The sequence below is a fragment of the Lemur catta genome, chromosome 5 (genome assembly GCF_020740605.2).
Source record: "Lemur catta isolate mLemCat1 chromosome 5, mLemCat1.pri, whole genome shotgun sequence".
NCBI classification, from domain to species: domain Eukaryota; kingdom Metazoa; phylum Chordata; class Mammalia; order Primates; family Lemuridae; genus Lemur; species Lemur catta.
In genome coordinates this window covers 109,219,977-109,435,856 of record NC_059132.1, presented here as the reverse complement: position 1 = coordinate 109,435,856, position 215,880 = coordinate 109,219,977, and the positions used below count along the sequence as shown (strand labels likewise).

Below are 215,880 nucleotides of genomic sequence, written 5' to 3'. Positions count from 1 at the left end.
TAACATCAGGTTGTTGGGAGGATTAAACGAATTTATAAATGTAAATAGAGAAGTACTTTGCACATAATCAGCGCTATGTTAATTTTTGCTATAATTATAATTTCTATTATTTCCATGTTAGTGACTGTGGTGCACTGACTCTAAGATGTTCTCCAATGATGCCCACTTCCTGGTGTTCATACCCTTGTGTGACCATTTCCCTTCGAATGTGGATGAGATTTGTGAGTTGCCCCTAACCGGTAGAATACAGGCAAGGTGCTGGGAGGTCACTGGCATGATCAGGTTAAACAAAACTGAGTCCTCTGTCTCAGACTCTCTCTGTTGCCTTCTCAGCTTGCACACTTTGATGAAGCGAGTTTCCGCACTGAAGAGGCCCACGTGGCAAGACATGGAGGGCAACTCCCTCCAACAACCAATTGGGCACTGAAGTCCCCGTCCAACAACCCTTAAGAGATTGAATTCTGCCAATAATCCCATGAGCTTGGATGTGAATTCTCCCCTGGCTGAGACCTCATCTCCGGCCTTCATCTCAATTGCAGCCCAGGAGAGACCCTGAAGCATAGGACCAACTGAAGCCGTGCCCAGACACCTGAGTCACAAAAACTGTGGTTTCATTAATGTGTGTTTGCAGTGGTTTGAATGTTCCCCCAAAAGTTCACGTGTTAGAACTTAATCCCCAATGCAACAGTGCTGGAAGATGGAGTCTAATAAGGTGACTGGTCACGAGGGCAGAGCCATTACAAATGGATTAATGCCATTATTCCAGGTGCAGGTTCTCTGTCACAAGAGTGGGTTGTTTTAAATGAGTCCAGCCCCTGGTGTGTTTGTCTTATGTGCTCACTTCCACCTTCCGCCATGGGATGACCCCTGCCAGATGCTGGCATCTCGCTCTGAGACTTCCCAGCCTCCAAAACTGTGAGAAATAGATTTCTTTTCTTTACAAATCACCCAGTCTGTGGTATTCTGTTTGTAACAGTAGAAAATGGACTAAGACGGTGTTGTTTTAAGATGCTAAGTTTTGTGCTACTTTGTTTTGCAGCACTGGATAGCTAATATACCTAGACAGTGCTCAACAAAAAGTGATGGCTCAAATAAATACTAATGTTTTTCTCCACCCTCAATCATGCTTATTTTTCAATGTGATTTTGCCTGCAGACAATCTTTAAAGCTTTGTTCGTCATAATTCACACATGGGATTGACCCAAACTTGGCTCATGTCTCCTTTGGTAACCATTATTCTCTTGCTTTGGTTCAGTTTCTTCAACAATACTAACCACTCTGTGTGAAGTACCTACGTGTGGCAGGCATAGACTGTGTGCTAAGCACCTTACCCAGATTATCATGTCTAATCTTTACCAAAACTCTGAAAGGTGAGTATTATTACCTCATCTCAAAGGTCAGGACACTGCTGGTGTTGGAACCTTTTTTCTAGGGCCACAGCTAGATCCTCTAAATTCTCAAAACACAACAGAAAGACACTTCTAATTATGCTCAGAGCTGTTCCTAAAATAAATACTATCTTTAAGCAAATAGTATATAAAGACCTCCAAGACGTTATTTCTCTTCTTTCTTCATTTCTTTCACCTAGAAGAGTTCAAAGCATCAAAGACCACTCAGTCTTTCTTTCTCTCTCTATTGATACTGCAATTCAAGCCATACTCATGCTGATCGGTGGTGATGCCAAGTTGGTGTGCTATGCCAGGAAACATCTTCTTACACAGCTATATCTGGAAAAAAAATTAGATGGCAATTTCAATAGCTCAGAGTCAGGCCAAATGCTATTATTACAACATGCAAACATGCCTCCAAAACATTTTGCCTAAGTTAAAGGCTTAGGCAGAATCACAGCTCAGATTTATGCCCACAAATATCAGATTCGGAATTATGGTTCTCATGACAGTCATAACTTACCCTCAAGCACACAGGTAGTTATTTTTAGTTGTTAGGTTGTAGTAGGAATGTTGCAGCCTCAAATATACGTGTGAGATGTTCGTATTAAAGCTAATACAAGACTGGTTAATTTAGATTTCCTTTATTCTAAGGTTGTTTACATTTATACATAAACTGATTCACTTGAGTGTGATTTTTGCACTTAAAGAAATGTGCATTTACAAATGAATGGGTAATAATTACTTGCAAATTTAAATTAAAGTACTTAAGAGTAAAATAGGCAGTGTTTGAGCTCAGCACTCAATGACAGGTAGTGGGAATAAGATAACCTCAGAGCACATTCAAATATTTAAGTTAAGGGGACCCAGGAGGAAGGAGAGCTGCTTGTTTATAAGGTAGGAGAGAAACCTCAAGGTTAAAATAAACCATGCAGGCTAGTAAATGTATTTCTTCTCATTGCATTTTATGTCCTCATGATCCTATACAAACATGTAAGTAATTCTTGTAAATGCATTCGTGTATTTAGAGTCATTCTCTAAAAACATGGTATGAAGCAGATATGAATATACAATTTTGAAAATTAGCGTGCAATTATGTGCCTGCATCTGAAAATGAATCCTGAAGAAGAAAGGAGAAACAGGATATGAGACTAAAGGAAGCAGTATATATTTAGCTTCCCTCATCTCTTTGGATCCCTTAGGTACCGGTGGCTACTTTGGGAAAATCGTGAATGGTTTGGCCTCAGTAGATGATTAAATTATGTGAGTCAGTCTCAGACAACATTGTAGAATTGTACCTGATAAACAGCACTTTTTTAAAACTCTTGCAGAAATATAAATTCTCAAACAAGGTTTATGTATCTAAATTATTCCTTGACTGTAAATACCACATATTTATATGTGCATAGACATTAAACCAGACTTTCACATTCTCACACACACACCCCACGTGTTTTTTTTTTCCCTTCATTCAAAATTTGAACTATGTGAAAACACTGAGCTGCAGAAGGCAACAAGGGTGTAACATGACTAAGAGTGAAAGAAAGACGTAGACTAATTTTAAATGCGTAGAAAGCATGCAGAGGGATATTTTATAACCTAAATCTAACATGCTATTTGGTTTTCCTCTCAGCTTTGACTACCCAATCATTATATTCACAGATTTAAGAATATATAGCATCGGTGAAAATTTTAAAACATAATTGGCAAATTAAAAACTCAATTGATAGCAGAATGGGCGTAGCTGAGGACGTAATTAGTGAATCAGGAAACAAAACAAAAATTGTTAGAAAATTACCCAGAACTGATGTCTCTACAAATTTAAAGCAGGAATTGAAAAATATCCACGAAGGAATTTCAGAACATTAAAGATAAAATTTAAAAATCCAAAGAGTTTTTAAAAACAGAAAGCTGAGAAACCTATAAAATGAAAGTTATCAGAAAAATCAATAATAAATTGAAAAGTTTACAATTATAATGTGAGAACATGATACATCTCTCATAGAAATAGACTGACCAAGTAGGCCAAAAAACGGTAATAAATTTGTTCTAATTTATATTAGTTATCTCTCTCTCTTTCTGTCTCTCCTCTTCCTCCTCCTTTTCTTCCTCCTCTTTCCTCCTCCTCTTCCTCCTCCTCCACTCTTTCTCTCAATATAAAGAAAAGCTAATATTTTGGAAAGGACAATAAAATAAACTTTTGACACAAAAATCAGAGAAAAGACAAGATATAGACAAGATTGTTTTAATCATAAGAAAACATAAAGAAGAATAATTTTGCTTCAATAAACCTAAAAATCTAGACCCTACATATTATGACCAAAAGCTGGTAAAAACCTTAATATATAAATAACCATAAAATAATTTTTAAAGATACAACTAAAAATATATCAGGACTAGGATGTTTTAAGGTTAAGACCACCAAAAAAATAAATAAATAAAAAATAACAGATCATTTCTGTGCCACATAAACCAATCCTGAACATAGAAAAATATGAAAACTGTGGCAGCTAATTTTGATACCAAAACTGAAAACACAATATAAAAAGATAGGTCTAAATCACTTGTAAATATAGATTAAAAATAATAAATGATATTAGCATATAAAGTCCATCACTCCATGCCTAAGTGGGGTTTATACAAGGCATGCAAGGATGACTCAGTGGACTAAAGGAGAGTTTGACAAATATAATCATTGGGCCGGGCGCGGTGGCTCACGTCTATAGTCCTAGCACTCTGGGAGCCCAAGGCTGGTGGATCATTTGAGCTCAGGAGTTTGAGACCAGCCTGAGCAAGAGCGAGACCCCATCTCCACTAAAAATAGAAAGAAATCATATGGACAGCTAAAAATATATATAGAAAAAATTAGCCAGGCATGGTGAGGCATGCCTGTAGTCCCAGCTACTCGGAAGGCTGAGGCAGGAGGATCGCTTAAGCCCAGGGGTTTGAGGTTGCTGTGAGCTAGGCTGACGCCACGGCACTCACTCTAGCCCGGGAAACAAAGTGAGACTCTGTCTCAAAAAAAGAAATAATAATAATCATTGAACTTAGAGCCCAAAGACCTGTGTTCTCATCCTAAATTATGCAGATCACTGACCTGTTTGAACTTTGGTCGTATTTATCTTTAAAATCTCTTCCATTTTTAAAAACAAGTTATAAAATATAAGATTTCAGGGAATGAAGAAAACTTTTTTTTGATAATGCTCCCATGCAGGATCATTAAGTTAAATGTCTTAAACATACACTTATATAAAGACAAAAGTGCCTCCTGAGTCATGCTGGTGAGGCCACGCCTAACAATGCAATAAAACATCAACGTCTCTGATGTAGAGAACAAGGATCAAACAGTACTCGCGTTGTGCTGATTACTGAAAAGCAGTTAGAGAAGGTAAGTAACCAGGGTGAACCTATAAGTTAGCAAGAGCTACTCAAGCACATTTAACTCTCAGGACAGAATCTACAAAATATCCAGATAAATCTGAAAACCATCGCGTCAAACAATTTAGGTCAAGCACTATATTTTCTAGGCACAGAGAGAAATATCTTTTCTCTGTCACTTTCTAATACTTCCAAATTATTCCTCTATAACTGAGTTCTGTGAGACATTAATTAGTAATGACGTGTTATTATGAGACTTTACAACTCATGATGACATCATGGGACATCCACAGCTGGGATATTATGCAATCGATAAAAATAAAGTTTATAAAGGATAAAAATATATATTTAGAGGGACTGCCTCTAAAATAATGTTAATTTTTATGAAGTAGGATATAGAATTGTGAATACAGTGTAATACTACTGTGTTAAAAATAAACACATATATTGCATATATACATGAAATGTATACTGTATATAAGCTTTAGGTCTTCAAGGACTGGAGGCATCTGGATTCACTCTTTCCTTCCAATATAATGCCATCTTCAATTTTTCTAAACTTTCCAGCCTTTCCTTGATCATCCCCTTATGGATGATCATTCCTCTTCTGGAATCAGCTTTTTCAGGCGGGCATCCCAATCCCATCATTCCTGAGCATACCACCCGCATAAGGCTATTGGTGTGAAGGCCTTTACTAAAAGTTGAGGCTTACAGAGAGGAATTCCTATAGCACAAATGGGAAACCACCTAAAGCTAGCTAGAATACGGGGATATTTCCTGATTGTGTGTTAAATCTATTGTAAAGTTATAAAAATCAAAGCATTGTGGTACTGCATCCAGAATAAATGGATGGAATAAATACCATATCCAAAAATTAAATCTAACGTGTATGTATATAAGAATTTAGAATTTGATAAAAGAAAGTCTCCCAAAATAGTAGGGAAAGAACAGAATCTTCAATAGTCAGCAAGAAAACTGGCAAAATATCTTTTAAATATTAAGTTAGATTCCTCATCTCATGTTATATTACAAAATAAAGATATATTAAAGATTTATTTATATAAAATGAAAACATTCAAATTAGGCATTAATAAATGTGAACATTGATAAGCTCTTGCAGTTGTGGAAGGAATTTCTGAAGTGTAAGAGAAAAATTAGAAGTCTTAGAAAGGAACTAGCAAGTATACTTCCAAAAAGCAGTCCAAAGGAAATATTAGTAACTAGATAAGAAGACAGAGGTATACTTAAAATGATGCTTGTGGGACTGTTGTTTATACAACCTAAATATTTGAACTAATTTAAACTTATCTAAAGAATTTGTGAAGTTAGTTATCTTGCTACTCAATAGTTACCAGAATTTATTGATTAAATAAATTATACTTCCTTGTAATAGGATACTGTTTTGCAATTGAAAATAATATATGTTTATATTTATTGATATGAAAATATGTCCAAAAATATTAATAAGTGGGGTGGAGCAAGCAGTTACAAAACAATATGTAATTTTTTAAAAAATATTCAGCTGTAAAAGTAAAATCACATCTCTTCCCTCACCACCAAGCTTGTTCTAGCTCCCTAATCCCTGCAGAGTAGCCAGGCTTTTTAGCATGACATTCAAAGCTTGCTACATCCAACACTGCTTTTCCTCACTCAAGAGAATGTGCTTCAGTCACACAAATCTATTATCCTGTCCCAAAAGAACTGTGAGCTGTCACATTTTTATAGTGTTGGTGCTGTTCTCTCCACCTGGAAGGAGAAACCGTCCACATTTACTTCTTAAGAAAATCCTCCGTGAGCTCCAAGCCTTCGGTCCAATGTCACCTTTTGCTTGAAGCCATTACTAAGTCCATCCCCTCCCACATTCCTTCCTCCCCCACATTCTCACAGTGCAATATTTATATCTCTTCTGTACATCAACTTTTTTTTTTTTTTGAGACAGGGTCTTGCTCTGTTGCCCCGGCTAGAGTGCCATGGCATCATCATAGCTCATTACAACCTCAAATTCCTAGGATATAGTCATCCTCCTGCCTCAGCCTTCTGAGTAGCTGGGACTACAGGTGAGAGCCACAACACCTGGCTAATTTTTCTATTTTTTTGTAGAGACAAGGGCTCGCTCTTGGCTCAGGCTGGTCTCAAACTCCTGACCTCAAGCAATCCTCCTGCCTTGGCCTCCCAGCGTGCTAGGGTTACAGGCATGAGCCACTGCGCCCAGCCTCCATCAGCATTTTTGACAAAAAATTTCTCACACACAGTACTGAGCTTATGTTTATAGTAGATGCCCCAATAAGTGTTTGCTTAAATGCAGTACTTTAAAAATTTTAATTATCTTTTTAAAATTTCAAAGGGAAAAAAATAGATAAATCTATAGTTTTCTGGCATTTTTATTGTTTTTACTAATTAAAGAAGAATGAATAGAATTAAAAAATAGCCAAAGTGCCTCATAATTCCATCCCCCAAGACAACCTCTAGTAAGAACTCATTATCTATACCCTTTCACAATCTGTCATATGTATATATAAAAGACTTTTCCACAAAAATGGCATCGTATCATCAAAATTCTCATGAGATTAAGCAAGGTTTCTCTCCCTAACCCTCTGATTAGAAAAATGCCGAGCGTCAATTTTCTTCAGAATTCTTCCTGCGTCTTTCCCAGATTAGACCAGGCATTTATTTGCTTTTCATTTTGCTCAACTCCACCCATAAAGCCCCGATTTGTCAGGTGCTTTCATAATAAGGAGGCAATAATTCACGGTGACTGGGCTGGTCCGCCCAGACCTGTCTGTCTGTCTGACTCACACCTTTCCCCAGCCGCGGTCGGGCTGACTTCGGGCCTTGTCGTTGCCAGGCCTGTGGTCCTAGTTACATGTTCCCGAGGCACACAAAGAAATCGCACAGCAGCTGCCATCAACTAGTTTTTGACCTTGAACAGATCACTTACCTGTCCGGGACTGTTCCTTCCTGCAATCATTTATCAAGCCACTTTGGAGCATCTTTTGCACACCTGGTACTGACTCAGTGTTGGACGTACTACGATTCACACAACCCGGCCTTCCAGGACTGACAGGGAAAAGCAGAGAGGCCGGTAACCACAGACGTGTAAAAGCCAGTGGAAACAGAGAGAAGAGCCTTGGGAGAGCAGCACCACGGGACCGCCAAGTCCCTTTCATTTTATTTATTTATTTATTTTTTGAGACAGAGTCTCGCTGTGTTGCCCGGGCTAGAGTGCTGTGGCGTCCGCCTAGCTCACAGCAACCTCAAACTCCTGGGCTCAAGCGATCCTCCTGCCTCAGCCTCCCAAGTAGCTGGGGCTACAGGCATGTGCCACCATGCCCGGCTAATTTTTTCTACATATTTTTAGTTGTCCAGCTAATTTCTTTCTATTTTTTTAGTAGAGATGGGGTCTCGCTCTTGCTCAGGCTGGTCTCGAACTTCTGACCTCGAGCGATCCTCCTGCCTCAGCCTCCCAGAGTGCTGGGATTACAGGCGTGCGCCACCGCGCCCGGCCCCCAAATCCCTTTTAAACTCTAAAAATACACTTACTGCTCCATGGAAAGAAAGCAGCTACTTTTTTCATGATCCTGTACAGGTTTCCTCCTCAAAACACTGAAAAATGGGGATAGAACTTAGAACTACGTATTGTGGGTTGCCTCATATCTTCCCCAAAATACGCCTCCCAAGATGGTCTGAAGTTGCCACCCACAGCCAGGCAGCAGAGGCAGGGACACCACTGTCAGGACCTGGCACGGGGGAGGGGCTCAGTGACCACCCGGTGAATGGACTCATTAATGCCCAACAGGAGCAGAAGGAACTTTCTATCACGTTTTCTGTCGGTGTGGACTTGGCAAAGGCTAAGATAAGGCAGAGAAGATGTGACTCTGGGGACAAGAGCGGAGCATGAAAGGCACTCCCTGGGACGTGAACCTGCGTGGTTGCTCATCCTGCTGTTTCCAAAGCTGATTTTCCAAAAAGACGAAAGTAATAATAATGACCACAACTCTGCAAGCTTGGAAACAGTGTCCAGACCTCACAGAGTTACAGAAGAATGCTCTGGCTTGTAACAGAGTATTCAATAAGACACTTTCCAAACACGGAATATGCCTTTACTGTCACAATTCAATATAGACATTCAAATTTTGGCAACTCATCTGCAAACGTCTGTAAGTTTCAGATGTGTGAAGGAAGGAGACGGCAGACTTCTCTGGGGTGTGCCCCACGTGGTCTGGTCCGTTCAGTGACATCCCGGGCTCCCAGGTGTGGCAGCTGAGGACGAAAGCGTTCCGGCAGGGCCCAGTGCAAGGCAGCTGTCTGCGGAGCAGATTCGAGGCACAGCTGCTGGGCTCGGAGAGCAGCAGACAGGATGCTGCCGCCCGCCGCGGAAACCAGCTGGGAGATCTGCTATTCCTGCAAATTGGTCTATATTAAATACACAATTCAGGGACTAAAATTAAAACGAAAACGAAGCCACAATTTCTGGAACAGTCTTCAAACATTCCAGTCATAGCAGCACTTCTTTAATACAGCCAGCTATCTTCTGAGGCTAAAAAGGAATTTCCTCTAAGCAGAAGAGTCTGAAGTGAGTTCTTCAAAGATCCTCGAGGGGAACTCATCCGATTGCGGGAAAGGAAGGTTCAAGATGCCTCAGAGACTCCACGTATGGAAAAATACTTCACACTGTTGAGGTGAGAGGAGGTTATCTTAGATGATACACAAGAATGCAGTATCTTGTTAGAAGTCCTGCTCAAAACGAAAAGAGCAAGAGTACTATTAAAGATATAACTTTGTAAAAGAAGGACCCAGGAATATGTGTGTGCATGTCTGTGTGTATAATACATTACATATGGTGCAATGTGCATATACATCACATACAATATGATGTTCAAAATATTTAAAAATTGCTGTAACAACATAGGGTGAGCAACTGCTTTAGTTTGTCTGGAACTAAGGGGTTTCCTGGGACATGGGGATTTCAGTGTTAAAATTGGGACTGTTCTGGGCAAAGCGGGACAGTTGATCACCCTATGCAATAACTGGACGGAACAGATGCCAGCTATGCACGACTGATGTGGCCTTAATGACACCAGACCTGCTCTCTCACCCTTGGTACCTGTGTTTGTGCCAGATAAACTCCAGGAATCACCCACTCCCATGTCCAGTCCCCTCGGTTGCTCCTGCTTTCTCCTGCCTCTGTGCTTTTGCACATTCTATTCCTTCCACCTAGAAAATCCTTTCCTGGCCTGGCCAACACCCGTCACTTCCTGCGAGAAGACTTCTTGACCCTTCAAAATCTGAAACGCACCTCTCTGAACATCAACCCTAGGACTCTGTATTTACTTCTGTATTCAGAATTTTGAAGGAAATTGTGAAAGGGAAAGACAACTCCAATGAAGTGAGACTACAAATTTCGATTTACTTATGAATGAGATTAAACCGGTGAGCAGCTCCCCCATTCTGAACCGAAGTAATTCCGTTACAATTGCTAAGGGTCTCCGGGGAGCCACTAAGGCTGCTACGGTCTTTCGCTCATACAGCCAGGGCTCCCGCAGAACAGAAAAGAATCTGAATCCAAAGATTTTAGGCCCCATGACAAAGACCCAGTGTTCCTGCAGGTGTGGGCCAAGCCCTGCTAGGGAGAGACACGTCTTTCTTTAGGTTAGTCCATGTTGTCACTGAGAAAATAATTACTGTATGTCCTTGAGAGCTGTAATTAGTCACTGAGGCACCGGCAGACTCACAGCCTCCCAGGTGGGAAAACTGAGCCAGAACTGAAGGACCCCCTGCCTCCCTCCCTCCCTGGGTCCTCCAGACCGGGCAGAGCCCCACGGGACACTGCAGCATTTAGGAATGATCCCAAGACTGAAATGTTCCCCTCCTGTGGCAGGGAGGGAGCCAAGTGAGGCAGGGGTGTGCACTGCAGTAGAACCAGGTCAGGAAGGGGGGAACACCCAAAGGGACTGCATCAATTAGGGTCCCAGCAGGAAACAAATGGCATACTCATAGCAGGAAAATGCAAGGGAAGTTGAGCGAAGAGCCTATTAACAGAGGTGCAGGCAGGGTGTAGAGAAAGCACAGGGATTAGTGCACTCCCTGGGGCAGGTACGGCAGGTGTGACCACCCCTAGGTGTGAAGTGGTGACAGGAGGAGTGCTCACCAGAACCCAGGGACAGAGAGGCTGTGTGGGAAGGGCCATTCGACAGGAGCATGGCACTGTGGGGACAGGACGCGGCTAGCAGGCAGTGACACGCACAGGGAGCCACGTCCCTACCCCTCCTCCCTCCAATGCCCAGCTAAGCCTATCCTTGGGCCAAAGGACAAAGGGGCCATTGATGTAATAAGGTCATCTTCCTGGTGCCCAAAGTGGAGCAGAGGGACGTAGAGCAAGTCCAGAGGGCAGGCAGAAGTTATCCACGGACACTTACGTTGAGAAAGCCCGAACCTTCCGGTCATTTCCTTCAAATGTATGAAGAAAATTCAGGCTACTGAGAACTTGAATCTTGGCGGTGGTTAAAAGCATTGGTGAGACAGCCTAGGTTAAAATCCTTGTTCTACCATTAACTAGCCTTGTCACCTGCAGCAAGTCGCTTCATCCCCCTAAGACGTGGTGTACTCACCTATAAATAGGCACCATAATAATGCGTATTCGTAGAGTTGTTCAGATGCAGTAAAGCACTCAGCATAGTTAATGGTGTATATAGTAGGTGAGCAATAAATGTTCATGTTGATTTTCCTGTTATGACTGTTGCTGTTTTTCGACAAAATTTGCACACTACATGTCATCTGATGTTTTCCTGTTGAAGAGGCTAAAGGGAAGAAAGAAAGAAGTTTCTCCATCCCATTCTCTCCAGCACGAAGAAAAGACGGGAGTCAGGTCACTGGATGTGCCAAGATACAGAGGCTACGGTGGCAGCCAAGACACGCGGAATGCCAGCGACACGAGAGAGGGCTGTCTGCATGCGAGATGGTGGTAGGCTCATGCAGGCTGAAACTTCCATGCCCAGGAAAGGATTGGGAGGCTCACAAATTCCTCTTATACTTAAAAGAGGAAAACAAACGAGACAGAGAAATTGAGTTGATGGAGAGCAATGTATGTATTACACAGAGAAATGAGAACTCTTCAGCAATTTACTGGCAATCTTAGCACGTGTTTGAGAAAGTGAAGAAAACAGAATACCTCCGACAACAGCAAAAAGTCACAATCTGCATAAACTGTTTTGTATAACTGGCCACAACTTAAGTGCACTTGCAGAGACTGATGCCATTCAAAGGAACCCTAGAGCAATCCCACTGCCTCAGCCTCCCGAGTAGCTGGGACTACAGGCATGCGCCACCATGCCCGGCTAATTTTGTTTTTATATATATTATTTTAGTTGGCCAGATAATTTCTTTCTATTTTTAGTAGAGATGGGGTCTCGCTCTTGCTCAGGCGGGTCTCAAACTCCTGACCTCGAGTGATCCACCCACCTCGGCCTCCCAGAGTGCTAGGATTACAGGCATGAGCCACCGTGCCCGGCCCAGTATTTTTTAAATATTCACTATGCATCTAATTTTGTGCCATGCCTAAGATGATGAGGTCAGTTTTATTTTTCCAATGCCCCATTTACTCCTTCATAATGAGGAGGATGACTCTTAGGTTGCATACAAGTAACCAGGAAGAAGAGTATTTTTCCCATGATCTAGTTCTAGAACATGCAGAATTGAATGTAACTCTGACCTTTAAAAAACTAGACTGGAAGAAGTAAAGCAATACTTTCAACAGAGTATATTCATTGCTTTTAAGAAGTGAAAGCATACGTAAACCCAAGAAAGGGCATGTCACTTGAAATTTGATGTATTTTTTTTTTGAGAATGGAAATGAAAAGAAACATGAATGCAAAGGTTAAAAGCTATTTCAGAATTTGTAAGTGGGTTGGCCTGACAAGTGGCTGATGACATAAAATTCTACATCCCATTTTATATTAAAGTGAATTTGTTTTGTCATGTGTATTATAATTCACATCAGCAAAGCTGGTAATCATTTCACTGTTACCTCCACTTTTATTGAGGGAAGAGCCCGGAGAAGCAAGATCTTAGTTCTTATCCAATGCCAGAAATGAGCTGCAGTCAGAACAAACAGAAGACTTAATTACAGCCTCTAAGTGAAGGCAGGAACAGTACACGTGTAACTGAAATCTTATCCAAGACAAATTAAAAAAAAATAAGGAAGGGAATAAAAGGATTGAAGCTAACTGGGATGCTGGCGTTTGGAAGAAGCAGTCAAACTGAACTTCTACCCTTCTATAAATCGATATTGGTAAAAACTAGTTTGGCATTTTGAGTCTTTGGGAGAATTTTCAACTGATTTTGGGTTTGTTTTGTGACCTTCCCCCAAAATAGTATTTCAGCATTGACAATAAAAAGGATAACAGTAGATACGGTCCATATAATTTCATGAAATAAAGACATATGTGACTTGGGCATAGTTTACAAAATGTGTAATCTCATTTATGGCTTAAGCCGGGGGTAAGCAGCATATAATAGAAAACACATAAAAATAAACCTCTTAACAGAAGGCAAGTCAAAACTCACCAGAGTCACATAATCACGTCATTCGGTAAAATGAGCAAGCTGGGAAACGGGGAAACATTAATCCTAAGGGCGTTTTCAGTTGAGTCACGACAAAGCAAGGCAGGTCGGCTTAACTGTGGCACCTCTGCGAGATGCTGATGACACTGAGCAGTCTCCCGAATTTAACAAGATTTTCAGCTAACCCTTAATTGTCAAGTCATTATAACAACGGCTGATGTGTCATCTCGGCTATAATTGCTTTGGGCTCTTTTCAGCACCTGTTTTGCATTTACTGTTAGTATTAAGAGACTTAACACAAATGTAAAACGAGAGGTATACATTTGTTAGGAAGCTTTTTAAACAACACACCACACAATGGCAATAACTTGCATCTCTTAGTGCAGTACAAAGGAGACCACCTCTTTGAGCTCTGCAGGCCCCAAATTGTGAAAACAAAACAACAACAAAGAAACTCAATCCGAGAGCAATTTCACAAAAACCTTGAAAGGGTAAGAAAGCAACAATTTTCACGTAGCCCATACTGTGTGGGGGAAGAGGATTTATTTACCAATACGTGCTCCACCCCTCCTAAAATGCCTAAAGTCACTTCTGTGGCCACAGCTGCTGAGAAGTCACGGAAAATGAAGTCGCGGGAAACAAGTGAGCCACTACCCTGCTCACATGTGTTCTCGCCCTACCCCTCGGTCACAGGCGGGCAGTTTGTAAAAAGAAAGCCCTTGACAATCACCTTTTCAAGTCCCTGTGCTTTCTCTAAAAATAACATTGGTCCTTACCTGAATAGGTTTGAACTGAACTTCTGCAGAGAATTTACATGAATATTTTGATCTCCACTGATGGAAGTAGAGATTTATGGGATCCATCCACAGAGCTTCAGTTGTCAAAGCCAAAATAACCATCGTGGGCAGACTCAGGGTAATTTATTCCCATCAGAATATTAAAAGTATCCGGATGTAACTGTGAGGTGTATGTACTTTCAGGTCTCCCCTCTTGTCCGTGTCTGGAGGGACAAGAAAATGTCCTTGCTCTGACCACCGGGTCAGTGTAGAACCACAGACCCTGGGGCTTGGCACAACACTTCAGTGAGAATAACTAAGCTGTTCTGTCACAGGAGTGACCTGCAGGCCCTGCAGAGTTCGGTCGGTGTCTGGCTTCTTAGCACTGCCATGTTGATGCCCCAGTGTGGGTGTATAATTCATCCTTCACAGGGGGACGGTTTTGAAATCCTTCTGATATCAAAACGACCCAGCTGCCGGCTGGCCTCCTCGGCCCTGGAGCTGAAGTTATCTTGTTTCAGAGCTGAGGTTTCCATTCTTCCTTTAACATGAAAGCACAGTGGATCGATAGGAGTTTTGAAAATCTGTTTGCAGAAAGGTTTATCAACTAGTCCATTTTATTGTCACTTGAGAAGAGTTTAGAAAGTATGTCTTCCAACATGAACCATCTAGAAAAGAAGGGAGTTAAAATAAACTGCTTTTTAGGGATATTACATTAAAAAAAAACCATAAAGACCTGCAGTAGCTATTTAGGAGCTAATTTTTATATTGATGTCAAAAATAATATGGAATAATGTCAGTAGCTAAAATAGTGGGTGCAAGGGACTGAAAAATGAAGCCACAACACAGATAGTATCTGAAAGTTAATGAAGTTGTGATCCTTCAAAAAAAATAAACACTATACTAAGAGAGTTCTCAAAGATTTTTTTTTTTCTGTTGCTGCTGTGGTAGATAAAAAGCAGTGTATATTTTACAGAAAGAGAAATCCACTCTCAGGACACTAAGAGAATACGAGAGTTGTCAAAGATTACATGGCAAGCTCATTCTGGATTCTCAGACTCTAAGCACACCTCTCTGACCACATTACTGCACAATTGTTTTAGAAGTCATTTTACATGACTTCTGAAACACTGCCAAAGAAAAAGAAATAGAAGATTTCTTGAGATATATTGCAGCAGGTTTAGTTATTAGAGGGAAAAAAATCACAGTTGTAGTTGACTTAATGCCCCACGGCCTCATTTTCTTAATGCTACACGCCAATAAAAGGTTTTACTTTGCAACTTCTTAGAAGCCAGCTGAAAGCCAGCAGATGGCTTCGCAATGGCCCTGATAGGCACTTTTTTTGATCTCTAACTTTTGATGGATGAGGTATAATTTTTAACACAAGAATTTTATGGCAAACTGTGAGGTTAGAAGAAAGAAACATTTGTTGAGTGATAAAAAAGACACATAAGATCAAGTTAGACTTGAAACGCCATTTCTATTTTTTCTGACTTGAGAACCAAGAAGGGACCTTACTCCCTACAGAGAGGAGATTTTGAAGATGAAAATGCAAAGTTGGGGATTTCAGCCTAAGACTGTCTGTCTGTCATAGAAGAAGCATGATTTTATGACTTTTGGAGAAGATTAAGGGAGAGATGGGTCTTTGAGAAAGGCCTGTTGCGGATATGAATTGGTAGGATAGAATAGTGCACACGTGGCAAACTCTCTCCCTGTCTGTGAATGGCAAGGAAAGAGACACACAATTGTATTTGTGAAATTAAAGGCATTCTAAAGATTTATGACTTTTTACATTCATTCTAAGGCATTCTAAAGATTTATGACTTAAAATGAACGTAAAATATGAGTCTAGCAATGTCTGCTTTTTGCAGCTACTGCAGGGTTTGATTTGCAAATGCATTTGATTTGGAGAAATGGCACTTTGTAATTTATCCACTGGCACAATAGATGATCCAACATTCATTTAGTCCCTTTCCCCACACTGCTAACAAAATGCATTATCATTTAGTAAAATTACCTGGTATTTGGGGAAGCAGGGGGGCTAGGGAGATTAGAGGTGAGAAAGGGTTATATTACAGAATGATGTCTCCTAGGAAATAATCTCACCTTAGGGTGATATAAAATAAACAACTGGCGAAGGCAGTTACAGAATATCGTATATTTGTTTTAATTGGCTGAGTCCAGTAATACTTGATGGTTGATATTATCAGTACACACGCACATGGCTATATTGTATTTCCCTTGGTTTTACTCTCCTCTTATTTAATATTCCTTCATAACTTTGCACTTAAAACACAGCATGGAGATGTAGAAAGAAAATCATATGAGTGCATAAATAATTCATTCGCACCTGAAGGCATAAAAATCATGCTAGAGAAAAACAAGTAATAAGAAAGGAGAACAAGAAGTTAAATTTAAATGTTGTTAGAAGAAAAAAAAAACACCCCAGTGTAAATCTAACTGAAGGAGTCAGAACATTAGTGAAAAATGACATCGCTCTCTGAATGAGGTTGTGTAACTTTACTCTTTGGCCCATATCATGGCAATCGAACTAATTCATCAGGGATTGTCTTGAACTTGAATAACTTTCGTGTCTGGAAGATTGTTAATGTTAAGATACAGAACTGTCAGCTCAATATAAAAAGATTTCCATCTCTATTTACGTAGTGTTTTTTTTACCTTTCAGGATAATATTCTGAACTATGCCTGTGCTTCTTATAAGCACTTGTCAATCCACTTGCAAACTTCAACGGCAGCAGCACCGTGTCTCCAGATTTTAGAACAATAAAGGTTCTAGTGCTGAATAAAAGATAGTGACTACTTTTTAAAGATAGTGTATGTGTTTAAAACATAAAAAATATTTTTATGGAGAAAAATTTTAATAGCCTAGGTTTGATAATACTTTAACAAATCATTTAATCATTTTGTACATATTTCTGTAGAGTGATATTTAATACAGTGGTATTTATTAGTTTATGTTCCTATAAGTATTGATGCATGTATAAAAATAGAAAAATGATACACAGTAAGTGGTATTTATTAGTTTATTTTCCTATAATAAGTATTGAAGCCTGTACAAAAATAGAAAAACAGAACACAGTAGTCCAAAATCTCAAAAAAATTTAAGTGCACATATTTTAAAAATTTAGGATATGAAAGGCAGCCAAATTACCTTTTTATTTATTAGTATTATGCTTCCCTATGTATATACTTCCTTTAAATCTACATACTGATAGATTAAATAAGAGTTAGCATTCATTTAATGCAATGTGTCAGGCACTGTGTTAAATACTTTACAAGATTTATCCCATTTAATCCTCCCAACAACCCTATCAGTCTCACCAACTTAAAGGTGAAGGAAGATGGTCCAGAGGAGGGAACCTAGGTAGGAAACTTGTCCGATGTGATGCAGCTGGTAGGTGAGGGAGCGGGGTCCCAGCAGTCTGCATCCTGGGTGTGTGTTCCTAAACACGTGTCATTTTCTGGGCTCATCAAAGGAGAAAACATATCACTGGTTCTATTGTTAGGAAGAAAAATTAGGTATGTGTTGGGTCCATTTTAGATCTTTACCAATGGATCCACTGAACTGAAAGGATTTGGTTTTAAAACGATTTCACCCATCAAGCGATTGTCTCAAAATACGGACATCAAAGAAGTTATAATTTTCTCTACCATTATCTCCCAATTATAATATTTTATTTTTTAATTTCAACAAGCATTTATTGATCACAACCTATGTACCTGGCGTTTAAAAAATAGTAGAAAGGGTAGGACAGGAATTAAATTATACAGATATTTTATTTGGGTAGATAGTTTTCAGCAAATTTCATTGATATTTGGGTGCTCACTTTCGTTTGACAAATAATTAATGCTACTCATGACAATTATCTGCAGTCTAGATCCACTGGACTTTCTCTCTGACTTCAACTATTCTTCCTTATAATGAAAGGTACCTGCAGCCAAGGAAAAGGGAGATCGTTTGCAAGTGACTGGAAGGTCATCGCACCTGTAGCTATTAATACAATTTCCTTCCCTGTAACCGTTTAGGTTTGTCTCTTAATCACCTTCGGTTTGGGGAATGAAGAATCAAGGAGGTAACAGCTGCAGGTCTGAAGTCATTTCAAACTCCCCAGAGGACTGGAGGTTCAACAGGGCACTGACTGCCCGGCCTAGAGAAGTGACGAGGAGAAGAGACAGGCAGACCACGAAGAGAACAAAGTGAGGTGGCAGCAGTGACACCGCCTGGTCCCCCATTTCTCTTGACTGTTCAGCGGCCAATGCTTTATTCCATTGTCCTGTGCTCTGTCCGGGACGAAAATATTCTTCTTAGAGAACCTTTGATGTGTAAGAGCCGTTGCTATTCTAAAGCAGAAAATGAAAGTGTCTCTATGGAAGAAGTGGCGGGAAGATAAAAAGGGCATTTTCCCCCTAAAAAAGCAATACAACACAAGAGGAAATCTGAAAATAAATATAATCTTTCTCTTACACACAACAACAACAAAATCACATTAAAAATTACTCCAACCATTCCCAAAAGTAAGGCAATCTAACGATTCTAAGATTTCTTATTAGTTGACATCCATCCATTCACCTCTGTGGGAAGGACTGAAGAAAGTAAGAGAGCCTCTTTGTTCTATTCCAGTCCTGCCGGTGCTGGAGGTTTGAGACTGTGCTTTGATTTTCCAGAATGAATGTATTCCTTCCAGGTCTTGGAAGCTCCAAAATAGAAAGGCAGTCTTCAAAGAAAGGCAGTTGTAAACTCTCTGGAGAGATTTTGAGCCTTTTCTCTTGCAAGCGGGATCTTTATCCACATGCAATTAGTCTAAAAGACAAATCCCTCCTGAGAAAGTTCATGGAAAAGAAGCAACATTTCTAACATAATTTTCTCATGCTTTTTATAACATCATACTGGAAGCTGGAAGTAAAGTCAGAGGTCATCCAAGCAAGAGTTTCCTCTAAAACTCCCTAGGAAGTAGTCGTTTGTTTTAACACCGTCTGTGCTGGGGAATCCTGCCTTCGTGAGATAGTCATTTCTTCCTAATTCTGAAATAGAGTCTGTCCTGCTTCATGATCCACTCATAGGTACTAGATCATCCTCTTGGAGCATCAGAGATTTCTCATCTCTTTGCCCTGTAACAGTCCTGTTACACTTGAAGACAGTTATGTACACACAAGCCTTTCCTGCCTTGCAGAGAAAAGAACGTGGAATTTGGGGTCAGTCCTAGATTTAAAACCTGGCTCTGCCATCAACCACTTTCACAGAACTGGATGTAATAATAAGTCTCTCTAAGTCTCTGCTTCCTTAATGGGAAAGCAGAGGAAATCACACCATCCTATACAGTTGTTAAATGGATTAAATGAGTTAATGTCTGCAAAGTGCCTCACATCGGAGGTGCTGGGTTAATTGTGGCTGGTGTGACTACTAATTCCATGGCTGCAAGGTCCCTCCTTCCACCTCAGTGGGTTTCCTCCTGACGCAGTAGAGTAGAGCTTCCCAAAGAGGCTGTCACAAGTGGGCCAAAATATCATCATTGTCTTGGGTGTCATGGCCTTGGTGCTGAGAAAGCGCCATCTTCAACCTGATGCTCTCTCCTGAGTACTGCAGCTTTTTTAGAATACAAAAAGTCTCTCTCACTTGTCATATAAATATTTTTTCATTATCAGTGTTTAAACAGCACCTTGTGTTAGAAGTGAAGGATTCCTAAGAGAAATGTGTTAGTTCTTGACAGTGTTTTTAGTCCCTCAGCTCCAAGACTGGCCCAGCAAGGCCTTCTCTACCCACTTGTATCTTCCAAATACTGCCATTTTCTGGGTCACCAAGGTGGAAAAAAAGCTAGGAAAACACTGTAATAGAATGTATTAATGTCTGTTTATCTAGCATGTGGTACTATATTTAACTAAATGTTATACCCCAAAAGACTAAGAAAAGTAGAATGAATTATATTCTTCCATTTTTCCTGAACCTGATACTTCTATTATTATAGCCTAAAATATGGATTTTGGGAGAACCACATCAGACTATTAACTCACGTTGACCTTGCAGTTAACGAACACTTCTAGCAAAAATGTAGATTTATTCATTCCAAAAAATACTTATTTGGGGTCTACTTATTATGTGCACTATTCCAAGCACTAGGGATATAACTTTGAACGTCATCCACAAGATTCCTTCCCTTATCAAGTAAAAACAATACAACTTTAAAGTAAGTTAATGGAATCTATAGTATCATCTGAATTTTAAACAATAAATAAATAAAAGGGCTCCCAATGTGCTGCCTTGGCTCATTTCTGATCAGAAGGGTAAATACCAGAACCCAAATGGAATAGGAATAAATTGCTTTAAAAAATAAACTAATAGGGCTGGGCACAGTGGCTAATGCCTGTAACCCTAGCACTTTGGGAGGCCCAGATGGGAGGGTCACTTGAGGCCAGGAGTTTGAGATCAGCCTGAGCAAGAGCGAGACTCTTTACAAAAAACTAGAAAAATTAGGTGTGGTGGCACATGCCTGTAGTCCCAGCTACTCAGGAGGCTGAGACAGTAGGATTGCTTGAGCCCAGGAGTTTGAGGTTGCTGTGAGCTATGATGATACCACTGCTCTCTAGTCCCAGCAAGAGTGATAACCTGTCTCAAAAAAAAAAAAAAAAAAAAAAAAGAAAGAAAGAAAAAATACCTAATTTTTTCCTGTTCATTTAATATAAATAAATGCAGAAGAATGCATAATAAGCTGCCGACATGGCTAGCATTGTTTCAGCTACTGTGTATTATTATACGCAACATCTGTCCTACTGCACTAGACACATCTTTGCAGTATGCAAATTAATTGATACGAATTGGGGTATCTTTCTCATAGCAACTACCAGTGGTCCTTTTGATAAAGCAAAGCAGAACTGAGACTGAGACTCTGTCTTCACGTCACACTTGATGATGATGTCCAAGGATTGAACGGTCCAGGTATACTCTCATGGCATTGTGGCAGGATTGGCCAGGTTGTGACAAAGTGACAAACTCCAAAATATCAGTGGCTTAAAGCACAAATTTTACTTATTTCTTGCTGTGCTATGTTCTATGGCAAGTTGGAAGCAGGCCCCTGCCTTTGGTGATCTTGCAGGGACCCCGGCTGGCTGAGCAGCTGCCAACTTAAATATTGTCAGTCACAAAGCCAGGGGGAAAACAGACGCAGCGAAGGAGACACTGCCTCGTAAAGCTTTCGCTTCCTCCAGCCAGAGAAATTAATTGGCGCACCTAAGTCCAAGTGCACAGGGCAGTACAATCCTACCATGTGCTGAGAAAGAGAGACAGTCTAGGATTTGGCAACGGCCGTGATCACTGCCACAGGAGCGCTGTTTACTGATTGTTTCCTTCCTCTCCAAAGTAACACGACTTTCAGGTGTTCAGAATCTGACTCTGACAATTATGCTAATATGATCCTTTGGTGCAATTTATAATGTGCATTAAATTTAGGAAGTTCTTATATTAACTGTCATCATAAATGATACATCACAATACATCTGGGATGTAATCTCTAATTAGATTTTCATTTATTTTAATGTTAAAGAAGTAAATCATTTTATACTTTCATAATAGAGTGACACTGATATAAAATACTTACGTCTCTGAGAGGTATGAATAAGTCTAGAATGATGTGGGACATTCACGGTTTTTCAATAAATTAGGATTTAGGAATTTATCAACTGTGGACGATTTTGGTTGGCCTGAACAGGGAGGAGCGACAGGACATTTATGTGAATTCTTCTGCTTGGCGTTGGATATGGTATATTGGAGTCCTTATAAAGTGAACCACTCTCTGGAACTCAGTTTGTAAAGAAGTGTCTGGCTAATAGTCTCCTCAGGCTTGTCTTTCTTTTATAAAAATTCTGTTGTAAATAGCATTGTATTTTCTTGATACTGTTCCTCTCTAATGAACCTGCTTTTGATCTTCCTTTCCTGGACTCCTGCAGGCTTTATGGCTAGTGCCTGTTTTGTTTGTGTGGATGCTCTATTGCTCACACGCTGGACAGAAGTGAGTATTTTTCTCTTTTTCTTTGTTTAATACAGAAGGCTGCAGTGTGCACTCTCCTCTGTTACTTGAATGCATTTCAAACAGTCTTTCAGAACTCCCACATGAGGACGACAATGAAAGTAGTCAGTAATTGTTGATGAAAGCTTTGTAACTTCTGCATCATACAAAAAAATTGAATTATTAAGAACAAAAGCTGGTCTCTTAACCTCTTTTGTATTCTGAGAAGGTTTACAGGAAACTCAGGTATAGTCAAGTTAGGTTATTCTTCCAATTTAGCAAATGTAATGTAAGACAGAACTTGATAAAAATTAACAAGATAATGTGACAAATTTGATCTTTATATGACCTGAAAATACTCTTACTAGTAGGTTGTTGAGATTATATGGTGTTCAGATATTCCAGAACTGAATTAGTTGAAGATTTACCCGCCCTTGCATTCATTATTGCCATAAAGTCTCCATAAATTACCCATTGTTTATTATGAAATTTTTACATATATTTGAAGCCTTGAGTTATAAACACTTAATTGTTGGGAGTGTATACTAACTCTAATGGTTGTCCAGCTTATTTATTTATTACGTATCCCATTCATTGAAAATACTACAGTAGGTACAAAAATAAAACAATAATTGAGAAAATACAGGATATAAGAAAAATATGAGTGAGAAAAATAAGGCTATGACAGTCATTAAACCAAGAATGAAAAAATTAACCTGGCCCTAGATCTCTGACTCTCTGTGTTACTAAGTTTTGTACTAACACTTCAAAAATAATGACCCTTATCAAATCACATTTCTCTCACTAAAAATTCTGGTTAATAATATATTTAAGAGCAAAAATATCTTTGCTATTAATAAATACTATAAAATAATTAGCATCATATCTTTACTATATTCTTTTAAATATTTAAAAATATGTATAATATGGTAGAAAGGTAGCACTCGTACATAATAAATACCTCTGGAGGATACGGCTAGTAGAGTATCCTGATAACACTGGTAATAGCTGGGGGGAGAGCTAGACCACGAACTTTTGTTCTGAACAGTGAGGGTCGGGCCATTATTACATTTACGTTATGGTGGCTGCATGGAAGACGGATCTAAGAGGTAAGACCAGCTAGAAAGTAACTACAGTAGCCCAGATGAGAAATGATAAGGACATGGGGTGAAGACCAAACAAAAAAGAAGGAGAGTGGGGCAAGTTAAGGAAATATTTAGGAGGGAAAATCAATGGTTTAATAGATACAGGAATTGTCGTACTTTTGCAAACCTTATCCAGGCTAAATCCCCAATGTGTAGACTTCAAACACGGTTCTAAAATATTTCGTTGTCAAATATATCATGCATGAAAAGGGTTTATAATATATATGCACAGCTTAAAGAATAACAATAACATGAAAACCCTTTCTTCTCTACCACCCAACCTAAGTGAGGGAACATTACCAGAAGCTTGGAAGCCCTTGACTGCCCTTCACCAGTCAGAGCTCCTGTTCTACTTCTAGAACTAACCACTGTGCTGAACCTTGTGTTAAGCATTCTTTTGCTTTTCCTTAGGGGAAAAGCATGTGATTATACCATGTGTATTACAGAAATGGTATCTCTAAACAATGTATTGTTTAATGTTGCCTTCTTTTGTTTCACGTCGACAGATAATACCGACACAACTGTACTGTGTGCATTACTGTGACTTGTGTCCCTTGCTCTGCCTGAGGTTCCTCAGAGCCATCCATTTTGACACATGTGATTACACTGGAGCAATTTTTGCTACTTAATGCTTTCCATTGTATGATTATACCATAGATTATTTATCCATTCTCCTGTTGATAGTTGTTTTTAGCTTTCTGCTCTTAAGAATAATACCCTATCTTCCAGTTAATGCTGGTTGTAAACAAGAAAAAAAAAAATAAAAGAAGAAGAATGCCCCATCAACATGCTCCTGGTCCGTTTGTGTGCGATAGGGTGCACCTAAATGTAAAATTAATGGATCATGGACTATGCACACATACGACTTTACTAGGCAACACAAAATTGCTTTGCAAAGAGAATGTACTAGTTTAGACTTCTACCAGTAATGAGAGTTGCCGTTGTTTCATATCCTCAATAACATTTAGCATTATAAGAACATTTTTGGTTTTTTTTTTCCTATAATGGGTCTATCATTATCTTTCATCTGCATCTCCCTGATGACTGATGTGTCTCAGCATTTCTGTTCTATGTTTATGGGCATCTGTATTTCTTCTCCTCGGGAATGCCTATTCATATCTTCTGTCCAATTTTTTACTGGGTTGCCTGTATTTGTGAGAATTTTTTCTATTCTAGATATTAATCCATTCTCAGTTATATGTGTTACAAATTTGTCTTTTCACAGCCATTAAACTCTATTTTGATGAGAAGTTCACAACACAATCAAATTTTCAACTGTTTTCCTTTGCATCCATTTCACACGAGAAATAGCAACCAAAAGAAACTCTTCAGTTTGACTTGGTAATATTTCGATTTGCTCATTCATGTAGAAATATTAAGGTATGTGCTGAATCTTAGTTAAAGCTAGCCAGTAAGCTCGGAACTGAGTGGTAGACAGTATGCTCGGAATGAAGGGAAAGGACTAGTTTGGAACTGCTATGAGCTATTGAGTGAGTTGTGGTATTATTATTACTATTATTAATAAAATCACTGTGCTATAACACTAGGGGATCAATAAATACAAGTTTATGACAACTCTAAATGGTAAAATTCCTCTTTTAATGTACTTATCTCAAAGTATGAGAATGCATATTTAAAATGATGCAGTTTTTAAAATTGTCTAATTGTGCTAGGCAGTGTGAATTCTTATTCATAGCAACTTCTACCTGTGCAATCAATATTTTTATAAACCTATCAAGTAAAACAATCTTCACTTTAAAATTTACATATATAACACTATGCATTCAATAAACTATCACTTGAGACTATTTGAAGAAAAATGTTATAAAAAATTCTGATTTCTAATGCTGAGATTTCAAAACTAAAGAAGTTAAATACAATCTAAAACCTGAAAAGCAACAAATTAGAACTGCTATTTTCCCCTTTGATTGATTTGCTTTTGTTATTAAGCATTAAATGACTTATGAAATCAGACATCACAATTTGCAATCGTTTATTTAATTGGCTTATTTCTGGGCAAGAGACATAGTTCTAGTCAGTTGGTTGGCTTTACATGAGCAATTGGTGGCTGAAATTCATTTAATGCTGAATTAAAGAATTGCAATAAATTATTTCCTCTTGATAACACATCTGCTTTAGGATCACCTCAATCCTTAGGCTATGAAATTGAGAATTTTATTTAGATTGCACTATTAACCTCCTGCTTTCCCAACTTTGCTTAAAAATAATTGTGAGTCATCCTACAATTCTATCTATATTTCACTTTTACTCATTTCTGTGTTCCCTAATTGCTGTTCCTCCAAAAATTATACTTAATTTTTCTTCTTTTCTTATTATACATCTTCCATAAAGAGCTCCAGGCATAATTATGTTAACTGGCATGTCCTTTTCTCTTTCCTTCCTTCCTGTCTTTTTTTTAAACAGAAAAACTCACCAGGATGAATCACGGCAGTGAACTTCCTGGTAATTTCATGATGTGAGCCACTATAGCATAGAACTAAATGACAGATACCCAGAAAAAATGTTTTCACACAATTCTAATAAAAAAAGACATTTGAAAATACTAACAAACTATTGCCTTAAATTTTTAATTAAAGGTAGTAGTGAGAAGAATGGTCAAGCAAAAGAAGTACCTTTTCTTTGTAGAAACAGATTTAAAGAAAAACTTTCAGCTGGGCACAGTGGCTCACGCCTGTAATCCTAAGATTCTGGGAGGCTGAGGCGGGAGGATCGCTCAAGATCAGGAGTTCAAGACCAGCCTGAGCAAGAGCGAGACCCTGTCTCTACTAAAAAAAATAGAAAGAAATTTGCTGGACAACTAAAAATATATAGAAAAAATGAGCCAGGCATGGTGGCGCATGCCTGTAGTCCCAGCTACTCAGGAGGCTGGGGCAGAAGGATCATTTGAGCCCAGGAATTTGAGGTTGCTGTGAGCAAGGCTGACGCCACGGCACTCTAGCCCGGGCAACAGAGTGAGACTCTGTCTCAAAAAACAAAACAAAACAATCCCACCAACTTTCTGTAACTATTAATCATTCCATTCAGATTCTCCAGGCTATAAGTGTCTTAAGGGCAAAACTTTATACCCTTAGTCTGACATAGTCACTCAATCTTTGTTGAATAAATATATCAATGAAATCATATATGAATGGTGAGAATTATGATACATTCGTATGTTTCAAATAAAACCAGAAACCTTTTCATGTTGTGATATGAAAATTGACATGTAGCATTTAAGAGCAAAGCTATACAAATGCTTTTACTACTACAAATAAAGTCTTTTTAAAAAAGAACGCAAACTGGACATTCTTATAAAGTTTCCTGGGATCTAGTCCATTGGTTGATTTTCTTTAACTTGTGCTGACAGAAAATCTAATCACACTGAACATGTCTCCATTTGACTAAAACAGTCTCATTTTTGGAATGCAATTTGCTGCCTGTTCCTTTTCTGATTACCAAAAGACTAATACTCCAAAGAAAAAAACGGCTCATTACTTTTATAACTTTATTAGACACCTTATTCTATTCAGAACATTTTAGAAGTAAATAGGAATGTGTTGGATTTCAATCATTTTATTTAAAAATATGTCAATAGAAAGAAATGCAGGAAATACATTCCTCTCATTTTTGCAGTATGAGAGAACAAATGAAACAGGTTTACGAGGTTGCTCACACTAACCTCTTCCAACATTTTCTAGAGCACATCTCACTATAACGTATTTGGTCACATACCTGGAGTCCCCACTTGTTTGAAAGCTTCTCAGAGGCCAGAACAATGTCCTCAGCTTGCATCCCTGGTACAATGTCCGGCATATGGTACACACTCATATTTTTAAGCAAAAAGTAATTTGGTATCTGTAACATAAAATTGAAGCTAATTACTCTTTTTAAAACAATGACTTTAAAAGCCAAAAATTCTTTTATTCTTGGATATCATCCTGAGATCGACTTGGGTGTTTATTAAAACATTAAGCAGTCTGCATGATACCTGTTAATAGACAGGTCCAGTTGCCTTGTTTCGTTTTGTACCATCTTCCCGTCAGATTACGGTGAACGAGGGGCCCTGCTTCATTTGTAACAGGCAAGCAGCTACTCAACAGACATTTACCTGCTCACTGGGTCTTCAGCAGTGCCTAGCGTAGGGGGTACATGCCCTTGAATACAGCAGATATTTCACAGACATGTTGAATAAACTGGGGAATAGCATCAAGTAAGAGAGCGCTGGCTTCTCTTGCCTCCCGTCTACTTTCAGGAATATAAATATACATGTGTTCTTAACATTATCAGGTAAGATGAGGCGAGGGACCCTAACCTGAACCAGGAGCATTCCAGGGTGTTTAGCCAATGCGAATGCTCTCTGTGGCCCTCAGTGCACATCCACTGATAGTCTGTTTCCCTCCCTTGCCCAGTCTTTAGGATTATCTCTAAAATCCTTGCTTTAGCTTTTGCCCACCCTGGAACACGCACTCCAGACATAGGGGCTTCTTCGGTTACACATCTTATCCCAGGCTTTCTGCACATTCGCTTTCTCATCCCACCCCCTTGCGTGAGTAACAACTACTCAGCTGCCAGCGTCCTCTCAAACACCACTTCTTCCAGGAGGCCTTGTTTGGATCCACCAGAATAGCTGAGATACCACCAGGTGCCTCTGGGGCACCTTACACTGGATCATAAATATCTCTTATATCATAACATCCATCATATCAATTAATGTCTGCCTTCCCTCTGGGCCTGTAAGCTTTGTGGAGAGCAGAGAATTTTTCTTCCTTGTCCATCACCATATCTCTGGCACCCAGACTCAGTGTACAATCACTTAATTAAATCAGACAAACTAATCAAACTGATCATGTCTTCAACTTGAAATAGGAGACCCAGTAAAGAGACTGGAGTCTGTAGAATTGGGTTTAGAGCCTATTACCAGCATGGTGTGGCCATTTGCTTTGACCCTGGCCCCCTTCTTCCCCAATAAAGCACTTGATTATGAACTCTAGCCATTATACCTCAGTGTCAAAACAACTGAAAGGTACATTTGCCGGTCTCTACGATTTCCATTTAAAGTCTAATGAGGTCAGTCAAAACTGGGGTCAAATTCACCATGTATTATTTATAATTTATATCCAACTTCAAAAAAGATGAGGCAGTCCAGGGTAACACAGACATGAAGCAGGCTATTTAAATCACCTAGGAAGATGCTGTTAAGGGGGAGAATGGCATGTCCGCTCATTTGATCACCGCAGCTCCATATGGCAGGAGTCAGGGCTCAAGCATGTGCAGCAAGGGGCAAACGGGGCCTTTGCTACGGCCCTTGATCCAGAACGTCTCATTCCCCTATTTTCTGTTCTTTCCCTTTATCTTGTAGGTGTACACATATTTCTTTTTAGATGTCAAAAGGGGGAAAAAATCAATTCATAACTCCTCACTAGTAGGACAATACAGAAGACAGATATTGCTTTTTAGGTGTCCTTTCCAATTATTCATTTTTTTTGTTCAATAATTAAAATATGCACAAAGATTGAATCTCGTGATGGAAAAACTGCATATAATGGAAATTCAGTCACCCCATTTGTAATAATAATAAATAGCTCAGCCAATGTGTTTATGGCCATCAGCATGCAGGAAACGGCTTGTTCCAAAAGTCTGTGCCCCACCGTGAATGCTAATGTTCATTTGTCAGCTCTTGTTTTATGAGATCCTCCATGGACTTTGTAGATAGGGTTTGTGCTGAAGGTTTTCATTTGTTTTAAAAACAGGGGAAAAGAAAATCTTATAGGTTGTCTACCATAATCTACCTAATGTAAATTATTAGGTCATTTGGTTTGATAACTACCTGGGTACGGATCACAATGATTATATTGCTAACTTTACCCTGTCTTGCCTTGCTCCCACCTCTTTCTTAATACCTGGCTTAAAAAAAATGAGACACTTAATCATAATAACCACAAAGGCAGAAATAACCTAGAAATCACGTCCATATTTTCAGAAAACTCATAAATCATCACAAACAGGTCTCTATCGTAGGGATTTCCCCAGATAGATTATACAATTTCCCCTGTATTTTTTAAGTGTTTCAAAACCCAAAGCTTGCCTTTCTTTATCATCTTAAAAAAAAAAAAAAACCCTTTATCCAAAGTATAAAATTAGTGATTAACATTTTTTTCCTTTATTTTGGTTACCTATCTTTTTTGGGAGCAGGATTATGATCTCAAGAAACAGTAGTTACCTCTGTATTTTACTCATCTGAGTAAAAGTTTACAAACCAAAGAATTCTGGACTTTAAAAAATGTTCCATATGTTAACCAACTTATTAAATTTTGCCATAGAAACATCCTATATCGTATCAGGGGGCTTCCACTGAAAATGGGGTGGTGGGAGACAGAGTTGATTTTTAAAAAACAAAACTGGCATGTTAAAAAAAAAAAGATCAGCTCATAAAGCACCTATTAAAACATTCACTTTTGGGTACTTACGTATAAACTAAATCATGAAACTAGATCATAAATCATAAAACTAGATGCTAGCTGTGAAAAACATAGATTATTCATGGTCCCCAAACACATAAAAGGTTGAACCTAAAACATTAAAAAGGTAAATACCACATATTATAAGTCAGTTATTCCCAAAGTGCGGTAAACCTGGGGTGTAGAAAGATGATTAAGTAGAACACAAGAACATATATATTTTAAATTTTGATAATTATATATTTAATATGTGCAGAAAAAAGTAATACCATACTCCTGTGATTTTACTGGTATCATTGTTCAAATCAAAGCTAAATTTAGGTTTATAAAAAGTAAATGATTTTTTATATACACATCCAATGGGGGTGGTGTGCACCATCTGGGGGACGGACACACTTGAAGCTCTGACTCGGGTGGGGCAAAGGCAATGTATGTAACCTAAACATTTGTACCCCCATAATATGCTGAAACAAAAAAAAATTTTTTTAAAGTAAATGATTTTAATGAAAAAGATTTTTTAAATCAATAGTATATTGTTACCCCAGGTATGACTGAAAACGGCATAACTGGCACCAAGATGATAAAGTTCAGCAAACACTAACTCAGGTGACTAACGAGCATTGGCGTCACACCTACAGTATGACTTCAGTGTTATAAAACTGAAATTAGGTAATCATAGAAAAAAGAAAGTGTGGTTAATTTGATTCATCAGTTACCACATTTTACACAACATCACTAGGGAAATAACAGTTCCTTAACATTTGTTCTTAGGCTTTTTATATTTAATTACTCTATTCAATAGTACATTGATTCAATCAATGAATATTTATTAAGCATCTACTATGTATAAGTCCTCTGATAGGTAATTTCTGGAAATATAGAAATCTTTTAAAACTACACTATTTTCTTTCTTTTAAAAACTTGTTGCTAATGTTTACTTTTAAAAGTAATAGTTTCACTGTTAGTAATACAGATAATATCAAGAAGTTTCCTAAGAACCTACTATTCAGACATAGATCAAAATGCTAATAGGTTATTTTTTAATAGTTTTTGAAAATGAAAATATATAAATTTCTTTAAAAAACAGTTTGAAACAGTGTGTTTAGTTTTATGTTTTTTTCCCCACTTAATATTTTGTTTCCTTTTCTGAATTTTTTTTTTTTTTTTTGAGGCAGAGTCTCACTCTGTCACTGGGCTAGAGTGCCGTGGTGTCAGCCTCACTCACAGCAACCTCAAACTCCTGACCTCAAGCAATCCTCCTGCCTCAGCCTCCCGAGTAGCTGGGACTACAGGCATGTGCCACCATGCCCAGCATTTTTCTATTTTTAGTAGAGATGGGGGTCTCGCTCTTGCTCAGGCTGGTGTCGAACTCTTGAACTCAAGGGATCCTCCCTCCTTGGCCTCCCAGAGTGCTAGGATTACAGGTGTGAGCCACCACACCTGGCCTAAGACTGGCTCTTAAAACACCTCCTGGTGATCCTGCCCATGGTCTTTTTTAATTTTCAACTGCCAGCTGGTTGCAAAGTATCCAGCCAAGGACTTTGACTTGCAGGGTATGGAAGACCTACTACATGGAAAGAGTCTTTTCCCCAGCCCTCAACCAATCCACAGCAAGAAAGCAACTAGGACAAAATACATTTTTATTGCAGTAAGCCCCTAAAATTTGGGGGTTGTCATAGCAATTAGCATACCCTAGTTCATTTATATTCTTCCTCTAAGTCTTAAAAACTTCCAAACCCCTGTCCCCTTGCTTTGTAGCACTTTTTCTGTGGGCCTTATTTTGATTTTTTTCATCTTATTTAATAACAGATGAAGTCATCTATCTAGTGCTCTCCTGGCCGTGTGAATATACTTGACTTCACTTACTGGCACTTCTCAAATCCAAAGCAAGACAGAAGGTTGCTGCACACATAAGACTGTTTTTTTTTTTCAACCAAGGATTTATCTAACATGACCCTGCAGGATGTTCTTCTCTACCATCTATCGAGTTCTCTAACACTCTGTACCAACAAGTCCAAGAAAACCTGTAATTTTCACGATGTACTCTGAACAGGGCACTGATACTGCGGGGTTAGTGCTTTATTGGAGGAGATGATACTTCCCAGGATGCAATGAATTACCACCTTTAAAGGTGAACCACCAAAGCTTTTTGCTCCAGGAGTGATATGATTGAACTTACATTTTAGAAAAATAATTCTGGTAGTGCTAGGAATAATGGTTTTAAGAAATACGAGGTTAGAAGGTGGGAACGTGATGAAGGAAACTGCGAGGGACCCTGAATGACAGCAGTAGGAACAGATGCAAAAGGTATTATCATCCCGACGCGGTAACAACTAACGCTTAGAGGAAAAAGTAGCAGAAACTATGGAAGATGTCTTGGAAATTTCTTACATGTCAATGACCAAATCAGGAGCCTACGAAGATAGATTTGGTGGGAAAACAAATGAATTCAACTCTGGAAATGCTGACTCTGAAGTGCCAATGGAACCTCCAAGTGAGAAATATCCTGGACGTCTAATGCTTGGAAAACAAACCTTACAAAAACGTAGGTTTGGGAATTAGTAACATACTGTAGTTGAAACCTTGTGAATAGGTTAGTCCAGGAAAAGATTAAGAACTGAGGAAAAGAAAAACAGCTAGAACTGACTGAATTCTAAATAATGCCTCCTTTTTAGAGATAGGAGAAGAATTAGTGAAATAGACTGGGAATGAGTAGCCTGAAAAGAAAAATACACTGGAGCCCAGATGCCAAGAGATGAGAAAATTGCAATAATAACAATTCTAATGTGCAGTTTAACCCATCTGTTAACTTTTAAATTTTAAATTATATTTTTTTATTTCTGGAAATTATGTCTTTTCTTAATTTTACTCATATTTTCTGAGCTCTTTTTTCACTTATTGAAATGTATTAAACATACTTATTTTATGTTCCGACTGACAACTGCAACTGCTAATTTTTGTATGCATCACATTTGCGGTTTATTGTTTCTGCCGGCTGTCCCGCATGGAGCCCTGGGTGTTACAGTGACTTTCAGCTGTGAGCCACTCATTCCATGGACCACATGAACAGAGTATTTTTCTAAGTGTGAGGTGAAGGGGGTTCTTTCAAAAAGGGTTTGCATTTACATTTGTATTTGTAATGCCTTGTGATGTTATTGGCCTGGGATCACATTTAACTAAATTCTTGGTTTAAGGTTTTCCTAGCCATCCAGGTAGTAGGAATTCTGGCTGCAAACCAGAATGAGGGCCAATTTATGATGACTAATTTCTTAGATGATGGCGTGGGTGTGTGTAGAGGGACATTTCTCCTCAAAGGGGAGGAAAATGGGCTAATTTTAGTTCTCTTTCACCTTGGGGAGGGAGCCTTTTGGGGAGCCTGGTTTTTGCAGTTCTATTAAACTTTCCATTTTGGGGTGGGTGCTGAATTTGTTTTTTGTTCCCAAATCCACCAACTAAGATCAGGTCTGGCCACAGCCCTTAAGGCAAAAGCCAGCTTCTGTGCCCAGCTTAGCCTCCTTTGTCAGTCTTTGACCTTAGCATTCTTTATTTTCTTGTTGCTCATGGATGCATTCAAAAAGATTAAAAAAATATTTTACCTGCATTATCACTTGTTTTCATCAGATCAGTTGATCCTGGCACCTAAACTGCCATTGTTGCACGGGAGATTTAATTTCTAAACACAGGTTTTTGCATTTGAAAATACACTGTATTGTATGAAAATCTAAACAAAAGATGTTAAACAAATTGCCAAGTAATTGCTTGCATAGTTTCTTTAAATAATGTGTATTGCTAGAGCATTTAGAGTTTGCTTTACAGGTTATTAATTTAACTACTTACAGAGAGTCTGGAATCAAAACAAGAAGTTAAATTATTTGGAACCATAACCAGCTGCAGAATAATCAAAATATGTCCACATTCTGACCTATGCTACCCATCCCTACTGTTAAAAACCTAGTCTATACTACTACAGTCTTTCACCTGGATTATTAAAATAGCCTCCTAACTGGTCCTTGCTTTTATCTTTGTTCCTTTCTGGCCCAAACCCGGAAACTAGAGGCTGTGATCCTATTTAGAGGTAAGTGACATCAGGCTACCTCTGCACCAAACCCTCCCTGGCTTCCCGTCTCACTCTAGATAAATGCCACAGTCGGACTCTGATCTCACACTGTCCCCTCCATTTCTCAGTCACAGCTCTGCTCTGTCAAGGCAGGAACACTCTTGCCTTAGGGCCCTTGCATTGGCTCCTTGTAGTTGGCGCCACCTCCCCTTAGGTATCCATTTGGCTGTGCCCTCCTGCCCTTCGGGTCTTGTCTCAGTGGTATCTTCTCAGCGAGATAGTCTCAGACTATTTAAAATTGAAACTTCCCTCACCCCTGTCCAGCATTCCATATTCTACTTCTTCACCACATTTATCTTCTAATACACTCTATACTTCTAATATACTATCTAAATAAATAAGTTAATCTTTGAAACTCTTAGAACAATGCTTGACACATAAGTGATACAGCAGTTTATTCAATAACAACATGTAATAATTTACAAATTTGGTTTACTGTCAGACTCCATGAGGACAGGGATTTATGCTCTTTTAGTTTGCTGCTATATTGACAGCATCTAGAACAATGGCTGGCACATGATACACGCTCAAAAAAATATGTTGAATAAAGAAATATCTAATATATAAGAAAATATCACAAAAAAGGATTCAATTTGTTAACAATCAAATTATATGGTTTGAATAAAGGAGCTAGCCCATAAAACCAAATCTTCCAAGACCACTCTCCAAAAAGAAATGTAATTAAAATTCAAATTTCAAAACTCTTTGCAATATGCCAAAAGGTACATTTGTCTAAATGACAGTATTTTGAGCTCCCCTGAAGAGCAGAACTCTTGGCTCACAGCTGCCGGGTGAGGCTCTCCAAACAGTCGTTTAATACAGATCCGCATGTTCAAACAAAAGAGGAAACGTCCTTGCTCAGTTGCTAGACAATAACTAAAGAAAAGAGGAAATTTCCGGACATCAGCAAGATGCAGGATGGCATAGTTAAAAGACAAAAGCTTTGGAATTAACACATATCTAGTCCCTGGCCAGCTTCTAATTCCTGGACCACTTGGGATACTCTGTCTGCATAATCTCTATGTAGTCTGTATCTTAGTTTCTTTATTTGCATGCAACTCTGTTTATCTCCTCTCAGATGTCTAAAAAAGGACTGTAGGCATAGTCCATTACCAAAAATAAGCCAATCTTATTTAAATTAATCAAAAAACAGTCAGAAGATGGTGCAAAGCACTTCTTTGTTGTTCCTATCACATTGCCTTTTAGGCTCTAGATCTTGCCTTGGACAAGCACGGGAATGTCCCTTCCTCCCTGGCCCCTTTCTCCAGGCCCACACATCTTCACCTCCCTCCAGGGATCACTGCTAAGCCCAGTGTGGACCAGCCAAACCTCTCATTCTATACATGGCAGGGCATGTTCTCTGGCCCTTTTATTGACAGTTTCTTTCTATTACACCCGTTGTGTCAAAGATATGCTGTAAGTGATTATCAATATTAATGAGAGAGGCTAGTTTGCCTTGGTACCAGGTTCTAGGAAGAGCTGGGTAAGCAGGATCTCTGGAGAGAAGAGATGAAATGATAGCTGTCTGAAACCACCTGTCCGCTTGCTGGTGCAGAGGTTTATGTGCACAAGTTATAAGAAGACTTGCAGTAATACCTTGACAAATAGCAGTTTTGAAGACTTTCAGGTCATTTGACTACTCTGCTGACAACACAAGTCTTTCTTCAGTGAATGTCATACCTTAATTTTATGAAATTTTAGAACTTGAAGGGAAATTAGAAATTTGAGTCTAGCCAAATTCCTCATTCTACCTATGGCAGGGAGGGTTCTCTGGCCCTTTTACTGACATAGCTTCTTTCCATTCCGCCCCTGTCACATCAGTTACGTTTTAAGAGATCATTGATATTAAGAAGAGAGAGGCTAGTTTGTCTTAAAGGTACCAGGTTCCCACATTTTCCTTCAGTGAGCTGATAGGTAGTTTCAATTTATTATCTAGGAATGACAGTACTCATTTCAGTCGGATAAAATGTAGAATAGTGTACCCTTCTTTCCTAACTGACAAATAAGGGCAAATCCATCTGCCTGTGAAATACTTCTGCAAAACATTTAGATATTATTGCCTTTTAAGATCTGTTAGTTCATAATTATTAAAGGATGCTTCCAAACTTATCTATGCTCAAATCAGCGAACACATGAAATATACTTTCACTCGCTCACCCTCTCACATACTGAGCATCTCTTCTGCGCCAAGCACTGCCAACACCTAGAAATACAACCCCACGTGAGAACACCGTCCTCGCCCTCAAGAAACTTGGCCTAATGAAGGTAACAGACAGTTGAATAGCCAATTATGAAGTAGAACTCTACATCTCTGAGAGAGAACTTACAGGGCGCTCTGAGGGCATGAAGCAGGGGCCCCCGACCTGGGAAGGCGGTGGAGGCTGAAGAGAATCAGGTTTCTGGAAGAATTGATGCATAAGCTGAAATCTGAAGGGTTAACAGGAGTTTGGTGGTGGTGGTGGAGGGGGGGGTTGTTTCAGAAACTACCAAAAGAGTTTTCTAGGCAAGAGAATAATATAAGCAAAGGTTGAGAAGTGAGAAAGAACTTGGCCTGTTCCAGAAATAGAAAGAAAATCAACATCAATGTGGCTCCAGTTTATGTTGGGCAAGGGGGCACCTGACCGGCTGTGGAGGGAAGCAGAGGGAAGCTCACAGGGTCTTTGTAATAAATCGAGGAGTCGGCTTAATTCGAAGATCACTAGGAAGCTGCTGAAGAGGTTTCAAACAAGAGTGGTCAGAGAGAAAATCTGTTTCAATCACCTCTTAAATAAATGGTTAAATTAGAAGAGCACTTCTGAATTATGGGAGTCCAAAAACAGTGCCAAATTATGAAGAGGTAGTGCTCTATCATACAATGTGAAATCTAAGAGGGCTTTTAAATAAGTATTTTTGCTTTCAAAACACTATAGGAGACTATTAACCTCATCAAACAGAAGTCCTTGACAACAGTCTTTTATTCCAGATGAGCAAAACTCAGGAATTATCTCTCTTAAGCTTATGATAGAAATGGTAATTCACATCAGAAATGAAAAGTATAAGGCCAAATTTCACTTCATAGCATCCCACATGAGAGAACAAATGTAAAAGTCTCAGCCACATATCAACATCATAGGACAATCTCAGAATTTCTGTATTGGAAGGGATGTGAAAGATCATTTGGTCCAACACCTTCATTTTACAGATGAAGACAGCACACAGAGTATTTCTTTGCGAGATCATCAGAAATAAGCAATTATTGAAGACTTGGATTCTTTTTCGAAGTTTTCAGTATGTCACAATGGTAACTGAATTACCACAATAAATGAAAAGTCTAATATTCTGACCCAGACACTTGATTCCCAACACTGTTCCTAAGTCTCCAGAATGGCTCCCAAAGAGCCCACCTTTCAGTGTTCACATCCTGTGTAGGCCCATCTCCTCCCACCTCACACAAGACCCTGGGTTCCCTCTTGCGCTAGTCCTCCCTCAGAGCTCTCACGCTGGGGGAAGTGAGTTTGCTATGCCATGAGCAGCTCTGTGACGAATCCCTAATCCCCAATTCCCAATGACAAGGATCTGAGGCCTCCCACCAACCGTCAGGGGCCTGCCTGCTGGCCATGGGACTGAACTTGGAGGCAGATTTCCCAGGCCCGGCTGAGCTGTGATTGTAGCCCCAGCTGACAGTCTGGCAAGAAGCTTGTGAGAGACCCTGAGCCAGATTCCTGACGCTCAGAAACTGTGTGAAATAAATAATTGTTGTTTTAAAGTGCTACATCTGGGGGGTAAATTGTTAAGCAGTGAGAGATAACTAATAGACACTACACAAAATTATATATTCTTAAACTTAATCTACACTGTCCTTGATATCTAACTAATAATTCTTTTCTAAATGATAAAAAGAAACCTTCATTTCAAGATACCATCAACGATGTTCTTTAAAAAGACATGATTACATCGTTTACAGAATAGGTAATAGAATATTTAATTAGTAACTCATAGGGCACTGATTCTAATTTAACCTGAGTTCTTGGCAACCAGATATAGTTAAAATTAAAATTTGGTTGCAAATAGTAATTGCTGCACATTCCCATTTCAATACTTTTTTTTCCTTAAAATCTCAGTAGATAAAAAATTATGAATTTATATTTAAATTAAAACAATCACTTCCTTCATATTTCTAAGTAGCCTTAGTAGGATGTTGAGTAAGGGGGAAACAACCGTCAATCAGTTGATGATGATGATAAGGTGTGAAATAATCACTTCTCTAATTAAATAAAGCCTCCAAAGTTTTATCTTTGGAAGGAAAACCTCCAGGTAAGGAGGAAAAGCAGCTGAAATAACCCTGACTTCTCTTCTAAATTTCATCTGCCCTTTATGTTCTCAGTCCAATTATTCATTCAACATTCCATCAAAAAATACTTATCGAACGCTTTCCACACACCAGACACAGGGATACAGTAACCAATTAGATAGGCAAGGCTCCACCCTCATGTACCTTTTTATTTGGGAACAGAAAAAAGAAATTAAGCAGTTACAAAATAATGGTAATTATTAGGGAAGGAGAAGAAGACGGTGCAGAGGAAGCACCTAGTGGGGTACCTATCCTGATACATTGGTGGGGAGGGACTTGAGGGGTAGGGTGGGATGGGGGAGAGAGTCTAGAGAAAGCTTTTTGTAGCTGACATTTAAATTTAATGTTAAGGTGTCAGGAGATATTTCCAGCAAAAAAAGAACTCCCTGTAAAAAGGCCTGAAGGTAAGCGAGTTACATTAAAACCTCAGAAGTTCCGCTTGGCTGCAGCACAGAGGGGACAGGCAGGCGGGCCTGTCGAGAGCCTCAGAGCGCGGCCCAAGAACGGCACGATTCCGTGTGGTGGGTTCCCCTTTAAGAACTGACATGGGGAAGAATTTAAAAACGAACACATCTTTACTCCCAGACCCTTTGCATCCTACCTGAGAACACTTATTTATATTCCATGCCCAGAAGGCTAGTCCGGTTTGACTACCATTATGTACGTAGTGGCAAGAACTCTGAGGTTAGAAATATCTCCTTTGAATCTCAGCTTGAGAACAACAGTAATGCCAATTTCAGGTTGTATGGAGGTTAGATGAAATAACCTATGTGAAACATCCTGCATACATTAGGTGCTTAAAAAACTCTTCCTTTCAGCCCAGTGCGGTGGCTCACACCTGTAATCCTAACACTCTGGGAGGCCCAGGTGGGAGGATCCCTTGGGCTCAGGAGTTCAAGACCAGCCTGGGCAAGAGCAAGACACTGCCTCTACTAAAAATAGAAAAATTAGCTATGGTAGTCCATGCCTGCAGTCCCAGCTATGGGAGGCTGAGGCAGGAGGATCACTTGAGCCCAGGAGTTTGAGGTTGCAGTGAGCTGTGATGACACCACTACACTTTAGCTGGGGTGACAGATTGAGACTCTGTCTCAAAAAAACCCACAAAAAACAAAAAAACCCTCTCAGTTACTTTGTTTCTGAGCCCTCAGCTGGCCTCTGAGCGGAAGGGCATCATGTCACCATCCACCACGTGTGACCTCATAACCTGGTAGAGGACAATCCTTCTCTTGGCCATCCCCTATGTCCCTCCCATTCACTTCTAGTCTCTACCCTCTTTCTCAGATAACATTACCTTGGGTTTGCACAATCCCTGTCATACAGCAATAACTGCAGAACTTATAAAACAAGAGTCACCCCCATACATAACTGAGACTTGCCCCATTACATCATCTGTACTTTATATTTTCATATGTACTTGACCTCACTTATTCCTTCTGATAATATGGTAAGGTTGAGAATCGTAATCACCATTTGGCAGATAAAAGCCCTAGGTTCCGGGAGGTTATATGACTTACCCTGACCTAGGCTTTGAACTTAGCTTCTCATTTTCTAAAGAGTTCTATCAACTACAAAGGCTGCCTTCCAGCAAAGGTTACAATGGACACATATTTTAAGGTTCACTTGCAGTTTCTTTTTAACATTGTTAGGACTAGAGAAACATGGGCTTTTATAAATGCATACCCATTCATCAATAAACAAATATATGCCCTTTCACGCATATTTTAAGTTCTCTACATGCAAAACTAAAGGGGGTGGTGGTGGTAGGATGCTCTTATAACGATGACTGCCCAAGACCCTTCCCATCACTTCAGTGATAAGCACTGCTTTCCATTTGCCTCCTTGCCCAGCTATGCTCGTGATAGTAAAAACAAAGCTTCCTATTGCCTTCATAATAAAAAAAACCTGCCTTCTCTGTGCAAATACGAGCACAAATGAAAGGTTTAATTACTCAAGTAGACGTTAGCTGCGTATTTAAAATGGAATTATTCCCTCATGTGATCAGAATAAGATACCTTGTAGGTCACCTGTTCCAAGCCTATATTGACCTAGGGTGCTGTCTCCTTTGCAAAGGCATCAACTTCACTTCTGAACAGCTCAAGCTGGGGCCACGAATGAGCCTATTTCTGCCTTCCAAGGTCTTTCCCAACCCCCCACCTTCCTTTCGGTGTTGCGCCTCAGGTGATGCACAGATTAACTGCATTAAAATTGCCTGGCTACTTATTAACAGGAGATTCCTGGGTCCCAATATTAACCTGAATCATTACCAGTGAAGGGGCAGTAGCTTTTTAGCATCACATTACCCAGCAGATTCATGCTTTGTCAATCACATATTCTGTCTTTCTCACCAACAAGAAAAAAAATGGTTTTGGGTGAGGTCCTCCTTATCTTATACCTAAAAGAACTGGTTTTTAACCTAAGTGGCTGATAAAAATGGTAAGTCAAACAGTGATTTAGGTTTGACACCTGATGCCCCCTCTACCAAGCATTCTGTACAGTGGGCTTTTACACAATACTATGCACAACTATTTAGCCAACCAAGAATACTCTTAATTAGAAGCCATTCTACATGTCTGAAACCATGTTGTTCACAAGGATAGCACTTCAAATATTTTGCGGGAATTCTGAAATTATGGCATCTATAGAATCCCCCAATATACTAGCTATTGTAACCCAAACCATGAAGTACATGAAGTTAGTTTGGTACAATTCTTTATATTGATGATTCAAATTCTGTTTCATTCTAAAATGTTAAATAGTTGGGTTTTTCTTGTTTTAAAGCAAAAAATTTGCATACATGAGAAAATATTAGAGAAAAGAATCAACTTTCATCATCATAAAACTTAGGATAAAATCTTAAACATCCTGTTCACCTTCAACTAGGCAGCCTAGGGCATGACACGCTGCTGATGTAATTACATAATTACACTCCGCGATATAAAGGGATTGACATCTTCACTGGGAGATGTGGGTACAAAGGTTATTTCCTTAGGGTGGGGTACTTGGTTAAAGTCCACATTTGCCAATGTCCTTTCCTGTATAATTTAAGTAACACAGGCAGAAAAGGCGTTAGAAAAGCAAATCAACTGGCAAAAATCAGGGTCTGAGGGAGGCCAGGTGTATGCAATACTGTTTTAAAAACCCGAAATCCTTGGTCCTCCGAATTGAAACTTACAGCCCGTGAACACGGCTGGTACTGCTTATTAGCCTAAGACAGACTGGCTTTCGTCTCTCTAGCTGGGGAGAAAGAAATACTGGCTTTGCAAGTGAGCTCCTCCAGTCCATTGCTATTTGCACATCTCACCTGGGCCTTCCGGTAACAAATATACCACCTTAAGGAGCTGTGTGAGAAAGCAAGAACAATCAATAAAAAAAAAAAAAAATCCTGCCAGCTATAAATCAGCCACGTGGAGCTGCCGCTGCCGCAACGGTAACCCCAACTTCCTGGTTTGCTTCCTGCAGGAGGCTCGGGGGGCTCGGGCGGAGGGGTGAGGCAGGAGGGAGCAGCCGAGCCGCTCCAGGTCCGGAGGGGGCGGCCGGCCGGGTGGGGGGCCTGGAGGGCACAGGCGCTGAGGACAGACTTATGGTCTGTAATTCCAATAAAAGTTTGGGGATCTGGAGGCTTTGAGGAGCTTGGCTGCGGGGCGAGGGCTGGGGCCAGACCTGGGGAAAGTGTGAGTTGGAGCAAGGCGACGGGGCTGCCCAGGGGCCCGCGTGCACGCGGAGCCCCGGGGACTGCGGAGCCGCAGGGCAGGTAGAGGGGAGCGAGCTCGAGGACGGGGCGCGCGGGCCGGCCGAGCTCGGCGGAGGCCGCGCAGGAGAAGGGAGGGAGGGGAGGGGGCGGCGGGAGGGGCGGGGAGGTGCGGCCGAGGGGAGTTCCGGAGCCGGCGTTGGGAAGGGCAGGCGGCAGGGAGGGCGGCAGCCGGCGCGGCCGCGCGGGGGGAGGAGGAGGAGAGCCGCGGAGGGGAAGGAGGGAGGGAGCGCTGTGGCGGCGGCTGCGCCGGGCTGTGTGTCTCTCGCCGCCGGAGGAAGATGAGGCTGAAGATCGGGTTCATCTTACGCAGTTTGCTGGTGGTGGGAAGCTTCCTGGGGCTCGTGGTCCTCTGGTCTTCCCTGTCCCCGCGGCCGGACGACCCGAGCCCGCTGAGCAGGATGAGGGTGAGTGACCCGCCCGGCCCCCTCCGGCGGCTGCGACCTACAACTTGTTTTGTTCGCGCGCGCGAGTAGCGGGAGCCCGGGCGGCGGGTCGCGGCTCCGCAGGTGGTGCGGGCGCGGCGCGGGCGAGGGGGCGCCGAGCCCCGCGCTCCGGTCCCGCTGGGCGCCGCCGGCCCGCCCCCTCGCCGCCCCTTCCTCCCGCTCCTCCCCGCCCCGGCGCCGCCGCCGCCGACACCCGCGCCGCGGCGGCTGGGCGGCCGCTCTGTGGCCGGGAGCGCGGGCGAGGCGGGCGGAGGGCCGGGCCCGGGGATCCCGGCCGAGCAGCGCCCGACTCTGTGCTGCCGGGACCGGCGCTCTCGCGGCCGGGGGCCGCGGGGCTGGTCCAGGCTGCGGCCTGTGGCTCGTGCAGGCCCGAAGGAGGCGAGATGCCGCCGCCGCCACCGCGGGGTCGGTGGGCCTGGCCCTCGGTCCAGCCGTCCCTCCCGCCACCGCCCGTCCGGGGGCGTTCGCAGCCGGGGCTCCCCCGGCCCGCCCGCCGGGGAGTGGGAGGGCGATGGCGCCCCGCCTCCGGCTCACGGAGAGCGCCGCCTCCCCTCCGCCCGGTGGCCGGGAGACGGGGCGCGAGGTGCGGCCGAGGCCTCGCGCTCACCGGCCGTCCCCGCGCTTCCGCGGACGGGCGGGGCGGTTGGCGGGCGATGGCGGAGGGGCGTCCGTGGCCGGGGGGCTGCGGCCCGGCCCCCCGCGCCTGGGGGAGCCCCTCGCCGGCGGCGCTCGGCACTGTCTGGGGGTCGGGACCCAGTTCCTCCTCCCGGGCTGCGGCAGGGCTGCTCGGGCCGGGAAACTAACTTGAGCCGGCGCTCGGCCACCCCGCGCCCGCGGCCCGCCCGCCCGCTCCGCCGGGACGCATCAGTCTGCCGCTCGAGGCGCGCGTGGCGGCTCTGACGCCCCTGGCTCCGCAGGGTTTAGCCAGGCGCCTCGGAACATTGGTTACCGGAGCCGCGGCGACCGCCTCGTCCCAGCCTGACTTGCTTCCCCGGGACGGACCGTCGCTCCCGCGCCGTCCTCGCCTCGAGCCTGGGCCGCCCCGGGCCGGGGATGGCGCGAGGGCACGAGGGCTCGGGACCGCAAAGGCGACGGGCGGGGGGAGGGGTCGCCGTCTGCTGCAATGTGCCTTTTTACAAATACAGATAGGATCGGCACTGCATGCCTGTAATCCTTATTAACTTTCCTTCTGCAAAGTTAGCATCAGGAAGTTGGGTGAAAAGGCTTGTGGCGTCTTCTCACGAGAATCTCAGGAGGAGATTTTTTTTTTTTTAATCAGCTCTTGCCTATATCATGAGATTAGATTTAATGTGCATATTTTAATATTTAGAGTCTTCACTGCAGTGGAATCCCTTTGCAATATCTGGGGTGGATTCCCATCTAAGTCATCTAAATTGACGATAGCAAAAAGTATCAGATTTTCCTTTTCAGTGTGTTCTCAGTTCCACGGGAGTGATAGTGACTTTTTCTTGTGATTTTGCTCATAAAATGATTTATTGACAAAGAATAACTGAATATTGCAGTTGTCTGAGAATATTTGTTTTACGTCATCAAATGCCCTTTTACATAGAGCTAGAAATGTTAACCCCCCATTTTCTGGTAGAGAAATTGAGGAAAAACTGACAATGCTAGTCACGTTCAGAACGTCCTGCAGTTCACATGGTCAGGCTTTTCAAGAGGTGGTGGAACATCATCATCACTTTCCAGCTCTTGAAATATTTTATTAGTACAGATACAGGGTAAACCATAATGTCCATTTAATAACGCTAGGGTGATGGTGCAGAAGGTGGTGGTATCTTGAGTTTTGGTCCAATATATTTGATAAAGCTTGTTGGTGGATCCAGTATAATTTCTATTACTTGTCAAAGACAGAAGCTAGATGTTAAAGACTTACCAACTTACTTAACATTAAAAAGAATGTTTGGGTATCAGGAGAGCAAGACCTTTTTATTGACTTGCCAGGCAAATAGTAATCTAAGCAATTTAAGGTTTAATTTACGAGTAATAAGAGTGTAAATAAGAGACTATTGCCTCACTTTAATAGAAACTAACCTGAGAACTTTTGAGATATAGCACTGGAAGAACATCTTCCTTAGGGAGGATTCTGATCAGGTACTGAGAGGCTGACTCCTCCCCTTTGCAGTTCTTTTTTTCTTTCAAGATGCGTTTTGCTCTGTTGCCCAGGTTGGCGAACAGTGGTGTGATCATAGCTCACTGTAGCCTTGAACTCAAGTGATCCTCCTTCCTCAGCCTTCTGAGTAGTTGGCTAATTTGTATTTATTTATTTAGAGATGGAGTCTTCCTGTGTTGCCCAGGCTGGTCTCCAAGTCCTGGCTTCATGCAATCCTCCTGCCTCAGCCTCCCGAGTAGGGTTCTTTTACTTTGATTGTGATTGCAGACACTTCCACCAGTTCATTGTGAGCGCCCTGCTTCTCTTTAAAGCTCATCCACACATGGACTTCTTTGGATCCTTTTAAATGGCTTGAGACAGGCTAGAACGATCCAGTTTACCAAATATGGATTCTGCCTCTACTCCAGCAAGCTTATGCTTGTGGCTCTGTCCTCCCTGTACCCCTTTTTGCTTTGTCTTATCCATATTGCAGATACTAAAGTCTGTTACAACCTGGTCCTTCGTTACCTGGACTATTTCCTTGCTTTGGATCTGCCCACCTTTGAAGTCAAGACAGGAGAAACATGTTTCTTACCTCCTTCTTGTCTCTGGGCCTCTTGCCCTTTCTCTGAGGTGGATGATATGAAAAATCACCTCATTCCAATCAAATCACCTCATTCCAATCATTCTGTTGTGTAATTTGTTTTTATTGATTTGCTCAAACATTTTTGAGTGCTTACTATGTGCCAAGCACAGTGTAGGTTGTTAAGGAAACACTTCATGCTCTTAACCTCATGGATCTTGCAGTCTAGTGTGAAAAACACACATCAATCAAACCTCCACAAGAGCGGTAGAATGATGCTACGAAGGTTAAGTATGGGACTTACAGACCCTGCTAAGGTTTAGGTCTTAAGAGCAGTGAGGAGGCATTGAAGGATTTTAAGTAGGAGAGATCAGATTTCGGTTTGAAAAGATCACTCTGGTTGCTTGCAGGATGTATATACTTGTCTGTAGAGCAGATAGGAGGAGTCCTGTTGGCAGTTGCAATAAATAGTTCATGTGGGACATGACATTGCTTGGGTTTGCAGGGTCATGATAGAGAAGGGAAAACATAAATTGATTCAAGAGCTGTTAAAGATGGAAAGGCATCAAGATTTGGTGATTGGATGAGGTAGTGAAGGTGTCGGGAGACTGAGGATGATAGACTATTGGTTATATTATGGAAAGTTCTGAAGACAAATGTACAGTTTTTTTGTTTTTTTTGTTTTTTGGAGATAAGGTCTTGCTCTGTCACTCAGGCTGCAGTGCAGTGGTGTAAACATAGCTCACTGCAGCCTCAAACTCCCAGGCTCAAGCCATCCTCCTTCCTCAGCCTCTCAAGTAGCTAGGACTATAAGCACACACAACCATGCCCAGCTAATATTCATACACACTCTTATATTGTGTTTCTTTTGGTAATGAGAAAGCTTTTTTAGCCTTTGTCCCCTGGATATTTTAAGGTCAGCATTTATTAAGACCATCTGTTTAATCTTACAAAGTGCAAAAGTTCGTTTAATTAAATAAATTGTATTAATAGTATGTTTCATACAGACACCATTTACCCCAGGTTTTAGCCCTGAGTGAATGTTTCAAGTTGAATCATAAACCTCTGAAAATAAAGGTTTATAATGGAAATGTTGGCAGATGTTTGGCTTACTGGTGAGACACTTTGTGTAAAGTGATGGTTCTCTGTATGTGCAAATACTACTTTAGTCAAACCATTAGTGCCACTTAGGTTAGGGCATATATAGTAGGAACTAATTCAGGAACTATCCTAGCCACCAGGTTTTATGTGATAAGCAAACTGACAGGTTTGAAAGGAATCTAGCTTAAAGGAGGACTGTGGCTGGGTTGCTTACCATGTATGTGCACCGTCAAGTTCCACCTTCCCAGAGCCATTGTGTCTCAGTGATGATCTGTTGTAACCTGAAAATTCTGCCCTTGACCATAAGATTTTATTTCAAATGGAAGCTCCATTTATGCTATTAGGGATGAAGCTATCACTTAGTGAAAGTGTATTGTCTTAAGTGGTCACTGTTCTGTTTCCCAGGCTACATGCCTCAGGATTGGTTTTTGTTTTCTTAGCTGTTCTCAATCTCCCATCCTTCCCCAGCCTACACACACAATACAAAACAAAAATCCAGCATCACCAAATCTAAGAAATCTGGGGTTTATAGACCTCCTGAAATTAATGCAGACTTTTTTGTACATGTTCATTTTTTTCTAGGTTGAGAATCAGAAGCTTTCATGTTTCCTAAAGTTTCCTGTAAACCAAACAAGGCCTCAAACCACTGATGCTGAGCTCTTTGGAGGCAGGGTTCCTGTTTCCCGCTCACTGAATACTCTCCCCATCTCTCCTGGTGCTGAGTTTAGGGAAGGCACATATTAAATTTTTGTCAAGTAGAATAAGGTACATCCATTTATCCCTACCCTGTAGGTTTGGACACTCTGGAAATGTTTGAATTCTGAGGAATTACTGTATTCGTCAATTCTGTGGCTGTGCTTCCCGTCTGGTAGTCTTAATCCAGTGACAATATAAGAAGATAATGAGAACTATCATGAGGATATGTTTTGTTAATTATCAAACTAGTAGGTGGAGAAGGTTCATGATAGCCTTTTGGGGAGTGCACATTAGTAAAGAGAGAATGAAAACTATTGAATAGCAGTGGAAATTGGATCATTACTTTGTGATTTAGGCTGGCTGCACAGAATGGGAGAGATAATGAGGGATACATCTTATACAGAAATTTGGGTTTCTGTGTAACCTGCATTAGATCAGTCAGTGGTAAATTGGAGAAAGAGGGAGAGAGAAAATAATGCATCATGAATGAAAAGTAAAATTCTGAGCTTGAGCCATTTGTAAACAGAATGTTTGTAAATTCTGACTTCAGCATTTATAGAAAAAAAGAGTTGGTCAGCAAGATTTGAGTAGCTATTGAATGAAGGAAAATGATTGTGATTACTCAAATTTAAACTAGATAATTGTTCATATTTTGAATTCTTACTCTCATTCCTGAAGAATGAATGTACAATTTGATAAGTAGCTAAATTAAGGTTTTCAAATTTCTAGAACACAATACAGAAGGCTATGAAAGGAATGATTTTACAGTTATTCTGTATAAGGTGGAAGAGGGGCAGGGATGAGAAGGTGAAATATATATTAACAATGTGGACAGAATTCTTTGTAGGAATTGGGAGATATATTTATAAGCATGACACTCATTCGCTCAACAGATGTTGCAAACATTTTTGTGTTTACTAAGTGCCATCCATCCCTGTAGGCACTGGAGATAGGTACTGTGCAGGAGGTCAAAAGTTTTGACATAGTAAAGATGTTACTCAGGTCTTGACCTAAATAGGTACACAGTAGCTGCTATGTCCATAACAATAGTAATTTTCTTTTGATATATCTTCTCTTGATACATCAAGTCAGGCCTTTTTCTAACAACCCCCTACCCCCAACCTTCCATTTGCTCAAAATAATGAATTGAGAGCTTTCTTCCCGCAAGGCGCTGGGCTAGGCACTAGGGATGGAAAGATACCAAGGATGTAGACTCTGATCTCTTCTCTTGAGCGATTAAGCTGTGTGAATATGTAACAGTCACGGAAAGGAGGTTCTTACAGAGCTGTCGGAGGTCGGTGTTCAGAGGGAAAAGAGCAGAGTGTGGCGTTTGGCTGGACCTGGAACGTCAGTGGGATTTGACCATATGGAGATGCAGGGAAGAACATTCTAGACTATGGGAGTGTGGTGAGACCAGAAAGAAGTCCGGTTTTACTGGTGAAAAGTGGTGGAATTCAAGATTGGAAAAGTAAGTTTGGGCCACATTTTGAAGGGAATTAAATGGTAGGCTAAGGAATTGAATTGGAGTTTTATTAAATCAGTGGTCAGAGAAGCTTTTTGGAGGCTTTGAAGTGGGATTGAGGGAGTGGTGGCATTCATTTACCTAACTCTTGAGTCAGTCATCACTCAACAAATATTCAAATATTTACAGAGCATCTTCTAAGTGCCTGCCATTGCTCTAGGCGTCGGGGATGCCATGGAGTAGTAAACAATAACAACAATAGCTTAGGTGTATTGAATGCTTCCTCTGGGCAGGCAAGTACTCTCTGGGTGTATGTTGCTGAATTGTAACAATAACCGTCTAACGCAAGTCTGATCTAATCCCTACTCCATAGATGAGGCCACTGTGGTACAGAGAGGTGGACTCTTTGTCCAAGGTAATTCACTTAGTAAGTGGTCAGGATTCAGTCTCGGGTGCCCTAACTTCAGAGCTGTGCTCTCTCACCTTACACTAACGTTTTAACAACACAGACAAGTTCGTGTGGACTACATCGAAAGATGAATGTATAGGCACTAGCAGTATAACATTAATTAGAGAAATACTGAAGACAATACAGATGGTCCCTGACTTAGGATGGTTCAACTTAGAATTTTTTGGTTTAGCATGTGTTTATCAGGAGTCAAAGAGCATCTCAACTTAAGGTGGTACAACTTACATTTTCAACTTTTACGATGGGTTTATCTGCATGTAATCCTATTATAAGCTGAGCAGCAGTCGTACAGGATAATATGAAAGAGACTGGGGCAGAGGGGACCACTTAGGGAAGGTCAGTGAAGGTGAATGAGTATGCGCCTGTCATGCAAATCTAAGGGAAGAGCATTCCAGGCAGAAGGAATAGGAAGTGCAAAATCCCTGTGGTTGGAACGAGGCTGGAGTGTTTGAGAAACAGAAGACCAGTATGGCTAGAGCATGTTTAGTTTGCAGGGAGTACAGTACTTGATGAGCTCGAAGATGTAGTCAGGACTTAGGTGTATGGTTTTTGTGGTCTGTTGTTAGGGTGATAATTTATTTTAGTTTACATTAGTTATCCTTTAGTTATTATTATCCTTTTACTTTCAAAAGTGTTCTGGTTTGGATGTTAAATTATATGGTCATCTCACTTAATACACAGGGTCCTAGATAAACAAAATGAGTAATAACCTTTTTCGGCCACAGGTTTGTGGGCCAGACACACAGATAAACAATTGCAGTGGGTAAGACAAGAACTGTATTTTAAGTCCACTGGGTCCTGTGGGATCACAGAGTGGCATCTAGTCTACGGAGCTGGTGCTGTCAAAGAGCTTGTCTTAGAAAAGGACGTGTTGGAGAGATGAGGACGTGAGGACAGAGAAAACTGCAGAAGCGTGAAAGATTGTGGCCAGTCCTGGGGCCTACGTGGCCGGAAGATTGGGTTGGGAAGGGGAGGAATGGAAGAGAGGACCCCAAAGGTACAAGCTGAGCCATGAAAAACTTTGAATGATGTGAAAAGTCAGAGCTAGGCTAAAAGGAATAATCTGGAGACAGAGTGCAGGCTAGATTTCATTGAGGTGAGAATTGTCTCTGTAGGATATAATGAGACCTAAACTAGGAGAGGGACATAGAAACTGAATACAGAGAAGGAGAGATTGTAGACGTAAGTTGCCCAGTGGGAGGGAGAATCATGCCTGATGGAATGGGGAAGGAACATCACTGTCTCAGGCAATGGTCCTCAAACTTTTGCAGGCATCAGAATCACTAGAGAGTGTATTAACACAGATTAAAAAAAAATTGGTTTGGGCATATAGCATTTTATAGACCACAGGTAAGTCAAACGGAGGTGTCTAACAAGTAGGTAGAGGTCAGAATAGAAATCAGAAATGGATGCAAAGAGTGTGAGCATTGGCAGGAGCACGATATCTGAAGCTCGGAGTAGATTGGTATATTAAGGGAGCATGTGTGGATGAGGAGAAAAATGTGGGTAGAAAAGACTGTGGAAAATACCTTCTTTAAGGCACCAGGAGGGGGAGAGATGAGTTAATGCATAGGCATTAAGAAGTAAAATGATTTAGAGAATGTTGACCTATAGAAAACATGGACAAAAATAATTTAAGGGCAGGACCATCAAAAATATTTGAGGAAGAACTAATTAGAATTAAGGATAGAGCAAGTGGCTGGGGAAGTGTTAACCTGTCTACTGAGCTAACCAGGTGTACTCTGGTCTGGAGAGGGACTGCAGTAGCGTGTGCATTGGCATCTCCGTTAATATTATGGCCCAGAAAAAACTGACTCAGATGATAAAGAAGTTCAGGTGGTGAACAGTTGTCTTCACTCTGTGAAAAATACAAATAGAAGAGAAAGAGTTTTATTAGAGAACCATAACTATCAAAGAGGAACTTAACCCATTTTTGGTTATATTTGTGCTACCATAATTAGGTACCTCTCCCCTCTCCCTCCCCACCACTATTGTCTCTGAGACACATATGTATGTATATTTCAAATTGAACTGTAATCATGTGGTTGTGGTAATATATGATACTGTATATGCCAGATATTGTAATATATTTATAATACATATCAGGCATTTTTGTGCACTTTTGGTCTGAAATCCAGTGATTTGTAAAGCTGCAAATGGAGAAACAGCTTAATACTTGAAGTTGGAAAAGAAATTTTATCCTGAGAATATTAGGCAATTTTTAGTTCTTAATACATTAATTTGGCTGATGTGTATTTAAAGAAAAAACAGAATATCGAAACTGTATGCTCAGCATTTCAATTATCTTAGTTTTTAAAAATGAGGTTTACCATTTAATTCTGGTTCAGCCCTGTGATCCTGAAAACAATACTAACACAGCTTGAGCTGCAGTTACTCAGGGCTTGAGTCTTTCTGGAGAGGAAGAACTAACTTTCAGTTGCTTTGTTTGCTAAGAATCCTTAATATTTCAAGATGAGAAATGTTCTCATTTCTGGGCCATTACGAATTCCCTTCTGGGCTCCCCAGCCTGCATAGCATTTCCCAGCTTTGTGCCTGAGAAGCATTTAAACATGCTGATAGGGAGACCTGATTCAGTCCACTGAATGCAAGAACTGGTACACTGAAACTTGAGGAAAAAATTAACTTTATATTATCTAATTAGGTTTATAGAATTGCTGCAGAGCAGCCTGGTTTCCCAAATCTAGAAGGTACAATTAACTGCAGTATTCTGTCAATACCAACTAGTCTGCTAATAGGCTTCTAAGCAAAGCAATTGGAATTTGTTATTACCAAGAATATTTTAAACTGGATGAATTAAAATTAAGTCACACACTATTGGGAGCCATTCTGTATGAGAATGAAATAGATGACCTAATCCTTGTATTTCATCTTTAATTTTTATTGATTCCCAGGGTTTAGGAATACATTTGGGCCTCAAAAGGTATGCTGCTCTCTTCAGTGGTCAACTTGCAAGCTTAATGATCGTCTGGCTTAAGGGTGATTTGGCATTTGTAGTTCTAAACTTTATGAAACTATTTTATGTGCGTTAGTGCTTAAGTATTGAGTTACTTACTGTGAAAATTATGTATTCACTGTTAATGTGTGTACCTTATTAAAAAAGTATTAAAGAATATGTCTTAAATAGGTATTAACTAAGAAACTCACAAAACTTTTTATGGGGGAGGATCACTTTTAAGAGAAGGTGGGTGTGTTTGCATTTCCATTTATCAAACTGTTTATAATTTTCCTTTGACTTCTGATTTTCCTTTTAATAAAAACACCAAAGGAAAAAAGCCTGATAAGATACTGTCTTTAACGTGAACAAGGTTTGCAAGTAACCTTTACAATTGTGCAAATGCCTAACTCCTCCTCCAGCTGGAACCCTTGATTCAAAACCAACCCACTGAAACAATAAGGTACAGTTGTACACTGCAAAAGTGAAGTCCCTATGTCTTGGTGCTTGAAGTGCTCTAGAGGTTCTTTACTTGTCATCGTGTACTGTTGCACCTTTAATTTTTTTATTCTGTTGAATTTGAAGTGAATATTTTATATTCATTTTTATTAACATTTATTATTGCAAAAATAGTTCCCTTATAGCCCTAATGTAAAACAAAACTGTGAATATACTTAAGTGAATAATGCAAGTGTCATTTTGCCAGAATATATCAAAGATACCTGGGTAAAGATGTTCAAGTATAGAAAATGGGAAGGGAGGAGTGTGGTAGGGAGATTCCCATTCTATGTAGTAATTGTGTAACATTTCAGAAATGACTCAGGAACAACCTAGTGAGCTTAAATCAATTAAGATATTTTATTTGCTTGATTATTTGATGTTGTTATGAAAAATGCGTATTTATGAGGGAAATTATTTGCCTAGAAGAATTTACCATGCACTATATTGTACTGTATACTAGAGTTCTTTGTCAGTAACAACCCTGTACATACGAAATCAGAGGTACGCTTTGCATAGCCATTTCAAAACTTGTCTTAGCCATTTTCTAAAATATTTATTTTATTAGGTATAGGGTTTTGTATTTTATTTTATTTTATTTATTTTTCATTTGTTGCTTAGTTCGATGAAATATGTCTAGGTTTTAATTATGCTCACTTGAGATGACTTAAATTCTTACCCTTCCCCTGCAAATTTTTCTTGTGGCAATTTAGTATTTTGCCATGCAATTCTTATTAGACAATTTGATCTTTATGTTTCTTAAAATTTAACTAATCTAACAGATTTCGTCTTTTAACCTTTAATATGGCAATGTGTGCCACCTAAGTCTCAGTATTTGTTACTCTTACAATCTGTTTGCAGGGTTTTACATTTTCCTTTTGAAAGGGAGTGTTTAAAACCCCCTCTTCAAAGGTCTGGTAATTCTTGCTGGAATGGTTTAAAATGAATAAAAAAATCCATTAGATTTTTGGCAAATAAACTCTCAATTATGATACAGAATAAATGGCTACAAAGTGCTTTTTAGAGTAATGGAATAGAAATGACTGAAATCTTATTACTTTATATATGCATATTTTTCTACTGTGGTAGATGTTTAGTTTTTAAACTAAAATACCGTTGTCAAGATTGGAAACTTTGATCACTTAACATATATAATTATATTTTCACATTGCTAGATTGAGGAAATACAGGCGTGCAGTTTCATTAACTGTTGCTCCTGTGTAATTCTAAATTCAGTATTTGTCAAAGAAGGTCGGAGGAATGTTTCCATTTTGGTGATCAATTAAAATAAATTTGCTTACAGTCCAGGGAGATCATGGTAATAAAGGAAAAAAATACTTTTAGCAAACAATTTTCTAAGCTTCTCTATTTTAAAAATGTACTAGCAGAGGATGATTTCCAAATACCTTAATATTTTAAAGAAATTCATTTTCTGTGTGAAATTAGGGTAACTCTTACTTCTCTTCTTGTAGCTAACATTTAGACTCTAAATCACTGCACATACAACACTTCTTTTTAAAATAAATGTAGAGTATGTGAAAACACATTTGTTAACTTTGAAAATTTTATAGCGTGGTATCAACCTGCAAACATAATGCCGCCTAAAATACCCTTCCTTAGCTTGCGATAGGAGCTGCTGGCCATCTGTCAAGATACATATGCACTACTAGTCACTCTCAGATTATTTCTCACAGTGTCCTATTTGAAAATCTGAGGAAGGTTTTGGTGAATGTGACTTATTTCACTTTCCATTAGTTACTGCTGCAGGAAGAGTGCCAGCCACTCATCTCACCAGCCTGTACCTCTGACTACAGCGTAGCAAATCATGGCCAGAGTATCATGAACAGCCTCACAGTGGGACAGTCATGTTTCCTAAGAGGCAGTTATGTTAAAATCTTTGTTGTACTTTGGCAAAAATCACTTCCTAAAGATAAAGGAAATGGCTTGAGATGTTCTGATTTGCATCTACTTTTTTAGCTTTAGTGACAGGTACTTGTGTTTAAAAGTAAACATGTCTTATGTAATGATTTAAGATTTAGAAGGGCTGATAAAATGCAGAAAGAGTAAAAGGAAGTTGTAAGTGACAACTAAGGAATAGATGATTTTTCAAAATACAGAAAATCAGAAAACTTAAGGTAATAGCAAAAGTAATATATATTCAGTATTTTTGTTTTCTAGTGAATTGAGATACTTTTCCTACCATTCCTTAATTCTTTGTGAAAGTAACTACAATCTCTTTAGCTGTTTTCTTCTCCTTTAGGAAAGAGGATTCCTTTTTCTGATTATGAGGCCTGGCATTTGTTGAGTGGTTGGTTGGTTGGTCAGTTTGTTTGGGTCCCAGGGAGTACTTAAATGTGAGAGTGATTCCTTTAAGATTAAAAATGTCAGTTGTTTGGGAGGCTGAGGCAGAAGGATCACTGGAGCCCAGGAGTTTGAGGTTGCAGTGAGCTATGATGACGCCACTGCACTCTAGCCCTGGCAATTGAGCGAGACTGTCTTAAAAAAAAAAAAAAAAAAAAAAAAAAGTCAGTTGTCTATTTTATCAACTACAAGGTAGCTGGGAAAACCAAGCCTGCCATTTGGGCACACAGCGTGTTGCCTCTGAATGATGAGGCTAGCAGGTTACTCATAATTCTCATACAAACACACAGAGAAGCTGCTTTTTCTGAAAATACTGATTCTTTTTAATTAAAGATAACCGAACCTTATAACTCTTGTGATGAGCCAGTGGTAACGAGGAAATAAAATTTCATTCCTAAAATTAGAGATAATGAACCTTTAAAAAAACTTTGTGCTCTGTGTAATCTCTGTGCACCCCCTCCCCAGGACTCCTCTCACAGGTCAACTTTTTTTTTTTTAAAAAAGCTGCTTTAAGAGACTGTTGCATCCCGTGAAATACCACAGATCTTGAGAGGGATGAATAATGGAAGTTAAAGACCCGGGTGATTGACGAGTGATGGGGGGAAGACTAGGCATTTGGTTTTCTGGCATAAGACTCCTTTCTGTCAAAGGACTACAGATTTTCCGGGGTTGTTATGGGCTTAATTTAAAACTGCCTCATGTATGCAGTGATGAAAATCAAATTTAAATTACTAAGTGGAACATCTTCTCAATAATGTTAAGAAAAACTGTTTTAGAACAGTGGTGTTGATACTTTGAATTATTAATATTCTGAAAGTTTAATGCTGATGTCTCAATCTACTTCTCTCCATGCCTGCTCCCTCTCGTCAGCTAACTGTAAGCATTGGGCCGCTTGTCACAGTTTTAGGCAGTGACTATTTTCAAGTGGCAAAAAATGATCAGAAAATATAGAGTGCCTTATTAAGTGAAGTTTCTGATTTATTTTTAGTGCTTTACATTTAGCTATGTATTTGATTAACTTATTTCATAGATCCGTACTAACATTAATGTGTCCGTATTTAGGATTTCACATGCGAACCTTTAAAAACATTGGTAATAGATGACTGACACTCAAAAGTGAAAAAACAGAAACCACCACGCTTTAACTGTTTTGTGGTGAAGCAAATGCATGAGAAATCTGCTGTTTCACTTTGCTTATTATCTGTCAGAAATCACCTTTGTGATTTCTGCCTTGTTTGGAGAAGACTTAGATTGGCTGCATCCTCCACCACTCTGTGAAGTGTGCGCTGGTTAAACGTGTGTGAAGAGTGAATAGTGCACTAAGTGGCACCTGGAACTTGAAAGGACAGTGTCTCTTAGATGCTTAACTTACCACTGGAGTGAAGAAGATTAATAAATCTAAAAAAAAAGGTGGAAAAATTCACTTTGGGAGAGGAAGTTAGTATAATTCAGGATTTTGATTACTGCAATTACTTCATTAAGAGAAATTTCCTGATCTTATAAGAATAAAGATACTGCATTTCTATGATTTTATAATACTGCTCCAGTGCTTCCTGTCCCAGGCAGTGTAATGAATTAAAATGTGTTGGATATTTAGCACAAGCAAAAGGAACCTACAGCTCAGGAACACTAAATTTAGAATTTTGTATTGTGGTTAGTTACCAGGAAGTAGTGGGGATGAAATCTGTGCTGCTGGGAAAGTTTTTTATTTCCTTGTATAATAGGCCTCAGAGCCTACCCATCTTCTGCTGTTGCCGTTGTGTGAACTGTGCTCTAGTGAAGTAAAAGACGCAAGCACTATTTAGGTTCAAGAGCTTTAGCGGATCTCATGCTTTTAGGATAAGCTGATATTCTAGTGGTATTTTCTTGTCACTGTCTTACTGGGATTTTGAAAATCCCAAATATGTACATAATTTATTCAAAAGATTGCTAGGGAAATTACATTCCACTTCATTAGAATATTGCTTACTAGAGCCTGGGTGTAGGGAAGGGAGAATGAGCTTTAAGATGCAGGAAGAAGATAAGCACAGGCCACCTAAAGGGACTAGGGACTTTGCTATAGTTCAAGGTCATGGGTTGGGCCAGGCATTTGTATTGGGATTGAGGAGTAGGAAGAAGGAGAAAGTCTAAACCACATACATGTTTTTTTCTTTTTTTAAAAATATAATCAGGCCAATAACCATGAATATTAATCCCCATGAACACTAAATATTCTGGAGAAATTATATGAATGTTTAATTTTCCTTACTGTGTAATATGTAGCTCCCAAGGACAAGGTGGAAGCTTGCAGATTAAAAATGAAAGCTAACATCATTATATGGTAAAAGTACACGTCTCTGATGTGGGTTAAAATCCTGGTGCAGTGACTGTCAATAGCTTTAGTGAGCTTGGCCTAATGACTTACTTTCTCCAAACTTCCTTTTCGTTGTCTGTAAAGTAGACATAAAACCAACTTCATGGCAATGTTCTTTTGCTTTCATTAGATAAGTTTCCAACCTTTTAGCACAGGGTTTAACTTTCAGTTTTACACATACTGTTTTTCCTTCCTTCTTTCTCTTCCTTCTTGGATAAGCATAATAATTTGTATATAGTTTCAAGGGTACTTAAGAGAGTGAAAATACTTCTGCAAATTTGTTATGAATTCATTATTTTGAATTATAAGTGAAAAGGGCTGAGTATTGTCTTTTTTTATCCTGGACTTTTAAACTTTTGACTTAAAATTATATCCCAGTGTTCTAAAATGGGAAAAGAGGAAAATATTACCATTTATTTACTTTTAAAATACATTTACATTGAGAAAGAAAGAATGTGTGTTCATTGTAGAAAATATAAAGTGAAAGTAAGAAACTAAAGATTACCTATAATCCATCTTACCCAAAGATAATTATCATTAGCTATTTAGTGTATTCGTTGCCCAAATTTAAGTACTATATGTAAACATAGATCACGGTATATATACATACTACTTTGTGGATTGCCCTTTTGACTTCACTGTAGAAGTATTTTAATTGTTTTTGGGATACATAACTATTTTACAAGCTAATTTCATTTTACTAACTGGTCATTTTAACATTGAGATAGTTTAAGGAAAGAGGACATTAGAAAAAAGATACCTGTGTGCTGGGAATTACAGGTCTGAAATTGTCATGTATACCACATTTGCAAAATTTTTTTAACCTATCCTTGGAGAAAAGCTCAGGCAGGATTCTGAGTTATATAAGATGGTTATAAGATTTACTGCTTAAACTTTGAGTGCTTTCTGGCTAAACCAACAATCAAATGAAGAAAAACAACTATTTTATGGGAAGAAGAGCAACTATTTTATGGGAATTATTTGTTTCACTATCCCTTTCTTATTCTTCACCCCAACATAAACCTCAATATAATTTTGAGCTATGGTTGCTTAATTACTCTAAAAGCTTTTAAACTTCTGCCTAGTGAGTTAGTTACTGCCGTGGGTTAATTATGAGGTTTAGTAAATACATTGTTTTCTGAATTTACTTATTAGTCTTATTCTTGTTGTCTCTGCTGTGAAGAATGCTTTCTCTTTTCTTTCTGCTGATTCAACTCAGCCACTTGAGGATTTTCTGAAACATTTTTCTCCATATTATGAATATTTAAAGATTAAAATGAGGTCCTTTTAGTCATTGTGTAGCTGGACTACACCTATTTCGTGATGCAGTGATAGGGCTCTTCTTTTCTATGTGCTTGAAATCCTATTTTAAATACATGTCTTTATTTACATTTATACGTAGTAATGCAACAGATCAGCACAGTCACTCCCCAGCCAGGAGGGGAGCCAGACTCTAGTCTGGAAATGGATGGAGCATCACACAGTCATAAGTAACTTTCATTGACTCTTAACTGTGCCCTCTGCTAGGCATGCTTACACTCTCCATTTAATCTTCTGATATTTTACAGCTGACGAAATTTGTAGCTTGGAGAAGTCAACTGCCTTGCCCAAGTTCACTTGGCCTTGTAGGTAACGGAACCAGAGTTCAAACCCAGGCTGACTGCAGATTCCGCCCTCTCAGGTGGGATTCTGTACCACCGGGTAGCACTTTCTGAACTGCGTTTTGGGAACCAACATGTATTAGCAGGCATTACTTTAAAAAGGGGTCTGGGGCCAATAAACTTGAGAAATATTGCATACTGTATCACCTCCTTAAAGATTCAGCACACATTGGTATGTTAAAAGTCCTGAAAAGTCCTACAGAAAAGAAGCTTTAGCATTTTGGCACATCTTTTATAAACTGACCTGGTTACTGATCCGCTTTTTAAAAAACATCTATTTTTCTTTAAAGAACTTTAGCGTCCTGGTAGAACAGTTTGCTGATAGCTGAATCAAAGTCATAAGTTAACCTGGGTGACATTATTGGCCAGTGCTCTGTGACCAGACATACTTGTCTCCAGGGGAGGAATCTAGCTGCCTGGGCTTGCTGAATTGTGCCTTGAGGCCTTCGTTACATGTTCGTGTGTGACGTGGCATCATCCAACTGTCTAAATCTTATCGTCTTTCAAGATCAGTTCTGGCCCTACCTGTTCTCTGCAGCTTCCCCTGGCTACTTTAGTCCACACTGAGGTATCTGATCTCAGAAAGGCTCCTCATGTTGGTACATGATTATAACTGACTGTAATCCTCTTTAGCGTGTGACTGTTTCCCAGTTGGTCCCTAAACTCCTTGAGGACAGGCATACCCTGCTGCTCCCTTGGTTCCTTGCTGATTGGCCCGTGGTCCAGGTGCTCTGCTGGCTTTTGCTCATTTAAATACTCATCTCCCTGGTCATGAGTCCCACTGAGACCTGCAGTTCGTTTTTAATCCTCAAACTTGAGCTGCTCATGTAATCACCTTACTCTGGTCTCGGCAGGTGTGCTCCCTGTGCTGCTTTCCAGTGGAACGCAACTCACTGATCTTGCCCTGTTACTTATCCAAAGTGATTTCACTTCTGTTGTAGGTTCTTATGTACAGTATGTTTCATAATTACAGAAAAATTCTACTCATCAGTTAAGATAGGTTTCCTTAGAAAACCCCTGCTTGCCAGCGACTTCCATCTTGCTACATTGCCACAGCAGTGTGACGAATCTGCTAAGTATCTGCATTTAGGAATTTCTGTTATACAGGGAACCCCAACATAAGTGATTCCTCGACTTTGGTTGTGAGTCACATGGTTTTAAGTATAAACCATATTAGATTCCTATTCAGATAGAGATAGATGTTCAATGTATACATTATGTTTCAGTTATTGAAAACTCATTTATATGATGGAAATATCAAAATGGGTCCCCCAAACCAAATAAATGCTTTCTATAAACATTTTGCCAGCATGTAAAATCAAAGCCATAGCGTGTATATTACATGGATGAATTTTTCTGTAGAAGCAAGACTTAAGTGTCTTAAAATATTAGTCTAATAAAGTTTGCATTGAAAGCACCACCTTTTGTTTTGGAAACTCCCTGCAGTTATTGTGGTTATTCTTCCCTTGCTCCAAGGAACTCTGTGTTCAAAATTAACATCATCTGTCTTGAACGTTTTTATTCCCTATTCAGTGTGCACAAATGCCTCTGGAAGTGTTTGAATGGTTCCTGCTGGGAAGCATTGTTTCCACCACATCCTAACCTACCCTGTGGAATACGGGACCGTCAGTTACAGTTGGCACTATCGACTGTGTGAACTTAAGGGATGATAACTAGGTATTTGGGGTTTATGTTAAGTAGAATATGGATTTGGCTACTGTAACAGAAATCAAAAAAGTTAGGTGGTTTTTTCTCTTCCATAAAGACCCACACTGATAATGGCAACGGTTCACAGTCCTGTAGGATATCTTCACAGGGGCTGTGCCCCTTCTCTCTTGCTCCTCTGTCATTCCTAGAGAGTTGCTCTCATCTACGTGGCCTGAGATTTTACTACCTTGTCTACATTCTAGCAGTAGGAAGGAAGGAACAGATTGGGGAGTTTGCTTTTTCAACTGTACATAATCAGTTTCAGCCACATCCCATTGGCCAAAATGTAGTCAGTCACTCTGAGGGAAGTCAGAGCTGTGCTTTTATTCTAGATGGCCATGTGTTTAGCTAAAAATGGGAGGTTAGAGGGTTGGTGATTAATGAAGTAGAATGGGAGAAAGGATATTGGGAGGAATACATCATCAGGCCCCTTTGCCGTTGGCTGTCAGGGGGCCATGGGAAGGGTTATGCGTCATTAGAGGGATAAACAAAGTCTGTGGATTTGCATAGCAGCATTGAGAGGTAGGTCTTACAGTGGGCAAGATATATTGGAGCACTGAAAAAATGAAATATTGAGGAAACACAGATGATTCCAAGAATTACCACCTCTAGGGCTGGGGGAATAAAAAGAGGAGATTGGGATTATCAAAATTTGGAAGCTCACAACAGAGCCCTGCAGATTGGGTGTCAGATCTCTGGGGATGGGCTAGGGGAGTGCTGGCTGCCTGTTGTATTTCCAGAAAATAATGAGGCTGGTTTGGGGGGTGAATAAATGCTGAAGATTGGGACCACTCCAGCTGACACGGCAGGTTGCCTTTGAGCAGCAAGCTGAAGAGCAATGTCTTCCACCAGCCTTTCTGCTTCTCTGTGGTGCTCCCTGTTGAAGCCTAACAGGGGGACAGTTGAAAGGAGAAATTTTTACAAATTTCCAGGCTCAGTTTCACAAAGCAGAATATAGAAGGGTGGGTTTGGAGCTGAAAGATACTAGTTTAATAATAACTGGTGCAGTACTGGATGTAAAGTCTTCCTTTGGGAAGTTCATGCTGGAAGATTTTGGACCAAACAGGACTGAGAGCAATTAGAGAGGTGGATCTGGACTGGACGTGATATGAACGAGAGAGACTCCCCTTCCAAGGGCCACCTGTTTGCATACTGAGCAGAACAGTGGTCCGCTCACTCTTGTGTTCTGTCTCACGTCCTTTCCAAAGCCACTTTTGTGTGTGAAATCATGCCTCCTGTCCTACGTCCCCGCAGGCTAAGGATGCAGCCTGGAGTTTCCTTTCTTTCCTTTAGAAATCCATTATGAAACAATTATTCATACATTTCCATGAGCCTTTCTTGAACGTGTTTGTTTTTAGTGTCTATGACTCGTCAAAACTATTTAGTGAGTTTTTTTAGGTTTCTTGTGCTATATTGGGCCTTGAGGATACAAAGATGACAGACACAGTCTCTGTCCTCGGGGAAGCCATGACCTAGTTTGTGGTACAAGGTAAATGTGAAGAAACGAATATTACATGTTAAGTGTTAAAATAGAATGAATTATACCCGGGAAGTGGAACAGGGCAAGTCTGTGGAGGAAAATTAACTTCCGAGCTTGTCTTCCACAGTGGGACTTTGCCAGGCGGTACGAGAGTGTGTGCAGGGCTGAGCTGTGGGCGCGGGCGGCAGGTTGACACGTGCCACGTGTTTACCAGTTGCTGGATGAAGAGGTGTCATTCATTTGCCATGAAAACTTCCTTGTTTTGGCTTCAAGGATTTTCCTTGTTTAAGAATTTTGAATTTGACTCACAGCCTCACCCTGTCCGTTAGGATTTTTTGTACTTTAGCCGCATTCTTGCTGAGATACTCACCTTTATAAGCAAAAAAGTCCTATTTTTTCACTTGATCTTCAAATCGAAGCTGTCTCATCCCTGTATTTATATTAGTTGCTCCTGCGGAACAATTCCTAGTTTTTGTATGTGGGGCCTCCCTACTTCTGAAAGGTTGTCTCTCAAACAATGAAACGTGCCCCAGCTGCCATGCCACCAGCAGGGTGCATATGATGTCACCTTTATCTGTACTGTTGAGTTCTTGAATTATCATTGTTGCCTTGAAATGCTGTAGAATTAAATTGTTGGGAAAGAATCAAAACACACCTGCCTGAGCCTTTCTCCCTCCATCTTCCTGTTTGTGTTCAGTGGCTAATGTTATCCTCTGTATAACATGTGATTTCAGAGGGACCTTGTAACACAGATGCCTGTTTCATTTTGAGCTGTGTCTCATTCTCATGTCTCTGTCCCTGTCTGTGGTTTGGAAGAGACGACCCTGTCCCATGGACACTGTTGATTGGAACCAGGAGTATTGAAGCTAGATCAATTATATTCTTTGTCCTGGGATACTTGAGTCATGTGTTGGTGTCCACTAGAGATGGTTTAGAGTTGGTCCATAGACACAGCACCAGGGTCAACTCCTTAAGCATTAAAGTCACATACAAGGCAAAATTATGGGGGAGGAAAACCTAAAAATCTTAGCAAGGAAGCTAGTCTTCAGAAAAAGGAATGAGGTAGATTTTCTTTCCAGAAGCAGAGGTGAAAGATGATCTGGAGAGGGACAGACAGAAAAAAAGATTCTGCCTCTGCCTGAGGACCTTCTAATTCCCATGAGACCTACTGTTCTTCCTGCTGATTAGGTTCTATAGCATTTGCCTGAATCCTCATAATCAATACCATTTACTTAAGCTGGCTTAGACGGGTTTCTGTAACTTGTACACAGATCATTCTAGAGTAACATGCACCTCATACAGCAATTATCTCCTGCTTTAACCTAAAGGGATTCACTGTTAGGGAACTTCCTGTGAAAGCCAGAAAGGGTGACTGTTGAGCAGGACGCCCTAGTCACACACCTGGGGCTGGTGCTCAGCCGCCTCATGCCTCCTGTCGCTACTGCTGTCTTCTCTCTCCCCGCACCCCACCACTTTTTTTGAGGTGTCACGGTCAAGGAAGATGAAGCCTGTTTTCGTACAAGTGTAGAACTTGTTTTTCTATAATTTTAAAATGATGCCTGGCTTTATGTTGATCTTCTTTGACAACAAAGAATCATTAACTGTGATACATAGTAAGAAATTTTTAGAAATTTTGGTGTAAATGAGTGATAAATCAGAAGGCAACACAAAACAAAAAGGGATTTACTAAATTTCCAGATGGTTACCTTTAGTTAATATAGTTAATGAGTAATACATTTACTTTAACCAGAATCCCAAAACTTTTATATTGTTAGAGGATTCAGATTCTTATTTTTTAACTTCCTTTCTAAAGAGTATTAATGTAATGAGTTTGACAATTACTAGGGCACTATCTGAATGGCTTATAAAATAGATGATTGTACCAAAAACTATAAATTAAGTTTTAAAAGGAGGCCAAATATATTCATTTGTTGACAGTACTAATTTACTGCTTTATTTACTGAGGTTTTTAGCTAATGTAAATTTTGTTAATATGCATAGGTAGTTACAGATAGTGAAAGCAATTAGACTTTAGTTTTCAACTTTCCTATTTGTAAATGGATTTAAGGTCCTTTTGATAGTCTAAGAGCCAATTAAATATCTCTTTAATGATTCAACTAATTGCTTCATAACTATTATGTATTTTACTGTGTTTGCTTAGGGTACAGAGTTAAAAGCATTAAGAGATAATAGAGGGTTAAAGACACTAATGATGTAAATTAATTGGGTTTCTTATTGTCAGATTTAATATAACAAGATTGAAATTGTATTTTAATATATGGCATTTATACAGAGACACGTTTTGTACATACCTTAGGTTGTTTAAATGGGTAATTTAAATTTAAAGTAGGCAATTTACTTATCAACTTGGAAAGTCTGTCTTACTGCCCGAGGGCTAGTATACACCATATTGCAACTTTTAAAAAATGTTTGGAAAGCTGTTGGGAACTTTTTTTGTCACAGGTCCACATATATAGTAATATTCTATGACTTTGAATGTAAATTTAGGAATTCATTGTGTTCACAAATATGGGAGAGGTGATATTTACTGATAAAATGAAACTAGTTTTGAATCCAAGCACTTGTTTTGGAGTTGGTTTCACGTGAGTCTTTGATTGGGATTTTATCTTATTGAAGGTAAATTTAATCTGGTTTTCAGCCATAGGAAGATGCAGACCGAATCTTGAAAACATCCTCCGTACTTTTTGTTGCTATTGAAGAGATTGGTGAAGGATTTTGTAAACCTGAGAACTCTTAGATTTCCTTAGCTAAATTTCAACCTAGAATCAGTGGGTAAGTAGCAGATGTTAATTTTTAATGCTAGTTTAATAATAATTTGTTTATATGATTTGGTTCACATGCACATAAAGTATTTATAAAGCCATTTATTTCCTTTAATTTCAAGACCAAAATACAAAGTCTGCCTTTGGGATTTGGAATTAATATTCAGTGTTTTGGGCTTGATGAAGTATCCTCAAACAAGCCTGTCATGGCTCTTATACTTTTATTGTTTTTATTTCTTTATCCTCTTCTCTAAGTATTTGTGACTACTTCCCTTGTGGCTATTTTAGTTATTTTTTAAAAGGTGATGAAATGATCTATAAAAGCAGGAGGCACCGTCTTCCAAAGATTGAAGGGGACCTGAGCAGTTGGCTCTAGGCTAACTTTGAAATGCCTTTCATATTTGAAACAGTTCTCTGAATCTATTGCCTTTCCATCCAAAAGATGTTTAAATGCTTGAATTGGTGTTCCGTCTTCTCTGGAGTAAACTTGACTATATAATTTCTCCAGGATCTTAGTGTGTTTCTGCAAAGAAATAAAGATGACGTAAACCCCCCCTCTACTTCCTGGTGCCTTCAATACCTGAGTGTAAGCCAGAAGCATATTTTCTTCTCTAGGAACAGTGGATCCTGAAGATAATCTCAGGTAGGAACAGAGTTGTCCTCGCTTGGCTGTTCTCTTTGGACAGTCTGCAATTACTGTCAAGAACTTCTGTTCCATTCCCTGGTTACGATGGCTCAGATGAGATGACTTAGATGAGATAGGTAAAGGAACTTATGCTTGGTTTACTTATGTGTCGTCTTGTAGTGAAGATACTAGATCTAGCATGTGGGATTCAATAATGAGGACAGAGAGAGTCCATACCACCATGTGTGGACATTTTAATTGAAGCTCTAAAACTAAAATATGCCTCTTACTAATGTTTACAGTCAAAAGAATAGCTACCGTCAAATAAATATGGATGTGGCTAATAACCTCAACTACTTAACTTTACTTGCTTTTAGATGTGGATGAGATGCTTAAAGTTATTTGATAATTCTCTATTAATGGGGAAAAATATCTAACTCTTAGACAATACAAACTTATATTACAGTTTCCTAGTTCATATTTTAATAGTGAAGGGACTCTTAAGTTAGAATGTATTTAGTTGTTTAAAATGGAAGCATTTTATGTGTTAAGACCTTCTAAAAGGAACTTGGAATTTGGGGCAGGGATAAGGCACTATTATTTGGTAATGTGCAGATTGTTGTTTGGTTGTCACAAAAGCAAATTAGTTTGGCGATTATGGTGCAATAGTGTAACAATGCCCTAACCTCAGAGAAACTTCCATATTTGGATTTTGCTTTGCTTCCTGAATATTATTTTCATTCATTCCTATTGCTTAAAGAGCAGGTTTATGCATATAAAAGTTGGGTTCTTTACCCAGACATCCAGAGGTACATTTGAGAGGTACATGTGTTTCAGAGAAGGTGAAATTTTTAGATCCTCCTTTTTTTTCCTGGCAGGGAAACAGAAGAAACTATATCATTTGGGGTTGTCATGATGTGGGTAGCAGAGATCTAATTCCATGAATGCCTTCTCTGTGCAGATTCTTAAAAGTAACCCTAGAGTTTCAGAGTCTTCACTGAAATTATATTCCTTTCTTAAACAAAATAGTGCTGCTATGCAGGCTTTCTGTAACCTAAGTTTTTTTAAAAAAATAAGTTTATATTGCATCAAGATGGTAGTATCTAGAGCCTATTATAATATGTTCTCTTTAAAAGGGTAAAGACATTTCATGTATATGAAGGAAAAGAGAAGGATAAGTTTGATTAAACCCTGGACTAGACTTTTGTGATAAAATTAATTCCTTTCTTAATGAACTTAACAATTCAGCAATAGTTAGATAAAGACCTTTCTTTTCTGTCTTAGACAGTAAAGGGATGAAAAATAGTTGTACTACTGGTAATCAGAGGTGTTCCTAGTTTGTTCTGATGCGTGGATTCCATAGTCCCTAATATTGTTGAATATTAAGAGAAAGTTTCTGCACAGCTAGTTTGTTCTTGCCCAGGAACTGTACAAGCAGCAGGTAAACACGTGTAGGGGAGGGTGAGATGCTCTCCTCTTTACCTGCTCCAGCTTGACCAGCTGCGCCTCACTTGGTCATCCCACAGCTCAGACCCAGGAATGTCCAGGCTCTGGTGGGAGAGAAGTGGGGGTTGAAGAGGCGCAATAGTGGGAGGGTGGGCTTTGGAACCAGAGAGTTCTGAATTTCGGTCCTGATCTATCCTCTGGATACCTGGGTGAATTGGGGTGTATTACTTCATGAGTCAGAGCCTCACTCTCCTGACCTGTGAAACAGAGATTGTGCCACCCTCCCAGGGCTGCCCTAAGGGTGGGGAGGCCAGTAATTACACCCTGGGAGCCCCACAGTGCGCCACCTTTCGTCCCCACGCGGCCTTGTGAGGGTGAGCAGCTTGCTTTATTTGCTCTCACTGGACCTGTTTCTCTGCTGTGGAGAAGGGCACTGCTCAAAGCAATGTCCACAGTCTCTCCCGTAGTTAATCCATCTTCATGTGCCTCTTCCCAGAGTGCCCTCCTGTGAGGAGATCCATTAAAAATACAAGAAATTCCAATGGCCAAATAAATTCCAATGGCCGAATAAGTTCTGTGGCCAGACAAGTTTGGCAAAATCTGTTTATTACACTTGCCTCTTAAAGATTCTCAAGCCTGAGAAGTCTTGAAGGAATTTAGCTTTCTTTAACCCAGAATTTCACAAACTTACATGAAAACAAAATCTTTATTTAGTGTGATAATCTATTAACATCAATTCATTTGTTATTTCAGTGAATAATGTTTGAGAACTTGCCGTGGGCCACAGACAGGGCCGTGGGCGCCGCAGGGAGGGCGGGAGGTAGAGAGAGAGGTAAAGAGTGAAATGATGGTTCCAGGTACCGACACTGAGGACATGATAAAGCAGTGTGTGGGTACCGTGGGTGAGAAGTGAGAGCTGTTTTAGACCAGATGGCCATAAAAAGCCTCTCAAAAAGGTGATATTCGAGCTGGAATCTGAATAATTCAAGTGAACTGGTCTTGCAAAAATCTTGGAGGGTAGAACCTTCTAGGCAGAGAGAAAAACAACAAAGGAATTCGTGTTCTTGGGAGCACGCTTTGAGGAAAGCTGTTACAATAAGGGCAAAGAGTGTGTGCTTAAGAAATATTTCCTAAGAAAATGTTTATATACATAATATTTGTAAATCTAATTTATCCAGCATTATGTGCTAGATATTGTGTGCTGCAGACACAGAGAAGACATCTTGTTACATTTAAAGAGTAGAGCAATTCAGAGGAGAAAGTAATTCAGGTGACCGGGGGGCAATAAGTTGTATGATGGAGGTAACGTGTAGTGGCTGAGGCTGGGGCCGGACTGGCAAGGTTCAAGTGCCAGATCTGTCACTTACTTTATAACCTTGCTTAAATAACCTCTTTGCACATTAGGGACATTAATATTGCCTCTTTCAGTAGATTGTTAGTATATGCAGAGTTCTTAGAACAGTGCTTGGAACAAAGGAATGAACCGCTTGACAAAATAGAAGATGATGGTGGTGATATTGATATCCTAATATAATCATTATCATTTTTGTGGTTAGCATCACTGTAATCTTTTACCTAGTGCCATGGCCCAGCCCAGATGCCTGGATATTCTTTATCCCTCCTAAGGGGACCCGGGTCTGCCCACGAGCGGTCCTGTACATTGTCTTCCACCACGTAGGCACGATCCTTACCCAACAAAGAAGAGATTAAAACTTGCTTCATCTGTTTTCTACTCAAGTTGACTTCGTTCAGTACTCCCACCGAAAGCAACACAAAACAAACCACAGAGTTTCTTGAGGATTTATAAGTCTGGTTGTTTTCTATTTGGGGCAGGGTGGTAGTGGGTAGTGGTGGTGGTTGGGTTCAGGGTAGGATGGAACAAATCAGAATCTGCAGTGAGCTACTTGCTGGAAGAATTGGATTAGATGAGAACCACAGTTCTGTAATAATAGTGGATTATCATCAACGGTGGCACTAAAAGATTCACCGTGTTCCTTCTGAACCAATGAAAGTTAAAATTTTCCTGGAACAGTTTAGTACATTATTGGTTTCTAATTCTTGGAAAATTGGCCATCTATGTATAGAATAAGAAAGTCTCTATTGCTGCAAATATTCATAACCTGAAGAACCCATTCCCTAACCATTTTAGATAAATGAGAGTTTTTTTTTTTATGAAGCTAAAGAAATTATTAAAATTCTATTTGTGTGTGGAAGAAGCCATTTAGCTAACCAATTATATACCTAACTTCTGTAGCAGCCCTTTGGAATTAATCTAATTGCATGCTATTGAAAGTCAGTCACCTTTTGCAACATGACAATTTTATGCCAAGGGAATGAAAATGTCAGGCCTTTCCATTACAGAGAGGCACGTTTTTCCTTGATTGTTTAAGGCAGAAAGAAAGCCTCTCAGATTAATCTGTTTAGGACTATTTTCAGTGGCCTGTATATGTCATATGTGCTGTCATGTTCTGTTCTTGGATACTGCTTTCCAAACCTATGGGATTCTACTCTTAAAAAACAAAATCTCACTTGACATATCATTTGATTCTGGGAAGCCTAATTAGCACACTAATATCAGAGAGCTGACAACCTCCTACATATTATTTTAGGATTCAATGTACAAGACCGTGTTATTCTAGGTATTTGAATAGCATATATTCTCCACAGCTTGCTAACAGCAGTTTTATTTGTCTTTTTAAATGTATGCCTCTTTGGTCTTCAGGGTATGCTGAGGAGTGGGAAGTGAATTTGTAATCCTAAAGAATATTGCAGCAAATATATCTTTGCAGGATACAGCTATTTCCTTTTTTTTTTTTTTAGTACAAAGATCCTATAATCCTGAAATTTCGTATTTTAGATTGTGTTATGTGTTGCTTTTTATTTCAGTGAGACAAAACTAATACTCTGAATGAGAAAAGAATGAGGATGGCATTTCTCAAATGTCACTCTTGAACCTCAGATTAAAAAGAGAGATTCATCACAGAAAAGATTAAGAGAAAAGAAAGAAAGAACATTTATGGAATAGCTAATGTGTGCTAAGGATTCTACTAGGTGCTTTCATAGAGGTATTTAATTCTTGCAATAAACCTTCAAGATTTGTAATATCTATCACAAATAATGTGTTCAGATTAAGTGTATGGCCTAATGATATTGTATATTACTGTTTTTGACTTGGCTTTGAACATCTGTGAAGTTCAGACCTAATATTTTATACCTACTTTTAGCAATTATATGGGACCTTTAAGAATAAATTTTGTGCTTATCTTTTTTTCTCCTGATTTTCCTGCCTTCATTTTTCTTTTCTGCCTGATATTTTAAAAATTATATTTTACTATAGATTTTTAGATAAGCTACCTCGTGTCCTTTTCAATATAAGGTATGGTTATTTAATGAATTAACTAATTACAAACTTGGCCAAAGTCAAACAAGTAGGAAATAGATCTAAATACTAATATAAACCCAAATATGGTAAATTTCAGAGTTCCTATTGCATCTTCCTGCCTTATGGAATCAAGATAAAAATAAAGAAAAAATTTAAGTGCTTTGAAAGGGTTCACAGCTATTTGTATGACTAGAATATAATCTATTTTAAGTAAGGAGAATTGGGTTATATGCTATATCTAGATTGAGCCAAACCGGTAAGTCATTTTCAGTCTGTAGGATTCAATTTAACATTGTATTAACATTTATGAAAATGCCAACTCCCATTCAGAGCAGATGACCAGCAGGCGATAGCAGAGAGGACATCTTAGAAAAAGGACCCTTTTTCTAGTAACTGCTGATTGCATCCTACAGCCTTCCGTGTTAATTAGCTTGTAGTGTCTCGGTAACGTTTCAGCCAGGCTGCCTAGAACACTGCAGACATCTTTTCCTCAGCCCCCGCTAGGGTGCCTTGAAGGTAGAGAACTTTTGGACCCTTCTGTCTATTAGTAGATTTAAAAATGATGGCCTTTTTGTGAGTGGATGCCTGGGTCTTATGAAGAGGGGAAACGCTTACCAAAAGAAAACACAGAAGATTTTATTTTTATGAATTGTTTATTGGGAAGTCTGGTTTTGTTTAAGGCAGCTGTGTGCTGGTCTAGAAAGTTCATTATATTTATTTTTTTCTTCTTATGATTATTGTTGCTATTTTGTAACAATATTGATATTGTATAATAGAAATGCCCTGTATTTCTGAAAACTAAAAAGCAAACAGTATTTAAAGTGCTTTTTCTGGTTCATCCCCAGTGTCTGGCACACAACATGGTTCTGACAAAGTCCTCTCGGATATCCAGGGTGAATGAGCATTCTCCGAAAGAGAAGCACAGATCACTGTGGGCCCAGCTCTATGCCAGGCATCAGAGAAGGTGGAAACCACTGCTACCTAAGCTTGCAGGACACTGGAGGGAGGAGAGTTTGTGAAGGTGGTTTGCTAGTGCAGGTCTGCAGTAGCCATCCGGAAGGTGGGGAGAGGGATCTGCCTGCCTAGCTTTGGTCATGCTGTTGCCTCTTCTTAGATTCCTCTCTCCATCCTTTTCTGCCTCTTCAGTCCTTATCTGTCTGTCAGAGTCTAGCTCATTCCTACCTCCTCCAGGAAGCCTTATCTGCTCACCTCAGGTCAAAATTATTTCTTCTTTTCCTGGCCATTTACGGCATTTGTTTGACCACACAATCTATCCCGTAATACTGGTATTTCCTAATAAAAGCTATCATTTTGTTGAATACGGACTATGTGCTTGTTTTTATTTCACAGCAGCCCCATGAAGTACATATTGTCATTGTCCTGCATTTCAGTCCATCTCTCCCTTCAGGTCTATAGAGACTTGCTTGATGTATTCGCTACTCTGATGTTGGGTGCATGTGTATTTACAATTTTATGTTCTCCTGATGAATTAACCCCTATATCTCTATATAATGACCTCCTCTGTCTCATTTGACAGTATTTTACTTAAAGCATACTTTATCTGATATAAGTATAACTACCTTCAAAGGATGGCTTTTCATTTGTTTGTTTGTTTCCATTTGCATAGAATATCTTTCTATCCTTTCACTTTTAGTCTGTGTGTGTCCTTACAGGTAAAGTGAATCTGTTGTAGACAGCATATAGTTGGGCCTTGTTTTTTTTTTTTTTTTTTTTCATCCATTCAATCACTTTACATCTTTTTATTGGAGAATTTAATCTGTTTACATTCAAGTTAATTATTAATAGGTAAGGACTTACTGCCATTTTGTTAATTATTTTTTAGTTGTTTTGTAAATCTTTCATTCCTTTCTTCCTCTCTTCCTTTGTGATTAGGTGATTTTCTCTAGTAGTATGCTTTGATTCTTATACGTTTTTGCTTTGTGTTATGAGGTTTACATAAAACATCTTATGGTTATAACAGGCTATTTTAAGGTAGTAACAGCTTAACTTTGATTGCATTAAAAATACTCTACGTTTTTATTCTACTTGCTCCCACATTTTCATATTTTTGATGTTATGGTTCACATCTTCATATATTTCACTATTGCAGTATTAGAGTATTCTGAACTTGACTGTGTACTTACTTTGACCAGTGAGTTTTATTCTTTCTTATGTTTTCATATTACCAATTAGCATCCTTTTCTTCCAGCCTGAAGTACTCCCTTAAGTATTTCTTATAAGCAAACGTGGTAGAGATGAATTCCCTCAACTTTTGTTTGTCTGATAAAGTCTTTATCTTTCCATTTCTGAAGGGCAACTTAGCATGTAGAGTATTCTTGGTTGGCAATTTATTTTTTCCTTCAACACTTCAAATATATCATTCCACTTTCTCTTAGCATGTAAGGTTTCTGCCCAAGTAGTCTGCTGCTAGCCTTCCTGGAAATCTCCTTAATGTTATTTGCTTCTTTTCTCTTGCTATTTTCAGGATCCTCTCTTTATCTTTGACTTTTGACAGTTTGGTTATAACATGTCTTTGTGTAGTCTTGTTTGGATTGAATCTGATTGGAGACCTTTGACCTTCCTGTACCTGGATATTTATATCTTTCCCCAGATTTGGAAAGTGTTCTGCTTTTTTTTTTTTTTTTTAAATAGGCTTTTCTCCCCTTTATTTCTCTCTTCTCCTTCATGAATTCCTAGGACTGAATTCTTTGCTCTTTTGATGCTGTCCCATTAATCTCAGAAGCTTTCTTTTCCCTTTTCTTTATTTTTTCTCTTCTGACTATATGTTTTCAAATAACCTGTCTTCAAGGTCACAGATTCTTAAAGCTACTTGATCAATTCTGGTTTTGATACTGTCTATTGCATTTTTCCTTTCATTCATTATGTTTTTCAGCTTAAGAATTTCCATTTGATTTTTAAAATTTCAGTCTCTCTGTTAAATTTCTCATTTTGGTCATTTATTTTCTTGATTTTACTGAATTATTTCTCTGTATTTTATTGAAGTTTGCTAAACTTCCTTTAAATAATTATTTTGAATTCTTTGTCAGGCAGTTCAAATATTTCCATTTTTGAGGACTCAGCACTTGGAAAGTTATCGTGTTCTTTTGGTGGTGTTATATCTCTTGGTTTTTCATGTTTCTTTTTGCCTTATGTTGATATCTGCACATTTGAAGAAGTAGGGACTTATTCCAGTCTTCGCAGACTGGCTTTGTCTGGGAAAGCCATTACCTGTCAGCCCATCCAGAGATTCTGGGCAGACCCACCTGGTGTGATTTTCTGGCAGGCTAGCTGCTGGAGTCTTTGGGCAAGCTGGCCTGTGCCTGGGTCAGCAGATGGGTGGTCCTGGTGCCTGGGTTTATGGGGTTGTGCCCAGAGCCTGCATCCACTGTGTTGAACCTATTCATTGGGTATGCAAGGGCAGGGCTGGAGCCTGGGACCATAAGGGCTAACCTGGTGCTTGAGTGGGCCTTGAGCTTGAGTCTGCAGGTGGTAACCAGGTACTAGGGTGGGCCAAGCCCCTGGGTCCACTGTAATGGACCTAGGGTCTGAGTCTGTGGGGTCAGGGCTCAGTCTTGGGTCTGCAGAGGTGGTCCTGGAGCCTCAGTACATGGGGGCCAACATAGCAGTGGGGTCTACTGGGATGGGTCTGGACCCTGGGTCTGCTGGAGCACAGGGCTGCAGGGACCGGACTGGCACTGGGCAATCTTGAAGCCTGTTCCCACAGATGCCAGCCTCATGCCTGAGGCCAGAAGTGCTGACATATTGTTGGGTCCAAAGCCTGGGGCTGTATAGGCAAATCTGGCTTTGGGATGATCTGAAACCTGGGGTGGGCATGCAGTCTGGGGCTTTAGAGGCTGGCCTGGTGCTTGATGGACCCAGAGCCTATACCTACGGGGATTGACCTGGCCAGTTGTTTGGTTGTTGGCCTGATGACTAGGGCTGCAGGGCCAGACTGGCACTTGGGTGGGCCTGAAGCCTACTGTTACTGGAGCCACTGGGGTTGGTCTGGTGGTAGGGTGGGCCCAGAGACCGAATCTGCCAGACTGCCCTGGAGCCTGGGATGCAGGGTCCTGCTTGATGCTAGAACAGACTTGAAGGCTTAGTTTGCAGGTGCTAGCCTGGAACCTGGGGTCGCAGAGGCTGGCCTGGTGCTGGGTGGGCCTGGATCCTGTGTCTGCAGCCTGGAGGCTGGGTCTGTGGGTGCTGGCTTGATGACTAGGGCTGCAGGGTCCAGCCTTGCACTGGGTTTTATTGGGGCAGGCCTGATTTTCCTGGGCAGGTCCAAGGCAAAGTCCAGTGCTTACCTCCTTCTCCTTCCTTCAGTGGAGGGTATCTCTCTCCATGCTGTGCTGCTTGGGGTCAGGGGAGGGGTGATATACGGGATGTAAAACTGTCCTTCCTGCCTTCTTCAATGCATCTGTACTTACTTCTGTGCTACACCCAGGTACTGTAATCTCTCACTTGGTTTCCTTAGCTCTTGGGAAGGTATGTTCCTTTGTGGATAGTTGTTCAAATTGATGTTTCTCCAGGAGGACAGGTGCTGGAAAGCCCTGTTCTGCTGTCTTGCTGACATCAGTCTCATTGTCCCAGATTTACAGATGAAGTAACTGAGGTTCAGGAAATTTAAACCTTTTGCCAAAGACACAGAACTAGTTAGTAGAGCCAAGGCTCCAACTTTGGTCTTCGTGACTTCAGAAGCTCCTTGGTTCCACTGTGTGGATCTGAACTCTAAAACAAGGCTTTAGGTTCTTCAAGATTTTTTTTCCCTTTCTTATGTTGAAGAAATGGGAAGTAGCAAAGAACAGTGAAGGATGAGGGAGAATTGTCCCTGAGTCTGCACCATGCCCAGGAGTTCTGTTGCTGAGGGAAGGGGCAGGAGGGGTGCGAGGGAGGCTGTCCACACTGCCCAGTTGAAAGTCTTTCTCCCACTGGAGTGGTTTCGGATTTGGTGGACTGTACTTGCAGCCAGGGGTGACACTGCCTCTGGCTGCCACTGGCTGCCATTGCCAGGCCTTTGGAAACTGCTGTTGTTGCTACCAGGGCCTCTGTGAAAAAGGTGCTTTGCTTTCTGTCACGGTGGCCACACCAGCCTCTCCATTGACAGCTCCTGTCGGTAACGGTTGGGGTTTACCAACCAGTAAGTGGACTCCACAGCTGCCGTCTTTACCTGCGTGGCCTCGTATGTTGGCTTGAGGCTGGGGTGTGCTAACTTGCCTCCCCCAGGTCTTTCTCACAGCCGTATCATTTACACTGTTTGCAGTGCCCGGACTCTGCAGGGGCACCGGAACTTCTCCCACGGGGACTGTTGCCTTTTCGCTGGAGCTGTGTGCACTACCAAGGATGTTAGCTATCCTCTAGCAAGAGTACCCCTTCATAAGCTTGTTTAAGTCTTAATTCAAAAATAAATTTTTGTAGAAAATACAAAGAAGAATAAAACAAGAAGTACCACCCAAAGATAACTTGCTAAATTTTGGTATGTGTTATGCAAGTATTTTCCCACAACTATGTATATGTATTTACATAAAGAAAACAAACTTTTAAAATAAAATGGCTCAGTTTGTACCTACAGCTTAGCAGTCTTTCAAAACTGTCTTCCATATCATTAAATACTTTATTGTTTAGTAAAATTATTAAGCTAATCCTCTAGTGAGTTGTTTTCTACCTCTCTGCTGTTGTAAACAGTTCTGTGATAAGACTTGATGTAGCTAATTCTTTGTGCACATTCTTAAATACTGTATTTTCCCCCTTTCTTTGTGGTTTCTTTGTTTTTCAAGTAATATATGTGCATGAGGGAAGTAACTAAGCTGCTCTTCCTCCTGATTCACAGCCTCATGATTTTCCTACATTTTTGGATTTTAATTGTTGGATCAAAGGGTGTGCAAAAAATTAAATCATTTGCCTTCTAGAAAGGTTATGTAAGTTTACTCTCTTATTAGTAACTGAAAACCCTGTCAACACTGGATATTATCATTTTAGATTTTGTCAGTTTTGTAAGTTAGGAAAGGAATTTTACAAATTGCCTGTTTTTTATTTTTTAAAAGAGATGTGTTTATTTTTTCCTATTAGTTTGCAAGAGTTTTTTTGGGGGGGCTGGTATTTAAAAATAGCAAATTTGGTATCATAAATATTATAAATATTCCCCCTAGCTGTTTGTGTTTTCATTTTATTTGTGATATTTTAAATTAAAACATTATTCAAGGTTACAGAAGATGTAATTGTTAAAATGAAAAAGTATACTATTTTCTACTTAACAGCATTAGAAAATATGCAGTTCTTCCTATTTTTGATTTAACAATAGAAAATTTCTATGTACTCTTTGATAGAAAAGATGCAAATTTGACCTCTTTCCCATTCACCTCTCATCCTATCAATATTTGAGATTTTAAAAAATTCTTCTCTTATTTATCTTTATGACTTGAAATACACCTAATTCTCAATTTTAAATTTCATTATCATTTAACAGCATCTCTTGACTCTCTTCTTTATGAAGTGAGAATATTAGCACCTTTATCCTTTCTGTCGCCTCCACCCTGCAGACCAAGCCAGAGCATTTCCAGAAGCTTCTCCCTCCTCTGTAGTCTACACAGGACGGGCTACCATCTCCATTGCAGCTCTCTCAGCCGGTTCATCCACCAGCCGGCTCTCATTGGCTTCCTCTCTTTCTGCTCTTTCTCTTCGCCACAGGTTTTCCTCCTTGGCTATCTTTTTAGTTAAATGGGTTCCCAAAAGATGAAAGGCCAGTGTGCCTACCTGTCATCTTGAGCTGAATGAACCTTATGGTGGCTTTGGATGTATAGAATTTTAAAAATTTTTATGTGATCCAACCTAGAAGTGATTCCTTTTGGTTTTACCTTTGATGCCATGTTTAGAAAGTCCTTCTCCAATTTAAGATTATGTATCTCTAGTACTTCTGTGAATGCTTTCTTTTAAATCTTTATTAATTTCCGGAAATTGTTTTGGTGGGCAGAATAGATCTTTTGTTCAAATGGTTAGCCAATCGCCCCAATATCTTTGATTAAATAATACAAAATTTTGAAGTACCACCTTTTATTAAATATTAAATTCTTGTACATCCGTGTCTGTTTCTGAACTTTGCTTCATTAATCTGTCTCTGTCTACCCTGGTGCCAAACTTTTAATTATTGATTTCAGAATTCATTTTAATATCTGGAGGGCAGGTCTCCACCTTCCTCCTCAATCATCGTCATTCTTTTTCAGAATATTCTTAGCTCATGTTGTGTTTGCTTTTCCCTGCTGCAAGAAGAAAAGCTTGCTGTAGTATACATGTTTGCATAAGGCTGCCTGCATCAGCCTGTCCCTTAGCTCCTGAGTATTTCTTTCTAGCTAGGTGGTGGGAATAAAACTTCTATGTTATACTAGTTTCCTGTTCCACCCGGGTTTTGTTCTCACTGGCTCTCAGGTAGTGTTGGAAAAATGCAGTACATGCCAATAACTCTAGTGCTCTCTGATCTGTGAGCATATACCTTCACTGACATTTGTGTGTAGTTACTTGGAGCCCTTCGGAAAGTGGTCACCTAGCCAGATTTCACTCTCAACGCTGCAGGTGTGCTTCCACTACCTGGCACCTGCCAGTGCCTCCCAGCCACCCAGCCTGATCTCCTTATCTCTGGCAATCTGACCTGGCCTCGCTCAGGAATGTGTAGATGGTCTTCAGGCCATTTGGTCAGGCTCCTCCTTTCCCACCCTATCTGCCAGCCTGTCCTTGGCCTTCCCAGCTCCCTGGGTGTCAGCACAGAGAATTCCTGACCTCAGGTGCCTTGAACTAGACACCTAGCAATTCAGGAAGTAAGTTATTTAATTATGCTTACATAGAAACATTGCAGCATAAACATGACTGGCTCCAGCCAGAGGAATGAGTGCTTGTTTCCTGGCAGGAAGGATGCCAGGAAACCTGTGCTTTGGAGTCTCTGTGGGCATGGAGTCTGTTTGAGGTGGATTGAATTTCAACCGTCAGAAACACCTTCATTGACTCTTTTATAAACATACTTAGAGCTAAGTGAAAATGATCACCTTTGCACAAATCCCCATCAGATGCCAAGGAGAGTAGAACACTACTATTACTACTTATGTTTCCTTTTAGATTTTCTGTATTAGTCCCATCCTTCTTTTTGATTCTGCAACAAAAAATTCAAATGTTAAATATTAAATATTTTCTTAGAAGATACTTTATTGAAGTTCTATTTTAGTCCTATCCAGTAGAAAAAATAAATGTAAGTCACAGATATAATTTTAGATTTTCTAGTAGCCATATTAAAAACAGTTTTAAAAACCCAGGTGAAATTTATGTAACCCAATTATCCAAAATAATATATCAGTGTAAGTCGATATAAGAAAATATTAAGATACTTTACATTCTTTTTTTTCATTTGAAAGCTGATATGTATTTCACACTTATAGCACATCTCAATTTGGACTAGCCACATTTTAAGTGCTCAGTAGCTACATGTGAGATCACTTCACTTCCAGCTTCTGGATTATTTTATTGTGTCTTTATGTTGAAAATAGCTATATCCAGGAGTTCTTAATTAGAGGTACCTGTCTGGAATCACCTGGAAGCCTTTTCTAAATATGCATTCCTGTCTGTACCTCCACTGGGTCTATTGTAAAAATCTCTGCATGTGAGCCTGGACGTATGTGTTTTGAAAAAGGAACATGTTGACTTTCTGTCAGTTTGTGAAACAAGCAAGAAAAAGAAACATGTAATTTTGACCTTGGTGAAATCTTGGTGAATCAAATACCTTGGTGAAATCTTACCTAATGGGTATAGTGCACACTATCTGGGTGATGGGCACACTTATAACTTTGACTCAAGCAGCACAAAAGCAACTCATATAACCAAAACATTTGCATCCCCTTAATATTCTGAAATTAAAAAAAAAAAGTATAGCGCCCCCACCAAAAAAAAAAAAAAAAAACAACACCCTGAGATAGTCCAGTTTCTTCATTTTACCTGTGAACACACCCAGTGTGATCAAACAGCTTTCCCACAGGTGGTGATGATACAGATGCGAGTCTTCTACTGACAACTCTGCTGTCCTTTCTGCTATGCCACTCTTCCATTTCTAACATACAGGATCAGAAAGTAGACGAATACTGTATGCAGATTTTTTAATAACAAGGGTTGGCAACAAGAGAGATTTTCAGATTAATCTTTAGATTGTCAGGAATTAAATGTAAAATACCCTACCAGCACCCGTGTGCTTGCATGTGCACCCATACACACGTTGCCTAAACAGTCTTGTTAATTGAGGACTAATTGTGATGGGCATGACTGTGTAGATTTCACATGTTCTTCCATTCTCTTGATACCGTTCAGACCCATCTTACAGACTAATGCTTTTTTGAAACTGCTTTTAAAAAGCTATATCAAAATAGCAATCGGGGGCTATTCTAATTACTTTAATGCATCTGCAGACATCATGCCCTATTATAAAAGTTCTTCGGCCTATCAATTTTCAAAGCATCAACTCTGGACTTTTCAGGTTAAAATTTCATGTCTTTACTGACAAGACTGCCAGACATCAGCAGGCAGTGTGGTTGAGTATGCTGCAATTTTATGGGAATTCCTTATAGGGTGAGTCACGATGGCTTTCTTCTCTGTCACATAGAGCTGACGAGGACAGCACATGTGCTACACTAAAAGATAATAAATCTCAGAAAGGTCATCCAAAGGTAATTTGAGGGTTATTTTAGATGAGTTGAAGATATGGAGAAAAATGTTTGTTTTTTAACACTTTGTATGAAGTGACTAAACTTATAAGATTATCCAGTTTTGTTCAAGGGAAGTGAATTTAACAAATAAATATTTTCATATTTCGTTAATCCGTGTCCATGCTGATTAAAAATCAGTTAAGTCACAAGTCATTAACAAGGCCTATTAAATAAACTGATGGTATCCATAGTATCCTACAGGTGACTACTAGACTCTGAAAAAGAATTTTAAAGGTCTAAACTGTTTCAACATTATTGCACAGTAATCAGGATGGTTGTATGGCTCCCACTTAAAGAGGCTTCCATGTAGATTGTCTAGACTGTTTTTTCAAACTGAAAATTCAGACTCGGATCCACAGATGTCAGGGGTTAGCACCACTCACACACCGATTCTCCCAGTGCTGGGTCCCCACTGACTTGATCACTTTGCTGGCTTTTCTTTTTCATCAGCTATGATGACTTTCTTTTGCTGGAATGTAATGGCATATTAAGGTGTGGTGATTTCCTATAACAAAATTATTAGAATATTTTGACATACCTGTTGGACTTATCAGTACAGTGGAACAAACACAACAGCAGCAGGACTTCAGTGCCTTGGACTTGCATGTATTTCCTTCTGGTTATCGGCCGTAGGGCGTTAAATAGAGAAGGATCATTTCTTTAAAAATAAGTTTCTTAGGGCTGAATGCAAGAGCCAAATTTTAAAAATACCTGTTTTGGAAAATACTAAAACTTGGGACTATAATACTGTTTTTTCTCTTTTAACATGCTCACTTCTTTAAAAAAATCCACTTTAGGCAAGTATATATAATTATATATATAGTGCACAGGAAGTACAGGTTACTGTTGATTGACTTCTAATGTATTAAATATCTGAGAAAAATGTATATATTTTATTAGTAATTTTAAGTTGACCAGATAATAGAAAATCCCTTATCTGCAGTGCTCTGATGTATTCTTAGTGTTCAGAATCATTAAACAACAAAAAATGTGAATTCTCTTTTTATAGTCTCCTCCTATCTAGTGGCTTTTTTGTTATGTGGGACAATGGTTTTTTTTTTTTTTTTTTTTTTTTTTTGTTATTTGAGAAAGAGTCATCCTAGGTAGAGTGCAGTGGCATCATCATAGCACACAGCAACCTCAGACTCCTGGGCTCAAGTGATCTTCTTGCCTCAGGATCCCGAGTAGCTGGGACTACAGGTGCTCACCACAACACCCAGCTAATTTTTCTGTTAATATTTTTAAGAGAGACGGGGTCTTGCTCTTGCTCAGGCTGGTCTCCAACTCCTGAGCTCAAGCAGGCCTCCCGCTTTGGCCTCCCAGAGTGGTAGGATTACAGGTGGACACCACCATGCCCAACTGACAATGATTCTTTTGTAGAATTAAAACTGATACACCTGATCCTCAACTCGGTGTACTATTCAGTTACTCGAGTGAGGAACTATTCCCTATAAACTTGGGAGTTGGTTAGAAGCTACTTCATTTGGGAGGTTATTATTAGGCTTAAGCAGTTGCCATTCAAGAGAGTTAAGTAGAACGAGACTGGAAGCTGGCACCAAAAAAACCAGTTGTTATTTCTATGCCAATGTTTGTAGAACCAGTCAGGCAAAGAGATGGTACTTTGCTACTTAAACAATAAGTGAGCTGTGATGGACAAATATGAATAATCATATGCTGTCTTAGAAGAGTCCTGTATTGATATTTTTATTATGTATCATACTTGCAAACAGTGGTATCCATAAAGTAAAGGAGGAACAAGTAAAGGAGTCTGTACATAACCCAAAAACCGTAATTTGATAACTATACAGTGATTATTTCTTAGTAATTTTTGAAGGTCTGCCAACCAAAAACTTGTAAGAAAATTTAGTCTTATGAAATTAAAGATTAAATTACAAAAAACAACTGTTCAATTGGAGAAATATATATATATATACACACAAGATAAATATTCAGTTACTGACAGGTATACAGTTCATCAGTTCTATTTGTTTGCTGGTCATTATGTTTTTTACCAATTCAGTTTTAAAAGTCTCATTTTTCTCCTTGAGTGAATTGCATGAACATCCTTTCCTATTATTACTAAAAAGGATTCCTCATAATTTTTTATACCACCTTTGATTTTAGACTGAGGCCTCATAGATAAGCTTAAATAGATTCACCCACTATGTGTTTCTAAAATGTTGACTGCTGCACTTTACTAACATATATTTTACTTTATAAAGTTAATATAGGGGCTTTTCTATGGCTCCAGGCATATTTAGTAAACATCAGACAATCTGTGGTTTGTAAAAAGATCAGGATGCCTCTGGAAATAACACGTGACCCAATGTTTTTTTTTTTTTTAATTGGCAAGACATAACTGGACACGTGATGACTATACTGTATCCTTTGACGTCTTAGTAGAAGTTCAAGTGTTGGGTCCTTTACCAGTGGTCCCCAACCTTTTTGGCACCAGGGACTGGTTTCATGGAAGACAATTTTTCCACAGACCCAGGGTGGGGTGGGGGTTAGGGGGAGAAGATGGTTTCAGGATGATTCAAGTGCATTACATTTATTGTGCACTTTATTTCTATTATTGTTACATTGTAACATACAATGAAATAATTACACAACTCACTGTAATGCGGAATCTAATGCCACCGCTGTTCTGACAGGAGGCTGAGTCAGGCGGGGATGCCTGCGACGGGGAGCGGCCGTGGGTGCAGATGGAGCCTCACTTGCTCGCCTCCTGCTGCGCAGCTTGGTTCCTAACAGGCCGTGGACCGGCGCCGGTACCGTCCGCGGCCCAGGGGTTGGGGACTGCAGCTTTAAACAATTAAGTTCAGTTTAAAAGACAGAATGAATGTAAAGCTCTTTAAAAACTCTTGAGTCCACCTTGTGTTAAGTATTTCAGCCTTTGGATTTTGATAAGCTAAGAAGCTTTATTTTGAGAAGTCATTAACTTGTGGTTTGGCCCAGATCACTCTGTAAGGTCATAGTAGCTTCAGGCCTCTTACCTCTAACCAGCCTGCCTCCTGGGACCCAAAGCGTGTTTCGAAAGAAAGAGCATGATCTCAGTGTGATTAAATCAAGCCACAGGGGACTGAGAGCCTAAGAAAACACCAGATTTTAAGAAATCTTTGTATAGAAAAGGAACTGACAGACCCAGATGAGCCCTAAGGAAGAGTGAAGTGCTTGGTCCAGGGATATTCTGTGTCCGTTCTCATAGAGATGTTCCAGCCACGAGTCCGAGTCCAGCTTCTCAAGCCCGGTGGGGAGTCAGATTTCTGGCACTTGGCAGCAGAACGTTTGTCGAATGCCTTGATGGAATCAGGAAGTATCCTGTTGCCCCTGCCTTCCTTTTGCTCCCAAACTCACGCTTTGTGGATTTCTTTTTTAAATTATATTCCTCCCAGCCCCAGTAGTTGGACGGCATTTTTCAAAATGTTACTCAACACTTCTCAAATACCAGAGGCAGCACCAGCACACCCTGGCTTCCGGCCCACAGTTGTACTGCAGGATTTCACCGACTGCCGCGGTGCTGGCTAAATGCCAGGTGATGTAGCCAAGCTGTGGTTTGGACGCGTGGACCCGTTCCCTTCTGTAACCCTATCATCATCACCTGCTTGCTCTCTCCCCCGGCCAGAATCTAAGCACCTGGAAGGCAGATGCTGTGACTTCTACTCTCTGGTATCTCTAGAGCCAGGTCTGCTAGAAACGTGGTGGGTGCACGTAGAAAGTTAGTGGAAGGAACACATCCGACTGTCCAGAGGGTTCTGAATAACCCCTCACACATCCGCTTTTTTCCTTTTGATATGTCCAGGTCCTAGGGGAACTAGACTAGGGACCAGAGCTGCCAGCTGGCGGAGGGCCCCTCGTGACCCGAGTACTGACCTGACCTGAGAAGTCCGGGCTGTGGAGCCTCAGCAGGCTCAGGAATCCCTTCACGGAGCAGTGGTTTCTGACAACGGAACCATTTAAAACACACAGTTCTTTTTGTCAAGTAGTTTGAAACTGGCTTTAAAGTGAACTAATAATGATATCTGTATGTTGTTTCTATATGAGATATTTCAATATGTTCACTCTTCCGTCTTTTAATATTGTTTGAACCACTGATTTACTTTAGCAGAGACTTTCTAAAGGTAAACTTAAGCCTTGTAAATAATTCTAAATCAGTAGAATCTAAATGATTTAATACCAAAATAAATGCTTAAAATAGATTAAGTACGTTCTTCTGTGTTAGTTGTGGAAATTGTAAGGAGGTAATGTGTTGCTGGAGAAAGTGTGGGACTTTTGACATCCAAGATGCCTGTATTCAAATCCTGGTGTTGTCATTTATTAATATGAGTTATATTGACTTGGACAAATCACTTTACCGTTGGAAACCTCATTGTTGTCTTTTATAAAAACTATGGTTGTCAAGAGGATTTTGTGAGATGATTATATATGAAAGCACCTAGTAGAATGCGTTCTTTAATAAACATCAGTATTTGGTTCCTTTATTTGGCAGGCACATGATGAATATGTCCCCCAGGGTACTGGGCATGAGGGTTCCTGAGTTGAAGTTACTGTGTCTCATGGTTTCAGTGATTTGGTTTCTTGTGTACTAGTCTTATTATATATTGTATGTAAATAAGTTTAGGAAATTTAATCTGTGGGAAATCTGGTTCTCATTTTTTGGCCACATTTTCAGACCTGTCATTCATCCACTGTGAAGACACTAAAAGGAATACATGGCCAGTAAGCCCAGTTAACCAGGGAATGGTACCATTAAGGAAAAAATAAATGCTTGTCAACGGGTAGGCATGATCCTCATATGGATTACTTTGTTAGCCCCACGGTTGTAGATCAAATCCTGAGCCATCATCCTTCTTACAAATGTTACCCTGGCTATAGTGGCGACAAGTTTGTCAGTGAGGACAGCATGATTGTAATAAACTGTAACTACCACTGGAAAAATTTCAAAATATAAAATTATGCATCCTACTTATGTAAGTCAAAAGATATCATTTTCAAAAATATATCATTTTAATATCATATGCTAATAGTCTATTAATTTACCCTAATAATATTTGGGAGATTTTTTGACATCTACTAGAACATAAGGTTGAAGTGAAAAGCATGTTTAAGTTTGTTCATTTTTGAACAATTTTCTTCAAAGTAAAAATAGCCAGAATTACCTTACATGGTCTTCTTATTTAAATTAGACTTACTATCTGTATTGACTGAGGATTCAACTGTTGGAATCTTCTACATTCCTTTGCCTAAGTCATAGGAGATGGTGATTTTTCCATTCATAATTTTTATTAAACCTTCATGCCCACATTTATTCATGTGCCCTTTAAGGCACACAGTGCAGATGGAATTTAATACACAGCAAGCTTCTGTGCAGATTTGGGGAGACACAGATATTTTGCACCTGCCGTTCCTCTGCTGGTCATTAAGCAGTGAGCTGATGAACTTGCAATCTTGCTTATAGAAGATTATGCCTATCATAAGATACTCCCTCTAAAAGGAAAAAAAAATGCTAAGGGTGCTGACAGTTGTTTATAAAATACAATCATAAAACCCTTAGGCTCCAGAGAATTCTCTGATTAAATTTCATAACAACTTTAGTTTTTCTGACTGAATCAGTTCGTTAAATTTCCTCCTGGCTTCTGGAGACAGAGCAGGGAGACAGATTAAATTTTAGCACCTCCTGCTCGATATTGGGCTTGGCAGAGTTTCTTTAAAAGCTTAAATGATAATAAAGATAGATTAGAGACTCTGGTTTATCCTCAGATCTTAGCATAGACATTTTCTGTAATTAGAAGTCATTTCGTTTGTGAATGAAATATGCTTTTTTATATAAAAAGAAAAATGAACTTACTCCGTGTCCCCAGGATTAGAAGACATTGTTGGAATTTGGGGGTTGGGTAGTAGTTTTATTATAACTACTACTCTAATTGAATAAACATGAGGTTTTCTAAAAAACTAAAAAGCTCTAAAAGTAGAAAGGATTTTTTTTTTTTATTATGTAGAACATGATAGTATCATACTTACCTAAAATTCTCCCTCAGTATTTTGTTTTGTTTGCTTTAGAAACAACATCCAGCAGTGGCCACTGAGAAGTGTGTGTGTGTGTGTGTGTGTGTGTGTGTGTGACTGGGGCTTGTTTGGAGGAAATGCTGCATGTGTACTCTAAACAGAGCAACTCAGTGTGTGTGTGTGTGTGTGTGTGTGTGTGTGACTGGGCTTGTTTGGAGGAAATGCTGCACATGTCCTCTAAACAGCAACTCAGGCGGGCTTCTCAGCCACTTAGATTTCCTGCTTCTTTCAGTTTGAGCATTTCATTCTCACTGCATTGATTGTGGAAGGACTGATAGTGTCTAGTACAAACAATAACAGTAAAATAAAATTTCTGCTTAGAGTTAGTTGTAGAGTAAATATTAAAATATCTTAAATAGAGAGTGATAAGCATATGCATGCTTTTAAATTTTGGCAGTTGCCCAGTGCTCCCATTCATTTATTACTTGTTGATTTTATTCAACAAGCATTTATTGACACCCTACTGTTTATAGCACACCCATCGGTACTGTGCTGGGGGCTTGGTATACAAAGACAAATGAATCATGGCCCCTCACCTCAAGCTGCCAAATGCTGGTCATTTTGGTTGTTCTATTTCTTATTTCTTTTCATAAATATTCTGTCTTCCAGGAGATCTGCTAGGTGGTAGGGATATAACAGGAAAAATATAGAAATAGTGTCTTCCCTGATGGAGTTATTCTCTAGCCCAGAAATAAAAGTCAACATGAATAAAATACAGAAGCAATCAATACTGAGCTGACTTTTTAAAATAGAGTAGAGCTAATAATCATATTAGTACAGAGATATAATTCTTTGATAAGAAGCTAATTAATATATGAAATAAAATACAAGGGATTTTTTTTTTTAAGAGACCAATTGAAGTTAAGGAACTACCAAGAGAAAGAATGAAACTGCATTCCATAATTGCGGCTTCTAGAGTCAGACTTGGAAGATTCTAAGTTAACTTAGCAATTGATTTATCAAGAACTTTAATATTTCAATAATATTAACTATTAAATAGTTACTAAATTAACTATTTTCACTTTTAAAAAGTTAAAAGGCAATATCACAGTTCTAAAATACAGCTGTGACTCAAACATTGGTAAGTTTTATTGTCACATCCAGATTTTATTATACAGACAAAGATTTAAATTATTTACAGTTACCTCAATGGGGTGTGTAATTCAGGTTTATTCAACCCTACTCACTCTTTAATTACTATTGCTCAGAGAGGTTGATCTAACATGAGATATACTTAAATTCTAGCATGATCATATAAGGGGCCAGAAACTTTGTTTTCATTACTTCATGCTCTATAGTAGTGTTCTCCAACTATTAGCGGCAAAGGACCATGTGTGGTTTCCTGTTTGCTTTTTAATTTCCATCAGCCACAAACCAGTACAGTAAAATAAAAATGAATTAGTAGAAAAATGAAAATTTTAAAAGCATGCAAAATACAAGCCCAAGTTAGATTCAGAAGACATAAAATTAAGCTATCAAATGCTTTAAAGCTTCTCGGTGCTGACTTTTGTTTTCTGTGCCTACCCCTGCGTGGAGCCGTAGCAGTTCCCACAGAGCTGTGCTGGTCTGCAGTTCCAACACATGCTCAGCAGACTCTCAGTAAACTTTTGCACGAATGCAGCATTGGTTTCACAGAGAAGATCTCAACATTATTTTAATAATATACACCCCATATTTATGTTTAGTATTGGTTTGTTTTTAGATCAATGTTTTAAAATTATAAGTTTGAAACAATGAAGATTGATACATTCCAAACACTTCTTTAGAAATTTTAAACTATACCCACCCATCCCTAATCTGCTGTGTGCAGATAGGACTTGTGGGTAAAGTGCTCTCCCACATGGGAACTCACTCGATTCTCTTGACAGCTCTCTGAGGTTGGACAGTTACTGTCCCCGTTTTACCAGTGAGTTAGCTACTGTTTACCTGCGATTATGTAGCTAGTCAATGGAAGACATTGGCTGGTAGCTAGGATGTGTGACTCCTACTTTAGAGCTGAGATCAATCCCCTTCTATCATCGACCTCCATCAGTGTTTTAAATAAAAATTGCTGCTAAGGTGAAAGCATCAGACTGCTAGTTTCCACCTCCAGATTGTTTTTTGGCAATAGCAGTATAATGTTTCTTCACAGTGAGAATCTTCCTTAAAAACAAGCCAGCCAGCCCCTCTTAGCCTGCACATCAGTTCCAGGAACCACTTGCACTTCGGTGGAGCTTCCTAAGAATAAGCAATTGTCTTAACAAAGGTGAGCCTTGAGAAGCTGCCTAATGAGTGAGTGTGAAAGTTGCGACTGTGATACTATAAGCATCAAAAAGTCAATCACACAGTCTCTGCATTCTGCATAGGACTCCATTCGTCGAGTTTTAAATGCAGTAGACTTCCCCACTTCCCCACCCCTTTTTTATACCAATCCTGCCTTGTTCTAACCCATATTGAGTGTTCAATAAATTTAGTGAATAAATTAAGTAGTAGAGTTTTTAATTAGAAAAGCAAGATTTCTAAGCTTGAGTTATATTGGTATTTCACTTTAAGAGAAGCAGATCATACTAGCTCTTATATAAAATAATTCTGTAATGGTAAAGGAACTCTATTAAGTAATAAAAACATTATTACTGAATTAAAGCTGCACAAGGCATTCTGTTTTCTTTAGGAATTCCTTTATTTCACTTTTGGAATAAACCAAACTCTGTCTCATAAATGAGACCCCTCCCAGTCCAAAATTTGTCAAGCTAAATGATTAAAATCACTTACAGAACTTTTGAAATGTTATTTTTCTTAAGCTTTTTATAAAAGCTTAAAAATTTTCTTTACAAAAAGTTGAAAGTCTAGATTCAACATGTAAGTACCTCATAGATTCAAAAGTTGTTAATATTTTGACAAATTTGCTTTCTCACTTTCCGTTTCTCTCCCTCTCTGTGTATGTACATAGACCTATCTATGTAAGTCCTGGCTTCATTTGAGTTTAGATAAAGAATTAATGATAAAGACATTTCTTCATTGATAAGTATACATCAAGTGGCAAATGATGTCAGATTGTCTCATTATTAGTGATGCTGTTTAATCACTTCTTTATGGTGGTAACTAGCAGATCTCTTTTTGTAAAAAAAAAAAAACACATGTGCCTGTGTGATGCTTTGGTACCATGTGAATATCCTGTTCCCGAACATTTCACTTAAAGGTTTCAACATCCTTTGGTGGCTGCCAGAATCTGTTATTCTATCAGACTGTGGTGTTCTGTCCACATTGGTTAGCTGGCATTCTTCTGTACAGGTGAGCATTTCCTCATCCACTGTGGATGATCTACAGTGCCTTCTAAAAAGTTAGGGTTCATGCCTAAGTCTTCTCCTTTAATGACCATGTTTTGAGTAGATCTCACCAAGTCAGATTTCTCCCTTTTTTCATGTTATTAATACTTTTCTTTCTGATACAACTAAATTTGCTCACCTTCTAATTTTCTCCTCAGACCTAAAATCAGCCATTTCTTCCAGGAGCCCTGGTGCCTTTTACCTTTTAGTGTGTGTGGGGGGGGGCATTTAGAAATCAGGATGTAAGTGTTGGCCACACCTATCCCTATCACACTGTGTCATTGCTTCCAGACCCTTTCAGTGTACGGGGCAAGGAGATACGTTTACTTTTAATTATGAGTTCATACTGATATTTCTAATTTAAATTCAACGTTAATCTTAAAATCATATTTGTATCTCATTGAAAATCTTGGTTCTTATTAATATGAGTCACACATACATATGTATGTAATTTAAAATTATAGTAAAATTCTGAGTGAGGTTTAAGATTTCTTTACAGTTCTTTTTGTACCTGGGGATTTTTTAAAAATACAAATATTTGTGTCCATTTCCCCCAGATCTTCTGAATCAGAATCTTGAGGAGAGAACTGTGTCAGCTTATAGGTTTGTATTTTTAAACTGACAATGATCTCTTGTCCTCATCAGTCTCAGGACTGCTGGGATATGTGAGTTTATTTTGCTTTGTGTAATCTCTCTCTACCCTCCCACCCCCTTTTTTCCTTCTAAGACATTTTTATAATTTTGTTGTAACTGTTGAATAACTGGCACAGGGAGAAAGGTGTGAGGAAATGGGAACAGGATCGTCTGGGAAGCAAAAGGCTGTATCAAGAATTTGCCAGTAAGTGGTAGAGGGAGCTTAGCTACTGCCATCAACAGTAACGTTTTATATTTTCTGAATCCCATTGTCCTCAGCATCTTCTGTATAGTTTCTCAGAGGATTTTAAATAGTAATCCTGTTTTGAAAAGCATTTTAGGATTTATTTAATAATGGCCTAACATTTATTGCATATTTAGTGTTGCTAGGCACTCAATGTGTTTTATATATTACCTCATTTCATCCTTGCAAGGAACCTTACTGTGCTCACATATTAATATTCCAATTTTGTAAATGAGGAAATTGACTTAAATACACGTACTGTCTGCTTATTGAGCTACTTTTCAAGGAAAACGCATTTTATCTTGTGCCGCAGGTTGGGTTAAGCAGGAAGCAGACCCCTGGGGGGGGATTTGGGTGCCCGATTCTGTTAGAGGGCCTTGGGGAGCAACACCTTTGGAAGGCAGGGGACACTCGCACAGCTGCGTGGAGAAGCCCAGCTGTGAAGTGTTCCCCGCCGAGGCCTCAGCCAGCCCCGCGGAGCGCCCTGAGCCGGACCGGCCTCAGTTGCAGTGCGGGGCGGAGGCCGGGCCTCCCCGCTCCGGCCCTGCGTGCGGGCGCCCGGGAGGGAGGCCGGGTCCGGCCGGGCCGGGGCAGCCTCTCAGCAGCCGGGGAAGCGGGGAGGGGGGTCCTTTAATCGTGAAGGGATTCTGGGGTGGTCGGCACAGTGGCCACCACATCTCCAGTAAAGGTGCTACAGTTTCTCCAAAACTAATTGTTCCTGACAAAGCCTTTTTTTTTCCCGTATCGTCTGTCCTTTTCGTGTTTCCTGTTGCGGAGTGTGTGTTCAAAGAAGTTCGCCCGTAAGTCATTCACCATAAACTGAAGTCTTCCTTTTAACCCAGTTTATCAGCTTCTAACTCCTTGCCTTGCATTGTATTGGCTGAGTCAAAATGTTTACCTTGAGATAATTTTTGCTGTTTTCTTTTTTAAACATCAGCTGTTTAGCAGCCTCATCCAGTCCTCAAATCTCACCCTGCTCGTCCTTATAGCCACGTGGGGGCTCTCAGGGAGGTCAGGGCAAGGAAGTTCCCGCACTAACCCGGGCGCAGGAGCCTCGGGCTTCCAGCCCTGCTGGGTGAACGGCGCCGGCCCTCCGCCCGTGACTGCCCGCTCCCTCCTGTCCCAGCAGTCTGTCCTCGGTGTGGACGTGGTGGCAGCAGCGCTGCGTGCTCTGTCACCCCCTGGGGCAGAGGGAACCGCTGCCACCTGCTCCTGGACGTGGGGACGCGGGGGCTGAGCGGGGCCGCTGCTTCCCGCAGGCCTCCTGCGGGTCCGCCTTGTCCCGTGTGTGGGGGGTCACGTGCTCTCGGCTACAGAAATGCCTGGTGTTTTTCATTTGAATTAGGTCAGACTGTATGTTATAAATGTGCTATTTGTTATCTTCTTGCTTTTAGAGTATATGTGGTCTTCACTTTTATTTGAGGATCTCAAAATATTTAAATATGTTTGTTCTGTCGTTTTTAAAAATAATCATTCCTGAGTATATTGAAATTCACTATCCGGCAACATAATTTCTTTGCTTAACAATTTTTTCGAAACTGGAATTGAAATGCTTTAGAAGTATGCATCTGTCAAATATACTTTAATATGTGGTTGAAGGCCAATCTACTAAGATTACGTAACCTAAAAATTAATGCTAGAATCCAACCATTCCTTTTAATTCCTTTTTTCCTAATTTACTATATATGCCTATCACTTTGGAGAGAAATTAAGATAAAGACTATTAACTTCACTTCTTAATTTTTAATTTAATTTTAAAACATTTTAAGTTTAACTCCATTTAAAGAAGAATCTCGAGGAAGATTGAACTGGGAGCAAGTAAGTAGGAGAGATTGGTAAAGAGCAAAGGCTAATGGAAAGCATTTGCTCTCTTTTTTAAGAAGATGTGTGCCTCTTCACAGAAAGTACTGTGCTGAGCAGGACTTGGCTTCTCTGAATGTCCCATTTTAGAAGGTATCATAGCACAAAATTCTCTTTGCTTTTAAGCAAAGAGATGATTGAATATTTAATCAATCAAGTTGACACTTGATTGAATATTTAATAATTGACTTCACTACATTCTCTGATTTTATGCCTTTTAAAAAAAATTAACCTGGATTTTTTACTTTTGAATTTTTAATGCTACTTACAGTTTGGTTGTATTCTCAAATGAAAAATATTCCTAGCTGTGCCCTGTGTGTGAACTTTCAGCCTAATCCTTTTGTGGTCCTAAGTATTGTTTCTCTGAGCCCTCTGTCAACTGTACTAGCCATGTGTTTTCTGTTTGATCTTTAAATTATGTAAAATGACCTCTTTTGCAGTCAACAAATTTTATAGCTTGCTGTGATAAAGAACTTCCTATGGGGGAAAAATCTCCGTTATTATGTAAACCGTTTTCTAACAGGTCAATTTTTTTCTGAATAAATGCTTTTTAAAACAAATTTAATAGGAAGCTTAACAATTTTTAAAAAATGTATATAAATGTGCTCAATATAGGAAATAAGGAAAATCAAAAGATAAAAAAACTAACACCTAAAAGCTTACCACCAGAGACAGCTACTGTTAGCTTTCTTCTAGTCATGTCTGTGCCTTTATTTATTTTTTGCATATTTGAGGTCAGTAAGCAGTATGTATATTCAATATGTATATTCTACTTTGTAAAAACTAACATCATATTGTAAAGGTTTTGCACAAAAATTATTTTTCTTAAACATTTTATAGTTATATACTATTCAGTTATGTTAAGTGTAGCATAATTTTCTTGATGATTCTTTCATTATAGAGTATTCTGTTTGTTTCTACTATATTTGCTGGTATATGCTGCAGTGAACATTTATGAATAATGTCTTTTCTGTAATTAAAATTATCTCCCTAGAATATATTCCCAGGTCTGAAGTTTTGCAGTCAGGAGGAATGAATACTGTTAAGGATTTTGATACATACAGCCACACGGCTTTGCAAAGAATCTACCAGCATTATGCTATCTATACTTTTTTTTCTTCCTTAAAAGAGGGCCTAAGATCTTTGTGATCCTAAAAAGGTTAAGAGCCACTGATACGTGTTTATAACAAGAGGTTTTATGCTTCTTGAAGCCATCACTGCCTTTTAATTCTGGAAGCCTAGCACTTCAGGTGTACCCTGAAGTAGATGTATAAGAAATTTGTCGAAAATACGAGACCTGCATGTGACCAAAATTGAGGATGCCTTTCAGGAATACTAACAGGAAGTGGAGATGGTGACAACTCTTCCTTGGTGTCAATTTGCAAACTTTATTTTCTTTACTTCGTATCTGTCAGTGGCAGACAAATGATAGATTTTTGAAAACCATTCTATGTTTCCATGAAATCAGAATATTAATCAAAATAGCTCAGTTTAATGGTTTTATGTGCCAAAGTGACTAGCTGAAAATAATTTCTTTTTTCTCTGTATGAATCAAATCACATGAGTATATCATCCTCAGCATATTACATTTTATTATATCTTGATATTCACCTAGGTTAGTGGGCATGATAGTAAATTTTTACCACCTTTCAAAATCCTAATTGGATTTTCAGAAGTTTATTTCTATTAAACTAGCCCTTTCTGAACTATTTTATTGTCAATTCTAGTTAATTCTAATTCAGTTAATTCTGATTCATTGTATTGGTTTGAAAATAAAGAAAATTTTTATGGAAATTAAAAGTGATTCTAAGGAATATTTAGGTTTTGGATTTTAAAAATCTTAAAAGATACCTGCCAACTTATTTAGCTAAAATTTCCCTAAAAATTCTAGTTTAGGGTGTGAAAAACGTTGAGTGCCTTTCTCCCTGGAGAGAGTAAAATAGTTAAGATGGTCTGGAGGCAGACCTTGGGTTTGAATCCTACCTTTACTGCCTCATTGGTAAAGTTACTGAAACTCTGTGCCTCAGTTTTCTCAACTATAAAATGGGATAATAACAAGGATTGTTGCAAAGATTAAGAGAGATAGAAGTAATGTGCTTGGAACAGAGCTTGTTACCTTGGATGGGTTCTTCTACCTCTTAATCCCATTATCATCTTTGTAGTAGTCATCATGATGGAAATCAGTGTTCAAGAAAGCATTTTCACTGATAAATTGATTTACCTCTGTTTTTTCCCTTTTGTTTCTGTCCTTTCCATTTTTCTCGTCAAGCCATTGGAGGCTCTGTGTTAACCTGACGGTGCTCTGGCTGATGCGTGGGCAGGCTGCCTTCAGCGTGTGTGTGGTAACAACGTGCTGCTTTTTTCATGCATTGGTTGACACCAGGATAAATGTGTTGCTTAACTTCATTATTCTAGGTGAAGTGAGAATATTTTTAATAGAAAACAAATAAAAAAACTCTGGAGGACTCAGGGTCATCAGAAGATTGTGGCAAAATAAAACTGAGACATTTGGTTAGACCTGGTCATTCCAGTGTAGTGCAGGTTATTTGCCATAATTTCACCTTCAGTTGCAAAAGGGTGGCAGATTTCAGTTGTACCATGTTGGCAGCGTGTCTGACCAACTGAGGTTGGTTGGAATGCGTCAGACCTGCTAAATTTGGGCATATGTGATCGACTGGCTTCTCTCAGCTGATTGGTAGAGTTGCTTCCTGTTGCTCAACTGCTGCTGTGTCCTTCCTTCAACGATCACTCTAATTGTTTATAAGGTGTTCTAGAAATAAGTATAAATCTTATGAACATTGCCATGATAGAATACTCTAACATTTAAAAGGTGGTGGTTAGCAAGATTAAGAAATGTAAATAGAAAGAAATGGAAAGTTAATTTAAAGTTAACTGTATCGTATTTTTAATGTTCTGATATAAGTGTAATCTGTTTACTACACAATAAATCAGAGATTGAATTAAGAAAACATCCTGTATTATCGCCATGAGGGTCGTGTCTTGATACGCTACTTGGATTCCATAGCAAGCATCCTCATGTATCCTAGAAAACAGGCTGTTGATTGTGTATCTGGGTAAGTTCTCTGTAGGGGTTTTCCCCTACTCTCTTACTTTCTTTAATTGATACCTTTTACACTGTGAGAGGGGAAAAAAATGGAACTCTGATCTTGTATGTAGTTAGCATGTCCTGAGAAATATAGTAAGATCTTCTGTGATGGTGTAATTATCTTCTGCTGTCTTTATGGGACCAAGTATTATATTTGATAAAATTTTTGGTTAGAGTAGAATATCAAAGCAACCGTAATCATGGGTTCAAATCTTGAATCGTTTGCTTTTCTTCCATAGCCACAGCAATACTTTTGGTCACAAAAAGGCAAGAATATTCTTTAGCAATGGTTTGAATAGCTCATAATTCACAGTATTACATCAGTCAGAACAGTCAGCTTAACGTGGGATGAGAACCACTTTAGTCCTTACTTATGGGAGAGACTGATTTAATTCTTTGTGTAAAATTGTTCAAATGTTTTCCCTTTTATTTCACTTGCTGTCACGGGAAATCATAACCTAACACAATGAAGGAGCAAAAAAACCTTTGACAAGGCAAATCTCATTGTGCAGAGTGTCAGAACTGGCTACTTTGGTGTAAGTAGTTGCCAAAGACAAGCTTTATAATGTGGTTAAAAAGCAGAATAAAGAGACATTAGAGAGTGTATTCTAATTGGACATCAAGTTAATTATTTTTGTAAATTTCTGGGTTTCTAGAAAGTAGAAACCATCATCAGGAAGTCTTTTTGAAGTGGTTTAGCATTGTGGCTAAATACACAGACCAGGGTTCAAATCCTAGATCACTTACTAATTATATGACATTGGACATGGTATTTAATCTCTCTAATCTTTGGCTTCCTCAACTATAAAATGTGAGAGTAAAATGACAGGACCTATCTCACTGGATAGTTGTGAGGATTGGAATATATAACATACTTGACAGTGTCTGATTATTTTATTCTTAAAAATCAAACTTTGCATTGCTGTCCCCCCCCAAATGCATCTAAACAACATAAGGCATACACCCTCCTTTAGAAATACGGAGGCCAGGAAACATCGTGTTTCCTATTGTATAGGTGTTATTTTTTTTATATGAGAGTAAGAATAAGGAAAATATAAATGGCAGATGATTTAGGAGAAAAGAAGATACATAATAGAAATTCTTACTATGCAAAAAGAGCAAAAGACTGCATGACTCTCTTCAATTTTGTAGTCTGGTTGGGGAGGAAAACTCAACATATAGAACAGTTAGAGAATTATAAAGTATTGAGTAGAAATTCCTAAGAGGGAAAAATATCACTGGAACTAGAGCAGATGGTGGGGGCCGAATCTTTCTAAATGGAGTTGGAACTGAAGCGAGAAGGAGGAGGAAAGCAGGGCAGCGCTGTAGGCTAAGGTGGTTAACATGAGCCAAACCCTAGAGGCAGGACTGAAGGTGGTTTTCTTATATGATCTCTAAAGGAACATGACTGACTAATGAGTATGGGGACAGCGTGAGCAAGTATGCAGTGGGTGACGTCGGAATGCTAGGCAAGAGAGTTAGAGATGTGTTAGGAAAAGATGGGGAGCCTTTCAGTCCCTTAGAAAAATACCTAACATACACTGGGAATCAGTGGTTTAAAAAAAATTATTAATGCATAATAACTATACATATTTATGGGGTCCAGGGGATATTTTCATACATGCATACAATGTGTAATGATCCAATCAGGGTAATAGGATATCCAGTACCTCAAACATGGATCTTTGTGTTGGGAACATGTCATATATTTTCTTCTAGCTATTTTGAAATACACAATAAATTGTTGTAAACTATAGTCACTCTGCTGTGCTTTTGAACACTAGAACTTTTTCCTTCTATCTAACTGTATGTTTGTACCCATTAATCAACTTCTGTTCATCCCCACCCTCCCTTCCCAGCCTTTGGTACCTGTCATTCTACTCTCTACCTCCATGAGATCAACTTTTTTTAGCTCCCACCTATGACTGAGAAAATGTGGTATTTGTCTTTCTGTGCCTGGCTTATTTCATTTAACATGATGACCTCCAGTTCCATCCATGTTGCTGCAAATGGCAGGATCTCGTTCTTTTTTATGGCTGAATAGTATTCCATTGTGTATACATACCACATTTCCTTTTTTCATTCATCTGTTCATGGACACTTAGGTTAATTCCGTATCTTTGCTATTGTGAGTGATGCTGTAATACATGGGAGTGCAAGTATCCCTTTGATATACTGATTTCCTTTTCTTCATTTTTTGCTTTTTGTTTTAAGGCAGTGTCTTACTCTGTCTTCCAGGCTGGGGTGCAGTGGTGTGATCATAGCTCACTGCAACCTCCAACTGCAGGGCTCAAGTGATCCTCTTGCCTCAGCCTCCTGAGTAGCTGGGACTACAGGCACATGCCACCACGCCCGGCTAATGATTTTCTTTTCTTTGGATAAATACCCAGTAGTGGGATTGCTGGATCCTATGACAGTTCTGTTTTTAGTTTCCTGACAGACCTCCATAGTGTTTTTCCATAGTGGCTGTACTAATTTACACTCCCACCAACAGTGTGTAAAAGTTCCCTTTTCTCTACATCATCGCTAGCATCTTTTTTTTGTTTTGTCTTTTTGATAGTAGCCATTCTAATTTGGGTGAGATGATGCCTCATTGTGGTTTTGATTTGCATCTCCCTGAAGATGAGTGATGTTGAGCATCTTTCCATATACCTATAGTGTTTAACAGGCAGGTCTGAGTGCAGTATGCAGACTAGATTGAACAGAGGCGGCTGTTGGAGTGATTCAGACAGCAGTGGTGAGGGTTTGGGAAAGAAAAATGCTGGTGTCTGCTCCAATCCCATCCTTGTGTTGCAGCAGAAGGACTGTCCCCCTGACCAGGCCCTGCGGACCCAGCACAGCTTTGGCTCCACCCCTTCTACGTTCTCAGAAACTTTCTACTCTTGGCCCCTTCTCTCATGTATCTCACCCTTGCCTTTGCTGTTAAAAGTGCTCAAGACTTTCCCATTGAAAACAAAACAAACCAAAATCTCTTACTGCCCCTCCTGTTTCTTCCAGCTACCTCTTCATCTCTGTTCTTCCCTTAACAGGCAAATTTTTCATGAATGTCTGTTCTTGCTTGTGCTGTTTCTACACACCCCAGCTCCACACTTCCACCCACTCCAGCTGGGGTCTTGACACCATTACACTGCCAAGAAAGCTCTCACCGAGTTATTGGTCAACGTCAGCTTCACGTTACCAAAGCAATCCTCACCTTGCTTGGCTTCTACACAGCGTTTAACACTGTTGGCTGTGCCCTCTGTCTTGAACACAGTCTTGGTTTGGGGTTTTCTGCCTACATACTGGGATTGTCCTCTAGCTCTTTGGTCCCCTAGCTCACCCTCTTCCATCAGTCTTTTAAGGGTTGGATCCTCACGGCGGGATCCATGGCCCTCTCCTTTTCTCACTTTATAATCTCTCCATCATTTGTTTTATCCAGGTTTTTGTGTCAGTTATTATCTACATAAAGATGTCTGCCAAATTATATTCTCTAGACCTCTTCGCTGAGCTATAAATTCTATTTCCATCTCCTCTTGAATGTTTCAGAAGCACTTCTAACTCAGCATATCTAAAAAGGAGCTCATCATCTTTAATTCTGGTCTATTTCCGTGTTTCCTCTCTCAGCGAATAGCATCTACTTGCATAAGATAGAAATCTTAAACTCATCCTTTATACCTCTCTCTTCTTCGCCACACATATCCAATCCATTATCAGATTTGTTCATTTTACTTCCTAATTACTATAGTTTGAATGTTTGACTCCTCCCAACCTCATGTTGAAATTTGACACCCCCCCACCCCCTCGTGCCCCCGTGTTGGAGGTGGAGCCTAATAGAGGGTGTTCGGGTCGTGGGGGCCGTCTCCTTCTGGACCGATTGGTCCTGTCTCACTGTAATGAGTGAGTTCTCGCTCTTCCTGTGAGAGCTGTTAAAAAGTCTGGCATCTCCCCTCTTGCTCTCTTGCTTCCTGTCCCACCATGTGACCTCCGTACCCACTGGCGCCCGTTCACCTCCTGCAGTGGGTGGAAGCAGCCTGAGGCCCTTGCCAGGAGCAGATGCTGGCACCATGCCTCTCCTACAGCTTGCGGAATCGTGAGGCAAATAATCCTCTTACCCAGCCTCAGGTGTTCCTTTACAGCAACACAGAGACACTACTTACGCCTCGAATCTGCCCAGCTTTAGGGTTTACTACCACCTGTTCCTTGATCTATCCTCATCCACCCTGGCCTCCTTCTAGTCTGTTCTCTTATGCCTCAGCCAGAGGACTCTTTTCAAAGTGCTCCTGTCCCTTCCAAGGTGCATTGAAACTATTAACTCGCTTTTCACTGCTCTCAGAGTAAGGCTGAAGTCGTTGCCATAGCCACCAGTCTCCCCTTGGTCAGGCTCCTGCTATCTTTAGCCTCACCTGGCCCCGGGCCCCTCACTCTGTGCTCCGGCCCCAGTTAGTCCTTCTTGCCATGGGCCTCGCTGCTACAGGGACTTTGCACAGCATGTTCCCTACCTGGGATACTCTGCCCTCCTCTCTTCACCTAATTGACTTCTCATCTTTTGGATCTCCGCTCAGTGGTGTGCTCATTCTCAAGGAAGCCTGTCCTAACTTCCTAGATTGGATCAACCATCCCTAAAGGCTCCTACAGCACCATATTGATGTGATTATTTGATTTTCTGTCTCCCCCACTGGGCAGAAAGCTCCGCAAGAGCAGGAATGTATTTGCTTATCTTTGTATCCCTATAACCTGGTATGTAGCAGGTACTCAATACCTACTTGTTAATCCATCACTTAGGCATCCAAAGGAATATCTAGGCCAGACAAGAGGATCACAGAAATGCCTCTTGTCTTCTAGATGAGAGAAAATAGTATGGTACTTCCACCTGTGGCTGGGGAGGAGGAAACTGAGGCCTCTCTGGGTCCGTGCTCCTGGGCCCAGGCCACCGTGGTGCATCAGGAGCCGGTGATGCTGCACAGCCGCCACCAACATGCGTCTCCAGCCCACACCTTCAGGCTCTGTAACTGTTCATTCAACATCGTAACTGCAGTGTTTAGCCCTGTTGACCGCTCCCTTCTTGAAATTCTCCCTATGTTGCCTTCTCTAGTATTTTATTTTTAAATTTTTTCTATCTTTCTGGAAACATCTTGGCTTCTCTTCCCATTCATTTGCTTCATCAGAGCTCATTCCAAAATTCAGCTTTGCTCTGGCAAGCTTCCCTCTCATGGCTTCCATTTCTAAGAGGATAAAGTCTGAAGGAACCTCTTGGCAGTTCTGAAGAGGCCCCCTGCGGAACTTCCAGTATCTCAAGTCCCATGTCCTACCCCTCTCCAGCTGTCCCTGCACTCCCTGTACCCTCCATGCCCTTATGCTTTGCGCCTTTGCCTCAGCCTAGAGGGGAGCCACGCCCACTCCCCCTCCCCGCCTCCTTACCCCCAGTCACCGCCCTGTGTCCTGGAGCCCCTCCTGTTTTCATCATGGATTCCCTTCCCCCAGGCTGAGACTCCCTTGCAGGTAAGGCCTGGCATAGAGTAGGCCTGTAATAAATATTTAGATAACTAAAAGGATAGCTCTTTTATCTTTTAATGATGCCTATAAATACTAACCTGAATGCCAGATAACACTCCTGATAAACTGGAGGATCACTGGAGAAGCATTCCCTCTTGAGATCATGCCTGCTGATAGTTGAAACGTAAAATGTCACAAAGTTTATTACAGAAATAACCTTGATCTACTCTGAATCTATTTTTCTGTCTCACATAATTATGTTAGCTTGTCACACCCTCCTGAAATGGGTTTCTAGTCCTGACATGGTAGTAAAATGTTCTTCTGTGCTCCAAAATGACATATCTGCCATGACAACTTTGAAGTATTTTCTTTCTTGGAGTGATTTTTTTTTTTTTATCAGATTTGCAAGAGAAGGTTATCATATACCGGTCAAAGTGTATATATTGTAAAGCCGCACATTGCAGTACTTTTTTTATGAGCTGTTAGAAAGCCACGCTCTAGGGCAAAGCAAGGAAGCAGGAGAGGAAAAGCTGTTTTATGCATTTCCAGCTGCAGAAAGTAGTGACACTTCATGTGGGAGAGCTGTATTCATTCCCGGATTCCCCCCTAGAGGGATAATAGGACATTGCTTTTTTGGCTTTCGAAAGGGTATTACATTTTCTCCTGACACAAATGCCACATTTGACCTCATTCTGCACTCACTCGGTACAAAGTTTTCCTTAATGTCATAAGAATTATTGATGATTCTGTTGGTGACATAATTTCCTATCAGTTTTTCAGGAAGATTTGGAAATCATGTGGTTTCACTGGGTGTGCCAGATGTGGAGGAGGATTAAGAATTAAACCCTCTGCTTGGCTTTGGCTAGTGCTGTGATACTGGAAACAGGAATCAAAAGGATAGGACTAAATAACCTGGATTAAAAAAAAGTCTTGCGAGTGTGGTCCCAGGGGTTGATATTGGGAGTGCTTTTTAAAAGTATTTTAAAGATGATCTAGAAAAGAGAAGAAAAAAGAGATTCTTAGCACTTCTCGGTAAGAAAGTAGGGTTGATTGGCACAAGCTGAAAGTTCCAAAACATTATGTGAGTGGGCAGGAGAAGAGCAGATGTGACCTCATTTCCAATCAGTTCAGCCTTTAAGTAGCTCCTCTTTCCCCACCTGATGAAATGGTGAGATTGTTCTTTTGAAGGGTGTGTTCAACAGGGTTAATTTCTTATCCTACTAAATCATTTGGTTTTTAAAGTATATTTCCTTTCTCCATTGCATACATAATATATATATGCATACATAAATATTCATGTGTTTAAAAATCTTCACAGATTTTATTTTACAATCTTTCTCTCATTACTGTGCTTTCATTTTTTTCCCCCTCTTTCCTGATAGCTTTCTTACTTTTAGGTCATTTTGTAGGAATAATACAGTCAAGATATTTATTGTAAAAGATTGACAATTAAACTAACTTATTATATATTATTTTTAGAATAAAAATGCTATTTAGGAGCTTTCTTTTTAAAATTCAGGAATTGCTTAGCTCCCAAACATGGAGAGTTAAAAATCTACCCACTATAGTCTCTTATGATTTCTAAGAAGTATTATAATTGGCCTTTTACTACCTGTGGGAGATGGGGCTTTTAAATGGCATTGGTATGCCTGGTATTTTTAGCCCTGTGTTGACGTATGTGCTCTTACCGACAGAATGATGGCATAAACTTTGACAAATACAGCTTTATCACCTTTTGAAATATACCACAAAACAATGTACTGATCATTTGTTTAATACTCATGTTTGACTCTTAAAGTTCAGTTCAAATCAACTAAGGAGTTAAATAGTCACAATAAGAAATATTTTTTAAGACTGTAGTGTATATTTATGATTCAGTTCATGAGCTAAAGCATGAATTTTTATAAGGTCTCTAAAAGAACTTATTTAGATTTTTAGAAATATTTTTCAATTTTATGTGTTCCGTAGACTTCTTGATTAGTTGTCTTATAATAATAACTGTGATCTGGGCCAATTAAATAGTCTTATGAATAAAAGTTTTTTTTTTATAAAAGGATAATCAATTTGTTGTTTGTTATTTCCCTATTGTAAAAATTAACCTGTATTTTGGTCCTTTAATTTCCCGTTTCTTCTTTTAATTTATTCCCCCTTGAGTATTACCTAATATTTTTCTGACCTGATTTAGCAGGAATCTGTTTGCAAGATAAATCGGCCTAGAGAGCTAAGACCAACATCAGCGGACTTACTTTCTCATGTTTAAATAAGGTACTCATTTTCCATGAAGTACCAAATTTTACTTGCAGACACGATTTATCCAAATCTGAAAAAGAGAAGAAACTAAAAAAAGGATTATTCAAATTTTAGATTTGTAGGGAAAGTAATGTTTTCAGTTATGTCATTTGGATTCCCAAAATGCTATCTTAAACCAAGCCAAGCAGTAGCATAAGATAATAGGTCTAAAGTCAATTTATATTCCAGCAGGATAATAGTAGATGACCCACAGCTAGATGTTTTCTGTTTACTTGGTCCAAGAACAAACGTGCACTGAGTACCCACTGTCTGCTAGGTGCTTGGGACACACAGATAAATAAGATACACTGTCTGTCCTCAAAGAGCCCTGAGTCTGGGGAGAAACATGCAAGGCAGTGCAGAAAGAGCAATGTTAGAAATATTCACAGCACTGTGGGAAGAGGGAGGGGACGGTTTCCAGGAGCTGATTCCTGAGTTTAAAGTTGTTGGTTTGAACTATTGTGTGCTTAATGGTAATTTCACATTTAGAAATAATAGTGTTTCATGTTAGACATAATAGCATTAATACAAAGAAAGATTTTTGCGTGAAATTTCTTTTTCCAGTTTTAATTTATATGTTGACAGTTGAAAGTTTTTATTACTAAGAAATTTGCAGTTTACCCTGATACCCTTAAAATATGCAATGCATTGACATGGTTTTTTAAAAGTAAATTTTAGGATAATTTTAATTGATCACCTATTTTGGATGAACTAAATTTTGTTCAAAATTATACTATATGCTTCTGAGTACATATAGTGGATTTATTACCTATGTTTACTAATATCACTGCCAAAACCACTTCTAAACTATACCTAATCACTGGAATAATCTAGAGTTCCAAAAGATCAAACTTAGAATATTTTTATATTTCTGAAATTTTTCTTTTTATTAATAACATAACCTCTTATCTCTGAAGCACTTTAAATAAATGTATATCCTATAAAGAAATTCATACTTGTCCATTAAGATGGGGTTCTGGTAAAATGAAGTTAATATTTCTGGTCAGTTGAAGAGTGATTTTCCTAAAGCCTGAATGAGGAGATGCCTATACACACACACACACACACACACACACACACACACACACAAGTGTACTTACTTGCAGTGTCCAAGGATATGTGTGGGATTAAATTTTAAAAGCTTACTAAAGTATCTACTTGAAATAGAGATGGCCATGGAAATTAGGCACTGGCTAATTTAAAACTGGGGATACGATCAGTGGATAATTATTATCCAAAGAGAGAACATATGGGACTGATGTGTCAATACTTTTTTATATCCTAAATTGAAGTGTTAGCTTGGTAGGAAGAAACTTGTTCAACCCTTGTTTGGTTTCCTAGATGATTTTACATGCTCAGAAGGGATAAAAGTTTTCCACGATGAGCATCCAGGTCTTACCGTTTACCTGGAGGAAGAAGCCTTGCGTGGATTATGAGAAACAGCTGGGATGACTGTACCTGCCTTTGTCTTCTGCTTAAAGAGGGAATTCACAGCCTCCAAAGGGGGCAGACTGGAACGGATGCTTGGACCAGGCATCAGAAAATGGGGATGGTTTTAGATAACCTTCCTGAGGTTATTGTCAATAACTCAGAATAATTGATCGTCAAAACAATTGTTGATATCTTTCTACTGAGCATATAGTATATTCAGTACACTTAGTTTGGCATTAAATCTGGCAAATCACAAAATTATCTTATCCTAATGATGGGGAAGAAATTTTGTTAAAACTGGGGAAAAGAGCTCAAGACTTAAAACTTGCTGTATCTAGATATTCTATAGTTGACCATGATTATTGTACAGGATGCACAGAGATCTTCAGAAAATTGTGTGCCGATGCAGATGGGCATCTCTTTTAAGAATACCAAATGGTATGTATGAAAATCCAAAGACTGATTAACTAGTTGCACAACTGAGATTTATTGGGAGGTTCTTACGTAATGGCAATCTTCCTTTTATTCAGATGACTAAATGTTCAAAAATGTGATATAGCCAACTTTTTAGGAAGACACCTATTAATTTCAGTACTATTCACTATAGTGCAGGACAGATCTATATTATATACTGCATTTTATTTGCTTATTTGGTTAAGGGGGGGTTAGCATTTAATTCAAAATACCCCCTTATAAACCTGATAAAATCTTTCCAGTAGGTAATTAAAAGTGTAGCACTAACTTACAAACTTATAACTGTGGTTGCCGTAGTGTATCAGAAGTCTTGAGAGAAAAATAAAAGAAATAACCATTAGCTACTATATAATAGGCAGCTCTCCATAGTCAAGAGTCTGATGTTCCCGTCTCCAGGGTAAGTTTGGGTTGAATGATAACAGTTTACTGTACCCTACTCAGCCTGGCTACCCTGCTAAAGTCTAACATGCAGCCTTAGAGTTGCTGACCTGGATTTCTGTTGGTGAAGCAGTCACGTGATGTTGATCCTGCTCTTTTCTCCATTCTGTTACCTTTGATTTATATCCTGGCTCGGTACTTAAAAAAGTCAGAAAGGAAAGGAATCCCTCCTGAGCGAGTCTGTTTCTTTGAGCAGATAATTATTCTCAGAATGTCATACTTTATCTTATTAAACCATACCCGGAGCTTGTATAGAAATTTTGTGTTTATATAAAGTTACCTAAAAGCACACGTTCTGCATTTTCAGGTCTGCCCTAGTTGCTAACAGAGGCATTGCCCTTGGAAAGTGGCCTTAAATCTCTTCGTAGTTTAGGGGTGTTAAAATATACTTGGAATAGGGTCCTTTCCTGTAAGGGATGACATCTTGGATATTCAAGGACTGGTGAAGTCTCTGTCAGACAAATTCCTTGGCCCCTGTCCCTCCCCACACCCAGCAGGGCCCCAACTCCCAGTGCAGTCAGCTCTCAGTGCTCTGAAAGGAGCAAGATTCAACGCCCTTCAGTCAGCCCCAACGTCAGATGGACTAGCTTGGGTTCCAGCAGTAGCTAAGCAGAGGGAAACGAGGCACTGAGGCTGGAGGGCCCCACCATCCCACCCCCATCCTGCCACGGGTTGCTAGGAGTCTTGGAGCGCAGCCTACGAGCATGCCTGATTGCCTCTGAACTGCAGCCTGTTTATTTTTACCACACCTGCCTGCTCTCTGAGCCTGTTTCTTCTGCTCCTTCTAAGTGAGTAAGTGCCTCCAGAGAAAGGATGCTGATGGGATTTTTCTAATTAAAGGTGTTTTTGATTGAGAGTTTTTAAATTCAGAATGAAATTTGGCCTGTTATACTTTTAAATTCTGTGGCTCAGGACGAATGATAACCATAGTGTGCATGTTGTTCAGCAGTGCCCATTTCCTACAGCTAAGTCGTAATTTCTCAAGAGATCATGTGACGGCATAAGCTCATCATTAAGACTTTAGTTTTCCATGGTCCACCAATGATTTCAAATCCAAACAAGCCCATATTACTGCCATTTGCTCTAATGACCATTTTTTAAATCCCTTTGGATTTATGTAATTTCTACCAAGGTATGACTATCTTGGAAGTATCACACATAGTAGAGTTTGGGGGTCAGGAGTCAGGGGGCTTTGTCAATTATAAGGTGGATAGTGACTAGTATGACTTTATTTATGGTAATCCATATTGCTATCTGGTGATAGTGATTATATTTTTCAGTCCATTTCTATCTTTATGAACACACTGATCTTGGAAAATTATCTACTGGTCCTCTTTTCCATTTCTAGTCAACAGCGACTCATTGATTTTGGCTGTACAGTAAAACAGCTGGTGGTTATGAAGGGATCATAGTACCAGTGAGTCACAAAAGCATCTGCTGATTCTCATTCACTCTCAGGAAGAAGGAGTGTGTAGAGGGATCTCAGGGGAGTGAAGTAAGACTCTGCTTTTAGCCATTCTTTGAGTCATGCGGTATTAAGATTTGACAGGATTATTCTTAATCGACTTGGAGTTAGACAGTTCTCATATTTGGTTTTGCCTCCAGATTAATGACATGCATATTTTGAGAAGGAGCAAGTTCAATTTTTCTGGCCTCATATAGCACTATTAAGAGTGTAATACTGCACAGAGAATACAGAGGTATCACTGGTGGATTTCAGTAAGTGTTGCCAGTAGGGTCTGTCTGATCCGAGCTCCCCTCTCCCATTTCATATCCTCCATTCTCTATCTTTCCCTTTTCTTCTCAGCATCTCTCTCACTACTAAAACAGAAATTTCAGGTTTCATTCATTTTGTTCAGTAAATATTTATTGAGAATTATGTGCCAGGATAAGCACCGGGGATGCAGTGGTGTGTACGACAGACAAAGCCTCTGTACTTTCACAGAGTTGAGTCTAGTGCAGAGATCGGGGGACAGGATCCAGCCCACACCTGTCTTTGTAAGTAAAGATTCACTGGAACACTTCTATGCCCATTCATTTATGTAGTGTCTGACGGCTGCTCTCACACTACAAAGGCAGACTTGAATAATTGCACAGAGACCCGTGGTCTGTGAAGCCAAAAATGCTTAGTACTTGACCCTTCACCAAAAAAGTTAGCTGAGCCCTGCTCTCACGGGTGGTGACGGAGATGTTACGTAAATGTTCAGGCTGGAGCCTGAAAAGCCCCGTCTACCCTATCAAAGAGTGTAAACTCTCCTGAGGGCAGGGGGCCTGGTGGCACGTTGTGCGCAGGGAAGGTAACATGTTCATATTTGAGTGTTAGAAAAGTCCCTGTGGCTGTTGCGTGGGGTGTTCATGCATTAGGATGAGAAACACTAAGTTGTAGAGGCTAAGGGTATGGACTCTTGAGCCAGACTGTTGGGACTGAAATTTTGTGTACCAGGTATTGATTCTGATCTTGGGCAACTTCTCTGTTAGGATTTCGGTCTATAAAATAGTGATGGTAATCAGAGTATCTAATTCATGGGATTAAAAAGTTAATATCTGTGAAGCACTGAGAATACAGTGTTCACAATTGTTACAGTTGCAGTAGTGCTGCTTAGAGGTGACAGTGGCAGTGAGGATATGAGAAGTGGCCAGACTCAGGGGCAGACTCAGGGGCTACACAGGTGATGGAATTAACAGGGATTCGTGATTGATTGGATGTCAGGAAGGCAGATAAAAGAGAACAAGGATTTGAGGGTGAATTGTGGGTTTTGGACTTAGTTGAATGAATGGTGTTTCCAGTCCCTGAAGAAAGGAAGACAGTAAGTGAAACGGGTTTGTGATGTGAGGCGAATGGCAGGTTCAGTTTGGGGTATGTTAGGTTTAGGTGCTAGAGGGCTACGCATAGCGATGTTCAGCAAGCAGCTGACTGTGAGGTTGGCGATCAGAGGGGTGGTGTATGCTGGGGAAGTGGATGTAGGAGTGGTCAGTATGAAACTTGTCACCAAGCTTGGAAGAAAACAAAATAACCCAGAACGAGGATGGAATGACAAGTAGATTTCTAATGGAACCTTAAAGAAACTGACAGTTTAAGATCACACAAAGAGCCATTAAGTCAAAGAAAAGATCAAAACAGTTTTTGGAGGAAGAGAAGCATGAAGCTTGAACCCATTAAAACTTCTCTTGTTGAAGTGGGTGAATTTGAAAAATATTTAAATTTGCAGTTTTTATATTAGTCCGTCATGTTCCATGTTCTTCTAAGACACGGTTTTCCCTGTGGAGCAGTAAGTGCCTGAGTGGATGCCGTGGCTGTGGATTTTGGCATCTGATGGGCGGCTCAAACTGCTCTTCCGTATGTAGGGACATTTCCTTTCTTTCATTTTTTACCTCTGCATTTACCAATTACTGGAGCTGTCACGTGAAAAATTGAAGTGGGGGAGAATGTCTTTCTCTTTCTTGTTGTTGTACTTGGTTCAGCATCAGCACTTGGGTTTGGTGTCTGACAGCATTTTATAATGATTTCTCTAATTTACTTACAATATTGCCATAAGTGAGTGGCATTTTGGAAAGATCCAGGAGACAAATTGAAGAAACAAACACTTCTTCCATGATCAGAGTCACCCTTCAGCCTCAATGCTCATCTCTCTGTTAAAGACTCATGCCTACCTTACACTTGTCTTGGGATTAGTTAATTCCCAAGAACCCCCAGTCCTTCGTGAATATAAGATTTCTGGCAAGACGGCCTTCTACCTTTTTACTTCTGACTCGTAGTAGAGCTCACAGGTTAGGCTCAAACTAAGTCCCTGCTCCTTAGGTGTGTGACGGTAGAAGCCTGATCCAGAGGTTTTATTGACCTGTTCCGCACATCCCTGAAGAAAGTTACCGCATTTATCTGGTCAGGCTGTGTTGCATTTCACATTTAGTATTGTATTATAGGGGAAAAGTTGTGGAAAACTTTGAAACGATCCCAAAAGATGACTTGGTCTTCTTTTGGGACTCAACTTCCCAGGTTACCTTACCCTTTCCTCCTTGAGCTATTTTACAATCTTGTAAGTTGTAGAAAACAGACAGTACTGCAGAGGCTTCTTGTCCACTGAAACGGGGGTTGTGTCTGGTGGGACGCAGCTGATTATGGGCCTGTGCATGCTGACCAGCTTAGCTAGTTTGGCATCTGTTTGTAAGTTCTTTGGGGTGTTCTTGATGTTTACGTGTTTGTTCTTTGGCTTTATCTTTGAACCAGTTGTACATCTTACGGGTTCTCTTTTTAATGCATTAATTAAAATCTATGCCTCATCCTCAACAAAATTGTGTTACATATACACATGTATGTTGAACACATGCACGTAACATCTCCGGGAAGGCTCAGAGGAAACCGCCGCTGTGGGCGTCTCTGCGGAAGGGAACGGGAAGGGTCGCTCTTCACTACACGCGCCTTGGAGCTTCGGAATCTGGTGTCGTATCTTATGTTACCTGATTGAACAAATAGATAATTTTTAAAAATTCCTTTTGAACTCCCCCAAATCCAGCCTTAGTCATCCCTTACCTGCTAAATTCATATCTGAAATAATTTTCTATAGAGATTTTTGCCTCTAAATAAACTATCAGCAGACAGCAACCTACACATTAACATCGTACCTAGAGCCTTACCTCTCTGTTCCTGTGTTCTTTAGAGCAAAGTTTTCAACCTTTTTAAGGTAGTTCTAACGCTATGGAAAAATTTTGGTCAGATGGTGCTAACTGTATGATTAACGTGTTAAGGAATCACAGTCTTGGGCGGAGGGAGGGCAGACCAGTCAGCCTGCTTTGCAGTGTCCAGGTGCACCTGGGCTCCTCCCCGGTCGTGCTCTGTGACCCCCTGTCTAGTTGCAGTGAGCAGCTCTCCCTTAAGCTAGTGATTCCCAGGCTCAGATGAGTATTAAAATCACCAGGGGGCTTTTTAAAAACCCAAATGCCCAGACCAATTAAATCACAGTGCCTGAGGGTGGAACACAGATACCAGTATTTAAAAACCGCTGACGTGATGCTAACGTTGAGAAACACTGCTTTGTGCAAAGACTGGTCCTGGATTAGCAAAAACTTAACATATGATACCTCAGAAGCAAAAGCACTCAGGATTTAGAACTGAAAGATGTGCGTAGGTGAGGAAGGGTCCAAACAGAAAAGAGAGGCACCGTTACTGTGAATTTCTTTGTATGCAGAGTCTGCTTTTACCTGCCCACCTCTGGAATGGGGCATACTGGGTGCTGGGTGCGGTCTAAAAGCCCAAGCTGACTTGGCTACAGTTCTTAGAGGCTTTTTTCAATAGTTCTGAATGCGGAAAAACTCTAAGTAGAAAATTCTGAATCAGGACTGTTGAATACATATGCCCCACCTTGTTCCTCCGCCATGGGGGCACTAAGCCAGCCTAGCGAGGGGTGACATCCATCTCACACCACTGCCACCATATGGTCGTGTCACTGACAAAAGGTTATATTTATCATACACCTGATGTCTGGGAAAACCGCATGCTGTACAACATGACCTATTAAGTGTCTGTTTTAATCAAAGATTCTAGAACCTCATTGCGCCATCCCTTAACAATATGCTTTATGAATAGGTCTTTGATAGAGTTAGGTTTATAAAGGGAGAAGTAAACAATGTACCCATTCACTTATTTTGGAATAGTAAGATGTGGAAACAGCCTATTTCTTGGTATTTCCTTTCTACCCTGAAAGATATCCTTTAATGGGAATTCCTGATTAATGGCTTGCTCATATTTCACATTTTAAACTGTTTTGTTGCCTCAGCCTTTTTTAAAACATGAAAATTGGTATCATGAACTCTACTGTGGTGGTTTACCTTCATGTACTCATTGTATATCCCCTCCCTTTTGTATAGGAAGACAGAGATGTCAATAACCCCATGCCTAACCGAGGAGGCAATGGACTAGCTCCCGGGGATGACAGATTCAAACCTGTGGTACCATGGCCTCATGTTGAAGGAGTAGAAGTGGACTTAGAGTCTATTAGAAGAAAAAACAAAGCTAAAAACGAACAAGAGCACCATGCTGGAGGAGACTCCCAGAAAGACATAATACAGAGGCAGTATCTCACTTTTAAGCCTCAGACATTTACCTACCGTGATCCTGTGCTACGCCCAGGGATCCTTGGTAACTTTGAACCCAAAGAACCTGAGCCTCATGGAGTGGTTGGTGGCCCTGGAGAGAATGCCAAGCCATTGGTTTTGGGACCAGAATTCAAACATGCAGTTCAAGCCAGCATTAAAGAGTTTGGATTTAACATGGTGGCAAGTGACATGATCTCACTGGACCGCAGCGTCAATGACTTACGTCAAGAAGAGTAAGCACACATCCTCTTCCTTCTAACGTTGGGGCAGCTATGGTTTTGATAGATGTGGAGGTTTAGTTAGAGTGTTAGAATGGAGAGATTATTTATGCCTTGATTTCAAGGAAATAAAAGATTCTTTGATCAGCAAAATGGCCAGAAGGAGGAGGTACCTCCATTTATACCGTCTTACTGAAGGTATGGTATATAAAATTCTGGGGTCTTCTGCATCAGTGTCCTCAAACAGGTACGTTCTATCAGTTTTTTGTTACCAGTCCACAATGAGAAAATGAGCTGGCACCGGGATGTAAATCAACTATGCTATTAAATACTTTGTTTAGTTCAGCTGACAATTTTTTAATAGCAAAACTTCCTTGATGTGTTGGTTTTCATTCTGGAGCAAGCTGCTTATCTTGCTGTGGAACAATAGCAAACAGTAACAGTGCTCTGCATGTCTCATGTCATGAACTAGGTTTATGTTTGCTGTAATGTTTTTCTCAGTACTGAAACTGGGAATTGAAACACTGGAATGTATGCAAAAGGAACACTCAGGTAAAACTGTGGCCTAAAGTTTCAAATTCTTTTCACATAGTAAGATTTTAAAATGAGGATTTCTAGCTCTTACCTTTTGATAGACACTGATTATTGAATGAACTTGAGGCTTTTCTCTTTCAGGTTATTCGATAACCAGTTCTACTGCTATAGGATCTAAATGGCTTTCATCAAGGTGGATGCAAATTTAATTCACTGCTGTTAAAGAAAACACTCAAAATGTATTCCTGATGATGTACTGTTAGCATCATCTTCATTTTAAAAGGCTAACACAGCAGGTGCACACCCCCCACACCCACCCGCGTACACACACATACATGCGTACACGTGTGTATTCACTAGCATTCTTTATGACCACTAAGTAAAATTCCATGTCTAATTCAGTGCCACTCAATAGACTGTGGGCGTTCATATACATTTATTGGTAAGTGAGAGGGATGAATGGGATTTATAAAGGAAGTAGGGGTGGAAGTATAGCACCATGCTGCTGGTGGTGAGAGGTCTAACCTCTAATACGGAGAAGAGTTAGAGCATCTCAAGGGTTTGTGACAGAAGAATCTTGGAGCAATTTATTCCCAATAAAGTAGAGACTTGCCTAGTTGTAGGGTTGCCAGATTTAGCAAATAAAAATACAAGACACCTAATTAAATTTGAGTTTCAGATAAACAGTGAAAAAAATTAGTATAAGTTATGTCTCAAATATTTCATGGAATGAATGTACTTAAAAAAATTTGGTATCTGAAATCCAAATTTAACTGGGTGTCCTGTATTTTATCTGGTAACACTCCTAGTGAGGAGTGAGGGTGATTGTTGCCGAGTAACAGTTCCTACCACCGAAATACAGCCCGGGGCATTTCTGAGGTTCATTTCTTCAGTCTCTGCTGCCACTGCTCAGTCCATGTAACCATCCGTTGTCCTGGAATCCTACAAAGTCTCCTTATTAGTCTCCATTTCTGTTACTGCCCCTGACAGAAGCCACTGTGGTCTTTTAGAAACCCAAACATGGCCCACTAAAGCCACCCTGCGCTTCCACTGCACTTAAAGTGAAGCCCAAACTCCTAACCTGCCGCAGCCCCCTGCTGTGACCCTTCCCTGCCTGGGATGCTGCTGTGCCTCTGGCCCAGGTCCCTGCAGTTGTGTGGTCTGTCTTGGGTTCATGTCCAGTGTCCGTGAGCATTTCCCCCCTCTGTCCTGGGCCTGGCTCCTTCCCTTCCCTGATTCCCATCTGGGCCTCTCTGTCCAGGCTGTGCGATGTGGTCATGCCCCGCTTTACTCTCTAGCACCGCTCTCTGCCGTTTCGTTCGTATTGTTTGTTTGTTGACGTTCCCCCGAGAGCCAACACTGTGTCTGTTCCGCATTCCCGGTAGCACACACAGGAGCTCAGCAGTAGCCGCTCGGTGAGTGTGTGTCGACAGGGGGAGTGGATAGATGGACCGGGGGAGTCCGCCAGAGTCCAAGCCTTAGCTCCGTTGCAGGATGTGAGACCTTTGACCAGCTACTTACCCTCCCTCAGCATCAGTTACCTAATCCTTAAAACTCGTCTGACAATACCAATCTTTCAGGACTGGCATTAGAATTAAGTGACGTAATAGACCAGAAGACTTTTTACAGGCCTGTTGGTTAGAAACTTAAGTATTAGCTGTTTTTGCTATTGTTACTGTTTTCAGTATCTTCTTGTCAACATTTGAATATTTTCAGTTACTGTTTAACTTTGATACTCTCTGTTGCTTTTTGGAAAACATAAATGTCACACACTGTCTTATCCACATCATCTTCTACTTGTACCTTCTGTGATGGCAAAGCTTCAACCTTTCCTTCAAAAATCTCAGACACAATTGTCATCTGAACCTCCCATTGCTCTGAGTCCTCGCTGCTTCCTGCAGTTCCCTTCCTGTCACTTTTACGTTCCTTTTTTCCTTCCTTTCCCTCTTTTCCTTCTTTCTCTCTCTTTTTCTTTCTCTCTTTCTTTCTTCGTTTCCTCCTTTCCTTTTTAAAATTTATTTTTATTTTTTAGAGACTGGGTCTTGCTGTGTTGTCTAGGTTGGCCTTGAACTCCTGGTCCCAGCATCTTCCCACTCCGGCTCCTGAGTAGCAGGGACTACAGGTGTGTGTGTGCCACTGTGCCTGGCTCCTCCCTTCCTTCTTCCCTTTGTTTTCTTTTCTGCTCTCCTTCCCTTCCTTTCTTCCTTTCTCTTCTTTTCTCTTTCTTTTCTCCTTCCTTCCTGCCTTCCAGCCTTGCCTTGCACAAGCCACTTGTTTCCCGTGTTCTTTTCTCTTAACACAACTGGATCAGTACCTAGAAGTAGGAAGTTGCCTGTTTTGTGTGTCATTTCTGTAAGTATTATATCTCCAGTCGAATAAAGGACTCAAGACTTTCTTTGAAATTCTATCCTAGTGATAAAACTTGTTTAATATTTCAAAGTACTCAAATATAATAACCCCCAGAAAAAAATTTTAACTGAATCCAAATTATTTTTTAAATTGGACTGTTTCAGACACTTTTTAAAAAGTGAGATAGGCTCCATTCCTCTTTGTACACTTAAAATTCGATGTAGAGTATGCAAATAATTTTTAAGAAAAGTTATTCATGATTCAGAATGTGGATAATCTTAGGATTTTCCCTAAGAAAACCAAAAATGAATAGACCTCCCTTAAGTTTTGCATGTTATGTAATAATGCATTTTAGCACTTTTCTGCTTTTATTGGGAACATTGAAAACAAGCCGTACATCTGTATCACGCACGTGCACCCTTCCCCACCCTCACGGCGAATGCGCTCTGGAGCCCCTCCGCCACTGGCGTGGCCTGGCTGCTTTTTGCAGCTTTGGAATCTGGGCCTTTACAGCCTGTTCTCCTGCCTCTGTCAATCATATAAATGAGCCACCTGCAGAGCTTTGAAACCAAGCTTTGCGCTGTTTGTCCAGCTGCGACATCTGACACCGTGGTTAGCTTGTTCGTTCTTGCGGCTGTTCTGTAGTCTTTTCAGATGAATGTTCTCTACCCGAGGAGCAGGAAAGAGCTACCCAGCTGCTGGTGTGACTCATACTTCTGTATGTGATAGCTTTGAATTACACTCACTCACTGAGTAATTTACTGGCTGTTGATTGCTTGTTAAGAGAGTGAGTAACAGTATTTTGAGTGAACTGGAGGCCTACTTCTTTTTTAAAGACTTGAGCCAAGCATGACTTCACCTGACTTCACACTTCTTTCTATAAAAAACAAATATGATTTTCTTCACAGTGCAACAGATACTGAGTATCTGCCTGCAAGGCACCGTGCTAGCGGCCGGAGGATGCAATAATGAGAAAACATCGTCCCTGCCTTCAGAGGGCTCACTGTCTACCCTGGGGAGAAAGGCAGGAATGCCCGAGTGGAAGGCAGAGTATAACGGCCGTAAGAAAAGTCTGAGCAAAATGACGTGGTTCTGTGGAGTGAGAGGTCATGTCAAGTTGCAGGGAGTATCAGACTAGTGGGTAGAGGTATCTAGAATGGATTAGGGGTGAAGAACTGTTAAAGGGTTAGTGGCATTTGAGCAGGAACTTGAGTGGAGTTTAGAGAACCAGGAAAAGGAGACTCAGTGTAAGAGAACAGAGGAGTTAGAATCAGTGGGCTTTGGCAGGCGAGCCGGTGGAAGGAGGAATCAAAGATAGAGCCAAGGATTTGAAGCTCAGTCACACACAGAAGAAGGGTGCCAGGAACAGACGGGGTGGTTCGCATAGAACTGCCCAGGCTCCTTTACTTAACCAGTTTGCTCCTTGGCTTCAAGTGAACTCATGCGGAGACAGTGAGGATGAGGAGCTTGTTTATAGAAAGAGGTAGAAAGTTCTATTTGTGGATATGTTAGATTTTCTTCTGATAAAGTTTGGGATTTTATTTCCTTTAATGTGAACTACGGATACAAACACATGGAAATTATTCTTACCCTTTTTCTGCCCAAGAAGGCAGACAATCAGAGGTATATCATCCAAGCTATTTTGTTTCAAACAAATGAATTAAATATTTTGACTTGTTGAGCAAATCCATCTGCTTCTAATATTTAACCTTTTTTTCCACCTACACAACCTTTTGCATTTCTATTTTGTAGAAAGCTATCTTAGTTGCATTTACAGAGTGAAATAATAGATGTAAAATGCTTTGAAAATTCTGATAGCTACGCAAATGTTAATATGATCGTTAATGTCTTTCTTAAGCTTGTCTGTGGGAAATTGTTTTTTTAAAAGATATTTTATATTTATACTCATGCCTTATACACCATATGATTTTTTTTCTTACCTGTTGACAAAGTAAATATTTAGTTTTATACTCTAATTTTATTTAAGGTGAATTGTGGTTGTGAGCTTTTCTCATTCTCTATCCATGTTAAAGGCTCTCTTTGATATCTAACAAGTTGTTTAGAACATAGTGCTATAATTTATAAAATGTTTGCTATTTTTAAAACATTGATTTAGTTGAAATGCTATAGCTTTCCTTTTCAGTTTTTACACATCATGACCCATAGATTTTAGTTAGGCTAACTACCTTAAAGCCACTCACAGAGGTTAAAACAGATATTTAGAATAATATATAAATCATATACACACATATATATGTGAATCATGAATATACATATGTATTTCAGGACTTTACCCCCATTTCTATAATCAGATTATATGTTGGGTCTATGTGACCATCCAGCCTCCGCCAATGACAGTTGTTAACACACAATCTTTTTCTCTCATAGACTGCTCGAAATATTTTTCATTTTTCAGACTGCAATTTGGCAACTTTTTCAGACTACAGTTTGGCAACTTTAGATCTAATCTGCAGGAAGCACATTTGAAAGTGGTTTCAGATGACCCGTGATGGACATGTTGCTTCTTTAGATGCAAAAAAATACTTTCTGACTGGCCTGAAAATGTTTACTCTTGGAAACTGGGGCACTTTGTGATTTTCAGGGCTTTTCCAGATTAACTTCAAAAATAAATTGCATTCCGATGCCTAGTTTCTTTTTTTCTTGTAGGTACACAGATACAAACACAAAAACATGTATGTACGTTGCACTTTGGAATTTTCTCAATTATGGTAATAGAGCTGATTTTTGCTTAAGGTCCTGGGTAATAACAGATGTATTTAGGCAAACTGAAATTATTATGGAGATCGGGGGTAACTATATCACTGCAAATTTCTGCAGCAGTTTTGAGGGGTACCGTGTTCATGGAGTGAGGCTCAAGTACTGGACACAATGTGATGCTCTAAGCTGCCATTCGTAGAGTAGCAGCAGTCTCGGATCCTTCTGTCTCTGAAGTGCCTTCCTTCCCTGGGCAGGATTCTGGGAAGGCTCACTTCCCTTAGGGATCATTCTCCTGCTCAGACTTCATCTGGTTGGGAAGGACCTCCCCACTCTCTGGTCCTTGTCCAAGTTAGCTTCATTTCCCCTCCCTTCATCTGCCCGACCCCTGCCACCAATGCTATAAATCATAAAATATGCCTGATAAAATGTTATAAACTCACATTGCATTTATTGTTTTTTCATGGCCCTCTATCAAATAGTTTGAAAAATATTTGTGGTGGCACCACTAGATATCCCATCACATCCCACCCCAATGACAGACAATTTCAGGAAAACCTTGATGATTTTTTTTTCTTCAGAATAAATTTCCTTCCAATGGGGAACACTGACACAGACATTAAGGGATGTTTTTTTGGACCGCTTCTTCCTCTTGGAGCATCTCAGTTTTGGAGCTAACAGTGTTTTCAATGTCCTCTGCTAAAAGGTTATCAGTTCCTCTTAAAAGAGAGCCTCTGCCGATAGACCCGGACGTGCGGAGTGCAGTGTGGCTGGCAGAACACGAGCCCCTTCCGTCTGTGGGTCAGCAAGGTCCTTCTGGTGGTTTAGCAGTTTAGACTGTTAGATGTAGCCAGAACCGTTAGATACAGCCTGTTTACTGCAGCGTGTGTTTCTTTAATGCACAGTGGCTCTTGTGTTTGGTAAATAGGGAAATGGTATCAGTTCATTGTAGAAGTCCTGGTGGCTTATAAATTTCCTCTTGCATGTTAATGTTTGGAAGTGACCAAGGGGCCAGGTTATTCACAGCTAGAGAGACAGGCACAACAGTGTACTTAGGAAGACCTTAAGGGAAAAAGTATCAGTTCTGCAGAAGTGTCTCTCTTTAGTGCAGGAAGTGGAGGAGTTTAGTGGCTTCAGGACCCATTACACTTGCCACTGTGTTAAACTATCTGGGGAGGCTGCAAGTGCATCCGAGGGAGCTGAGAAGGAAACTGATGGATGAAGAAGGCTATTCTTGGATTACACTTTTAATGTTGGTGAAATTGCTCTGTATTAGAAGTGAATGCCTCCAAAGACCCACAGAAAGGAAAACCCAAGCTCCTGGGTTTCAAGGCTGTGAAGGATGGACTGTGATGTGTAACGCAAACATCAGTGGTGATTTCACTGTGCTGATTGCTTTTGTTCTCCTTGGGGCTCTGGTCCCAACTTCTGTCCTATTTTCCCTTTGAGTCCTGTTTTTTTTAATGCATGATTTTGCCAAACAGATAGTTTACCAGGAATATATTATATTTATGGCATTGTAGAAGCACCTGTATTGCACCTGAAGGACGGTCAAAGCCAAAGCCCTGGGTATAGGGCCGTAGTATGACTGCAAAGCCACACCAAAAGAGGAAGAAGGGAAGATATTTTTCACCCTTAAGATGAATAATTTACAGGAAACTGGCTAGCTGGTAAACCAAGCATAAATCAACATTTAAGGAAAAAGAAGGTCCCCTACCTTTCCATTTATTCTAGAAACACAGCAACTATTAAAAAAAAAAAAATAGCTCCCAGTGAGCAAGTATTCACATTGGGCCACACACTTGGGAGCAACTTGGACCAGTTTAGAGCCAGGACTCGCTATTGTTGTGATAGGCTGTAAAAACCAGAGATGGCAACCTCACCCTGTTCACAGTTACGTGTGGGGGTCTTACCTCTGGAATGTTGGGGAGGACACACTCTTTAAAACTAGTTGAACCAGGCCCGAGGCAATTAGGGAAACCACCTTCTGGAATCTCAGAATGAGTTTCAAGCCAACAAGACTCCATGGTCTTTGGGGACGATTTGTGACAGCTCCCGTGGTAAAGGCAGGTTGTTGGAGAGCTGTCAGGCAGGAGTGTCAGCATCAATTTTTTTTCTTCAGCAAGGATTTTGGAAGTAATAATATGAATAATTTGTTGTATAACTTCTTGGATGTACCTTTGTGTAAATTAATCATCTTTGCTCATTTTAAGCTAACACATGGTATATTATAAATAGAATTGTTCTTTCATCATTCTTGCAATATATAAGGTGACTGTGCTAAAAAGTAAAAAGAGCCTAGCACCAAAGCCAAGCTAATTTCATGAGTTAAAATTATATAAATAATATGATTTGATTACATTCAGTAAACTTTTAGTGCATCCCTGGGAAAGGGCCCATGGCCTTGCTTTCCTCTTCCCTGAATCCTGGGAGAGATTCCACTCTTCAAAACGTAGCCAATGTGTAGGAGGAAAATCGTATTTTTGATAACCTAGGAACTTATTTCAGAATGGTGCCCGCCACTTTAATCAAATGGAAAATATTCACGCTCCCTCCAGAGCAGGAAGTCCCAGCGAGCAAATCAAGAGCCAGGATAAAGGGCTCTGGAGGAAGATTTGAGAATCTAAACTACCCTGGAAATGCACAGCCGTCACTTTACAGGAAAGAGTTGCAAAGTCTTCGGTGAAAGATGTGGGCGACAACGTGCCTCGTCTTTTGTGAAGCAGGAGCTCCCTCCAGAGCCAGACACGCCAAGCCGCGGCCTGCTGGAGTGGGCCCATGGGGAAGGTTCTTAAGGTTGATTTCTTCTCTGAGTGAGAGGGCAGGGGGAGGAGCATAAAGGACAGAGAAAGTCTCTCCTGAAGTCTGTGTAAACCACAGCTACTTAGGAAGCAGCACCGGGTGCTCTTACTCAAATCAAGTGCAAAGGAGAAGCTGTGGTCCCGGCGGACAACAGCACAGTAGATTAGGGTTTGGCTGGTTCCTGACCTCGGATCTGTCTTTTGTTGTGCGGCGCTGGCCTCCGTCTCTGCAGTCCTATGCTGGATGCTGGGGCCGGGCAAGGGAAGGGCTGGAGTTAGTGATTAGTGGTAGTGTACTAGGGGCATCACTGCAGGTGCAGAATGGCACAGAAAGGCAAGTTCCAGCCCCAGGGTCTGTATTCCACGTGTTGATATGGTTTTCAGGAATATTTATCATTTCAAACGAAGTTTAAGCTGTGTCTTCCACTTCCACCTCCACGTAATTAACTATGTTGCTGTGACTGCTTCTTTCCCTTATTTCTCTGTTACAGCCGCTAGTGACAGAGGGCGCTCAGTGAGTGGCAGTAAGGATTGATAGCAGCCATGTCCATGTATGGATCACCTGCTGTATGTCTGGCAGTGTGCTAGGTTTACACTATCGCCAATCCTTATAGCTATACTGAAACAGTATATTTTTATTTTGACTGTATTTTTAGATGATGGAAATGAGGCTCAGAGAAGTAGATAACTTGAAGGTTACACAACTAAAAGATGGAATTCCTGGGACTCAGCTTCTGGCTCATGCACCACGTTACCTTGATAGTGATGCTAAACTAACGGCCAAGGGCTTGTGGTCCAGTATGCTACAGGATGTTAACTTTTTAGAGAGAAAAACAGAGGAAGTTAGTAATAGAAAAAGGTAAAAGGCAAAGGCTTTGTGTCTCATTATGCAGAATTTTTTCTTGTCTCCAAGACGGTTTGTTGCTCTCTGTGCTGTTGACATTGGGCCGGATCATTGTTTGCTGGGGGCCGTCCTGTGTGTCCAGCAGCATCTCTGGCATCTACCCACTGAGTGCTGGGAGCACACACATACCCACTTCCTCATCCCGAGTTGTGACAACGAAATCTCCAGACTTTGCCACATGTCCTCTGGAGGGTACAGTTGCCCCTGATTAAGAATCAGTGCTCTAAGGGGTCACTCAAGGTAATGTGTGTGTGGGGGGTGACACAATGAAATGTACAGGGATGGGATTTATGGCATCGAGGGGAAGAGTCGGGTCAGCCTGGTGGAATGGGACATACGGAGAGGGAGACTTAGTCCTGGGTAATGTGACATTAGTTGTTAGATGTGGAGGGTCTCGTGAAGGCTCACAGGCTACATCGTGGCAGGAGAGCTGAATATTATCAGTTGTAATGCAGTAATCATTGGACTTTTTTACTTTTTTTTAATGACAGATACTGGGGGTAGAGTGGAGGGAGCTGCCCTTTTTTCCACTATTAAAACAAATACTAAAAGACTCAATCTTTCCTGCCTTTTATCTAGTTCCACCTCTCAGCCAGTGGTGGCCACTGATGGTGGTTTCAAAATTTGGTGCATATTTGTCCAGACATTATCCTAAGTTATTAAACCCATTCCCTTCTTGAATTATTCCCCTTTATTTCCATTTCTTTTCTTTTTAATTGGAAGAATTGCTAATACTTGTGGGGGGAAATTATTCTAAGTAAGAAGAAAAATATTGATAATGCTTATCGTATTAACCTTTGAAGATAATTTTACAATATACTTATCAGCACCATTGTGAGAAATTGACTGATAAATATTGTGGATACATATCAGCAAGGGCCAGAATCGATTATTTAAAGGTAAAATGTAACAATATAATAAGTCCTCTCAGTGTCGTCAATAGGTTTTTGGAAACTTTGACTTTAAGCCAAATGACATACAACGAAACCAATTTTACCATAAGTTAATTGATGTAAATAAGAGTTAAGTTCCTATGGCATATTTCTGGCCACAAAACATCACCAAACATCTAAATAAGACCAAACACTTTTAATATTAAACATTTAAGTAAATATGACATACATACATTTAAGAAAGATGAATAAAAACCAAATTTTCCTAAAATCAGACCCCCTTTTACATGCTTAAAAACAACTGAGAGCCCCAAGTTATTAAGCTTTTGTTTATGCGGGTTAACTATCAAAATTTACCATATTGAAATTAAAACAGAAAATTTTAATTGTTTACTAATTGATTTTTAAAATAATACATTCATTACATACTAACATATTTTATGAAAATTAAATTTTCCAAAACAAAAAAATTGTAAGAGTGGCATTACCTTGGATTTTAATCATTTCTTTAATGTCTTGCTTGTAGAAGAAAGCTGAATTTCAGTATCTACCTCTGTATTCGGTCTTTGCCCTTATATTGTTTGGGTTGAAGTATATGAAGAAAATCTGGCCTCACATAGATATGTTATTGGAAAAAGGAGGAGTATTTTAATAGCTTTTTAAGGTAATTGTGGATATTCTTTTTTGATGCTATACTAAAATTCAACAAATGGTAGTTTTTAAAAAAGTAGTAGCAACATAGAATCTGAAACTGTGTAAATTAACCTTTTATACCCTGTCATTAGGCTATCTTGCACTCTTACAGGGTATTTTTTCCTTACATGACGTTACAATTTGGTCATCTGGAAAATACTGGTTTCCCAAGTAATGCAGATCTTTCAAATATTGACAATTTCATTACATAATGATAGCAACAACACATTAATATCACCATCAATCTCATCAGAAAAGTATTAATTCCTAGAAGGCTATCATATTTCCAAATTTCTAAGTTTTGCCTGAAAGCTCAAGTTTTATCATTGGCAACGATTATGTCAGCTGTTTTCCTTGAAGTGACAGACCCCCTTCGTTCATGTTCAAAAACATGCTGGATAACCAACTCTCAATGACCATAGTTTGTCCATTGATTCTTTCAAGTAAAAATGCCATTTTATGGAAAAAAATCATAGAAGCTTGTTCAGCTTGAAACTCTGCCTCACAGGAGCTTTTCCATGAAATGACCGTCACATTTCAATACGTAACAGAAGTGCTTTATGCATACTTCCCATTTTGTTTCAGAACTTTAAAAAGGCATGTACTCAAGGAATTTAATAAAATTAATAAATCTTCATCCAAGAAGACTTACTGTTTCATCAAGGACATTCAATATAAGTGGTATTTGTTTTACTTTTCGTGTGTGGCAGTGAAGAATACCATGAACACAAGTACCCTTTGGTGTCGTTGCCTTCATTTGTGCAAAGGCACCAGCAGTTTTACCCAGCTTTGCTTTGGTGCCATCAGAGGAAATAACCAACATAGCGAAAAGGTAATTAGGTCTTTGTATTATCATTAAAATAATTTTGACTTAACCAAACTCCTGAAAGGGTCTTGGGAACCCCAAGAATCTGTGGCTCATACTTTGAAAAGTGCTGCTATAGATTTTAGATTGAGCTAGATGAATGATAACAATGAAACTCTTCAGAAAAAGAAAAAATTTATCATCTTCAGTCTTATAATTTGATCATTGACAAATACAATGTTGTTTTTTATAAAATTATATTAGATCTCTTATACATGATTCATTGGTAATTTCACTGGATTCCCTGATTAGCAATGATTTAGATAATTAAGATGCTTAATCCAAAATTATATGGAGCCCTATTTTTTAATTAACTGATAAAGAAGAACTTGATTTTGTATTGCAAAAGTGCAAGAATATCTGCAAAAGGGTAGATGACCTGATATTAGGAAATCCTGTCTCTACACTAATTACTTAGGACTTATGGATGAAATAATAGCGAAACTTGCCCAGTTTTTTTTTTTTTTTGTCCTGGGACAGAAATGGTTTCAGATGGTATAATGCAACCAGCCTCCAAATTGGAAGGAGTACTTTACTGTTGTCATAATAATTAAAATTAAAGGAATTCATGGGCGCAAACAGGAATTCAAACCCAGAGATTCAAAGTTCAGCAATGTGTGAGTTGGGTACTTTATTATACTATCAATATTTTGTAGTGATTGTGTTTGGAATTTCAGGAATTCATAACAAGGAGCCCAGAAGTTGTCCATATTTCCTGTAGTACAGAGACGGTGCTAGGAGAAATATCAATATGTTACATAAACACATCATAAAATAAGATCAATAGTATTTACATGATGAAAACCTTTGGTCAGATGTTATGATGACGACCTAAGTTCTAAACTGCTAGCTCATTTGTCCAGGACATCTGCAAAGCTATTCCATGCAAGACCTTCCTCCTTAACAAATTACTAGACATAAAAGGGCATTTTATCATAGGTAGTGTTTATATAGACAAGTTTTGAAGTTAAAGTTAGTCTTGGGACCAAATTCTCAGTAGGAAAATACAGAAACTTGAGGGTATATTTCAATTTTTCCACCCCACCCATCCTTCCATTTTCAAAAGAAAAATACCTGCTATATGATAATATGACACCTGAGTAGTCAGAAGGAGCTTATTATTTCTATTCTAATGATTGTAAAACTAAGCACATACACAATGGAGTAAGAAGAATTCACCCAAAGCCAGAGTAACTAAGACATGAGTAGTTTTGATACCAGACAGGGTGTTACGAGACAAAGCCAACCCTACAACATGGTGAATGAAGTCTTCTTTTCCCCATCAGTCTCCATTGTAAAGTACAGCGTGTGGCATGTACACCTTTGGTGCTGATTCTTGTGGCTTTCTCCCAACGTGGCGTGAGTTCTCCGGACGCAGTAGGATCCAGTCTGAGTCTCAATGTCCTTATCTGTAAAAAGGGGGAGTTGCGTTTTTAAATTTATTTTAGCCACAGAATCCGTCTCCAAATGACTTCCTAGGCAACTCTGTACTTTTGTTCTTGGCCCCTGCTTGCAACCCATGGGCTCCTCCAAACAGTTTGGAAACCACTGGCCTAGATATCTTCCAAGGTCTCTCCCATTTTAAAATTGATTTTGTTCTGTGTTTCTACATTCTTCCCTGGGTGTCCCACAATGTTCCTCTAGATAGAAAAGCTGAATAGACCCCGCCAGCAGGCAGCTGGTGTGCAGCTGTTGTCACTCGAGCTAGCAGCGTGCTTTCTGTTTTGGTATTGCCTCTTCCCGCATCCTGGAAGGGCTGAGGTGCCTGCCAGCCTCTGGGCCACTGCCAAGTGTGACGGCTCTTTTTGGAAAGTAACAATAGATACAGCGTCTACTAACGTGGCAATGCAGCGTTCGTGCAGAAGCTAGCGCTGCTCTGATTCCAGCACAGCAGTTTGTACTGTCTGGCTAAACTTGCTCTTGGTGTCCAGCCACTTGACACTGTGCCCCACCTAGCAGAGAGGGCATCGGACTGGCAGCCAGCGTGCCAGGCTCATCCTCCTCAGTGTCTCCAGAAGCAGGCAGGGGACCAGTACGGATTAGCTAGAAAACAATCAGCCATTTTATATTGCCAAGCTGAACCCTGCTCGCATTTCCAGGATATGATCCTGTTGTGAGAATGTCTCCTAAGAGGAGCCTTTGTTGTGCCAGCTCCAGGGGTGGAGGAAACCCACGTTGTCATGTAGACCAAGAAGAGAAAGTCCTCTTTTTCCCTTTCCAGAGGCAGCCACTGTTTGGTGAATTTTTGTCGTGTTCTTTTCCCATGCATCTATACACATTCATGATTTTTAGATCAGAACTCTCATCACTGCCCTATGCTTCCTTATGCTTCAGCCTCACCAGCCTTCTCTACGTGACATCAGGCTTGTGACATGGTCACCATAGTGCCTGGCACGTGGCTGAGCAGCAAGTCCACGCTAGCCCTTTATAGTAGTAGTGACGGTGGCAAGCACTTCTCTCTCTCCCTTCTTCTCTCCAGCAGTCTGGGATGCCCTTGAGTGTCTTCTACATTCCTGTCCTTAGTTTTTGCCTTTTCCATCTCCTTCCTCCAAGTCTAGGTATCTGCTTTCATCTTACCCCTCAAACGGCCCAGATAAACTGCTGCTCAGAACGGATGGCAGCCTGGTGCGTAAGGTTGCACTTTTGGAGTCATGTGGTAGCTTGTAAAGGGAATTAATTCCTTGGGCACTTCAAGAACTTTGCTCATGATAGGTTAAATATGTTATAGACTGAGAATTTTAGAGCTGAAGGGGGCCAGGGAAGTGCCTTGGTGTGCTGGGAGAGATCCTTCATTTTATGGATAGGGAATCCCACGTCCAAACAGTAAGTGACCATCCAGGTGGCTGCCAGGAGTGAATCCCGTTTTCTAGGGCCTTTCACCATACCAGATACCAGACAAAAGATCAGGAAAGTCTGTTTATCAGAATTTATCAGTAGTTTTAAATGTAGTATTTGTGGTGCATTCATGAAACATTTTTATAGTAATAAAAATTTTTGCTCAGCAGCAAAAGAACTATGCTACCAACCCCAAAGTGACTCTCTCTTTACATGTGAACATCAAACCTGAGTGCCAGGGAGATGCCATGAAAGAGCTTGTCACTAAAACGTCTGTCAAGCTCTAGGATGGCAAATTTCCACGCTTGAGCGTGTGGTGACGCTGTGGGCAGGTTGTTAGCCGGTGGCCTGGGCACAGACTGGCCTTGCCTCAGCGTGGGCACAGCAGGGGCGTCACAGGAGCAGAGGCCGCCCGGCAGCTGAGCCCCACCCTGCAAGCCCGGGCTCCAGGAGAGCGAGGGGTGCTGTGCAGCACCCGAGAGTGCTGGTTCCTGAGGACAGGTGAGGCCCACCTGGGGGGATGCCACAGAGCCTTGCGAGAGTTACAGGCGCGATAACTAGCATTTAGTGAGCTTTGCTGTCCTCTTCTGGCAAATGTGGAAAATAATTCTTGGCCCCTAAAGTTACCGTGAGGAACAAACGTGACCAAGAGCGTAAAGGCCTATCACACGGTGGGCGACGTGGGCCCCTTGTGTGGTGCAGCGAGACCCACGGAAGCTTTCTTCTGCCGTCTCTCCTCGTGCCAGGCGCGTGGCATCCAGCCGTACCGTTAGAGTGTCTAGCCTGAGCATTGTCGTTCATCCCGCCTCCCACCGCAAGGGAGAGGAGGAGTCCTAAAGAAAGTGAGAAAACACAAAGCCTTCTTAATATCAACATAAGATAAAGAAATACTTGCTTGTAGGTACTGGGTGATTGAATCTATAATTTGTATCAAGGGAGTGAAGAAAAACATGTCACAGCTGTGGGGTTTAATATTTAAATAAACACTTCATAATAATGAACACCTTTGTCATTTCTGAAACTATACATCTGTTTCCAGTTTAACCCTATAATTCTTCTAACTCTCAGCATCTTTGTAGCCTAGACTGTCATTTAAACAAGAGACCACATTGTCCTTTGAAGGGCAGGTTTATCTTAAAACAGGTTCATTTCTCTGTGGGTGGCGCCTGGTTACGACTGCTGCTAAGTGGTGCAGACATGTCTCTCCCTCTCTCTCTCTCTCCCTCTTTCTCTCTTTCTCTCTCTCCGTCTCTCTCTCTTACTGTTTGCAGCATCCTGCAGTTTTCAGGGCACATTTTTATAAAAAGCATCCCTGAACATTTTACAGAATATTCCTGGCTTACCCTGATTTTTAATGACCCTATCGATTAAAGTCTTATTCTCTAGCATAGTAATTGTCTGCAAAGGATACATTTAATTTTAATTGAGAGGATGTGATTCAGTCTATTTCACTTACATCTTGCAGGTAATTTTGGCAGCCAGAAGCATTTGCCCATAGAATCGAAATATATCCACGTGTCATGCTTCCCCTTTAGGGTGGGCAGTCCAAAAGAGTGACAAACATTATAGCTGACCTTTTGTAACTGTCCTTACTATGAAATGTAATTTCTGTGCATCTACGTGTCAATATACAGTGAATTCTCATTCTTGGTAGTTATGTTCTATAAAGTCATTGCGAACACGGTATCAGGAGTACTGAACCACTGTTTCTAGGACAAAGACAGGGTTAGGTTCCTGCAAGCCTTCGGTTACATTTTCAACTGATCATGTTTCCGTTTCAAGATACCTTATCTGACGTTGTATTGGTTGATTAACATTGAACTGCGGGCCAACGGCACTGTAACTCCTGCCTAAACAAAGCTTATCTAACAGATTTTCCCCGTGAGGCCCAGCACAGCCTTCTTGTGCTCGGGAATGCCAGGCAGCATTGGCACTACACCTGGGGGCTGTTTTAAACAGCAAAATCACCAAGGAAAAGCACAAAAATGAGCAAGGTGTAACAGCACACAGACTGCAGAAAGGATGCTTGCTTTCTGTGTGAGCAGAAGCAAGAAGCAGAAAGTCATCCTGGGAGGGCCCACTGGGCGGCCCCAACTGCAGTCCACGTTTGCGGACACAGAATCCACAAATGATAGGGATCCACTGTGGTTTTATATATTTGAGTATGGAACTCAGGTCAATCACAGAAATATTCAGTATATAGTTAAAGGGAAAAATGCCCAATATTACATATTAGAAAATTCAAATTTCAGTAATGCTGAAAATGGTAATTCTAATACAACAAATATTTTTTACCTGTTAATTCATACTGAAAATAAAATCTGATAATGGCTTTTAGAAATGTCAAGACCAAAAAGCATAGAATATTAAGTTTTTCTGTCAGGTTTGAGTCTAAAATGTCTGTTCTTGACGTGCTCATGGCTGAAGAATGACCGGACACGCCAAAGTAAGGCAAGCACAAAAATGAGGTTTATTGAGGAGAGAAAGGTAGGATTGTAGGGCAGGAGCCAGGAATAGGTTTACAGGGCATGGTGCACACGCCACAGATGACGACTGGACCCACTGTCACAGCAAAGGGAGAGCAGAGGATGGGCACACAAAAAAAGGGGCTGGTTATGGTTTGCATCTTGTCTTATAGTGCCCGGATTGGGACCTCCCTGTGGCTCAGACGTCACCATGGAACCACTTTGATGGGACAGTTGGGAGCTGCATGACCTGAGTCTTCCTGCGCATGTGGGTCTCCTGTCAGCCTCCCTGAAAGCCCATTTGGGGGTGAATCGCAGCAGCACCCACTTTGTCCCTAGGAGACCGGGAATCCCTCGCTGGCTACCTAACATTTCCATTTCAGGAGCAGAAAAGTAAACAGGGCTAGTTACTATGACATGTACCCCCATAATTCATCTTTCTTTCCTCCTCCCCACCGTATCCCCCACCTCCTTTTGTGAATGTCTTACTGCTAAGGTGGGCTGGGGCGGAAGGTTGGAATCGGGCCAAGATGTGCTCAAGGGAGGCTGCTGCAGCCGGCGGCCCGAGCGAGGGACGCCGGAGGTTTCCGCGCTGTTTGGAATATTTATTAGATTTAGTGCTGGAATAGTCTCCGTTGATTAGCAGGCTGGATCTGAAACTCAGAGGTGCTGATGGCCGTGTAAATGTGACAGTATCATACTCTCAGGCCCCAAGTGCATCACCTTTCCTAAATGGTTAGATGCTGTCTTCAATCTGTTTAATTTCCTGATAACTGGCCCTGACTTTTATCAGGAGTATTTATTAATTTTAGATTTTATCTTCTCGTCTCCCTAAGAGAAGTAATTTAAATTCTTTCCAAGTAGCAATTGCGCCTTTTTCTTATCTTCAGTCTTGGTCTCAAACATACAACAAAATCCTATGGCCATGGCATCCAATTGCAGTAATGCAGTTAAAGACAGGAATGTTTTCGGAGGATTAAAAGTAGCAGCACTGTGCTGGGGGGTGTCACATCCAGTAACACCAGAGATACCGCACCCCACCCCACCCCAGGTGGTTGTGGGGAAGTTGTTTACGAAAATCATGTGAAGAAAGCAAGGTGATACAGATCTGTATATTTCTAGAACCTGAAAATATAAAATGCTAACAAAGTGTACTTTGAAGCACAGCCGCCAGTTCTAACAGTTCTGCAACAGCACAGAGGAACTGTTATTGGCAATATGTAAGGATGTGGATGATTTCATGGGGAAATCTTGGAAATTAAGATGGGAATAATCTGGAAGTAAATACAGGGCAAACTTTTTTTCCCATTAACGGTAACAATAATCCTTATAACTGCCTGTGCTCCCCAGAATTAAAGTCGACCAGATTGACGTCAGTTTCAGAAAACAAAACATTACGTATCCAGGGGATTCAATCCAGTGGCTCCTGTGAAGTCTTGAGCTATCGAAGGTTGGAAAAAGAATGTTTTCTTTGTGACAAGTGTTTTGGGGAATAAGATTCTAGGGCAACAACTGATGTTCTGCATTCTAATACCTAATGAGGAAGCTGCAGAAATAGCTTCCGTTCTTCTTGAAGGCAGTGCTGTGACGCTAGTCTCCGGCGGTCAAATGCTGCTGCAAGCAAGCTGTCAGGAGCATTCAGACAGCAGCAGGGGCGCTGAGAAGTCAGTTAAATGCATTTAAATAAATACTGTTCTTTAGATGTCTGTAAAGTGATGTCTACTTACAGCTATTTAAAGGAATTTGAAAGTCAAACTTTTTTACACTTGAGAATCATAATTGAACCCATCTCCATTGTTGCTTCAGAATATCTAGGATTTCTAAGGCATTATTTGATGGATTTTTCCATCAAGATATAATTTTTCTACCACATGAAATACTTTATTTTTAAAATGGTGAAAATTAGACATATTTACTAGTAATATTTGGGACTTTATACTGGAACTCAGGAAGAGCTGGCTTTCCTATTTGGGTTTATAAACCACCAAAAGTTGGCAACTGGCCCTTGTAAAAGATTCTTCCAGCAGAGCTCTTATGTCTTTGTTTGTGTTTTCCTTTCCCACTTAAGCACGTTTATCTTTGCTTCTAGCGGCTCCAGGCCTGTGAGACGCAGTAGTCGTCTTGGCAGCTCGGTTCGTGCAGGCTCCTGCTCCGTCAGTAGGACGACTGTCTGTTTGGAAGGGCTGTGTAATTAGAGGGAGTAGCCAGCTAGTAAGAGAATGGAAAAAACTGGCATAAATTAAGTACAGATGTACCTTAAGCATACTTTGCAAATCTTCCAATTATCTTATTATTGAATAAAAATGAGAACGGGTATAAATAGGAATGTTTTCTAAAATGGTGCCTTTGCTTCTTGCACTAGATGCATCCATCCAGCAAAGCCAATTGCAGGGTGAATACCAAAGTTTAGTCTAATTCTGTTAGTAAAGTGGTGCTCTTGTTCTGGAGGAAGCCTTAATGTAATAGTTTTTATGAGAAAAGAGATACTGAGATTAGCTCTCTTGCCTAAGGGTTTGCTGCTGTTTACAAAGCTGCCAGAGTAATGTTCCATTTGCTCGTAGTGGTCTTAAGTAGCAATTTTATTTTTAAACATTTTGAAAAAAGGAAAGAAATACATATGTTTAATAGAAAATTTTAAAGAATAAAGTAAAAATCACCTGTAAGCCAACCACCTAGGTAGTATTTTTTTTTTTTTTTTTTTAAAGATGAGGTCAGGGCTGGGCGTGGTGGCTCACGCCTATAATCCTAGCACTTTGGGAGGCCGAGGTGGGAGGATTGCTTGAGGCCAGGAGTTCAAGACCAGCCTGGGCAATAACGAGACCCCATCTCTACAAAAAATTTTTGAAAATGAGCCAGGCTTGGTGTTATGTGCCTGTACTCCCAGCTACTCAGGAGGCTGGGGCAGGAGGATCAATTGAGACCAGGAGTTTAGGTTGTAGTGAGCTATGATGATGCCACTGCACTTTTTAAAAAAAATTTTTACACATTTTTATGTCTTTAAATGTTTTTCCCACCTGCGACACCATTTGCTAGCTGTGTGGTCCGCTGCATGAAGAACCACATTTATTTTACCAGTCGTTTATTTTGGAACATTTGGGTTGTGTCCAGTCTTTTACTATTATAAATAATCCTATGATGAACACACTTGTGGCTCAGTCTTTGTGCCCATCATTGATTATTTCAATAGGACAAATTCCTAGTGGAATCACTAGATCAAAAGATTAATAACTCTTACTTGGTAGTATTTCTTCAACTCTGGAGTTCTCCTCTACTGCCACCATATCCCTGTTCTACACTGCTTCCACCTCGCACAGAATAGATTCGTGTCGCTCTTTCCTTTATTCTTTTTCTCCCCTCTTTTGATGATGGTCACCCCGAGCATATGGACTTATCTGTAGACTATTAGACATCCAGGGATGCTGAGGAGGGAACAAACTGGTACTGTTTTAAGATGACAGTTAATTGTAGCTCACTTGTAGTGTTCACATATGTTAAGTCCTTGGGTTCCCTGCCAGATTTTAAGTGAACTAAAATGTTTTCCAAAATTTTGGATTGAGATTTTCTGGCATTTGCCTTCTTCAGGGTGAAAATTAACATACCCTCTCAGTTCTTACTTCATAATTCCATCTTTGAGCCATGAACTAACTATTTGATAACTAACTTCAGCTAACTCCTGGTGACTCATTAGCCTCAAAAGGATTTGATTTTCTGGAAAATTATAATGAAGTAAACATGTTAGAGAGAAGTAAAAACTCAATTAATGCCAGAAAAGAGGTGGACTACTTTAATGATTTTTTGAAATAGTATAAATAAATTTTCTGCTCTACAATATTTGTTGAACATCTCATATGTATCAATTATATTATCTGCTAAATGAACTACTTGGTTTTCTAATAACTTTAACAAGGTAAATTACTAAATATAGCCAATTAGAAATTGCTTATTCTATGAATTAATAAACGCTAACTCATATATTGTATACTCTTTTCCACATTTGTAATTGGAGTTTTATAGTTGAGCAAGTCTTCAAAAATGATCTATGCATCTCCTCATTTTGGTACTTACATTGATTAATATGAATCAATGTTCAAGGCTTCCGTAAGTAAATATTATACAACCTGTCTTGATAACTCCTGCAGTATCTAACAATTTTCTATTGGGAAATGATTTACTAACCCCAACCTAAAGTTATACAACTACTGTAAGCTTGTATCTCTTCTTCAGTCATTAACAGTGTTGAAATTTACTTTTGGAAATGAATGTCCTCATATGGTTATTATAATTAGAGAACATTCAGAAGGCATATAATCACTCACTGAGTGATGAAACGTGGACTAGAAGATGACTCAATAAACATTTTAAGGAATGTTTGTAAAGTGTGATTTTCAAATCTGTGTTGAACTTAAATTCCCCACTTGTTCTCTGCACAACTGTTTTTCCGGACTTGCACTTTGGTACGATGCCATCGGTCTCCATAGAAGCCTTCATGAAAAACAGTCCAGCAAAACTCATTACTGCGTTTACCATAAGGAGGCCCCCTATTAAAAAGAAAAAAATCCCATCTGGTCTTCACACCAAGAATATTGTACTTCTTCTGAACAACTGATTTGTTAAACACAGACCTGACCAGGTTTTCTTGCTAGAAAATTCAAGCCAAACTGTGGCTCCCCCCACAAGAAGTATCTGGGGGGTGGAAGGGGGTGCCCAGCCCACCAGGCTGCACAACTCAGGTGGCGCCATTCATCGTGCTTATTGTGGCCGGTGCCCCAGGGTTGTGCACCAGGAGCCCGGCGCCCTCTGGTGTACACTTCTAAACCCGCATTCTTAATTCCTCCTCCTTTTTTCCCCTCCTTCATTCTTTATCCATCTTTTTTCCTCCTCCTATTTTAACTGTTGTAATATTGTTTCATTTCATGTGTAAGCTGCCCACAGTCCCTTGTGGAACAAATTGCAGCATCGATTGTTAACTAAGTCAAAGATGCAAACCTGTATTTCCTCATGCTGTTACAGCGTCTTTACATGCATGCCGGCACCCAGTGTGGCTCCTTACTCCTGTTGTTCCGTGTTTGATAAGCTGTACTTTTGTAGCACCGAGTGTGGTATGTAAGTCATATTGGACATGAGAGTCCAATATAGCTACAAACGTATGGCTCACACTGTGATATGTTCTTTTTTCCTTTCCCAGGGAGTTTTGAAGAAACATACAAGAACATATGTCCATTCCTAGGACTCCCTGCCAGATTTTTTTTCTAAATTGTGGTTTGAGATGTCAAATAATTAACTGGACACATCTGTCGGAGTATGCTTTCCTTTTCAAAAAAAGGAAATTTGAAAACAGCTACCCAAAAGACATAGTTCAGCATTCTTAATTTTCCTTAACATATTTAGTGTCCTCAACCCTTAAAATCAAGCAGAAATCCTCCGAGCTGTGTGCAGTCATGTTGTTACTGGCCATGCATTCCCTGGGGGTGGGGTGAGTGCAAGGAATCCATTTTCCTGTTTGTTTTTTAAGCATTTATTTATATGTAATTCTTAGTAAACCTGTGGTTTAGAGAAAGAAACTTGAAGTTACAGTCAAAGGTCACCGTGTGACTTTGAAGAGGTCATATAACCTAACAATGTCTGTTTCCTTATGTAGAAAATGAAATAATAATAGTAATGCCTGCCCTCTCTACCTCACGGGGTTACTGTGAAACTCAGATGAGCCAATGTGTATGAAAGTGCTTTGGAGAAACAAGAGCTGTTCAAACTGCATTTCCCCAGTCTGGGATAAAATGAGATCACAATAACTAATAGCAAAATCACCATTTATTTGGCTCAAACACTGTCTACTCTGCAAGCATTTCAGCTCCTTCAAATTCTTCACAGCTAGTTCTGGGAATCAACTCAGGGTGTTGAACCCTCGCCTGGGTTCCCGCCAGGTGCTCGTGTTCTCTCTGGCTCACCGAGGTGGTCTCTCCACTCTGCTCGTGCAGCCAGTGTGCGCTGACCCGTGGCCTGAGCCCCCGATGCCACTGACAGCCTCACCAAAGGGAACTAGAGTCATCCCCTGTAACCACTGTTAACATCTGTCACCTGTGACATTCTCGCCTACATCTTCTCTCACAGTGTCTCGGCCCGGAGGACACACCCTTCTCACCTGGTTGCGTTCGTTAGGACTGTTTTGGGGAAAATTCCCAAACCATGTTTTTTTCTCTGTTTTCACACTTCAACAATCAACACAGAAGACTTCTGTGACCAGACTGAGGGTTTTTCCCCACACACCAGGGGACCCCAGCTGGACGTGTCTAACGCAACTCCAACACTACCTACCTGGAGATGGCATCAGATCCCACGGGGCAAGGGCTCAGGCCCCAAAACTGCCACTCCCTTCAGATACCGGTTGTAATCCACCAGCCCTGCGTTCAGGCCGATGGTGGCCAATGAAAGCCTTCCTACTCTCAGCGGCCTTCCGGGTCCCCACCGAGAGAACGTGGGCACTTGCGGCTCCATCCTGGGACAGGGAGGCGACCCCAGCCCTCCTGCCTGCAGGCTTCGGCGAGGCCTCCCTCCCAGCCGGAGCCACCTGCACCGGGCAGTCCCCTCCCAAGGCTCGGAAACGCGGGCTGGGCACAGACGCCCTCCTTCGCCTGCTGGGGTCACGTTCCGGCGGCCGGTCCCCTGGGGACCCCGGGCCTGGCCCTGCTGGGAGCTTTCGCTTCCTCCCCTTGTCTGCGGGAGACGAAGCTCCCGCCTTCACGCACCGCGGAGCCCGCGCGCTTGCTGGTTCTCACGGGCTTTCAGTACTGTCACCTCAGAAGGGGAAGATTGTAGGGTAGAGAGTGGACATTACCGAGAGAAGAAAATGATGCATCAAGAGGGGTTTCAAAAATGTTATCCCCGAAGCCATCAGTGAAGAATTACGGAGCAGCTGCTGCGTGCTGGCTGCGGGGCTCCTGCTCTGAATGAGCTCGCGGCCCCAGCAGGTCACAGGGGAGATTCCCGTGCAAGGGCGTGAGGGTGATCACTGTGACATTATTTGTAGAAACAACCAAAATGCCTGTCAATAAGGAAATGATTAAATAGATTATGGAGCAGCCATGTTATACCGTCGGTAAAAAGAATTAGATAAGTCTGTATACAGTCATCTGAATATATGTTGTATATAAATACAAACATATGTCTGCATGAGTATTAAAAAATCCAAAAAAAATACACAGCCATTAACAATAATTTCCTCTAGGAGGTGAGATTTTACGCCTACCAGGGGACATTCCTTTTCCGCAGAAAAGGGAAGTAGAAATTCTAATGGGGAAAGTGGAAAATCTAGAGGGAGCAAGATGATAGGATGTGTGTGACAAAAGCTGTTGGAGACAGGTAGAGAGGTAACTTTGACCTTTATTTTATAAACTTCTCTATTATTTGGATTTTATACAAGCTGTGTACTATTACTTTTCTAATTCTTAAGACAATGACTATAAGAAAAGTAATAAAAATATACACCAAGAGTTGTTACTGGCACACAATCTAGTTTACATTTTTTTAATTATTACTTCTAAACTGCATAGGAGAGAGGAGATGGAAAACACCCCTGTTCCAGCTCTCTCGACCCCATCCTCTGTGAGAATGCACGGCCTTCAGGTGGTCTCCACCTGGCGATGCCTGGGACAGTGAAGTGTCCCTCATGGGCCTGGTCTTTTGTCTCCAGCCTGCCTTCTTCCTCGCTCTTTCAGTCCCTCTATGTTGTCAACTCCTCTTTGTCTCCCATTCAAAGTTCCTACCTTGCCTATTTTCCCAAGTTGCGTCTCCTGTCTTAGAAATCAGCAAGTCCCAAATTTCCGTCATGTTTTAAATATTTTCACCTATTCTGGTGTTTGTTATAAATCAAAATTGCTGTCCTTCCCACCCAGTTCTGCTACTGTAAGTGCAGTGGTTAGAATCAGATGAAGAAGAATGTTGCCTGAGTCTCTATCTGGGTCACAATGTGTGTTTTGGGATTATTACTGCTACCTATCTAAAATTAGACACACCTTGCTCTGCCTGTGCTGATTTCTCTCCAGAAACACTTATCACATCTTCCTATAATATCTACGTTTCTCCACTCTTACATATTTAAACTTACTATTCTGAGAGAGCTTTTGGCCCCTCCCAACTTTGGGTTATACTTTAGGGCCCTCTTTCAGCATCTTTCTTCTGTGAAACTCACTGAGCCTTCCCTGGCTTCTTGAGTCTTCATTGGGCCCTGTTTTTGGTTTCTTCTGGTTAAGAAGAGCTTTTTCTTAGGCAGGAGGATTGCTTGAGCCCAGGAGTTTGAGATTGCAGTGAGCTGTGATTGCGCCACTGTACTAAAGCCCCAGTGAGCTAGACCCTGTCTCAAAACAACAACAACAAAAAGAGAGGCTTCTGACAACTTTATTCCTGCTACAGTTGTTTCAAATAGCTGAAACAAATAGTTGTACAATAGCTGAAGATCTGACTTTAGCCAATCTAATAACTCTAAGCAATATCAGAATTTTCTTTATTCATCCAACAATAAATATTTGAGTGCTTGCTATATGCCTTAAGTTAACCTGTTTAATTTTTTTTCTGAGTATTTTATCCATATAGAACAGGATAGCTTTCAAACACAGTAATATAGTGGTTTATTTACAACAAATGAAATGAATCTCTTGCACCAATAGCTCAAGTTTCAAAAAGAAAAATAAACTTGAGATCTAAGTCATGAAAAAAAACCCAGCCTGATAGCTGTAGATACTATCTTAAGCATCCTTGGCATAAAGTCACAAATTAGTTCTTTTTATCACACACTAAATGTTGGTTATGAAGTAGCTTTATGTAGGAGCAACTTTATCTCATAGCAGCTCCTCTCTTCTATCTTGTGTTTTTGTTAAAATTTTAAGGGTTGTATTTCATTCATTTACCTTAGTTAAGTCAATAATACTTAATTTAATCAGAAAATATAACCATGGCAAGGTTGGAGCCAAGCATTATAGATTGCCTCTAAATAAACATGCTGAAATCTTCTTTTTGCAGATGCAAGTATTGGCATTATGATGAAAACCTGCTCACTTCGAGCGTTGTCATTGTGTTCCATAATGAAGGCTGGTCCACCCTCATGAGAACAGTCCACAGTGTGATTAAAAGGACTCCAAGGAAATATTTAGCAGAAATTGTATTAATCGATGATTTCAGTAACAAAGGTAATGGCTATAGAAGTAACATTTTGTCTATAAAATGAGTTAATTATGAGTAACTACAAAAATGTAACTACAAAAATGAAATCTCAAAATAGTTTTTTAAAACTTAACATCCATTGATAGCATCTATTAGCAACAAATTGACACCATGCCAAGCATCATATTAATATATGAATTGTTTCATTTAATACAATAATTTTGGTAGTAAAAATTATTATTATCTCCATTTTACACATGAGGCTCAAAAACGTTAAGTAACTTGCCAAGTCACAGAGGTAGTAATTAGCATCTAAATCCGTAGGCTCATAAGTCTGTATCTTTAACCACTATCTCAGACTGTACCAATTCTTTGGGGCTTGGATTTTGCAAAAGTTTAATCATAGAGGTCATTCATTGAATGACTGAAAAAATGCAATTGCATGTATATTGCAGTTTATGATATACAAAACGTATATTGAGCTGCCACATGAAGCTCCATCTGTACTTTTCCAACTGAAATCCATATACCTATTTCATAGCCTATATTTTACATTTGAATGATAATGCAAATATTGAATTTGACCAGAACTGGGAACTGTTTTTATTTGTAATAGAAAGCATCTTCTAAACCTTATTTTGTTCTATATTTGACTTAGAATTTTGAATAAAAGGAAATTATGGTTTTTATTCTTTATTAGGAGCCAGTTATTACAGCATTTAGGGAGGCATCGGTTAGTCTTGGTTCAACTTGGCAAGAGAGTGGTTGAGCAGTGGTTTTTCCAGATACATGGGTTTTTAAAGTTATTATAACTTTAAATTTTTTCTTTAAATACTTAATTAGTAGTTAAGTATATCTTCTTAATGATATTAACATGAAAAGGTAGATAATGCTATTGCTCAGATGCTAAGTCAGTATGTTAAAAATGTAATTATGCTAACAAAACCCAAATCTGGATACTTATTTATTCCTCTTTGCTTGTTACAAAACTGAACTGAAGCCTTTGAAAATTGACCAAAGAGCTCAGAGTATTCAATAATAACAGGTTGTTTGCATAGAATTTTTGTGTACAAGTAGTGACACCACTGAATATAAGGTTATAAGTGAAGGGAAGCATGAAAATACCTTTTTATAATGCTTCATAAAAAAGCTTTGACCCACATTGTTTTGGCCACGGCAAGTCAGGTGACTCAGCCTGACATTGGTGGATTAGGGGAAGATTGTCTGCACCCAGGAAGGGCAGTGGGTATTTTGGACTCTAATGCAGTTCACTACTGCAGTGCAAGATCCCAGAGAAGCCAGTAGTCACTGGATTCACTATTTCCCCTTTGGGGCCATAATAATCAAGAATCTAAATTTGAAGAACAGGCCAACAACTCATTTCTGTCCGTAAAAATTTATTTAAGGCTTGTTTAGGTCGCATATCCAAAAAAGGTCCTAAGGGAATTCAGAAAGGCTTTTTAAAAAATAATTTAAGACTGTACTAGGCTTAAAAAAGAAGAAAAAGATGATAAAGGCTTTTTATTTATTTATTTTTTATTGATACATAATAGTTGTACATATTCATGGAGTACATGTTACATCTTGAAACAAGCACACAACATGCAATGATCAAATCAGGGTAACTGGGACAAGATTCACTTGAAACATTCATCATTGCTTTATGTTGGGAGCATTTGAAAACTTCTAGCTATTCTGAAATACAGGAACCTATTGTCAACTATAGTTGCCCCATTGTACCACTGGATAAAGGCTTTTTAAAAAATAAAAAACTTGAAGGGAAAATTACCTGGGTTTTCTGGGGAAAAAACATGATTAAGCACAAGCATTTTATTTTTTTAATGCTTAACTAAAACTGGGTGCCAAAATAAAAAGAGGGAAATTTTTTTTCTCAATTCCAAATATCCATCTATGGGTGTCTTGCTAATAATAAATTCCCTAAAATGAGTAAAATACTAAGTGTACAATCTGATTTGCCCATTTAACCACTAGCTCATCTCTAAATACAGCAATTTTTTTTTGTGATTGTGTATTCATGGGCCAAAGTTTTAAATAATTTTGAAACAATTTTTGTGTCTGCAAGAAGCTTCTTTAAAGGATCCAGGAGCTTGTTCTGGCCGTGGTGAGACAACTTCATGGACTCAGAGTGATACAAACAAAAGCTGGTCTCTTACAGTGGGAAGCCAAAATGGGAACTTTGCCAGATGTGTGTGGTTTTTATAACACAAAATTTCCTCTCTTAAATTAGAAGCATATATTATAAGTATGTAATTATAACCTAATATAATTATGTACACTTGTTGATGCCTACGATACAGTGAAAATGGGATTTTTATTTTTTTATTTGTAAAACTTTAAGGGGTACAAGTGCGATTTTGTACATAGATGTTGTGTAGTGGTGAAGTCTGTGCTTTTAGCACATCCATTGCGCAGATAATGTACTTTGTACCCGTTAAGTAATTTCCCATCGTCCCCCCCACCCTCCTTTTGTTGTCATTTGCCAGCTTGGTGGGAACCATATTCGTCACACCAAGACGGCAGCTTTCAGCCCTGACTGTGGCTGGAGAAAGATGGCCCAGAAACAAGTGTTAATAACCTGCAGCCCGTGCGGATTCCAGGGAGGCTGCGGAATCTCACTCGCAGGCGGTGCATCCTCGGAAATCCAGCGCCGGTGCTTTTGCCGATAGCAAACAAAATGTTGTGTCTGCAAGCTTTTAGATTTGGCATTAACGTGTGAACTTAAAAAAAAAAATGTTATAATGTATCTTAACTGTCAGTTGCCAGGATCATTATTTAATGTTTAGAGGGATGTTTGATAGTTCTCAGTCTGACCAGTTCTCTGTAGACACAGCAAGCTCAAAACTTAAATAATACACTTCACCTTCCTTCTTAATAGATTAAACATTCAATCTGGTCCATGCAAAGTTACTGACTACCCAGTGCACCTATTTCCTATCCTTATTGCTTGAGAAAAATAATAATTAATTGGTTTCTATACATAAGTCTAACTTATAATACTGATTGAATTTTTTTATTCATAGAACACTTAAAAGAGAAACTGGATGAATATATTAAGCTGTGGAATGGCCTTGTAAAGGTATTTCGAAATGAGAGAAGAGAAGGTTTAATTCAAGCACGAAGTATTGGTGCTCAGAAGGCTAAACTCGGACAGGTAGGAAACGTTTGATCTCTACAATGTCAACATTTTGGATTTGGTAACTAAATCATATAGATTTTTAATCACCCTGTCTTTTTTTTTTTTAATTTAAAATGAGAATGCTGGCTTAAACAGATAACTTGTGTGTCAAATTGACTATAATGCTAATTTTTATTAGCATCTAATTTTAAATTGTGTGTAATATATGATGTACCATATATGAGGAGCATTCTTTCACCCTGCCTCTTTTTTTTAAGGTTTTGATATACCTTGATGCCCACTGTGAGGTGGCAGTTAACTGGTATGCACCACTTGTAGCTCCCATATCTAAGGACAGGTAACATTACCTTGCTTTTTTTTCTTTCCTGGTTGAAAAGTAAACCTTGTCCTAGAAGGGCAAATATTCTCATTCTTCGATTCAGTTCTATTAGTGCATCAAGTGTTGAGTTTTAAGTGTTATCCCTCAGTTAGTTGTTTCCTCGGGTGGAGCTAGAATGAGTATACTTTGAGCTGATTCAAATGTAGGCAGTCTGGCATTTGAGAGAAACCTAGGGTTTCTCACAGGAGAATCGTCTTGTGGTTGGGTGATTGAGACTTCCTCTGTCTCCAAGAAACTTCTCTAAGAGCTATTTTAGTTGCTCTATCTAAACTGGGGTGAGAGGTCTTAAGACTTGAGGACAAATGCTTTAAAATTATACCTGCCAATTTTTATTCCCTTTTAAATTATCACTTTAGATAGTAAGTATCAACTATTACTTGTGCCTAGGCTTTGAGTTCCTACAGAAACTTTAAAGTTTAGAAATAGACAACTATACCATGAAAATGTGGCAATCACTATTAAATTTCCAGAAATGTCAGAAATAACAGAAGGCATCATCAGTTCCTAGGTCTGAAAGCCTTCCTTCTAGTCCAGAATTCTGACTATTTCAGAATCTAGGAAAATAAGTCATGTCCCTGTGGCAAATGGTATGAGTCAAAGAAAGACTTTGGAGGATTTAATCATGAGTGGATTTATTTATTTATTTATTTTTATTTCTTTTTGAGACAGAGTCTCACTCTGTCGCGCAGGCTGGAGTATGGTGGCACGATCGTAGCTCCTTTGTAACCTCAAACTCCTGGGCTCAAGTGATCCTCCTGCCTCAGCCTCCCAAGTAGCTGGGACTGCAGATGCATGACACCATGCCTGGCTAATTTTTAAAATTTTTCTTATAGAGATGGAGGGAGGCCGTGCTATGTTGCCCAGGCTGGTCTCAGACTCCTGGCCTCAAGCAATCCTCTCACCTTGGGCTCTCAAAGGGTTGGGATTACATGCATGAGCCACCGTGCCTAGCCTCATGTGCAGATTTAATGTGAGAGCCTATCATAAACATTTTTCACTTGCTGTCTCATTCAGTCCTCGCGGCAACCCTGCAAGATGGAAATAATTATCTCCGTTTGACTGAATACTGAGGCTTAGAGAAATTAAATAATTAGCCCTAAATCAGATAGCTAAGAAACTGTCAAACTGAGGTCTCTCTAGAACTGTTGGCACTGCACCATTTATTTAAAAGTGTGAAAGTCATGAGAAGTAGGGAAAGATCACTGACCAGGTGTCAGGTGACTCTTCCCAGGTTAATTCTAGCCGTCCTCTGGGCGGTAGGATCTAGTTTCCACAGATTCCAGTGGCAGCCCCTCGAGTCCCACGGTGAACCTCTGTGAGAGTTCACACTCCGCAGGGAATGAGGCACATTTCTAGAATCCACACCTCCCGTATTAAAGCTTGAGGCCACATAGGTGTTTCCCTTTTCTTGGGTGTCTAAACATCTACAAAGTACCTTGACCTGCTTATGAAAAGCTATAGTCTCCATTTTAGGAAAATACATTTTAAAATCCTTTATTATGAGATGAGCATTGAAAGGAGCAGAGTACCAGGTTATCTTTGTCACGTCGCCTCGACGTCTGTGGTTATATACCACTAACATTTGTGTGATGCCTAAATATAAGAGTTTTTTGGCTCTAAATTCTCAGACCACTTCCTAAGTTCTTCAGCAGATTTTGAGGGACTTTTTTGCTTGTTTTTTTTGAAAAGCAACAATATAGTACAGTAGAATTTTTTTTTTTTTGGTTTTTGGTCTTTTGTGATAAAAGCTGTTTTTTAAAGTCAAAGGAGTGGGGAAGAAGATCAAGTAAAAATACAGAAACACATTTTCATAATAACTGTTTCCAAAGGAGTAGAAAGCAACAGAGTTGGGAGAACTGCTAAGAATGTGGCAAGTACCATCTGTACACATACACACACACACACACAAACACACACACATTTTTTAATGAGGAATAAAGAAGGAAAATAACAGGCAGGAAAATCTTGTAAATAATGCGAAATTGCCAAGAGATAGTTGCCTGTGGGACCAAAGGGAGGAGAAAACACTAGTGAGATGGCTTTGCCCCCGACATCTGTCTGAAAGTCTGGGGGGGTCTCCTGTCTCCCGCCCTTACACAAACAGGCTCTTTGGCTTTTATGGGACATTCATTTACTCTATTTTCCATTAGAGTTTAAAGTCCCCTAGTGCAAAAACAAATCAATAACAAAAAGGCATGCTAAATCAGTTTGGGGTTCTTAAATGCTTTTTCATTTTCTGTAAATGTTTCAGAACTACATGTACTGTGCCTCTAATAGATTACATAGATGGGAATGATTATTCCATTGAACCACAGCAAGGTGGGGATGAAGATGGTTTTGCCAGAGGGGCCTGGGACTGGAGTTTACTATGGAAACGTATTCCTCTAAGCCACAAGGAAAAGGCCAAAAGAAAACATAAAACTGAACCTTATCGGTAAAGACTATTACTTTTATTTTCTTATGTTGAATGTTTACTTAAGAACTTTTTTTTTCCTTCCGCATGAACTCGTATAAATATGTGTGTCCGTACGTACGTTCGATCATTGCTGCCATCATCAACACAATGCAGAACCATTTGCACTGTGCCGCTTATAGATGTCATAAATGGCAACACATATGAAATTGTACCCCAAGGGGGTGGTGATGAAGATGGGTATGCCCGAGGAGCATGGGATTGGAGTATGCTCTGGAAACGGGTGCCTCTGACCCCTCAAGAGAAGAGACTGAGAAAGACAAAAACTGAACCGTATCGGTAATCACTAAATCACTTACATATTTTTCTTTTCTCCAATTGCTGCTAACCTGTTAACCTCTTGCCAAGCTAAAAATTTGTTACTAAAATTGTACATGCTGTCTCAGATTCTGAAAGAGCATCTTTCCTTATACTGTTTCCGAGCTTTGAATTCACATTTGCTCCATTAAAATTGCTTTTACCCTAAATGAAATCTCTACTGCTGAGAATTACACTCTTTCATTGGAAAAAAAAATAATAATGTAATATGACATTAATTCCAAGTATAAATGTAAAAAAGAAAATCTTTGCTCTCCTGTCCTACTACACTAGACATCAAATTTTATTCTTTTGATGATGTCATTCTAGAAATTTAAAATATAGTAAATTACTTATTATCCAAGACTATTACTTCCCCTTTGATGCCTTCGGTATAATGTGAACAATGAAAGGCACTAGTAGGACATTTTGGGTTTTTCTTCCTGTTGTTTTTATGCCAGCTCTCGAGTACTAATTTTGTAGCAGTTAAATCTGATGAATAAAATACATAACTTTAGAAAATGTTACGTAGAATCCTTCATTGTTTCATTCTCAGAAGAGTGTTTGATTAAAGGAAAACTATTCTAAAATCAGCTTTTGTTCCTTCTTATGGTTCTTCAAGTAGAACAATTTATGTTACTATCTTCTTTTGATCTTTTTTTTTTTTTAAGAGACAGGGTCTCGCTCAGTCGCCCAGGCGGGAGTGCAGTGGCACGATCATGGATCACTGCAGCCTCCAGTTCCTGAACTCCAACCATCCTCCCATTTCAGCTTCCTGAGTAGCTGGGACTACAGGTGTCCACCACCACACCTGGCTAATTTTTAAAATCTTTTGTAGAGATAGGGTCTCACTACATTGCCCAGGCTGGTCTTGAACTCCTGGCCTCAAGTGATCCTCCTGCCTTGGCCTCCCACAGTGCCAGGATTATAGGTGTGAACCACCTCACCCGTCTGCTTCTTTTGATCTTTTAATTGGAACATTTTACTGTCTTTCAAAAAGTGATCCCAAATGAAATGTTTGCTCAAATGTTAGTGTAGCCTTCTCCCAAATGTGTCTGATTTTATTTTTCTGATCCTGTGGTTCTGCCTTTGGTCTTGCTCCGTTACGCTGCTGGCAATGTTAGAACTCTGTTTTGGGAAGGTGCTTCCAGTGTCATGGAAATGCTCGTAGAGTTGGGCATGCCGTAATATCAGATACTGAGTGGCAAACATCAGGAAATTATAGAACTTTAAGCTTCATTTCATTCAAATTTAAGCTAAATTTTCATTTGTAAATTTCTTACTCAAAATACTCCAGAAATCTATTGCTTACCTGCTTAACCTAACAGATAATTCTGGAGGAAGAAAAGAAAGGGTGCTGAGTACATTTATTTTTCTGTTACTTCCATGGGCTGGCTAGTAAAGAAATGTTTAAAATGAGCTAGAAAAATTTAGGGGAGGTTTCCATTTAATTAAACTCACTAGTTTCCACATTAAAGTGCATTTTCAAATATATACAGCATTGAATGAGAGTATATTTAAAGATCAAAAAGACACAGTTATAATGGAGTAATTTTAAATGGTGGTTAAATAAATGTCATCAAAAACGTAATGGTGCTATTCAGTGAGTCAGGTAGTGTACTTTAAGAAGAAAAGGCATGAGAGAGTGACTTTCTCCTGACATGATTGTCCTTTACTACTGAAAATGTTACTTGACTCATTATTTATCCACTCAACAAATATTTACTGAGTGCTTACTGTGTTGCCAGGCACTATTTTCTGGAGATAAATTTAAAAAGATTTGTTCCGTCATTGAACTTAAAATAGTATGAGTCAGACAGAAATTACTCAGGTAACTACACAAATGACTCTGAAACAGCCGCGGTGATCAGCAGTAGGCAGAAAAATCCCCAAATCCCACGGTGCACGAGCTCGTGGAAAGGGAAACCTCACCCAGCCTGGAGGACCAGGAAGGGCCTCTGACAAAGCATCACTTAGGCTGAGACCTGAAGGGTGAGGAGTGAGCCTTCGAGAAAAGCAGAAAGCACATTTCAGAAGCATGAATAGTGTAAGTGAAGGCCTGAGACAGAAGGGAGTTTGGCGCGTTCCGGGCGAGAGCAGAGCAGTGACAACTCACAGGAAGAGCCTGGAGAGTGGGAGGGGCCGGCCTCACCTGGGCCCATGCCAGCCTGCTCTGGCTGCTGTGTGCTCGGACTTGGGCCCGGTGGGATAGAATAAAGGACTTATGTTCGGGAGACACCGCAGAGTCTGAGCAGCGTTGGCTTGATCCGGGGTGGAGGCAGTGAAATTAGAAGTGGACAGACTTAAGATATATTTTCAAGGTGGAAGTAATAGGACTCAGTGATAGACTGAACATTAGGTGTGATGATGAAGAAGGGACCCTGACAGTGTCTACATACCCTAACATTTAAGAATCACGATGCATTAATAATTAATTGCTCAGGGGTGAGAGGCAGGGAGCTGGATGAAAACTATTCTGTTATCATTTCTCCCAATGGTGGGAGTTACTTGTCCCTAAAAAGCTACCAAATCTTTATTCTCTTGCCCCTAAAAAGTACCCAATTTAAGATCCATTCAAGAAGTCCCACAGAGCACCTGTTTGCATTCATACCTCCTAGCACAGTAAACAGCCATGTCTAATTCTCCTGTGTGATTTCTGTGCTACATTTGCAAACTCTGAATGAACTGTGGCTGTTCTACAATGATTTACACCCTTATTTGGCAAGCCCCTGAGCTATAAAATTAAAAAATGACAGACTGCTTCTATGGTGTATGGTTTCATTCATCCCAGAATGACTCATAAATCATTGCAGGAGCAGTTAGCAGACCACGGCTGTACGGCTCAATGTAAAATTTTAAGGGTGAAAGAGAAAATTCTATTTTAGCCAGAACTAAGGCTTAACTTTTAAATCAACGAAGGAACCAAGGCGCCCTCTAATGGCAGAATAACACAGTGCTCTACTTTGTAATGAACTGTAATTTGGTTTCACTTGGAAACTGGTAAATTTATTAACGAATTATGAACAGGCTGTTTTGTAAAGGCTTTATAATTTCTTAATGTTTGTCCATCAGTTTTGTCTGTTCTGTGCATTATTTAGGCTGTATTCTAACAGGCTTCTTGTCTGTTGGTGAAGGGATATTGGGGATTTGTCTTTAATGGTTATTGCCATATTTCTTTTTCTTAGGTCCCCAGCTATGGCTGGGGGATTGTTTGCCATTGAACGAGAGTTCTTCTTTGAACTGGGTCTCTATGATCCAGGTCTCCAGATTTGGGGCGGTGAAAACTTTGAGATCTCATACAAGGTAACATTTTGTTTAAACAGTTACAGCTTTCCAAGTAGTTACTGACTTTTGTAACTTTCAGATAAAGTTGGTTTCTTGTTGAAAAAAAAATGTAAAATAAATTTCTCCAAATTCCAAGGAATAACTTAACAAAAATGTATGGCTTTTGGGAAAAATACAACAAAATTCAAGCTTCAAACTTACCACATATTTACAGGGCTCAGCTCAAAATTGTGGCCAAGAAACTTCAGAAATGAAAATACTCCCCTCCCCCTTCCATGCTTTCTGTACACTGGAGCCTTTTATTCTAGACGCCCTTTGGAGAGTGTGCATATCTTAGGGCCACAGTTGACTCTCCACTGACTAGTCACCCTTTGTCTATAGGACAGGATGACTCAAGACAGAAGCAGACCCCCACAGTGACTGTGCCTCCTCAGGCTGACACTGGAGCTGTCTTCCTGCAGCACCTCCCCTGTCCCCCTGTTGCTGAGGCAGTCCTTGCGCAGTACTCCCTTCTGTGCTCCACCCCACCCCAACCCCCACTTCCACCCCCATTCCAAAAAAAAGAGAGAGAGAACTTTGTCACAGCTTGAGTTAAACAGGTATTCATTACCTCTTGTCTTAAATGTCCTGTGCTTGGCACTGTGAGGGACAGAAGAGGGGTGACCCAGTCTCTGGTCTCAAGGATCTTACAGTCAGCAAGAAGAGATTAGAATTATGCTTAAATTCCTAATTGAACAAGAAGGCAGAATGGCATTCAGTGGGTGTGACTAACAGACGGCCTTGTGCTGGAGGTAGAATTTGAGGCAGAACTAGGAAGATGGGATGCTGTCAATAAGCAGAGATGAAGGGAGGGGAGGGGATTCTAAGCAAAAAGAACGGGGAAGGTAGAAAGGAAGAAACATGAGGAACATATTCAGGAAACAGCAGGGAGCACAGTCTGGCAGAATCAGGCAGCGTGAATAAGGAAGACATCTAAGAAGGTAAAGTGGACAGAATTGTTAGGACCATATTGAAGAGAGCCTTTAATGCTGAGTTAACAGATTTTTACTTGATTTGATAAGCTGTGGAGAACCATCAAAGGTATTCAGCAAGGGAATAACACGACCCAAAGCTGCCCTTCAGCTATAATAATCTCTTGCTATAAATAAGGATAGAGTTAAGCAGAGGGAAGCTGAAGGGGAAGAAGCCAGTTAGGAGGTTATTATAGTAATCACCCAGGTAAGAAATATTTTAGCAGTGGGAATGATGGATGAGCTAGAAATGAAGAATCTGCATGGCTTTGCAAGGCTGCATTGGGAAAAAGTTGCTAGAGGCCACGACTCTGCAGGAAGAGGCCCCTTAGTAACAGTTTATTACCGTATTTCCTGTTGCCTTCTTTGTTATTATTCAAGTTTTTAACCAAGCACATTATTTTAGAATTCATTTAGTTTGTGAATTCCATGTGGACATTGCATCTAATTTAGATTATAGATTTATATTTACAAAATTTTTCAGTTCAAATTTATTTTTTTCTTTTGAAAGAACTTCCTCAACATGTGTTTTCCTTTGGTAGATATGGCAGTGTGGTGGCAAATTATTGTTTGTCCCTTGTTCTCGTGTTGGACACATCTACCGTCTCGAGGGCTGGCAAGGAAATCCTCCACCTGTTTCTGTTGGTTCTTCTCCAACTCTAAAGGTGAGTTTTTTAGCTAAAAAGGGGCAAAAGATAGGGAACTAACATTTATGTACCACACACTGTAGTAGCCACTTAAATGTCAGCTTAGGGAATGGACAGATTTGATGCTGGTTCTCACCTTCAGCTTACGCGAGACTTATTCATGAGATGTCGTGTTCTTTTTTTTTTTTTTTTTAGAGACAAATTCTCATTCTGTGGCCCAGGCTGGAGTGCAGTAGCACGATCATAGCTCACTGTAACCTTGAATTCTGGGGTTCAAGTGATCCTCCTACCTCAGCCTCCTAAGTAGCTGGGACTACAGGCACATGCCACCACGCCTGGCTAATTTTTTTATTTTTTGTAGAGACAGCGGGGTCTTGCTATGTCACTCAGGCTGATCTCAAACTCTTGGCCTCAAGTGATCCTCCTTTTTTGGCCTCCCAAAATGCTGGGCTCACAGGCATGAGCCACCACACCCAGCCTAATATCATGTAGTTCTTTAAGATTATTCATTGTACCCCATTTTTTAACTTATTTTTTTAACTGACAAGTAAATATTGTATATATTTATAGTTTACAGCAGTTTTAATACATGTATACATTCTTGAATGGCTAAATCAAGCTATTTAACATATGCATTATATTACATATTTTTTGTGGTGAGAACACTAGAAATCTCTCTTAGCAATATTCATATATACAGTATACTGTTATTAACTATAGTCACCATGATGTATAATAGATCTGTTCACTTTATTCTTCCTGTCAACTGAAGTTTTATGTCCTTTGACCAAAATCTCTCTAATCCTCCCAACCCCCAGCCTCTGTCAACTACCATTTTATTCTTTGTTTCTGTGGGTTCGACTTTTTTACACTCCACACATGTGTGAGATCACGCAGTATCTGTCTTTCTGTGCCTGGCTTATTCCACTTAACATAATGTGCTCCAGGTTTATTCATGTTGTGGAAAATGACAGGATTTCCTTTTTTGTGTGTGACTGAAAAGTATTTCATTGGTGTATATGCCACATTTTCTTTGCCCATTCATCTGTTGATGGATGCTTAGGTTAATTCCATATCTTGGCAGTTGTGAATAATGCTTCAATGAGCATGGGAGTGCAGACACCTCTTCGACATACTGATTTCACATCCTTTGGATCTATACCTATTAGTGGGATTTCTAGATAATACAGTACTTCTATTTTTTATTTTTTGAGGTGCCTCCATACTGTTATCCGTAGTAGCTGCACCATTCTGCATTCCTACCAACAGTGTACAAAAGTTCCAATTTCTCCACATTGACATCAACACTTGTTATCTTTTATCTTTTTGATAATAGCCATTCTAACATGTGTAAGGTAATGTCTTGTGGTTTTAATTTTCATTTCTCCAATGAATATTGATGTTGAGCATTTTTTCATGTACCTGTTGGCCTATTTGTATGTTTTCAGGAATGTCTGTTCAGGTCCTTGGCCTATTTTTAAATAGTAAGGATGTTTCCTTACTATTGAATTGTTTGAGTTCCTTATATATTTTGGATATTAACCCCTTATCAGATATATGTTTTGCAAATATGTTCCCTATCCCTCAATTGTCTCTTTGTTGATTGTTTACTTTGCTATGCAGAAGCTTTTTAGTTTGATACAATTCCTTTTGTCTATTTATGCTTTTGTTGCCTGTGCTTTTGGGATTGCTACTCCTGCTCTCTTTTGACTTCCATTTGCATGGAGTATCTTTTTCCATACTTTTACTTTCAATTTATGGTATCTTTAAAAATAAAGTGAATCGATTGTAGGCAGCAGATAGTTGGGTCTTGTTTATTTCTTTTTATCCATTCAGCCACTTTATGTGTTTTGATTGGGGAATTCAATCCATTTACATTCAATGTAATTATTGATAGGTAAGGATTAATAATGCCATTTGTTAATTGTTTTTGGTTGTTTTGTAGATTCTTTCTTCCTTTCTTGCTGTCTTCATTTGTGGTTAGGTGATTTTTCTCTAATGGTATGCTTTGATTCCTTCCTTTTTATCATTTGTGTATCTACTGTATGTTTCTGCTTTGTGGTTACCTTGGTGCCTACATAAAACATCTTATAACAGGCTATTTTAAGTTGATAACAACTTAACTTTGATTGTGTACAAAAACACTACAATTTTATTTCACACTCCCAAAACATTTTATGTTTTTGAATTCACAATTTCTATCTTTTTATGTTGGATATCACTTAACAAATTATTGTAGCTATTATTATTTTAATGGTTTTGTCTTTAACCTTTATACTAAAGATATGTGATTTATACACCACCATTATAGTATTAGAGTATTCTGAATTTGACTGTGTACTTATTTTTACTAGTGAGTTTTATACTTTCATATGTTTTTATGTTACTAATTAGCATCCTTTTCTTTCAGTTTGAAGAACTTGCATTAGCACTTCTTGTAGAACAGATCTAGTAGTGATGAACTCCTTCAGCTTTTGTTTGTCTATGAGTCTTTATATCTTCTTCATTCTGAAGGACAGCTTTGCTGGGAACAGTATCTTGGTTGGCAGTTTCTTTTCTTCAGCACTTTAAATATATCATCCTACTGTCTCCTGGCCTATAAGGTTTCTGCTGAGAAATCTGCTGCTAGCTTTTCTCTTGCTGCTTTTAGTATCTTCCTTTTGTCTCTGATTTTTGACAGTTTGATTATAATATGTCTTGGTGTAGTCTTTGGATTAAATCTGATTGGAGACCTTTGACCTTCCTGTACCTGGATATTTATATCTTTCCCCAGATTTGGAAAGTTTTCTGCTATAATTTAAATGAGATTTTCCCACCTTTGTCTCTCACATTTCTTTATTGGATTCCTATGTCTTAAATATTTGCTTTTCTGATGCTGTCCCATAAATTCTTTAAGCTTTTTATATTCCTTTTTATTTTATTGTCCTCTGCCTGTATGTTTTCAAATAATCTGTCTTCAAGTTCACAGATTCTTTCTTCTGCTTAGTCAATTTTGCTGTTAATACCTGTGTTGCATTTTTTATTTCATTCATTGTTTTTTTCAGCTCCAGAATTTGTCTGATTTTTTTAAAAAATAATTTCAATCTCTCTTGTAAATTTCTCATTTTGGTTGTTTATTGTTTTTCTGATTTCATTCAGTTGTTTCTCTGTATTTTATCAAAGTTCACTGAGCTTCCTTAAAACAAGTATTTTGAATTGTTAGGCAGTTCATATATCTCAATGGGGGGTGGTGTGCTACTGGGAGATTATCGTGTTCTTTTAGTGGTGTTATATCTTCTTGGTTTGTCATGTTTCTTGTTGCCTTATGTTGATGTCTGTGTATTTGGTGGACGAGTCATTTCTTGCAGACTTGTAGTTTTGGTGTGGAAAGACTTTCCCCTACGTGGGGGGTGGTGTGAGGCACTTGGTGGGTGGAGTGCAGTAGTTCTGGCACCAGTGAAGATGCCAGCTGTGCATTCTTTGTGTAGCTGTGCTTGCTGAGGTCAGTGCTGACAAAGATTGCAGGAATCCTGTATGACTAAAGCTGTGGATGTCCATAGTGGCTGTGAAGAATATTGGGGTATTCAGTTGATATGGTTGTCAAGGTCAACCATATCTATTTTTCTCTCACTAGGAGAGTTTTGGCTGCGGGGATCCACCTTTGCACTGAGTCTGACTTGTTGGCTCACTTGCAGTGGTGGTGGCACCGATGTCCCACACGTGGGCCTGTGGAGTGGCCATGTTGCTGAGGCCCGAAGCATGAGCACAAGTGGAGGGACTGTGGCTCTAGGATCTGAGGTGCTAATAGCCCTGGTAGCTGGGGTATGGGCACCCTGCTGCCACATTGGTAACAGCATGTAAGGTGCCAGATGCTTCTGGAAAGCCAGGGTACCTGAGAATAGGAGCACAGGCATGTTCAGAGTTAGAGCAGCCCTGGGGTCAGAGTAGGACCTAGCTCTCTATGGTGGCTGAGCAGGTGCTTGGGGACAGGTACTTCGCTGCCACATTGGTAGTAGTTTTCGAGGCTCAGATGCTTGTAAAGTAGCTGGGGAGCCAAGAATGGTGGGAGCACAGGTGTATGTAGATTACACCAGCTGCTGGGTTGGGGTGGGCTCTAAATCTCTTTGGTGGCTGAGCTGGTCCTGGAGCTGGGGCATGTGCAGTGAGGGCTCGACTCTGAGGCCCAGCATGCAAACTAGCTCACCAGGGCGATGGCTCCAGTGTCTGAGATGTGGGCGGAACCATTGCAGCCACAGAGCCCAGGTCTGCAGTGTGGCACTAGCAGAGTGGCCACGGCTTCAGGGTCAGGACTCGCTGGGGCGTGGGAGATGTGCAGATCCTTTCCTAAATTGGCTCAAGAGCACCTGCTTCTTGGGTGGTGCAGAGGTGTGCAGCTGCCTCCCCCTCTCTGGGGTTCCACAGGGGAATGGCTGTTGCTGCTCCAGTGGAAGAGATGCCGATGTCCCCTGTGGAGCAGCCTCTGGAAACGGTGGTGGTTCCCCCTGCGTGGCGATACTGGTAGCGCCTGCCTTTCTTTTCCATTCCTAGCCGTGTCCTGGTGTCTCCAGCAGGCAGATCTCGCCAGCGACCCTTGCTGTGTGCATGTTTCTTTCACTCCACTTTGTTGCTGCAGATTCTTTAATGGGCCCCGGAGCTCTCTCTGGGCTATTTTGGTTTGTGAACAGCTGTCTGCAGTTGGGGTTTTCTGTCGGGGGAATGAAGGCTGCTGTCTCCTACTCTGCCGTCTTGGGGACCTCACCTCCCATTGCACCCCATTCCTACTAAGTTTCCTATATTGAATGTTCTTCATGAATGTATCTTGAATAAATTCAAAAAGGACTGACACCTGTGCTGGGAAGTAGTTAAAAGGAAATACCAGCTTCTGTTTTTTACACAAATAAAATGTTTATTTAGTTTTTAAAAATTAAGGTAATCATAGTAGGAGTTTGTGTTGTAAACAAAGTCAAATTTTTGAACAGTGTGTATAAAAGATTAATATCTCTTGTCCCTCAAAGATTTATAAATTAATGTGAATATCCTTTCTTTTATTGCATTGTCTCCAAATTCTCCATCTCTCTCACATAAAATAGAGGAAATTTCCACTATGACACTTTTTATTGGGACATCCAAATTGTTTTAATAACTATTTCACTATGATTATTTAATTAAAATCTTACCTCCGACCTATACCGTAGTTGTAGAATTAGGAGTGATAATCTGTATTTTATCAAAAATCATGGACCTATAGACAAAAATATTAGTTTTTAGAAAACTTTTTAAATTAAAAAAAATTCTACTTATAAATAAAATGCAAGTTTAACTTACACTGCACAGGACTCTGCTTCAGTGGGATGAGCGTCCCCCCGGTTTCTTTCCCACTGACAATTGTTAGAAAATAAATCATAATTCTAGTTCCTTCTACTGATTCCCACCATTCTCTGCATTGTGGCTCTCTCTTCCTGGTTCCTGAAACAGAATGTAGCGCAGCCGTGTTTGGCCAGGAGGGCAGTGTTAGAAGCAGATACTGATCTGGCGATGGTCCAGCGTGGCCGGGTCACCCAGTTCTTCAGCATTTCTTTGCAGACTAGTCACTCTCAGGGCTGACATTTATTTCTGGAACAAACCAAGGAAGCTTCTTACAGAAGGCCAAACATCCCACTCCTTGGAGGATGAAGGCCTCTATCCCTGGCAAAGCAACTGGGAAGTTCCTTTTCGTTGGGCAGCTTTTGCAAATTCTAAGAGGTGTGTGACTCTGATGCCCCTCATTTTCTGGAGCCCTTAAAAGCAGAAGGAAGTTTATTATTGGCTGCAGATGCAACTTAGGACAGTTCACAAAAGGGAAATGGATAACGGAAGTAGAGACAGGAAGGCTTTAGGAACCAACACATCTTTCTAATTGGCCACATGGAGGCGCAGCTACGGCAGGAGATGAGATTTGAATGTCTGTGATGGACAAAGGCAGCACTATGTCAGCATCAGGCGTGGCTGGCATTGCAGGAAACTCCCTTGGAGTTGGACCCACGGTCACAAAGAACTGTTGAACAGCCAACTTGATTCAAGTTCTGTCCTGCAGGGAAAAGGAAAAGAGCTGAGAGGGAAATATTTATGCACTCTAAAAATTAACTCCAAAAATGTTAGATGCCATAAAAACTTCTCAATAAATGTGAAATTAGCATACACTTAATGAGTGCCTACCAGTGTTTTGTTTTCTCCAGTTCAACACCATCCACTTGAGCCACCAGGGTGCCAGGGGCTGGATCTGTTTATCCAGCCCATATGTCTCCTCTCAGCCCCAGGCCTCTATAGCCAGTTGCCTTCTAGAATTATCCTCTTGGATGTCCCTTAGTGTTTCATGCAACACAGTCAAAGCTGAACTTTAACTTTTCCTCAAAAGCGATTCCTTTCCCTGTATTCTGTGTTTGCTCAGGAATGAAACTTTAGGGGGCATGTTAGGGTTGTTCCCTCACCCGCCCGTTCACCAGGCCCTCACAGTGGCTCTTGCGTCCATGCCGTTGTCCCCGTGCGCACTGTCAGTCCACCCTCCACGCACCACCAGTGTCACTCACCTGCAGATTCACTCTAATGTCAGCTATTGCTTGAAGCTTCTTCATGGCTGTTACCTCAAGGATAAAATTCACAGTTCTTAAATTACATTAATAATAGCTAACGCTTATCGAGTGCTTAGTATGTAACAGGCACAAATCTAAATGCTGTATATAGATTAACTCCTTAATTTTTGCAACACACTATGAGGTAAGGGCTCTAATTATTCTCATCTTAAAATGAAGAAACTGAGGCAAGTTTTCTCTCAGTGAATCCTGCATTCCAGTTATTACAAACTGCCTGCAGGACTGCAAGTGCTCTATGACTCGCCACACTTCATCTGCTTTTCTCTTCTCCCCGAATACCATTCCCACCTCGTTTGCCACTCCCTCCGTACTGAGCAGCACAGTGCCACCCCAGCCCTCTCCCTCCGAACCATTCATTGCTCCTTCCTTTTGGTGCCATGATCTTACGTGTGTCCACACGACTCTTCAGGTTTGTTAGTGTCTAGAGGACGTGGCCTGTGTCTAATTTTGTATGGATTTGCAAGGATTCAGAATACTTAGCAGCAATATCATGTGTTCTTTTGGGACGCTGCTACTTAAAAAAATCTTCTATTTGAACCCTTGGACTTTTGCAACAATATACATCTGAGGGCATGTTCATCCTTTGATAGTTATCTTGTAGCCTAGGAAAACCTTAATCTGTATGCTAGGTATTCCTGCTCCATCTGTAAAACAGGGGTCAGAAACCGTGGCCAACAGGCCAAATCCAGCCATTTTTAGTAAAGTTGTTTTGGAGCATCGCCACACTCATCTGTTTGCATATTGTCTATAGCTGCCTTCTCACTACAGCAGCAGAGTTGAATAGTTGCCGCAGAGACTTTCTGGCCCAAGAAGCCAAAGATACTTACCATCTGGCCCTTTACAGAGAAACTTTGCTGATGCGTGATGTAGAAGATCAAGGGACTGGATTGAGTACTGTTTTAGTCCATTTAGTGTTGCTACAACAGAACACCTGAGGCTAGGTCATTTATAAAGAAAAGAGGTTTCGTTGGCTCACACTTCTGGTGGTTGGAAAATTCAAGATTGAGCAGCCCTACCTGGTGAGGCCTCAAGCTGCTGCAACGCTTGGCAGAAAGTAGAAGGGGAGTGAGTATGAGCAAGAGATCACATGCCAAGAGAGGAAGTCAGGGAGAGAAATCAAGGAACCCAGGCTCTTTTTAACAACCCATTCTCATGAGAATGAACCCAATCCTGTGAGGGGAAGAACTCACCTCCTTATCCCCACAGGAGGGCATTAATCTATTCATGAGGGATCTGCCCCCATGACCCAGAAACCTCCCACCAGGTGCCACCTGCCAGCACTGCCACATTGGGGAGCAAATTTTAACATGATTTTGGTCAGGACAAGCCACATCCCAACTATAGCAAGTAAGTATACATTGATGTAATCACATATATCTATTTGTAACAAGATCAACAAAGTCACCTGCAAAAATGTGTTTTATTAAACAGAGCTATTGTTTTTCATGGTTTCAGAAATGAGATTTTTTTTCCCCTAGAGATACCAGTAGTGTGGTTCTAATAGAAAGAGATTGTTCTAGGAGAAGCAGCACCAGTGTCCAGCCAGGCTCTTACAAACCCTCTCTGGGGTTCAGTTTCTTCTTCTATTAGCAGAATAGAATATATTATCTTAGCATATATGACCTTCCAGTTCAGGAATATCAAAGTCTGTGTTCATACTGTTTAGTTGAGCATACGTCACATTTTTCTCCTTGGCAGGTAACATATTCGAGTCATTAGCTCACTTGCATTTGTTGTTTAATTAAAGGCCAGCTCCTTTTGCAATGAGTTTGTTATACATTGCTCATAAGTCATGCGCCTAACATAGGCTGTTTATGGAGTTACATTTATTCATATTTTTCATAATGCCATTAATTTCCTTTTTCACAGAATTATGTTAGAGTTGTCGAGGTCTGGTGGGATGAATACAAAGACTACTTCTACGCCAGTCGTCCTGAATCAAAGGCATTACCATACGGGGATATATCGGAGCTGAAAAAATTTCGAGAAGATCACAACTGCAAAAGCTTCAAGTGGTTCATGGAAGAAATAGCTTATGATATCCCATCACACTACCCTTTGCCACCCAAAAATGTGGAATGGGGAGAAGTAAGTACCAGCAGATTTTCACATCTCAAAGTGTATGTGTTCGGAGTCTGAGTTTGGGAGAAGGCAGAGAGAGGTGGAAATGTGTGAGTGAAGGAGAATTCTTGGGGAAACATTTTGGTAAAACCCATCTGGTAGCATCCACCACCCTCCACTAGACAACCACAGCTGCCTGCCCAGCCTGTGCACATGTGGCTTTCTGGCCTGTCCCACGTCCCCTCCCTCCTCCAGCACCTGCCACTTCCCTGCCCTCGACAGCTAGAACCAGTGTCAGTTATTTCTGTGGTTAGGTAGCTGCACTTTATTCACTTCTCACTGACATGAATTATCACGATTCTGAAATCATATCATTCTATTTTTTCTTCTGTGGTATTTTATGGAAATTTATAGGCCAGTGCCCTTAGTTGGAATGAGCCCATTCTAATGTTGACTTCAAGACCATAAATAATTTCAAAGATGACTAAAAACTTCTCAGAAAGTATGCTCGAAACTACTTAAAGACTGGCAATACAGTCATAACCTGGCACTGTACATACCCAGATTTTCCCTGTGAACTGCAGTATTTAACATGAAACTTCTACTCTTATGTTAGAGTTTATTAAATATTAAACCGTTGCCTGCTTTTTGCTTCTTTGTTCTTTTTTTTTCTTTTCTTTTCTTTTTTTTAGATCAGAGGCTTTGAAACTGCTTACTGCATCGATAGCATGGGGAGAACAAATGGAGGCTTTGTTGAACTAGGACCCTGCCACAGGATGGGAGGGAATCAGGTAAATCACCTTCCTGTCACCTTACTTTTCTGTTTAAATTGGTCTGTGTTGAAAGCTGCCAGGTTTATTGATCACAGGGTTTAGTTTGGTTTTCAATTTGGTAAGTTTGTTTTGATAAAGTAAAACATTCTCTGAAAAATTGACAGTGTTAAAACATTCACTTAAATGATGGATACAATAGCAGCATTGGTTTTCACATAAGCAATCAGAATCTAGAAATGATGTCTACCTAATAGAAGAAATTGAAATATATTCTGGTGGGAGTATATATTTGTCACTACCATAACTATTAAGCCTAGCTCCCTAACAATAATTTTTGCAAATATTATTTAGATTGTGAAACATTATCAGGTCTGTTTCTGCTTTTCATTTTCTCACCTTGTTGGTACATAAAAGTATGTGTTAATGACCCATTCTGTATCTTAGAGGCTAAAGAACATAATCATTTAATAGAGGTCTTCACTAACATCAAAATAAATATAAGTCCTATCTGTGGACTGATAGTTCCACACAGAAAAATTATAGAAAAATAAGTTAGTCATCCAGTTTAATTATAGGAGTTAACTCACTTCCTCACTTCCTCCCGCCTTCCTTTTTTTTGTAGCTTTTCAGAATCAATGAAGCAAATCAACTCATGCAGTATGACCAGTGTTTGACAAAGGGGACTGATGGATCAAAAGTTATGATTACACACTGTAATCTAAATGGATTTAAGGAATGGCAGTACTTCAAGGTATTCTACATTTTAACGCCTGAATTAATATTATATGCTATTTCATTTTCAGTAACACCTAGCATGTAGAATTTAGAAGAGTAAATCTTAAAACTTGCATTCACATTGGCTTGAATTTTCCTCTCATTTAGTCATTTGTATAGGTTTTTCCGAGCACTGAATGACTCTGTTCCATAATGAAGCATCACTTTTGTTCTGCGGTACAATACTGTCATGTAATGAGTTCACAAATATGTCTATGAAGACCCACTGCAATTTCAGTAGCACAGAAAAACTGGTGTTCTGTGAGGCAGTCATCCCCATCGTTCTTGTATCAAAATCTGATTTTTAAAATTTAAGTGAAACATTCATTAAAGTAAAATATATTTGGTTAATATTTCTTGTCGTCCAGCAGGTGGCGATAGAGACTAATAAAACTTCGAAAGGAAGCCTTTCATAACTTCTTTATCATTGTTGGTTGCTGAATACAACAGGATACATGTAGCCAGTTTCTTGCTTTAAAGGTCAAATTTAGTTATTCACTTGACCATGCTGGGACGGTTTTTCTGTTTCAGCTGTATTTACAGCTCTGTGGCAAGTTGAGGATTACAATGGATTTATGCATAGTTTTCATAGCCTAAATTTGGCTAAAATAAATCAAATTTTTATGAAACAATACGTTGGGAAAGCTGCCTCAAATCGAAAGAACATGGCAACTCTCAATGTTGTTTACTCACCTAGTATTTGTTACCATTTTCCATGAGTGAGGCAAGCACTTGTTTGCTTTGAAGTACTGTTACGACCCAGCTTAATATTCCCTGCTATCGTCACTCGTGGATAATTACCATGAAGTGGTAAGCATGTTATCAACTGCTGATTTTTTTTTCCTGTAACAAGTTAGGAAGGAGAAGATTAATATAAACTCTAAAGAATAGAACATTTATTTTCACAAAGAATAATGAATAATAGCAATAAATGTAGGGGTCAGTGATAACAGTATTAGTAAATTAGTAAAAGGTTAGCAGACCAGAAACTAATGGATAAAAGCTGAGCGTGGTGGCACATGCCCATAATCCCAGCTACTTGGGAGGCTGAGGCAGGAGGATCACTTGAGCCCAGCAAGACCCAGTCTTTAAAAAAGAAGAAGCAGCAGCAGAAGTAATGGATAAAAAATGGAAAGAACATATTTTAGATATTTTAGAGAACACAAGACTGAATATACATTTATGTATTAGACATTCCTAAATGTGCGCTGAAGCCCAGTGATGTGGTGCACTGTGTGGCGTTTCAAAAAAATAGGTTCAAGTGCACTATAGTACAATGACAGAGAAAACAAAGATGCAAAAATAAAAATAAACAAGATTCCATAGGACAGCAAAAAGGAAAATAGGAGGAATTATTTCATTGCACTAGGTCCTAAAATATAAAAAAGCTTTCCTTGGATGATAAATAAGAAAACTGGATGAACAAAGGCATGGCACCAAAATGCATAGGCAATTCTAAGAATCACATTTAATCCGGTATCACTGATTTGTGTTCCATAGGAAAGAAATTGAACTTCATTTTGTAAGTTTTGGAGAGCGATTGACATTATTTGAGGAAGGTGGTGATCAAAAACAATGGGTACTTTTAGGAAAATAATTTTGAAAACATGTAAAGTATAGACTGATGAAGCCAGGAGATCAGCTTAAGCAGCAGTTTTCAAACTTTCTGGCCTCTGGATTCCCTTTATACTCTTAAAAATTAATGAAACTTGCCCAAACAGCTTTTGTTTACGTAGGTTATCACTAACAATATTTCCAGAATTAGAAGTTAAAGCTGGGAAGTTTGTTAAATTTTTATATATTAATTCATGCAAAAGTAACAATAATAATCCTATCACATTTTAATCTAAATAACATTTTTAATGAAAAATAACAATATTTTTCCATAAACATAGTGAGAATGGCATTATTCTATGTTTTTACAAATCCCTTTAATGTCTGATTTAATATAGAAGACAGTCAGATTCTCATACTGTTTCTGCCTTCATTCTGATGCAGTATATTGTTTTAGTTGATGTATATGAGAAAATCCAGCTTCACTCAAATATGTGGTTGGAAAAGAAAGGGGTAATGGAATAGCCTTTTCAGATCACTGTGGCAATTATTCTTTGGTTCTGCACAACTTACTAAGTGGTAGCAATGTATGGTATCCTCAAGCATTGCACTTCATTATGTGGAAGTACTTTACACATATTTCCCATTCCACCTCATAGAATATTTTAAAAAGTATACTCAAAGGTCAAGACTAAATAAAATTAATAAGTGTTGCCACTTCATCAAGGACATCCTTAGGTGAGACTGGCATTTTCTTTTTTAACTGTGTGTGGCAGTGAAGAATCCAGCTACAGGTACTAGCATAGTTTGGTGTCACTGCTCGATTCATGCTAAGGCCCCAGCAGTTTTCTTTACCATTGGTTTTGCACCATCAGTATGAATATCAAAATAAATAGTAAAAAGGGCAAATGGGGTCTCTGTATTATTATGAAAATAGTTTCAGCCTTACAGACCCAATGAGGACCACACTTTGAGAAGCCCTGAACTATAACTGAAGAAACCTACAACACACGCTGAGAGCTAACCTAGCGCATCTGCAGTGGGGATGAGAAGGGATATAAACCAGAGACGTTGCAAATATCACTCTTCAGTGGCTGCTGTAATATGAACGAATGAGGGAAAGTACGATATTTCCTGAGGACTGGACAACTGGTTATGGTCATTAGCCAAGATAGGAACCAGAGAAGTATGTTTGGAGGAGAAGATAATGAATTTAGGTTTGTATACATTGAATTTGAGGTACCAGCAGTATATTGTGACTTAATAAAAGAACTTAGGACTACTTAGAAGACTGACAATCACCAGAAATGCAAAGTCTGAGGTATGGTTGGTATAAGCTTATCCATTTGTTTGAATTGTCTTCTTTGGAAAGTCAGGTAACAACTTCTTTTAATGTCAGTGATATCAAGAGTCCAAATTTTAAAACTTCTTTTTCCTTACTGTGTTTTCCAGAACCTGCACAAATTTACTCACATTCCTTCAGGAAAGTGCTTAGATCGCTCAGAGGTCCTACATCAAGTATTCATCTCCAATTGTGACTCCAATAAAATGACTCAAAAGTGGGAAATGAATAACATTCATAGTGTTTAGAAAGAATAAAAGAAACCAATAACCTACCTACTGACAAGTAAATTTATACAGGACTGAAAACCGCCTGAAACCTGCTGCAACTATTATTATTAACTCTGTACAGCTCCAAACCCAGAACCTCCTGATCAGTTTGAAGGACATTGATAAACTGTGATTTTACAATAACATTATCATCTGCAGTTACTGTTTACAAAACTGCTTTTACCTTAAACTTTGTAGATGTTTACATCTTTTTTGTTTTGTTTTTAGATGATGTTGGTAATCTGTGCCTTTAGCTCTGTTTTATTAGAATAGAGTTAAAAGCATGTTGTCTTCTTTGGGATTACACTCAGGGGTCTGAAAGGCAGTTTGATTTTTTTTTTTTTTTTAAACACACTTGAAGAAAGGTTGGAGTAACCGGACTTTCATATATGAATTGGTAATTATCAACCTGTTGTGTCTTTATTTAATTTTACATCTTTTTGAAGCACTGCCACAGGTTATTAGCCAAGGTGGCCTTCCTTCACAGTCATGCTGCTTTTTTGAAAGGTGAATTTCAACACATTTAGTGCCTCTTTCATTTCTCAGTATATATTTCAAGAGCTTTTGATGAAATTTATAGGATGGTAATGATGGAATTGTCACCTGTATGGGGAATACTTTTACTACTCAGAAATGAATTTATGTGCTGCCCTTTGCTATGAAGTTGAATGTTATTTAGCTTAAAAAAGAAATAATATGGAACATCCCAAGTTATTCCAGAGAGTTTGAAGTTGTGTGGCATTATCTTCCTTACCTGCTGGCATTCCCAGTGCCCTCTGTTCATGCCAACACCTAGGATTGCAAAGGAGTCTTCTAACTAGAGAAACTGTCCACTAACATTTGGGATTTACTTTTCTTCAGTATCTGTCACTATAGAAAACTATAAATAATTCTCAATTTTGAAACTTGAAAGGGGAGTAACAAAAAACAACAAAACACCACTATAAACATGTCAAAGGTTCATTCTGACTGAAGAATTTCCAAGCCCTTATTAGATTAAGCCTTATAAAATTCCTGTGCATTATAACCTAAGCTGTGCAACCTATGAATCCAAGAGTGAATTGATGTTTCATTTTTATCTTCATCCAAATGAAATTCCCTGCATGTTTTTAAAATTTAAAAAAAAAGACTATTTAGGAATATAGTTCATTAGCAAATGTTTAAATACTTAATGTTAGATTGGGTGTTAATTCCCTAGTGTTTCTTAATTTCTTTTGAGGAATCATATTTTTATTAGTACTTTTCCAGTGAAAAGATTTATTTGGATTTAAACATTTATTAAGATAGTACCTACTATAGGAGAACCAAATACTACAAATGGTTAATTAGATTTTAATTTCTAAATAAATATCTTTTGTCACCCGAAAGATTAAAATGCCTAAATTGAGTGCTTAATAAAACAATGTGATAAGGTGGGGAATGGCAAGTAAATTAAGCATTATTGATCTTGCAATCATGTTGTCATTACAATGAAAGGAATTCACAAACTACTGCCAGAGGGAAATATATATTTTTTTTAATTTAAGAGGGAAATGTTTTTAATTAAAGCGTAAAAAAGAAAAAACTTACATTTAACAGAAAAGCCTGCAAATTTGTTTCTTCCAAGCTTAGCTCTTAAATTTGGAGAGTCAAAATTAAACATCCTCAACAGAGTTTTATTTATAATTTTGAATTGTCAATTTGTATTTTGCTACTGATCTGTGATCAACCATTTTAACTTTCATCTCTAAAGATGTTTAAAAGGAATACATTTATATGCTTATGTACTTGCAAAACAAATCAACCATAAAAAAGAAACTAAGAGAATTGATACTTTACTTGTGTTTGCAAGTAGGCTCCATTTTGCAAGTTGAGTAGATTATAACCTTGTTAACTATGCATAGGCCTAAGAAAGGTGGCAATGAACTGTGCATGTAAATTTTAAATGGGTATTTTGTGCAATTCATTAAGATACTCTATGAATATGATTCTATATATTGAAATCAGAAACCTTACCAAACAAAAAACATCAGAAGCTGCTGCCATAATGACTATTTTCTACGGTAGGCTGCTTTGGAAATAATTCCCATATCCTTGCTTTGTAAGTTGATAATATCACTATGCATTTCTACACATTTTATAAATTTGATTTATGCAGATTTTGATACACTGTATGTTTCTGTAGAAATTGTATAAATATTCAAAATTTTATTAGGGTAAATTTGAGAAGTTTATGTATATCTTAATTCTGGGTTGCTTGTTTTTTAGGTGAGAAAAAATAAAATATTGTATTTTAATCCATGAGTTTTTTCATTACTTGTAATTATTTCTAAATCTAAACACTGCACATTTGAAAGAATTACTTGATTTTATTGTTTACAAGATACACTTAATAGCTAAAATATTATAAACCATAGTTGAGTATGTATGTGCTAGAGTGTTAGAATTCTGTTACACATGCTTAGAATACTCAGATCTTAACATATCTGTAGGAAGGAAACATAGTTTATTTTTACCTGTTTGCCTATGTATAGCAATTTTTTAAAGTCACCTATCCAATTATAAAAAATAACCCTAGCAACATATATCTTTCTTAGTAGTGGATTATACCATATAATTTCTTACTAGAAGCAAAAATGTCTTTAAATCAAAATTCTTTACAACCTGACAGAATAAGTGAGTAGAGAGAAGAGAAATGAAATTAGACATAGATTAGACATAGTCCATAGGACCTGTGGTACAAAACACAACACGTCAAGAGAAGACATGACTGCTAACAGATTCAAGTAAGTGGCTGTGTTGATTTGTCTCAACTGACTTAATGTCATGTCTCCCAATTCTTAAGTGCTGTAGAGGTAGGCTAAGAAAATTGAAAAAGTGACAGCACCAGGCTAAATAGGGGCTCACTTATTTCTTAAGATAGTCTCTTACAGGGATCTTGAAATATATTTCATTTCTGGACAGAATGTAATTGAAAAGAAAAAACACTCCATATACAATTCAATGGAAAACATGGCAGGTACCTAACCAGACCAGAGCCAGATATCTAGTAGGCCAATAGTTTAGATATATGCAAATTATTCCATGTGAGAGCCACCAAAAAGTATTGAGCACTACGAAAGTGTATCTTATTCATTAGAAACAATCTGTTGTAAGAAACTGGACAGAAGAGAGAATTGTTTTGGGGGACCACTATACCTGGAACTTGAGATTAAAAAGACACTCTCTAAATTAGATCCAATAATTGCTTTCTAATTCTGATTTTTAAGGTTATAAAATGCTCATAATAGAACATTGGTAGATTTGTTTTCTGAATGAATTGGGCCTCAGGCCTACATCTGAGCAGAGGTAGATGGAGGGCTCCTTAATTTTCATAATAGAATATTAAAATCTGCTCAACTGAATGGCAGTATATTCAGTATGGTGGACTCTATAAAGTCTGTATTCGAGTCCCTGTTCCACTATGAATTATCTGTATGACCTTGGGTATGAATTATTTAACCTCTTATACCTCAGTTTCCTCATTTGTAGAATGGGGGAAATAATAGTGCCTATTTTATAGGGCTGTCATTAGGATTTAAAGAGTTAACATACCTAAAGTGCTTAGAATAGTTCCTGGCACATAGTCAAGGTAATATAAATGTTAACTATTATTCAAGTTTCAAAGTCTTAAAATCTGTCTTTAATCAGAAGAGTAAGACAGCTATGTTGCAGACCTCCGTAAATACTGTGTGTGTGCATGTGTTTCATATATCAGATATCATTACCTCCCCCCCACCAACTTTACAAGTGAAGAAATGAAGACCAGAAGTTAAAGAAACTGGGGGTGAAATGATTACCTTAAGGGAAAAAATTATCTCCACCTCATGCCAATCACATAGCCTGTGCAGAATGTAGTTTTCAGTTCAATTCTTGGATAGAACTAAGTGCATCTTGAAGAATATCTCAGATAGTGCATCCTTTAAATTATCTTTAAATTTCTCCTGGGGCAAATAAACTCCAGTTGTATTAAGGATTAAAAGCCCAAAACAAAATTAGAACTTCTAGTAGAAAATAGAGAGGAATAGACTTATACTTCTGGCTATGACATAGTAATTGGTATTGGACTTATCCTATCCTAAACCATAAAACAACAAAATATATGAAGCAACTGTTTTCAGGAATTGGGTAACAGTCAAAGCAGACTGATATTTAAAAGAAGGGAAATACATGGGTAAACCTCAGGTTCACCATGTCTGTTTTTTGGGGAGAATGTTCCCAACCATGATACAAAGAGTGGAGCTGAGTGGTGATATCCCTGAGCTGAGGAGGCAGAGAGGGAGTTTGGGGCTTCTAAAACAGCTGGAATTTACAAGGCAGGTCAGTGGAGGGGAGTGCACTTGAGTACCAGATCTATACAGCAATTTTTATAGCACTACCATTTGTAATAGCAAACACCTTGGAAGCAACCTAAATGCCCATCAACAGGAGAGTGGATGAATTGTGATATGAATAAACTAGTTATAAACAAGTTTCAGTAATATAGGGTTAAGTGAAAAAGATAATTCCTAAAAGACTTCATTCAGACCTTTTATAAATATCAAAAGCAACTAAAAGTAAATATACATCAAGTTGCACTTTTATACATGAGAGGTTAAATAACTTGTCCAAGTCCACAAATTCAGTATTGGGGTCAAAGACAATCAATTCCAGCACTCAATATGCCTAGAACCCTGTGGGATGAATTTACATTTGGTGCTAGGAAAAACTCTCCTAAAAACATGTGTTTTCCATGTAACAATTTTCTTCTCCACCTAGACTGTCAAGAATCCCAGAACTGAATCTGATACTCTATCAGCACCTGTATTAACTCATATACCTTGGTATGTATATGCTTTTAGCTAATATTTATTGAGCATTTACTATCTCTTGCCAATAGGATAAATGTATTACCTCACTTAATCCTCAAAAAAATTTCAAATTTTACAGATGAGGAAACAGCAGTTATAAGTTGTCTGGTATGACCAAACCAGTAAGAGAAACAGAGCCTTATTCAAACTGATTCACCACCTCACTTTTAATTTTTCATAATCTTGTTTTTTCCCTTTATATTTTTACAATTGTTTTTTTTTGCATAAACCATGTAATTTTTTGGAAAAATGTGAAGAACTAAAGAATTATATAAATGTGAATGAGTTTTACTCTCTCTTACCTGCCCTAGGACAATGTCCAAGTTGGTTGCCATTTCTTTCTAAAGAAAGGAGACTGGACTAAATGATATGAAGGCCATTTCCAGTTCTGAAATGTAAGCTACATACTGCTCAAAAGTTATTTTTCTTTCCTTTAAATGTGACAGTCCAGTTGTGCTCCTAAGTCACTATTCTATAGACGTAGTAACACCTAGGATGAGGCTCATTAAAAGAAGTCTGCACTGTTAAGTTCTGAAGAATAAAGGCTTAGTAACACAATGAAGTTCCATTGAAACTTCTGTCTGGATCTTTTTGTAGTTCACAAGCATGACTGGGTTTTCATGCACATGCGTGAGATGTGCCTCCCTCAATCTTTGTTAAGACGTCGGCACATAACCCATCTGACATGAAGAAGAAAAAAAAGAAACCTGTCTATATTTACCTTTACTGCAGGATAAAAAGCTGAATTTTCTATCAGGGCAAGAAAGGTTTCTTAATTATAAAAACAATGCTTAGCTGTAAGGTATACATAAACTTTATCAACTGACCTGCTTCAAGTAAACTTACTATTAATAATCTTTTATTTACCTACACAATTTATATAGAAGTGGCAAACTGATGACATTTGTGCAGAATCTCTACCATAAACATTTGTTCTTTGACCTGAAATTTTGAATTCACTGCCAATGCTGTATTTAAAATTCAGATTTCACAATTTTTTAAATATAGATTTCTGGTTCCACTTGAAAATTTGGGAGATCTGAGAATCCTACACTTCCATCGAGCAACATGACTAAGCTGTTCCCTTTATCCCAAGTATTTGTATGTTTATCAATATACATAGAACACTGTTTTTGGCACTAAGGGTACAAGAGTATACAAAAACAAATTTCACCGCCCTCACATTTTTTTTTTTTGAGACAGCATCTTGCTGTTGCCCAGGCTGGAATGCAGTGGTGTCATCATAGCTCACTGCAGCCTCAAACTCCTGGGGAGCTTACTTTCCCATAGGCTCCTTCACTTCACGACATCCAGCCCTTTTCCCTGTCTAGTCTCTATAGGTCTGCATTTCCTAATGTCAATAAATATCCTAAAAATGTCAAGTCTCTTAGTAAGAATCTCATAAAGAACTAATCCCCAAATGCTTATTTCTAGAAAGGTATGAAGTTCCATTTTAAAGGACTAAATCTTATGCCATGGCTAACAACCCCTTTAGCTTTCTTCTTGCTATTCTCCAAGAAATAATATCACTACTGCCTTGTAAAACATTTTTAGTGATATATATAGCAATCAAAAGTCAGGTTTAAGATGTTGTACAATTCTCAGACAAGCTTATGATTTACTGTTTAAAGTAAACGATGCTGTGAAAAGGCTAAATACTTACCAAAAAGCATACTGTCATCTATTGGCCAAGTTTGCAGTGAGTGCTTTGCTACCTAAGGGACTTTAGGATCTTCTAACCCATCCCTGCTTTTATATATGAAAAAACAAAAGTAGTGACTGATACTAGGAAAGAAATTTGAGCCCCCACCTTAGTCTTTGCACCAAAATAAATTCCAGAAGGATCAAAGATTTAATTAAATTTTTTAAAAAAAGAAACCAATGTACAATTGTTTTTATGGTCTTTCAGTTTTATAATCTTTGAGTGGGAAAGGCCTCCCAAAAAAACAAATCAGGGAAAGAACTGATAAATTTGCCTACATAAAAATAAGAAACCTCTGCATGAAAAAAGCATCATAAAGTCAAAAGACAAATGACAGAGAAAAATATTTACGTGTCACAAAGGGTCATTTTCCTTAATACACATGAATTATTAATAAACAGACCAATGAGAAAACACCACAGGAAAGAACACAAATGGCTTTTAAACATAAAAAATAACTAAACTCCTAATAGGAAAAACAATTTACATACATATCAGAATTAACAAAGACTAAGTTTGAGAACTACTATGTTGCTGAGATGAGGAAACAGGAACTACAAAACATGCATTGCTGTGGAGCATTAGTCCAACTTCTGTTGAGAGCAATTTTAGCAGAACAAGAGCAAGTTTTTGGTATATATTAAGTTTTAGCTATTTTAACTAGCAAATTTTTAAATGTGCATGCCCGTTGGCCCAGGTACTCCACTTACAGGACTTTTTTCATGTGTGACATCACATACAAGGATATTCACACCAACATTTTTCTTTAAGGAAAAAAATGCATACATAATTATCCTTAGGGAACTGGTTGAATTATGATCTATTCAATGGGATACTACACAGGTAACTAAAAGAATGTGACAGCTGTTGTACTGAGATCTCCAAAATGATGAGATTAAGGAGAAAAATATACTTGTATACATTAATAGTAAGCTTCCACGTGTGTAATACCAATAAGCACACACACATTATGATTACGTCTTTCTTGAAGGATAAATTATTGCATTGTTCAGGTTGCCCCCTGAGAGAACAAGGTATCCAGGAATCAATAAAAAATATAAACTATCCACTACATATTCTTAAAAAAAAAGGTTTTCACACACACCTCCTAATAGTGGCTGATCTGGGATAGGACTTAATTCTTACCTTCATTTCAGTGTTTTCCAACATATTCACTCCTTGAAGTCACCAAGTCATGATTATTGAGAATTTCCTGGTTTAGTCTTTCAAGATTTGGAATTTTGATCCACTCTTACAGAATATCAAACATGAGCCAGGCAGGACCCATCACAAATCCTGAGGTTATTCTGGAGCAGCTCTTGATTAAAAGAATGAGTTGTTCTTAGCTTAGAAACTTAAGATATAGAGAACAGAATGAAGGAAGTCACAAAGACTCTCAAAAAGAAAGGTGACAAGGAACTCACAGGTCTGCCTCTTGGGTCTAATTTATGTACTTAGAAATTCTTAAGGAAACAGACTACTACTCTATTTCAATTTTAGAAACTCTTATTTAACATCTCTTCTGTGCAGTGGGTACCATTTCAAAATACTTTAACATTCTTATCATTAAAACACTGTGAAGACTCTCCAGCCTGGCTGTCATCAGAGCACGAGACTCTTGAAACACCATGAAGTAGCTATTGACCCCATAGGAGAAGTAACCTCTGAGGTAAAGTTCATACTGCTAGCATTTATTTGGTAGAACTAAGGGGCTGGGATCCTGACATAGATATATCTCTAATATACCTTACCCCAAATGTTTCAGAGTATTAAGTCATTTAACACTAGAAAACACTGAAAATTAGTTTTCATTTTGTGATCAGTGAAAATCCCAAGTTTGAATGTAGAGATTTCTTATTTTTTATATAGGCAAACTTAACAGTTCTTTCATGGCTTTGGGAGGCCTATCCCAATCAAAGTTTGGGATTACATTAATAGAGAGCAATCATAAAGATGTTAAAGACTTTACTTGAGTCCATTTGCTCTGGTAATTATGCTAATACCTGAATTCTATTGAACAAAACTTTGGTTAGTATTTCCTGTTTAAGAAATAAAATCATCCTTACCAAATATGACATAAGTGACAACCAAAACTTCCATTGTTGGGTAATATTGACTTCTATTTTAAAACCTGGTATGTAACCAAGATTGTCAAGTTTAACTATAAAATTGTCAACAAAAAGTTTGCTGCTATATGCAGTTAGCCAACAGATTGCCAAGTTTCACTAATAACCTAATAATTATTCCTAATAGTTTTAGCAACTTCTTCCTCAACCAAGCATTCCTAATACCTGCCCTCCCCTGTAAATACAAACCCTAGTGAAATTCAGTTAAATTAGTCATAGGATATCATAACCATCTCAAATGCTTTCTTAGGCTATACAGAATTTCAAAGCTTAAGACCAAACTGATTTTTAAAAGATATACAGCAGTCTTCCCTTGCTGTAGTTTCACTTTCTGTGGTTTTAGTTACCAGCAGTGCAGTAAAAATATTGAGACCACATTCACACATTACAGTATATTCCTACAATTGTTCTATTTTATTTTTGTTAATCTCTTACTGTGCTTGATTTATAAATTAAACTTTATCATAGCTATGCACATATAAGAAAAAACAGTATATATAGTTTGGTACTAAGGGCGGTTTCAGGCATCCACTGGGGGTCTTATAACCCACAGACAAGGGGTGACTAATTCTAAATCTACTCTGGTATTCTTGAACTAGTTCAATTTAAAAGAAAATTTGAACTTGTTAGTGATTCTTGTTTAAAGTTTATGTGCTTTTAGGTATGGATTCACATCCTTGTCTTCTTAAAGAGAAATTTCCCCAAAAAACAAAGTGTTAGGTTAAAAAGAAAACACCAAAACCCTGAGGAACAAGTTAGCTAATGAATGAACAGAAGAAATATCAAGAAAACTTAAAATCCTCCTGTAGAACTACATAGATTAATTTTTAAAGTTCACTGAATTCCAGATTGATTTTTAAAGAACACGCTGGAATATAGGCATGTTTGGTTTTCTTTTAGGCCTCAAAACACTTTTTAAATCAACTGTGTCTAAGAACTACAGGCAGAAACATAAAAAAGTTGACACTGCTCCAGTCCTTGTTCTTTGTTTTAAAGTGAAAGTTAATTTAGCATATTAAGAAAAAGACAATAGAAATAATATACATAATTTTATTACAAAATTTTTTTTAAAAAACAAAATGCAACATCCTAAAAAACCCAAAATTTACTATTGATACTAATTCCTATCAGTTTGCTGTGCTACCAATACACAAGTCAAGAAATTAAAGAAACCATTAAATATTTAGAACATTCAACAATCAGAAGCTTTAAAATCTAACTGTATGTAGTAGCCCCTCAAAAAGCTACAACCTGTATTTTTTGTAAAAGTATTTTCTCTACAAAGAATCTTATCAGCTATACAAAAAATCTGTACAGTTTTTATACTGAGCTAATATTGAGCTGCACTTGAATTCACATTCTTAGCAAAACAATTGCCTGAGCATACACACACACTCCATACGCATCATTACAGGACAGCCATTTATTCTTCATCTTCCTCCTCCTCCTCATCGTCCTCATCTTCTTCCTCCTCTTCCTCTTCTTCCTCATCTTCTGGTTCATTCTTCTTCTTTGAGCCTGTTGGCCTGCCAGGGCCCTTCTTTCCTGCTTCACTTTTGCCCTTGGCACGGTATGCAGCAATATCCTGAAATATTGTCAAAAAAATAAAAATCAGCATCTGGTATCATTACTCAACTGTGAAAACCACTTTGTTGTAAACAATCTAAGATTATTGACCAATACCCCTAACCACTGTCTAAAAAGGTAATCAGTTTTAAGAGTATTTGTTCCCTCTAGGCTTTAAAAAGTTTATGATGTAAAATTTCAGGGGTAACATTAGATCAGTATCAGTACTTTCACTAACTTCCCTTTACCTCAGGTAGTCAGCCGCCACCCTTCACATTTTAGACACAATTCTACATATTTGGCGCTCCATTTTTAAAAAACAGACTTACAATAACTACAGTAACTACAAATGAGTCTATATGCAAGAATCCAGTGCTACAAACTCTGGTTTCCATCAAAAGAAAAGGTTTCAATTACCCTGTGTTGCCTTCAGTGTACAATTTTCATTAGACCCTTTCACAACATAACTGATAACCATTAATATAAGATTAACTAAATTTCCCAGCTTTCTACAGTTCATACCTATTTCCAACATGCTTCTTTAGAAAATATCCATCTAATTTTAATCTCAGCTTTTAAAAGAGAAAAGGACGATGTACCTTTTCATATTTCTCCTTTAGCTTAGCTGCCTTCTGTTCATAAGGTTGTTTATCTTTGGCTGACTGTTCAGACCACATTTCACCCAATTTTTTTGCAGTATCCCCAATGGATAGGCCTGGGTGTTCACTTTTGATCTTTGGGCGATGTTCAGAGCAAAACAGGAAGAAGGCAGATCTAAAAGGAAACAGCAGAGTTAATAAACTGAAGGAAAAAATCCAAGGGGCAATTTGGTTGATTAAAAAAAAAAAAAAAACCTACGGTGGCCTTTTAGGAGCATTGGGATCCTTTTTCTTTCCTTTCTTATCACCTTTGGGAGGAACATAATTTTTCATCTCCCTGTCATAGCGAGCTTTGTCACTTTTTGCCATATCTTCAAACTTCGACTTTTCCTTTGCAGACATGGTCTGTGGGCATAAAATAATCCGAAGAAAATACAGCAAACTTGTAAGTTATGCAACTCCAAACACCAAGATCCTCTTTAAGGGCCACATTTCCCTTAGTTAACAGCTTGTGTAGTCTTAAGCAAAAACCTAAAACGGTCCACTTAAATCTCTTCAGAAATTTGGGGAAGTCACCAAAAAAGTTTAAACTTACAAGTTAGCTGCCCGCTTAAGGCCCTCAGCCGAAAACACACCTGAAAACCCTCCGGCCTCACCTTCCATCTCTCCGAACATTTCTTGGAGAATTCGGCGAAATTCACGGAGGAGTCCGGGTGCTTCTTCTTGTGCTCTTCCCGGCAGGTCTGCACGAAGAAGGCATAGGAGGACATTTTGCCCCTCGGCTTGTTGGGGTCTCCTTTGCCCATGGCGGCAGCACGGCGTCTACCTGGCGGGGAGAGGGCCGGACCGTCGGCGCGGGGCCCGCGACCGCCAGGGCGGGCACCCGCGGGGCGCAGCTTCCCGCGCAAACCCGCGCCCGCCCCGCCCGCGCCCCCGCCCCCCGGCCGGCCCGGCCCGCACAGCCGCGGCCGAGCACCCCGCACGCGGGCTCCGCTAGTTCCTCCGGGGCCCGAGACGCCGCGGCCGCCGCCCTCTGCCGAGGCCGGGGACGCCGCGCGCGCCCTCGAAAGCCGCTCCCTGACAGAAATGCCCCCCGGCTGCCGTGTCGCCAGCCGCCCTCGGAGACTGCGCTCATCGCCTCGCGACCGACATTCAAAAAACTCCTGGAACCGGGCCCGGCGAGCTTCCCGCCTTCCGCCCGCCCCCCACAGCCCCGGCCCTCGCCAGCCCGCACCCCAACTCCGCTCGCCGCCCGCCGGGCCGAGCCCCGAAAGCCGGAGAGCGGAGACCGCGGAGGCGGCCCTGAGGGAAGGGGGACAGCGAGCCCACGAGCCCGAGGGTTCGGAGGGGATTCTTGCCTGCTCGAGCTTCTCCTCAGAGTCCCTCACAGCAGCCGCAGACCACAGCGACGCTCCCTCCCCGGGCTCCGGCGAGAACTGGTTTACCTCTAACGCAATCCTCAGCCTCTTGTTTTGCAGAGTTCTCCGCGCCACGGTAACTTGACGAGCCGGCCACAGACCACACCCCCACCTCTTTCATTGGTTCCGACGATTATTCAAACCTGAAGAGTCCCCGCCCCCTCACCATGGAGGCTTACGATTGGCCGGTGTCTCGCTGGGCCCGGCCCTCCAGCCCCAGCCTAGCAGGTTCGGTGGGTCGCCCAGGTCGTTAACTCCCAGACCCGTTAGAACCGGTCAGGGGAGGAATGTACTGCTCGATCCTGATTGGCGGCGGGAAAAAGGTTTGAAAAATGGCGGGCCTCACGCTGACTGGCTAGGGCTGTAGACGGTGGGAGTGGTTGGCTCGAGGGGGAAAGTCCCGCCAGATTTAAAAATCCGAAGTCGGGGAGCTGGGGGGTTGTGCTCCCGGGCTGGGCTACCGCGGGGGCTCGGTTTGTGGGCGGTAAGGTACCCGAGAAGCCTGCCCCGACTGACTCCATCCGACCGCTCTTAGGCCTGTCTCTCCTCCGCGCCAGCTCGGCCCGCAGCGCTGGCTCCTGGGAGCTGTAGTCGCTGCGCTGAGGCCCCGCGGGGTCTCCCCGCGCCGTCCGGAGAATAGTACCGGGTGCGGGGCGACCGAGAAGTGTGCCTGGCGGAGCGAGCGCCCAGCTCCCCCTCTGGTCGCTGAGGCTGGCGGGGGACCCGAGGGAGACGAGGCCCGGGGCCTCGGAAAGGGGCGGGGGCAGCGGTTCCCGCCTCTCGTGAGGTGTTACAAAACCGTCTTAAAGCGGGACACTTCCCGCCCGGGGAGTTTAACTCGGGATCCCGCCTCCCCTCCCTCTTTGTCTCGGGTGTCAAATGCTGGGAGGTAAACAAGGGAGCCCTCGGGTCCCGAAGGGGCGGCGGCGGCCTCTCCCGGCCCGCCCCCCGCGCAGTCGGGCTTTCCAGGCCCGGAGCCCCCGGGGACCCCGCGCCCCGGGCCCTGGCGGCCGCCTGCCTCTGGCCGGCTTAGCCCTCGCCCGGGTATTCACGGCCCCTTCCCTCTAACGTGATGGTTTTTAAGAACTGAGGCTCCCACGAAAGCACCGGATGCTCCCCCATACCACCCCCAGTTGCATATATTCGCCAAGCTGCCTACAGCCACATTTTACAGCGTTTAGAACCTGTTTTAAAATCTAGCGAGAGCGCACCAAGGCTACCTTACCTTACCGCTCGCCAGCTTCACGTGCTGCTTGTTCCAAGGTAGGAGGATTTTAACTGACATATTAGTATGCTATTTCTGTGTTGCATTTAGTTTCAAGGGGTTTTCCCCACCTTATTATTGGCCTATAGGTTGCACTGACTGTTTCGACAGATGTTAAGTGTTCTGTCTTAATTTTTCAGTAAGTTTACCGGCATTTGTTAGGCTATGCTCCTGTTTGGTTTGTATGTGATAATCATACTCAATAGTACTTAAGAACCAGCAGTTCTTTACCTAGATTTATTAATAAAAACGAGATTTTAAAAAATGTATTTTCCTTAGAAATGGGTACTGGTTGCTGAACATTGTGAATGTACTTAATGCCAGTGAACTGTACCCTTAAGAATGGTTAAAATGGTAACTTGTTTTACCACAATAAAATAAATAATGAAGTGGCAGTTTTTCAGAAAGAAAAAAAGTATTTTCTTGTATTTAAGGGTCCCAGAATTTTATTAATCATAATCTTTGATTTATAACATTCTTATGTCTGCCTGAATCTTCTACATATCTACAAAATCAGTTATAAAAATGCTACAAAAGCACACAAAAATCCAAATAAACAAAATAAATCATACTACTTTATTCAATAGCAATAAACAGATCACTAATGCATTATACTTTTAAGATGTACTAAATTTTATATTTTTAAAATATATTCTTTTTAAAAAAACAACTGCAGCATAAATAAGTTGTGCTTAAATAAGAATTCGGCATTCAAGAACTGTTTACTAATTATGCCAAGCACTGAGCTTAGCAATAGAAATAGAAAGATGAAAGGTCATAGTCAATACCCTCAGAAAATTTATGGTGTGGAGGAGGACAAAAACAGGGAACAGTACACATAATAATTAAAATTTTTCAATAATGGGAGCATAAGACAATCACCTGAGACTATAGGGAAGTAGAGAAAGCATTCTATGAAAGTAACATTTGAGTAGAATTGAAATGGAGAATGTAGAGCAGTGGAGATAAAAAAAAAAAACAAAAAAAACAGAAAGGCCTTTGAGAGAGCCTGACTTGTTTAGGGATCAACTAGTAGTTCAGTATTATAGAAGCTTAGTGATGATGCTGGACTGGCAGCTTACAAAGGAATTTAATCTTTATCCTATAAGCAAAGGAACCACTGACAAACATGGGGGAGAGGGAAGTAATTAGATTTCTGTGTTTGATGGCAGTGTCTATAGCATGGTATAAATGAGGTCAGGTTTATAAGTTAGAAATCAATTCACTGTGTTCTTTGCTTTTTTTTCTTTTTTTTGAGACACAGTCTCACTGTTGCCAGGGCTAGAGTGCTGTGGTGTCAGCCTAGCTCACAACAACCTCAAACTCCTGGGTTCAAGGAATCCTGCCTCAGCCTCCCGAGTAGCTGGGAATACAGGCATGTGCCACCATGCCTGGCTAATTTTTTTTTCTATTTTTTTAGTTGTCCGGCATATTTCTTTCTATTTTTTTAGTATAAACAGGGTCTCGCTCTTGCTGGTCTCGAACTCCTGAGCTTAAGCGATCCTCCTCTGGAGTAGGCCTCCCAGAGTGCTAGGATTACAGATGTGAGCCACCAAGCCCAGCCTACTGTGTTCTTCTCTATGACTGCAAAGTTAGAGGGAGATTGGTGATAGATATGTCAGTCACTTATTTACATGCATAATCTCACTACAAATTAACTAACTTTTTAATGTTCACTAAAGTTTTACTTCACTTGAGAAATTTTGCATTGTTTATGTAATTTAATAGAATGGTTTCACAACCTCCTTTTTTTATGTCACTATAATGCAAATAGTGGATTTATTCAAAATCAGATCTACTAACTAAATTCTACATTCTATTCTAACCCTTCTATTTTCTAAGAATCATAATCTTTGGACTTTCTATTCTATCACTTGCACTAGCAATTGATTGGATTTGGCATGCTATTTTTCAGAAAGGTTTTTAAATCACTTCCCAATTGTTGATGCCTAGGAGAGGCAAAGGACCATACGGCAAGCCAAGGGTAAATGCTTAGGCTCACTTAACGGTTATTGGTTGAATTTTGTTCCTTGCCTCCAACTTCACATACTGAGTTCCTAACTAACACCCTATACCTCAGAAAATGATCTTATTTGGGAATAGGGTCAGTGTAGATGCAATTTGTTAAGGTGAGCTCATACCGGAGTAGAGTAAACCCCTAATCCCAAATGACTGGTGTCCTTATAAAAAGGGAAAATTTGGACACAGAGATAGCCATAGAGATAAGACGATATGAAAAGACACAGGAAGAAGATGGCCATCTACAAGTCAAGGAGAAAGGCCGAGAACAGATCTTTCCTTTACCTTCCGAAGGAACCAACCCTGCTGATTCCAGTTTCCATTGTTTTCTCTATCACAACAGAAAAAAGGAAAACATTTCTATATTTAATCTGCCTTTTCCATCACTGCCAAGACTTCACTCTAATACAATATATCCTTACCTAAAAGTAAGCACAGTAAAGTGACAAATGAAAGTTTAGCTAAGATCTATATAGTTATTGGTTACAGAACAACCTTATTTTTTGTGAAAAATATACACAAAATCTGGTAGCACAGAAAAAACTACTCCTAAACCTAATTCTGAAAAGATGGGTTAAATACATACCAAAAAATGAGACCCGATTCACTACCGTATGAATTATTTGGCATACTATTATGACTTTATCAGAAAACTAAAATGTGCCATGAAGATGTAATAATAAAGGTCTTTCTCATTGTATTTCAAATCTTGTTGTCCTAAATGGGAAAATAAGATTCTATTTCTAAAACAGCTTTAAAGCTGTTTTTTTTTAAGAATATATCAATTTTCTATCTTCTAAAAATAATTACACAGATTTGTTTCTATTAAAATCATGCATCTTTCTGAAAGATAAGGAGGAAAACGTTAATGTTCTTCATTGAAAAAAATGTGTAAATGAAAAGCCAGTAAGAGCTTATGGTTTTGAATAGTTCACTTAGCATTTCTAGGCCTTTGATTAACAAACTGTACATTGAAGTTTGGGGGATAATCTCTAAGATACCATTTGGGTCTTGAATTATATGATCTATGATTCTGTGAATATGTGATCATAGTATGGGAAAATAAATATATTTTAACTTATGTAGTCAGGAGATTATAATTAAATTAAAAGAGATAAGTGACTTAGGTCCTAGGAAATCCTTTGGCTATGAGAACATCAATTAGCTGTGAGTACATTTACTCCAAAACAGTGTTTGATGCAATAAGAGTTGATAACTACCCAATATAAACTATGTAGATTAAATTTTAGATTATACAATATTGCTCAGTCATCTTATTCTTTCATTAAGATGATATTACCAACTTTTTACCCTCAGATATCAGTGTATCACTTTATTTGCTAAACTTTGCCTAAGTTCAGCATCTCATAAATTATAAAACAAGCATTTAGCAATAACCTAATTATAAGTTAGAGAAGCTGTTTCCAAAGTAGTCCCCTATCCTATTCCTATAAATAGCTATTCTATTAATAAACTGAAATTTATCTACAGCAATGTCAATCTGGTAGGATTATATAGAAATGATCAGTGTTATGCTAGTTATTGAAATTTCTGTCATTTATACAATCAGTTTTCCCCAAAATTTGGACTTTTCGTAATCTGTGGATATCAAGCCAAACTGGAAACAGATGGAAAAAGACTATCATATACATTTTTTGGTAAACCCTTTCCCTGCAAAGCAATAAATAATAAATTCTAAATAATTATTATTTATTGATTAACTCATAGTTAAATAAAATTAAGTATACTTTATATAAAGTGAGTTGCATATAATTATTTTGTTGAGCTGCATAGTTAATGTAAAAAACCGAAAACCATTACTCTGTACATAGTTTCTCAAAGATGAATCTTAGATTAGAGCTTAAACATTTTCAGGTTGTTTGAAAGGTGATGAGAGTGGAAGGATAAGCTTACTGAAGTCTTATCAAATAGGCACATCCACTTGTGGGTGGATCACTGATTCTGAGGCCTAACTGTATATTCACTCCAGAAATTCAATTTAGTGATACAGTTCAGCATGATATTTCTGAAGAACTGGAAGTGCAAGTTAAGAAAAATGAAAACCCTTCATTCTGCTGCTAATATTGAATGAAAAATGGTAAGAAAATTGTCAAAGTTATTTTGTTTTTCTTTTTTAGAAACCTGTTTCTGTGAATCAAGGTAAACTAAATGTCTACAAAAAAAAAAGTTATTTACTTCTAAAAGCCTCCAGTGCTACAATTAGAAAAAAACAAAAGACAAGTTACAAAAATCATGTTTTTAAATACACTGGAGATCTGTTGAAGCAATCAGAAAATAACTCAAATTAAGATTCCAGACAGGGAAGAGCCCTTCCTAGATGTGCTAATGACTTCTGAAGACATTTTGTAGATTTTATGTGTGGAACTGAGGATCGATCTGACTTGGCCTGGGTAGAAGGACTTTGACTAAGGGAAAAAGAGAATCCAGCAAGCATTTGGCAGTTGTGTGGGGTTAACTCAATCAGCTGGAAACTAGAGGTCACCTGAATATACATAATGGCCTATCTTCCACAGCATGGCTGAATTCTGAGGTGGTATGAGAGACTAGAGAGTTGTGCCAGAACCTTTTAAGACACAGTGAAATCTCTCAGAATTTCATGGTGTTTAGTAAACAATAATCTAGCTGGAGAGAGGACTCTGTCGCAAACACATGACTCTCCCCTCCTTAAGATATCTGCCATATTTTGAAGCTGTGTAGGCAGGAATGTAGAGACACAAGCTCAAAACCCCCAAAGAACAAAAATGAATTTTTCATAGTCTTTCAGAGCTAAGGAGACAGAGACCATCAAGCCATCAATCAAAGAGGGCCATGTGACAATGTCCAAGGAACAGGAGTGAGTCACGGGTGGACTAGGTCTTACTAAAACTTTACAACCCAGACTGGACACAGCTCAATTCCTCATTGGATTCAGATAATCAACCCCTAATTCTTCTACCTATTAGCAATAGGTAGAATATAGCAAAGGTTAAACCCTCTCTAGTAGAAGATATATGGAGCACAACATAATAAAAAGTGCTGAAAAGTAAAAGCAGAAAGTCTTAAAAGGAACTAGAGGGGAAAAAAAAACACAGTAAACTCAAAAAGGCAACAATAAGTCTGAACACTGACTCTTCACCAGAACTATGAAAACCAGAAGACCATAGAATGACATCTTTAAATTGCTGAAGAAAAAAAAAATGCTAACCTTGAGTTCTATTATATATTCAGGAGAAGAGGTTTTAAGAATTCAGACAAAATAAAGATTTTTCTGGATAAACAAAAGCTGAGTGAATTTACTTCCAGGAAGCCTGCTTAAAGAAAATGATCTTAAATCCTTAGGAGGAGAAAAAAAGCATAGACAAGGGTAATTATGTAAATTTTTAAAGAGTATTACTTGCTTAAAACAGCAATGATAATGTCTTATGGGTTCTTCTAACATGTGGAAGTAGAGTGTATGACAATAGCAAAACAGGTTAGAGGAATAAGTGGAGTTAAATAGTTGTAAGGGTCTTTCATTGTTCAGAAAGTGGTAAAAGTAATAATTTGTGTTAAACTGTAAGAAGCCAGGCATGCTATACCCTGATGAAGTGCTAGTTACGTAGGTATGTGTATATATACATACATACTAGATATGTATGTGTGCAAAATTTCATTGTCCTGCATATAGGATACCAGTTCTTAAATTAGTCTATGCTAAAAAATCAATGACTAATGGCTACTAAGCACATGAAATGTGTTTAACATCATTAGTCATTAGGGAAATTCAAAGTAAAGCCACAGTAGGATACCACTTCTCATTCACTAGGATGGCTATAATCAAAAAGATAATAGAAATCTTGGTGAAAATGGTGACAAATTGGAACACTTATATGACACTAATAGGAATGTAAAATGGCAGTCACCATGGAAAACTGTGGCAGTTTCTCAAAATTTAAACACTCCTGGCCATCTGCCTAAGAGAAGTGAAAACCTATGTCCACAAAAAAATTGTACACAAATAAAGTTCATAGTAACTTTATTTATAATAGCCAAAAACTGGAAACAATCTAGCTGTCCACAACTGGGGAATGAATAAACAAAAATATGGTATATCCATATACTGCAATACTATTCATTGATAAAAAGGAATAGGGAAAAAAGGATTAAACATTGTTACAAACTGTAACATAGATGAACCTTAAAAACATTATGCTGAGTAAAAGAAGCCAGGCAAAAAACATTGTATGATTGTGTCTATATGAAATTCTAGAAAAGGCAAATATATAGAAGCAGAAAGCAGAAGAATGGTTGCCATAGGGCTCGAGGTGGAAGCAGGGATTGACTGCAGAGTGGTATGAGGTAACTTTTTCAGGTGGTAGAAATGTTCTAAAACTAGATTATGATGATGGTTGCACAACTGTATAAATTTACTCAAAATCATTGAACCAACACAATGGGTAAAATTTGTAATATATAAATTATCGTTTAAAAAAATTGTTTAAAAAAAGGCCAATTACTTCTTGTATTTCCATTATTTCCACTTACAGAGCACTGCATTCAAAATAGTCAAGGATAATTTAGACTTTAACAATGAGAGCTTCAAAATACAGTGTGAAAAAATAGGGATTATTTGAAAGAAAGTGAATACAGCTAATCTAGTTTAGGAAATAGTAACTAAGAGTGTCAGTGGCTCTCGAATTCTTAATTTGGCCCATATTCAGCTGACTATCTGTTGCTTTCATACACTAGGAAAATAATTATTTTGTGATTTCATTTGAAAATACCTTTTAATCTGCTTTTATGTAGGTGTTTCCAGTTAAAGTAAATTTGTGAGATGTTAATATTATGTTGATCTTATATCAAGCCAATGATTGTTTGATAATGACTTAAAATTGCATGGTATAAATACTCATATAAATGTAAAGGAGACATATTTACAACTTTGTTCTCCTAAGTAATTTTGTTTCTGAGCTTAGTAGTTTGTATTTAAAAATATATTCACAAGCAATACAAAATTTTCAGATGTAGTTTTCAAAATATCCATCTAATTTTAAAGCCTAGAATTCTAATTAGACTGAAAGATATACTTATGCATAGTTGAAGATTGGACTAATAGAATATATTCTGTGTCTAGTAGGATTAGCTGAAATTTTAAGGGACAGTAAAAATTGAAGAAGTGATCTTACTTTGTTGAAAACTTCAACAGTCATTCTAGGAATTTCTATAACCAATTATCTGGACAATGATCCAACTCTTGCACAGGCACAGCAGAATTTATTCAGTAAGCTTTAGGCCTATCCCATGCCCACATTTTTTTGTTTGTTTGTTTTGGGGTTTTTTTGGTCTCAAGGAGCTTGAGAATGAGGTAAATGTAACCCTAGAATCTGAGTCTGCTGAATATGAGATCCAAAACAAATCTATTCTCAAAATCCAAACACAGAAGTCAGTGAAATAACTTCATACGAATGTAAAATAATCTCAATGTGGACAAGATTGAGTCAAAAGAATCTGTATTTCTCAGGCCTTTCTCCCACATGAGGTCCTGACATCCTACTTGGAAGAGTCTGGCTGCTTTCCGCCTCACATGCCTTCTCATCACTGCAGCCTCCCAAAATACAGCAGCTCATAAGAACTTTAAACCTTTGGACCTCCAAAATGTCTATTTTATACCTGAAGTGAATGAGAGAAAGACTGTGAAAAGCATGCATGCTGACTTGGGACAGAAGAGATGAGCAAGGGAGGAGACTGAGGCATGAGAGGACACAGGTAGAGAAGTGATATTGATAAACATTAATGACAAGGGAGGATGGGGGCTGATTGCACAAGGTGATAAACTTATGCAGAGAGATGTTAGATTTTATAAACTTTATGGCTCAGATCACATATATTTATACATCATATAGAGTATGATGCACAATATCATTTATTCAACAATGTTTGCTTCATACCAGGAACTATTCTTAGTGCTTTAAAAATAGTAACTTGTTTAATCCTCATAATAATACCACTGAAATAGGTGTTTATTATCCTTGTTTCATAGAAATAACTGAGGTAAAGAGAAAGTAAGTTACTTGCCCAAGGTCACAGTGTCAGCGTTCAATCAGGAAAACAAAAATCACTTTGGCATTTCAGAGAGAATGTTATCACCTTGATTATCAAGGGAATTGTTACAAAAGTGCTAGAAAGGCTGGAGGAGCAAAAAGGGAAAGGTGTTATTATCCAGATACAACTTTTTAATTATTGATATTAATATTGTACAAGAAGAGCTATCAGCCTAGATGGGGAGAGCAAAAGGGAAGTAGTATTATCCAAAGCCCACAAATGCAGCACTTCTGAAGCTTTTGGAACATAACTGTTGTGTTATTAGAACTATCTCTGCTAGCTATTTTGTAGGAAGCTAGAAGCCTTCACCCCACTCTGGCCACTCCTGGAACCAGGGTAGAAGAGCACTGCCAAGGCTACTGGAGCCAGAGGAAAAGAAAAAATGCCTTCCATCCTCTTCTTGTCCTTAAATCTCCCATTAGTAGAACTGAACTGGAAACTGACTGGCCAGTGAATCTGGGATGTGTTTTTTAGGATTGCAGTACCCTGTGATATAGAGGAGAGAGTAAAAGAATGAGAGTGGAACTGAGAGACGAGAGACAAATAACCAGCACAAACAACTGGCAATTGGCAGAGTTCACATCTCAAGCAACCTGGCTCCTGAGTCCGTGTTCTTAACTACTGTAGCATGCTGTGACACATGATATGCTTTAACCACAGTATTTCATACATTTTTAAATTAATGGTTAATCACCAATGCAGGCTGGCAGCAAAGAAATCGAAGGATTGGATTCATTAAATATCTTACAAATATTAAGTTTCGACTTAGTGCCAGACACTTCCACGGGAAATAGAATGATACTCAAACAAAATGAAACATAAAAGAGGGAAGAGAGCTCCTTTCTCCCTGTTTCAGATTGGATAAAATTCCCTGGGAAGGATTCTAACTGGCTTGAATCATGTGCCCACCCATGGAACCAAGCACTTTAGCTGAGGGGCAGGTATTTGGGGAAATAACCTAGTGGAAATGCCCACTAGAACCCTGAGACAAGGATTTTAGTGCAAATAGTTTATCTAAAGGATTCAGGAAACACCAGTAGGAGGTAGGGAAGTGAGACAAAGAAGGGAAAACAGTCAATAAAGGGTGCGGTGTCAAGCCAGCTGCCACTGCTAATGACTGGAGCATAGTCCCACGGGAAAACTGGGAAGCTGTGTAAAGCACAGGCCTCAAAGTTATCCCATCTGAGGGCCAAGAGAGCTGGAGTGTCCATATAACAAATCCTGCCAGTCACGGGGTGAAGGCTGCTGGGGTGGGAGGTTGTTAATTCCCAGGCATTTCCAAAGTGCCCTGGCCACACAGGACAGAGAAATGAATACTGAAGTGGTAAAGGCCAGAGGGGCTGGGGTCAACAGAGTCTGCTACCCTCAACCTCTTCATCAGATAAAAATTTCCTCTGCCTAATGCACAGTTATGAATTTCAAAAGAAATAATAGCTGCGAAAGAGTTATAAAGCAGAAAGTGTAATGCCAAGAATCACTGTTTAGAAGTTTCTTGAAGGCAGGGAATGTGTGTCACATCTTTATATGTCTCATATGGCCCAACACAGTGCTATCCGTATGGCACAGCCTCAAGTATTTACTAGGTGGATTTTTTAATTTAATTAATACCTGAACATATTATTTTTCTTGGTTAACAGGTGGAATTATTTTTAAACTTGTAATTAAGGTCAATAACTCATTTCTAACTTCTAAAATAATTTTTCACCTGTATGAAAAATTTAAAGTAGCATGGTCCTCTATTCCTTTGTCTAATATTCTTCTTAAATTTAGATGTTGTAGAGAACTCTGTTAATTACCTACCCCCACACCATTCCCTCCTTTCTACACCCGTTAAAAAATACCTTGATTACAAATAAAGTGTTGATAGACTATTGCTAGTTCAAACCAATGATGAGACTGCTATTCTCAGTAACATGAGAGATAGGTAAGAAAGTCATAGATGCCAACCCTGACATTATTGAACTACTGAACCAATACCAGTAGCCATTTTCTCTCTGTCTTCTTACTATGTCAGAAAAATAAATTCATACTGTTAGACAAGCATTTTGTTATATGAAGCTAGTGATTCATAATTTTTTTAAAAAATTTTAAGCAAGACCACTTCAGAAAAATAACTTTTTAAATAGCATTTTTTTCTTTTGCATAGCAACCCCAAAATGAATCATTTATTTCTGGATTATATTATTTTATTATAGTAACTCATGAGAAAACTAAAATGAGCAGTGTTTGGCCACTCTCGTTTTAATCCATCTGTATTCCCCTCTGACTAAAGAGAAACCACAGTTTTCCCCATAGCTCTCCACCTGTGCTTTCCTCTTCAATATTCCATTCGATATTTTAACTTACATCTAAGGAAGCTCAGGGGAGTGATAGAAGAAGCTCTATCACCAAGAAAGTTGTAGTGAAACGATGACCTATCAGATGCGGGTTAAAGTAGCATATCCAGTCATGCATGATCTCCTCCTGCACAGCCACTTTGCTTGGCACAGCCACATTCAAAAAAACACGTCCTTTGTTCTCCCTCCAGAATGTATTTTGAAACTCTCTACTTATCTCCATCGCTGCTATCATCATACAAGCTCAAGCCATGATAATTTTTTTACCCAGAATACAGCAATAGACTCTAAATTGGTCTACCTAATTTGAGGACTCTGGGCCTTAACAGTCCATCTTCCACAGAATAGCCAGAGTGATCTTCAAACAGAGCAGTCACTTCCCAGCATAAAATCTTTAAATGGTCTCCCATTCCACATAAAATCCAACACCTTATCATTGCACACAATGCCCTGGGTAATCTGCCATCTTCCTGTCTCTTTGACCACATCTCCTGCCACTTTCCCTCTCATTCCCTCTGCTATAACTAAATAAAACCACCTTTCAGTTCCTCAAGCACACCAAAATGTTTTTTTGCCTCAAGGAATTGGCACATAGTATTCCTTCTGTCTACAGAATTCAGACCTTCTCTCTCATCATGGGCCGCTCCTTCACTTTCAGTTTAAGCTTAAATATGACTTCACTACCCAACTTTCTCTCATATTACTTATAACATTCATCACTATTATAATGTTTATATTTTTTTGCATGTTAGTTTAGTACCTGTGTCCTCAACTAGGCCCCAAGAGGGTGGAAACATGCTTCCTTTCTTCTCCTTTAACAAAGTGTTGGGTGCATAAGTCCCTGTAAATTTGCATTGAACAAATGAATGAATGAATGGCAGTGATTTTATTTTACAGCAATCCTAAAATTCCAAGCTGGATTTTTTTTTCTATGTTTCCATGTAAAAGAGGGATGTGTGATTGCAGTTTTCATCACTCTAATTAACTAGATACTCAGGTATTTTTATGTATCCCTCAAAATTAGTACCTGAATAGATTAATGCATTACTGGGATGGGGAAAATAAGGAATTTTCCCTGCCACCAAAATAAGGGTGGATAGGGACACTGATAATGAGCTAGACTCAGACAGGGTAGATTCGAGGAGTAAGTAAACCTGAGGAGCAAGGTGGCCATGAGAACAAATGCCCAAAGCAGAAGTTTGATATGTAATCCTTTGCCTCTAGGCCCACAACAAGGAAATGAAACTGAAATGGGTATATCTAAAGCTGGGACCCTTTAAAGAAACTAAAATGGTAGCATGTTGGCAAGCACACTTTGTCTTTTGGCAGAAACAGATGGAAATCCTATGTGAAAGCATCTTAATTTAATGTTACAAAAATATCGCAGATGGATCAAATAAGCATAGGTATACAATTAGAGATGACCAAGCACATGAAGAAGCAAGCTACTGTTGAACACCCAAAGAATTCAAATACTTGCAGAATATAAAAATCTTTAATAAGAAAAAGGATGAAATTACAAAGGAGAAGAAGCAACAGTTATCATGAATGACAAAAAAGATCTGAAAAGCACCAATGGGTCTTTGAGAAATAAAAAACATAATTGTTGAAATCTTAATGGACTAAACAGACTACATAAAGCTGGAAACAAAATTAACATAGTTTGCTGAATAAATTATCTATAATGATGCATAGAAGAATGAGATGAAAAATATAAAAAAATGAAGCTGAGAAACTTTGAAAACCGATTTAAACCAAACTCTAAATCAAATAGACCTAGCAGACATTTACAGAAAATTCTACCCAAAAACTACAGAATACACATTCTTCTCAGCACACATGAGACATTCTCCAAGATTGATCATGTGTTAGGCCACAAAACAGGTCTCAACAAATTTAAAAAAGTCAAAGTCATACCATGTGCCTTCTTAGACCACAACAGAATAAAACTAGAAATCAATCACAAAAGAAACACTAAAACCTACACAAAGTCATGGAAATTAAACAACCTGCTGCTTGAACAGTTATTGGGTCAAGAATGAAATTATGATAGAGATCAAAAAAATCTTTAAGCTGAATGACAAAAGGGACAAAAGCTATGAAAATTTTGGGGGCACAGTAAAAGCATTCCTCAGGGGAAAATTCATAACCTAAAATGCCTACATGAAAAAGACAGAAAGATCACAAATTAACAACCTAATGCAACACCTTAAGGAACTAGAACAAGAAGAACAAACCAAACCAAAAGCCAGCAAAAGAGACAAAATAACACAGGTCAGAGCAGCACCAAATGAACTGGGAAACAAAAAAACAATACAAAGGATTAACAGAATACAAAGTTGGTTCTTTGAAAAGATAAACAAAATCAACAGACCTCTTGCTAGATCAATCAAAACAGAAGATAAAGGACCCAAAAAAGCTCAATCAGAAATGAAAAAGATAACATTACAACTGATACTGCAAAAATGCAAAGCATCATCCATGAATACTACATAAATCTCTATGTGCATAAACTAGAGAATGTAGAGGAAATAAACAAGTTCCTTGGAGACACACAACCTCCCCAGACTCAGCCAGGAAGAAATAGAACTACTGAACAGACCAATAATGAGCAGTGAGATCGAATTAGTACTACAAACCCAACAAATAAAAGCCCTGGATCAGATGGATTCACAGCTGAATTCTATCAGACTTACAAAGAAGACCTGGTGCTCATAATAAAGAAATTATTCCATAACACTGAGAAGGAGGGAATCCTCCCCTCCTCATTATATGAAGCCAATATCACCTTGATACCAAAGCCAGGAAAGGACACAACAAAAAAAGAAAACTACAGACCAATATCCCTTATGAATGCAAATGCAAAAATCCTCAATAAAATGCTAGCAAACAGAATTAAATAGCACATAAAAAAAAATAAGCCACCAGGACCAGGTGGGCTTCATCCCAGGGATGCAAAGATGGCTGAACACACATAAATCAATAAATATGATTCATTCGCCACGTAAACAAAAGCAAAAACAAAGACCATGTGATGATCTCAATAGATGCAGAAAAAGATGGATAAAAGACTTAGATCTAAGGCATGAAACCATAAAAATTCTAGAGGAAAATGTAGGAAAAACTCTATTAGATATAGGATCAGGCAAATAATTTAATGAAAAGACCCCAATGGCAATCATGGCAACAACAAAAATTAATAAATGGGATTTTATTAAACTAAAAAGCTTCTGCACAGCTAAGGAAACAATCAACAGAGCAAATAGACAACCTATGGAATGGGGGAGAATATTCTCAAACTACACATCCAATAAAGAGCTAATAACCAGAAGTTACAAAGACTCAAGCAAATCAGCAAGAAAAAAACCAAACAAAGCTATTAAAAAGTGAGCAAAAACATGTACAGAAGCTTCTCAAAAGAGAAAGACAAATGGCCAATAAACATGAAAAAATGCTCAACATCACTAACCATCAGGTAAATGCAAATTAAAATCACAATGAGATATCACCTTACCCCTGTTAGAATGGCATTTATTTAAAAATCCAAAAACAATAGATGTTGGCATGGATGCAAAGAGAAAGCAACACTTATACACTGTTAGTGGGACTGCAAATTAGTACAACCTCTATGGAAAACAGTATGGAGATTCCTCAAAGTAGACATACCATTCAATCCAGTAATCCCACTACTAGGTATTTACCCAAAGGAAAATAAATCATTTTATCAAAAAGACACCTGCACTCTAATGTTTATTGCAGCACAATTCGCAATTGCAAAGACATGGAATCAACCTAAGTGCCCATCAATTCATGAGTGGATTAATAAAATGTGGTATATATACACCATGTTATACTACTCAGCCATAAAAAAGATGAATTAATACCTTTTGCAACAATATGGATGGAACTGGAGATGATTCTCCTAAGTGAAGTATCTCAAGAATGGAAAAACAAACACCACATGTACTCACTATTAAATTACAACTAACTAATGAGCATATAAGTGCACAGAGGGAAATAAAACTCAGTGGAAAGCAACCATGGAGAAGGGGTAGCGGGGAGGGGAATAAACCAACCTAATGGGTACTATGAACATTATTTGTGTTCAGGCACACATATAGCCAGGACTCAAGCATTACAAAAATGCAACCTAAAATATTTGTACCTTCTTGATATTTTGAAATTAAAAAAAAAAAAAACACTAACCAAAGAATGCTGGTATAACTTCTCTAACAGCAGACAAAGTCAAATTTGTTTCAATAATACTGCTAGAGACAGAACATTTCATAAAAGAATCAACATATCAAGAGCCAATAACTGGAGATCTTACATCTTAAAAATATAAGAAATATGAGCCAGGTGCTGTGGCATGTACTTGTATTCCCAGCTATTGGGAGGCTGAAGCAGGAGGATCACTTGAGCCCAGGAGTCCATGGCCAGCCTGGGCAACATAGCAAGACCCCCTCCTCTAAAATAAAGAAAAAAAAAGAAGTATCATGGTCATTCAACTTGAAAATTTAGATGAAATAGATAAATTCCTTGAAAAAGAATCTTAACAAAACAGACGGATGTGGAAATAGAAAACTTAAATATTCCTATGTCAATTAATAAATTGAGTCTGTAGTTAACCTTCCCACAGAGAAAATTCTTGGCACATATTGCTTCAGCAATAAATTCTAGCAAGCATTTAGGAAGCTCATAAACCTCAATACAAAATTGGAAATACAAAGGAGGAAAAATATTTGAACTTGTTTTATAAAGTAAGCAAAACCTTTGTAACTAGGGTTACCTAGTTAAATTTGAACTTTAGATAATGTATAATTTTTAGTATAAAATATTTCATAGGATATACTAAAAAGTATTCATTATTTATCTGAAATTCAGATTTAATTGAGTGTCCCATTTTTTATTTGCTAAATCTAGTAACTGTATTGGTAACAATATCTGACAAGTTACTTTACAAGAAAAATAAATTACAGGCAAGTCTCTCTTATGAATATACATGCAATAATCCTGAACAAATTATTGATAAATTAAGTCCGGCAACATAAAAAAGGATAATCTTGCATTCAAGAAATGCAAGATTAGTTTAACATTTAAAAATCAGTTTAAAAAATCAAATATGATTTGCTATGTTAATGGAATGACAAAAAAGAAATCATACTATTGTCTCAAGATGCAGAAGCATTTGACAAAATTCAACAGCCATTTATGATTTTTAGAACTTACTAGCAAAATATTGAAAGGGAACATCCTTAATCTGATAAAAAGATATATCAAAAATCCTACAGCAAACATCATATTTAATATGAAGTGTTGAAATAAATTTTCTCCTTAGATTGGGATTGAGACAAAGAAATCCACTATCACATTTCTATTCAGCCTTGTGGTTCTAGCCAGTATAATAAAGCCTGCCTAGTCCCCTACCCCAAAAAGGACTGGAAATAAGAAACAAATGTAATATGTAAAGTAATGTGTCTGTAAACTATAAAGTAAATCCAAATTGATTGCATTCCCAAAATAATTTCTACCAGGTTTTTAAGGAATTTGACAAACTGATACTAAAATTTATGTAGAAATGCCTTGGGCCAAGAAAAACTGATAATCTTGAAGAAGAACAAAGTATTAATAGAAGACCAGATATCAAGATTATTATAATGTGGCAATAGTGAAACAGGAATAGTATTGGTGAGAAGATAGACATGTAGGCCAGTGGAACAGAAAAGACTCACAAAAAGAAAGTCACTTGATTTATGACAGAGGTCTCACTACAGTGCACAGTTGGAACAGGATGATATTTTTTTAATAAGTGGTGCTAGGTTCATTGGGTATTTACACAGACAAAATTAAATTGGACTACTACCTCACCTCATATACAAATATCAGTTCTAGATGTATTGTAGTCCTAAATGTAAAAAGCAAAACAGTAACGCTTCTAGAAGATAACAGAGGAGAATATCTTCATGACCTTTCAGTAGGCAAAATTTTCTTAAACAAGACACAAAAGTACTAACTAAAAAGAAAAACATTGATAAATTAGACTTTGTTAAAGAGAACTTATGTTCATCAAAGGACTTGATTATGGGTGTGAAAAGGCCAACCCCAGAGTGGGAGAAGGTATTTGCAATATATATGTCCAACAAAGATCTCATATCTAGAAAATATGAGGAACTTCCTACAAATCAATAAGAAAAAGACATCATTTTTTAAAAATGGTCTAAAAGACTTGAGCAAGCATTTCACAAGAAGGATATACAAATGGCCAATAAGCATATGAAAATATGCTTAACATCAATAATCAGAGAAGTGTAAATTAAAACCATGATGAGATACTTCTACACACCACCAGGATGTATAAAATTTTAAAAACTGATCATATCAAAGTGTTGGCGAGGATGTTGAGCATCTAACTCTCATACACTGTTGTGGGGAGTCTAAATTGTTACAACTACTTTTGGGGAAAATCATTTAACTGCATGTACTAAAGCTGGTCATAGACATACAACCCTGCAATTCTATTCCTAGGTCTACATACACAGAAATGTGTGTATAAGTGTAAACATAGTCCAATAAACATATGCTGGAATGTTTATAACAATTTTGTAATAGCTAAAAATTAACAAGGGAGTTGGAGTGAATTATCTAAGGGGTGAGTTTAAGAAAAGAAATTGGATATGTGTAGCCTGGCCATTTCTTTTCCCCTTGCCTGTTAGGAGCAAGCTGCCTTCAGGAATCACACATTCTTTTCTCTTCCTCTATTCCTTATTTTTCAAAGTCTTGTGTGGGTGTGGCCTCTGATTGAAAGATTATCTAACTGCGATTTAGTTTAGGAAGTTCACTTCCTGCTGAATAAGTCAATTCTCTAATATCTATTTTATCAGTAATGGGATATTTAGTCTCTATATGTGAAGTCTTTCATCTAATTTCCCAATTCATATTATTTAATGGGCCTCTTTAAGGTCCTAACGTCTGGTGCACCGGCCAAAATCATTAAGAAATAAAACAAAAAGGAGGTGAATGGCAGATAAAATACACAGAGGAATTGAGACTTCTGGAGTGAGCTAGGTAAGTAGCATTAAGTTTTTATAGTGCTTTAGTAAGCATAAACCATGTGAATGCTTGACCTTGGTCTTTGAGGCTTCTATTCTGCAGTGTGGCAGATTGTTACAGTTATACAGTTTACTATTTACTACTGTGCCCTTCTGAGGATGTCTTTAAATCTTAGGTTTGTAGGTCTTTCACTCTGGTGGATGCTGAAATTTATGGTAATAGGCAAATAGCTGTTTTTAGAGGGCCCTGCTAGCCCTAAGCAAACATGCATGAATCTCAGCAAAGAGAAAGCCTCTAAAAAGCAGACCAGCTCCAGAAAACACAGGTGGGCCTTGCTGGCTGGCCTAACAAGCAAAGCCCCTGCTTCTTAGGTCAACTAGGCTCAGCAAACCTACAAAGCCTTCAGAGACCTCAGTGAATAGACATCAAGGAGGACCTGAGCAGACACAAGCCTTACAAAGGAGACAGCAGCACCTTGCCCCTCTGGTGGCTGTGTAGTGCCTACAACAGATTTCTGCAAGCTATAAAAATAAAAAATATATATGATCATAGGGAAAAGAGTCTTTACTTGTACAGACCCATCAGACATCGGAGGCAGGTCAATTATTTGCGGTTTTTATTCTTCAGGTAGGTCTGCAGGTGAGGACTAATTCCATACCCAAGTTTCATGTGTTTTATAAAGCACTAATGTTTGACCTTTTAGCTTTAAATTGTTACTGCCAGGCCTAGCTAGACAGTGTGGATAAGCTAAATTCTATCCATTTGTATATATTTTTTGTCTACCTATAGTGCCAGAAGAGGAAACTATATAAGTGCTGTATTAACCTCTTGGATTCATGTGGCTTGTCCACAGACACTTGAGGGTCACTCCACATCAGGTTGTTTTAATTTGTTAATTTCATATTTTCTGACCAGATTAAGATCTGTCATGTCATACTCAAATTCTAGCTTTATTTATAGAAGCGGAGTGGATTTTTTATTAACAAATAATGGGGATTCTTATTTTAAAGATTATGACATCTTTTGAGGTTGTAGGAGAGAAACAACTCGATGAAATTACTGAAAATCCAAAGGCTAAGAAGACAATTTAAAAGACTATGCTTGGAATATTGTCTCTAGGAATCAGGTCTGCTCAAGAAATCAAGGAGAAGCTAGGGTGGCTTAAAAAATGTGTTTCAGTCTTATTTTCAGAACAGGAGTAATAGAATAAAAAGACATAAAGAATGACAGTCTTATTGCACTTGAGGAGAAAGGTTTCCGTAAGAGAATATCTGACCCCTTGGAGGAGAGAGCTTTTCGGGGGACAGATAAGAAAGGTGTGAAATGGCAAATGAGATCTTAAAGTCCATTATAGACAGGTATAACAGAGAAATGGACATGCACCTATATCTAAATGTGCTCAAATAAAGCATTAGAAAAATGGGAAAATGTCTTCATTGTTATTATATTAATAATATATCAGAAAAATGATTGAGGCCCAAGGAAATCTAACAGAAGAAGGTGAGCAAGATCTTCAGTGTCAATGTCTATAAGAGTTTTTCCAACATTTTCTTCTAGAATTCTTAGAGTTTCATGCCTTAGGTTTAAGTCTATTATCCACTGTGAGTTGATTTTTGTGAGAGGTGATATGTGTGGATCCTGTCTCAGTCTTCTGGAGAATTTATGAAGAAGACCCCAAAGGCAATCACAGCAAGAGCAAAAATAAATAAATGGGACCTGATCAAATTAAAAAGCTTCTGCACTGCAAAGGAAAATATCACAAGAGCGAACAGACAACCTATAGAATGGGAGAAAATATTGGCATTCTACACATCCAATAAAGGGCTGATAACTAGAATCTATATAGAACTCAGGAAAATCAGCAAGAAAAAATCAAACAACCCTATCAAAAAGTGGGCAAAGGACTTGAACAGAAACTTTTCGAAAGAAGATAGACTAATGGCCAACAAACATGAAAAAATGCTCAACATCTCTAATCATCAGGGAAATGCAAATCAAAACCACAGTGAGATATCCCTTATCCCCAGTGAAAATGGCCTTTATCAAAAAGTCCCAAAACAATAAATGTTGGCATGGATACAGAGAAATAGGAACATTCATACACTGCTGGTAGGACTGCAAACTAGTACAACCTCTGCGGAAAGCAATATGGAGACACCTCAAAGAACCACAAGTAGAACTACCATTTGACCCAGTATAAGAATGTTATAGTTGTCAGTAGCCTAATTAGAGTCAATTATATAGATGTTCACACCTGCTGTGACATTAAGGCTATGTCTAGAAGATAATATCCCAAAGTAATTTATAGAAAATCATTTGCAGCATACAGTATAGATTTTTTAAATTAAAATGAAAGCATTTCAGTGAGAAGCAATATTTTATTCTGATATATAAAAAGATTATTAGTCAAAATGTTTCTCCTAAACTCAAGCAACGGGAAGACTATACATAAATGGAGAGGATCTCATTCCAATCCAGTTAGATTATGGGTGAGGAGATGTCCCAAGAATTCTTGTTTTGATGCTGGGGATTTTAAACCTTGTTCAATTTCTTTTTAAAACTTAATACCATTCTGTCACGGTAGTCAGCCACAGATAATTTTATACCCAGAGCAAGTTCCATCATTACCTGAGAACTACCTCTGCTTTTTGAATGCCTCATATTCCAGTGAGAACAAAATCAAGGTAGAAGCCACAGAGATATGCTGAGCAAAATTTTAGCCCATGGGTAATATCAAAATGCAGATGTTATTTATAACCAGGCAACTTAAGATAGGAAGTTAGAGGAGCTGAGCATTTGGCAGTCACTTGGATCTAGAGTTGGAGTCCAGTATGCATTAAGAGTGGTAAGCCCAGTGAAACACCTCCCACTCCCCAGGAAGCATAGCCCAGAAGTGAGGATATGGACTAGAATCATCTCGTTGGCTCAGAATTCCGCAAGCATTGGTTCAGGACTATTGCCACCCTTTTGCACCTAATAGAAGCAAATGAAGCACCTCTTTGCAGGAGCTTCAAAGTATTTACATAATTAATTTTTCAAATGCAATGAATACTGAACAAAGAGAACGAATGCAACAAGGATCAAGCATGAGTCAGCACCAGCAGAAACAACTGACAAAAGAATGAGACTTAATCTTAAAACCACGATGCTTACTATATTTAGGTGAGAAAATATCAAACTTATAAACTTTGTCAAGGAAATGAAAACCATAAAAAGTGACATTTAAGATTTGCAAAAGAATCAAATAGGAATTATAAAACTAAAAAATACTTGAAAGTACAAAAACTATGGGTGAATTTTAAAGCAGATCAGGCACATGTAAAGAGAGACAGTGATTGGAATATAAAAGAAATAACTCAAAGTAAGGGAAGGGGAGATAAAATTAAAAATACTAATGATATATCAAGAGACATGAAGGATACAGTAGGAAGACCTAATGCATATTGAATTTGGGTCTCAGAAATTGAAGACAAAGAATAAGGGCAGAAATGATATGTGAAGACATAGTGGCTGAGGATTTCTAAGAATTGATTAAAGATATTAATCTATAACTTAAGAAACCCAATGAAATGAAGTACAAGCAAGATTTTGAAAAAATAAAAGGCATGTTATTTGACATGAAACCATAAAAAATCAAAGACAAAGAGAAAAACTTAGAAGAAGCCAGAGAAAAAAGACAGATGACCCTTGAAGGAAACTTACATTTTCTGGAAAGAGGGCAAAATAAAGATTAACATTGGACTTAAGCAAATAAAGGACACACGTGGTAAGTTTTAGCATCAAAAGAACTGAAAGAGAGTGTATATCTTCCAAAATAATTGGGGGATAAATGGAACTATAAAAAACCATCCAAAAGAAAGCAAAGAAAAAAAAAGAGTTAAAAAAACATAGATCAGGAATGACAAATATAAAGCACAAACGACAGTAGATGGTAGTTTGAAACCAAATATATTAGTAATTACAGAACTATAGACTAAATGCTCTAGTTAAAACACTAAGATTTTTGGACTAGATTATAAAAAACAAAAACATGCAAAACCACGTGCTCCAGAGACACATCTAAACCATCAAGATATAGAAAGGCTGAGAGTAAAAGGATGAAAAATGTATCTGAACAGTCAGTAAGCATATAAAAAATGAAATGGATACTATCCACAAATATCAATCATAATCCTAAATGGGAAAGGCAAAACAATGAAACTTTTAGGAGATAATGTAGAAAAATATCTTCATGACTTTGGGATAAGGAACAATTAAGTCAGAAAATCACCAGCCATAAAAGAAAAGATAGATATATTTTTTCCACATTAAAAAACATTAATTGTAAGTTGCTACTATGGAGTCAAAGGGCAAGTTATAAAGTAGGAGATATTTGCAATATATAAAATTGTCAAAGGGCTGTTATTTGGAATATGTAAAGAACTACAAATCAGCAGAAAAAGACACAAATTCAATAGCAAAATAGGCAAAAGACCCAAATAGAAACTTCCAAAGAGAAAATCCAGAAGACTAATTTAAACATATAACCTCATTAGTAATCAGGAATATTCAAATGAAAACTACAATGAAATACCATACATACCCATTAGATCTTTAAAAAAAAGTGTAAAATCAAATGGCAGGGAAAGATATGGAACTAACACACTGCTTGTAGAAGTATAAAAGTATCTAGTAAATTTGAAGGCATGCCTACCTTTTGATGTGGCAATTCTGTTCATATATATACACAAATATATATATTACTGAACTGCAAGCTTACATATGTATCAGGGTACATGTACAAGAATGTTCATGGCGACATTACTTTTAATAGCCCTAAACTGGAAACAACCCATAAGTCTATCAACAATAAAATGGAAAAATTGTAGTTTATTCATACCATAATGAAGAGAGTTAAACTACACACAAGTAGATCAAAGAAAACAATATAGAGTAAGTAGTACATAATTCCACTTATATAAAGTTCAAAAACAAGCAAAACTAAAAAATATATTTTTAGAGTTGAATATATGGTAATGATAATGAAAATTGAAGTAGCAAATACCTTAAAAAGTCAGGATAGCTGCTACTACTAGATGGGAGATGGGGTTTATGATCGATCAAGGGGCACTTGGGAACTTTCTGGCATGTTGTCAATCAGGGCCAGGAACCCTCTCTGAATTATTTTTGTATCCCTAGGGCCTAGAAAATATCCTAGTATGCAAAAAATGAGTGCTCAATTGGATCTTTTTAAAAATACTGTATTGTGTGTAAAGGATTTTACACACAATTTTTACTTCATGTGAAACTGATAACTAAACCATACATACATAAACTGATTTGGTCACATGTTGCAGAAGATAGATTATAAGCTTTTAAGGGCAAGAACCTAACAATATCATGAATTATTTTAAAAATACATAAAACTACAAATAAAAACATGAAAATCCAACATCCCACTATCATGTTTCAGATCTTTTAAAAAATAAATAAAAGCTTAAAGGTACAGTACAAACCACCCTTAAGCCATTCCCAGTGTGACAGTTGATTATACAAACTGGGTCATTCTTGGCATACTCAACTAAATTAGACTGAAAGGACCAGGGCAGGGTGGGGTAAAGCACTCTGGGTACATAGCTCCTACTCCAAGAATTAAATTTTTTATAAGCCCAGCTGCTGAAATGGGCTGCTGTAACCCAAAGACCAGTTTTACCTAGTAACTGCTGAAAAGATCTGTCATGACTCTTGAGATGGGTTTTCCCTACCACTGTCACCAGTCAGTGCTTGCCAGCTCCCAAAAACTTTATTAGTGCTGGTGAGCTTCCTTTCAAAACAGTACATAGCATTTCTTTTTCCAGTAAAACTCCCAACCTTCTCTTTGTTCTTCAGACTTACCGTAGACCACCTGGTCTGTATGTACGTCCTGAATTGCAATTCTTGCTTCTCAAATAAAATGTGAAATTTAGAGATTTGTCTCCATATTTTATTTTGATTTCAACACCAGATCCAATTCCTTGGCCTCCCTCCTTAGAAATGACCATCACCCTGAAGTTGGGGTGTACCCATCTCATCCATATGTTCTCATTTTTACCACTTAAGAAAACATATCCATAAATAATATATAGTATAATTATTCTGTTTTAATAATTTAAGCCATTATTATCTAATACAAACAGGTACATTTTAATGTTATACTTTATTTAACCAGTATATCCAAAGTATTATCATTTAAACATGTAATCAACACAAAATTTATTAATGTGCTATTCAACATTTTTTAAAAATTTCTAGTACTGAGACTAGTTCTAGAATTAAAAATCCAGCTGGTATATACTTACAGCACATCTCAATTAAGATGCTAATGTTAGTTCCATAAAATTTAATTGGAAAAAATAGATTCATATATTCAAGTGGTTCCAAACATAAAAGTTTTCAAATAAGCAAATCAAGCATCAGATTTTTTTAGTTTAATTAAAATTCAATTAACGATTCAGTTTTTCAGTCTCAATAACCACATTTCAAGTGCTGTACAGCCACATACGGCTAGAGGACGTCCTACTGGACTGTGCAAGTTAAGAAGATACACAAATACTTATGAGCCAGCATCTTTATTTTTCCTACCCAATTTATGAAATATTTAAATTCTTTTCTTCTTTGACACATCCTGGAACCCAAATGCACAGATGAATAGCTTTGAATTTCAGCCTAGATGGCATTTTACATTCAAAAACAAATCATCTATCACTGTTTACTCATTATAGCTAAAAGAACTTTCAAAAAACCTACTGCCTGAAATATGTAAAAAATGTGTTTTTTACTTAAACTGTGAGTGTTACAGAGTGTATCTTCTGACAAATAACGAACGACGCGCCAGCAAAGGTGCAGCCCACGCCCATCCTCCTCCCAGCCCTCCGCCCGCACGCACCCGCCCGCGCGCACACACACGCTGACGCGCGCACACACACGTCCACACGCGCGCACACAGACACGCACGCACGCGCGCGCGTACTCAGGAAACGCTCCTGCTGCCCCCCTCGCTCCCGGCGCTGCCGCGGGGAAGTTTCCGGAGCGGCCGAGCGGACAGCGCCTTGGTGGGCCTCCGGGCCCCTTTCGAGCGACGCTGGACTCCACCCTTCTCCAGATCCGCTCGAGGAGAAAGTGGGAAGGTGGCCAGGGAGGCGGAGAGTAGCCCTGTTGCTGTCAGCCGGCCAGCAGCCCCACTCAGGAGGCGGGGGACTTCGTGAGCCCAGGAACAGAACATGCTTCTCGCAGGAACAGCCCGAGGTTTGGGGACGCCCTCAGCGGGGCCGTGTGCGGCGGCTCCGCCGCGGTCGGGGGTCGGGGCGGGCTTCCCCCGCCCAGCAGGCGCCCGGCGAATCTGGTGCCTCCACGATCGGTCAAGCCGGCTTGTTAGCCGGGACATTCGGGACCCGAGGAGCGCCATTCTCCTGAGTTCTCTTTGGCTTGGGTTTCCCACAAAAGCGTGGTCACAACAAAAACTGTCTTTCCACAAACGCGAAACGGCCCCGAAACTTTTTTCCCACACGCTCCCGTCCTCTGACCCCCCCACCCCCTTTAGGCTTAGCCTCAGGAGTCGGGTGACCTGTCCGAACACCGACTCCGCGAAACCCCGGGAGCCAAACACGGCCCAACCCCGCGGGAGAGCGGAAAGGAGAGAAAACTCTGTGAACCCCAACCACACTCTCCTGTTTTCCCGGCCCTTGAAAGGAAAAAATAAAAAATAAAAAGGCGGCCCGTCGGCGCGCTTTGCATGCTAGGATGAGTAGTTCCTTCACGCCGCGGGGCGCGGGGTCAGGTGGGAGCCCGGGCTGACTCCGCGGCTGAGAACTCCAGCTCCCGCCGTGCCCCGCGGCAGAGTGAGAGGGGCGGGCCGGGAGGGCGTGCGCCGCGCTTGCGCAAGTCAAGGAACCGGAGGGAGGCGGAGGCGCAGCGGTCCAACTGCTGAAGTGTCCATGTGACAGAGAGCGGGGTCCCCACCTCCAGGCGCCGCTCGACTCTGCCCCGGCCCCTAGAGCTGCACTGTTTCGGCGCCAACAGATAGCAGCAGGCCGGGACCCTGGGTGTGCGGCCGTGCCGCCGGCGAACTTGGTGTGCAGAGCGGATTGCCGCCGCCGGGCGAGTGCGGAGGGACCCGGTGGCGCGAGGCGGAGCGGCGGGGTGAGCGCGGATTTCTGTCAGCGCCGGCGCCCCGGAGCGCGGAGACATGAACGGCTTCACGCCTGAGGAGATGAGCCGCGGTGGGGACGCGGCCGCCGCAGTGGCCGCCGTGGTCGCCGCAGCGGCCGCCGCCGCCTCGGCCGGGAACGGGAGCGGCGCGGGCTCCGGGGCTGAGGTGCCCGGCGCCGGAGCGGTCTCAGCAGCCGGGCCCCCGGGAGCTGCGGGGCCGGGCCCCGGGCAGCTGTGCTGCCTGCGGGAGGACGGCGAGCGGTGCGGCCGGGCGGCGGGCAACGCCAGCTTCAGCAAGAGGATCCAGAAGAGCATCTCCCAGAAGAAGGTCAAGATCGAGCTGGACAAGAGCGTAAGTGACGGCGGGACCGCCGGGCCCCGGGGGCCCCGGGAGCCGGGCAGAGGCGTGGGTTGCTGGCGGGGTCTTCCAGACCCGGCTGCAGGGTGGGCTCGTCGTGAGCTCTCTGGCAGCCAGCAAACAACAAAGTCGCTGCAACTCCGGCCGCCACCCGCGACGCGCACGCACCAACACACGCCGCCGCTCCCCTCCTCCCCGGCCCCTGCACTCCGGCCGCCTGCGTCCCTCCCGCGCTGTCCTCCCTCTTCCTCCTCCGCTGCGATCAGGAAGCGAAACAAAGGGGACCACCGCACCGAGGGCCCAGAGTAGTTTTCTTGCAGCCCGGCAGCCCCTTCTGGAATGGAGGCGCCTTTGTTTTGCTGCCCAAGCTTGCGTTTGGCCCCAGGGAGGAGTGGCTCCCCTTGCCTGGGGAGAGGGGAGTCCGGCAGGACCTTACACCGCAGGCAGAGAAGATCCCGTCCGTTCCCGTGTTCCGTCTCCGTCTCCGGAACGCAGAGTGGGAGGGAAGCCAGGCTCCCCGCCGCCTGGCGAGGGGCAGGGTTGTAGCGGCGCTGGCGCTGTCAGCTCCTAGGGCAGCTCTCCGAAGGTGGGGAGCGCGTAACCTATCCGCTTGGCAGCCATCAGCACTTCTTTTTCCGTCCTTTTGAACGTCTGTTCTTTTGACCATCTATGAGGTGTTTAGAGACAACCATACTTTTCGGAGATCTGGCTAGCGGTGAATGAATAATAAGATATCAGAAGCTAGCACAAGTCCTGCATACTTTTAACTTGCGCTTAGCTTAGAAATAAATGTAAAAGCCTGTTAGCTCAGTCCTTGTTTTGTTTTGTTTTTTAAGGCATTAACTGTCAATATACGAAGCCCGATATTTCAAATGTTACTATACAGCTCTCAAGAGTGTAAGTCATTAAAGTTTTTGAAAAGTTTATTTGTGACACTTTCCGCCTGTTTAAACAGTGCTTCAGAGGTGTTCCTGAAAAACTTTTCAGGGAACTTGCGTAATTTCAGATTGCTTTGATTGGAAAAACGCATTACAGACAAACACATCCATTTAATACTCAGAAAAGTTTGTAATTGAAATTTAAATATAGTTAGGATACAAAATCGATACCTCATTTGTAAAAATGGATAGTTTTGTATCAGGAATGTAATACTTTGGATATTAAGTTAGAAAGATTAGAAAGCTTACATTATACTATTTAAATATGCTCTTTAAGTAGAGAAAATTAATATCAAGCAGGAAAATTGTGGGCAACATCATCTTTCCCCTTGTTATTTAGCTCCAGCATGAACTAACTAATTTGGGTCACCCTCACTGCAATTTGATGACAAAACCCACAAGGTTGGAATTTCTCATTTCCTCTGCCTCCCTCTCTTCCCCAACTGGCACCACCCCTCCTTGCCTCATCCTTTTAAGAGTATTGCCAGACATCTTATGTTTAACAGGGTACAGGGTTTAAGAGTAGAAAGAAAAATGCCATTGTCTTAACAATGGCTTGTTTTGACTGTCTTTATTTTTAATAATACACTGTGGACTATGCATTTTACTAATATGTAGACACATTTTTACTGTAATCATGCAGTCTGTGAAACTTTTCTGTTTCAGGCAAGGCATCTTTATATATGTGATTATCATAAAAACTTAATTCAGAGTGTTCGAAACAGAAGAAAGAGAAAAGGGAGTGATGATGATGGAGGTGATTCACCTGTTCAAGATATTGACACTCCAGAGGTAGATTAAAGTTTATGTATGTTTAGTGTAAATCCTAAGTAGTACATTTTGAAACTTACATAAAAAGAAACAAACATTTTAAAAAATGTTTAAAGCATTTGAGAAATCTGAAAATGAAAGCAAAATTAAAAACAGCCAGTTAACATGCATTTACACAATCTGAATTGTTATATTTTCAATTGACAATTCTTACAGCTCTGTTGTCATACAACTTTTGTTGCCCCAGTTTGTAATATTTACCCCCAAAAGATTAAAGTGTTTAATAATTTCTAGTTTTGATTATATAAAAGACTTGTTTGACAACAGAGTTAAATTTTTATTGTGCTGAAGTTGAAATGTTTGTTATTATACATGATAATGGTAAGTCTCAAAAAAATTGTATGAACTAATTCATATATGTTAATTTTTTCTAGGTTGATTTATACCAATTGCAAGTAAATACACTTAGGCGTTACAAAAGACACTTCAAGCTACCAACCAGACCAGGACTTAATAAAGCACAACTTGTTGAGGTATATATGAGTTTTAAGCTATTTAAACTAGAGCTCGTTTTCACAAACAAGGGGTGATTAAGTGCTAATGAAATTATTAATGTAGTGTATGTAACAGTACATTTTAGTTCAAAAGATCAAAGTTAATAAAAAAAATCTATTGTGGAAGAATCTAGTTTCCTAGAAATGTTTGTCTGCCACTTAGGAAATTTCTTTATATAATGACTACGCAATGGATTGTGTATAGCATCGTCTAATACTTGCTTTCAAAATCTTAAATGAGAATTTTTTTAATCCTCATTTTAGAAATCAGTTAGCTTTAAAATTCCATTTAACCAGTGAACATTTGAACACTTAACTGAGGCATAATAAAATTAATAAGCTTTAATATCTTTGTTAGAATTAATTTTTTGAAGTTTCTGGTAGAATATGTCTACAGATAAGCCCCTAAACAGTATTCTTACAACTTGCTGATTTAACTATTTCAGAATTTGTCCTTGTTGATGTTAGTTTATTTTATTAGAAATATCCATGTTTTCTTCACATGCAGAAGAGGCAAAGACTTTAATCTCTCACATGCAGTTTGCTTCCATGTAGGACTGCTAGTCCTTCAGTGAGTTTTGAAAAGTTGGCTGAGTGTGTGTGTTCTCAGGAAGTTAATAGAACCAAGAAATCTGTACATCTTATTAAGATGCTTATATATTTATATACTTGTAATTTAATTATATTTAAAATAAAAAATTTTAGTTCCAGCTATTCTGGAGGCTGAGGCAGGAGGATTGCTTGAGCCCAGGAGTATGAGGTTGCACTGAGCTATGCTGACGCCGCTGCACTCTAGCCTGGGTGACAGAGAGAGATCCTGTCTCAAAAAAAAAAAAAAAAAAAGAAAGAAAACAAAAGATTTAGCCATGAATGTTATACTTTAGTCAGAAATGCAGATATTAACAGATTAAGGAATGTACAAATGTAGCACATGTATTTTAAGGGATTCCGGTGTTGGATTGCTATCTTCCTTCACTCCCATAATTACTGTATGAATAAACTTTTTCCTTAAGAAGTTTTTTCTTCTAGAATCTAGATATGCATGTCAGCACCCCAATATTATTCTATTGATAGTTGGCAATGTACATGTTGTATTAGCACAATAAAAAGGCAAGGAAGCAGGTAAATATCCTTCATTGAACATTCCTCTTTCTTCTCTCGTTTTCCATCCATAATTTTTATTCAGAAAAATTTTCAAGATACCTTAACAAAGAATACTGCCAATGAATGAATAAGTAAATATGAGTTGCAGCAAACATATTTGTTAAGATACTTTGCGGTTTGTTTCTCTAGTACCAAAAATTTTTCAACTTTGTATTTATCCTTTTTCCATCAAAGAGGGTAAACCATTACAGGTTTAATGATGCATGTGGATTCTTCTGTTTTATTTCATTGGTATTTAAAGTTTACCAAAGTAAAAATATTTACTTCCTAATCTAGATTCCAGTTATGAAACTTAAAATATGTAAAAAGAAATATAATGCCTAATCAATATATATTGAATTGAGTGGGCTAAGGGTCCTTTGAAATCCCACTATCTATTGTTCATAACATCTTTTTCTTATATGCTTTTCATCCTATTGGTATTTTGTTAAATACAGTATAATTTTTAAAGGAAATAGGTCTTATCATTACATAGCACCATTTCTTTTGATGAAACAATATTTTTATCTAGTTTGTGAAATCTATTAATATCTAAAATTTAATATCCTCAATTTTTTTTCTTTCTAGATAGTTGGTTGCCACTTTAGGTCTATTCCAGTGAATGAAAAAGACACCTTAACATATTTCATCTACTCAGTGAAGAATGACAAGAACAAATCAGATCTCAAGGTTGATAGTGGTGTTCACTAGGAGAGATGGAATTGAGACTAATACTTGGATGCTAACACCGTTCACTGTTTTTTCACATGTAGAAATGTTCTTTGTGTATTTTTTCTACAGAGGATTTTCTCTGGTTTTATTTTCTTTGTGTCTGACTCTAATGATTAGTTGGAAACTCATGTAAAATGAGCTTTCCTAGATTAAAAACTATTTTAAATAAAGGTTATTACTATTATAGTTGCTCCAGTGTATTTCTTCTGTGAAAGTTGATTTTTCTTTTAAACTAAATTTTAGGGATCAGTTTAATTGAGATTTTAATATAAAGTCCTTTATTTAAGTTCCAAGAAATTAGCAAGTTAAAGAGAAGTAACAAATGTGGCACATTTGCTTTCTTTGATACAATCTGATTTGGAATTAAAGATATCCTAAATAGCATTATTTTTTAAAATGTTTTATAGTGGTAGCAGATTTGAAAGATAAACTTCTATTGGGATGCAAGTTCTTTTTTATTTCCTTTTTTGTTGTTATTACTTGATGAAGTATCAGGAAGAATAAATAGTTTAATTTATATGTCCTCCTCCTTCCAAAGAAGATTTAATATGGTAGCAAAGATAGACACAATCCTGAAAGTTGAAATAACAAAGTAAAATTAAATAGTTGTTTCTTAAAATTTTGTCTTATAGAAAAGACATTTATGTGACGCGAATATAGAATGTACCTCCGCAATGCCTCTTAATTTTTGGTCATACCCTGTACTGTTTACTTTGCAAATTAAAACTAATAAGTTGGAGAGATCTAGGTATCTAACAAGATCTTTATTTAAATTTTGGTTATGTATAGCTCTGACTTGATTTATAACTCCTTTTTATGTTTCATTCTGGGTGAGTTTTCTATCAAACATTTTTAACCTCTGCTTTTTCTGAGATTGTATTGCTTAGCTAAATTCTTACCATTAAAAATCAAATTTATAGCTTGTGACACGGGAAAAAAAAACAGCTTCAGTGGTGTTCTGAGATTATGCTGCAGAGTTTAGGCTGGAAATGGATGAGACCATTAATATAGCTCCTGATTTCTCAAGGTTGACAATTGGACCTGGTAATTCTTTGTTGTAGGAGGCTGTCTTGTGTGTTGTAGGAGGATTAGCAGCATCCCTGGAGTCCACTCACTAGATGCCGGTAGCTCCCCCAAGGTGAGACAACCAAAAATACGTCTAGACACTACCAAACATCCCCTGGGGGACAAAATGACCCCTGGTTGAGAACCACTGAGGTAGCCTAAAGTACTGTATCTCATGTCCATTAGAAGGTGAATCTGCATGTTTTCAAGTGTTCTAAGTGTATTGACAGCTGGAAAATATAGGAACAATAAAGCAACCGGCCTTTGTTCTTGCTGTGACCATTTAAAGATTTACTTCCTGCTTTATTGGTAAGCAGAGGCTGTGATAATTGGTACTATAGAAACCTCTCATTTCTGGTATTCCGAAAATCTCTGTGAGAAGATTTCTTAGCTATATGAAAGTGCACCACATACCTACAAGACAAGGTGATTTATTTAGAGAAAGTAGTACTTCTATATTTTATATTTATCTAAATTTATAGATATAATTTTTAAATAAAATCTTGACTCTAGGTTTATTTTTTCCTATAAAAATACATTCTTGTGAAAAAAGCTTGAAGTTATTAGCTTACATTAAACTGTTTATGAACATAACTTTTGACTGGCAATGTTAGTTTCACATCATTTGTATGATAAAATGTAGTTGTATAAAAAGCGAAAGAAAAAGAGTTCTATATGATGATTATCCAATGAAATTAAATCCTTGTTAAAGCAATTTAATTAAACATGAAAAATGAGATCTTGTAAGTTGAGAAATTCTAGAACCTCACCAAAGCTGGGTAACTCAAGCTACAGTTTTATGTAAAAAATTACAATTCTTTGTTGTTGGGTTTTAAAAATGATGAATTCACTAGAACTCTTTTTACTTACCTATATCTGAACAGAAAATGAATGGAAACATATCTCTATAAGGGTATAGATTACTTTTAATGTTAGAGCATCAAGAGAAGAATCCAAATCTGACTACCATTGGAGTGGTGGATGGAAGCATACTGAATGTGTTGCAGGGCCTCAAAAATTAGTTACTTGGTAACTGGCAACTGACTTTAAAGAATAATTTAGTAAAAGGCAAAAAATTAATGCCTGAAATACATTTCTTTGTAAGAAATTTCTATATTATTTCTATATAAAGTTTTTTTAATTAAGAAATTTATGTTATATACAATTAACTATATTGAAGTATACAATTTGGTGATATTTAGTGCATTTACAATATTGTATAAACACCAGCTCTAATTTCAAAACTTTTTCCATCACCCCACAAAAACCATATGTAGTAAGTACTCATTCCTTTCCCCATCTCCTGCTAACCACTAATCTGCTTCTTGTCTATAGATTTGCATATTCTGGATATATCATATAAAGAGAATCATACACTATTTGTCCTTTTATGTTAGTTTCTTTTGCTTAGCATAATGTTTTTGAGGTTCATTCAAGTTGCAGCATATATCAGTACTTCATTCTTTTTTATGGCTGAATAGTATTTCAGTGTATCTGTATACCACAGTTTGTTTATTCATTCATTTGTTGATGAATGTTGGGTTTTTACCTTTGGCTATAATGAGCAATCCTGCTATGAACATTCATGTACAAGTTTTTCTGTGGAAATATGTTTTCATTTCTCTTGGATATATACCTAGCAATAGAATTGCTGAGTCATGATAATTCTATATTTAATTTTCTGAGGAACTTCTGAACTTTCCAAGTGGCTGCATCATTTTACATTTCTACCAACAAGGTATGAGGCCTCCTATTCCTCCAGTTCTCCAACACTTGTGTTATTTGTTTATTGATTGATTGACAGGATCTTACTCTAACCCAGCGTAGAGTGCATTGGCATCATAGCTCACTGCAACCTCAAACTCCTGGGCTCAAGTGATCCTCCTGCCTGAGCCTTCCGAGTAGCCTCAACCTTCTGGTCTGAATTCCTGAGCTCAAGCAATCTTCCTGCCTTGGCCTCCCAGAGTGCTAGGATTACAGACCTGAGCCACCATGCCTGGCTGTGTTAACTTTTTTAAATACATGTATTAAAACCAGCCTCCTGTGTATGAAGTATATTCAATTTGTATTCCCTTGATGATCACTGATATTGAACATCTTTTCAGGTGCTTATTGGCCACTTGTATATCTTTTTTGGAGAAATGTTTATTCAAGACCTTTTTATTCATTTTTTAATTGGGTTGTCTTTTTGTTGTTGAGTTGTATGAGTTCTTTATTTATTCTGGGTATTAATGCCTGATCAGATATATGATTAGCAAGTATTTTCTCCCATTCTGTAAGTTGCCTTTTCACATTTTTGGTAATGTTCTTTAATATATAAAAGTTTTAAATTTTTATATAGTGTAATTTATCTATTTTTTCCTTTGTTGTTCATACTTTTAATGTCAAATCTAAGCATCCATTGCCAAATCTAATGTCATAAAGATCAATGCGTCTGTTTTTTACCCCCCTAGGAGTTCTACAGTTTTAGCTCCTAAATTTAGATTGTTGAACTATTGTGAGTCAATGTTCATATGTAAGTGAGATAGGGATCCAACTTCATTCTTTTGAATGTGGTTAGCCAGTTTTCCCAATACCAATTGTTGTAGAGACTGTTCTTTCTCTATTAAATGGTCTCGACAACCTTGTTGAAAACTGGCCATAGATGTTTGGGTTTATTTCTGTACTCTCAATTATATTCCACTGGTCAATGTATTAATTCTTATGCTAGTGCTATGCTCTTTGACTATTGTAGCCTTGTAATAAGAATTGAAACCAGGACATGTGAGTCCTTCTACTTTGTTTTTCTTTTTCAATATTGTTTTGCCTAATCAGAACCCCTTGTACTTTCATATGTTTTGAGGATTGGTTTTTCCATTTTTGCCCAAAAAGCCATTAGAATTTTGATGGGGATTGCATTGAATCTGTGGACTGCTTTCAGATTGTCATCTTAACAATATTAAGCATTCCAACCATGAATATGGGATGTCTTTCCATTTATTTTAGGTCTTGTTTAATTTCTTTCTGCAATGTTTTGTAGTTTCTAGTGTACAAGTCTTTCATCTCCTTTGTTAAATGTGTTCTTAGGTATTTTATTCTTTTTGATGCTTTTGTAAATAGAATTGTTTCTTAATTTCTTTCTTGGATTATTCATTACTGGTGTGTGTTGACCCTGCAACTGTGCTGAATTTATTAGCTCTAGTAGTTTTTTTGTGGATTCCATGAGATTTTCTATGTAGAGAATCATGTTATCTGTAAATAAAGGTAGTTTTGCTTCTTCCTTTCAAATTTGGATGCCTTTTATTTCTTTTTCTTGACAAATTGCTCTGACTAGCACTTCTAGTACAATGTTGAATAGGAGTGATGAAAGCAGGCATCCTTGTCTTACTCGTTTTCTTAGGAGTAAAACATTCAATCTTTCACCATTCAGTATGATGTTAACTGGGTTTTCATAAATGTTCTTTATCATGTTAAGAAGTTCTGTTCCTAATTTGCTGAACTTTTTATCATGAAAAGGTATTGACTGTAGTATTGAGATGATCTTTTTTTTTTCTTAATGTATATTACTTTGATTGACTTCCTTATGTTGAACTAGCCTTGCATTCCTGGGATAAATCCCACTTGGTCTTGCATATAATCTTTTTAGTGTGCCGTGATATTTGGTTTGTTAGTATTTTGTTAAGGGTTTTTGCATCTATATTGATAAGGAATATTGGTCTGTAGTTTTCTTGTGGTATCTTTATCTGACTTTAGAATCAGGATAATGCTGGCCTCATAGACTGTGTTGGGAAGTATTCCCTCCTCTTCTATTTTTTGGAAGAATTTGAGTATGATTGCTGTTAATTCATCTTTAAGTGTTTGGTAGAATTCACCAGTGAAGCCATCTGGTCTAGGGTATTTTTTTGATGGAAAGGTTTTGGTTACTGATTTAATCTCTTTTTTTTTTTTTTTTTGAGACAGAGTCTTGCTCTGTTGCCCCGGCTAGAGTGAGTGCCGTGGCATCAGCCTAGCTCACAGCAACCTCAAACTCCTGGGCTCAAGCGATCCTTCTGCCTCAGCCTCCCGAGTAGCTGGGACTACAGGCATGCGCCACCATGCCCGGCTAATTTTTTGTATATATATTTTTAGTTGTCCAGATAATTTTTATTTCTATTTTTAGTAGAGACGGGGTCTCGCTCAGGCTGGTCTCGAACTCCTAACCTCGAGCGATCCACCCGCCTCGGCCTCCCGGAGTGCTAGGATTACAGGCGTGAGCCACCGCGCCCGGCCTGATTTAATCTCTTGTTATAGGTCTGTTGAGATTTTCTATTTCATTTTGAGTCAGCTTTGGTAATTCACACATTTCTAGGAATTTGTCCATGTCACCTAGATTATCTGATTTGTTGCCATACAATTGTTCATATAATGCTCTTGTAATATTTTAAATTTTTGTAAGCTCAGCAATAATATCCCTGCCTTTATTTCTGATTTTAGATATTTGCATCTTCTCTCTTTTTTCCCTAGTAGTCTAGGTAAAATTTGTCAAGTATGTTGATATTTTCTTTGATTTCAAGAATTCTATTTTTTTCGTATTATTTATTTCATGTATCTCTTTTCTAATCTTTTTATTTTATTTATTCTGCTGGTTTTGGATTTAGTTTGCTCTTCTTTGTCTATTTTCTTAATGTGTAGAGTTAGGTTTATTTGCAATCTTTATTCTTTTTTAATGTAGGTATTTGCACCTATGAATTTCCCTCTGCATAGTGCTTTCCTGCATCCCATAAGTTTTGGTATGTTTGTTTTTGTTTTCAGTCATTTCAAAGTACTTTCTAATTTCCCTAGTAATTTCTTCTTTAAATCACTGGTTGTTAAAGGGTGTATTTTTTAGTTCTAGGTATTTGTGAATTTTCAGTTTTCCTTCTGTATTGACTTCCAACTTATTTCCATTGTGGTTTGAGAAGATAGTTTGTATAACTTCAGTCTTTTAAAGCTTATAGATAATTGTTTTACAGACTAACATACAGTCTCTCCTGGAGAATGTTCCATGTATATTTGAGAAGAATATGTATTCTGCTGTTGTTGGGTGGAATGTTCTGTGTATGTGTAATAGGTCTAGTTGGTTTTATGGTATTCTTCAAGCACTCTATTTTCTTATTGATCTCCTTTCTAGATGTCTATCCTTATGGAAAGTGGGGCATTGAGGTCTCTAACTATTATTGTAGAACTATATATTTCTCCTTTCAGTTCTCTCAATGTCTGTTTCACATATTTTTCTGGCTTTGTCATTTGGTGCATATATGTTTATACTTGTTATATCTTCTTGTCAAATTGAACCTTTTAACAGTATAAAATATTTTTCTTTGTCACTTGTAACAGTTTTTTACTTAAAATTTAATTTGTCTGCTATTAGTATAGCCACCCCAGCTCCTTTTTCGTTACTATTTTCATGGATTTACATAAAGTTTTGATATTGAAATTTAGATTATGATATCTAGGCAAGTGATGGTAGTTCAAAAATAAATTTTTGTCATGTTATTGTTTACTCATTTAATGGAGTTTTTTAAAATGTTAAGCAAGCTCTTACTTATAAGTTAAAACAGCTTATTTTCCTGTTTTTATTCTGATATTTTTTCAAGGCTGAGTACTGTTTACTATAGAATTCATTCCCGTGGGATTATGAATTTCCTGTATTTCTTTCTAAGAGCTAATGATTGGTATACACTTGAATTTATTGTATGTATTTTGTCCTACCTGGTCATATGTAGTCTACATGATCACCTATAGTTCTCAAATAAGTCCTATTAATTGCTACCAGATTATCATATATATAAATATATATTTTACATGTGTATATGTATGTATATGTGTATATGTATATTTTAATGATACTAAATATAGATAGCAAGTCAGATTTTTATGCATTGTATCCAATAAATTTATCATTTCACTTCTAAACCTCTGAAAATATAGATCACATAAACTCTTTCTTGCTAAAAATTTACTATGGCTTTTATTTATAAAATTCTTGGAATATATCAGCTATGTATATCCCACACATTTCTCTCCATGACCAGCTTATGGTGATACCATTCTATAAAATTATATTGAGGAAACGAATTCAGTGTCAATATACTATAATTTGTTAATATCAGTTTCTCTCCAAATCTTTGAGAGAAAAATTTAAGCTTAGACTATCAATGCAAGATTGATTTAGAAATGCATGAATTTGATTACTTTTTCCTTTTATGAAAATTATTTTAAAGCCTGTAGTGCCTTACTTATAGAGTTTATTACATTAAGTACCTGCCATTAATATTTTCCAAAAGTGACTTATGATAGAAAGAACTCGTGTACTTTTTGACAACTATAAGGAAGTTAAAGTTACAAAATGATTTGTGAATGTTCCTACCTTTCCTTCCCTTCCTCCAATAGTTGTTGCTCATTGTTTTTGTTCTCTATGTTGCTTTCAATTCTCCAATAATCCTTTGGGATCAGTATCTAATCTCAGCAAACAAAAATATCCAAGCAGTCCCTATGAATTATGATGAGGAAAAGAAGAATTTATCAAAAAGAGATGAGCTGTTGGTAAGTATTACTGACAACTTTGTGCTCAGCAATGTGGGACTCATAGTAAGAACAAGGATATAGAAAGTCAAAGATAAAAATACAGACATTGCTATTCAGTACGCATTTAGACTATATGAGCTATCTGAAATGCACAAGTGTGTACCCTGTCCAAGTAAAAATTTGCGTTCCTAAAAACAAAATAGATTTGATGGTGCTGTTAAACAATGTAGTGGTTAAGACTCAAAATACTGGAGTGAGACTGGCCATATTCAAAATCTGGCTCACTGATAATATAACCGTAGACAAACTACTTGCTTTGCTTAAACCTTGGAATTTTTGTCCATACAACAGTGATAATGTCAGTAACTACCTCATTCAGTTGTTGCAAGAGACAGTGTTTAGAACAATAGTAAATTTTTAATAAAAACTTAGTTGTCTTTTTTATAACTAAAATCTATTGGAAAATAAGGATCTATTTGTTAATATGATTGAATGAAATGTTTGCTTTTAAAAACGTGCTCACCAAGTCAGAAAAAAAGTTGCATAAGTTAAGTTGTGGGAGCATTCATATTTTACATTTCTTTGGTGATATAAGAAAGAATGTATGCTTCTGTAATGTATTCATTTCTAAAAGAATATAATTGAATTTCATATTACAGCTATTTCCAGAAAGGAGAGAATAGGATGAAGAATAATCTACAGGCAGTCTCTGGTTACAGACAACCCGACTCACGGTGCTCTGTACTTATGACAGGCTCCCAAGGCTCTCTATAAGGATGATCTATAATTGAATAATTAAATCAATAACTCAGCAACTAGTTTCTTCCATGCATGTAAACAAATCCACATGGTGTAAGCAGTTCATTGGTGGAACATCTTTATGCTAGCGGCTAGTCTCTGTTTATATGGTTGCTTACGCACAGCATCACTTTCATCTTAACTGTTTTATTCAGTTTTGTAGTCTACATTTATCCTTATGACCGTGCCTCCAAAGTGAGAGTCCACTGCAAGTCCAGGTGAGCCTGCAGCAAAGAGGAAGGTGATTACAATGGAACAAAAGTAGAAATAATTAAGTGTTCAGTGATAGGCCAGACAGATGCCATCATTCACTGGGAAAGTATTAGGCCTTCGTCACTTGACTATCAGAACATTTATAAAGGATAAAGTGAGAATAATGGAACATGTGAAAGGCAGTGCTCCAAAGAAAGCATCATTTATTACTAGGAAGCATAGTGGATTAATTTTGACATGGAAAAGTTATTATTGACTTGGTTAGAAGATCAAAAGAAGCATAACATTCCTATTGGCCTAGTGTTGATGCAACATTAGGTGAGTGTTAACCTTTAATATTCTTTTTTGAAATTTCTCCTATCTCCTATCTAAACTTTTTGAATGAGTTTATGTTCTGTTTGATTGAATTAAAAGAAAAAGCACAATAGTCTCTGTAACTTACTATTATACAGGGATTTTATTATTGCAGTATTACACTATAGTATTATTACCACATATGAGCCATTATAGTATTGTTATTATTATCATCATATATACGCTGTTCATCAGGGATCCGAGTTACATACACTCTGACCTAAAGATGTTCTCAGGAACGTAACTCATCCATGACCTGAGGACCACCTGCAGAAATCTATAATAATCTATATAATTCTATTTATTAAATATTTAGCTTTTTTCAAATAGTATTTTTTGACAGGCTTTGATTACAGTAATAAGGGAACACTTATTAAACAGCCACTGTTGCCTCACATATGCCCTCATGCTGATGAGTCATTTGTAAATAGAGATACTAGATCTTTAATGCTTTTCTTGCCCCGCCCCAGGGAGAGTCTAGAAAATAAAACAGATTTACTTATGGTTTTCTTTATTTACCTATTCTATTCACTGTAGAAAGAAAGGCCAATCAAATCGCATGCTACCTTGATAAAACAACTAATTTGATTTTTTTTTTTTTTTACAATTCCACTTCATATATTTTGTAGGATTTCATACTATTTGAAAACATGTTCTGACTTGTATTTGTGCACACTTTAAAAGCAACTGAATTGATTACCTGGAAATTGTTTGCTCCAGCCCAGTAGCACTCTGAACACAACAGATACCAGATACTGTTCTATACTATTCTTGGTCTGGTCTTCAGAAACATCAGTGACCTCCAAGGGTGTATGTCAATGAGACAATGTCACTTTTATTCACAAAATGATACCTCCTAGATTGCCTGGGTGGTGTGGTGTTTCTCAAACTTTCCCCACAATACTTTATATAGCACCCTATACTTCTCTGTAGCAGGCTTCACATTTATAAATAACTATTTGTTTATAATGATTACACCTTTGTTAGAGCACAAGTTCCAAAAGGGTA

General features: G+C 39.1%; 3 protein-coding genes, 2 long non-coding RNA genes and 1 other non-coding gene across 20 annotated transcripts; 4 read left to right on the top strand and 2 right to left on the bottom strand.

Moving 5' to 3' along the window:
• Positions 1–990: 990 nt before the first annotated feature.
• On the bottom strand, positions 991–43,365 carry LOC123638692. 9 transcript variants are annotated; one of them, XR_006735444.1, is made up of 9 exons: positions 41,040–42,006; positions 27,253–27,397; positions 26,997–27,119; positions 14,102–14,769; positions 12,790–12,857; positions 11,375–11,795; positions 8,307–9,437; positions 7,705–7,823; positions 991–1,727 (listed from the first exon to the last, which is right to left on the bottom strand). It is a non-coding gene; the product is annotated as an uncharacterized LOC123638692 (long non-coding RNA). The 9 variants fall into 9 exon arrangements; XR_006735443.1 differs by lacking the exon at positions 991–1,727 and having other exon boundaries at positions 7,027–7,823; XR_006735446.1 differs by lacking the exons at positions 991–1,727; positions 7,705–7,823 and adding an exon at positions 43,313–43,365 and having other exon boundaries at positions 8,851–9,437; positions 41,040–41,507.
• On the top strand, positions 42,113–164,503 carry GALNT7 (polypeptide N-acetylgalactosaminyltransferase 7). Of its 6 annotated transcripts, none has more exons than XM_045552497.1 (13): positions 64,464–64,590; positions 65,089–65,223; positions 110,949–111,405; positions 137,457–137,623; positions 140,639–140,769; positions 141,012–141,091; positions 143,703–143,885; positions 147,089–147,206; positions 148,741–148,863; positions 157,323–157,541; positions 158,207–158,305; positions 158,910–159,038; positions 162,068–164,503. In XM_045552497.1, exons 3-13 carry the CDS (start codon positions 110,969–110,971, stop codon positions 162,203–162,205), a joined length of 1,824 nt encoding a protein of 607 aa, XP_045408453.1. In that variant the 5' UTR covers positions 64,464–64,590; positions 65,089–65,223; positions 110,949–110,968; the 3' UTR covers positions 162,206–164,503. The 6 variants fall into 6 exon arrangements, with proteins under 6 accessions (XP_045408452.1, XP_045408451.1, XP_045408453.1 ...); XM_045552498.1 differs by having other exon boundaries at positions 110,945–111,405; XM_045552496.1 differs by lacking the exons at positions 64,464–64,590; positions 65,089–65,223 and adding an exon at positions 42,113–42,324 and having other exon boundaries at positions 110,945–111,405.
• LOC123638693 lies at positions 69,520–71,352 on the top strand. The gene is made up of 2 exons (XR_006735450.1): positions 69,520–69,716; positions 70,879–71,352. It is a non-coding gene; the product is annotated as an uncharacterized LOC123638693 (long non-coding RNA).
• A 3,176-nt stretch (positions 164,504–167,679) lies between the features above and the next one.
• LOC123639081 lies at positions 167,680–167,780 on the top strand. The gene has a single exon (XR_006735645.1). It is a non-coding gene; the product is annotated as a small nucleolar RNA U13 (small nucleolar RNA).
• A 4,178-nt stretch (positions 167,781–171,958) lies between these two features.
• HMGB2 (high mobility group box 2) lies at positions 171,959–174,549 on the bottom strand. Its single transcript, XM_045552499.1, has 5 exons — positions 174,446–174,549; positions 173,744–173,913; positions 173,347–173,492; positions 173,088–173,262; positions 171,959–172,507 (listed from the first exon to the last, which is right to left on the bottom strand). Exons 2-5 carry the CDS (start codon positions 173,891–173,893, stop codon positions 172,346–172,348), a joined length of 633 nt encoding a protein of 210 aa, XP_045408455.1. The 5' UTR covers positions 173,894–173,913; positions 174,446–174,549; the 3' UTR covers positions 171,959–172,345.
• A 25,663-nt stretch (positions 174,550–200,212) lies between these two features.
• SAP30 (Sin3A associated protein 30) lies at positions 200,213–206,103 on the top strand. Of its 2 annotated transcripts, XM_045552491.1 has the most exons (5): positions 200,213–200,518; positions 200,814–201,773; positions 203,384–203,509; positions 203,923–204,021; positions 205,774–206,103. In XM_045552491.1, the coding sequence occupies exons 2-5, from the start codon at positions 201,459–201,461 to the stop codon at positions 205,894–205,896; spliced, it is 663 nt and encodes a 220-aa protein (XP_045408447.1). In that variant the 5' UTR covers positions 200,213–200,518; positions 200,814–201,458; the 3' UTR covers positions 205,897–206,103. The 2 variants fall into 2 exon arrangements, with proteins under 2 accessions (XP_045408447.1, XP_045408446.1); XM_045552490.1 differs by having other exon boundaries at positions 200,213–201,773.
• Positions 206,104–215,880: the final 9,777 nt, after the last annotated feature.

Coding starts and splice junctions, on each gene's coding strand:
- GALNT7 (XM_045552494.1), top strand. CDS start 109,390: ATGTATGTTGAACACATGCACGTAACATCTCCGGGAAGGCTCAGAGGA. Junction 109,519..110,944: donor CCTTGGAGCTTCGGAATCTG/GTGTCGTATCTT, acceptor CCTTTTGTATAG/GAAGACAGAGATGTCAATAA. Junction 159,039..162,067: donor AGGAATGGCAGTACTTCAAG/GTATTCTACATT, acceptor TGTGTTTTCCAG/AACCTGCACAAATTTACTCA.
- HMGB2 (XM_045552499.1), bottom strand. CDS start 173,893: ATGGGCAAAGGAGACCCCAACAAGCCGAGGGGCAAAATGTCCTCCTAT. Junction 173,493..173,743: donor AATGTTCGGAGAGATGGAAG/GTGAGGCCGGAG, acceptor TTATGCCCACAG/ACCATGTCTGCAAAGGAAAA. Junction 173,263..173,346: donor AATGCTCCTAAAAGGCCACC/GTAGGTTTTTTT, acceptor GTTTCCTTTTAG/ATCTGCCTTCTTCCTGTTTT.
- SAP30 (XM_045552491.1), top strand. CDS start 201,459: ATGAACGGCTTCACGCCTGAGGAGATGAGCCGCGGTGGGGACGCGGCC. Junction 203,510..203,922: donor AAGATATTGACACTCCAGAG/GTAGATTAAAGT, acceptor AATTTTTTCTAG/GTTGATTTATACCAATTGCA. Junction 204,022..205,773: donor ATAAAGCACAACTTGTTGAG/GTATATATGAGT, acceptor TTTTCTTTCTAG/ATAGTTGGTTGCCACTTTAG.